Here is a 288358-nt window from a genome sequence, read left to right as displayed (position 1 = left end):
TAACCTGCCACCCGCCTAGGAGTCAGGCAGACTTGTGGGAGGGGCTGAGTCAGTTGAGTGGTAGCCCTCAGAGAGTGAGGAGCTGAAGGGAGTTGGAGCTCCCTGGGAGACGTTGGCTAGGTCGCATACTGTGGTCTGGGACCGGAGGAGTCAGAAACTCGGTCGTAGGGTATTAGAGAGGGGTGCCAGACTTAGTTTGGGAGAACGATCGGCACCGGAAAATCTAGTAACTGAACTGGTACCGAGCACAGCGGGGTACTGGACCCTAGATCAGGGAGTAGCTTCACACAACTTGATAATTAACCTGTGGAAGATAGTCTCTTTATGAACTTTCCGCAAGAGCTCAGAGATCGAAGGCATCAACATAACGAGGGGGATAGGGCTTTCCAGCTTATGCGGCCCACTGAGATCCCAAGTGTCAGCCATCGAGAGCACAGCTCCTCTAACTAACCGTAGGGAGCGGGACCCCGAAATCTTCAGGCTGAGGGGTCACTCAGAACACTCTAAATTAGTGCATGGAGGCAGGCCCAGAACCATCAGCAATACCCACAGGGACGGATTCCCGGACGAGCTCCCCCTAAAGTGGCAGCGGCACCCAGAGACTTGGTTTACTTCTGTGTCAGAGTCTGCTTAATGGTCGCACCAACATCCATACGGCCTAAGTGAGTACGCTGCTCTACCCTGAATCTCCCTGCCTGGCCTGCACCACGCTCCCCTACACCTCCACCATCCAGAGTCCTGGTCCTCCCCTACCCGTTGAGGGAACGTCATCTGGCTGCCCCACTCCATCTCCCCTGGGTACTCCCATCGGCAGTGGTGGTACTCCCCTTACTGCGAACCATGGGTGGCGTCACAACACTAATCCACTGTAAATTGCCCCCCCTTTCACTTTCGGGTGACCGCAAGCCCCCGGGCCCAGAGACCCTCGAGCCACAGCAACCCCAAATCCGAGCAGTCCGACTGCTGCAAGGGTGGTACACTAGCGATTGACATGTGAATTGTTATTGCGTTGTTATCATGCGTACAAGCTCATTGTTATACAAGCAAATGTTCACTCGAAAGATTGCTGTTGTGGTCGATGGAAAGTAGCTAGTCATCCATAAACGCATGTATTACAAGGTGGTAGTGACCTATTACACAGGACTTACTATGCAATGCAGCATTTAATGACTTGACGCAACCTCAAAAGTGTGGCACACAATGTCCTAACGCTGGCCGGTTTCAGACCCTGAAGAGCCTGATGTGGCAGTGGAGCCTGTGGATCCTTTGGACTGTTGGTTCTGGTGCAGCTAACATCCCTGTAGATACAAAACTGTGTAAAGGCATTCAGGAAGGCATGAAGGAAGGCACGAAGGAAGGCACGAAGGAAGGCATGAAGGAAGGCATGAAGGAAGGCATGAAGGAAGGCACGAAGGAAGGCACGAAGGAAGGCATGAAGGAAGGCATGAAGGCAGGAAGGCAGGAAGGCAGGAAGGCAGGAAGGAAGGAAGGAAGGAAGGAAGTAAAGACTTGATAAAACTTCTTCCTTTGCACCTCATATAGCTACACCCCTGCCCTTTGCTGTTTTATTCATCATAGCACCCCTTGGTATTCTTTTGATTCCGTTCAATACAGCCACTTAATATGTAAACTGCCAATGGTCAAACATACTAAGTAGTCCATCGCTTGACAAAGAACATTGACAAAAAATATTGGTTTGGAACGTTACGTCATATTTTTCAAACTGGAGAAATAAGGACTTATGGATGCTATTATGTTTGTACACTGTATGGCCTTGGTCCAGATGGATTAGTAAACATTGTGAATTTTCCATCAATACCTAATCCAGGCTCATGCTCAGTAGCCTAATCAGCACTCCTGGTACCAATTTAATTAGTCTGCTAACATTCACTTCAGAATCCAGTACTGTATATACCAAACTGGAACAGCTCAGAACTGTTCACTGGAAGCTTTGTGGATTGGATGTCCAGGTTTCAACATGTTGAGCCAATTTGACTAGCATTGGTTAAGGCAAAGAACGGCCAAATGGAAACTAACAACTTAACATAACACTACGCAACAATTTTTTTTTTCATTTTCTGTTGTATGAGGTTTTACAACTTTTTCTATATATTTCTACATCGCAGATTCCAAATCTGAAATCCGTTTTTTGGTACATGGGGCATCAGCAAGAAAAAACGGCATATGATCGCATATCCTAATATTCGTTCAGCAATTCAACCTATCCCACACTCTGAGACACTCCTGGTTCCAGTTTTCAATGGTTTTATTTCTTGTAAGGATGAAGAAAGTGAACATGGTGATCAAATTTATTTTGATAAGAAGCATGAGGAAATGAATGTACAATCTGAAGGGTCTTCTTCTGATTGCAAGCAGTCATTAACCCTCTCAGTGGTTTACCCAACCCAAATTGAATGATTTTGTAAGGGGGTGACAGGAGCCCAATTAACCTGGCCTTGTTGGTGTAAAAGATATATAGGGTACTGGATAATTAACAGTACGTAATGGCTGGGTTGGGTGTAGTTTCGCGATCCACCACAAAGTGCCACAGTACCCCCATAGTTCGGTTAGGGAGAAGTGGAAGAACCCAGCAGAGAGTAGAAAAAAGGAGGTGTAGTTTAGAAGATAGTAGTGAAGAAAACAAAGGAGTAGTGAAGAACACAAAGTAGAGAAAGGCTGTGCAGACTGATTGGAGAGACTCCGGTTCCTGAGGAATAGGAGGCCGCTCCTGTGGCTTGTGGACTGGCGTGGAAAATCACGGATGTAGAAAATGTGGGGCTAAGTCCTAGAGACTGCCACCGTGTAGTGTTTGTTGAGGGACTCCTAAAGTGGGGATCAGCATGGCCGAAATGTCAAAACCCGCAGGGAGAAGGGCTGGTAATCCAGGAAACCGGTGAGGGTCTCTGGCAGCCGTGGCAGTGGGAATTATGAGGGAATGTATGACTCGCCCGGTGAAGAAATTGTGCCTTTCCTCTAGAAAAGATGTATTTAAAGTGATTAAAGACCAAATGATCGATGAACACCGGAAGTCTGTCTTTGATTTAGTGGGACAAGGAGCTACACTGAAGGTACCCTATTTTTCGGACTATAAGACGCTCCGGACCATAAGACGCACCCTGGTTTTAAAGGAGGAAAATAGGAAGATAACATTTTAAGCAAAAAATATGGTCATGACTGTTATGGGGCGAGGATCTGCTGCTGACACTGTTATGGGGGTAATGTCCCCAAATTCTCTACTAAGGTACCCCATCCTGGTAATGATCCTTCTGCCTTGTACATGATACTCATCCTTGTATACATATGTCCCTCATCCTGGTATAGCCCTCATCCTGCTATATACTGCCACCCTGGTATGTGCTCCCATCCTGCTATTTACCCCTTCCTGGCATATGGCCGCATCCTGCTATATACCCCCATCCTGGTATATGGCCGCATCCTGCTATATACCCCCATCCTGCTATATACCCCCATCCTGCTATATAGCCCCATCCTGCTATATAGCCCCAATCTGCTATATACCCCATCCTGATAAATACCCCCATCCTGATAAATACCCCCATCCTGCTATATAGCCCCATCCTGCTATATAGCCCCATCCTGTTATATACCTCCATCCTCCTATATACTCCCATCCTGCTATATACCCCCATCCTGCTATATACCCCCATCCTGCTATATACCCCCATCCTGATAAATACCCCCATCCTGCTATATACCCCCATCCTGCTATATGGCTGCATCCTGTGGCACACACAAAAATAAACGTTCATAGTCACCTCTCCTCGCTCCCTGCAGCATCGCTCCTCCTCCCGTCTGTGCCAGCAGCAGCGCCACTGAGTGGAACCGGTAACGATCCCTGCAGCATCGCATGTCCTTCTGTCTGTGCCGGTCGCGGCTGTGTGTGGACACTTGAGCACAGTGATGACATCATCGCTTTGCGCACCGGTAGTCCTCCACACACAGCCGCGGCCGGCAGACAGGAGGATGGGGCGATGCTGCAGGGATCATGGCCGGTGAGTATACTGATTCACTGCACCCTGCGCTGTTGATGATGCGCAAGGGGCAGTGAATACAGCCGCACGTGATCACTCCAGGCTGTAGTTGCCAGGGGTGATCAGGCTGTTTAATATGCACGCATTCCCCGCCCATCATCCCGCCCACCTGTCAGTGCCGGCTTCAGCGTTGAGAGATGATGGGCGGGATGATGGGCGTGCATATTACATGAGCAGGCCCACGTGGTCATGGCAGGCTGCTACAGACTGCTTGTACCCCCGATGACCCACTCCACCACAGCATCCTCATTCCCCACAGTCACATTCAGACTATAAGACGCACCCCCAACATATGGGGGAAAAAAGTGCGTCTTACAGTCCGAAAAATACGGTAACAAGAACACGACATCTAAATTCAGGCCCCACACTAAATTCAGTATTCTACCCATTCCTGTTTCATGGAGCGAGCCAGTCGGGGGCGCCACTACTCATGCTGCCCTTAGCAGAACCCCCAGCGGCTCCTTCAATTTAGTAAGAGATTTCGGATTACCAAAGAAAGGTACTGAGTTATTAGCCTCCAGTCTTCAAGAAAAGAATGTACTTCACTGGTCAGCTAAAGTATTCCATTTCAGGAAGCTTGAACAAATTTTTGTGGACAAACACTTTGTTTTCTGTCATGATATCGGTAGTCTTCTCAGCCAGCTAGGTGTTACCACTTACAGTCCAACAGAATGGTGGCTATTTCTTGACAGCTCTAAACGGAGTCTGAAATGTGTTCTCCTACATAACGGTAATGTTTATGCAGCGGTTCCAATTGGTCATTCAACTCATCTATGAGAAGATTATAATGACATAAAAACTGACCTCGACTTACTGAAGTATGAGGAGCATAATTGGATCATTTGTGTAGATCTTAAAATCGTAAATCTCCTGCTAGAACAACAGAGAGGTTTCATAAAGTTTTCTGTGTTTGTGGGACAGCAAAGCTCGGGAGAAACACTGGACACAGAATGAGTGATTGAAACTAGTGATGGGTGATCCTCCCCGATGCTCGGGGTCGGGAACCTTGCCTGATGGTTTTGTAAAGATCGGGATCGAGATAACTCGAATTTGTTTCCGATCACTGAACTCGGGCTTTACAGTTATAGGATGGGGTGGAGAGGGGGGGCTGAAAAATAAAGAATATAGTTAATAATAAACATGGTCATTATACTTACAGGTCCCGCGATGCTTTTTGCAGACCCTGTCTCCGGTCGCTTCTGCTTCCAAATCCGATCATTGCTGTGTCTCCGGGTTAAAGGACCTTCTGTGATGTCATAGCCATATGATCAGTCTGGTGTGAATGTTGTACAGACAATGGCTTACAGACTGGTCACATGACTATGATGTCATCGAAGGTCCTGTTCTAAGGATGCATCTTGCTTTATTTTCTCTATCTTCATACTTTGGACTTGCTATTAGAGATGAGCGAACCGGCCGTGGTTCGGCTCGAGTTCGGTTTGCCGAACGGAGGTCTCGGTCGAGTTCGGTTCGGCGAACCGGTTCGGCGAACCACTCGAACCGCATAGGAAACAATGGCAGGCAATCACAAACACATAAAAACACCTAGAAAACACCCTCAAAGGTGTCCAAAAGGTGACAAACAACTCACAACACAACACAAACACATGGGAAAGTGACAAGGACATATACTCATGCAAAAACAAAAGAGTTGGACAAGGAAAAAGAGGAGGAGACACAGATATAGGCATGGCACGCCCTTCTAAAATCATGTAAAACACCGCAAGGTGACTCCAAGCGGAGTCTCCCTTTTTTTTGCAAAAATTGGGCCACACAGACACCCCTTCAGTGGCAGCACTTGTGCCCCAGTTGTACACAGGTAGATTTGCATCAAGCACATTCAAAAATACGCCATACTTAACCGTCCCCAGGATGACACCGGGGTAGGTAGCAAAGTCTTTGCTGAACCATGACTTGTTCATCTTGGCTCCTTTTAAAAAACACAGCAAGCAAGGGTTACTCCAAGCGGGGTCTCCCTTTTTTAAAAAAATTGGGCCACACACACACCCACCCCTTCAGTGGCAGCACTTGTGCCCCAGTTGTACACTTCACAGCTAGATTTGCATCAAGCACATTCCAAATCCACAAGCATTTACTCTCCCCAGGATGACACAGGGGTAGTAAATTCCTTGTGGATCCATGACTTGTTCATTTTGATGAACGTTAGTCTGTCCACATTGTCACTGGACAGACGCTTACGCTTATCTGTCAGCACACACCCAGCAGCACTGAAGACACGTTCAGAGACAACGCTGGCAGCTGGACATGACAAAATCTCCAAGGCGTAAGTGGAGAGCTCTGGCCATTTTTCAAGATTTGAAGCCCAAAATGAGCAAGGCTCCATTTGCAAAGTAATGGCATCGATGTTCATTTGGAGATACTCCTGTATCATCCTCTCCAGCCGTTGACTATGTGTCAGACTTGTTGTCTCTGGTGGCCTTGCAAAGGATGGTCTAAAAAAATTATGAAAAGATTCAATAAAATTGCTGTTACCAGCACCAGATACGGTGCTACTGGTATGGGTACACTGTTGAAGATGACGAGACCGTCCCATGTTTGTCAAGTTACAACTGGGAGATTCACTCCCTGCACCTGCACGGTTGTTTGGTGGAAAAGCCGAGCTAAGATCGAGTAACAGCTTCTGCTGATACTCCTGCATACCTGCGTCCCTTTCTATGGCTGGAATTATGTCACAAAATTTGGACTTGTACCGGGGATCTAATAGTGTGGCAAGCCAGTAGTCATCATCACTTCTAATTTTGACAATACGAGGGTCATGTTGGAGGTAGTGCAGCAAGATGGCACTCATGTGCCTTGCACAGGCACGCGGACCAGGTCCACGCTGTGTTTGTGGCATAGAGGTGCTAACCGTTCTTTCTTCCTCTGACATCTCCCCCCAACCTCTTTCAACTGAAATTTGACCAAGGTCTCCCTCATCCGCTGAGTCTTCCATGTCCATGGACAGTTCGTCCTCCATTTCTTCATATTCTCCTGCACCTTCCTCAACATTTCGCCTGCTACCATGCGCCCCTTGTTGATCCCTGTCCCCCATGGTCCCATGCCAGCCGTGTTGGTGATGATGAACGTCTGGACCTTGGTGATGTTGTTGTCTCTTGCGCATATGAATCCTCCTGTAGTTCCTCCCCTTCCTGTTGTCCCCCCCCTGACTCCGAATAGTGTTTAGCGTGTGCTCCAGCATGTAAATGACTGGAATTGTCATGCTGATAATGGCACTGTCAGCGCTAAACATATTCATCGCCATGTCGAAACTGTGCAGAAGGGTGCATAGGTCCTTGATCTGAGACCACTCCATCAGGGTGATCTGCCCCACCTCTGCATCTCGTTGGCCCAGGCTATACGTCATGACGTATTGCACCAGGGCTCGACGGTGCTGCCACAGTCGCTGTAACATGTGGAGAGTCGAATTCCAGCGTGTCGGCACATCGCATTTCAGGTGATGAACCGGCAGGCCGAAAGACTTCTGGAGCGATGCAAGTCGCTCAGCAGCGGTGGTTGAACGGGCCGGGATAGTGTGTTAAAAATTGCTGGACAACAAGGTTCAACACGTGAGCCATACAAGGCACGTGTGTCACCTTGCTCAGGTGAAGGGCTGCGCCCAGGTTTGCAGGATTGTCGCACACGGCCTTACCAGGCTGCAGGTTGAGTGGAGACAACCATTTATTAAACTCAGTCTCCAGAGCTGCCCACAACTCAGCCGCTGTGTGACTCATATTTCCAAGACATTTCAAGCTAAAGACCGCCTGATGCTGTTGCGCTCTGCTGCCAGCATAGTAATAAGGGGTGCGTGATTCCTTCTGCGCAGTTAGAACGCTGGTGGCCTGACCAGGCAGGCTTCGGGCGGAGGTGGAGGACCCAGACGAGGTGGAGGAGGCAGAAGCAGTGGCGGAACTTGGACAGACAGAGGATTGACACACAAGTCGTGGGGATGGCAAGACTTGTGCAGCAGACCCTTCACCATCTATCACCATAGTTACCCAGTGCCCAGTCAGCGACATGTAACGTCCCTGTCCATGCTTACTGGTCCAAGTAGCGGTGGTGAAATGCACCCGTTGACACACAGAGTTTCTCAAGGAAGCGGTGATGTTGTGTGCTGGTGTAGCGCAGGCACACCTTTCTTAGAGAAGTAGTGGCGACTGGGCATCTGGTACTGGGGCACAGTGACAGACATAAGGTCTCTAAAATCCTGTGTGTCCACCAGTCGGAAAGGCAGCATTTCGGTAGCCAAGAGCTTAAAGAGGGATAAAGTCAACCTCTTAGCTTTGTCATGGGTCGCAGGAAATGGCCTTTTATTTGTCCACATCTGAGGGACAGAGATCTGGCTGCTGTGTGTAGACGGTGTTGAGTAGGGTGTCCCTGGAAAAATGCAGCTTTGTGAGGAAACTGCAGGCGTAGACATGATGTTGCCTTCATCCAACGTTGGTGCTATCGATGTCTGAGAGAGCTGTACACACGCACTTGTTTCCCCCTCCAAACCAACTGACGACCTACCAAGCAAACTGCCAGTTGCGGTTACAGTGATGGAAGTTGTGCGTGGAAAACCAGGTGTGACAGCTGTCCCCACAGTCCTAGAAGATGAAGAGCGTGCAGATGCACTGGAAGGGGCAGGCGGTTGATGGTTCGCTCCGCTAGGCCGCATTGCAGCACGGTGAGCTTCCCACTGGGACATATGATATTTATTCATGTGACGATTCATGGAAGAAGTTGTCAAACTGCTGAGGTTTTGCCCTCTACTAACAGAATCACGGCAAATTTTACAGATCACATAATTTGGGTGATCTTTTGCTATGTCAAAAAAGGACCAGGCTAGGCAAGGCTTAGAGGACATGCGACCTGCTGATCCACCCCGACTAGTGCACAGAGGCAGAGTGGTGGCTGAGGATGCAGTTGTAGACGTGCTACCAGTGCTCTGACTCTGTCCAGGAAGGCGCAAGGTAACTTTGTCGTCAGTTGCATCCTCCTCCACCGCCTCTGTTGACCTCCTCGAGTGCCTGACTGTTGGTTGACAGTAGGTGGGATCTAGAACTTCCTCATCAATTGTTGTGTTTGCACTCCCCTCACCCTCAGACTGAAATTTGGTCCTCACGGCCTGAATCAGAAGGTTCTGGGCATCACTGCAGACCATTTCCTGATCTGTACTCACTGTAGCTTGGGAGCAGACCTCTGATTCCCAGGCTATAGTGTGACTGAACAGCTCTGCAGACTCAGCCATCTCAGTTCCACCATACTGTGCAGGGCGGATGGAGACTTCAGAGCTGGGAGGAAGCAAGTGTGATTGGGATGACAACTCAGAGGACTGGTGTTTTTTGGATGCGGTAGTTGAGGTGGCGGAGAGGGCACTTGTTGGACCACTTGAGATCCATTCAAGCATTTTCCTTTTTTGGCCATCATCTACCTTTGTTCCAGTTGTTCGTGTCCGTAAAAAAGGGAGCACATCGGTAATTAGTAGACATCTTACTTTTGCTGGAAGATGGTCTATCTTCAGCAGATGTTAATGGAGCTTTGCCACCTTCCCCATGGACAAACCCTTTTTTTCCTTTTCCAACACGCCTCTTCCCCTTTCCACCAGCATCTGTCATTTTGCCACTCATTTTGATTGCAACAAGATTGTACACTTAAAATGTGGTAGTAAAAATTGAGAGGTGGTGTAGATTGCAGCGGTGGTCTACCTTTATTGACATCAGAATAAACAACAATAACTATCCCGGACAATGAAACAATGGCCCTTAAAATGGCAGCACAGTTTGCTAGTATAATAGCTTAGTAAAAATGAGTTTGAGTGTGCAATGCAGAGGTGCTGCAAATAGATTTGCACTAGTGGGACACTAATGGAAGTCCAACAGCCACTTTTTGGATGCCACTAAGTTTACTCAGTGTTTGCTAGTATAATGGCTTAGTAACAATGAGCTTGAGTGTGCAAAGGGCAGGAGGGTACAGTGGCAGGGTTGAGGGTCTGGGTAGAGGAAAGGAAGCCTGACTTTATATCCCTCCTAATGGGGAAATGCAGCGAGGAAGTCCCTGACCTTAGCTACACAGACGCTGTTATCTTGTGTAGCTGTTAAAATCTGTTTCCATGGACCTGACTGTCACCTATGGCTCTGAGCCTGCTCTAATTAGCCCTTACAAGAGCTGAAAGAAACTTCTACCCCTATTCTGTATAGCGCTGTGTATAGAGCGTACACAGCAGTATCGGAGACAGGAGCTACGCCAGCAGTGACTGACACCCAGACGCAGAAGGCAGATAATGGCACCCAGATGGGCAGATGCCCGTATTTATAATGCAGGGACATGTGACATCGACATCCTATCACACATGCCGTTGCTTCTCTGGCTAAAAGTCCACTTAGCTGTGTGTGTCTGGGATTGGCTGACATGCTGGCCCGCCCCACTACACGCGCGCGCTTAGGGAAGGAAGACAAGGAAAAAAAAAAAATTGGCGATCGCCATTATCCCAGCAGCAGTGATCTGAATGCGCTGTTCCCGCACACTATACGCTGAAATTTCATAATAGTGTGAGTCACAGAGTGACTTACACTATTACAGCGGAAAGCCAGCTAGTAATTAGCTTGGCTTTTTGCTGCTAGAACCGTTTTCGAACGTAACTAGAACTCTCGAGCTTTAGCAAAAAGCTCGAGTTCTAGTTCGATCTAGAACAGCCCCCAAAATCACTCAAACCGCGAACTGGAGAACCACGAACCGCGAACCGCGCTCAACTCTACTTGCTATACTACAAAGTGCATATTGGATTTTGTTTTCAGGTGAACTGACCCTCCCTTGTTTGCTCCCTGTGATTAGAGTGTCCCTCTGAATTTGTGACCATATATTACCTGAATTAGGGGCCCATCCAGGTTTATAGCACCACCTTTAAAATAATTTTAAAGACATTTTAATTTACCACTTAGCATGTCAATTTTCCCTTTGGGATACAAGAAGAATGTAGCTGCTATTGAATATAAATTTCTTGAATAATAAGTCTTGTTATCAAAGTCTTCCTTATCATCCTAGCTTCTCACATGCAGGTCAGCACATTCATATATTAAGGCAAGGCAGCCAACAAATCCGGAAGTGGAGATGTATGTTGGAATACTTCAAGCGTAACTGAAACATTATCAAGCCATGTCTTTGTGATATAAATTGTCTTGCCTGCTATTAAACGCTTTTCTAAAATTCTATTTTTTGGCTTTTATGTCTAAATGTCATTTTTTTAAATTTGCCAAGTAGAATGAACCCTTAGATTCCAAGAACCAACGATTGTATATTATGCAGTCATATGAAGCTGATGTTTTCTGAAAATACTAGTTAGCATTTTGAGTTTTCTTTGCAGTAATATTTTTTTACTACATAGAAAGCGTACATATTAGTTTATGAGTTCAAATTGAACATATGTTTACGCACAAATATAATCTACATTAAATATTTATATATCTGCTAATTGCTTTGAAGCTGATCTGTCATTTCCCGGTATCTTTCTAGAATAGACTCTCATTTTTGTGAACAACAATACAATTTCTGGTTCATACATGACTTGTATCTTCAAATTTTCACCAGTGTTCCTCTATGTCTAATTTTCAGTTCTCTCTGAGCCAGTGGGTGGATGCAAGCTTTGATGACTCGTATATACTCAGAGAGTCCTGCTCTTATTTCCCTTTGTAGCAAACAGACAAAAGCAGTACCAGTATGAAACACATAAAGTGTAGCTAAGTAATAAAGCTGTAAATTACGTTCTGGTAGGAGCTAAATCATTTGCTAGAAAGCCGCTGCTTGATCTGCATGTGTTTCTCTGCCTGTATATCATTCTTCTCACTCTTTCTCCCCCCTCTCATCTTCACCTGACATTACAATGTACCTGCAGTGCATCTTCCTTTGGCCAAGACATATTTTAGTTGTTTTTTGCACAGTGGGTGATAAGTTTAGGTGGCAGGGGAATGGAAGACGTGGCTTATAAGTGTAGAATAAAACTGATTTCTCTGATTAGATATATATTACAGAGTTTCTTATATCCACTTGTACACTGTGTGCAAATGAGTATTTTGATCACATGATACTTTTTATACATGTTGTCCTACTCCATGCTGTATATGTACCGCCCCCGTGTTAGCGGCCGAGCCGCTAGGATCCGGAACCGCAGTGGCTCGAGGGGTCTCCAGACCCAGGGGGTCGCGCGGAAACCCGAATGTAAAAGGGGGGATATGTACAGGGGGTTTAGGAGTTTGTGACGCCACCCACGGTGCGTGGTAAGATGAAGCACCACCACTGCTGTTGAGATCGCCCAGTGACGGGGGTATGGCAGCAAGGTGTTTGACCCCTCCGTGGGTAGGGTGGTTTGCCCCGGGGCCTGGTGATGGTAGCGACGGGGTGCAGTTGGGAGAGGAAAGGGTTTCTGCGTACTCAGTCCAAGAATACTGATACCGACAGCTTGTAAACCAGAATTCTGAGCACAGCTGCAGCAAGAAGGGAGCATGCTTGGATCCGTGCCCTTGGTGTTGCTCGTTAGCCTGTGACCTTTTTCGTGGCACCTTCTTCACTATTTGGACCCTGTAGTGTGGAACTAGTCGGGTCCTGGAGTGAGCTTGCTGTCAGGGTTCACGCTTGGGATTTTCTGGACTGTGTTTTGGGAAAGTCCTATCCCATCGTTGCGCTAGTACCCCGATTTTGGAGCGGGTGAGGGATGAATCTTGAAGACTTCACCCCTGTTGGGTAAATTACCAGGACGCTTGAAGTTACCTCCCGGCCTAGAGTCAATGTACCCCGTCGTGCCCTAGCCCCCGCCCGAAGATGGCACAAGGCCACCGGCTGCCCTCCTTGGCAGATTCGTGCCCCTTGACACGATCCCCTGCGACCGGGGTTCCAGCTCCTACCAGGCCCAGACCAACATCTGCCACCTAGTAGTCTCGAGGAGCCCCGTTCCACCACGGTGACCTCTCACTTCGTGAGACACCAATCCACACTCGTCTTTCATTTTCTCTCTCTCCTCTCACTTGTCACTTCCCCTACCAACCCCCCAAGTGGGTGGCCCTATTCCCTTCAGGCCCCCTTAATGGTGTGTCTGGTGGGTGTGGTGCAAAGTGTTCCTAGGGTTTTGACTGGCTCTGATCTTAGCAACACCAAAGGACAGGGATCCGTAACCAAGGAGGATGTGGATACTGTGCAGAAGGGCAGGTTGCACAATAGCCTGTGACGACCTGATAGGCCAGGGCGTCACATATAGACTTGAGAGCCAATTACCCATTAAGTAAATCAGGTGATTATGTATTTCTGTAATGAGGAGGGGTGTGGTGTAATGACATCAACACCCTATAAAAGGTGTGCTTAATTATTAGGCAACTTCCTTTCCTTTGGCAACATGGGACAGAAGAGAAATTTGACAGGCTATGAAAAGTCCAAAATTGTGAGATGTCTTGCAGAAGGATGCAGCAGTCTTGAAATTGCCAAACGTTTGAAGCGTGATCACCAAACAATCAAGCGTTTCATAGCAAATAGCCAACAGGGTCGCAAGAAGCGTGTTGGGCAAAAAAGGCGCAAAATAACCGCTCATGAATTGAGGAAAATTAAGCGTGAAGCTGCCAAAATGCCATTTGCCACCAGTTTGGCCATATTTCTGAGCTGCAACGTTACTGGAGTATCAAAAAGCACAAGGTGTGCCATACTCAGGGACATGGCCAATGAAAGGAAGGCTGAAAAACTACCACCTATGAACAAGAAACATAAGGTAAAACGTCAAGACTGGGCCAAGAAATACCTTAAGATTGATTTTTCAAAGGTTTTATGGACTGATGAAATGAGACTGACTCTTGATGGGCCAGATGGATGGGGCAGAGGCTGGATCAGTAAAGGGCAGAGAGCTCCACTCCGACTCAGACGCCAGCAAGGTGGAGGTGGGGTGCTGGTATAGGCTGGTATCATCAAAGATGAACTTGTGGGACTTTTTCAGGTTGAGGATGGAGTGACGCTCAACTCCCAGACCTACTGCCAGTTTCTGGAAGACAACTTCTTCAAGCAGTGGTACAGGAAGAAGTCGGTATCGTTCAAGAAAAACATGATTTTCATGCAGGACAATGCTCCATCTCATGCATCCAACTACTCCACAGCGTGGCTGGCCAGTAAAGGTCTAAAAGATGAAAAAATAATGACATGGCGCCCTTGTTCACCTGACCTGAACCCCATGGAGAACCTGTGGTTCCTCATAAAATGTAAGATCTACAGGGAGGGAAAATAGTACACCTATCGGAACAGTGTCTGGGAGGCTGTGGTGGCTGCTGCATGCAATGTTGATCGTAAACAGATCAAGCAACTGACAGAATGTATGGATGGTAGGCTGTTGAGTGTCATCATAAAGAAAGGTGGATATATTGCTCACTAATTTTTTAGGTTTTGTTTTTGCATGTCAGAAATGTTTATTTCTAAATTTTGTGCAGTTATATTGGTTTACCAGGTGAAAATAAACAAGTAAGATGGGAACATATTTGTTTTTTATTACGTTGCCTAATAATTCTGCAAAGTAATAGTTACCTGCACAAACAGATGTCCTCCTAAGATAGCCAAATCAAAAAAAAAACTCACTCCAACGTCCAAAAATATTAAGCTTTGATATTTATGAGTCTTTTGGGTTGATTAAGAACATAGTTGTTGATCAATAATAAAAAAAATCCTCTAAAATACAACTTGCCTAAATTCTGCACACAGTGTACTATAGAGTTCTACAAAGTTTGTTGAAGTGACAGTAACCATTTAACTTACATTACTTACAGTGCCTTGCGAAAGTATTTGACCCCCTTGAATTTGTCAACCTTTACCCACATTTAATGGTTCAAACATAAAGATAAAAAAATGTATATTAATGGTGAAGAATCAATAACAAGTGGGACACAATTGTGAAGTTGAACGAAATGTATTGCTTATTTTAAAACCTTTCTTAAAAATAAAAAACTGTAAAGAGGGGCGTGCATTATTATTCGTTCCCTTTACTTTCAGTGCAGCAAACTCACTCCAGAAGTTCATTGAGGATCTCTGAATGATCCAATGTTGTCCTAAATGACTGATGATAAATATAAGCCACCTGTGTGTAATCAAGTTTCCGTATAAATGCACCTGCTCTGTGATAGTCTGAGTGTGCTGTTTAAGGCACAGAGAGCATCATAAATACCAAGGAACACAACAGGCAGGTCCGTGATACTGTTGTGGAGAAGTTTAAAGCCGGATTTGGTTACAAAAATATTTCCAAAACTTTAAACATACCAAGGAGCACTGGGAAAGCGATCATATTGAAATGGAAGGAGTATCATACCACTGCAAATCTACCAAGACCTGGCCATCCATCCAAACTGTCATCTCAAACAAGGAGAAGACTGATCACAGATGCATCCAAGAGGCCCATGATCACTCTGGATGAACTGCAGAGATCTACAGCTGAGGTGGGAGAATCTGTCCATAGGACACCAATCAGTTGTACACTGCACAAATCTGGCCTTTATAGAAGAGTGGCAAGAAGAAAGCCATTTCTCAAAGATATCCATAAAAAGTGTCTTTTACAGTTTGCTAAAGGGCCACCTGCAAAACACATCAAACACGTGGAAGAAGATGCTCTGGTCATATGAAACCAAAATTGAACTTTTTGGGCACAATACCAAACGATATGTTTGGCTTAAAAGCAACACAGCTCATCACCCTGATCACACCATCCGCACTGTCAAACATGGTGGTGACAGCATCATGGTTTGGGCCTGCTTTTCTTCAGCAGGGACAGGGAAGATGGTTAAAATTGATGGGAATATGGATGGAGCCAAATACAGGACTATTCTTGAAGAAAACCTGTTAGAGTCTGCGAAAGACCTGAGACTGGGACGGAGATTTGTCTTCCAATAAGAGAGTGATCCCAAACAAAGCAAAATCTACAATGGAATGGTTCACAAATAAACGTATCCAGGTATTAGAATGGCCAAGTCAAAGTCCAGACCTTAATCCAATTGAGAATCTGTGGAAAAAGCTGAAAACTGCTGTTCACAAATGCTCTCCATCCAACCTCACTCAGCTCGAGCTGTTTGCAAAGGAAGAATGGGCAAGAATTTCAGTCGCTCGATGTGCAAAACTGATAGACACATACCCCAAGCGACTTGCAGCTGTAATCACAGCCAAAGGTGGTGCTACAAAGTATTAACTTAAAGGGGATGAATAATATTGTACGCCCCACATTTCAGTTTTTTATTTTTCAAAAATGTTTAAAATAATAAATTTCGTTCAACTTCACAAATGTGTCCCACTTGTTGATTCTTCACCATTAATTTAAATTTTTGTTTGAAGCCTGTAATGTGGGTAAACGTTGACAAATTCAAGGGGGCCAAAGACTTTCGCAAGGCACTGTATTTTGTGCTGATCCAGCATAACTGTTTTGATACGTTTCCTGATTGTAAAAAAGATTTCCCACATGGGAAAACATTTGAAGATTTTCAGTGAAATATCTATCCAAAATAAAAAAGTATGTATACTAAATTGTAATTTGATGACGTTTTACCTTTGTTTTTATTCAAATTCTGTGTCGAACATCTAATATACGAGCTGAATGTGTGTATGTATGCGTGTGTGTATGTCCGGGATTGGCATCTGCACCGTCGCAGCTACAGCCACAAAATTTTGCACATTCACATGTCTGGACCCCGAGAGCGTCATAGGCTATGTTGTGAGGCAAAATTTTAACCCCGCACGTTCCAATTTACCAATCAATTTTGCCCCTATCTAGATAATGGGGAAAAAGTGAAACGAAAAGTGTATCCGCACCGTCGCATTTACAATAACGAAATTTTGCACAGACACCTCATGTGACCCAGGAAACGTCATAGACTATGTTTTGACAGGAAAATGTAACCCCGCGCTTTACAGTTACTCTCCAAAAAACATGCCTCCAATAAAGTAAATGGAGCCTGGAACTACAGGTTATTAGTAGGAGCTGTGATTGGTTGCTATAGGAACAAAAGACATTCATAGTATTAGAAGCTTATATGTGAGGTAATAAGATGTCGGTAGGGAGACGGATAGAGAGAGACAGAGAGAGAGAGACAGACAGAGAGACAGACGGGGAAAGAGACAGACGGGGAAAGAGACAGACGGGGAAAGAGACAAACGGGCAAAGAGACAGACGGGGAAAGAGACAGACGGAGCACATTACTTGGCCAATTTAGTTAAATCTGTGTGGAATATTTGTGGTGTTGAAATATATGTTGTGAAATGCTTCTATTAGCTTAGTTTTTGCCTTTTAATAATTACATTTCTATTTGTTTTGTGGTTTTTGTGTGTAGAATAATTTTTTGTTAATACATTCTATTTTGTTAACAACAGTTATTAACCCGGGCGAATCCGGGTAGTACAGCTAGTTGTATATATAGAGAATAGTTGTGCTAACACTTATTTCCTGGGGTAAAGCAAGGTTTATTAAGTTGATTAGGTATCTACAGATATGCAGCAAAGTGAGCGCTTCTGTTTTTGGAGGAGTCCAAACAGATAACTGTCTTCCTACTGTATTGAAATTGATTGCTGAAATCTTAACACGCCCAATCATTCTTATATCTAAAGTATATATGTCACACGGTGTGCTCCTGCAAACTAGCAAAGTGTCATGGCAGCATCAGACACTGTTCAGACCACAGACTCTAAAGCCTGCTTTACACGAGTCAATCCATCGTGCGATTTATTTGGCAAAGTCTTTTTTTTTTTTGTATCGCTGATAGGTATTTGTCCATGTGTCACACGTTGAGTGTTGTCAAACGACCACAAAGCGCTCATCGATATATTGATTGGCCATGGCGGACGTCCAAAAGGCTTCACACATGTTTTCCTTTGGTCAATCTGTCTTTTGCATGGGCGTAATTAGGCAAACTATACAGCCCTCCGTGACGTTGTCTGGATTGTTGCACGCCCTGAATTCTTCTGACCTGCTCAATCCAGTTCTGCTAATGTGGTTGATTGGTTACATACCATATATATAGTTTCGCTTCTGCGCCTGTCTTTGTTAACAGTAATAACCAATCAAAACGCATCTGCTACAACCAATCCGATTAGATTAGGCGTGATTATTTAAAACCACAAATACGCCCTGAACGTTTACTGACGTCACAAACAACTACGAGGATGGCCGATTACACGGTGTCACACTTTGCAATGTGTCGTTCATTAAGACTAAACTGACCGATTTTATGGAATTAAACGATGTGTACACGATGGCCGAATTTCAAACGATTAGGCATCGGTTGGACTCGCAAGGAGCTGTCACATGAGGAGATGTCGTTACGAATGACGGAAGTGCGTCACAAAATCCGTGACCCCAACGATGCATCGCACAATAGATCGACTCGTGTAAAGCAGCCTTTAAGGCCCAGTCACACTAAACAACTTACCAGCGATCCCAACAACGATCCAACCTGATAGGGATCGCTGATAAGTTGCTAGGAGGTCGCTAGTGAGATGTCACACTAGCGACACTCCAGCGATCCCACCAGCAACCTGACCTGGCAGGGATCTCTGGAGCGTCGCTACACGAGTTGCTGGTGAGCTCACCAGCAACCAGTGACCAGCCCCCAGCCAGCAACGCCGCATGGAAGCATGCTGCGCTTGGTAACTAAGGTAAATATCGGGTAACAAACCCGATATTTACCTTGGTTACCAGCGCACACCGCTTAGCGCTGGCTCCCTGCACTCCTAGCCACAGTACACATCGGGTTAATTACCCGATGTGTACTCTGCTACGTGTGCAGGCAGCAGGAGCCGGCTTCTGCGGAGGCTGGTAACCACGGTAAACATCGGGTAACCAAGAAGCCCTTACCTTGGTTACCCGATATTTACCTTCGTTACCAGCGTCCCCGCTCTCACTCTGCCAGTGCCGGTTCCTGCTCCCTGCACACATAATAGAAAATGAGTGGGACTCAGCACCAATATGGATGAATAAAAATCTTCATGCTTTATTTGAAAAGTTTAAAAATAAAGAAAAGGGTCACAAATCATCCAAAATCACCATGCGACTTGCCGTGCGGCTTGACGCGTTTCGGACACAAAAGGGGAATTTAAAAACAGTCCTTAATCATAAGATTAAGGACTGTTTTTAAATTCCCCTTTTGTGTCCATATTGGTGCTGAGTCCCACTCATTTTCTATTATCGTTTACTCTGAAGCTGGACCTGCCTGTCCGCAGGACTACGTGCATCAACCGCAGACTGGAGGACCTTACATGGGTGAGCTGAATACTTTTTTTCTCTACTTTCCCTGCACACATAGCCAGACTACACATCGGGTAATTAACCCGATGTGTACTGTGGCTACATTTGCACAGAGCAGGAGCCGGCACTAACAGCTGAGAGCGGGGACGCTGGTAACGAAGGTAAATATCGGGTAACCAAGGTAAGGGCTTCTTGGTTACCTGATGTTTACCGTGGTTACCAGCCTCCGCAGAAGCCGGCTCCTGCTGCCTGCACATTTAGTTGTTGCTCTGTCGCTGTCACACACAGCGATGTGTGCTTCACAGCGGGAGAGCAACAACTAAAAAATGGCCCAGGACATTCAGCAACAACCAACGACCTCACAGCAGGGGCCCGGTTGTTGCTGGATGTCACACATAGCGACATCACTAGCAACATCGCTGTTACGTCACAAAAGTTGTTCGTTAGCAGCGATGTTGCTAGCGATGTTGCTTAGTGTGACGTGGCCTTAAAGGGGGCTTTACAAGCAGCGATATCGCTAGCAATATCGCTGGGGAAAGCACCCGCCCCCGTCGGTTGTGCATCACAGGCAAATCGCTGCCCGTGGTGCACAACAACGCTCGGACCCGTCACACGGACTTACCTGCTGAGCGACGTCGCTGTTGCTGGCAAACCGCCTCCTTTCTAAGGGGTCGGTTCGTGCGGCGTCACAACGGCGTCACTAAGCGGCTACACAATAGAAGCGGAGGGGCGGAGATGAGTGGGCCGAACATCCCGCCCACCTCCTTCCTTCCGCGTTGCCGGCTGCCGCAGGTAAGCTGTAGTTCTTCGTTCCCGAGGTTGCACACGTAGCGATGTGTGCTGCCTCGGGAACGACGAACAACCTCCGTCCTGCAACAATCAACTTTTTTTGAAAATGAACGACGTGTCAGCGATCAACGATAAGGTGAGTATTTTTGATCATTAACGGCCGTTCGTTGGTGTCACACGCAATGACGTCGCTAACGATGCAGGATGTGCGTCATGGAATCCGTGACCCCAGCGATATATCGTTAGATACGTCATTGCGTGTAACGGGGCCTTTACACTTATTATACTTTCTCTGGTGCTTCTGGGTTACACAGACAGGCTCGGGTGTTGATCAGCTGTGTGGTTATTAGTGATCAGACTAGCATGAATTTCTACTAACCTGCTGGTTACCTTTTAGATCACATCTTGCGGGAGACCTATCACAGGTACTCCCCACCTTTTTAAGATGGAGGAATTTGTCTTCCCTTGCTGACTATAGCTTTCTGCGTGCCGTTGTTTTCTAGTCTGGTGATTTACTGCATATTGCTTAGTGTGCTGTGGAATTCCTCCTGTTGTCTGGTTATTTCCCCCCCTTCCCAAATCATTTTTCACAAACCATTCCTGAACATTTATTGGAATGTGACAGACTGCATTATCCTGCTGTAAAAATCCGTTTCTCTAAAATAATATTTAGATATGAGTCAAAGTCAAATCTCATGAATGCCAAGACTCAGGATTTCATAACACATCTTTGCCAAATGTTTTGCATCACATTTGCTGGCTTGCTTTCTTTTCTTAGTACATCCTCCTGGCATTACTTTAACCCTAGAACGCATACCTGGGGCCTCGCAGGCCTGCTAGATCACCTGTTTTCTATGGTAGATTTCTATAGTTGCGCATTCTAGGGTTAAGGGAAGAGACCCAAACGCAGAAGCGTATCTAGGGGGGGCTAATGGGGCATATGCCCCGGGCACAGCTGTCAGGGAGCACCATCAGGCCACTTGACGCTGCGTTCTGAGAGTCTCTCTGGTGGCTGCATTTGTCTGCCCCCGTGGTGGGAGCAGGCCATTCTGAGTCCCAGCTGTCAAGTTGACAGCCGGACTCACAGAAAGTGCAGCGTGCTAGGTCTCTGTGATCTATTATACTTGTATCTTTTAGATGCAAGTACAATTGTTGGGTACCCTGACTGCCGGCACTTCCAAGTCAGCATGACATCAGCAGTGTGATCAGGTCATCTGATCACACTGGTGACGTCACTCGTCGGTGCCTCAAAGGCGACAAACAGCGCTGGTGGTGGGAGCTCCAGTGTGAGCTGAAGACACCAAAAAGACACAGTATGGCTGAAGGGGCAGTAAATAGAGACACAGTATGTTGGGAGGGTGAGGGATAAGTATATACAGACACAGTATGTTGTGGAGGGTGAGGGGGCAGTATATACAGACACGTTATGTTGGGGAGGGTGATGAGAAAGTACAGTATATACAGACATGGTATGTTGGGGAGGGTGATGGGGGAAATATATACAGACAGAGTATGTTGGAGAAGGTGAATGAAGAAGTATATACAGGCACAGTATGTTGGGGAGGGTGAAGGGAGATGTATATACATACACAGTATGCTGGGGAGAGTGAAGGGAGGAGTATATGCAGACACAGTATGTTGGAGAGGGTGAGGAGGGAAGTATATACAGGACAGTATGTTGGACAGTATTTAGGTGAGGGTGAGGGGGAAGAATGTGCAGACACAGTATTTTGGGAGGGTGAGGGGGGAAGTATATACAGGCACAGTATGTTGGAGAGGGTGAGGGAGAAGTGTATACAGACACAGTATGTTGAGAGGGCAAGAGAGAAGTATATACAGACACAGTATGTTGCTAGGGTGAGGGAGAAGTGTATACAGACACAGTTTGTTGAGAGGACGAGAGAGAAGTATATACAGACACAGCACAGTATGTTGGGAGGGTGAGGAGGAAGTATATACATACACAGAATGTTGGGTAGGGTGAGGGCGAAGGATATACCGACACAGTATTTTGGGAAGGGGAGAGGGAAGTGTATACAGACACAGTATGTTGGGAGGATGAGGAGGGAAGTATATAGAAATACAGTATGTTGGGAACGGTAAGGGGGAAGTATATACAGACACAATATGTTGGGGAAGGTGAATGAAGAAAAATATAGAGGCACAGTATGTTGGGGAGGGTGAGGGGAGAAGTAGGTTCATGCGATACAAATGTATATAGTACTAACCTGACATTGAAATTGGTGTACAATGTACTACTGGTGGTCTTGTTGTGTTTTAATGCTGTGTTTCTGTACTGATGTGGTTATATGGATGTATTTCTGTACTGCTAGTGGTTCTGGTGAGGAATCTCTGTACTGTTGGTGGTTCTGGTGAGGAATCTCTGTACTGCTGGTAGTTGTGATGCTGTTTCTGTACTGATGGAGGTAAATTGATGTATTTCTGTGCTGTTGGAGGTTCTTGTGAGGTATTTCTGTACTGCTGGTGGTTCTGGTGAGGTATCTGCATTGCTGGTGGTTGTGATACTGTGTTTCTGTTCTGATGGGGGTTCTAATTATGTATTTCTGTACCTCTGATGGTTCTGGTGATTGTATACCTGTCCTGTTATTAGTTCTGATCCTGTACACAAATTACAATTCATAACGTGTAAGATTATGTTATACATGGCTATATTAAAGAGGTTGTCCACTACTTTAACATTGATGACCTACCTTAGGATAGAAAAAAGATGGATTACAGCACCAATGGTCAGATACATGTGCACATACTGTATGTAATACAACACACAGTCTCAGCACATCAGGGACGCCCGTTCAATTCAAGTGATCCACTTGAAATAAACCATACCATGTAGATAAAGTAGACAGCATCCCAGTGGGTGAAGATTCAGTGCATATTTTTAATCCATAAAGGTTATACAATACAGTAAAGTTTTGACATGCTTGAAAAAGACTTTGTTGTCGAAACGTTGCTGTATTGTATGACCTTTATGGATTAAAAATATGGACTGAATCTTCACCCACTGGGATGCTGTCTACTCTATCTATCTTTAGGATAAGTCATCAATATCTGATTGGACGGGGTTCGGCCCACCTGCCAATCGGCTGTTCTAGGTACCAGTGGTAGCAGCAGATGGACAGAGTGCTCAACTTTGCTCCATCTTGTGATAGTGGCTGGGTACTGTACATCCGCTCCTATTCAAATCAATGAGGTGGATGTGCAGTACCCGGAATACTTGTGCTCACATGACCATCCACTCTCGCCACTGGCATGAGAGAATCCTAAAACTGTTGAAAGCATTTGTTGCAAGAATTCAGAAGTCTGCAGTTAGGCCTTGGCCAAATGGGGCATGAGTGTGATCCTCGCATGACAATCAGCTCACGTTGACGGCACAGCAGGAGCCAAGTGTCATGCGAGTGTCTCTGTGACTGAGGTCCGATCATGCGATCGAACCTCAGCTGCGTGGGGCGGGCCGGCACTCAGGAGGGGCAGGCCGGGAAAGGAGGGATTTATCTCCCTCTCTCCTCCGTAGCCGGCTATTGCTATTCTCGCGCTGCACTCACGGTACACCGGTGTACTGCGAGTGCAGTGCGATTTTTCTCTCGCCCCATAAACTTGAATGGGAGTGAGAGAAAAAAGGAACGCCTTACAGTCGCAGCATGCTGCGATTGTTTTCTCTGTCCGATTAGGACTGAGAAAATAGTCACTCATGGGTGCTGACACATAGGCTAATATTGGTCCGAGGGGAATGCGATGTTTTATCGCATTCCACTCGCACCGATTTTCATGCCGTGTGTTTTAGGCCTTACCTAGAATCACTGCAGACTTTATTCAAAAACCTGTCCAACCCCTTTAATTATAAAATTAAGCAGTGTAACCCAATCCTAACAGCATGTACTATACTCCTTATCAGAATTCAGCTCTGCTTGCTGGTTCCAGCAGTCATCACATGGCTGCTCCACTCGTATGCAATTTTCATATTTAGTCATGTTATAATTAGCTTCTCTTTCAACTCCTCTGTTTTCATTAAACATTGAGAGAGTTAGGAAGAGCAGCTCGTCATGACTAAGTGTGCAAATCATATATGAATGGGCGGTCACATGACAACTACCCAAACCATGGGAGGAAGGGGCGTCAAACAGAATTCTTGCCCCAGGTGCCAGAAAGCCTAGATACACCTCTGCCCAAACATATCTGACCATCCATGTGATACAAAAGAAAACATCATTCATCAAACTTATGATATCTTCTTCTATTACTCTATGGTCCATTTCTGATATTTGTGTTAACTGTAGTAATTTTCAGCAGCAGATTAGTCAGAATGGGCATTCTGACCGATCTGCAGCTAAGAAGCCCTATATGCAATACAATGCATGTTCTGACTAAAGATGAGCGAATCTGAACCGTAAAACTCATGAGAAATTCCGTGCTTGCCGCCGACTGTGAGTCACCTATGTAGCTTTGTTCTCAAAACAAGGCATCATAGGATTCGATGGGCATTGTGGGACATTATACCATTGGATTACGTTGGAACTTCAAGGATTTCTTTTTCATTAATGTATTGGTGAACAAGGGAATGTGGGAGAGTCTTTATTCAAATAAACTATTTTTTCTTGTGTGTGTTTTTTAACTGTATACTTACCAGGTTAGTAATTGGGGTTTCTGATAGATGCCTATCCACTACTATCCACTGGGCTTGATGCGAGCTGTAAATTCACAGCTGAAATCAACCCCAAAATTATTAACCTGATTGCAACCGTGCAAGTACAATTGAGAAGAGCCAGGCAAACCACCACAATTGGCACATCTAATAGATGACCACTTCTGGGGTAGTTGCGGGCTGCTATTCTTAGACTGGAAAGGGCCAAATAACCAAAGGTCTTCCCAGCCTGATAATACCAGCCCCCAGCTGACTGCTTTATCTTGGCTGGTTATAGAAAAATAAAGTAGTCGTATTTTAACTATTTATATTAATCATTAAATAAAACAGCATTGGGATCCCCTCTATTTTTGATAACCAGCCAGGGTAAAGCAGACAGCTGAGGGCTGCACCCCCCAGCTGTCCACTTTACTTACGTTGATTATAAAAAATAGAAGGGACACCCACCGGTATCACATAGCAATCCGGAGCCTTCCTCCGTGCACAGTTTCGTGTCCATGTGGTTCCCTATAGCTTGAAGCTGTAAGGTCCCGTTCTTCAGTTTTTAAGTGAAGACTTGCTCCCAAGGGCTGGCACTTGGGATTTTAGTGGGTTGCTTTCTCTGGAAAACCCTGTCCCCCGCGGTGTGCTGATGCCCTCAGTCTCTGAGTTCTCTGGGAAGGTCCCTGAAGGTCTCCTTACGCTGCAGGTAAATTTCCAGGACATTGAATCGGCTCCTGACCTAGGGTCCTGTACCCCATTGTGCTCGGTACCGGTCAGTTCTTTTGGGCTTTCTGGTGCCAACAGTTCTCCAAGACTATGTCCGTCACACCCTTGTTCAATGTCACTGCTACCGGTCCCCGACTCCTTTGGTCCCGGACCACCGTCTGCGACCCAACTTCAATTCTTGTAGCTCCCCCGGGAGCTAACACTGCAGCTTCTCTCAATTTGAGGGCTCTCACACTACTGACTTCGTCCCTCCCACCAGTCTGTCTGACCCCTAGGTGGGGGGCCCTGTTCCAGCTAGACCAACCCACGGGTGTGTCTGACAGGTCATGATGTGAGGTGTTGGTTTGGATTTGTGGTGCTGATGGAGGTGACACCGGTTTCTGGAACTTGGAATCATTGGGGTAGGTCCTGCACCCTGGGGAAAGGATGCAGTTCCCTGTGGCACCCTGATGTACTCAGTGGCGCCACAAATACACTCCCACTACATTACTTGCACAGATATACTCCATCAGTAAAAAAGTGAATAGGAGGCTTCTGTATATGAATGTATTCACCTATATGCTCACATGCAACTTCACCACATCAGGTCTTTCTCACACTTGTAATGGAGCTGAAATAATATGAGCATATAGGTGAATACAAGGATGTATACAGATAAATATGCGGGCATCACATACACATATGTGCAGAAATACATAGACATGAAACATATACAAACATATTAGACATATAGATGAATGGATAGATGGATAATAGATAGACAATAGATAGAGGGATACATGGACAGATAGATAGAGGGCTAGATAGATAGATGGATGTTCACACATTACACATGGACTCACCCTCTCTGCAGATCATGGCACATGGTGGTCAGGATGGCAGGTTCTTTTCTAGAGCTGGTACTTCCATCATGTCTGTGGTGCAGCCTCCCCTCCTCCTCCTGGGGCCCGACTGCTATATTTTCTTTAAATATTTCCAGTGTGGGGGGAGGGGAAGCAGCTCAGGAAAGAGGGGGGCAGGGAGCCATGTCTGCTATACAGCACAGGCTGCACTGCTGGAGACGGAGCTGGTGGGTGGAGCCTCCTCTGTCTCTGACAAATGACATCATCCTCTGCGCGCCAGCAGCTTGTGTGGAGATTAATGCTCTCCCTCCTGCAGGCCCTAACAGGTGAGGAAGTGGCCCGTGTCAGCTCTGCATAATGATATGAAGTCAGCTGATCGGGTCCCTGCTTCTCCTGTTAGTGTTCAAGGTGCCGCCGGCAAAGTAAATCCCCATATGTTTTCAGGCCCTGGGGGCCCCCTCTTGCTCTGAGCCCCTGTACAGCTGCACATGCGGCATGTTACTTTCTCATTATACACATTGGTAAAACACTAATATGTATGTATGTGACGCCCTGGACTAGCCAGGTTGTCACAGGTAGTCCCATACACACACACGCCCCCCCCCCCCTCCCTTAGAAAGGTGACAGCAGCCAAACTACAGAAACCCTTGTCACCTCCCTCCGGGTTTGATGTTCACACCAGGGGGGCGGAGCCAGGTGGTTGGCTCCTCCCACCGAGGAGTACACAGGTCCCGAGGCGGGAAAACAAAGAGTAGAGTCTAGCTTTGACAGTGAAGTGGAGTGGAGTGAAGTTCAAGGGCAGACCCGTGTCTAGGTCTGCCATATCCTACATCAAGTGTCTGGGTTGGAGCCCAGTCACCTCTGGCAAGGAGGCAGACGGTGGTGGACGCCTGCAGGAGCTGGGATTACAGCCGGTAGAACCGTAGGGACTGGGGACGGGCGGTGGCCCGCCGGTAGCGAACTGGGGAGCCGATTGGAAACCAGAGCACCAGGAGGGGTACAAGGCCCAGGAACAACCGGGCTGAGTCAAATCAACTGATTGAGGACTGGACTTTAGGACCTTTCCCACGTAAGACCCGACTGAAGACAGCAGCCCAACCATTGGGGTAAAGCCACCGCCCAGGCATAGAGACCCGAGGGGCCAGCGTCTGCGGGCAAAGAGGGCTCTCCCGAGACATATCAAACCAGGGAGCGGACTACCGTTGCTCAGGCATAGGAGTCGTGATTTCTACATAAGTGAGGTGCAGGAGAAAGGTGGAAACCACCAACCTGATAAGGGGAAGCTGCAGCCGGCTGCGGGCACCGTTCATCATCCCGTTTGGTTTACCAGAGACTCCGGTGTGTTGTATCATAGTGAGTACACTAGTGCCTTCGGGCCGCGCACGGCGCTGCACCGCACCAGCACCCAGCACGCACCCATTCCCTCGCCTCAGCACCTCCCTCGGGCCCCCGGGACCGTGGGTGGCGTCACGAACTTAAATCCCCTACCGCGGCTCCGGCCGTGGACCTCCCCACCGAAGTGCCTACGTGTAGCACCAACCCCCTTTCAGAGCGACGTGACCCCCGGGTCCGTAAACAGCTTGAGCCACCCACCGACGAGCACGGATCCAAGCGGCTCGACAGCCGGCCGAGCCCCAGGGCGGTACACATCGACTCTTCTGGCGTCACAAACAGGATTGAACCCATCAACTTACCTGTGGAAGTGCGCCTTGAAGTTATCGTCAGCGGAGTCCCCGTTGAAAAATTGCAGAATCCGCCATCTTGTCACCATCCTGTGGCGCGAAGTTTCCGGCCCAAGCTGTCTTCTCCAAGCAAAAAAAAAAGCGCAAAAGTAGAGCCCCGCCCCCTGAGAGCAGAGCGGTGCAGAAAGAAAAAGAGAGTGCCCCGAAAAGACTAAGGGGGGACGGAGGGAAGATGTCCGTACCTACCGGAGATGGCGAAGGGGCGTCAGCTGCTGGAGAGGCGGCGCCCGAAGGCGGGAACGTGGCGCCCCTCGCTCCGATCGCAAGAATGGGGAAGGCCGCGGGTCCAGCGGTCGCCCAGGTAATGCCGATCTCCTTGCCCTACGTGCCCGGTGCTACCTGGCTACCCCAGTACGATGGGAAGCCTGATGCCTTGCAGGTGTTCCGGAAAAAGATAAACACAATCCTTGACCTGTATGCCATGACTGGCAGACAGCGTGCAACGGTAGTGCTAGGGCAGCTGACCGGCGCGGCCGAGCAGGAGACGGAGACCTGGGCAGACGCGGACCGGGCCTCGGTGACCACTATCTTCGAGAAACTCCAGACCGCCTTTGAAACCCGCACTGAGGCTGAGTTGCGGATGCAGTTCTACCAATGTCGGCAACGGCCCGCGGACAGTATAAGAGACTATGCCTTGCGCCTGCAGACAGCCCTCCGGACGCTGAGGCGGGTGGACACCATCAGTGAGGCCAACAGCAACAAGATGCTAGTGGAGTAGTTCCTGCAGGGACTGGGGTCTGCCGAAGATCGCAAACAGCTACAGTTATGGACTTTGGAGCGCGCCGACCTAGACTTTACAGTACTAAAGGAGCGGGCCATCAAGGCCCTGCAAACACCAACCATTGGTGCTCCTGATGCAACCCCTTGGCCGGTTGAAATCGCTCCCATCTCGGTAGCGCCCCCTCCCTTGGCTCTACCGGCCCCTACCGCACCCGTCGGGACGATGGAAGCGCTGGCCTCACAGGTCCGACGCATGACGAAGACCTCACCCGGATACTGGCCGCCCTCTAGCTACCGACGAGAGCCAAGTTCCAGGAGAAGATCCAGAACAAGAAGGTTTAATCATAATCACAGACGAGGATTCTTTACTGTACGAGCAGTGAGACTGTGGAACTCTCTGCCGCATGATGTTGTAATGAGTGATTCACTACTAACATTTAAGCAGAGCCTGGATGCCTTTCTTGAAAAATTTAATATTACCAGTTATGTATATTAGATTTTATGACAGGGTATTGATCCAGGGAACTAGTCTGATTGCCGGATGTGGAGTCAGGAAGGAAATTTTTTCCCCATTGGAACTTGTTTGCCACATTGGGGTTTTTTTGCCTTCCTCTGGATCAACATGTTAGGCTACAGGTTGAACTAGATGGACTTAGAGTCTCCCTTCAACCTTAAAAACTATGATACTATGATACTATGATTGAAGGAGCTGTAATTTTCTATGTTCCTTTCTGTTGGACAGAGTTTTCTGCTAGCGTAGATGATCACTTTCTCCTTCCCGTCCTGTACCTGGGACAGAACCGCACCCATGCCCACATTGCTGGCGCCGGTGTAGAGGACGAAAGGGAGGTCGTAATCGGGGTAGGCCAAGATTTCTTCCCCTGTCAGGGCCGACTTCATCTGGTGAAAAGACTCCTCATGCTTCTCGCCCATGCAAAACATGTAATATACAGTATATACCGTATTTTTCATTTTATAAGGCGCACCTGATTATAAGACGCACCCCAAATTTAGAGATAAAAAAGGGGGGGTCCATTTATCTACCAGTGGTGTCTTACTGGCGGAGAGGGGGCACCAGTGGTGGTGGAGTGGGGTGCTGGGTGTGGTGTGGCCTGTGCTGGCTGCGGAGGCCGTGCTGGCTGTGTGGTAGCAGGACGGTGCGGCGGGTGTCACAGACGCTCTGTCAGTAGTGCGGCCTTCAAAGAAATGAGACCTGGAGTCGCAGATTGAGCTCTCGGATCAATAACAAGCTGCGATCTCATCTGCGCACGCGCCACTTCTGGGCGCCATTTTCCTTAAGTCTGCTGCTGGGAGATCAATGGGCCAGAGGCAGAACGTGCGCTGATGAGATCTTGAGCCAAGAGCTCCATCTGTGCATGCGCCAACTCCGGATGCCATTATTTGAAGCCTGCATCGTTGACAGAGCATGTCACCCACCGCACCGCCCTGCTCCACATAGCCCCCATCACAGCCAGCACAGCCCCCAACGCAGCCAGCACAGTGCCCTGCAGCCAGCACAGCCCCCACCGCAGCCAGCAGAGTGCCCTACCACAGTCAGCACAGAAGGTGCGCAGATGAGATCTTGAGCCAAGAGCTCCATCTGCGCATGCGCCAACTCTGGATGCCATTATTTGAAGCCTGCATCGCTGACAGAGCACCTCATGCACCGCACCGCCCTGCTCCACATAGCCCCCATCACAGCCAGCACAGCCCCCACCGCACCCAGCACAGTGCCCTGCAGCCAGCACAGCCCCCTCCACAGCAAGCACAGGCCCCACCACAGTCAGCACAGGCCCCACCGCAGCCAGCATAGCATAATTTCTCCACCTCCCAGTAAGCTACGTTTGCATTATGAGATACACCCCTCATTTTACTCCCAAATTTTTGGGAGGAAAAGTACGTCTTATAATCCTAAAAATATGATATATTCAAACCACCTATCCCAAATACTCATAGTTTTGAAAATGTATAAAACTCACTTTATTACAATGCATTCAAAAAGTATTCATACCCTTTGAAGTTTACACATTTTTCCATATTATACCCACAAATTTACATCTATTTCATTAAAAGTTGTTTAAGGCCCCCTTCACACGTATGTGAAACATGTGCGTGTTTGGTCCGTTTCCGTATGTACCAGAGACATGGACACACGTACTCCAATGTTATTCAATGTTTGGAGTTACACGTGCGTTTTTCCATTAGGTCCGTGTGTCCGTGTGCGTGATACGTATGTGTATCCATATAGCACGGATGCATGTTCGTTTTCTGCATGGAACACGCACACACACCCAATGAAAGTCTATGGGTCCGTGAGCACACGTACGTGACACGGATGCATCTCCATATCGTCCGTGTACGTTGTGTGCTTTTTTGAAGCGATGTCGGTCATTCTTTTTTTTCTGTGTATGTCCGTCAATCTCTGTCAGTCCGTCAGTCGGTCTCTCTCTTTATCTGTCCCTCTCTCAGTCTGTCGGTCAGTCTCCCCCCTTACTCATACTCACCGTTCCCCGATTACTGCTGCAGCGCTGCACAGCTGTTAAAAAACTCCGGCGGCTTTTACTATTTTGAAAAAGTCGGCCGCTCATTAATCAATCTCGTATTCCCTGCTTTCCCCGCCCACCGGTGCCAATGATTGGTTGCAGTGAGACACGCCCCCACGATGAGTGACAGCTGTCTCACTGCAACCAATCACAGCCGCCGGTGGGTGTGTCTATATCGAGCTGTAAAAAAAAAAAAATAATAATTAATAAAAAACACCGTGCGGTTCCCCCCAATTTTGATACCAGCCAGGGTAAAGCCAAACGACTGAAGGCTGGGGAGCTCCACGTTATGGGGAGCCCACCCCCCTAACAATATCAGCCAGCAGCCGCCCGGAATAGTCGCATCCATTAGATGTGACAGTCCCGGGACTGTACCCGGCTCATCCCGATTTGCCCTGGTGAGTTGGCAATCGGGGTAATAAGGAGTTAATAGCAGCAGCCCATAGCTGCCACTAAGTCCAAGATTAATCATGGCAGGCGTCTCCCCGAGATACCGTCCATGATTAACCTGTAAGTTAAAGAAAATAAGCACACACAATGAAAAATCCTTTATTTGAAATAATACACAAAAAAAACACCCTCGTTCACCACTTTATTAAGCCCCGAAAATCCCTCCAGCTCCCGCGTAATCCACGGAGCTCCCAGCTCTGCTACATGAAGGTGACAGGAGTTGCAGTAGAACACCGCCGCTCCTGTCAGCTCCACGCAACAACTGAGGTGAGAAGCGCGATCAGCGATGGTGTCACTCAGGTTACCTGCGGCCACCGCTGGATCCTCCAACTGTGACAACAAGTCTCCCGAGTGACAGCGATGAAGTCAGAGGTGAATTGTGGTCTCAGGTGGAGGATCCAGCTAGCCGCGGGTAACCTGAGTGACAGCAGCGCTAATCACGCTACTCACTTCAGTCACTCTGGGGATTAACGGTCACCAGTGAGTTCTTCACGGGTTACCGCTAATCAGGACGCGACACACAGACAGAGCCGCGGGATGACAATGAAGTCGGGTAAAGTTCATTCGCAACGCGCGTTGCTGTCTGCTGTCAGCCACATCACACACGGACATTCCACACGGGCAACACACGGACATAACACTTACGTATCTCATGTGTGACGCCCTGGACTAGCCAGGTAGTCACATACATACCAATATACACACCCCCACCCTAGCCAGTTACAGCAGTCAATCAAAAACCCTTGTTGCCTCCCTCCAGGGTCTGATGTCCACACCAGGTGGGGCGGAGCCAGGTGGTTGGCCCCACCCACCAAGGAGTTCACAGGCCTGGAGGTGGGAAAAGTATCAGATCAGTTTTGGAGGTGAAAGTGAGAGGAGTAAACACTTGAGGTGTCTGGGTAGGAGCCCAGGCACTGACAGCAAGGTTGGCAGACCGTGGTGGTCGTCTGCAGGAGTTGGTGGAACTCCGCAGAGCCGTAATGACCAGGGTCGGTCGTCGGCCCGCCGGTACCGGACCGGGGAACGGAGCGAAGCTAAGAACCCAGGCAGGGCCATTGGACCCCGACCAAGCTTGGAGCCGCCGTCAGTAGTCAAATCCGAATGGGACAGGAACCCTAGGGGTTTCCTAACAACCAAGTCCCGATTAAAGGCAACCGTCCACCCAGAGAGGATATACATCCACCGCCACAGGCTAGAGATCCAAGGGCCAGCGCCTGCGGGCAAAACGGGCTCCTACGGCACCTATACGCCGGGGAGCGGACTACCGGTGGGCAACCACAGGAGTCAGAACATTTCTAACAGGTGCAGGGAAAGACAGCCACCATCAGCCATCCGGGGAGAGCACAACAACAACACTGCAGCCGGCTGCGGGACCCGTCCATCCGGCCGTTTTGGTTTACCAACGGCTCTGTCAGTGATTGCCTGAGTGAGTACACCAGTGCCGTCCGGCACCGCGCAGTCCCTGCACCCCAGTCATCCGGCCTCCCCGTTACACCACCGGGCCCCGGGATCACCAACACCCTACCCACGGAGGGGACAACATCCTAGCTGCACCCTACCATCTCTCTCGGGATCCCCGTTACCAGCAGCGGTGATGCCATCATCACCACGTCCCGTGGGTGGCGTCACGAACAATCTCCCTAAACCTACCACCCCCTTTTCACTCACAGGTGAGGAGCGCTGCTCGAGTCCCCGGGTCCGGTCCACCGCTCAAGCCACCGAGCAGCAGCAGAAGCCCCGGACCCGAGTGTGGCGAGCGCGTCCCCTCCGCCCGCAACACAGGCACATACGGACATTCCACACGCACACGCGGCTAGCATACGCCATTCACACGGATGCCACATGTACCATAAAAACGGACATAAAAACAGAACACCGACCCGAAAAACGGAACGTAACACACGTGCATGTTTTTCACGGACGTGTGAAGGGGGTCTAAAAGAACTGAAGTCCTCAGTGGTTGATACCTTTTAATGGCTAACTGAAAAGATGGTAATAATATAGCCATTAAAAGGTATCAACCACTGAGCACTTCAGTTCTTTTAAATAATTTTTTATCTCTACTGGCTAACACGGGACAAAGATATATTTTACATCTATTTCATTGAAATTTTATATCTTATACCAACACTAAGTAGCAAGTACTTGTGAAGTGTAAAGGTACATCGTTTTCAATATATTTTAAAAAAAATGTAAATCAGAAAATTGTGACGTGCATTTGTTTGGAGCCCTCCTATGTCAATACTTTGTAGGACCACTTTTCACTGCAATTACTGCTGCAAGTCTTTTTGGGTATATCTTTATCAGCTTTGTACATCTAGAGCCTGCAATTTTTGTACTTCTCTGCAAAAAAGCTGTAGCTCCGATGGGATTTAGGTCTGGACTGTGACTGGGACATTTCAAACACATGAATATGCACAGATCCAAAGTATTTTATTGTAGCTTTGGCAGTATGTTTGGGGTCGTTGTCCTGATAGGTGGTGAACCTACACTCCAGTTTCAAGATTTTTGCGGTCTCTAATAAGTTTTCCACCATGACTGCCTTAATTTTAGCGCCATACATTTTCCCATCAACTCTGACCTGCTTCACTGTCCTAAATGAAAAAAAGTATCCCCACATCATGATGCCTCTGTAGCGCCCCTGAGCCACTCAGGGCACTACAGGGAACTGCATCCTCTTGGGGATGCAGGACCTACCCCCTGGAATCTGGAGTACCAGTGCCGATACCACCAAAGCTCAGCCAAAATCCTAGTTCTCCACTCCACACCGTGCATAGAGGGTGAACCATGTAAGGGGATGGTCACCATGGAAAGGAACAAGTCCCTGGGATTAGCCAGCCTGGTGGGAGGGGTCAGCAGTCAGTATAGAGTCGGGGAGAAGGTGTCACACAGGAGAGGTGTGTGGATGTGCCTGAGCTGGGTCCATGCAACGGTGACCCCGGGGGCACAGGAGAGAGGTCGCCAGGTTGGGTACCGGAGATACCACTGGGCCCGGAGCACGAATGGGGCACAGGGCCCTAGATCAGGCACCAGTTCTACACGGCTTGATAAATACCTGCCCGGTGAGAACACCTTCACGGACTTCACCGAACCAAGTAATAAGCAGTAAACTAGAATTGGGGTTCAGACACTTACCTCACTACAGGGTCCGCACTGCCCGCCATACGGAGAAGGAGACTGTACCCCAAAAGGGACAGTCGGGCCCCAAATGCTCCACGCTACAGGGATCCAACCAACAGAGAGTGCCGAGGACAGAGCAACCTGTGTCACTACATTGGCACTGATACTCCAAGGGACCTGAACCAGCAACCCCTGGGTCCAAGTGAGTAGAGACTGTTAAAGACAACCTGGTGTGGTCTGCGTTATTACCCCTCATCATCTCCCAGACACGGCCCTACCTGCGGAGGGCCTAACACCATTGCTGCAATCATCACCAGCTCTGGGAGTACCCACATTTAGCAGCGGCGGTTCTCCATCCTTAACGGCAACCCGCAGATGGCGTAACATGACATTAACTATTATCTCCCCTGTAAGTACCCCCTTTTACAAAAGAAGCTCCAGGGCATCGGACCGGGCAACAACCACCAGAGTGACATTCGCATTTGCAACCGCCCGGGACCGAGTACGCCCTTCCCTTCCCGAGTACACCTCCACTATAGTTGATGGTGGGGATGATGTTTTCATGGTGATGTGCAATGATAGTTTTCACCATACAAAGCGTTTTGCATTTAGCCTAAAAGTTCTACTTTGATCTCATCCGACCAGAGCACCTTCTTCCATATGCCATGTGTCACAATGTGACTGCAATGGTCATCCCAGGGGCGAGAGGACTCCGGCAAGCGGCACGAGACAGCGGAAACAACAGGGTGGTGTCACGCCGGGGGAGGGGAGGACCCCAGCGAGCGATGCAACACAAAGAGTATACAATTCAATGGTAGGACCATATGCTATAGAGAGGGGAATGAGGTCACCTAACACTCAACTGAGGCTGAACCCTGCACTCCCCAATATCCCTAGTCGGGTCCTTTCCCCCATTCACCGTCCCTGGCCCTAAACTCACCCTGACTAGTGCAGGCCAGCGAGATGCTAGTCTCACCACTATTAGTGTCATGGACAAAAGTTTTGAGAATGACACCAAAATTATATTTTCACATGATCTGTTGCCCTCTGTTTTTTAATTGTGTTTGTCTGATGTTTACATCACCTAGAGAAATATAATTGCAATCATATTATGAGTACCAAAAGGTTATATTGACAGTTAGAATGAGTTAATGCAGCAAGTCAATATTTGCAGTGTTGACCCTTCTTCTTCAGGACCTCTGCAATTCTCCCTGGCATGCTCTCAATCAACTTCTGGACCAAATCCTGACTGATAGCTGTCCATTCTTGCATAAGCAATGCTTGCATTTTGCCAGAATTTGTTGGTTTTTGTTTGTCCACCCGTCTCTTGATGATTGCCCGCAAGTTCTCAATGGGATTAAGATCTGGGGAGTTTCCAGGCCATGGACCCAAAATCTCTGTTTTGTTCCATGAGCCATTTAGTGATCACCTTTGCTTTATGGCAAGGTGCTCCATCATGCTGGAAAAGGCATTGTTGGGCGCCAAACTGCTCTTGGACAGTTGGGAGAAGTTGCTCTTGGAGGACATTCTGGTACCATTCTTTATTCATGGCTGTGTTTTTAGGCAAGATTGTGAGTGGGCCGATTCCCTTGGCTGAGAAGCAACCCCACACATGAATCGTTTCATGATGCTTAACAGTTGGCATGAGACAAGACTGGTGGTAGCGCTCACCTCTTCTCCTAATAAGCTGTTTTCCAGATGTCCTAAACAATCGAAAAGGGGATTCATCTGAGAAAATGACTTTACCCCAGTCCTCAGCAGTCCACTCCCTGTACCTTTTGCAGAATATCAGTCGGTCCCTGATGTTTTTTCTGGAGAGAAGTGGCTTCTTTGCTGCCCTCCTTGAAACCAGGCCTTGCTGAAAGAGTCTCCGCCTCACAGTGCATGCAGAAGCACTCACACCAGCCTGCTGCCATTGCTGAGCCAGCTCGGCACTGCTGGTAGGCCAATCCTGCAGCTGAAACAGTTTTAAGATACGGTCCTGGCGTTTGCTGGTCCTTCTTGGGCCCCCAGGAGCCTTTTGGGCAACAATGGAAGCTCTCTCCTTGAAGTTCTTGATGATGCCATAGATTGTTGACTGAGGTGCAATCTTTGTAGCTGCGATACTCTTCCCTGTTAGGCCATTTTTGTGCAGAGCAATGATTGCTGCACGTGTTTCTTTAGAGATAACCATGGTTAACTGAAGAGAAACAATGATACCAAGCACCAGCCTCCTTTTAAAGTGTCCAGTGGTGTCATTCTTTCTTAATCATGACTGATTGATCGCCAGCCCTGTCCTCATCAACACCCACACCTGTGTTAATGGAACAATCACTAAAACAATGTTAGCTGCTCCTTTTAAGGCAGGAAAGCAATGATGTTGAAATGTGTTTTGGGGGTTGAAGTTCATTTTCTTAACCAATATTGACTTTGCAAGTAATTGCTGTTAAGCTGATCACTCTTTATGACATTCTGGAGTATATGCAAATTGCCATTAGAAAAACGTAAGCAGTAGACTTTGTAAAAATTAATATTTGTAGCATTCTCAAAACTTTTGGCCATGACTGTATATGACAATGTGAGAAAGGTAAGCAAAATAGGTGTGGAAAGACAAAACAAAAAACTTGGTTTCTACAATAGGAACCTTGGTAGCTACAATAGAAACAACACAATTATGCAGCAATGAGCTCCATCAACATGGTCAGCATAGGTATGAGGTATAGCCGGCATAGGAAGGAGTGAGGAATAGATATTTGTAGCAGAAGGGAGTGGCTGCAAATGAGGTTACAACTACGTGTTAGCTCACTCCAGGATATAAATGAACCTTAACCCTTTCAGTACCTTATGGAATAAAATACATTCCCACTCAGGGTAAACGACAAGCCGACACTAAAGCGGAGCTATGATCCACAATACGCTGTGACTTTCTGATTCCAGATCCACCCCCGAATCACATCAAGCCATGTCGTACTTGTGACAGAACCCCCCTTTCTACAGATCCTCAGTACCATGTTTGATGAGACGCTGGTACCCCATCATATCCTCCGGATCATAACACTTGCAGTTCACCAAATTTTGGAGAGAGTGGTGAACAAAACAAGAATCCACAATTCTTGCCACCTAAAACTCTAAATTACCATCAACAATAACTGGAGGCGACGGTAAGGGTGACGGCTCCATAGATGCAACATATTTCTTGAGAAATGACTTGAGCAAATCATTATGGATTTTAAGTCACTGCAGTAGCCCAAGGCAAAAGGCCACCAAATTAATACGGTGATCACTTTGTATGGACCAATGAACCTAGGACCAAGTAAGTTTCCAAGAAGGAATCTTTAACTTTATATATGGCTGCTCACCAGAAATATTATCATTCACACACAAGTCTGAACCTAACTAACATCTTTTATAAGCCATGCATTTGGATCTGTCCCCCATGACTTTTAAGTTGCTTCATATTCTTTGCCATACAGAAGAAAAAACGTTCCTCCTCAGAACCCCGAAGATCTGTACTGAAAGCACAAAACTGAGGGTGAAAGCCATATACACCTACTGGTAGACTTGTTTAATGCAAACTCAGTCAAGGGTAAGTAAAATGCCTAATCTTCCTGATTATCAGACACAAAACACCTAAGGGACATTTCTAGACTTTGATTCTGATGTTCCCTCTGACCATTTGATTGAGGATGGAACACTGAAGAAAAGAAAAGATGTACCCCCAGACAAGTGCAAAACGCTTTGCAAAATTTCAATAGAAACTGGGTCCCCCAACCTACCACCATATCAGAGGGAACCCTGTGAAGCTTCACAATCTCAGTGACAAACGCTTGAAATAAAGTTTTAGCATTAGGGAGAGCGGGTAAGGCAATGAAGTGCGCCATTTTACTAAACCTATCTAGTACTACAAAAAGGACAGTTTTTCCAGTAGATGAAGGAAAGTCACATATAAAATTCATGGATAAGTGTGTCCATGGTCTGTCAGGTATAGCCAATGGTAGGAGACACCCAGACAGACAAGTATGCGGGGTCTTAAAATGCGCACAAATATTGCAGATAGGCAATAAAATCGACCACATCCTGACGCAACATTGGCCACCAAAAATGACAAAAAAGGAGATCCAATGTTGCTTTATTACCTGGATGATCTGCAAGAGCTGAGTTATGATATTCCCCTAAAATGTTGAGTACCTGATGGAATGAAATACGCAACAACTCAGGGTGAATAATTAGCAGGCACTAAAACAGATATGCGATCCACAATACGCTGTGATCTTCTGATCCCAGATTCTAACCTGATCACATCAGGCAGTGACACAATCGTGACACCATGTAGGGAATACAGATAGCATCTGGAAGAAGGTGAGACCAAACTAGAACAGTTTAGGATAAATGCAAAATAAAATAGCTATTAAATGCTATTTGTGGAGGAAAATTAACACTGCACATCATCCTAAAAACACCAAGTAACAGCATCATGTTGTGGGGTTGCTTTTCTTCAGCAGGAACAGGGAAGCTAGTCAGAGTTGATGGAAAGATAGATGGGGTTTTTTTTAGATTAAATAAATTCCCAATAAAATACATTTAACTTTGTGGGTACTGGGGGGGGAACATGGGGATGCATCTTACAAACCACATATGGCTTACCGGGGGGCAGTAGTGGCGCAGGGTCGGTGATACTCTGGGCTCGTGGGGTGTCATGGCAGACTGTGGGCTGCTTTGAATCTCCCGTAGATGATGAGACTGACTTCAAGAAAATGGCCGCAGAGGTGGCACGTGCGCAGATAGGCCATTTTCTTGAAGTCCATTGCATCGACCTGCGCACTTGCTGCGGCCATTTTCTTGAAGTCGATCTCGTTAATTGCAAGAGATTAGAAGCAGCCAGCTGGCAGATCAATGGTCCTTGCTGCCGCAACATTCCATCCACGAGCCTGCAGTATCGCCGACCCTCCGCTGCCGCACACTGAGCCACGGCACCCCCTCTTCCGAGCCCTCTGGCAAATCAATGGTGCCCACCACCGTGACACCCCATAACCCCGCAGAAGTATTTCTGACCCATCGCACACTGAGCCTCTTGAGCCACGACACCCCCTCCTTCGTAGCATTGCCTACCCTGCCTCCTGGGAGCTTCTGAGCCGCTCCACCATTGCTGCTCCCCTTTGGTGAGTTAATATAAGAGGCACATTAATGGTAAGAAGTACTTTATTCATCATTGGTTAGCAACAGCATAACAATGTTATTAATAAGAATTCAGAGAGTTAATGCACTTTAAAAGTGTTGGTCTTACCTAAAATGCTCACATTTACTTGTATTTAGTTTTAAACATATCATTTGGCTCTCACGAAATTACATTTTAAAATATGTGGCGTTCATGGCTCTCTCAGCCAAAAAGGTTCCCGACCCCTGAACTAGAGGCTGATGAGCTGCCCATCATGCATGATCTGTCAGTTGATGTGATATCTTCCAACAGATCATCGTACTGGCTTTTACTAATTTTAAAGAACCCTAGCAGTAGATTATCGCCTATTATAACAAATTATTGGGCATGTTGAAACTCAATATGCCTTAACCATTTTAGATTCAAAACTATTGTCAGGAGAGAGATTGGACATTGCCATGCATATAGGTTTTGGATACTTACATCCAAGTGTATAGGGTTTTTATTAGTTTAGAAGTGATTTTTGTGTTGGACAAGGTTCCTGAAATAGTCATTTATTTTCTATAGGAATAGATAAATATGTGGTATATGTGTTAGTTTCCAACTATGAATGTATACAGCGGCCCAGTATCGTGAAATCACATGCTGCGCTTGCTGTTATATACTTTTTCTATCTATGACAAACAGTGTGCAAATATTTGTGGCCGAAAACCAATGGATATTACAATTTAATTAAAATAATTAAATTGCTTTTCATTGCACTGTAAGATGCCACTCACACAGACAGTTTTGTCTAAATTATGATTTTCTTTCATTTTAAAACAAAGCAAAAAATGCAAAAATAAAACAGATATTCACTACCGGACCCCCGCTATTCCTCCACAGCACAACCATGCCCCTCACAGGTCTCCTCACTTTCTCTTCTGGACTAGATGGCACCTGACTGCTGCAGGCAATCAAAGGGTGTGATGGTATTCTTTTATTTTTTTTCTGTTATATTCAAAATAAGAAACTGTATTGGACAACCCATTTAGTGATCTCTGTGTCTCTAATGTATTATTTATAAAATGCTTGTAAAGATGTAATATGTAAAACTGTAGCATTGCTTGGGAATGGTTTTGTAGCATCTACAGTGGGAACAAAAGTATTTGATACACTTCCGATTTTGCAAGTTTTCCCACCTACATAGAATGGAGGGGTCTGTAATTTTTATCATAGGTACACTTCAACTGTGACACAGAATAAAAAAAAATCCAGAAAATCACATTGTATGTCATTTAAATAATTAATTTGCATTTTATTGCATGAACTAACTATTTGATACCATAGAAAAACAGAACTTAATATTTGGTACAGAAACCTTTGTTTGCAATTACAGAGGTCAGACATTTCCTGTAGTTTTTGACCAAGTTTGCACACACTGCAGCAGGGATTTTGGTTTTGGCCCACTCTGTCATACTGATCTTTCAGGTTTCGTTGCTGTTTCTGGGCAACATTGAGTTTCAACTCCGTCCAAAGATTTTCTATTGGGTCCCAGGTCTGAAGACTGGCTAGGCCACTCCAAGATTTGAAATACTTCTTGCAGAGCCACTCCTTAGTTGCCCTGGCTGTGTGTTTCAAGTCATTGTCATGCTGCAAGACCCAGCTATGACCCATCTTCAATGCTCTTATTGAGGGAAGGAGGTTGTTGGCTAAAGTCTTGCGATACATGACCCCATCCATCCTAACTTCAATATTATGCTGTCGTCCTGTCCCCTTTGCAGAACACACCCCAAAAGTATGATGTGTCTACCCCCATTCTTCATGATTGGGATGTTGTTCTTGGGGTTGTACTCATCCTCCTTCTTCCTCCAAACACAGTGAGTTGAGTTAATACCAAAAAGTTAAATTGTGGTCTCATCTTACCACATCACCTTTTCCCATGCTTCCTCTGGATGATCCAGATCTTTGGTGAATTTCAAACAGGCCTGTATATGTTCGGGCATGGACAGGGGGACCTTGAGTGCCCTGCAGGATTTTAATCTATGATAGCATAGTGTGTTACTAAAGTTAATGTTTGAGACTGTGATCCCAGCTCTCTTTAGGTCATTGATCAGGTCCTCCCATGTACTTCTGGTCGGATTCCTGACCTTTTCCACAATCATGCTTACCCCACGAGGAGAGATCTTGCTTGGAGCCATAGACTGAGTAAGATTGACAGCCATCTTGTGTTTCTTCCATTTTCTAATAATTGCACCAACAGTTGTTGCCTTCTCATCAAGCTGCTTGCCTACTGTCCTGTATCCCATCCCAGCCTTGTGCAGGTCTGCAATTTTGTCCCTGGTGTTCTTAAATAACTCTTTGGTCTTAGCCATGGTGGAGAGGTTAAAGTGTGATTGATTGAGTGTGTGTACAGGTGTTAATTATATAGGTAACGAGTTCAAACAGGTGGAATTAATACAGGTAATGTGTGCAGAGTAGAAGTTCTTCTTAAAGAAAAAATTACAGGTCTGTGAGAGTCGGAATTTTTGCTGGTTGGTAGGTGATCATGCTATGAGTAAGAGCTCTTAGGAGCTTGAAACGCGTAAGCCAAGACATGTGTTTTTAAGCCTGATTTTAAATATGCACAATGAAAGTTATTTCTTATTGAATGAAGAAGTCTGACATGGTTTAACCCCTTCCCGACCATGGACGGAAAGATTCGTCATGGTGCCCTGGGCCTTAAAGACCAAGGACGGATCTTTCCGTCATGGCGGAATCGCGGCACCAGAGCCTCTGGTGATTGCAATCGGGTAACACAAACCGCAGATTCGGGGAGGAGGGGACCTGTACCTGACCTCAGGAGGGGTGGTGCCTCCTCCCCGGACCTACGGAGGCTGTGATTGGCTGACGAACGCCGCTCAACCAATCACAGCCACTGTAATGTTCCAGCCATTTAAAGTGACTGAAACAATGAAATCCAGCCCTGGCCAGTGCAGCTATAGCACTGGCCATTGGCTGGAGCTGGGTGACCTCACTGGATCACCCTCCCCCAGCTCCAGTAGCTCTGATTGGAGAGGTTGGCCTTGTGACCGATCTCTCCAATCACAGTGGACCTGTTGCCGGTGACCGCACCCCCATCAGCTTCACTTGTCGGCCCTGCAGCACGCCAGCACAGTGCAATGGCAGGGCGACAAGATCCGGTCCCATGCTGTTATGTGACCAGAGCATGGGACCCGGAAGTTGCCGCGCTGCCATTGCACTGTATGAAACCGGCGAAAAGCCTCCTGATTCGCTGCCGCCGCTGCCCTCCGCGATCTGCCACCTGTCTCCCCAATCTGCTGCCCGCACCCCCACCCCTCGTATCTGCTGCCCGCACCCTCACCCCCAACCCCACACCTCCCGATCCGCCGCCGCTGCCGCCGCACTCCATCTGCCACAGTGCCACCGCTCCCCCCGATCTGCTGCCCGGCCCCTTTTACCTCCATGATGTGCTGCCAGCCCCCTTCACTCAAGATCGGCTGCCCGCTTCCTCCTCCCTTATGTGCTGCCCGGGCCCGCTCCCTCTCCTCCGTTATGTGCTGCGCGCCCCCTCTCCTGCGTTATGTGCTGCCCGCCCCCTCCCCTCCGTTATGTGCTGCTCGCCCCCTCACCTCCGTGATGTGCTGCCCGCACCCCCCCACCTCTCACCCCTGTGATCGGCTACCCGCCCCCTCCCCTGTCACCCCCGTGATGTGCGCTCCCTCCCCTGTCACCCCCGTGATGTGCGCTCCCTCCCCTGTCACCCCTGTGATGTGCGCTCCCTCACCTGTCACCCCCGTGATCTGCGCTCCCTCACCTGTCACCACCGTGATCTGTGCTCCCTCACCTGTCACCCCCCGTGATCTGTGCTCCCTCACCTGTCACCCCCATGATCTGCTGTCTGCTCTCCCTCACCTCTCACCCACATGATCTGTGCTCTGCTCACCTGTCTCCTCCGTGATCTGTGCTGCGCTCCCTCTCCCACCTCTCACCCTCCCCGATCTGCTGCCTCCTTCATCTCCTGTGATCCTGTAAGTATTGCTCATGGCTCTTTTCTAACTATCCCCAATCGCATCTCCCACTCCCTCTCCCCCCCCTCCTCCCCCACCTGCTTGCCGCCAAGTGCTGATCAGCTACGTGATTGGCTGATCAGGTACGTAATTGTTGCTCTAGTTTTTGCTTTTTTTTGTGCACCCCAAATAAAAAAAAAAACAAAACAAAACTTGAACAATTAGGTACCTGATCAGCAATCGTCCTGCAGTCGTACTCGACTTTGGACAGGATTTCTTTTTTCCATCCCACCTAGTCCACCCCCCTTTTTTGCAGAACATTCGTGCGTGCGCCCTAGTTTTTTTTTCTATGCCATGGGGGTCTAGTTTCCAAAATGGGGTCACATGTGGGGGAGCTCTACTGTTTCGGCACCTCAGGTGGTCTCCAAACACAGCATGGAATACGCTAATTATCCCACACAATTTTTGTTTGAAATGTCAAATGACGCTCCTTGCATTCCGAGCCCTGCTGCGCGCCCAAACATTTGATTTCCACCACATATGAGGTGTCTGTGTACTCAGGAAAAATTGCACAATACATTTTATGGTGCAATTTTTCCTGATACCCTTGTGAAAAAAAAGCTATCTGGTTGAAGTAACAATTTTGTAGTGAAAAATTTTTTTTCTTATTTTCACGGCTCAACTCTATTAACTTTTGTGAAGCCCCCAGAGGTTCAAAGTGCTCAATAAACATCTAGATAAATTCCATGAGGGGTCTAGTTTCCAAAATGGGGTCACATGTAGGGGAGCTTTACTGTTTCGGCACCTCAGGGGCTCTCCTAACACAACATGGAATACGCTAATTATCCCAGACAATTTTGCGTTTGAAACGTCAAATGACGCTCCTTGCCTTCCGAGCCCTGCTGCGTGCCCAAACATTTGATTTCCACCACATATGAGGTGTCTGTGTACTCAGGAGAAATTGCACAATACATTTTATGGTGCAATTTTTCCTGATACCCTTGTGAAAAAAAAAGCTACCTGGTTGAAGTAACAATTTTGTGGTAAAAATTTTTTTTTTATTTTCACGGCTCAACTCTATTAACTTTTGTGAAGCCCCCAGAGGCTTAAAGTGCTCAATAAACATCTAGATAAATTCCATGAGGGGTCTAGTTTCCAAAATGTGGTCACATGTGGGGGAGTTCCACTGTTTCGGCACCTCAGGGGCTCTCCAAACGCATTATGGTGCGGCTAACGATTCCAGCTAATTTTCTGTTCAAAAAAGTCAAATGGCGCTCCTTCCCTTCCGAGTCCTGCCGTGCGCCCAAACAGTGGTTTTTCGCCACATATGAGGTATCTGCGTGCTCAGTAGAAATTGCCCAACAAATTTTGGGGGTTCATTTAATCCTGCTACCCTTGTGAATATGCAATATTTGAGACTAAATTAACATTTTTGTTGCAAAAAGTAAAATGTTCATTTTTTCCTTCCACATTGCTTTAGTCACTGTGAAGCACCTGAAGGGTTAATAACCTTCTTGAATGTGGTTTTGAGTAGCCTGAGGGGTGCCGTTTTTGGAATGGTGTCACTTTTGGGTGTTTTATGTCATGTAGATCTTTCAAAATTGCTTCAAATGTGATGTGGTCCCTAAAAAAAGTGGCTTTGTAAATTTTGTTGTAAAAATGAGAAATTGCTCATAAACTTTGAACCCCTATAACTTCCTTAATTTTTTATTTTTTTTCACAAAATTGTTCTGATGTAAAGTAGACATGTGGGAAATGTTATTTAGTAATTATTTTGTGTCATATGTCTCGTTGGTTTTAGAGCATAAAAATTAAAAGTTTGAAAATTACAAAATTTTCAAAAATTTCCGTTTTTTTCACAAAGAAACGCAAAAATTATCGGCCTAAATTTACCACTAACATGAAGCCCAATATGTCACGAAAAAACAATCTCAGAATCACCGGGATCCGCTGAAGCGTTCCAGAGTTATAACCTCATAAAGTGACACTGGTCAGAATTGCAAAAAATGGCCTGGTCTTTAGGGTCAAAATAGGCTTGGGGCTGAAGGGGTTAAAAAGTCAAATCGGATGCTGCTGTACAACCCCTTTCTTGAATTCTGTTGAAACCACTACTCAGGAACCGGCCTGTTGTTTGCCTGTGCACTGACCACTATTAATGGACTTGGAATGGGTGAGCTGAATCCCTCCTCTATTTCCTTCTTGTAAGGTGATCAAATACTTATTTCATGCAATAAAATGTAAATTAATTATTTAAAAATCATACAATGTGATTTTCTGGATTTTTTTGTGGGGGTATTCTGTCTATTACAGGTGAATTGTACCTACGAGAAAAATTACAGACCTCTCCATTCTTTGTAGGTGGGAGCACTTGCAAAATCGGCAGTGAATTAAATAATTATTTTCGCCTCTGTATGATCAGGAATCTTTCCGTAGGGCTCAAGACAGTGGCTTTAATTTAAGTACAGCTGTATTATTTATTCTGTTGGCATGTAAGTTGGTTTCAATAATTTCACAACATTCATTGAAGGTTTTAATACTTTTTCCTCTTATTGTGAAAACCGAATGACTATAAGTAGATTATCTAGCAACTGTAATGATACTGTATGAGCCAAAGGAAGCATCCTAAACCCCGTCATACATTAGAGAAATAATAAAATCTCTAAGTAATACCACTTACAGAGAGATCAGTTTAATACTTGAAATTATCCACATTGTCAGAGCCATATCTTTAAAAAGTAAACTGCTTGTCTGGGGGTTTGATATACAAATCTGGCCCTCATCCCAGGATCTCCCCTCCAGAGGGAACAGTTGGGCTTGAAGCAGAGCGCTTCAGGCCAGCTGCTGCACTGCGAGTCTAGATTATTCATCTCTGCATAAGATTTGAGTGAATGCTCCCCTCAGAGATCCAGAAGTTATTGGCAATATCTACGAAGTCAAACTTTGCTATATTAGGCACTGAAAACTAAAGTCAAATGTAACAAATTTATTTCCCTTTTCCATAAGATAGGCCTCTTTAATCATGATTTACAGTACTATCACCAAAAATGTATTTTGTTTTAGCAAAAAATATATTTACATGTGTGTGTTTACTTATTTTAAATAGGTAGTGACTGCTTTGAAAGTCAGTATCTACAGATGAAATCAGAAATTTGCATATAATATTTAAAAAGACTCATCTGCATTTTTTTTTTCACTATCTGACATGAAATCAGAATAAATCTTTCCCGTTTTAGGTCAATTAGGAACCAAAATTATTTATATTTGCCAATTGCCAGAATAATAGAGAGAGAGAGAGAATGTTTTAAGGCATTTTTATTACTTTCTGCAAAGTCAGAAATTTTCATACACCAAGAGCACTATGCCTATTAAACAATATGGGACAGCCCATATGATGAAGTCATGTCTTTGGAAGCTTCCAATAGGTTTATTGGCAAAATCTGAGTTAATAAGAGACACACATGTGGATGTATTTTAATGCACACCTGAAACACACTGCTTCTTTGTGTAGCATCATGGGAAAGTCAAAAGAAATCAGCCAAGATCTCAGGAAGAGAATTGTGGTCTTGAACAAGTCTGGTTCATCCTTGGATGCAATTGCAAGATACCTGAAGGTGCCTTGTTCATCTGTACAAACAATTATACGAAAGTACAAACAAGATGGGAATGTACACCCATCATACCACTCAGGAAGGAGATGAGTTCTCTGTACCAGAGATGAACACGTGCTTTGATCAGACATGTGCATATCAACTCAAGAACAAAAGCAAAAGACCTTGTGAGAATGCTGGCGGAAGCTGGTAAGAATGTGTCATTATCCACAGGGACACGAGCACTGTATCAACATAGGATGAAAGGCCACTCTGCAAGGACGAAGCCATTACTTCAAAAGAAACATAAAAAAGCCAGATTAATGTTTATAAATGAACACAGGAACAAAGACCTTAATTTTTGGAAAAATGTTCTGTGGTCTGAAGAAGCTAAAATTTAACTGTTTGGCCATAATGTGCATCGTTATGTTTGGAGGAAAAAGGGAGAAGCTTTGAGGCCAAAGAACATCATCTCAACTGTGAAACACAGGAGTGGTAGCATCATGTTGTGGGGTTGTTTTGCTGCAGGAGGGATTTATGGAATTTCCAAAATAGATGGAATCATGAGGAAAGATTATGTGGCAATACTGAGGCAACATCTCAAGACATCAGCCAGGAACTTAAAGCTTGGGAAGAAATGGGTCTTCCAAATGGACACTGATCTGAAGCATACTGCCAAACTGGTTATTAAGTGGTTTAAGGATAACAAAGTCAATGTTTTGGAGTGGCCATCATAAAGCCTGATCTCAATCCTATTGAAAATTTATGAGCAAAGCTGAAAAGGCAGGTGCAAGTAAGGCAACCTACAAACATAGCTCAGTTATCCCAGTTCAGGAGGAATGGGCCCACATTCCTACCAACTATTGTGAGAAGCTTGTGGAAGGATATGCAAAACGTTTGACCCAAGTCATAAAGTTTAAGGGCAATAGTACCAAATACTAATGAAATTTATGTATACTTTTGATTTTTCAGAAAGTAATAACAATGCCTTAAAACATTCTCTCTCTCATTATTATGGCATTTAGTAAATATAAATAATTTTGGTTCCTAATTGACCTAAAACTGGAAAGGTTTATTCTGATTTCATGTCGGATAGTGAGAATAACATGCATATGTGTCTTTTTAGATAGTGGATGTAAACTTTTGGTTTCAACTGTACCTAAAGACCTTTGTTTTTTTTACTTAATTTAAATGGAATCTCGCTGCGTTCTTGTGGATGGCATGACTTCTCACTGATCCCTCTACACCACACTTGCTTCTAATGTGCATGCGCAGGCAGACAGACCGAAAGCTTGCCTCTCCTGGGAACACAGTGCTATTTTATTAGAAGATTTTTTACCTCCCTGTCTTATGCTTTACTATCTACCATTGTCACACTTGTCTGTGCTATGAGCGGAGTGAAAACATTCCAATCAGAGCAAAGACCAGTGTGGTAGAGATAGAGCTAGATAATGAAGCTGCTGACAGGCAGCCACAAGTGTGATTAAAGACCTATTGCTACTGGAGCGGTGGTGATCGGTCTTTTCTAAAGGTGCAGGATGTCCCTGAAGCCATGCGCATGAGAACACTTCCTGCTCTCTCTCCTCTTGAGAAAAACTCATTGAAGCTGAAATGGGTGAATAAAAGCTTAATTTCCCTAGATGTGCTGACTAAAGCGGGCTTTACACGCTACGACATCGCTAATGCGAAGTCATTGGGGTCACGGAATCGGTGATGCACATCCGGCCGCATTAGCGATGCCGTTGCGTGTGACACCTATGAGCGATTTTGCATCGTTGCAAAAACGTGCAAAATCGCTCATTGGTGACATGGGGGTCCATTCTCAAAAATCGTTACTGCAGCAGTAATGTGGTTGTTCCTCGTTCCTGCGGCAGCACACATCGCTCCGTGTGACACCGCAGGAACGAGGAAGCTCTCCTTACCTGCCTCCCGGCCGCTATGCGGAAGGAAGGAGGTGGGCGGGATGTTACGTCCCACTCATCTCCACCCGTCCGCTTCTATTGGGCGGCCGCTCAGTGGCGTCGCTGTGATGCCGCATGGACCGTCCCCTTAGAAAGGAGGCGGTTCGCTGGTCACAGCGACGTCGCCGGGCAGGTAAGTAGGTGTGACGGTTCTGGGCGATGTTGTGCGGCACGGGCAGCGATTTGCCCATGTCGCACAACAGATGGGGACGGGTACCCACACTAGCGATATCAGGACCGATATCACAGTGTGTAAAGCGGCCTTTACTCTCCATATTTTGTGACTGTTGGATCAAATCCTTAGAGGCGTGCACCCTCTCTCCCAAATTGCTTGCACTGGAGCTTTTCCTTTACTATTAGGATGTGTTGTTGTTTTAAATACAATCAGTGTTTTATCCGCAGGAGATTATTACTGCAGGACTAGGTATCATGTGTGTGATGCTCCTGAGGCTTCAGTTGCCACAGAGGTACTACACCTCAGCCAGAAGTGTGGTATTCCATCTCGGGTAAGGAGGAGTTCAACACCGGTTCACACAAAGCACGACACCCAGGCTCAGACAACACCTCATCAGACATGACCGAGGGCATGATTATACCTGAAGCCAGACTGGGGGGGTGGTGTCGTAGGAGTGGGAACACGTAGTACAAAGTGGGAAAGAGTGTAAAGCGTGGAGTTCAGTCAGAGGAGCAGTGGAGGAGCTAAGACCCGTGGCCTGGAGCAGGTATCACTTGGCCCGGGCACCAACAAAAGATTATGCGCTGGTGGCCATTGAAAAAGAGCAGGCGCCAAGTGCAACTATATCGCCTAGGTGTATCCGCCCTTTGTGGGCTGGTTAGTGGTATGGCGCGAATAGCTGTGCCCGCCCTCTGCAGCACCAGACCAGAAATTAAACTTGCCCAAGGGCCCAGAAGTCCCACCTCCCCAGGAAGTGGCGAAGGATGGGATAACTGCCTAGAAAGAATTGGAGCGCCATGCAAGTCACAACCAGGACAACCTGGAGCGCGGGGTGGCAGCGACCAGCTCCCCTGGCTGCCCGGAGAATGCCCCTGTGCCGTGACCAGTCCTGGATCCCGACTTCCTTGAGCAAGATGTGAAGCGGCTGGGACGCTGGCTGCTGGAACTCCAAGCAGGTGCGGTCCAGCAATGGCAGGCATCCTTGATGGAAGTAGTGGCGGAAGGACATGCCCTAATGAAACACGCATTACCAGCCCTGGAAGAGGAAAAGACCAGCACCGGATAGGTAGTGGAGACAACTTCCCCTGTTGCCCCAGTCGCTGAGGACACCCTCTTGGGACCCATGTCAGCTCCCTCTGCCCTTGTACCCAGTCAGGTGCAGCGACGCTTGGCCTGGGACATCATGGCCGGCAGTGGGAATGGACTGGTGGCCCCTTTAACTCCTACCCTGACTGCCAGTGCCATTGCGGTGTCCTTCCAGCAGCAGCAGTTGTTAAAATTACAAGCAGAGTGGGAACAACACCAGGCAAGATGGGAAGAGATGGAGGCCCTCAATAAGGCTACCAAGAAGAGGCTCAGCAAAGTCTGACCATCAGGATGGGGACCGCTAAGCTATGTGACGATCGTCCAGTTTGACCTAGAGAAAGGTTGGAGGTTTAGCAAGGAAACAGGCCTAACCAAGGACATCTTCATCTCACGGCAGGATGTGGAAGCCCATCTCCAAAAGGTCCATCCTGAACGTGACCTCTACCCAGGTGATGTGGTCGCATACAACCTCTACAAAGGCGAGCATGGCTGGTACGCCTTAAATGTGCAGCGCCTAGAGATTGAACCAAAGTGTGTCTCAGACCGGGAGGCTGCCAACTAAAGTCTGAATAATGTGAATGTAAATATGTTTTAATTATGTTTTCTTTGTACTGCATAATGTGTGAGTTAAATGGACAATTGGGCCACTGGACTATGTGTGGCCAGAACTTCCTGTGTATATAGTTGCGCTGATTATGGCGCCCTCTAGCAGAATTCTTTGATTACAGGAGATAAAACCCGTCTGGTGGGACAGAAGCAATGAAACGTGATCAGGAACGCTCTGTCGCCCACCCAGAGCCTGCGTTGGGGGTTTTCTTGTGACGGGCCCCCACATTGTTTATTGTTGCTACAAGTTTGCACATCACAGGAGCAGTGCAAGGATACTTGGCATCATGCTCCTCAACAAAAGTTTTATTATGCAAAGCTAATGTTTTATACTGTCAAGTTTTATAGTGAAATGTAAAAATGTATCATGTTGGTAACACTCAAAGAGTGCCTCCCATAAAGAGAAGAAAATGTTATAATGTTTACAGCATACAAAAATTTGGAATGTCTTTAAACCACTGTAATTATGTTTTGTTCCGGCCCGAGGACGTGCTGGGATTTGCTGTGGGGAAGTGTGGAGCCCCTGAGGCTTCAGTCGCCACAGAGGTAATCCACCTCAGCCAGAAGTGTGGTATTCCATCTCAGGTAAGGAGGAGGTCAACACTGGTTCACACAAAGCACAACACCCAGGCTCAGAAACACCTCATCAGACATGGCAGAGGGCATGATTATACCCAAAGCCAGGCTGGGGGAATAGAGTTGTAGGAGTGGGAAGTCGTAGTACAAAGTGGGAACACAGTGTAAAGTGTGGAGTTCAGTCAGAGGATCAGTGGATAAGCTAAGACCTGCGGCCTGGAGCAGGTACCGCTCGGCCCGGGCACTAACAGAAAGGGTCCTAGATACCACGGAAATTAACCTTCTGTGGCCTTGTTCCACACATAATCTACAGGTGGAAGGACTAGGTTGCATCATGGGGATTGGTCCCTAGGCTGGAGGGGTATAACCTCAGGCTCCGCTAGCAAAACCAATGGCTGGGGTGACTTTAAGCACCACAGCCACACACCGCACACAAATTCACTGGAAGGTGACCCAAAAGGACCAAGGGATACAGATTCATGCCACCCCACAGGATTCACGGGAACTGATATAGGGTTCAGTGAGCGAGGACGCAAGGTAGGAGGGTGAAGCAACCGCTGAGACGACTAGGAAAGAGTACACTTTAGAAAGGTGCACCTCCGAACTACTCAGATCGACTGGAGCCCATCATGGTGAATCCCCGCACTTCAAAGGTGGTCCCTGGCATGTGTAGCAGGCTACAGTGAGTAAAAACCTTGAGACTGCATCCCTGTGTTGCTCCGTTATTCATCTGCACCCGCCCGCCATCATAGACTACTACCACCCTGGTGCCAAGCTCTACCTGTGGAGAGCTACATCATCAAAGCTGCTTCACCATCTGCCCTGGCAAGCCCCATCTCACAGCGGTGGCACCTAACTTGCCGCATACCACAGGTGGTGTCACAAATGAACTATCATCATCCCCTTCCTTTATATTTAACGACACCGCCGGGCTCACGGAGCTGGGCCAAGCCACTGCGGCGCCCCAGAGCCAGAACCACTGCCCAGTAAAGAGTCACCCCACAGCCCCGACACGGGCGTGTCATGTGCATATCAGAGCAGCTAATTCGGAGAATTCCCAGCTGGAGCAGAGAGCGGAGAGAACTTTGCAGGGCAGAACACACAGGTAGTTAATAACTACCTGCCAGTAAGGTCTTAAGGCCACTTTACACGCAACGACATTGCTAACGAGATGTCGTTGGGGTCATGGAATTCGTGACGCACATCCGGCCCCGTTAGCAACGTCGTTGCGCGTGAAATGCAGGAATGACCGTTAACGATTAAAAATACTCACCATATCGTTGATCGTTGACACGTCGTTCTAATCTCAAATTACGTTGCTGCTGCAGGTACGATATTGTTTGTCGTTCCTGCGGCAGCACACATCGCTATGTGTGACACCGCAGGAATGAAGGACAACATCGTACCTGCGGCCGCCGTCAATGAGGAAGCTCATCTCCGCCCCTCTGCTTCTATTGGCTGCCTGCCGTGTGACGTTGCTGTGACGCTGCACAAACCGCCCCCTTAGAAAGGAGGCGGTTCGCCGGCCACAGCAACGTCGCAGGGAAGGTAAGTCCGTGTGACGGGGCCTAGCAATATTGTGCGCCACGGGCAGCGATTTGCCCATGACGCACAACCGACGGGGGTGGGTGCTTTAACCAGCGACATCGCTAGCGATGTTGCTGTGTGTAAAGTGGCCTTTAGCCTCATAATGAAAAAAAAGAGTCCCAGATAATCCCTTCAAGTCATTGACACGAATCCTAAAGTAGTGCGTGTAATGAAGACAAATCATTTCAAGGGTGACTTATGTGTTACGTTTGCATTTTGTGTAGAGTTTAAACTATGACTTAATTGTTAATTATTTAATTCATGATTGTATATATTTTGATTTGAAAAAAATAAAATTAAGATGTTGGCAATGTCTTCTACATAAAAAGAACAATTAATGAATTATCCAAACAGCAAATACTGTGACATAAGGAAATAATTAGTCGTAAACTTTGGACCTAGGAAGTGTTCAGAGAGATCATATTGCTTAGCAATAGGTGCACGTCCTATGCGAAGAAGCCGTCCGCCTTTGTTTGCCAGAAAGTTATTAATGATTTAACTCATAGTGTCACATGCTAACTGTAAAACGCCAGGCGCCAGGTCCTGTATATTAGGACAACGCTGGATGAAGTGCGGCACATATGGATTCACACATGGAAGCAGAAGACGAGATGTTTATCAATGTTTCCTTGGAGGACAGTGCAGGTAAGATGTTTTCTTTATATCCAGTAACTAGAGAAATGTATAGTGGGTGATATTTGTGTAATTGAAGTGATGTGGCTTCTCACAATGCACCTTACATACTTTACATTTTCACTTTCAGTGCAAAGTATATTAAATCAGAAATATGAGAGTCAGTGAGTAAGAAATATTGTGCGTGGACTTCTATGGGAATATAGGAAATGCAGTTTGATTAGTGTGTAGTGTAATCAGTCTATGGAGCAATAAATTATAAGCAGTGAAATTGCTTACATAATGATGCTCCATAATATGCTGTCTAACAATTAAAGAATACAGTTAGCAAACCATCATCGCCCTCCTATATCCCAATACTGCATTTAGTATGTCAATATTTCTTCTATACACCATTGTGATATGTCAATATGACATGACACATTATTACTATTGCTTCTAAAGTTTTAAATCATTAGTGATCACTAAAAAGGTATGTTTTCTCTAAATATTTTTTGCTATGTATCTTGAGGGTGATCCGCTTCATAATGTGTTTCAAATAATCAAATATTGGCATCCCCAGTGCTTTCCATACAGGTAGTTTTATTTTAACAAAGTCTTGCAAATTCGCTGAGAGCAAAACTAAGTGACGTATCAATAATGTAAATATATTAAAAAACTGTGTCGAATCTAAAAACTTCCATCAACAAAACACTTGGCTTCCTGAGTTTCTCTTGAAAACCATGTCACCCTTTACATAAACAAAACAGTGTGAACTTACCCTGAAACCAGAAGCGGCACAGATAGAAGAGGGCCTCTGTGTAAGGCATGTTTCACACATTAGTGAAAAACACAGACGTTTTAAAAACGCATATGTCCCTCTGTGTGCCGTGATTCACGGCACACGTTTGTTCTCACGTGTGCTATCCATGATCAGTGATAGCACATGCAGATCAGGTACTCCAAACTCACCCTCTGCTGTGTCCAGCTGCTGCTGTGTCACTGCTGCTGATACTTTTGGGGGCAGTGCTTATTCATGAGAGTAATTAGCCGGCTAAGAAGCAGCAGGCAGCAGCAGTCAAACACAGCATCGCTGGAGAAGGTGAGTATAAAAAGCTTTTTCTGTCAAAGATATGTTTTTTTCTGGTACGTGTTTCACAGATCACATCATAGTGTGATCCGTGGGACATCAGTGATGCCAGAAAAAAACTGACTTGTCTCTGTGCATAGCACATGGAAACGCATGTACGCCGCACGAAGACACGGTCAGTGAAAAATCACTGATGTGTGCACAGACCCATAGATTTTAATGGATCTGTGTATGTCCGTGATTCTGGTACGTATAAAAACTGCCACATATGTACCAGAATCACTGACGTGTGAAACAGGACTAAGACAATATATGGGCCCTTTGAATGCCAATATCTCATCATAATGCACAATTCTAGCTGTTTTGATGGGCCCCTTATTTCTTGGGCAGCACCACTGGTACGAAGGACTGGAAAACAGGAAAAAAATTCTAAGTATGTTGAAATTGCAAAAAAAAGTGCAATTCCACAATGTTTTTTTGGATTTTAATTTAACATGTTCACTATATGGTAAAATGGGCAGTATGATTCTCCAGGTCAGTATGATTATGCAGAAACCAAATGTATAGTTTTTTTTTATTAAATGGTGAAAGAAATGTAAAAATTTGTAAAAAAAAAACAAATTAAAAAAATGATAATTTAGCTTGTATCTCCTTTTTTCGGGACCCATAACATTTTCATTTCTCTGTATCTGTGGCTTTGTGAGGGCTTAATATCTGTGCCCTGGTGGTAAAATGAATGGTGTTAGTCAAAAGTACAACTTGTTCCACAAAAAACAAGCCCTGATATGTCTATGTGGACAGAAAAATGAGAAATGTTATGGGTCTGGGAAGAAGGGGAGGAAAAAATGAAAACTCAAAAATGGAAATTAGCCTCATCGTGAAAGTGTTAATTGGAAAAAAAAACCATCCAAAACAATATTTATATTTGTACAAATACATAGGGAAAGATCAATTTCCCTGCTGAACAATAATAATAATAATAATAATAATAAAATAATAATAATTTAATTTATAGAGCATCGACATATTCCACAGAACTGTATCTAAACATTCCAGTTAATGAAAGAGATCACCATCACCATAGGGTATAACTGGAGAATATATGCTACAAAAGTACAATTCAAAAAGATAACATCCACCCATAGATTGCAAATAACAAGGATTCGCATCAGCTCGATATAGCATATGAGTATCTGAGCAAGTCAGAAAAAGATGCACTAATATTCTTTTTATCCATAAAACATAATTTTATTAAATCATACTTAAAATCACTCCATAAAATAGCAGAGACTCCACAAAGGGTCCAACTTCAAACCTTCAAACCAAATATTGATTATAAGATATTTTCAATTATAACGTTCCATAGGCAGAATAGATAATGAGAGCCAAAATATTGGTAATTAGAACAAGATAATTCACCTTTTACTAGTATAATAGGTCAGAGATATAAAGTGTGCTATATTGATGATAGTAACTGCTGTAAATATTGCATATAATAATATAATTCACATAACACTAGTACAATGTGAAATATCATGTCAAAGAATATAAAGTGCACTATGCTATCAATATTATGTACTAGAAACACCACATATAGGGAATATGAATATAACTGAGAGGGAACACTACAATAATAGTATCAAAAATCAATAAAGTAATGCCAATATTACATAAGAAGTGTCACTCACATAATCCCTATAAAGTAACATATCCTCAAGGAGATAGAGCAAATATGTGTTTTCCCAATATTCAGTGAATACCAATCAAGTTATAACACACTTGATGCTCCACCTGCAGCCTTCCAAAATTCTAATATCTAATATAGGAATCAACAATATACTCACCTATACAGTGGTATGATCTGAAGCATGGACGGGCGCCCCGACGCACGTTTCAATCCCGTTTCCTCAGAAGGCATGTATTACAAAAGTAGTAAAAAAAGTTTACAGTTCACTAACCAGTAAAGAGCAAGTAAACATTAGACACTCAGCTGATTCTATACTGTATCTCCTATTATGTTATATGAACAACTTCTCATCACAGGTAGAATTATTGTTATGGGAGCATTTCAATAAGAAATGACACAACCATCAAGATAAGAAGAAACAAAACATCAACTCAGTTGTGTCATTAGCAAGTTAATCAAGGTTGAGTGATGCCAAAATATAAAGTTAGGTAACGCTCTACAAGAATTTTTATAAACATATGAATTAAGATAAACAGTAGAGAAATGCATCAGATTCGTCATGCCATGTGAATTTGGTGCAATGTCCTTGATTATTGACATTGCGTACATTAGTATTGTCTGTATTGATAAATCTCAGTACAGACCTTCAAGTGCATGCAGGCTTTTTGCTACATGACACCATAAATATGTCTAAACTAAGAATTGCATTATTACCATGTTTTTATCATAGATTTTCATTTCTTCAACTTCTATAAATCTGCATATGCAATATCAGTTCTATTACTATGGCAATTGAAACAGAATGTAATCAGAGTGAAAGAGAATGCAATCAAAGTAATTAAACGGCACACGTCTCATAAAAGGGAATAGGTATGAATACAACTCCTAATATTATACAGTAGATCTTAGACATTGAAAAGCTCTGAATCCACCTAGAACTTCATAGGCAAAACCAATATATATTGGACATGTGACAATAATGAAGAGGTGCGCAAAAATCCTGATCATTAATGAAATTAGATGGAATTATGCATGTTTACTCCTGCTAATTAATTGGAACATTATCTATTCTGTGTAATAGACTAATAGTAACTATTATCACTGCTTTTTATTAGTCACTAACAATACGTATCTTACTAATATCACTTACTCTGACGCTTGTCATTGATTTGCTGTTTACACCGCACAACTATGATTTTGCTACTGAGTAAAAGTGATTTATACTAAATTGAACTCGATGATTTGAAATATGAACTCTGAAATTGCCTGACACATCTAGATTTTAACGCCTTCATGACATATTGGTACGTCCAAGGTCGTCTCCCTAACTTTGATGTGGGACCACACGCTGAGCCCACATCATTCCCTGCACATGACAGCTGATCAGATCATGTGCCTCTAAGGGGTACTTTGCACGTTGCGACATCGCAAGCTGATGGTAGCGATGCCGAGCGCGATAGTCCCCGTCGCAGCTGCGATATCTTGTGATAGCTGCCGTAGCGAAAATTATCGCTACGGCAGCTTCACATGCACTTACCTACCCTGCGACGTCGCTCTGGCCGGCGAACCGCCTCCTTCCTAAGCGTGCGGGTTGTGCGGGGTCACAGCAACGTCACACGGCAGGTGGCCAATAGAAGCAGGGGGGCGGAGATGAGCTGGACGTAAACATCCCGCCCACCTCCTTCATTCCTCATTGCCGCCGGGACGCAGGTAAGGAGATGTTCCTCACTCCTGCGGCTTCACACACAGCGATGTGTGCCGCAGGAACAAGGAACAACATCGTAACATTAGTCCTTCCGAAATTATGCAAATGACCGATGCTACACCGATCATACGATTTCGACACTTTTGCGCTCGTTAATCGTAGTAAAAAGGATTCACATACTCCGATGTAGACAGCGACGCCAGATGTGCGTCACTTTCGATTTGACCCCACCGACATCGCACCTGCGATGTCGTAGTGTGCAGAGTACCCCTAACAGTCGCTGGTGGATCGGACGTCGGCCCATGGTTGTTTAACCAGTTAAATCCAGCTGTCAATCTTTGACAGCGGGATTTAACACGTGCCAGCAGGGAGTGCGCCATTCCCCACTCTCATTGGCGACCCCATGATGTGACTGCAGGGTGCCGATCGGTATGTCGTGACAACCAGTGGTCAGCTGATAAACCCTGTGTCTGTCATGAATCTAATATATAAAGCTGAGTTTATGTCTGTATGTGTGTATGTCCGCTAAAGGAATCCGCACCGTCGCATTTACAATCATGAAATTTTGCACAGACACTCCATGTGACTCAGGGAACGTCATAGACTATGTTTCGGCGGGAAAATTTAACCCCACGCTTTACAACTACTCTCCAAAAATCCTGCTTCCATTAAACTGAATGGAGCTGGGAGCTGCAGGCTATTAATAGCAACTGTCAGTGGTTGCTATAGGAACAAAATAAACTGTTAGTATAAGAAGCTTATGTGTGAGGTAATAAGATGTCGGTGGGGAGACGGATAGAGAGAGACAGCCGGGCAAAGAGACAGCCGGGCAAAGAGACAGACCTGGAAAAGAGTCAGCCGGAGAAAGAGACAGAAAGACACATACATAGAGATAGAGAGAGACAGATGGATACAGAGATTGAGACAGATAAACTGATACAAATACAGACAGAGATAGAAACAGACAGACGGAGACATAGACACAGACAGACAAGGAAAGAGACAGACAGAGAGACAGTTACTATCCCGGGCCACGCCCGGGTACTACAGCTAGTAGTAAATACAATCAAAAGTATGAAAAAAATAGTTTTAAAAATGTGAAAAAAACTCAAAAGTTCAAATCACCACCCCCCTTTTGCCGCATTGAAAATAAAACAATGTAAAAAAACACATATTTAGTATCGCTTTGTTCAAAAATGTCCAATCTACCAAAATATATAATAAATTTATCCGATCGGGAAATAGCATAACAGAAAAAAGTTTAAAACGCCACCAGAATCACAATTTTTGGGCAGCGGCAAAATTACAATAAAATGCAATAAGAGGCGATAAAAAAATCACTACCCACAAATGGTATCAGTAAAAATGGACGGCAGCCTAGGGCGCAAAAAGTGAGTCATCATCACCCAGCCCCAGATGCCAAAAAATTAAAATAGTGACAAAAGTCCAAATTTTTTTTTTTTCTTCAAACTTTTGAATTGTTTTTACCAATTAAATAATGAAAAAACTATACATTTTTGATATCTATGAATTTGCACTGACCTGGAGAATCATACTACCAGGTCAGTTCTACCATATGATGAACATGATAAATGAAAAAAAATAAAAAAAATTGTGGAATTAACTTTTTTTTTGCAATTTCACCGCACTTTTATTATTATTACTATTAGGGTACGCTCACACGAGCGTGAAAATCGGACGAGTGCAATGCGAGAAATTCTCGCATTGCACTCTGACCAATGTTAGGCAATGAGGGCGAGCTGTTGGTCAGCTTTTCTCGCATCCAGATTCTGGATGCGAGAAAAGCGGCAGCATGCTGCGATTGTCTGCGAGAGCCGTATCCCTCGCACCCATTCAAGTGAATGGATGCGAGAGATACATCGGACTGCACTCGGATGTTATCCCAGTGCAGTGCGATCAACGCACAGGCTGACAGTGGAGGAGATGGGGGGATTAACCCCTACCTCTCCTCCGCAGCGCCTGCACTCAGCTTCACAGTTGTGACCCGATCGCAAGATCGGGTTACAGTCGCATGACACCCGGCTCACGCTCACAGCAGAGCCTGAGTCGGGGGACATTAGCATATCGCATCCGATGCTCTCGCATCGGATGCCATACGCTCGTGTGAGTCCAGCCTTATTATTATTATAGCGCCATTTATTCCATGGCACTTTACATGTGGAAAGGGGTACACATAGTAGGGACAAGTACAAAAATCATAAACAAAACAAGGCACAGACTGGGACAGGAGGAGAGAGGACCCTGCCCACTTGGAATTTTTTTTCTCGTTTTCTACTGGTAGTATGCTGTATGGTAAAATGAATGGTTTGAATCAAAAGTACATCTCATTCTGGAAAAAAACAAACCCTCATATGGCTATGTTGACAGAAAAAATCGAAATGTTATGGCTCTTGGAAGAAGGGGAGGAAAAAATTTAAAAAAAAAACAGAAAATAGCAGTGTGGTGAAGGAGTTAACTTGTACATGCAAAGCCTATTCATTTATAATATTAATGCATTATAAATTGGAAATATTCCAACTGACCTGTCCAGACGCGCTTAGACAGGTCTATCGGCTGATGTCAGCAGTAAGTATACAGTCTGTCCACCCATATCCTGTCCACCGCCATTAACTTGAGAACAGCGGCAGCTATAGGCAGAAAAGTGGTGTCTAGGTATAGTAAAGTAGCTATGCGCTACGCAGTGAAACCACTTATAGCGCCAACTGGTGGAAAACAACGGAGTTAGCATTTTTATCTCGAAAACGAAACAAGAAACAGAAAAAAAGTGAATTACAAAGTTGTAGGGCATCACCAATTCAATGCGAATCGACAACTTGCATACAGAAAAGCTATGATTAGAATGTTCAAAACGCGCATACGTATGGTCGCGATCTCTAAAACGGAGACGTTGCGAGACGCGGACTAATGGAGCACTTAACCGTCACTAAGCTCACAAATGGGAATCGTGACCAAGGGGGATGGAGAGGAAAGACATGTTCCCCCAATAATTACAACGGATGGGAAATTAAAACGGTTGACTTACATGAATTGGCCAAAAATCATAAAACAACAACAAAATATTAGTGACAAACAATAATGAGCACAAGTCGACGCTTTACTCAATGCATATCTTGCTGCATGTTGTGCAATATGGTAGGTGACACGTTTGCACAAGCATCTGTGATACGTCGTCGAAGGTCCTGCAATGTTGGTTGGGTTTTCGCATACACCTGCTGTTTGATGTAACCCCACAGAAAGAAGTCCAATGGAGTCAGGTCAGGTGAGCGTGGAGGCCACTCTACGTAGCCACCATACCCAATGACATGTAGGAAGGTCTCCATGAGGTATCACTTCAGATCTGTAGCCTTGTGCAGAGGGGCGCCGTCATGTTGGAACCATGCATCTTGGAGTTGAAGCAATGGCAAGTCATAAACAAAATTGGTTATCACATCCGGCAGGAGGTTCAAGTAACGTGCTCCCGTTAACATGCCCTCGTAAAATATGGGACCGATTAGCCTGTCATTCTAAATCCCGGACCACACATTAACTGACCAGCGTACTTGATGTCGGACTTGGACGGACTTGGACGGTTCTCAAGTTAATGGCGGTGGACAGGATATGGGTGGACACACTGTATAAGACAAGCTGGACAGAGTTTGATAACGTTATCTGTTATAGTGCGATCAGTTTTGAAACTTAAGATGGCTAGACGCCAATGTGTTCACATGTGATAACTTCTGCTACATATGTGGGACATATACTGCTTATGATCAGCACAAGAATCTGACAAAGCAAGTTTGTATTGTCTACAAGTAATACTTTGTCAAACTGGAGATCATGAGAAAAGCTGCGCATGTCATGTTTTTTAGACTATTTGTTACTCTAGGCTAACGCATTGGTTGAATGGTAAAAGGAATGGCTTTTCCAGTGTTGATGGTTTGGCATGAGCAGAAAAATCATCATTCAGACTGATATTTTTGCATCACTAAAAACTCTGAATATTCAAAGAGAAACAATTTGCAAATCGTGTATCCTTCCTGACTGTGTCTGCTCTTAAACTAGCACCACATGATGTGGAGAACCAGTGTCTGCCCCTCCTGCAGCAGGAACTGCAATAGAAACTGACAATTCAGATGCTAATGAAGGAGAAGATGTTGATTGGCATGATGTATTTCCTGATCCAGAACAACCGGAGGGTCAGCCGCACTTACTGAACAAATCAGATTTAGATGATTTGGTAAAAGATTTGCCATTATCTCAAGAAAAGTCAGAACTGCTAGGTGCTAGGGTCCAGAAATGGAATTTGCTACAACATTGCACCATAACTTCACACTTTTGTCATCGAAACGCCAAGTTAGCCACATACTGTGCAATGGAAACTGATATCCATTTCTGTACTGATGTAAATAGTCTTATGATGGTGTTAGATAGTACACATGTTCCCGATGAATGGAGGTTATTCATAGACTCTAGCAAAACACGTTTGAAAGCTGTCTTCTTGTACAATGGTAACGAAAAACCACATGTTCCATTGGCAGATGCAGTTGGAATGAAAGAGACCCATGCTCCTAGGAAGCTAATTTTGAAAATTATCAAATACTCAGAACACAATTGGAAAAGTTGTGCTGACATGAAAGTGGTAGCACTGCTGCTTGGCCTACACATAGGATACACGTAGCACTTCTGGCTATGGAACAGTCATGGTGTCAGAAATCTTTACAAAATGAAACAGTGGCCTCTCAGAGTCGAGCACACAGTTAATAGGTACAATGTACAACAAAAATCACTGGTCGATCCACTTCAAGTTTATCTTCCATCACTTCACATTAAATTTGGTTTAATAAATAATTTGTAGTTGCAATTGGTCGTGATGGAAATGGATTTCAGTATTTGAAATTGAAGTTTAGCTGAAAAGTGAGGCTGCAATAAAGGCCAGGATTTTTATTGGCTCCGAAATCAACAAGCTAACGCATGATGACACATTCTGAACAAAACTCAACCCTCTGAAATTTGCAACTTGGGATACATTTTGTCTAGTAGTGCACACCTTCCTAGGGAACAAATGAGCTGAAAACTGCTGACCTTGTAGACAACATGCTTAAAGCGCATGATCAACTTGTCTGCCGAATGTCAGTAAAAATGCATTTCTTACATTCTCATCTTGACTTTTTCCACTCAGTTTGGAACACCTAAGTGACAATCATGGAGAGAGGTTCTATAGATATTTCTACAATAGAGAATAGAAATAATGGCCGCAGGAATCCCAACATGATGGGGGACTACTGCTGGTCTTTGCAACGGGTAACTATGGCCACTCATAAGTGCAAAAGCAGATGTCTGAAGTACTGGCCTTGCTCAAGTAAGACTTTCAAACTGGAATACAAGACTTTTTAAAATGTTGTTATTCCATTACATTTTCATATATTGTTTACTACAAAAATTTTGATGTAGATCAGGTAATTATTGGAGTAAAACTCGTTCTGTACAAAATTGAATCTGGGCTGAAAGTATATCCCGGTACACTTCAGAATTCATCCGGCTACTCTTGTCTGCTGTTATGTCATCAATAAACACAAGTGACCCAGTGCCATTGAAAGCCATGCATGCCCATGCCATCACGTTGCCTCCACCATGTTTTATAGAGGATGTGGTATGCCTTGGATCATGTGCCGTTCCCTTTCTTCTCCAAACTTTTTTCTTCCCATCATTCTGGTACAGGTTGATCTTTGTCTCATCTGTCCATAGAATACTTTTCCAGAACTGAGCTGGCTTCATGAGGTGTTTTTCAGCAAATTTAACTCTGGCCTGTCTATTTTTGGAATTGATGAATGGTTTGCATCTAGATGTGAACCCTTTGTATTTACTTTCATGGAGTCTTCTCTTTACTGTTGACTTAGAGACAGATACACCTACTTCACTGAGAGTGTTCTGGACTTCAGTTGATGTTGTGAACGGGTTCTTCTTCACCAAAGAAAGTATGCGGCGATCATCCACCACTGTTGTCATCTGTGGATGCCCAGGCCATTTTGAGTTCCCAAGCTCACCAGTCAATTCCTTTTTTCTCAGAATGTACCCGACTGTTGATTTTGCTACTCCAAGCATGTCTGCTATCTCTCTGATGGATCTTTTCTTTTTTTTCAGCCTCAGGATGTTCTGCTTCACCTCAATTGAGAGTTCCTTAGACCGCATGTTGTCTGGTCACAGCAACAGCTTCCAAATGCAAAACCACACACCTGTAATCAACCCCAGACCTTTTAACTACTTCATTGATTACAGGTTAACGAGGGAGACGCCTTCAGAGTTAATTGCAGCCCTTAGAGTCCATTGTCCAATTACTTTTGGTCCCTTGAAAAAGAGGAGGCTATGCATTACAGAGCTATGATTCCTAAACCCTTTCTCCGATTTGGATGTGAAAACTCTCATATTGCAGCTGGGAGTGTGCACTTTCAGCCCATATTATATATATAATTGTATTTCTGAACATGTTTTTGTAAAGAACTAAAATAACAAAACTTGTGTCACTGTCCAAATATTTTTGGACCTAACTGTACTCCAAAAAATACATTAACTGGCAAAGATTTGATAACAGTCAAATGTGAAGCAACAAGGAACCCATTATGCCCCAAAGCTGTCATATTTCAGAATTGCATTCTCCCTGGAGTGCTAAGAAGTACAAGGTGTACAGTTCTTAGAGACATGGCCAAGTTAAGGGAAACTGAAACCCGACCACCACTGAACAAAACGCATAAGTACAAACATCAAGGCTGGGTCAAGAAATATCTGAAGTTGAATTTTTTCAAAGATTTTAAGGACTGGTAAGATGAAAGTGACTCTTGACGAACCAGATGGATGGGCCCTTGGCTGGATTATTGAAAGCATGGAGCTCCACTTCGACTCCAGCATTGACAGTATTATCAAAGATGAGCTAGTTGGACCTCTTTGTGTTGAAGATGGATTAAAAATCAACTCCCAAACCTGCTGCCAGTTTGTAGAGTACACTTTCTTCAAGCAATGGTACAGGAAAAAGTCTGAATTTTTCAAGAAAACCGTGATTTTTATGCAGAACAATTTTCCACCTCGTGTATCAAAGTACTCCACTGCTTGGCTGCCAATATAAACCTTAAAGATGATAGAATGAGGATATGGTCCCCTTCCTCACCTGACCTAAACACTACTGAGAATTTGTGGGCCCTACCTAATGCAGAGGATTTTTAATAAGAGGTAAATACCGTAGCAATGTAGGTTCTTTTTACAATCACTGCAGTTTTACCCATTAATGAAGATGTGCCAACTAGTGATGAGCGAGTACTAAAAAGCTCGGGTGCTCGAAGCTCGGGCCGAGCATCCCAAGATACTCGTGTACTCGGGCCGAGCAACGAGCCCAATGTTATCCTATGGGAGACCCGAGTATTTTTGTGAAATGACCCCCCGGCAGCATGGAGAAACCCTAAAAATGGCACAAAAGTCTCAGAAGAGTGCTCAAATGACATGGCAACAGCATGGGGAAGACCCCTTGAAGCATTTATCACTGAAAAGTCACAGCTGTGAACAATTTTGTCCGCGTTTCACGCCATTTTTACGGACTCACCAGAAAACCTTCCAAAATGACCCCAAAATGATTTTTCATGGCAGAAATGTTAAGGGCACATACGCAATAGTGAGATAGAGCTGGTGTATGTTACTTTTTGAGATTAATACATGAAAGATTTTACGTGAAAACATTGTGTGGCACTCCGATGTCCCTGAGAAGAGACGTACATGAAGGCCTCTTGAGTCTAATGTGCCCATTTTGAGGAAGTGAGTCTTTGTAGTATTTTCCTTTGCCAGGGCAGTCCAAAATTGTGAGGTTCACCAATGCCCCTGCATACAGACGTGCATGAGGGCCTGTAAACCTGAAGTGCCCATTGGAAGGAAGTGGGTCTATTGTAGTATAGCCCTTAGGCAGGGCAGCCAAAAATTGGGAGGCTCCACGTTGTCCCTGGATAGAGACGTGCATGAGGGCCTGTAAACCTGAAGTGCCCATTGGAAGGAAGTGGGTGCATTATAGTATAGCCCTTAGGCAGGGCAGCCAAAAATTGGGAGGCTCCACGTTGTCCCTGGATAGAGACGTGCATGAGGGCCTGTAAACCTGAAGTGCCCATTGGAAGGAAGTGGGTCTATTGTAGTATAGCCCTTAGGCAGGGCAGCCAAAAATTGGGAGGCTCCACGTTGTCCCTGGATAGAGACGTGCATGAGGGCCTGTAAACCTGAAGTGCCCATTGGAAGGAAGTGGGTCTATTGTAGTATAGCCCTTAGGCAGGGCAGCCAAAAATTGGGAGGCTCCACGTTGTCCCTGGATAGAGACGTGCATGAGGGCCTGTAAACCTGAAGTGCCCATTGGAAGGAAGTGGGTCTATTGTAGTATAGCCCTTAGGCAGGGCAGCCAAAAATTGGGAGGCTCCACGTTGTCCCTGGATAGAGACGTGCATGAGGGCCTGTAAACCTGAAGTGCCCATTGGAAGGAAGTGGGTCTATTGTAGTATAGCCCTTAGGCAGGGCAGCCAAAAATTGGGAGGCTCCACGTTGTCCCTGGATAGAGACGTGCATGAGGGCCTGTAAACCTGAAGTGCCCATTGGAAGGAAGTGGGTCTATTGTAGTATAGCCCTTAGGCAGGGCAGCCAAAAATTGGGAGGCTCCACGTTGTCCCTGGATAGAGACGTGCATGAGGGCCTGTAAACCTGAAGTGCCCATTGGAAGGAAGTGGGTGTATTGTAGTATAGCCCTTAGGCAGGGCAGCCAAAAATTGGGAGGCTCCACGTTGTCCCTGGATAGAGACCTGTTAGGTTCTTAGAGCCTCCGTGCTTGCATTTAAAAACCGCACGTGTGTGCCTGTTGGTGGCAGCTTTTCGCTGCATTTGTGTGAGTTTTGCAAAAACTTGGATATAACGCACAAGTCTAGTGAATAATACACATCAGCACAGCATTGCAAAATGCGCAAGGGCGTTGTCAACGAACAAGGAAGTGGACGTGATGGTGGTGCAGGCAGAGACCGAGGTTGTGTGCAAGCTCTAATTTCGCCACAACAAAGGGCCACATCTAGTCGCTCGCACGTCCTGTCCCAAATTCTTGGGGACCGCAGCAGTACACCGCTCTTGAACCAAGACCAGTGTCAACAGGTTGTTAGTTGGATAGCGGATAATGCTTCTAGTCAGATTGGCACCACCACAAACACTCTGTCTTCCACACGGTCAAGTGTCAGTAGCCGTGATACTGCACCGCACATTTCAGAACCTGATCCTCCTTCCTACCACCAGGCCGAGTACACGTCCACGGACATTACTGATCCCACACTTGTACACTCGGAAGAGCTGTTCGTTCACGTTTCCATTCACAAATTCTGGCCTCTCGCCAGCTCCTGTTGAAGTGGGCCATGACGAGATTGTATGTACAGATGCCCAAATATTTGAGCAGCCACATTCTCACGAAGTTGGCAACGTGTCTCAACAAGGGGTGGACGATGATGAGACACAATTGTCAGGAAGTCAGGAGGAGGAGCAGGGTGCGGAAGAGGAAGACGACGTGGTGGATGATCCAGTAACTGACCCAACTTGGCAGGAGGATATGCAGAGCGAGGACAGCAGTGCACAGGGGGAGGGAGGCGTAGCATCCCAACAGGCAGTAAGAAGCAGAGTGGTGGCCCCAGGCAGACGTCAGGCAACTGTTCCCCGGAACAACACGACACAAGGTGCCTGTACAAATGTTAGGTCTTCCCGAGTCTGGCTGTAATACTATTGTATGTATTGAGGATTTCGATTGCGTTAGGGCAATGACAACCAGAGACGAGTTCTTGGTGCAAGACGTTTATAATATGCAACCAGCAAATATGTACATAAACGGAACAAAAACACAGTAGAACATAAATACAGGAAATACCTTCCAGGGACGGAGCGAAAGGGAATTCCCGGGACCGCGCACCGGACTCCCCCAGGGAGACCACCAAGAGCGAACCCCTATACAGGGACTGTCTGGCAATCACCCCAGAAGCCCTAAATGCGCAGCAGCCGGGACACAAAAGGGCAATAGGTAAGTCCAAAAATGTCCGTACGTGATGTGAGTCCAGAGTGGTATTAAACGGAAGGAACCGGGCAGAAGTGCCGACCAAAGACGGCAAACGGAGTCCGGGCACAGCTAGATGATACCAGATGAAGTCCAGAGTCGGTGTCGGTTGTTTTCCAAGAGGATCCGAATAACAATCAGGAACCAAAAGCAGCAGGGCAGGAGCACACAGGAAGCAGTATACTCAGGCACTGGACTAAGCTTTAGGGGCGGCTTTTAAACAGATGGACAGGAAGTAGGGCAACAGAACAGAAAACTCCATGTTAACAAAGGGCAAGCTCTTTCAAAAGAAAACTGGAAAACCCGGAACTCTGACACTGGCAGTTTTTTAAGTTGGCTCCAGATGATTCTAAAAAGGCCATTTGCAACACCTGCCATGCCAGCATCAGCAGGGGTACCAAAACTAGCAGCCTGACCACCACCAGCATGATCAGGCACATGTCAGCCAAGCACCCGACTTTGTGGGAAGTACAACAGAGTCGAGGAGCAGTGCTTGCTGATGTCACTGCTACATCTTCGCTGGTTGTGCATGCGAGCCAATCCCCTGTCCATGCTGCCTGAGAACAAGCCTCCTCCACTCCTGCACCTGCAGTTGCCTACGCAGAAAGAACACCATCATCAAGCACGTCCTTGTCCCAGCGCAGCGTTCAGTTATCCATTCAGCAAACCTTTGAACGCAGGCGCAAATACACTGCCAACACCCCACATGCCACAGTTCTAAATGCTAACATTTCGCGACTGCTTGCGCTGGAAATGTTGCCTTTTAGGCTGGTTGAGACAGAAGCATTCCGCGACATGATGGTGGCAGCTGTCCCACGTTACTCGGTCCACAGCCACCACTATTTCTCCCGGTGTGCCGTCCCCGCATTGCATAACCACCACGTGTCACAAAACATCACACGTGCCCTGAACAACGCTGTTTCAGCCAAAGTCCACCTAACCACAGACACGTGGACAAGTGCATGTGGGCAAGGCCGCTACATCTCGTTGACGTCACACTGGGTTAATATTATGCAAGCTGGGACCCAGTCTGAGCGAGGGACGGAACACGTCCTTCACACACCAAGTTTTGCAGGCCCTACCTCAGTCAGGGTTTCACACACACTCTACAGCTCCGGAATGTCATGCTCCTCAGCCTCCTCCTCCTCCTGCGCATCCTCATCCACTTTACCCTCCACACCAGTCCCAAGCTGGAAGTGTCGCGGGCGGAGGAGGGGACGGTGCGCTCTCCCACTGCTCGGGTCCGGCTGACGCTGCTCTACGGCTGCTGCTATCGCTCGTTGGCTCGAGCGATGGCCGGATCCCGGGGACTCGAGCGGCGCTACTCGCCCGTGAGTGAAAAGGGGTGGTTTGGGTTTTGGGGATATTGTCCGTGACGCCACCCACGGTTGTGGTGATTGTGTGGACACCACCGCTGCTCTGGACGGGGATCCCGGGAGCCTGTGACAGGGAGCAGCTTTGTTGTTATTTCTCCCCTCCGTAGGTAGGGGGGTTGGTTGTCCCGGGGCCTGGTGATGGGGTAGAGATGGATGACAGGCGGGTTGCGGGGCCTGATGAGGTGCAGGGTCGCAGGGGCAGCGCTGTGCCGCACGGCATGGAGGTACTCACTCAGCCCAATGATGATGACACAGTTCACGGTAAAACAAGTGGCTGGATGGACGGGTCACTCGGACGGCTGCGGTTGTTCCTCCCTGCAGGTTAGTGATGACTGTCTCTCCCTGCACCTAAGTTAAGTGTTGGTAGTGATGGTTTCCCAACGGTAACCCGCTCCCCGACCTGGATATGGGCCGGAGGAGCCCCTTTTGCCCACAGGCGCTGGCCCTGGGAGACGGTTGCCCTTGGCGGTGGCGGTGTCTCCCCTTCACGGTTGTACGGTTGCCTTCTATCTGGACTTGGCTGTTTGGAAACCCTGAGGTTCCCTTCACTAACGGATTTGGCAAATTCACGGCGACACCAAGCCTTGCCGGGATCCGAAAGTCCTCTGCCAATGGTGCTGGCTTCTCTTTGTATACCGGTCCGGTACGGCCGGGTCACCACCCGTCCACGGTCCTTACGGCAGACTCCAATCGGCCTCAACTGCAGACGGTCACCACATCCTGCCAACCTTGCTGTCCTGTCCGGTCCACACACCCGGACCAACTTCAGGCTCTTTGCTGTCACTTTTCTCCTCTCTACTACTTTCCTCCTTCCACTTCCTTAGCTTAACTCTCACTGCCTGTGTTTTCCCTCCTCCTCGGTGGGTGGAGACCAACCGCCTGGCTCCACACCCTGGTGTGGACAACAGCTCTGGGGAAGGCAACTAGGATTTTGTGTTTTGACTATGATATGCCTGCAGGGAGTGTGGGGTGTTTAAGTGTTGTGCTCTGTGGCCCCTGGCTTGTCCAGGGCGACACAGAAGCACTGCAGCACTGCCTCGGCGAAGCGGCAACAGGCAGTGCTGAAGCTAATCTGCATAGGTGACAAACCCCACAATGCAGAAGAGGTGTGGACAGCTCTGAAACAGCAGGCAGATCACTGGCTCACAACTCTGAACCTAAAGCCAGGAAAGGTCGTGTGTGACAATGGCCGGAACCTGGTGGCGGCTTTGAGGCGAGGCCAGCTGACACATGTTCCATGCGTGGCCCATGTGCTCAACCTCGTGGTTCAGCGGTTTCTAAAGTCATACTCAGAGCTGTCTGATCTGCTGATAAAAGTTCGCCGCCTGTCTGCACATTTTCGAAAGTCACCTACTGCTTCAGCCGGCCTTGCCGGCTTAAGACGCCGTTTGCATCTTCCGGCACACAGACTGGTGTGTGATGTCCCCACGCTTTGGAATTCAACTCTGCACATGTTGGTCAGGATATGTGAGCAGAAGAGGGCAGTTGTTGAGTACCTGCATCACCTAAGCCGTCGGGAAATGGGTCAAACTCCACACATAACACCTGAGGAGTGGAGAGGGATGTCCGACCTATGCACCATCCGCCAAAACTTTGAGGACTCCACCAAGATGGTGAGCGGCGATGACGACATTATTAGCGTCACCATACCGCTTCTCTGCCTTCTAAAATGGTCTCTGCTCAAAAAACAACCATGATGCATTGCAGGCGGAGCGCGATGAGTTTGAGCAAGAAACAGTAGTGGGTGTGGGTGATGATAACACACAGCCCAGCCTCGTCTCATCACAACGTGCAGTGGAGGACTATGACGAGGAGGAGGATGAAGACATGGAGCAACTCTCTGGCCAAATTGAGGATATGACATGCAGTCATATCCTCGGTTCAGCGTGGCTGGCCAGAGGACAGGGTAGATGATGATGAGGAGGAGGAGGAGGAGGACAGCATGTTCAGTCATCGTGTTGGTCAGGATACTGAAGTGATGGCTGTTAAGAGTCTGGCACACATGGCTGACTTTATGGTAAGCTGCCTGTCTCGTGACCCTCGCGTTAAGAACATCTTGGCCGACAATCATTACTGGTTGGTAACACTGTTAGACCCACGCTAAAAGGACAACTTTATGTCTCTTATTCCCGAGGCGGAGAGGTCAGGCAAAATGCAGCAGTTCCAGAAGGCCATAGTCACGGAAGTAGGCAAAGCATTCCCCTCACAAAACGCTAGCGGCATAGGTCAGGAATCAGTGGACAACCAAGGCGTACAGCCGAGAGGGGCACAAGTCCAATCCGCCAGAGGTAGGGGAACAGTCTTTAAGATGTGGGACAGTTTTCTCAGCCCCTCACATACCACAGCCCCTGAGGTGAGGGGTAGTGCCACAAGAAATCCTAAGTTTGCCCAGATGCTCAAGGAGTACCTTGCAGATCAAACAACTGTACTCCGACATTCCTCTGTGCCTTACAATTAATGTGTATCCAAGCTGGACACGTGGCATGAATTGGCTCTCTACGCCTTGGAAGTCCTGGCCTGCCCTGCCGCTAGCGTTTTGTCAGAGCGTGTTTTTAGTGCCGCAGGTGGAATCATTACAGATAAACGCACCCGCCTGTCAACTGTAAATGCTGACAGGCTGACTCTGATCAAGATGAACAAGGGTTGGATTTGGCCAGACTTCACCACACACACCAACAGCAAATTACAGCGGAATTTAAAGTTTGTAACGGGAATTTGCCATGTACCTCCACTCACCCATGGTAACACACTTCTGGACTTTGGCTAATCGCTGGACTGCTCCTCCTTCTCCTCATGCGCCATCATGGTGACCATTACAATAGTTAAGCCGTTGTTTCAGGTATACCCCCAGTGGTAAATTTTTTCGCCCATTCTTTCTGAATGGGCATTACAACGACAGGAGACCCGCTCCTTTGCAATGGGAACAATGTTTTGAGGCCCTCATGCACATCTCTATCCAGGGACAATGTGGAGCCTCCCAATTTTTGGCTGCCCTGCCTAAGGGCTATACTACAATAGACCCACTTCCTTACAATGGGCACTTCATGTTTACAGGCCATCATGCACGTCTCTATCCAGGGACAATATGGAGCCTCCCAATTTTTGGCTGCCCTGCCTAAGGGCTATACTACAATAGACCCACTTCCTTACAATGGGCACTTCATGTTTACAGGCCATCATGCACGTCTCTATCCAGGGACAATATGGAGCCTGACGCTGCCACCGACTGCCACACACGTGCTGTTTTTAAATGCAAGCACGGACGCAATAAGAACCTAACTGGTTTTTAGGAGCGACAATTACTGAGAAGTCTGACACTATCAGACACTGCTGACTGACGTGTATTATACACTAGACTTGTGCGTTATATAATAGTTTGTGCAAAACGCGCACCTGTACCCTGCCACCGACTGCCACACACGTGCTGTTTTTAAATGCAAGCACGGACGCAATAAGAACCTAACTGGTTTTTAGGAGCGACAATTACTGAGAAGTCTGACACTATCAGACACTGCTGACTGACGTGTATTATACACTAGACTTGTGCGTTATATAATAGTTTGTGCAAAACGCGCACCTGTACCCTGCCACCGACTGCCACACACGTGCTGTTTTTAAATGCAAGCACGGACGCAATAAGAACCTAACTGGTTTTTAGGAGCGACAATTACTGAGAAGTCTGACACTATCAGACACTGCTGACTGACGTGTATTATACACTAGACTTGTGCGTTATATAATAGTTTGTGCAAAACGCGCACCTGTACGCTGCCACCGACTGCCACACACGTGCTGTTTTTAAATGCAAGCACGGACGCAATAAGAACCTAACTGGTTTTTAGGAGCGACAATTACTGAGAAGTCTGACACTATCAGACACTGCTGACTGACGTGTATTATACACTAGACTTGTGCGTTATATAATAGTTTGTGCAAAACGCGCACCTGTACCCTGCCACCGACTGCCACACACGTGCTGTTTTTAAATGCAAGCACGGACGCAATAAGAACCTAACTGGTTTTTAGGAGCGACAATTACTGAGAAGTCTGACACTATCAGACACTGCTGACTGACGTGTATTATACACTAGACTTGTGCGTTATATAATAGTTTGTGCAAAACGCGCACCTGTACCCTGCCACCGACTGCCACACACGTGCTGTTTTTAAATGCAAGCACGGACGCAATAAGAACCTAACTGGTTTTTAGGAGCGACAATTACTGAGAAGTCTGACACTATCAGACACTGCTGACTGACGTGTATTATACACTAGACTTGTGCGTTATATAATAGTTTGTGCAAAACGCGCACCTGTACCCTGCCACCGACTGCCACACACGTGCTGTTTTTAAATGCAAGCACGGACGCAATAAGAACCTAACTGGTTTTTAGGAGCGACAATTACTGAGAAGTCTGACACTATCAGACACTGCTGACTGACGTGTATTATACACTAGACTTGTGCGTTATATATAGTTTGTGCAAAACGCGCACCTGTACCCTGCCACCGACTGCCACACACGTGCTGTTTTTAAATGCAAGCACGGACGCAATAAGAACCTAACTGGTTTTTAGGAGCGACAATTACTGAGAAGTCTGACACTATCAGACACTGCTGACTGACGTGTATTATACACTAGACTTGTGCGTTATATAATAGTTTGTGCAAAACGCGCACCTGTACCCTGCCACCGACTGCCACACACGTGCTGTTTTTAAATGCAAGCACGGACGCAATAAGAACCTAACTGGTTTTTAGGAGCGACAATTACTGAGAAGTCTGACACTATCAGACACTGCTGACTGACGTGTATTATACACTAGACTTGTGCGTTATATAATAGTTTGTGCAAAACGCGCACCTGTACCCTGCCACCGACTGCCACACACGTGCTGTTTTTAAATGCAAGCACGGACGCAATAAGAACCTAACTGGTTTTTAGGAGCGACAATTACTGAGAAGTCTGACACTATCAGACACTGCTGACTGACGTGTATTATACACTAGACTTGTGCGTTATATAATAGTTTGTGCAAAACGCGCACCTGTACCCTGCCACCGACTGCCACACACGTGCTGTTTTTAAATGCAAGCACGGACGCAATAAGAACCTAACTGGTTTTTAGGAGCGACAATTACTGAGAAGTCTGACACTATCAGACACTGCTGACTGACGTGTATTATACACTAGACTTGTGCGTTATATAATAATTTGTGCAAAACGCGCACCTGTACGCTGCCACCGACTGCCACACACGTGCTGTTTTTAAATGCAAGCACGGACGCAATAAGAACCTAACTGGTTTTTAGGAGCGACAATTACTGAGAAGTCTGACACTATCTGGACTGTTTTACACTGTGTACACCAGCCCCAGATATGATGAAGGCTGGTATACGGTCACCACTAGGAATGGCTATATACCCTGCCTGCCTGCCTGTATACTGCTACAATAGTCCTGACAAGGACTCTTCTGGTCACTAGCCTGTATTCCGACCTGGCTATACCCTGCCTGTATATAGCAACAATAGTCCTGAGAAGGACTCTGCTACTGTACTCCGACCTGGCTATACCCTGCCTGCCTGTATACAACTAGAATAGTCCTGAGAAGGACTTCTGGTCACACTGTTTGCAGCCCTGCTCCGGAACTAACTATAAAGGGCCGCAAAGCTTTCCCTGAATCAGCGACACTCTCCCTGCACTCACTGTCTGGATAGCTGTGAGCAGAGCACAGCGCTCCGGCCGATATAAAGGCTCGGTCACGCTGTGCAGGCCGGCCAATCACTGCAATTCCACAACTAACAGGGCTGTGGCATTGCAGTGGTCTGCCAGCCAATCCCTGCATGAGGGCTGGCTCTCAAAAGAGCGCCAACATGCAGAAATGAAGACCACGAGTACAGCACGAGTATCGCGAGATTACTCGGTCCCCGCCGAGCAGCCCGAGTACAGCGATACTCGTGCGAGTACCGAGTAGTGACAAGCATGCTCGCTCATCACTAGTGCCAACCCCTTTAAAAGTTGACAAGTATATTGTATGAGATACGAGGCATATGGATACACAAATAAGGTCTAATTCACTTCTATAAATAGTACATTATAATAATGTGTGTTAAGTCTGTAGTGTTTCACACTCCTCTACACCTGAATAGTAGAACTTAGTTGGATTTTTCTAGTCTACTGCACAGTATTTCACTTAATAGAATAGGCATTTGTGTTCCAAAGCTTTTCTTCCTATTGTAATCAGGAGGACCCAGTATCAAATATTTTCTGCTTTATATCACTTGTCATTTTCCCTTCACTATACCTATCTCCTTTTGTGTATAAATTCATGGACCTTCAGATGTTGTACTAAAAGAAACCTGTCATGTTGAAAATGATATCTGATCTGCAGGCAGGGTGATATAAAGCAGGAGCAGCTGACAAAAATAATATACAATTTTGCGGGAAAAGATTTAGTAAAACTTGTATTTGATTCCTTGAAATCTCTGGTGTTTGTATACATATGCATATAGGTCCAGTGGGTGGTCCTGCTCAGTCTTCCTTGAATGACTTTGCATGCAGAGATAGCTGCAGACCACTGTGTAGGACCCCCCAGTGTACTCATATGCATACAGACAACAGGGATTTCAATGAATAAAATACAAGTTATACTGAATCTTTTACAACAAACCAATATATTATTCTGCTAGGTTTCTGTCACAAGGAGGCTTTTGCAAGTATTGCCGACTGTCATGGTGGTGTCAGCATCTGTGGAAACTCTAGAATCTTAGCACTCTGCCTTCTAACTTCTCTGATGTCTGTGATCAGTGCAGGGAGACTCAGGCGTAGACCCATAGACTTGTAGTTCATAGGCAGGCTAAAAAGAGTTAATCTCTGCTGATCTGCTTGTTAATCTTCTTTAGTCACATGCTATGGGAGAGCCAGTCATATTCTCTCCCTTCCTATATATGCTGGCTGGACACTTCGATTAGTGCCAGCTATAGCTTATCTATAGAGGTGATCTGATCAATACTTACTAGTGGTTGTAGTGCTTTATTGCTGTGAGCAGTTGTGGTGTTAACCCTTGTTGTCCTTTTGTTGCTACCTAACTTCTCTTGATTTTTTCCTTAATTTCTTACTGTTTGCTCCTGTGAGTTTGTAGTGTGTCTGTGTTTTGTTTTTTCCCTATCTCAATCTGTGTTGCTATCAGACTCCTGTCCCTTTCTTCCCAGGGGGGTAAAGATTAGCGCTTGTCGGGAGAATAACCGGGCACGGAACTCAGGCATCTCCACCATTAGGGGTGACCCTGAGGACAGGGATAGCCTAGAGTCCCCTGCAGTCACATCGTAACAATTTCACTTCTCTATTTGCTATATGCTGTCCACAGATCAGACTGCATGTACAATGGACAGGATTCCTTTACACCATGCCTCAAAAGTCTCCAAATCTTTTAGTTTGTCATTTTCTCTGTATTCTACCATTTAAAAGATATTAAAACTACTGTGGGCTCTCACTTTCTATGTTGACAACCTTAGTCTGGTAATTCAACCTGCCATAAGAATGAATACTTTATTTCTCTTCTCCCCTGTTCTTCCCATTGTCATGTCATGTCATTGTCACCCAAATGACAGACAACCCATCCCAAGTGCTAAAAGTACAAAGTGGTGAGCACAGCCTGTATAACATATATTCTTCTTCAGGGTCCCTTAGTTTTGCCCTCACATAATAGATTTATTTAACAATGCAATTATACCAGAATGATGGCAGAGTTGTACTAAACAAAATAACTGGTGTTCAACATCAATGACCATTTGCCATAACGTTTAAACAAAATCAACTTTTTTGTGGCAGGAAAGTGAAGTGGTGTTTTCATTTGTATTTGTTTTTATTTTACAAAAGAGCAATGAATAAATAACACTAGCTGAAAACTGGCAATGGTTAATAGTGACATTTTTTTCATGAATGCATCCACTAACAATGTTCTCACAGTGAAGGATGCAACAATTGAAACTTTTGGTGATCCAGAGGTAACAACTAACAACATGTATGAGAAGCTTCTGGCAGGACAGTCATAAAAGTATGGTGTCCTGGATGGAATAGAAAGAGCCTGGCTGAGCAGATGTTACATAGTGATGCTGATTTGCTGCTCCAGTACAAAAATAGGAGGGTTCCAAAGTGATCCCAGAAATTGGACAGGTTCATTGACATTGAATGCCAAGTGCAGTGGAACACAGAGTTTTGCGCAAACGTCTCCTGTTATGGCAGCATTGGGCTCTGTTCACATTGCAGATACTGACACGCTGCCCGGTGGTTTCTCTAGTGTCTAGGATCAACACAGGCAGACTCGGGCGTCGACCTGCTGTGTGCTGATTCATAGGCAGGCTAGCAAAAGTGTTCATTCTTCTAGCGTTTTTGTCAACTTTTGTCACAAAAAAACGCATCAAAAACGCATGCTGTCAATTTGGTACGTTTTTGGTGCATTTTTCATGCGGTTTTGGTGCATTTTTGGTGCATTTTTGGTGCATTTAACAAAAATGTTTCAAAAACGCACCAAAAACGCACCTACATTACAAGCGTTTTTTTTTTTAACATTTCCAGGCTCTCTCTGACAAGGTGCAGTTTTGGGTGCAGTTTTGGTTGCAGTTTTGGTTGCAGTTTGTGTGCAGAAAAAACTGCAGCGTGCGCATGTAGCCTTAATCTCTTCTAATCTGCTTGTTAGGTTCCTTTGATCACATGTGGTGGGGAAGCCAATCACATCTGCTCTCCTTCTATTTAAGCTAGATGAAATCTTCTACCTATGCCAGCTATAGTTTCTATGTTGGTCTGGGTGGTGTGGCGTCCCAGATGCTCTGGTGAAAATTGTGCTATTTTCTTGTTGCAGTTCTGGAAGTTTAGTCGTTATTTTGTAGCTTCCTTCCAACTCATATGTTTCCTCCTGCATCTCATATTGTTTTTACCTATGGGAGTACGCGCTGTGTGACAGAGTTTTGGTTTTCCTTTAGTTTTCCTTTGTCTGTCTATACTATATCTGTGATTTTCATTACACTCCTGTCCCATCCCTCCCTGGATGGAGGGGGAGGGTGAATGAGATCAGGATTGGTATGTAGCAGGGCCAGGAAAGAGACTTTGGCATTCTCAGCATTAGGGGTATCCCTGAGAATAGGAATAGCATAGGGCCCCCTATCTTGAGGGAGAGTTTAGGGGCCCAGGTTCCCTGCTATCCCAGAGTCACATCAATAGGCACCCGACCAGAATACTGATGGTCTAAGCAAAAGACCTTGTTCATAATGAATTACAAAGTCACCTGGAGCTCAGAGATAGGCAGATAATGACTGAAGTCTGCAGAGCTAGTGACTGTGTGGCTTCTGAGGAGATGTAGGAGTAGGTCACTATTTGGAATGAACATTAATTACTTGGACAACCTCATTTTAAATGCCCAAGTTCATCAAGTAAAATAGGAAAAAAGTATATTCCCCTCCTGTGCCAGCGTTGTTCCAGCAATGTAATCATAGGGTCCCCTGGCACTCCCATGATGTTGTGTCACTTCACCACTGCGGACAATCAGCAGTCACTGATAGGCTGTAGCTCATTAATATTTCACCAGAGTGGATACCTGCTCTGATGAAATAGTAAAGATTTCAGCTGGACATGGAGCAGACTGTATTTGAACTTGTATAGGTTGGAGAGGGTCCCTGTGGGCCTGTAGGACAGTAGTACAGTATCCACCCTCTGACAGATCAGTTTTTTAGCTTGTTTTCTGAACAGAATCCACAATGCTTAGTTGAAAATAAGTTTCTTTAAGGGGTAGCTTGTGGCGCCCTGGCCTAGCCAGGTCATCACAGATAACATACAAACACCCCACCCCCATTAGACAGGGACACCAGCCAAACAAAAATCCTTGTTGCCTCCCTTCAGTGTCTGATGTCCACAGCAGGTGGGGCGGAGCCAAGCGGTTGTCCCCACCCACCGAGGAGTTCACAGGCCTGGAGGCGGGAAAAGTGACAGAACAGTTGAGGAGTTTGAAGTGAGAGGAGCAAGCACTTGAGTGTCTGGGTTTGTGGCCCAGACACTGACAGCAAGGTTGGCAGACGGTGGTGGCCGTCTGCAGGAGTCGTGGAGCAACGCGGAACCGTAGGACCGGGGTCGGGCGACAGCCCGCCGGTACCGACCGGGGAGCGAAGTGAAGCCAGCACACACAGGCAGGGCCATCGGACCCCGACCAGGCTTGGAGCCGCCGACAATAGTCAGATCCGAATGTGACTGGAACCCCAGGGGTTTCGCAAAAGTCCCGATTGAAGGCAACAGCCCACACCGTGAGGGTATACAGCTACCGCCTAAGGCTAGAGACCCAAGGGCCAGCGCCTGCGGGTAAACGGGCTCCTCCGGTACCCATACACCGGGGAGCGGACTACCGTTGTGAATCCATAGTAGTCAGAAGGAGAACATCAAGGTGCAGGGAAAGACAGCCGCCATCACCTGTCCGGGGAGAAACACTGCAGCCGGCGGCGGGACCCGTCCATCCAGCCGTTTGGTTTACCAAGGACTTTGTACCTTTCTTGCTGAGTGAGTACACCCATGCCATCCGGCACCGCGCCGCGCTGTCCCTGCAACCCTGCACCTCGCCAACCCTGCCTCCCCGTCACAACATCACCGGGCCTCGGGACCACCGACCCCTACCCACGGAGGGGGAAAACAACATCCCAGCTGCTCCTTACCATCGCTCCCGGGATCCCCGTCATCAGCAGCGGTGGTGCCTATCTTCACCACGACCCGTGGGTGGCGTCACGGACTAAATCCGCCCAAACCAACCACCCCTTTCACTCACAGGCGACGAGCACCGCTCGAGTTCCCGGATCTGGCCCATCGCTCGAGCCACTGAGCAGCAGCAGCAGCCACAGCAGCGTTAGCGAGAGCGCAGCAGCGACGGCATCCTCCCCGCCCGCGACAAGCTCACTGTAGCTCGCTTCTGCATTGGAGAACAGTATCGCTGACGTTACAAACCCATAGACCTCTGAGGCATGGGCATAATCAGAAGGTATCTGGCACATGTCCTATTATAATGAACTCCTCCACCCCGAGTAAAATAAGAAAATCCAATAATTTGATATTTTCATGTTATGCAAGCTCTGCAGCCAATCAGTGGTAACTGATCGTCTGCTTGTCGCCAATAGTAAAATAGTAAAGGCTACAGCCATTCATCATCCCCTGATTGGCTGCAGCGCTCACTTGACCTACTTGACATTGATAGATATCTTGCACATGTCCTTTTCTAAGAACAGAATATGTGCAAAATACCTATCGATCATGTATATGTCTCGGCAGCTCTGTGGGGTTGTTACATCATTGGCACTTGTCACTTCCAGTGAGGATGTAACTCGGGACAACCCCTTTAATGACTCTATTTTAAGTACTTAGTCTAATCACATAGGAGCAAGAAGTTAAATATAACAGGCAACATTGTAACAATGGCTACAGATTTCAATGCACGCCATATCTTGGAAGAAATTTGTTTTATTCAACATTACTTTTTCTCTAATTACATTAATCTACTCCACAATCTGAATATAATCCTAACAGTGAAAAAAAATATTCTGTGACGAACTTATGATTCATTTCCCTTTCTTTTATGTGCATTCGAACTATAGAGATAAAATAAATGGACATTACTTTCAGTAGTTTCTGCCAGAAGTAGACCTTCTTAATTGGAAATGGATAAATCTAAGGTTACATAATTACTTCTCCATGGTAAAACTTGCTGATTTTCTAAGTGGAAGATAATATAAAATGCACTGTCACAGACACCTACTCTGATCTGACAAAGACCTTAGAGGATATGTATAAAAAATGTAACATGAAAGAAATAGATTAACATTGGTTCATCGTTAGAAATGACTGCAGGGTCAGTAATGGCCTGACCAAAATTATAAGCTTCCTTTTCTCTGAAAAGCTCTGGAGAAAACTCATTTAGCATAAATAAATGATCTTATATGTAATATAAAGATTGTTTCACTGAGCAAAGGATCCGTATTATGCATGGATAGAATTGGTCACTTTGAGGAATAATTAGAAATTCTTTTAAATCACGATTACACATGGGAGATACTGACAATACTTTGAGCTGAAGCAGAAGCAGGGCTATTTATCAAAGTCTACATCACTGATTCTCAGGGAAATGGCCTTAATGCAACCAATGGAGCTGAAATGGAAAATTTTAAGTTATTAGGGACGTTAAATGATTGTATTTGTGCAATAAATATTTTTAAATCGTTCTCCTAAATCAGATTTTTATATGTCCTGTGCAGCTACTTTTCCTCGATACCCAACATCAGTATGCTTTCAAGATTGATCAGGTCCATTGGCCTCTAAGGCAGTGTAAGCTGCTAATTAATAATCAGGAAACCACCATTATAGTACTAAGAGCTATAAAGTGGTAATGTGAGTAGCTGAACTATTAAGTAACAAGGTAGAGCACAGTGCTTTCCAGTGTAAAGGTTATCTTATGAAGAAAGCCCAAGTCTACATCTACTAACAGGGAAAATTGATGTTATAGAGGCAGTCCAGTGCAAAGACCCCACTCTGTGATTCAAAGAGCTGCTCTGTAAGGGCTGTTTTTTTTCTGGCATCCTCAAGAACATCTTAAAGGGAATCAACCAGCAGGATTTTCATATATAAAGTAAAACTAGTGCTATACTAGCACTAGAAGGCTGAATGTAAGCATACCTTTTGCTCAAAGATTGGAGGTTTTATTTCAGAAATATGTGCAAGTAAAGTTCCAGCAATGCTCTGCTATTTGATTGACAAATGCAACAGGAAGGGAATATGTGGGTCAGGTCTTGCTATCTATTCCGCCCCTGTCTGTCTGTCTTCACCGGAATTAATATCTATGACAGTGACAGGGGGACGAAGGCCAAGCAGGCAGACAGGGGCAGGAATAGATAGCAGGATCCGACCCACATATTCCATGCCTGTTGCATCTGTCAAGCAAATAGCAGTGCATTGCTGGAACTTTACTTGCACATATTTCTATACTAAAACATCCAATCTCTGAACAAAAGGTATGCTTACATTCAGCAGCCTAATACCAGTATAGCACTGGCTTTACTTTATTTATGAAAATCCTGCTGGTTGGTTCCCTTTAAACAAAACAACATTGAAATTCTAACAACAAGAATGAAAACTTGTTGAATTATGAAAATCACACGATTAACAGACATGTGATTGATATGCAAATGATGAAAAAATGGAAACAGAATTTTAAAAACATCTTGATTAATTCATTATTACGTATGAGAACCACATGCAGCTATAAATGTACTTGCACACCTTGGCTGCAATCAATGAGGTATTAATGGTTGTCTGAGACATTGAATGCACTTGGGGGAATAAATCATCAAAATCCGCTGCTGGCAGCTCTGTTTCTAATTGATAACCAATATGCCATATGTGCTTGATAGAAAACAAGCCTGGAGAGGCTACAAGCCATGGTAGCACGTTAAAGCCATGCCAGATTCTCATAGTAGCACCAGCAACATACGGCCTGGTGTTGTCATGCTGAAAAATGGCTCATGGGAGAAATGGGTGTTACACTAATTCAATGATCAAATAAATGTAACTCTGAGCTGGAATGAAGACTAGAGGGGTCAGGCTACACTATGCCACCCTAGACCAGAATGCAAAGACTTGGACTGATGTATCCCCTGGTCAAGGTATATTCATGGTGGGGTGCACATGGTCTTGTCAGAGGTGAAGAATAGTGTGTAGTGCTCTATTTTGTACAGCATGTGTAATTATACATCACAGACCAAGCCTTATGTGTCTAACACTGTCTACACAAACCATCATAAGGGTGTTTTCGCGACATTAGGCTTCGAGCCAGATGTCCAGCTACAGGTGTTCTATTAACTTCATGCCACCACTCTTAAAGGCTATCATGGTGCGGAGAAAGATTGAAATGTAGGCCTGAGTTACGCTTTTATCTTAGATGCAGTGTTAGCTAAAGAATAATTTGAAGACCATGTGAGCAACACCATGAAAGACCTCCACAAGGTGAAGTGAACTGGAGCTGTTTTTCAACAGGACAATTCCTTCTCTGAGCAATCTGCTGAGTCTAAACGTGCTACCAAGGCCTGCCTTCATTGTCTCCCATCGAGCATATCTGGTATATCTTTGATCGGCAATTAGCAACAGCGCATCTTGATAATTTGTATGTGCAGATGCATTCGGTGTGGCAGAACATTCCTAAGACAACCGTTAATAACGTTCTATGACTACTTTCTTGGTGTTGCAATTTCATTGTTGAGTATTGTATGTTAGGAGGATAGCCATATATTTCTGTGGCTTTTGCATGGGAATGCTTAGTTGGTCATGGTTTACTTTAGCAATATCAGCTGTTCTGGGAGTGGGACATCAGCTCATAGCCCCAGCGGACACATTTTGAAGAGGGGTTGTGACTGATGACAATGCATTTAATAAATGCTGGTTACAAGTGAAAAGGTTTTGGTACCGTGTTAGCCAGTTGAAAAATTATTGAATGTTTTCAGTGAGAGGAACAAAATTATAATCTTGTGATACTTTTTAATGGCTAACTAAAATAAAATAAAGTGATGTTACAAAGTAAGCTTTAGAGACATCTCAAGTCCCTTCATCAGGCATGATATGACAAAATATCTGAAGAAACACAAATATATGCACAAACAGAGCAGAGGGATGGCTAATAAAAGACATTTAAATAAACAAACACTGAGCTTAGAAAGTGAATCCTTAATTAGCTTTGATTAGTGGTGTGAGAGTTTTATTGTCCCAATATCCATGTAGGATCAGAGGTCTAGGTCTAAGTAGCTTTTTTAACTGACCCTAAGCAATAAGGTAGTGGTTGCTAAAAGGAGACAGCATGGATGACTACTGTTCTACAATCCCAAGAAAATGTGTATTTAGGGAAAGACTGGAAGATATATACTGTTTTCATTTCTATAGAATTTACAGAAACAGATAACTTGGCCTCTATTTCTATAGCCCTACCTCTTGTGGCCAGCGACTAGGTGAAGTTACTCCTATCTCAGCCATGAAAGACTGAGTTTGGAATAAACCTTTAAAAGCTATAAAGACATTATACAGAAACTGACATTGCCCTAATGGCACGCCTGACTGTTTCTCTGTATCTGTATATTTCTTATACAATGACATTATATTTTCTGAAACCAAAATAGCCTTTTTAGGAGATATTTGTGCTTAGGCTTAGGGATCGTCTCATTTGAATGATTAATTGATGGTTAATTGATGGTTTCCCAGCTAATGTTAATAGCAGTATAAGGTATTTGCATGGAAATGTCTCAAGTGAACCCATAATTTGATATAAAAAGCATTTTAGAGGAATGGCTCACCTGATCAGACGTATTCAAATCACTATAAACGTTACACTCAAATATTTGCATAATATTTTAGCAAAAGTTATACATGAAAGAGGTTGACAGACCTCCCTATTAGGGATGAATAGTCCCATGGATGTTTGGGTTCAGTGCGTTCGGTGGAACTGTAGTTCAAAGCTTGGTTCAGTACCTGAACTTGACCTTAGACTCCAAACCCCATAGAAGTCCATTGGCACCCAAACTTTGGTGCTGTAAAATGATCATAGCAAGGGTTAAGGAGCTTCAAAAAGAAGCAAAATGGTGGTAAGAGAAGGACAATTGCCCTGCCAACAAAATGTGTATAGGGAAATGACTTAAATGAGTTCTGTCACAATATTTATCATGGATAAAAAGGAAGTAAATTAATAAAATAAACATTTTAAGAGTGAACCCACAAAGCCTGTTTTCAAATTTCCCCCAGAGCCAAAATTTTACAAGTGCCCCCACAGAGTCAAAATTGCAAGATTGCCCCTACAGAGCCTGTTTTCAGAATTCCCTCACAGAGCTCATTTTCAGAGTTTCCCCACAGAGCCAAAATTTCAAGAGTTTTCCTACAGAGCCAATACTTTAGGAGTGCCTCTACGGAGCCCGTTTTCAAAGCTCCCCTATACAGCCACAATTTCAAGAGCTCCCCCACAGAGCCCGTTTTTAGAGTGCCCCAACAGAGCCAGAAGTTTAAGAGTGCCACTAGGGAGGCTTTTTTCAGAGTTCCCCCACAGAGTCTGTGTGATGGAGTGATATTGTGGGTTATGTACCATTTTCTGTGGGTTCATATTTTAGGCATGGTTCACTGTCCATTCTCTGTATTGCTTGTGTGTACATTGTATTGTCTGTAGGTAGTCAACCCTTGTAGTGTTTCTGCCCCTAGGTTTGGGAGAGTGGGGCCTGGGATCCAACAAAAACTATCTGCTTACCTGAAGAATTGCTCAGTCTGTTTGAGAACTTCAAGAGAAGCAGGACGAGTCATCCTCTGGGGCAGTAGCTATGGCTTCCCAGAGAGACCTGGACATTTATTCGCTTACTGGACTATATTCGTGTTTCTTTACTATTTTTACCCTCTGTATGGTGGATTATGTTATGGATTATTTGATTTGTTTGGAATAAATGTTCTTTGGATTGCTCATCCATCTCTCACTCACTGTTGATTGTGTGATATCAGAGAAGGACCCCGTCACAGCCTGTTTTCAGAGTTCCCCCACAGAGTCACATTTTAAGAGTTCCTCCACAGAGCCTGTTTTCAGTGTTCCCTCACAGAGCCAAAATTTAAAAAATTCCCCCACAGAGCCTGTTTTAGCGTTCCCCCATAGAGTAAACATTTAAAATGTTTCCCCACAGTTTCCCCAAAGAGCACACCTTTAAAATAACATAGAATGGGGGGGCGGAGCTAGCCGATGGCACACTGAGACGCTGTAAGAAGGAGCTCCCACATACCAGCGGTGAATTCTCACACTTCAAAGGCACTCACCGGGTCCAGGATCAGTAATGGCACGCAGGAGAGGACGGGGGACGAGTGTACAGACTCCAGAGGGGGAAGGTACAGATATCACCCGCTTTTTCGGGACCTCAGCCTCCCAGCCTGATACCTCTGCTCTCTCCAACATGGCGCCGGCAGACACTGAGGCAGGAGATAACGCTCAGCAAACATGCAGTGGAGCGACCTCACTGTCTCCTCACATAACAGCAGCCAGCTCAGCCATAAACATAGATAAGGCACAGCAGGACACTACAGAACGGAGTGTTGAAAACCCCCTGTCCCAGCCACAAAAGCGACTGCCAGATAAACTGCAGGCAGAGCAGGGCCCCAGCTCTGTGATACAGCAGACCCCAGCAGCCATGGGAAGCAGATCTGTGACACCCGGAGAGGAGCCTGTAATACCACAACAACAGCACACATCACCTAAAGAACAAAGACTCCCCACCTCCAACACCTCCACCCGCAGAAACAAGGGAGAGAAGAATAAATCAGACCAGACACAGGAGCAAGAAGAAGATTGGGATTGGAAAGCACATATCAGATCAATTCCAACCAGGCAGGAAATGGACTCTTTGCTGGGGAAACTGAGGGAATCCCATAAGCAAGACATGGCCTCTATACAATCAGAAATCAAACAGATTGGTCAGCGTGTAGCAGCTACAGAAGAGGTGCAGGAACAGGTATTTTCCCATATAGAATCACATCAACAAGTCCTATCAGAGCACACGGCCCAGATACAGGACATTCTGACCCACTTAGACGATATTGAAAACAGACATCGCCGTAATAACTTAAGAATTAGAGGTCTCACAGAAGCAGTGGCACCACCACAGCTGGATGAATGGGCACAAAAATTCTTTACCCGTCTCCTCCAACGCGACCCAGAACAACGCATAGAACTGGACCGCATCCACAGATCCCTAGGCCCCAAATCTCCTGATCCGGCCAGACCAAGAGATGTGATATGTCGGGTCCACTTCTATAAAGAAAAGGAGGCCATACTACAAAGATGCAGAGAGAAAGGAGCGGGTACATATAAAGGGACACCTCTGATTGTCCTACCAGACCTAGCACGGAGGACACTGCAACTACGCAAGGCCTTAAGACCACTACTCCAATCCCTCAAAGATAAGGATGTTCCATATCGCTGGGGATATCCGTTCCAACTCACAGCAAAGAAAAATGGGAAGTCGGCGGTCTTCCGGTCCTTGGGAGACCTCCCCAACTTCCTAGGGACTTTTGAACTGCCTATGATCAGCCTGCCAGATTGGCCAACCCCGGGGGGCCCTGCACCCTTACCACCAAGAGAGCACTGGCGACAAGTCCAGAAGAGAAGGGGTGGAGGATCCCCCCGTGATATACACCGCTGAATATCGCTGACCATCCAAAGAAAAGGACAAAAACTTCTTGGAAAACCAGGAGGCGAGATATAAATTGATTGTATTGGACTGCTTACCTGTTCATAGAGCGTCATGTATCAGTATCTTCTCTCCTCACGCTTACTTTCCTAGTCCCCCCCCCTTTTTTTTTTTCTTCTTTTCTTCTCTTTCCTTCTCTCTCTCCCTACTCCCCTCCACTCGCCCCCTCTCCCCTCCCCTTATACCTCTTCCTTCGTATCATTCCCACCTTGCGTCTTCCTCTTCACACACCTTCTATGAGCGCACTACTTCCTACAAACTAACTCTACTCAACCCATTTTCCCTCCCCAGCACACATACTTACAAAGGACACATGCCCTACACTAATTTCTACCTCCTTCCTCTCCCCCCCTCTTAGACATGCTCTCTACATACACCACTCCATACGCCTCCTACACTCCGTCCTCCCACTTCTCCCCACGTCCTCCCCCCTGGTCCTTTGCCCTACACCACTTCATATTTATTTATTTATTTTATTTATTTTTATTTTTTTTATTGTCTCACTCAATCTGTTGCTCCCCCTTTCATTCTTTACATCTGGATCTGATACTGAGCTCTGGTTTAATGGCATTTTATATTGAGTTGATAGCCTCGTGTTCTCCTCCCGATGTGCGATCCATACCCAAAACACACCAAGTAATTGGGGGTGTGGGGGAGGGGAATGGAAAAGTGATTAATCACTACTAGACTGTATACGTTGATTGTTATTCATATTACTTGTGGGCGTTCTCCGCAGAAGGGAGTTCCTGAAAGACCGTAGGCTTTCCCGCACCTCTATTAGGGACGTGGCAGAGTGCCACATTAGACAATAGTCTACCAGTAGATACCTAAGATCAGTAGGCACCCTAGTCCTACTTAGCTTATCTAATTTTACCTTTCACCACTATCTTATCTCTGCTCTTTCTCTTCTCCCCTTGGTTTTTCCTATACCCTGCCTACCCTTTTCTGTGATGTCGCACCTCACCTTTTGCACTTACAATACTAAAGGCTTAAATAAACCCGAAAAGAGAAGTCAGATCCTATATCGCCTGCACAGGAAGGGAGTTAAAATAGCCCTATTTCAAGAGACACACTTCATAGCCTCCAACACTCCCAACTGTAAAACCAAGAATTACCCGACATGGTTCCATGGCCCACACCCCAACAAGAAGGCATGTGGGGTTTCCATTGCTTTTCACAAGACATTCCAGCCAACAGTTCTCGACACGCTCACTAGCCCGGAGGGACGCTGGCTATTTCTTAAAATATCTTTCCTGAATAATACTTATACAATCGCTAACATCTATTTCCCAAATCAGGACCAGGTATCCTTTGGAGTGGAGACTCTGGAGAAGCTGGCAGAGTTTGCGGGTGGCACCTGTATCATCTTGGGAGGAGACTTCAACCTTGTGCTGGATCCAGCCATGGATTCGTCCTCTGGTAGGTCTGCAATCCCCTCCTCGGCACTACGCAGATTAAAACGAGAACTAACATCCCTTAAACTAGTCGATCTTTGGAGGGTCTTACATCCCGGAGTCAGAGACTACAGTTTTCATTCCACAGTTCATAATAGCTACACCAGACTAGACCACATTTTCATATCCCACGACCTGCTAGACAAATCCCCGGGTTGTTCAATGGATGTTTTTCTCTGGTCGGACCACGCACCAGTATATGGGGAAATTGGGGTGAGAGATATGGGGGGGGTGGGACACACATGGAGACTGAACGACAACCTGCTCAAGAATGAACAATGCCTGGAGGATATTCATAAAACCATTGCAAACTTCAAAATAGATCATATGGCAGATCCCACACCTGCCCCGGTCAAATGGGAAGCGTTGAAATGTATGATCAGGGGGGTCTGCATATCCCATGGATCAAGAATTAAAAAAGAAAGTGCAAGGGAACTAAAAGAACTGTTAGCACAACTAGGCCATAAAGAAACGATAAACAAAACCAAATCCAGTGACACCATTAAAACGGAAATTTCTACTATCCGCCACCAAATATTATCTATCCTTGACCGAAAATCACTGTGTATCAGAGATAAATTTCGTAGGAATATCTTTGAGTTTGGAGATAAAAGTGGACGATTGTTAGCCAGGACCCTTCACCCCAGACAGGCACAAACCCCAATATTAGCGTTAAACTCACAGACAGGTACCCAGATACATTCCACCCCTGACATATTAGAAGAATTCAGAAACTACTATACAAAACTTTATAACATCCCATCCCCACATACCCCATCACCTGATGCGAGACATCGCGACATTTGGGAATACTTAAACAAATATGCCCCAGACCCCCTTGAAGATGCGGTAGCTGAAGACATAGACGAGGATTTCTCAGACACAGAGCTAAGCGATGCCATTAAAACCCTTAAAGTGGGTAAAAGCCCTGGTCCTGATGGGTTCACCCCCCGGTTTTACAAAATATGTGGAGGGGCCTGCAGCCCTATAATGCTGAAAGCCTTCAATTCCATAACCAACACATGCCAGTTCCCTAAACAGACACTCCAAGCCCGAATAACTGTAATCCCCAAGCCTGGCAGGGACCCACTGACCTGCTCTAATTACAGACCTATCTCACTAATAAATGTGGATATTAAATTGTACTCTAAAATGATAGCCCTGAGACTAGGCCCCCTCATACCCAAACTAATCCACAAAGACCAGGTGGGATTTGTCCCAGGGAGGGAGGCACGGGACAACACTATTAGAACCCTGTCCCTAGTGGCCCAGGCACGTCAGCGTCAAATCCCAATGTGCCTCTTGACAGTAGATGCCGAAAAGGCATTTGACAGAGTCCATTGGTTTTTTTTAGAAGCCACGATGCAGGCAATCGGCGTCCGTTCGCGCTTACTACAATGGATAAAAGCATTATATCACGAACCAACGGCACAAGTGGGCGTGAACGGACGCCTGTCAGCTCCATTTAATATTAGAAACGGTACCAGACAGGGATGCCCCCTATCGCCATACCTATACATCCTGGTAATGGAATCCTTAGCAAATGCACTCAGGGAAAACCCTTCGATAAAAGGGATACAGATAGGACAAACATCTCATAAATTAGCACTATTTGCGGACGATCTCTTGATATATGTGACACAGCCGAAGACTAGTTTGCCCAACATACTGCAGGAGTTTGAGATCTTTGGCAGACTCTCCAATTTTAAAGTAAACCTACAAAAAACAGAGATCTTAAATGTATCGCTACCATCCGTAGAAGAGAATACTCTCAAACCCGCCTTCCCCTTTAAGTGGGCCAGCAATTACATTAAATATCTGGGGATCAGGGTTTCTCCCAACCACCAAGATCTATATAATTACAATTTCCCAGACCTTTTAAAAAATATCCACAAAGACCTCATAGCATGGCATAACCTCCCCATTTCCTGGTTCGGCAGGGTCAATACAATTAAAATGGATGTCCTACCTAAAATACTATACCTGTTTCAAACTATCCCACTGAACCTAGGAGAAAATGTCTTCCTCAAGTTAAAGAAGATGATCAGCAATTTTATATGGCGTGGCACCAAACCCCGACTGAAATACTCAATGCTGACTAAATCTCGCTGGGACGGAGGGGCGGGGCTCCCGGATCTTAAAGCTTATCACGCAGCAGCGGTGGGTGGTTGCATATTGGATCTCCTGCACAGTAAAGACAGAAAATTGTGGGTGGAGATTGAATGTGAACTATGCCCGAATATGGCACACGGAATCTTCTGGTTGTCATCTAGAACTAACCTTGGGACCCTGGGAGTTTCCCCGATCCTCTTGTCCCTGGCTACAGCGTGGAGGACAGCCAATAGACGATATAGATTGACAGGAGAACCGGGTCCTATGACGCCTCTGGTGGGCAACCCCGCGTTTCAATGCTGGTTTCACGAACCTCATCCCAGACTGATTTCAACGCCAATGGGAAGGATTCCACGAGTTAAAGACGTAATTACCCAACAGGGATGCAAACCACTGATATCCCTGCTTGGAGACCGGCCACGGGAACCAGGTTACTGGTTCCAATATCTACAACTACGTAGTTTCATAGATTCTCTGGCTCCGGGATCTGAGATACATAAGGATCTGACTCCATTTGAAAAACTATGCTTCCTTAGAGAAACACCCCCTCACATAGTCTCAATAATCTACAACATAGCAGTGCCCGAGGGGGGTGGAGGAGACGACTTGCCTGACTACGTTAGACATTGGCAAACAGAATTGTGCCAGACTTTTCCCAAGGCACAATGGTGTAAGTCATTTAACCTAACACATAAATCCACCATTTCTTGTAGAATGCAGGAACTCAATTATAAAATCCTCTCACGGTGGTATAGGACACCCGCCAGACTACATAAAATGTTCCCAGAGGTATCTGACGCCTGTTGGAGGTGCAAGACCTCAGTGGGCACAATGCTACATATCTGGTGGACCTGCCCAGGGATACAGGGTCTTTGGAAAGATGTCTTTGCTCTCTATAACCATTTACATCACACGGAAGTGACACCCTCACCGGAAGTGGCCCTCTTATCAATGTATACAGGGGCAGTCTCCAAGGCGAAGAAAGGCTTGCTCTCGTACTTTATGATTTCAATGAGGCAAATCATACCGAGGCATTGGAGATCCCCCTGTACATTGAGGAGAGCAGACTGGGTAGAGGCTATGGATAGCCTGCGGCGTCTGGAGGAGTTGAGAGCGTTTGACGAAGGGAAAGACTCCTTGTGTTTCTCGGTTTGGTACCCGTGGCTTCAGTATAGAGAAACACAGCAATTCCAAACCTGGTTACTCACAGGCGCTCTATCACAATAAATATTCAAGAAGCCGGGATGGGCTCCCGGACACAGGAGTGGCGCGGCATCACAATACAGACCTTCTCCCCCCCCATTTCCCCATGTCTTCCCCTCCTTCCCTTTTTCTCTACCTATCTTTCTCTCCCTCTCTCTATATCTCTTTCTCACCTAATTGATATACATAGGGTCATGTTTTCATACCTATTGAACCAGACTATACAGAAGGAGTTGCCTTTAACACTTTACACGGAATAAATATAAAGATAGAAGATTATTACATGTTAAAATTAAGATGTTCTATAGGATGTTTTACAGATTTTACCTTCCACATGATTTGCGATACATTTCATAGTACCATACGTTTTACGAGACTTCAAGACATAGGTTATTTTATAATCTTCATATGCTGTAACATTGGGTAACATGAAAGACCCTTATGCATTTCTTATCTTCTGTTATATGAAAACTTTTGAAATAATAAAGAAATATTAAACGAAAATAACATAGAATAAAAAAAACAATAATAAACTTGAACCATGAGGCAGAGGTCCAAGTGGAGAAGGTGTAGGTGATCGTGGTGGTGTAGGTGGAGATAGCCATCATTGTTTTGTTTTTTTCTTTGTCTGTTTTTTACATTTGGGGAGGTCCCAAACATTGGGAATGGCAAATTGAATGAACAAACTGCAATGGAGTATAACAATCGATGGGTGCAGCTGCTATACTTCTCTAGCCAGTCAAAAGTATGGACAAGTGTACCGCCCCGCGCTCGGCTGCAGCCGAGCCGCTCGGATCTGGGCTCATTGGTGGGTGGCTCGAGCGCCTCCGGACCCGGGGTCACTTCGCTGTGAAAGGATGCTGGCGCTACGTAGGGGGGTGGTAGGTAGGTGTACGGCCGGAGCCATGTTTGAGTTCGTGACGCCACCCACGAGATGTGGTGAAGGTGTAGACACCACCACTGCAGTTACGGGTCACCCGGGGGAGATGGTTATGCAGCAAGATGTTAACCCCTCCGTGGGCAGGGATGATGGCCCCGGGACCCGTTGGGGAGAGCTGGGCGGTGCAGGGCAGTGCGCGGCCGGATGGCACTATTGTACTCACTGTTATTGACACACACAAGTCTCTGGTAAACAAAGTTGATGGTGGTCGGTGCCCGCAGCCGGCTGTGTCTGGTCCCCCACCCGGTTCGGTGGTCTTTGCCTTTCTCCTGCACCGTGTAGCGTATGTGTAGACTGCCTTCGTTTCAGCAACGGGAGTCCACTCCCCGGCTGTATGTATGTCGGGAAAGCCTGTTTGCCGGCAGACGCTGGCCCGTGGGATCTCTCTGCCTGTGCGGTGGCTTTCTATCCCCCTCGGTGGGCTGTTGTCTTCAGTCGGGACTTGGGTGGGAAAGGACCTATAGTCCAGACTGCAATCAGTAAATTAACTCAGTCCAGTGGATTCTGGACCTCGTTTCAGGGTCTGAGTACCCCCCTGTGTGCTCCGGTTTCCAGTCGGTTCCCCGGGTCGGTACTGGCGGGCCACTACCCTGTCCTGGTCCACCACGGTTCCACCGAACCGTCTTCCCGGCTCCTGCAGGCTAGGCCACCGTCTGCCTCCTAGCCAAGGTGTGCAGGCTACGACACTTACATCTGTCAGTCTCCTCCACTCCTCACTCCACTAACGCTCCTCTGACTGAACTTGACTCACTACACTTCCTGCCTCAGGCCCTCTGAACTCCTCGGTGGGCCTGGCCAACCACCTGGCTCTGCCCACCCTGGTGTGTCCATTAAGCTCTGAGGGAAGTGACTAAGCTTTATGTGGTTTGGCTGGTGTTACCTTGTGTGGGACTGGTGTTTTGCGGGGCGCTATCTGTGACTACCTGGTTAGTCCAGGGCGTCACACAAGTCCTTTAGGATCCATGCCTGGTTCATTTTAATGAATGTGAGCTTGATCATGTTGGCTGTGGACAGGTGAATATGCCTGCCTGTGATCACACCCTCCATTGTGCTAAACACATGATCCGACATTACACTTGCCGCAGGGCAGGCCAGCAGCTTCATGGTGTGGAGGGCAAGCTCAGGCCATGTGTCCAATTTGGTAGATCCAGAAGTTAAATGTAGCAGACCCATCCACTCAGTACATGGAGACGTATGGACACATACTCTTCCAACATGATGTTGAAACGTGGAGACATATGGACACATACTCTTCCAACATGATGTTGAAACACTGCCTCCTGCTAATACTGCCGTTGGTGCTGGATGTTGTGGTGTGCTGAGGAAGTTTTTCCACATTTTGGACCAGCTAACCCTTCCCTTCCGAGATGGTGCCGGTGCCCCAGCTGTATTGGTGACTTTCCTCTGCCTTGTGCTTCCCCTGAACCCCTTTTGTCAGTTGAGAATGCCTTCAGCAGTGTGTCTACCATCATATGCTTGTATTCCCGCATTTTGCAATCCCACTCTAGTGATGGAAGTATGAATGGCACATTGTCCTTGTGGTGGGGATCCAGCTGTCACGCTCAGACTAGGGTCTGATCAGACAGCGTGACAGATGAGCACGGACCAACGAATGATGAACTACACAGGGAACACCGGAGACACATTAACAATGGTGGGCCCTGACACTAGGGAGAGAGGAGTGAGGACACCTCCTACACTCACCTGAGGCTGTACCCTAACCTCCCTAATGTCCTTATTCGGGTTTTTTTGACCCTGTCGCTGTACACGTGGCTAGGCCCTTGCTTGCCTTAAACTCACCCTGACTAGTGAGATGGCCAGCGAGAAAGGTAATACGCAAGGAAAGGTAGACAGACAGGGCAATCAACAAAAAGGATTTGTACCAACTTCATGGCTGCAGCCAGACACCAGGGCTGCAGCCAGCACCACTTCCACCAGAAGGATAACACCATGAGCAAGGGCTTCAGCAGCAGCAAGGCTCCAGTGTTTACCAGAGCAAACTTTATTTTATGTGGCTAGTCTCAGAAGGAAAGTTATGTTACCGGCGTCATGTGATGGTACATGTGACCATTTAAAGGGGAATGGGTGTGGTCACAAACCAGCTGCATATGAGAATAAGCCAGGAGCTGATAGCAGAGAAACTGACATTAACCATAGCTGCCCCAAAGGAAATGAAAACATTTAAAATACATAGTCTCAAAAGGCAAAGTGAAACTCCGACCCCGAACATGTCACAAGTCTGCTAATGATGGGAGACCATTGTGCCACCAGCAGGGTGGACACCCAATAATCAGCATCGGTAACAATCTGGGCAACTAGGCGGTTGTTTCCCAGGCATGTGTTCGCTCATTTGTGGTAGGCTGCCAAGAGGTAGCAACAAGCTGTCCTCAGTGGAAGGTGTATCATCTGTGTCCTCTGTATCCCCCAATCCATGCTTCAGTTATGCCCGTTAGCTGATTTGGGTGCCACCTTGCTGTGAACACAGTTCCTCCTCATCCTCATTCTCCAAAGATGTCCCCTATCTGGACAGTTGTGTACCTGCCACTATTGGTACAGGAACCCACTCTCTGAGCCATGTGTGGATGACTAACCTGATAGTTGTATGAATGGTCGCTGTTCCTCCTCTTCTTCCTCCTCTGTCACGCCCTGATCCCTCATTGCCTCAAGCGATTATTTCAAGGAGGCATTACAAGTGGGAAGTAACTCTGATGATGAAGTCATTAGTAGAGTTGAGTGCGGTTCGCGGTTCGAGGTTCTCCAGTTCGCGGCTAGAGTGATTTTGGGGCTGTTCTAGATAGAACTAGAACTCGAGCTTTTTGCTAAAGCTTGATAGTTCTAGATACGTTCGAGAACGGTTCTAGCAGCAAAAAGACCAGCTAATTAGTAGCTGGCTTTCCGCTGTAATAGTGTAAGTCACTCTGTGACTCACACTATTATGAAATTTCAGTGTATAGTGTGCGGGAACAGTGCATTCAGATCACTGCTGTATGGATAATGGCGATCACCATTTTTTTTTTTTTCCTTGTCTTCCTTCCCTAAGCGCGCGCGTGTAGTGGGGCGGGCCAGCATGTCAGCCAATCCCAGACACACACACAGCTAAGTGGACTTTTAGCCTGAGAAGCAATGGCATGTGTGATAGGATGTCCATGTCACATGTCCCTGCATTATAAAACCGGACATTTACCTCGAGCACGCCATTATCTGCCTTCTGCGTTCTTGGTGTCAGACATCACTGGCGCAGCTCCTATCCAATCGCCGATATTGCTGTATACGCTCCATATACAGCGCTGGACAGCTTAGGGATAGCACTTTCTATCAGTCCTTTTAAGGGGTCATACCGGCAGGGTCAGAGACATAGGTGACAGAGTTTAAAACAGAGTTTAACAGCTACACAAGATGACAGCGTCTGTGTAGCTAAGGTCAGGGATTTCCTCGCTGCATTTCCCCATTAGGAGGGATAGAAAGGCAGGCTTCCTTTCCCCTACCCAGAGACCACAACCCTGCCACTGTACCCTCCTGCCCTTTGCACACTAAAACTCATTGTTACTAAGCCATTATACTAGCAAACACTGAGTGAACTTAGTGGCATCCTAAACGTGGCTGTTGGACTGCTGTATTGCCTCAGTAGTGCAAAGATATTTGCAGCACGTCTGCCTGCATTGCACACTCAAACTGATAGTTACTAAGCCATTATACTAGCAAACTCTGAGTGAACTTAGTGGCATCCTAAACGTGGCTCTTGGACTTCTGTATTGTTCCACTGGTGCAAAGATATTTGCAGCACGTCTGCCTGCATTGCACACTCAAACTGATAGTTACTAAGCCATTATACTAGCAAACACTGAGTGAACTTAGTGGCATCCTAAAAGTGTCTGTTGGACTTCTGTATTGTCCCACTAGTGCAAAGATATTTGCAGCACGTCTGCCTGCATTTCACACTCAAACTGATAGTTACTAAGCCATTATACTAGCAAACACTGAGTGAACTTAGTGGCATCCTAAACGTGGCTGTTGGACTTCTGTATTGCCCCAGTAGTGCAAAGATATTTGCAGCACGTCTGCCTGCATTGCACACTCAAACTGATAGTTACTAAGCCATTATACTAGCAAACACTGAGGAAACTTAGTGGCATCCTAAACGTGGCTGTTGGACTTCTATATTGTCCCACTAGTGCAAAGATATTTGCAGCACGTCTGCCTGCATTGCACACTCAAACCCATTGTTACTAAGCCATTATACTAGCAAACACTGAGGAAACTTAGTGGCATCCTAAAAGTGTCTGTTGGACTTCTGTATTGTCCCACTAGTGCAAAGATATTTGCAGCACGTCTGCCTGCATTGCACACTCAAACTGATAGTTACTAAGCCATTATACTAGCAAACACTGAGTGAACTTAGTGGCACCCTAAACGTGGCTCTTGGACTTCTGTATTGTCCCACTAGTGCAAAGATATTTGCAGCACGTCTGCCTGCATTGCACACTCAAACTGATAGTTACTAAGCCATTATACTAGCAAACACTGAGTGAACTTAGTGGCATCCTAAACGTGGCTGTTGGACTGCTGTATTGCCCCAGTAGTGCAAAGATATTGGCAGCACGTCTGCCTGCATTGCACACTCAAACTCATTGTTACTAAGCCATTATACTAGCAAACACTGAGTGAACTTAGTGGCATCCTAAACGTGGTTGTTGGACTGCTGTATTGCCCCAGTAGTGCAAAGATATTTGCAGCACGTCTGCCTGCACTGCACACTCAAACTGATAGTTACTAAGCCATTATACTAGCAAACACTGAGTGAACTTAGTGGCATCCTAAACGTGGCTCTTGGACTTCTGTATTGTCCCACTAGTGCAAAGATATTTGCAGCACGTCTGCCTGCATTTCACACTCAAACTGATAGTTACTAAGCCATTATACTAGCAAACACTGAGTGAACTTAGTGGCATCCTAAACGTGGCTGTTGGACTGCTGTATTGCCCCAGTAGTGCAAAGATATTTGCAGCACGTCTGCCTGCATTGCACACTCAAACTGATAGTTACTTAGCCATTATACTAGCAAACACTGAGTGAACTTAGTGGCATCCTAAACGTGGCTGTTGGACTGCTGTATTGCCCCAGTAGTGCAAAGATATTTGCAGCACGTCTGCCTGCATTGCACACTCAAACTGATAGTTACTAAGCCATTATACTAGCAAACACTGAGGAAACTTAGTGGCATCCTAAACGTGGCTGTTGGACTTCTATATTGTCCCACTAGTGCAAAGATATTTGCAGCACGTCTGCCTGCATTGCACACTCAAACCCATTGTTACTAAGCCATTATACTAGCAAACACTGAGGAAACTTAGTGGCATCCTAAAAGTGTCTGTTGGACTTCTGTATTGTCCCACTAGTGCAAAGATATTTGCAGCACGTCTGCCTGCATTGCACACTCAAACTGATAGTTACTAAGCCATTATACTAGCAAACACTGAGTGAACTTAGTGGCACCCTAAACGTGGCTCTTGGACTTCTGTATTGTCCCACTAGTGCAAAGATATTTGCAGCACGTCTGCCTGCATTGCACACTCAAACTGATAGTTACTAAGCCATTATACTAGCAAACACTGAGTGAACTTAGTGGCATCCTAAACGTGGCTGTTGGACTGCTGTATTGCCCCAGTAGTGCAAAGATATTGGCAGCACGTCTGCCTGCATTGCACACTCAAACTCATTGTTACTAAGCCATTATACTAGCAAACACTGAGTGAACTTAGTGGCATCCTAAACGTGGTTGTTGGACTGCTGTATTGCCCCAGTAGTGCAAAGATATTTGCAGCACGTCTGCCTGCACTGCACACTCAAACTGATAGTTACTAAGCCATTATACTAGCAAACACTGAGTGAACTTAGTGGCATCCTAAACGTGGCTCTTGGACTTCTGTATTGTCCCACTAGTGCAAAGATATTTGCAGCACGTCTGCCTGCATTTCACACTCAAACTGATAGTTACTAAGCCATTATACTAGCAAACACTGAGTGAACTTAGTGGCATCCTAAACGTGGCTGTTGGACTGCTGTATTGCCCCAGTAGTGCAAAGATATTTGCAGCACGTCTGCCTGCATTGCACACTCAAACTGATAGTTACTTAGCCATTATACTAGCAAACACTGAGTGAACTTAGTGGCATCCTAAACGTGGCTGTTGGACTGCTGTATTGCCCCAGTAGTGCAAAGATATTTGCAGCACGTCTGCCTGCATTGCACACTCAAACTGATAGTTACTAAGCCATTATACTAGCAAACACTGAGGAAACTTAGTGGCATCCTAAACGTGGCTGTTGGACTTCTATATTGTCCCACTAGTGCAAAGATATTTGCAGCACGTCTGCCTGCATTGCACACTCAAACCCATTGTTACTAAGCCATTATACTAGCAAACACTGAGGAAACTTAGTGGCATCCTAAAAGTGTCTGTTGGACTTCTGTATTGTCCCACTAGTGCAAAGATATTTGCAGCACGTCTGCCTGCATTACACACTCAAACTGATAGTTACTAAGCCATTATACTAGCAAACACTGAGTGAACTTAGTGGCATCCTAAACGTGGCTGTTGGACTGCTGTATTGCCCCAGTAGTGCAAAGATATTTGCAGCACGTCTGCCTGCATTGCACACGCAAACTGATAGTTACTAAGCCATTCTACTAGCAAACACTGAGTGAACTTAGTGGCATCCTAAACGTGGCTCTTGGACTTCTGTATTGTCCCACTAGTGCAAAGATATTTGCAGCACGTCTGCCTGCATTTCACACTCAAACTGATAGTTACTAAGCCATTATACTAGCAAACACTGAGTGAACTTAGTGGCATCCTAAACGTGGCTCTTGGACTTCTGTATTGTCCTACTAGTGCAAAGATATTTGCAGCACGTCTGCCTGCATTGCACACTCAAACTGATAGTTACTAAGCCATTATACTAGCAAACACTGAGGAAACTTAGTGGCATCCTAAACGTGGCTGTTGGACTTCTATATTGTCCCACTAGTGCAAAGATATTTGCAGCACGTCTGCCTGCATTGCACACTCAAACTGATAGTTACTAAGCCATTATACTAGCAAACACTGAGTGAACTTAGTGGCACCCTAAACGTGGCTCTTGGACTTCTGTATTGTCCCACTAGTGCAAAGATATTTGCAGCACGTTTGCCTGCATTGCACACTCAAACTGATAGTTACTAAGCCATTATACTAGCAAACACTGAGTGAACTTAGTGGCATCCTAAAAGTGGCTGTTGGACTTCTGTATTGTCCCACTAGTGCAAAGATATTTGCAGCACGTCTGCCTGCATTGCACACTCAAACTGATAGTTACTAAGCCATTATACTAGCAAACACTGAGGAAACTTAGTGGCATCCTAAAAGTGTCTGTTGGACTTCTGTATTGTCCCACTAGTGCAAAGATATTTGCAGCACCTCTGCCTGCATTACACACTCAAACTGATAGTTACTAAGCCATTATACTAGCAAACACTGAGTGAACTTAGTGGCATCCTAAACGTGGCTGTTGGACTGCTGTATTGCCCCACTAGTGCAAAGATATTTGCAGCACGTCTGCCTGCATTGCACACTCAAACTGATAGTTACTAAGCCATTATACTAGCAAACACTGAGGAAACTTAGTGGCATCCTAAACGTGGCTGTTGGACTTCTATATTGTCCCACTAGTGCAAAGATATTTGCAGCACGTCTGCCTGCATTGCACACTCAAACCCATTGTTACTAAGCCATTATACTAGCAAACACTGAGGAAACTTAGTGGCATCCTAAAAGTGTCTGTTGGACTTCTGTATTGTCCCACTAGTGCAAAGATATTTGCAGCACGTCTGCCTGCATTGCACACTCAAACTGATAGTTATTAAGCCATTATACTAGCAAACACTGAGTGAACTTAGTGGCATCCTAAACGTGGCTGTTGGACTTCTGTATTGTCCCACTAGTGCCAAGCTATTTCTAGCACCTGTGCAGGACACCCTCCTGCTCTGTTTTTAATAAGCTATAATGATAGCAAAAATTACTGCCATTTAGTGGCATACAAGAACTGGCTGTTGTATTTCATTATTGTCCCACTGGTGCCAAGCTATTTCTAGCACCTCTGCATGACACCCTCCTGCTCTGTTTTTAATAAGCTAAAATGATAGCAAAAAATACTGCCATTTAGTGGCATATAAGAACTGGCTGTTGTACTCCATTAGTGCCCCACTGGTGCAAATCTATGTGCAGCACCTCTGCATGACACCCTCATGCACATTTTGCTACGCTAATTTTATAGCAAACTCAGGGAATTCCTTGCTGCATTTGATCATTCGGAGGGATAGAAAGGGAGGCTTCCTTTACTGTCCTGGTACCCACAGAACACGGCCACTGTACCCACTTGTCCACTTTTGCCATGCTATTTAATTTGCCCAAAGAGCTGACTCTTTTTCTGCCTTCCTAAAATTGTCTGTAATACTAAGTTAGTGTTCCTTTGCTGCCAAGCAAGGTACAACACATGTGCATTCTACACTCCTTTCCATTTCTGGAATGCAATTATTAACTGCAGGTAGTCCAGCCAATCTGTGATGAAGGTGCAGGTGTGGATATAATGTTGCCTTCATCCAATAGTGGTTCTCTCGATGTCTGACAGCTCAATAATACCATCTGTTTCCACTTCCAAAACAAGTGATGACTTGCCAATTACACTCCCGCTTATTTGTAAAAGGGTGGAAGTTCACTGTGAAAAAGCATGGTCCCCACAGTCACAGAGGATGAAGAGCTCGCAGATGCACTTGATGGGGCAGGCGGTGGTTGCACAGCCCTGCTAGGCCGCATTGTAGCACAGTGAAATTCCCATTGCGACTTCTGCTTCATTTTAAGTCTTGTACTTGGTGGGCTCCACAGTATGCAGCAAAACCACGCAACAGGAAAAGGACTCTAGGCAGTTGGGTTGATAAATGATTGTTTAACTTTACCAAAACAAACAATAAGAACCATACATAAAATTGAAATAATAGAACAATCTATTCAGTTGCCTACTACCTGCTAGTCCCAGACTAGGCAAGGCTTACAGCCCATGTGCCCTGCATAGCCAACATGACTTATGCTCAGAGGCAGAGTTGTGGCCGAGGATTCAGTTGTTGATGTGCTTCCAGTACTTTGTCTGTGTCCATAAACACACAATGTAAACTCGTCGTCAGTAGCATCGTCCTCCACCTCCTCTGCTGACGTCATTGACTGGCTGACTTTGGTTTGGCAGTAAGTGGGGTCTCCGACCTCATCATCACCCTGTGTTTTTCATTCCCCTTGTCCTGAGTCCTCCGTGACAACCTCTTCCTGCCTGACCGAATAGCAAAGTTGTCGTTACAATCAGGTATCTGAATCTCCTCATCATGTCCTGGATCCGACTCACCAAGCTTCTGGTTATCTGTGCAGATCATTTCCCCTGTCTCCTGGAACTCGCTGCATCAGCACGTCAGATTATCTGCTACACCCGCAAGCTTCAAACAGAAACTGAAAACTCATCTGTTCAGAAATGACTATAACCTTCAATGACCCCCCCACCATGCGTAGCTGCCGCCCCACCTACTGTCTCCTCCCCAAAATCCTTTACAATATATTCCTGCAAGGGCAGGGCCCTCTTCCCTCTGTACCAGTCTGTCTATTGTTACTTTTATATGTATTCTGTATGTAACCCCCTTCTCATGTACAGCACCATGGAATCAATGGTGCCTATAAATAAATAAATAATAATAATAATAACTTTTTTGTCTGTACTCACTGCAGCTTTGGAGCAGACCTCTGATTCCCAGGCTATAGTGTGACTGAACAGCTCTGCAGACTCAACCATCTCTGTTACCCCATACTCAGCAGGGCTGGTGGAAACTTGAGAGCTGTTATGAAGCAAGTGCGATTGGGTTGACACCACAGTGGAATGGAGTATTTGTGATATTGAACTTGAGGTGGAGGAGAAGACACTTTATGGCGCACTTGAGATACATTGAAGCAGATGCTGTTTTGGTGCCTCATCCACTTTTGTTAGTGATGGTCATGTCCGTGAAAAAAGGATTATATCAGACTATCCACGTGAAGAAGTACACCTGTTATTTTTGCTGTTATTTGTTGTTACGAATTGGTGCCGCCGTAAACGCAAGCAACCTGCTGCGGTTCCAGTTGCACCCAGGCGTCTGCTGCCATTTAGGGCTGTGCCTCGGGTTGTCCAGCTGGCTGCTTTCTCCTCCACGTCTAAGTGTAGAGAGGCGGCTAGTGCGCATGCGTGTGCCAATTTACCCTAGCCGCAGCCTAACTCCAGTGTTTCGCCTAGTGAGTATGCTCAGCCTGACTGTGCAATTCCTGAGGCTAAGTCTTCATTTTGAAATACAGCACATGCTCCCACACTTTGTGCGAAAAACCTCTTTGCACAGGTACTTGCACAGGTTCTGGCCGGGTCTAAGTCCTGTGTTGTTCCTAGACAGCATGCTGAAGCTGATACTCTTTTTTCGGAGACTGTATTTCATGCTACTGAGCATGCTCAGGCACTTACTGCATCAGAGACTAGGTCCAGTAATGAACTCTTTGGCCCTGCCCCTGATGTGGGGGGCCCATATAGACCACAGGGCATCAGGTGTCCTGACGATGTGGCCAGGCAACTCCCAACTGGCTTGTAGAGGCCCACCCCTATGACTTGTCACCTCATTATTGTTGGTCAGATGATGGCTGGTGAGGTGTTTGGGTCGTGGCTGCCATGAGGTCATCATTGAAGTGGCGGTTCCGAATAGGACGCTAGTTATGCCACTCTTGACGTGTCACTCTGCTTTTGTCTCCATGAGGTGCATTGTGGTCCACCTTGGTTTGGGGCGTACCCAGGTTAGAAAAGGGGCTGGAGCCAACAAGGAGGTGCGCAGTCTTCTATTATGCTCCGAAAGAGCACACCTCCATGTGTTGAACCCATTGCGGCTTTAGGACAGAGGTAGGCAGGGATAGGGCATCGATGCAGGCCGCCACCACAGTTGGTAATGCAGAACGGTTAAGACCAGCTCCTGTCCTACCAGTCCTGCTAGTGCAGCCCAGTGGCATTAACAGGCCTGCAGCTGATGATGCACCTGCTGTCCACAGGTGTGTCACCTATGCACACGGACAGCGTACCCAATGGCCCCTGTGTTGTTAACAGGGAGTTCCTGGGCTGGGTGGGCGTGTGGACCCTGTGACGCTAACAGGGCTCCCAGTCTCCAGATCAGAGTGGCGTCTAACTAGGTTTAGGCTACTATTAGTTTCATAGTCACCCAGCTCTGTATTATCCACCTAACCTTCCAGTTGCCAACCTCTCCTTTTCCATCTGGGAGCACGGTGGACACCGACTGGCGATGGGGATATATACCTTTCTCTTTCTTTTCTTCTTAGTTTTTTTATATAGCGGTAACATAGTATATACCACCTTATCCAAATCTGCCAGTCCCACCATAACAGATGTTTTTTCTTCAGAAAATGTTACTGTTGCTTAACCACCAAACCCACGGACAAAACTTTTTTCCCCTTTCCAACACACCTGTTCCCCTTTCCACCAGCATCTGTCCTTTTTCAACTCATTTTGTATATGACCAAAAGTGCAACTCTGCAGGGACACCGTACTCAATGCCATCTCATTGTACATACAGATGAAGGATTGACACACAAGTCGTGTGGACGGCAAGACTTGTACAGCAAACCCTTCTCCATCTCTCACCATAGTTACCCAGTGCCCAGTCAGCAACATGTAACTCTCCTGTCCATGTTTACTGGTCCAAGTATCTGTGGTGAAATGCACCCTGTCACACACAGAGCTTCTCAAGGAATCGGTGAGGTTGTGTGCGACCTGCTGTGGTAGCGCGGGCACGCCTTTCTTGGAGAAGGAGTGACGACTGGCCATCGGCTCTTGGGGCACTGCAATGGGCATAAGGTCTCGAAAATCCTCGATCTCAAAATGGTGTAAAGGCAGCCTTTCTGTTGCCAACAAGTTGCAGATGATGAAACTCAACCTCTTAGTCATGTCATGCCCTTCGAAAATCATGTAAAACACAGCGAGGGGACTCCAACCACAGTCTCCCTCGTTGCCACTAATTGGGCCACACACACCCCACTTGACTGGCATCAGTTGACCCCCCTTTTGAAAAAGAAAAAGATGCTTTGCATGAAGCACTCTCAAAAATACGCGTGCCTTTCCCATCCCCTGGATGCCGCAGGGGAAGAAAAGTCCTCTGAGAGCCATGACTTGTTCATCTTGGTCCTTTTAGAAACACAGCGAGGGGACTCCAACCACAGTCTCCCTCGTTGCCACTAATTGGGCCACACACACCCCACTTGACTGGCATCAGTTGACCCCCCTTTTGAAAAAGAAAAAGATGCTTTGCATGAAGCACTCTCAAAAATACGCGTGCCTTTCCCGTCCCCTGGATGACCCAGGGGAAGAAAAGTCCTCTGAGAGCCATGACTTGTTCATCTTGGTCCTTTTAGAAACACAGCGAGGGGACTCCAACCACAGTCTCCCTCGTTGCCACTAATTGGGCCACACACACCCCACTTGACTGGCATCAGTTGACCCCCCTTTTGAAAAAGAAAAAGATGCTTTGCATGAAGCACTCTCAAAAATACGCGTGCCTTTCCTGTCCCCTGGATGACGCAGGGGAAGAAAAGTCCTCTGAGAGCCATGACTTGTTCATCTTGGTCCTTTTAGAAACACAGCGAGGGGACTCCAACCACAGTCTCCCTCGTTGCCACTAATTGGGCCACACACACCCCACTTGACTGGCATCAGTTGACCCCCCTTTTGAAAAAGAAAAAGATGCTTTGCATGAAGCACTCTCAAGAATACGTGTGCCTTTCCCGTCCCCTGGATGCCGCAGGGGAAGAAAAGTCCTCTGAGAGCCATGACTTGTTCATCTTGGTCCTTTTAGAAACACAGCGAGGGGACTCCAACCACAGTCTCCCTCGTTGCACTAATTGGGCCACACACACCCCACTTGACTGGCATCAGTTGACCCCCCTTTTGAAAAAGAAAAAGATGCTTTGCATGAAGCGCTCTCAAAAATACGCGTGCCTTTCCCGTCCCCTGGATGACCCAGGGGAAGAAAAGTCCTCTGAGAGCCATGACTTGTTCATCTTGGTCCTTTTAGAAACACAGCGAGGGGACTCCAACCACAGTCTCCCTCGTTGCCACTAATTGGGCCACACACACCCCACTTGACTGGCATCAGTTGACCCCCCTTTTGAAAAAGAAAAAGATGCTTTGCATGAAGCACTCTCAAAAATACGCGTGCCTTTCCTGTCCCCTGGATGACGCAGGGGAAGAAAAGTCCTCTGAGAGCCATGACTTGTTCATCTTGGTCCTTTTAGAAACACAGCGAGGGGACTCCAACCACAGTCTCCCTCGTTGCCACTAATTGGGCCACACACACCCCACTTGACTGGCATCAGTTGACCCCCCTTTTGAAAAAGAAAAAGATGCTTTGCATGAAGCACTCTCAAAAATACGCGTGCCTTTCCTGTCCCCTGGATGACGCAGGGGAAGAAAAGTCCTCTGAGAGCCATGACTTGTTCATCTTGGTCCTTTTAGAAACACAGCGAGGGGACTCCAACCACAGTCTCCCTCGTTGCCACTAATTGGGCCACACACACCCCACTTGACTGGCATCAGTTGACCCCCCTTTTGAAAAAGAAAAAGATGCTTTGCATGAAGCACTCTCAAAAATACGCGTGCCTTTCCTGTCCCCTGGATGACGCAGGGGAAGAAAAGTCCTCTGAGAGCCATGACTTGTTCATCTTGGTCCTTTTAGAAACACAGCGAGGGGACTCCAACCACAGTCTCCCTCGTTGCCACTAATTGGGCCACACACACCCCACTTGACTGGCATCAGTTGACCCCCCTTTTCAAAATGAAAAAGATGCTTTGCATGAAGCACTCTCAAAAATACGCGTGCCTTTCGCCTCCCCTGGCTGACCCAGGGGAAGAAAAGTTCTCTGAGAGCCATGTCCACATTGTCAGTGGACAGACACGTGTGCTTATCTGCCAGCAGAGACCCCCAGCAGCACTGAAGATAGGTTCCGAGAGAGCGCTGGCTGCAGGACACGACAAGATCCCCAAGGCGTACATGGCAAGCTCAGGCAATTTATCCAGATTGGAAGCCTAAAATGAGCAGGGCTCAAGTTGCACAGTAATGGCATCGACGTTTCCTTGCATATACTCATATATCTGTGTGTCCTCCTCTTTTTCCTTGTCTAGCTCTTTTGTTTTCGCATGAGTATATGTCCTTGTCACTTCCCCATGTGTTTGTGTTGTGTTGTCAGTTGTTTGTCACCTTTTGGACACCTTTGAGGGTGTTTTCTAGGTGTTTTTCTGTGTTTGTGATTGCCTGCCATTGTTTCCTATGCGGTTCGAGTTCGGTTCGTCAAACGTTCGACGAACTGAACTCGAACGGGAGCTCCGTTCGACGAACCGAACTCGAGCCGAACCGCGGCCGGTTCGCTCATCTCTAGTCATTAGTGCTGGCCATGTTCATGGACAACTTGAAGCAGTGCAAAATGGCACACACATTCCACATGAGAGCCCACTCGTTCGTCACGAAGTGGGGTTGTTCCGTAGAGCGACTCACCCCTGAATGCTGCAGCTGAAACTTGACTATTGCCTGTAGCTCGCACAGCCTCTCCAGCATATGCAATGTAAAGTTCCACCTTGTGGGTATGTCGCATGTTAGGCAGTAAATGGGAGAGCAGAAGTTACAATGCTAATGTCGCGGGCGGAGGAGGGGACGCCGCGCTCTCCCACTGCTGCTCGGGTCCGGCTGCCGCTGCGGCCTGCTGCTGCCGCTGCTCGGTGGCTCGAGCGATGGGCCGGATCCCGGGGACTCTCGAGCGGCGCTCCTCGACCGTGAGTGAAAGGGGGTTGTTTGGGTGTGGGGATTGGTTATTGTCCGTGACGCCACCCACGGTTGTGGTGATTTGTTGGCACCACCGCTGCTCTGTATGGGGATCCCGGGAAGGATGGTATGGAGCAGCCAGTTGTTGTGTTGCCCCTCCGTGGGTAGGGGTTGGTGATCCCGGGGCCCAGTGATGAGTTGGGAGATGCAGGGCTTGGTGGGCGCAGGGACGCGGGGGCAGCGCTGTGCCTTGCGGCACTGTGGTACTCACTCAGCCTGAGACGTTGACACAGTTTTTCGGTAAACCACACGGCTGGAAAGACGGTTCCCACGGACGGCTGCACTTGCTCTCCCAGTAGGTGACGGTGATGTCCCTTTGTCCTGCACCTAATGTTTCCTTGTTGGTAGCAATGGGTTCCCACCGGTAACCCGCTCCCCGGCTTGGATATGGGCCGGAGGAGCCCTACTTTGCCCGCAGGCGCTGGCCCTGAGAAACTGGTGCCCTGGCGGTGGCGGTGTCTCTCCTCAATGGTTGGACTGTTGCCTTCAGTCGGGACTTGGTTGTTTGGAGACAGATGTCCCCTTCACTGACGGATTTGGCAAATTATGGCGACTCCTAGCCTTGCCGGGGTCCGAGAGGCCCCTGCCCTGGTGCTGACTGTTCTTCGTATACTGCGCCAGACCGCCGGGCCACCAACTGTCCGCGGTCCTTCCAGCAACCTCCGAGCAGTCCCCCTCCAGACTGTCACTGCCGTTGCTGACCTTGCTGACTCTGTCCTGCACACAGCTGGACTAACTTCAGGCCTTTCTGCTCTCACTTTTACTCCTTTTCTTCTTTGCTCCACTACTACTTCACTTTCACTTCACTTAGCTCCTCTACCACTCCACTGTTTACTTTTTCACTTCCCTCTCTTGACTCCTTAACTCAACTTGCTTCCTCTCACTTGACTCAAGCTCTTCCCTGAGCTGACTGCTTGGTTGTTCCCGCCTCCAGGGCTGTGTACTCCTCGGTGGGCGGAGCCAACCGCCTGGCCCACCCCCTGGTGTGAACATCAGCCCCTGGAGGAAGGCAACAAGGATTTCAGTAGCTTTGGTGTTCCTAACTGGGATGTAGGGTGTGGTGGTGTAATGACCTGTGACCCCTGGCTTGCCCAGGGCGTCACACTAAGAAGACAACAGAGCAGCAGCAGGGTGAGAACACCAAAAGCATGCACAGATGGCCCGCACTTTCTACATTAACTCTGATATCTAAGGGTAATTTTTTTACGAACTCCTGCACCACCAAAATCAGCACATGCGCCAGGCAAAGGATGTGCGTCCAACCTGATAAGCACAGAGCTACGTCGAGATTTTGTCCGTTATCGCACACCACTAGGCTGAGCTTGAGGTTCAATGGCACAAATCATTCATCACTGTGTTGTTCGATCCCCATACACAGCAACTGTGTGATGTGGGATATGTCCTCCAAATAGGTAAGTTTCACAGAACAGCCTGCTGTCGTTTCTCCCTAGCTGTGCTTAAGTTTGTCATGCAGCATCAGCACTACGGCCACGTCCTCTAATTGATACTCTCCTCTTTTTTTTACACCCCAAAAAAGTGCAGAGTATTACACGGCCTGTATACAGAGAGTGCCCAGCAGATAATAACACTGCATGTGTGGCGCCCCTGCGGTTTCGGTCGCCACAGGGAACTGCACCCCACAGGGTGTAGTTCCCATCCTGGTTCAACAGAAGGTCGGTACCCGGATACACCACAATACATCCCAAAACATACAGTTAGGCAACACAACCTCGACTGTGAACCGGACTACCTGGGTCACTGGGGGTCCCCAAACATGGCTGGGTCTACTGGACGCCACCAGACAGGAAGTCCTCAAATCCACTAGTGGATGGGAAGTGTAGCCATCCGTGGAAGAGAAGGAGCACACATCACCATAGCAACATGTTAAGTTCAGTCCAGGGGTGGACCCACGGGACCATGCATCGGACTCCCCCAGGGAGGCCACAAAGAGTGAACCCCTATACAGGGACTGTCTGGCAACCACCCCAGAGGGCCTAGATGCACAGTAGCCGAGACACAGGCGGGATACCGGGGGCGTCCTTCGAAAGTCCAGAGGGAATACTGAGGCCAATCTCGTGATGTCTTCGGACCAGAGGGAATCGGAACGGATGACCGGAGCCGGGTGAAGACAGCAGCAGGGACAAAAGTATTAACCCCCTTTACGGCCCCACCGGGTGTTACACATGTACGCAGAGTGACCACACAGAACCTTTGAAGAGTACCCCCCGAGAGGTTTTATTAAAATTCCTCCCACGGACCCTTTTTTAAGAGTACCCACACAGAACCTGGTGCAGAGTGGCACATAGACCCTTTTTTAACACTAGGTGTCCGGTACGAACCCCTAACTTTACAGTTCATGTACACTCATCCCTACTCTCTATACATCCCTATCATATTTCTTATATAGAACTACGTTACAAGATATTAAGTTGTGACTAGAAATAGATGGACAGACAGACAGACAGACAGACAGACAGACAGACAGACAGATAGATAGATAGATAGATAGATAGATAGATTAGCAGGTCTTCAAAGCATTTTTTTTTAACCAAGCTCCTCTGCTCAATAACATTTTGTGCTTTTGTCTTTGGAGACATGGCATCAGCAGAAAAAGCAAAATAGTACAATATCTGGAAGGTGGGAAAAATATCACAGGATATTCTTCAGAGAGAGTTGTCATAAGACTCATCATTTCTCCTCTTTCCCCTCCTCTCTCGACATGTGCACCAGCCTGGAACAATTCCCTACGTCTGTGTGCAGAGAACCACTGGCACTAACCTCCCCCTAAACATTTCAATAAATACAATGCTCAATATCCTTTACACACAGTGTCAGTAAATGTCTGCTCGATTAACCTGTTGGGCTGTTCCTAAGAATCTCAGAGGTCGATGTTAGTTAACAGGCACAGCAAGAGGCAAATGGTGACCTCAAACTGTGAGTCTATGTCCTATAATTACAGGTGGGTGGAAAAAATGCTTCTCAAATGTGTCGCTTTACTGCGAGGAAACCGCCACCTCCCGCCTTAGTCTGATTACAAGATGACTCAGTTCTGTGACTCTCGTTGCTCAGATGATGGCATGATACCTGTACAAAGCTGTGCAAATATCTGGATCATAATATTTAATAATGTTCGGTGTATTTAGAGGGATTTATATGATGCCAGTGCTTGTGTTGCTGAGATTGCCCTTCTGGTTACTACACGTTGCAGGGAATCTGCTACCTTATCTGACAACAGTAGATGAGCCAGCTCTCTGAATGGTGATCTCTATTTAACCTCACCCACACCACTGATTGACAGCTTTCTGTGTACACTGTGTATAGGCAGAAAGCTACCAATTGGTGGTAGGGGTGGGGTTATACAGTGCTCATTAATATGGAGGACTACGTGGCAGCAGGTTTACTAGTCCTGTAGTGATAATCTCCTGCTTATAAAATAGTGATTTCATCAAAAGTAAGCAGCCCAGTAAGTTATATATCACTGAAATAAGGTAGGGGCCTCTTTCTATATATTATGCTGTTCTCAGATTAGATGGCAAAAACTTGCTGACGGATTACCTTTAATAATTGAAGTGTAGATCCGCATTATCAGAATTGCTGAGTGAAATGACGCAAAGGTCTATGACAGATTTCAGATTAATTACAGGATAAGTGATAACTTGCTGACTGCTGGGGTTTGAACAATGAGACCTCCACAGATCCCAAGAAGGGACACGGAAATTCCCTGTTAAAGCACAGCTCTATACTAGTGTGGTGCCCCTGAGGCTTCAGTGGCCACAGGGTACAGCACCTCACTTAACACTAGAACTACTGGACTCGTGACACCTACACAGAAATACATGGTGCAAAGTAGTCAAAATGACTACCTCAGTAGTTCTAGTGTTAAGGTGCGGTACTTATCCCAGGTCCAGAGGAGGTCAGTGCAGGTATCACATCCCTCTCATTCAATACATACAGTAGGTTGCCCTCCCCACTGGGGACTGGGCTAGGGTCGGGTATTAAGGTTGCTAACCAAACACTGGGGCATCCACCCACTAGTGACAGGGACCTGGGTTGGGGGAGGAGCAGCCACCAAGGGGGAGAAGGAGCAACACACATAGATACAAGGGGGAGTTGGCTGGCAGAAGCCGACAGGAGAGGAGCTCATTCACCGGTAGCTCCTGTGCAACGTTGGCGACACACGGTTGCTGAGGGAAGAGCTTCATTGCTTTTTCGGAACCGGCGCAGTGCAGGGTGTAGAGCCGTAGGGTGGAACATATTCTATGTTGGACCACCAGAATCTGCCGGACTGTGGGATTCCATGTCCCTCTGGCCACCACAAGATCCCGGAGCACAGTGGCACATAGGGCCCGGAGTCGTGATTGCAGTCAGGCCCCACAGCGGATGCGCACCACCTGCACACGGAATGGGAGCTGAATTAAAAAAAACGGGGTCTCCAAGTAGCTTCAGGCCACGGGGATCCAACACTAAAAGCGCAAAGAGGGAAGGGCCTACAGACTACCGCATTGGTGCTGACCTCCAAAGGATCCGGGATTGGCTGGGGCACATCACGGGGAAGACCGGCACCTCCGGGCACCTTTCGGACAGTGAGTAAACACCTGGAACCACAACCACTGTGTCACAGCCCTTTATTGCCGGCGCCCCGTGCTTTAGCCCCAACGGCCACTACTACCTCTATCATCCTCCCTGGGGACCAGCTTCACCTGCGGGAAGCTGAACCATCCTAGCTGTGACACCATCCACCTCAGAGGACAGCGACTGCAGCGGCAGCTAATCCCTGGCCGCATACCGCAGGTGGCGTCACGAGACAACTACTACTCCCAACATCCTCAACCCCTTCATCCACCATCCTCCTCCACATCCCCTATTGGTGTACACCTCGGGGCCACGAAGCTGGGCAGGGCCACCCATGACATCCCAGACCCGACATCACCGGCCCGGTGACGAGTATTTAACCCCTGCCCCGTGGGTGCTACACTACAGTTGAGCGAGTATCGAAATATCTGTGTTCGCGATACTCGTAACGAATGCTGTGTAATACTTGCATATTCGTTCCGAGATATATATATATATATATATATATATATATGTATGTGTGTGTATAGCGAGGACAATGCAAATCAATGGGAAATGCGAGTATTTTCTGCTGATTGGGAAATGTGAGTATTTTTCTGCTAGATTCCAGCAGAGAATCACTTGCATTTCCCATGACTTGCATTGTACTCACTATTCGGAACGAATATGCAAGTATTACACAGTGCTTGTTACGAGTATCGCGAACACAAGTATTTCGATACTTGCTCAACTCTACTCTATAACTAGTCTATAGGACTGCCAAAGATAGCAGGACAGTTCTCATTTACTTTTCAAGGGGTTGTCCACCTTTGGGGACAATTTATTTCCTACCTAAATGCATGTATTTGGCCTAAAAATTATTTTTAGAAATGGGATTCATTAAAAAAAATTAACCATTAGGTTTTACAAGTTCTTTATTTTCTATATATTCAACTTTCATGTAGTCTGTTGTCATAAACCAGCTGAGAGGCGCTCACAAAACACAAATACAAAAGTTACAAACTCTCACATCACAGCCCTGACCTGTGGTGCGGCTCCTGTGCCGGGACCTTCTGTTGTGTCCTCCTGTGTGCGGCCACCATGGAATTCTTTGCCCAGTGACGGGCCGTTCACTGTACTTGGTCATTCGCCGGTGGTGGGAGGGCTTACTTACATGGGCTGCTTCCAGTCAATTGCTCTGCTTTATCAGGCAGTGTCCGTGCCCGGAGCGGTGCCAGGTGTATTCTCTGATTAAGTTGCGGTAAGCGTCCGGCTCCTGATTACAGCGATTGATCTTGGTACTCGACCTTGGACTAATCTCTGACTTGTCTCTGCCTGCTCCCCCTGACTTTTCCGTTCCCGTCTGGCTCCCGACTTCGGCTTCCCTCCTGACTAATCTTTACCTGTCCATTGTGTTTGTACGTACTCTCCTGGGTACCTTAACTCCAGCTTGTTTCACGGCCTCCCTCCTCTATGCTCCCTGAGTCTCTTTGCGTCCTCTCTGTTCTGACCCCGGCCTGCCTGACTTCCCACAGTCTCTAGTATCCCTAGTGCCACCTAGCGTACTGCCTGATTACTGCATCTCTCAGTGATTAGTTCCTTGCTCCTGTGTGAGAGGGATGTTACACGCTCCTTCAACCCGCCATGGCCAGCTGACTGACAGACTCTCAGTTAGCTCATTCAGCAGCCAGGAATACCAGGGCTACAGAAGTAAAACAGTGCAAAAATATTAATGAAACAAAATCACAAAAATTATTTTTAGCCCTCAAGAATGTCCTCTGAGATGGATGATCCCTTTTCTTATTTCTACAGAAGAAAATAAGAAATAGATAATAAAAACAACAAGTATTTGGACATGAGGCATGGAAAAAAGGGTGAGCAAAAAGGAAGGTCAGACAAAGTATTATTCTATTTTGATGTCGTGGTGTCAGGATGTGCACTGGAGCACAAGGACCAGCTGTGTCACTTACCAGCAGAAAGCCATCAAGGAGTGACGGTCTAAGCTAGAACTTCACATGTAAGGCTCTGTTCATGATAGGTAGAAGACAGCAACACATCCAGAAACCGCAAAAGAAAAGGCCTACAAAAGCATTATTTATTAGCAACAATTAAAATATCAAAAGGGAAAAAAGAAAACTAAACACACTATTCCTACGCGTTTCGAGCACTAGGGTTCTTTATAATAGCTTATGATAATGTCTCCTGTGCAGGGCATTTCTGTAGCTTAGGTATCCATAGTTATGACCACTCATATAGTGAGTGAGTTAGTTGCTCATGGTCATAACCATGGATACCTAAGCTACTGCGATGCTCTGCACATGAGGTAAGCAACATAGCAAATAAAGAGAACTATACTATATTTCCAATTAAAAAAATTATTACACCTATTACATATTGAGAAAGGATCATGGCGATGGGAACACCACTGACTTAGGACTTATTCAAACATCAGTTTTTCACATGTGTTCTATGAGTATTAGATGAACGTATAAAAATGTGTGTGTTTTGTACCTATGCAAATCTATTAGTATACGAACAGCATACTGATAAGTCAATGTGATAGATGACATGAGCGTTTTTCACATGGAAGGATGGTCTGCATGTAAAAAATCACAGTTCACCTCATTGATCCGTATTCTGGATCACCCTTGCCCAGTATGACAATCTGAAGGCCAAATCTGAAGGTAAATAGCATTTAAATCATGCCTGGCTACCTTAATGGAGAAGCGGCTACAGGGAGAAAGCAGCCGCTCGCTTCCTCCCTGCAGCTTCTTGCTTCTAGCCATCAGGATGAAGCAGGGGGCTGTTACAGTCCCCTCTCACTGTAAAGTGAGTGCACGATAATCACTCCCTAGTACAATGATTGACAGCCTGTTCTGCACACATTCACTGCCCACACATGCTGCACAACTGGTTGTCAATCAATGTACCATGGAGTGATTACAGTTGCACTAAGGGGTCAGTTTACATGGATTTAATGACAGCACTACATGACTGCTGATCGGTAAACACTGATTGTTAGTCGTTTAATAGCCTGTTATACATGATTTAACGCCTTCACCCCAGGCGATTTTCAGTTTTCGTTTTTTCCTCCCCTTTTTCCAAAAGCCATAACTTTTTAATTTTTCTGTCAATATGAGCGGTTGTTTTTTGCGGGACAAGTTGTACTTTTGACACCATTCATTCTGCCCCATATTGTACTGAAAAAAACAGGAAAAAAATTGCAAGTACAGTGAAATTGCAAAAAAAGTGTAATCGCACAATTGTTTTTTTGTTTTTTTAATTTAGTTCACTATTTGGTAAAACATACCTGGCAGTATGATTCCTCAGGTCAGTACGAGTTTGTTGATACCAAACATGCCTAGTTTTACTATTATTTAAGTAGTGTTAAAAAATTCAGAAGTTTGTAAAAAAAAAAAAAAAAAAAGGAATTGCGCTTTTGTTGCCATTTTCTGAGAGCTTCCGTAGCTTCCTCATTTTCGGGATCTGGTACTCAGTGATGGCTTTTATTTGCGTCTTGAGCTGAAGTTTTTAATTCTATCATCTTTGAGTAGATGCAGTGTTTTGATCACGTTATTGCATTTTTATGCAATCTTGCGGCGACCAAAAAAAGTAATTTTGGCGTTTGGAATTTTTTTCTCACTATGCCCATTTTTGATCAGAATAAATGATTTTATATTTTTATAGATTGGGCATTGCTGAACTCGGCGATACCAAATTTATGTGTTCATTTTTTATTTTCTATTGTTTTATTCTCAAGGGGGTTTGATTTGAACTTATAGGTTTTTTTATTGTTTAATATTTTTTAAACCTTTTTTTTTACATTTTTTTTATTAATTTTACTAGTCCTCCACTTTTTGACTGTCCTGTCTGATCGCTTCTCCTGATCAGAGCGATGCGAGCCCGTGGTAACCGGGGGGAGGCAGCCTAAAGGCCGCTTTACACGCTGCGACATCGCTAAAGCGATGTCATTGGGGTCACGGATTTTGTGACGCCACCCGTGGTATGCAGCCAGATATGAACCGCCGCTGCCTCGCAGGTCCCCTGGGGTCGGTTGTGATGCAACAGAGGTGGTTGAGGTCTCCACAGGTAGAACTTAGCCCCAGGGTAGATAAAATAGGCGATGAAGTCTATGTTGTTGAAATGAAATGGCGGGGGCGCAGACAATAACTGGGCAACACAGGAATGCAGTCACAAGTTCTTTACTCACTGTTGATAGTTCTAGGTTACCACGACTAGTCAGATGCGACCCTAGGAGTGCTGGGTCCTACTGTGATGGGGCCCAGCCGATCCCCGGATAGTTCGGAGGCACAACCCGGTACACCCGTCTGTGTTACTTCCCTGGTCGTCTTCCTGCACTGGCCTCTCCCATCTGCCCTGCGCCTCTCACACAGTGCCCTGAGCCAGTGTCCGCAGATCCCTTGTATGGGTGGCTTTCCTGCCTTGTTCCTTGGTCCTATGTGGTCACCTTTTCAGCGGGTTGTGTGCGGTGGGGGCTTCAGTACTTGAAGTAACCTCAGCCTCTGGTTTACTAGCTGAGCCTGGTTGTTCTCCACTAGTCTAGGGACTGGTTCCCCATTGCGGCCAAGTCCCTCCACACCGGTATACCGGCTGTGGATACGAGCCCACTGGTGGATGGCTCACTTCCCGTGGCTCTAAGACTCCTTCTTTCCTGATCCTGGGACGAGCTGCTCCAGCTCCTGACCCTAGGACCTTTCTCCTCCGCGTCCACTTCCTGACTGACTGACGTTTTACAGTCTGCTCCCACTAACTAAACTCCACCTCTAGACTGGCTTCAGGACTGTGCTTTCCCTAAGGTGCAACTCGCCCTAACTACGGCCTAATGGAGTCTCACTAAATTAAGAGTGTGTGTGTGTGTGTGTGTGTGTGTGTGTGTGTGTGTGTGTGTGTGTACAATGACTCGTGGCCTCCACCTTACCCGGGAATGGGATACCACACCTCTGGCTGAGGTGCAGTACCTCTGTGGCAACACTGGACCCTCAGGGGCACCACACTATCATGCGCAGTGCCCGGCGTCTGAGGCTGTAGCAACGGACAGGTACGCGCGTCACCACTGGTGATGACGCTGGCATGGGCATTGAATAGCATGTTAGCACGCCTCTGTGAGCGTGCTAACATGCTAAGAGGGAGGAATGAGAGCAAGAACTAATGCCCTTGCGACTAGTCCCTGTGCTCATTAGCATATCATAGAGGATCTTTACAAATATTTTTTCTAAAGATCCTTTTATCTATGCTACTAGATACAGGGATGGTTAGGCAGGAATTAGCAATATGCACCCATAACTGCTCGTGGTTCTGGGTGCATATTGCGGCTGACAGGTTCACTTTAATTATTACCTTCAGTTTAAAGGGGAAGTCCACTACAAAGCATAGTGGCCACATCGATGGAAATTTGTAACAGAAGGCTTTTTCTAAATACCTTCTGTTGTCAATTCTACCTGTGAGCAATGCTATCGCTGTCCGCTCACCCCCATCACGTGACCCAGGCTGCAGTGACCTCTGATGTCCAGTGATGACACATCAGCTTCCAGAATTGAAAGTTGACCCAGCATCACTGAGTCTCTATGAGTGACAGGGCTGTGGGCGGAGTTTCACCGCACATCACAGCCCAGCATTGCTCCTGCTTGTGGCGCTCTGTGGTGAAAGAGGGAACGCGCGGCATGATGAGCTGTAATGTGTAATAAAACTCCACCCACAGCCCAGTCATTCTCTGACACTGGGTGCTGACTCAGTGATGCCGGGTCACCTTCCAATTCCGGAAGTTGACGTGACATCACCGAACATCAGAGGTCACTACAGCCAGGATTCACGTGATGGGGGATGAGTGGACAGTCATAGCACGACTCACAGGCAGAATGGACAACAGAAGGTACTTAGAAAAAGCCTCCTGCCATAGCTTTACATCAATGTGGCCACTATGCTTTGTAGTGGACAAACTCTTTAAATAACTACACCAAGCTCAGTCAGCAATCCTCGTAATATACAGTTTACTGCCTGATCTAACTTCTGATTTTTCTTTTGTGTCTTTTCCAGCAATGTATGGAGATCGGTGTGTTTAGCTAACTGCTGCATTCACACTAGCTCTCATATATCAGATTCAAAACAGCTTCTTTCATCTTTATGTACTTTTCTCTTTATCTACAGAATCTTTTTTTCATCTTCCGTAAGACTTCCTATGCCTTCCACTCTCTCCACTTTATGGAGATCTTAGTACAACCATCCTCCTCCTTGTATTATAATCTATAAGGCTCTGTTCAGATGTCTGATTGTATTTTCCATTTGTCTGTTCCATTTAGAACAAATAAACCAAAATAGGGATTAGTTCTGCATACTGCACACATGCAGACCCCAACGTGGGTATGTAGTTACAGATAGCTGCCCAGGGGCATAGAAGGGTAGGGACCACACAGAGCAACCACCACTCTTAAATGTATCAGCATGCATAGGGAGAAAGCCATGTTCTTCATTCTTTACTATCCTCCTTACTGTAGGCCACAGGTTGCTTAAAGAATACGGACTAGGGAACGGCAGGGGCGGGAACAGGAAATCAGAGTCCCTGTGTGCTCCACCTGCGCTGGGATACTGATTGTGCTGATGTGCTCTCCAGGCTCTGTGTAGTTACATGTGCATGAATATATATATATATATATATATACACATATATATATATTTATATATATATGGAACAACAATATAAACGCAACATTTTTGCTCCCATTTTTCAAACTTTTTTGAACTCCCAGATCTAAGACTTTCTCTACATACACAAAAGGCCTTTATCTTTCAAATATTGTTCACAAATGTGTCTAAATCTGTGTTAGCACTTCTCCTTTGCTAAGATAATCCATCCACCCCAAAGGTGTGGCAAATCAAGGTGCAGATTAGACAGTATGATTATTGCACAGGTGTGCCTTAGCCTGGCCACAATGAAAGGCCATTCTAAAATTTGCATTTTTACAATATTACGGGTGTCCGTGGGAGGGGCCAGAAAACCAGTCAGTATCTGGTGTGACCACCGTTTCCCTGCAACACCTCCATTACCTTTAGTTGATCAGGTTGTTGACTGTGGAATGCTGGTTCATTCTGCTTCAATGGCTGTGCAAAATTGCTGGATATTGACAGGAGCATGAACACGCCGTCATATACTCTGATCCAGAGGATCCCAAACATGCTCAATGGGTAACATGTCTAGTGAGTATGTAGATCTTTGAGTTGAGGTCATGAAAAATGGGAACATAAACAAAAATGTTGCTTCTACATTTTTGTTCAGTGCATATATATATATAAATCTGGCAAAAATTAAGAGACCACTGAAAAATGTTCAGTTTTTCTGATTTATCTCTATATAGGTATATTTTTGAATGAAATGTAAATTGTTCTTTTATTCTATAAACTACTGACAACATGTCTCCGAATTTCTAAGCATTAAATTTTGTATTTATCTGAAGATATCTTTATCTGAAAATGAAATATGGTCAAAATAACAAAAAAATGCATTGCTTTCAGATCTCAAATAATGCAAAGAAAACAAGTTCATAATCATTTAGAAACAATAATCTAATGTTTTAACTCAGGAAGAGTTCAGAAATCAATATTTTGTGGAATAACCATGATTTTTAATCACAGGTTCCATGCGTCTTGGCATGCTTTCCGCCAGTCTTTCACGCTGCTTTTGGGTGACCTTATGCCACTCCTGGTGCAAAAATATAAGAAGTTCTTCTTTGTTTGATGGCTTGTGACTATCCATCTTCCTCTTGATTACATTCCAGAGGTTTTCAATGGGGTTCAGGTCTGGAGATTGGGCTGGCCATGACAGGGTTTTGATGTAGTGGTCCTTCATCCACACATTGATTGACCTAGCTGTGTGTCATGGCACATTGTTCTGCTGGAAAAAACAGTCCTCAGAGTTGGGGAACATTGCCTGAGCAGAAGAAAGCAACTGTTTTTTTCAGGATAACCTTGTATGAGGGTTGATTCATATGTCCTTCACAAAGTTTAATTTGCCCAATTGGACCATAGAGGACTGGAGTAAGGTAATTTTCTCTGATGAGTCTAATTTTCAGCTTTCCTCAACACCTGGTTATCTAATGATTAGACGGAGACCTGGAGAGGTGTACATGCCAATGTCTTGCAACCACTGTGAAATTTGATGGAGGATCGGTGATGATCTGGGGATGCTTCTGTGACTCCCTGACACCGCAGCTAGTCCCACATGGGCCCCCGCATAACACCTTCCCTCACCTAGGTCACACACAGCCAACCAGAAAACCCTAGTCACCTCCCCCAGGGAAAGACAGGCACACCAGTGGGCGGGACCAGATGGAAGGAAACGCCCACCTAGGGGTCTGGAGAGCCCGGGGCGGGAAAGAACAGAAGTAGTCGAGTAAGTAGTGAGAAGTGAAGCAGTGAGGAGTGAGTCCAGGCCTCTGCTTTAGGCCTGAGGCTGAACTGACAGGTGTCAGGGTCAGAGCCCGGACACATTGGCTAGGTGGCAGACGGTGGGCCCGTAGCTAGCAGGAGACGGGAAGATGGCTCAGCAGATCCGAGGTGGACCGGGACAGGGTTGGAGCCTGTCGGTACCGACACCGGAGACCCGACCGGAAACCATGCACAGAGTGGGTATTCGGACCCTGAAGCCAGGACCGGAACCAACGGCCTAGGTAATCAACCGATTAAGGGCAGGATTATAGGTCCTGTCCCAACCTAAGTCCCGAAAAGAGGCAACCATCCACAGAGAGGGATAAGGCATTCGTCGGAGCCTCTAGATCCCACGGGTCAGCGTCAGCGGGCACGGCTCCCAACAGTATTACCGGGAGCGGACTCCCGAGTTCCAGACCGGGAAGTCCACAACACTACAGCACAGTGCAGAGGGAAGAGATACGGACCACCAGCCCGGGTGTTAGACCAGAATACACCCGGTCGCGGCGGCCGGCCACCATCACCTTGGTTAACCAATGGACTTGTCTGACTTCTTTAATCGTGAGTAAGCTGAGACTCCCTGGTCTGACCAGGTGCACCGGTCCTTGCCATCACCGTCCCCTGCACCAAGTCACCGTGTTCCGGGGCCACCATCCCTACCCACGGAGGGGTTAACAACAAGCTGCCATCCCATCACCCTGGGTGTCCCACAACAGCAGCGGTGGTGCCACACCTCACCACACACCGTGGGTGGCGTCACAGATAGTTTACTACCATCCCCGTATAAATACGACCCCTTTTAGTCGGAGTGTCCCGTAACCCCTGGGTCCGGCAGAACCCCTCGAGCCACACCGTGGATCCGGATCCAAGCAGCGCCGGCTGCTGGCACGGGGGCGGCACACTTCAGCAAGGCTGAATAGACTAATCTCTGATTGGTGTAAATGGGTCTGGAAGAAACAAGGGGAAAAAGAGCAATCAGATCGAGAAATTGAAGGAGCTGTCAAGTTAGTTAGAGGAAGCTTGAAGATATGGGGTTGCTTTACGGCCAAACGTGTTGGATTCTTGACAAGGAGTGATGGTGATCTCAATGCTGAGCTATAGGTGAGTATCCTACAAGATGAGTTACTTCAAGCACTCAAGTACTATGGGTATGGAAAGGACGAAATAGTTTTCCAGCAGGGCAACGACCCCAAACATGTGTTGAGATTGGCGAAGTAATGGTTCAATGACAATGAAGTAAAGGTGCTGTATGGGCCCCCAAAGTCTCCACACACAATCGAACATTTGTGTTTAGAATTGAAGAAAAAGCTGTATACAACAAAGTGCGTCGACCAATATGCACCAACATTGGGAACATGTACAGTGAGTACGGAAAGTTTTCAGACCCCTTTAAATTTTTCACTCTTTGTTTCAGTGCAGCCATTTGGTAAATTCAAAAAATTTCATTTTTTTTCTCATAATTGTACACTCTGCACCCCATCTTGACAGAAAAAAAAAACAGAAATGTAGAATTTTTTTCAAAATTATTAACCAAGAAAAACTGAAATATCACATGGTCATAAGTATTCAGACCCTTTACTCAGTATTGAGTAGAAGCACCCTTTTGAGCTAGTACAGCCATGAGTCTTCTTGGGAATGATGCAACAAGTTTTTCACACCTGGATTTTGGGATCCTCTGCCATTCTTCCTTACAGATCCTCTCCAGTTCCGTCAGGTTGGATGGTGAATATTGGTGGACAGCCATTTTCAGGTCTCCCCCAGAGATGCTCAAATGGGTTTAGGTCAGGGCTCTGGCTGTGCCAGTCAAGAATGGTCACAGAATTGTTCTGAAGCCACTTCTTTGTTATTTAACTATGTGCTTAGGGTCATTGTGTTGCTGGAAGGTGAATCTTTGGCCACGTCTGAGCTCCGCAGCACTCTGGAAGAGGTTTTCTTCCAGGATATCTCTGTACTTGGCCACATTCATCTTTCCTTCAATTGTAACCAGTTGTCTTGTCCCTACAACTGAAAAACACCCCCATAGAATGATGCTGCCACCACCATGTTTCAATGTTGGTATTGGATTGGGCAGGTGATGAGCAGTGCCTGTTTTTTTCCACACATACCGCTTAGAATTATCACCAAAAAGGTCTATCTTCATTTCATCAGACCAGAGAATTTTATTTCTAATAGTCTGGGAGTCCTTCATGTGGTTTTTGGTTTCTTTTTTTGCAAACTCTATGCGGGCTTTCATATGTCTTGCACTGAGGAGAGGCTTCCATCGGCCCACTCTGCCATAAAGGCCTGACTGATGGAGGGCTCCAGTTGACTTTGAGGAACTTTCTCCCATCTCCCTACTGCATCTCTGGAGCTCAGCCACGTGATCTTTGGGTTCTTATTTACCTCTCTCACCACGGCTCTTCTCCCACAATTGCTCAGTTTGGCTGGACACCCAGGTCTAGGAAGAGTTCTGGTGGTCCCAAACTTCTTCCATTTAAGGATTATGGAGGCCACTGTGCTTTTAGGAACCTTGAGTACTGCATAAATTATGTTGTAACCTTAGCCAGATAAGTGTCTTGCCACAATGCTGTCTGTGAGCTCTTTCGGCAGATCCTTTGACCTCATGATTCTCATTTGGTCTGACATGCACTGTGAGCTGTGAGGTCTTATATAGACAGGTGTGTGCCTTTCACAATCAAGTCCTAACAGTTTAATTAAACACTGCTGGACTCCAATGAAGGAGTAGAATCATCTCAAGGAGGATCACAAGGAAATGGACAGCATGTGATTTAAATATGAGTGTCTGAGCAAAGGGTCTGAATACTTATGACCATGTGATTATTTAGATTAAATTTGCAAAATTTCTACATTTCTGTTTTTTTTCTGTCAAGATGAGGTTTTTAGCAATTTACCAAATGGCTGCAATGAAATAAAGAGTGAAAAATGTAAAGGGGTCTGAATACTTTCCGTACCCACTTTAGAAGAGACCTGGGATCAGATTTCAGTCGCGACATCCTTGAATGTGATTGAGAGCATGGCGAGAAGAATTCAGGCACTATTGAAAGCCAAAAATGGATAGACAAATACTAACAAAATAATAAAAAATTTAAATTACATTTTTTAGGCGCAAAACAATAACAATGCAGTGACATGACAAGACTCTGCATAACTAATCATTGTGACGACACAGACTTTTTCAATGTGTGTCGTGGGTTAATTTTTTTACATTAGCCAGACGTATTGTTCTTCTGTGTGTTAACTCATGCTTGCTAAACTATTGTTTCTGCCAGACCCTTCTGAGCATTCATTGTAATGTAGTTGTGTATTGCTAATATAATGTAAACTACTTCAGTAGCCATTGACTAGTCTGTGAATTGCAGACTACATGTAAATATCCTCAGTCTTTCTGTCCACAACATTTAAATGAACATTATCCATGCAGCTTGAAATTCATCCAATAGGAAAAGCAACCTTGTGCAACCAATCAGATAAGGGCACAGTATATCCTAAGGGAAGGCTCTGGCTATGAAATGGGACTTCTTGGTGTCACCAGTTGTTGATGGATGTTGCATGATCCAGTCTAAGCTCTTAGGAGCTCGCTAGGTTGATCAGAACCAGGATGCCTTGTGGACTCGGTCTAGGGACTTTGGCTCCGACTAGAGGATCACTTTAATACATGGCTTCAATCTTGGGGCTCCGAGTCCAATTGGAGACCATAACCGCAGTCTAGGGAATTCGACTCCGGCTGCCAGGATTATATCATATCATCATACCAGAGACTACTTAAGGAAGAAACCCAGGTTGGGACAATTTAGTCACCTGACTACAGACTTTTCTGTGCTCCGTAAGCTTCCTACGCTTGACAATATTCTTTTCTTGGAGTAGCTGACCCTGGAAACCCCGATGCACGAACAATCTAATCCCTGGTAAGCCAGCGGAAGGGTGAGACTCTGTTGCCTGTTACATTTGTGTGTTTTGCTGGTTATGTGCTATGTGCCATTAATTGTTTGGGGATCCAATAAAGTCTTAATATTGTGATTCACTCACCCTGTGTTGTCTGAGTAGTGTTCCGCCCACGGTTAAGGAGGTCAAGCGTTCAGTTGGGATGAGCCCTGGGCCTCAATGCTGTCTTTCTAAAGGCGGCCGGGCCAGCGGACGAGAGTACCCACTGACCCCCGTGTCTCCACAATCATATGCTAAATAGATGCTAATTATATTTTTGTAAGGTGATTGTGTGACGCCCTGGACCCCAGGGGTCACAGAATAACATCACATACACACACCCCCCTCTCCCGGTTAGGAACACAAGTCAAACAAAACCCTTGTTGCCTCCCTCCACGGTCTGATGTCCACACCAGGTGGGGCGGAGCCAGGCAGTTGGCCCCACCCACCGAGGAGTTCACAGGCCTGGAGGCGGGAAAAGTAGTCAGTTAAGTTAAGTTGAGAAGAGGTGGAAGTGAGAGGAGGAAAGTCTGTGTGTGTCTGGGTCGGAGCTTAGGCACAATCAGCAAGGTCGGCAGACGGTGGTGGCTGTCTGCAGGAGTTGGTGGAGGTCAGTGGAACCGTAGGACCGGGGTCGGGCGGTGGCCCGCCGGTACCGAACCGGGGAGCAGATTGAAGCCAAGCACCAAGGCAGGGTACTCAGACTCCGACTAGGCTAGGAGCCGCCGTAACGGTCAAATTCTCTGATTGCGGTCTGGACCTCAGGGGTTCATTCCCAACCAAGTCCCGTCAGAAGGCAACAGCCCAACCCGTCCGGATAAGCGCCACCGCCAACGGCCAGAGATCCAAGGGCCAGTACCTGCGGGCAAAACGGGCTCTCCCGACACGTACAAGCCGGGGAGCAGACTACCCGTGGGAAGGCATAGGAGTCAAACACTTACACATAGGTGCAGGGAACAACAGCCACCATCAACCCGTCCGGGGAGAGTGAAGACACCGCAGCTGACTGTGGGCCCCGTCCATTCAGCCGTTTGGTTTACCAGAGACTCTGTTCTTGTCTACCTGAGTGAGTACACCAATGCCATCCGGCACCGCGCTGCACCGCAACGTTGCACCCGCGTCCACGCTGCCTCCCCGCATCGGCACCTGCACCTATCCCTCCTCCCTACTCCCCAAACGGGGCCCCGGGACCAACCGCCCCTACCAACGGAGGTGTCAACACCTTAGCTGCTCTCCGCCATCGCTCCGGGATCCCCCGTCACCAGCAGTGGTGGTGCCCACCATTACCACAACCCGTGGGTGGCGTCACAACCGTATCCCACCATCAAACCTCCCCTTTTCACTCGTGGGCGAGGAGGCATTGCTCGAGCCCCCGGGTCCGGCCCCGTGCTCGAGCCACCGAGGAGCAGAAGCACCGGACCCGAGCGCCTGCGATTCCCAGGCGAGCGGCGTTCCCAACCCCTCCACCCGAGCGCCAGCGATTCCCAGGCGAGCGGCGTTCCCAACCCCTCCGCCCGCGACAATTGTCTATAAAATGAAGGTAGTTTCACACTCAAAGTTGTAGTGACTGGTGAGATATGGTGCCTGAAAGCCAAAAGTTCAACATATTTTTACCCTTTTGCTCATCAGTGTACACTGAACACTGAGGAAGTTTTGAACCCGCTTACTTAAATTTATTTAATACTTCATACAAAAGCCTTTGTTGGTGATGACAACTTCAAGACGCCTCCTGTATGGAGAAACTAGTCGCATGTATTGCTCAGGTGTGATTTTGGACCATTCTTCCACACAAACACAATTCAAATCCTGAAGGTTCCATGGGCTGCTTCTGTGATTTCTGAACTTTAGTTCCTCCTTCCATAATTTTCTATTGGATTCAGGTCAGGTGATTGGCTGAGCCATTCTAGCATCTTTACTTTCTTTCCCTGAAACCAACTGAAGGTTTTCTTGACTGTGTGTTTGGGATCATTATATTGCTGAAATATCCACCCTTGTTTTATCTTCATTATCCTGGCAGATGGCAGCAAATATTTTTCAATAATTTCTTGGCAAATTTGTCCATTCATCCTTCTTTCAATTACATGAAGTTTCCCAGTGCCGTATGCTGAAAACTGCCCCCCATCATGATGTTCCCACCTGCACTGTTGGTATGGTGTTTTTGGAGTGATATGCAGTGCATTTTGGCCTCCAAACATGGTGTGTATTATGGCATCCAAAGAGTTCAATTTTGGGCTCATCTGACCAGACTATGATCTCCCAGTATTTCACAGGTTTGTTTAAATGTCGTTGAGCAAAACTTTAAACACTTTTTAATATGCTTTTTGTTTATCAGTGGAGTCTTGCATGGTGAGTGTGCATACAGGCAATGGAGACTGAGAGCATTACTGATTGTTTTCTTTGAAACAATTGTACCTGCTGATTCCAGGTCTATCTGTATCTTGCCACAGGTCGTAATTGGCTCTTGGACAACTCTTCTGATGATTCTTTTAACTCCTCTGTCTGAAATCTTGGTGGGAACACCAGGTTGTGGCCGGTTTATGGTGAAAATATGTGCACATCACTGGAACCCTCAGTAGTTGAGAAACTCTTCTGTAATTTTTGCTATCAGTATGTTTTGCAACATTAAGGCCCCTTTCACGTCAGTGATTCTGGTACGTTTGTGCTTTTTTTTAAAACGTACCAGAATCACTGACATACGCAGACCCATTATAATGAATGGGTCTGCTCACACGTCAGTGATTTTTCACTGCACGTGTCTCCGTGCGGCGTACCCGCGTGTGCGTGATTGCCGCACGGAGACATGTCCATTTTTTTCTGGCATCACTGATGTTCCACGGACCACGCAGTGGTTGGTGTGGTCCGTGAAACACGTGCCAGAAAAAAACGTACTTTTAAAATAAAAATCATTTTTACTCACCCGGCGTCCAGCGATGTCCTCTGCAGCCCGTGCAGCTTGCTGCTTCTGAGCCGGCTCATTATTGTCGCGCATATTCATTATGCGCGACACAGCCAACCCGGAAGCAGCTGCTGCGGGGGTCAGCGCCGGCCGGATGCTGCACCGCGGGAGCGATCAGCACCATGGACAGCGGGAGCGCGCACAGGTGAGTTGTTTTCTAAGTGCAATCACGGGCCACGGAGAACGGAGCCCGGATTGCACTTAGACAACCCAGGGACATGTGCGTGTTTTACACGCCAGTGAAAAACCTCACTGTTTTTCACTGACGTGTGAAACGGGCCTTAGGCTGCAAAGGTTTTGAGACAGCTCAATAGAGGCAAGTTTGGGACCCGAAGGCTTTGAGCAGCAAGCGGTATGGTGTTGTCATGTTAAAAAACAATGTGGCACTTTAGGTAAATGGCTATGTGTTTAGAAAGTAAAAGAACGATGAGTCAACATGGGGGTTAGGTAATTTTGTTGACATAATTTTTTTAGGTTTTCCCTTTTTTCTGCTTTTTTTTGGTTTGACACTGGATATACTGGTCTCAAAAAGTGTGAAACTGGCTTTGGCACTTGCCCCACTTAGCAGGTCCCAGGAGCTCACTTGAGTTCACTCTTTTAGGTCTATACAGGTATCTAGAGGGACCAAGACTGACAGATGACATGTTATTATTATTGTCTGACTGCGCACACACGCCGCCCAGCAGGAGGAGAGAGCACTACTCCTTCAGTAAAACTGCAAACTGAAAATACTGATAGTCAAGCACGTCATTCATGTAGGAAGATCTCACTGACTGCTCTGCTATCAGTAGTACATGCCACATGAATAGAGCAGAATACTGGTACTGTCTATCATGCCTAAACGTTACCGAATTGACCGCTTGATATTCACAATGCCCACTTCAGCTGCTCTGGCTGCAGAAAACACAGACTGCCGTAGGCCTCAAACACAGCTGTAATATGAGCCCATCAACTTGGCATGACAACTGATAGATCTGCATATGGTGCCAGGAGGACAGCTGGACGGAATTTGTTTTCCCATTTTCAACTAGAAAAAAATTCTACTTTTTCTTCTAGTTTTGTTCAACCCCTTTAAATAATAGCAAATTGTTATCTTTATTGCATTCTAGATTATTTATTGATGGTGCATAGGGAGACAGATCGTACTAAAAAATTAAAACTCGTCCTAATCTGTTTGATTCACGATATTCCAGAAAAAGCAATCCTGTTAAAAATCTATGGCATAATATACATTCAGCCTCAAACAACACTGTTCTATCTATAAAAAAAGAGGTTTTGGAACGCAAGAATAAATGACAAACCACACCAAAATTTATGACGGTGACAAAATTTTGTTGTGCAAAACAGTAGATTTGGCCTCCAAAAACGTACACATCAGAACATTGTTGTATGCTGCCACCTACTGGCATAAGAACATATTGCTGGATATATGTGCACATAAAGCGGGGTGTGAGAAAGGTTTTATTGTAAATTCTTGTCCTCCAGGCTGTAATAATGGTTGGAATGATATTTGCTCTAATAACCGCACTTTTTGAAACTGTCATGGATGCCCCAATTTTGCACAAAACCATGTTGATCCAAGTTATTCCGGGATGACATGAAAATGTTTAATTCTATTGTGTGATATTACTGATTTTTTTTTTTTTGCTACTCTAAGGCTACGCTAACATGACCATATGATTCGGACGAGTGAATGCGACAAGATCTAGCATTGAACTCGGACCAATGTTATTCAATGAGGGAGAGCTTTTTTCTCATCCAAATTCTGAATGAGCAAAAAGTCGCAGCATGCTGTGATTATCAGCGAGAGCCATGTCACTTGCACCCATACAAGTCTATGGGTGCGAGTGAAACATCGGACTGCACTCGGATGATATCCGACTGCAGTGCAATAATCGCATCAGCTGACAATGGAGGAGATGGAGAGATCGCTCCCTCCCTCTCTTCCTGGGCTGTGATCTGATAGCAGGATCAGTTCACAGTTGCATGACACTTGACTTACGCTGGCGGCACAGCGGGAGCCACGGGTCATTAGCATATCGTATCTGATGCACTTGCATCAGATGCCATATGATTGCGTGAATACAGCCTAAAAATGTGTTGGTTTTTTTTCTAGTTTTTGGAGCAGAAGCTGAGCACAAACTCTTCAGATCCTCCACTAAATCTCAATAATCCTCAAAAATTTCATTTTTCCGCCCTGTTTGTGCCCCAAAAAGACTGTGCCCTCCGCTAAATGTCAAAATTCCTCAAAATTCGAGTCTCTTTGCTGCATTTTTGCAGAAACATTATGTGTACATAACCAATTATCTTAATTCAAAGGTGAAATCTTTCTTTAATGAATACAGATTTTTCAATTACTGAGATAGGAGATGGCAATTGGTGCTCATAAAGTTTTATGGAGAACTCTAACTATTGTTTCAGGAGAACTTGCAGCAGAATTTCAGTACCTGCCTTTAAGAGAACATGTTGCATGAAAAAACACTATTAACATGCAGATATGGGGTTAATCCGCAGGTTAATAGCATTTGGAACCTGCAATAGACAAGCCGTAACATGGCTCATTCGACCCAAAAATAATAAAGTAACTGCTTTCCGAATAGGGCGATACAAAAACAAATTAAATTCTGTAAAACTTTGTTTTCAGTGTGTAAAAATAGCAAAGCATAAAAAAATATAAATCTGGTATCGTTGTAACTGTATTGACCTGAAGAATAAACCAGTCTTATCACTTTTACCGGACGGTGAAAAAATATTCATAAAACTAAGTGAATTGTTGGTGTTGTTCTTTCTATGTGTGGAAAATCCTAATAGAAAGTGAACAAAATGGTATATTCCTCAAAATGGTACCAAAAACATCTTCAACTCATTGCTTAAAAAATAAGCCCTCATACAGACCTATTTGCCAAAAAATAATAAAGTTACAGTTCTCAGAATATGGCGACAGAAAAACATTTTTTTTATTTTATATATATATAAAAAAAAAGCATTTTTAGTGTGTGATGGTAGCAAAACATTGAAAAAATATGTAAATATGGTATTGCTGTGATAGTATGACTAAGAATAAAGCCATCTTATCACTTATATACATGGTGAACAGCACAAAAATAAAAATAAGAACTCAGAATCAAAAATCAGAATAAGGCTAGATTTGCTAGATTTGCATTTATCCTGCGCTCTCCACTGAGTACTTACGTTGAGGTTTCCATGTAAATCCCAAAATATGCGATTCAGACAAAACCCCCAAAAGAACCACTCACTTTAATGAGGCAGCTGAAGCCACTTTGAGCTCTGTCTGGTCTCTGTTCCGATGGTGTTCCATCATCTTAGGTGGGATTTTTTTTAAACCACAAGCATGGACGACCATAGTTCAGTGTAGGTCTAAAAAGATGGATATGACCTAACACACGCCAAAAGGAGTCCAAAGTGTCTCCATCTGCCTCATTATAGTGAGTCATTCTGCTGGGTATTTCATCTGAATGGCATTTTTGTTGCATTTACATGGAAACCCCAACGTAAGTGCTCAGCTCAAAACACAAAAATGTGATCCCAGCCTAATACTGAAAGCGATCAAAAAGTGTTCTGTACCCCAAAATGTTACCAATAAAACCCCTAACTTACAACGTACAAACCGAGCCCCCACTCAAGTCTGTCATCAGGGCGTCCCACATTACTGGTAGAACAAATGTAGCGCCCCTGAACCCGTCAGGAGCTACTGTCCCTGGGGGTAGGCCCTGTCAAAGCTTCAGGGCCTACCCCCAGGGACCCAGAAGACCAGTGCCGGTAACAGCAAAACACATTTTAATCCCTGTTTTTCCATTCCCAAAGACTGGTGACAGGCTAGGGTTGGACCCAATGGATGGCCACCTAGGGGAGGAGCTGATCCAGTCCACTAGATGACAACCAGGGGAGTAGGGGTCAGAAATCAGTAAGTGGAAGTGAGAGGAGACGGACGCAACCGCACTAACAGGAGAGTGTAACGGTTACCTGAGGGCCCAGGCGTGTGGTTGCCGGTGGAGTACTCCCGGAACCATAGCACCAACGGGGTAGAGAATCCTAGGTCAGGCAAACGCTCCAGGCAGACCTGATAAAATCTGCACAGTGAGGGGATCATCCAGGACCTCACTGACCGTAAAGTTCGGAACACAGAAGCAACAGAAGAACTGGGGAACAAGACCATAGAAACCGTCCCCACAGGGTTCAAGCTACCTGTTATATGGACTAAGACTAAACGAGAACCAGGAGAGGACCCCCAGACGCCTCAAGCCATGGTGATCCCCTAATCAGAGACAGGTGCAGGGGAAAGAAGCCACCAGGTTACCAAACCAGCACTGGGACTAAGCGGACCAGCGGTGAGAACCAGCCTTCCTTGGGCTACCAGCCATAACAACGCTGTGAGTAAAGCAACCAGTTACACTGCAATCCTTTGTGTGGCCTACCTTCTTTCCGCGCCCAACAACATCATCTATCTCCTGGGGCCTGGCCCTACTTGCGGAGGGCCCAACATCCAGGCTGCCACCAACACCAGCCCCAGTAGTGAGAACTGTGCAGCGGCGGCTCCACTTAAATAGTTGCAACCCGCAAGTGGCGTCACAACAAAATTGAATTTAATCTCCCCTGTAAACAACCCCCCTTTTTGGCGCGACCCCGGGGTCACAGAACCGGGCAACGGCCACCCAGTGACATTCCCATAAATATACAGCCCGGGAATGAGTACCCCATAGCCCTGGTGTGGCACACAAAGACTCTGGAAACGCGATGGCTCCCACACCCCAAATAAAATCCAGTGAAATCTACACTCCCAAATCTAAATGCCTCCGCCCCATTCTCAACCTCACTGTGCCTAAGTGGCAACGTATGTAGCATTATCATAGTGAGGAAAGCCCAATTAACAATCTCCAGAAACAAAAGCTGGGCACAATGTATGGGCACTAGGCTTACATATTTACAATTCTCCAGAAATAAAGGCATGGCATGGATGTTACAAAAGAGTCACTGCAGCCTTAGACAAATTCATTGAGAAGTGTAATTTTTACAATGGCGTCAATTGTGGGTTTTTTTTGCTGAGATAGCATCTCAGGGGTTGGGCTAATGGAGGCTACAATCTATTCAAGCAGAATCTGCGCTCTAAATGCCAAGTTGCACACCTTTCCATCTGATCCCGCCATGTGCTCAAACAGTAGTATACAACCTACATATGGGGGGTTGATGCATTTGGTAAATACTGCATAATTTTAAGGCTACAAAAAAAATGTTAGTGGAAAAAAAGTAAGTTTTTCATTTTCACGGTGCAAATGCAACACTGTCCAAACTTGCATTCCAAAAATTAAATAGTGCTGTCTGCTTGCCAAACCCTGCTAGGTGCCCAAACATTAGTTGTTGATCACATATGAGATATTACTATGTTCGGGAGAAATTGCGGAACAAATTATGGGGTCCGTTTTCTACCATTATCCATTGTGAAAATTACAAATTTGGGGCTAAAGCAACATTTTAGCTAAAAAAAACAACCATAATTTTTACATCCACATTTTTAAAAGTTCTGTAAAGCACCTATAGGTTAAAAATGTTTAACACACGCCTAGATGTATTCCTTGAGGAGTCTAGTTTTCAAAATGGGGTCACCTGTGGGGGTTTCTGCTTTTTAGGTACCTTAGGGGCCCTGCAAATGCGATATGTCTGCAATCCATTTCAACCAAATTTGTGTTCTCAAATTCAAATATTGCTCCTTCTGTTCCAAGCCCAGCCATTTGTCTAAACAGAACTTTTTGGCTACTTGTGGGGTAGCACAACGCTCATAAAAAAGTGGGTACCAATTTTTCATATTACCTCTTGAAAAAGTGAAACATTTGGGGCAAACACAAGACTTTTTCAGAAAAAAAAAAATGTTTTCAATATGTTGGCCTAATGTTATCAAATCCTGTGAAGTACCCGTGAGTTCAAAATGCTCATTATACCCCTGTTTATGATAATTGAGAGGTCTAATTTCCAGAATGGTGTCACTTGTGTGGGTTTTCTACTAGTTAGATACCTTAGGGGCCCTGCAATGCAACATGGTGCAACCTATTTCAGCTTTACCAAAATTTAAATATTGCTCCTTCCATTACGAGCCCTTCAAACAGAGGTGTCTGACCACATATGGGGTATCAGCGCTTTCAAAAGAGACTGGGTAACAAATTGTGGGGTGCATTTTGTAGTGCTATTCCTTGTAAAAGTGAAAGAATAAGGGTTAAAGCAACGTTTTAGAGTGAAAGTTACAACTTTTATATTTTCTTCATTCCATTATGCATTCATTTCTGTGGGGTTAAACTTTTTCCTCATAGTAGTTTTGAAGTGTTTGAGGGGTGCAGTGTTTAAAATGGTATCACTTTTGGGGAGATTTCAATATTTAGGTCCCTCAAAGGCCATTTAAATCTGAATAGGTCTCTAAATAAGCAATTCTGTAAATTGTTTGACAAAAATGAGAAATTTCTACTAAATTTTTTAACCCTTCTAATGCCCTAACAAAATAAAATGAGATTTGAGAAATGATGCAGATGTAAAGTAGACATGTGGGAAATGTTATTTATTAACACCTTCACGACTGAGGACGTACCAGTACATCCTAAATCATGAAGGGGTGATTTGAACAGCAGACATATGCGGCTATCATGCGCAGGAGGATCCACGATCCACCTGTGCCTGTTAACCCATTAGATCGCGCTGTGACAGCGCGATTTAAATGGCCGCAGTGGGGACATTGCCTCTCCTCGTTGCCATCGGAGGCCCCATGACGTGATCATGGGGAGCCGATGGTTGCCATGGTAGTGACGGGTCATGTGATGACTCCTGTTGCTATCATGATGTAGGTCCTGTTCCAGCCGGCAGAGCAGCGGCTGGAAAAAGGAGCATTTCTGTTGATCAAAGCTGTGCAGCTCTGAACAATAGAAATAAATCAGCGATCAGACTGCTGATCCTTATAAATAAATAAAAAGTGTAAAAAAAAAAAAGTTTTTAAAAATTTAAGAAAAAACAAAAAAAAACCCTAAAGGTTCACATCGCCCCCATTCGCCCCACTGAAAATTTAGGGGTTAAAAAAATAAAAAATACACATATTTGGTATCTTTTTTGGGACAAACGTCTGATTTTTTTTAACCCCTTAGATAAAAGTAAACCTACACACGTTTGACATCTACAAACTCGCATTGACCTGAGGCATCACACCCACACATCCTTTTTACCATCTAGTGAACACGGTGACTAAAATACCCCCAAGACAATCATGCAATTGCACTTTTTTGCAATTTTTCCGCACTTGTAATTTTTTTTGCCATTTTCCAGTACTCTATATGGTAAAATTCATGGTTTCATTTAAAAGTACAACTTGTCCCGCAAAAAGTAAACCCAGATATGGCAAAGTAAAAATGTTACGGCTCTTGGAAGAAGGGGAGAAAAAAACAAGTGGAAAATCACCCGAGGTGAAGGGGTTAATTATTTTGCACAGCATGACTAACTAAAGCGTAACCGTCATATTAATTTTTATTTCATAACTCAATAGGATACATGAAAATAAGCAACTTTGTAATATCTCTCCATAAATAAACGTAAATCATATCGACTTAAATTTATCACTATCATAAAGAACAATATGTGACGAATAAACATTCTCAGAATCTGTGGGATCCATTGAAGCTCCAGAGATATTACCGCATAAGGTGACGCTGGTCAGAATTGTCATTAACAAAGTGGATTGGTCCTTATGGGGTTAAAGTCAGAATTGGCTCCGTCATTAATGGGTTAAAATGTTCTGGAAAAATGAAAGCTTGTTTCTGATTGGTTGCTTTAGGTAGTGCTGATAAACGTGGCCTTTTATTCTTTGACACCAGAGATGCATACCTCCCAACCGTCCCGGATACAGCGGGACAGTCCCTCTTCTGAGCCTTTGATCCCGGGTCCCGCCCGTGAGGCTGTTTGTCACGGCTCCACCCACCCACTGTAGCCCCGCCTCGCTGTTTCTCCCTTCTACTATTCATTACAGAGCCGAGCGCGCACCTACTCCTGTGACTGCTGCTGAGGTATGAATCACCCCCTGCAGCAGAGCGACCCCCCCCTGCAGCAGAGCCCCCCCCCCCCCCCTGCACCAGAGCCGACCCCCCCAGTCCCGGAGCCTGCGTTTCCCTGCAGCTGTTCTCTGATTCCCCGTGTGCGGCTTCTCACTGCTGCAGACACACGGGGAATCAGGAAGCTGAGGAGACCGTGCAATCAGCACTTATCTCCTGCAGATAGCAGTGACAATAACCTATGCAGAGTGACATCTGCAGGCTTCTATTAGCTTACCGATCAGTGGTCTCCTGCCTGTGGAGCAGAGCTGCTGGGTCCTAGCTTCCCAACAGCTTCAGCTCTGCTTTATCCTGGCTCCTCTACCAGTTAAAGGGAACATGTCAGCAGAAATTTCACAATAAAAATAAAAGATTCCCCTCTGCAGCTCCTGGGCTGCTTCTAGAAAGGTTCCTGTTGTTATTGTGCCCCCTTTGAGACCTACAAAAATACTTTATGAAGTCTTACCTTTTTGTATGCAAATGTGTTTTTATGGTCACGGGGGCGGGCTGTCTGGCGTCCGTTATTCCCCCTCCTGCCGCTTTACGCAGTCCCCCATTGCTCATTTACATACACAAGGACGCCTTCCTCATGTAACTGTCCTCCCGAAGTTTTGCGCATGTGAACGCTTTTTCAGGTGATTGCGCAGGCACGAGATTATGGGCGGCGCTGTGATTGTCATCAGCAGCGTTAACCAAGTACCCGCCCATAATCTCGTGCCCGCACTTTTCCCTCTGACTCCACCGTTATGCGCAAGTGCTGGCCATATGAACCATGTTACCTATTACTGCTTGCACGAGATTATGGGCGGGTACTTGGATGACTTTGCTGATGACAATCACAGCGCCGCCCATAATCTCGCGCCCATGATAATAGGTAACGTGGTTCATATGGCCAGTGCTTGCGCATAACGGTGGAGGCAGAGTGAGAAGCGCGGGCACGAGATTATGGGCAGGTACTTGGATGACGCTGCTGATGACAATCACAGCGCCGCCCATAATCTCGCGCCCATGGTAATAGGTAACATGGTTCATATGGACAGTGCTTGCGCATAACGGTGGAGGCAGAGTGAGAAGCGCGGGCACGAGATTATGGGCAGGTACTTGGATGACGCTGCTGATGACAATCACAGCGCCGCCCATAATCTCGCGCCCATGGTAATAGGTAACGTGGTTCATATGGCCAGTGCTTGCGCATAACGGTGGAGGCAGAGTGAGAAGCGCGGGCACGAGATTATGGGCAGGTACTTGGATGACGCTGCTGATGACAATCACAGCGCCGCCCATAATCTCGCGCCTGCGCAATCACCTCAAAAGCGTTCACACTTTGCACAGTGCTTACTCCCGCGAGAGTGGCACTGGGCATGCACAAAACTTCAGGAGGACAGTTACATGAGGAAGGCGTCCTCATGTATGGAAATGAGCAATGGGGGACGGCGTACAACGGCAGGAGGGGGAATAACGGACGCCAGGCAGCCCGCCCCCGTGACCATAAAAACAGATTTGCATACAAAAAGGTAAGACTTCATAAAGTATTATTTTAGGTCTCAAAGGGGGCACAATAGCAACAGGAACCTTTCCAGAATTCATCCCAGGAGCTGCAGAGGGGAATCTTTTATTTTTTTTGCTAAATTTCTGGTGACAGGTTCCCTTTAAAGGGAACCTATCAGGTGCAATCTGCACTCAGAGCCAGGAGCAGTTCTGGGTGTATATTGCTAATCCCTCCCTAACTGTCCCTGTATACACTAGCATAGATAAAGGCATCTATAGAAAAAGGATTTTTAAAGAGCTTATATCTTATGCTAATTAGCGCGGGGACTAGTCCCAAGGGCGTTACTTCACTTGGCTAGTCGGCTCATATAGCGTGTTAGTACTCACACAGGGGCGTAATAACATGCTAACATGCTATGCGAGCCGACTAGCCAAGTGAAGTAACGCCCTTGTGACTAGTCCCCGCGCTCATTAGCATAAGATATAAGATCTTTAAAAATATTTGTTCTTGATCTCTTTATCTATGCTAGTGTATACAGGGACGGTTAGGCAGGGATTAGCAATATGTACCCAGAACTGCTCCTGGCTCTGAGTGCATATTGCACCTGACAGGTTCACTTTAAAGGGAACCTGTCACCAGATTTGGGGCCTATAAGCTGCGGCCACCACCAGCGGGATCTTATGTACACATTCTAACATGCTGCATACCTCCCAACCGTCCCGGATACAGCGGGACTTTCACGCTTTACGTTGTTTGTCCCGTTGCCACGGGCGGGACGGCCGGCTCCCGGGCTCCGCCCACCCACTCTCTCTCCGCCTCCCTGCTTTTCCCTCCTACCATCCTAGTAGACGTGGCATAGAGAGGAGCGCTGCCTGTGCTGCTGCTGGTACAGTAAACTAATCTCCCCAGCGCTGATTTCCCTCCCTCCCCCCTCACCCCCTGCCGCCTGTCTGTGCGGGCGCCCCCCTGCCGCCTGTCTGTGCGGGCGCCCCCCTGCCGCCTGTCTGTGCGGGCGCCCCCCTGCCGCCTGTCTGTGCGGGCGCCCCCCTGCCGCCTGTCTGTGCGGGCGCCCCCCGCCGCCTGTCTGTGCGGGCGCCCCCCCGCCGCCTGTCTGTGCGGGCGCCCCCCCGCCGCCTGTCTGTGCGGGCGCCCCCCCGCCGCCTGTCTGTGCGGGCGCCCCCCCGCCGCCTGTCTGTGCGGGCGCCCCCCCCGCCGCCTGTCTGTGCGGGCGCCCCCCTGCCGCCTGTCTGTGCGGGCGCCCCCCCGCCGCCTGTCTGTGCGGGCGCCCCCCCGCCGCCTGTCTGTGCGGGCGCCCCCCCGCCGCCTGTCTGTGCGGGCGCCCCCCCCGCCGCCTGTCTGTGCGGGCGCCCCCCTGCCGCCTGTCTGTGCGGGCGCCCCCCTGCCGCCTGTCTGTGCGGGCGCCCCCCTGCCGCCTGTCTGTGCGGGCGCCCCCCTGCCGCCTGTCTGTGCGGGCGGCCCGCCGCCTCATTGTGCGGGCGGCCGGCCGCCTCTCTCTGCGGGCGGCCGGCCGCCTCTCTGTGCGGGCGGCCCGCCGCCTGTCTGTGAAGGCGGCCGGCCGCCTGTCTGTGAAGGCGACCGGCCGCCTCACTGTGGCTGCCTGCGTGTCCGTGCTGGAGGCCCGCCGGCTGCCTGCGTGTCCGTGCTGGAGGCCCGCCGGCTGCCTGCGTGTCCGTGCTGGAGGCCCGCTGGCTGCCTGCGTGTCCGTGCTGGAGGCCCGCCGGCTGCCTGCGTGTTTGTGCTGAATGGGTGTGGATGGGGAGTGGATATGGGCGTGACTGTGAAATGGGTGTGGTTAGGGGGCGTGGCCTAAAAATTTGCCGCGGCGCGCTACGCGCGCCGCAAACTTTGTCCCTCTTTTCCTTCTTTAAAAGTTGGGAGGTATGAGAGATGAAAAAAAATAAATTACTGCATCTTTAAATTAACTCTTCAAAACTTGCATATAGGCCCATAGCGCTTGTTTATTATATAGCTCCGCCCAGTGACGACACCACTAACCTATCAGGTTGGGGTAGAATAGCCAGTCACAATCTGCTGTATTTTTTAGCTAGCCAGGATTTGTTATCATAGACTCGATGCAGAAAAGATAAGATAAATGTGTCTCCAGTGCCGTAATTGTACTTTTAGTGCAGTAGTCATATTTGTATAGCCCATTGTTACTGTGCTGTAAGGAGCTGGCTTCACAAACATGGCTCCAGTAGTGAGGACACAATCAGAGACAACGTTTTACCCGACGCTGGGTGTTTGGCTCTGACGTCACTACGTTGGGTGGCACGCACGGCCGGTGTCGCAGAGGAGGGGCTGGGGAGCGGAGAGCAGTGGAAACAGTGGTTTATCAGACGAGGCTCCGTGCAGCGGCGGCCCCGGTAGGTGAGACCGCAGCGGACTCCCGTGTAGTGCGCGCCCCGGAGCTGCCGTACGTGCGCGCCCACCTCGGGTGAAGGCGTCCACAGGAAGGTCTGAGGCGCAGCAGACGTGGAGCTCCAATTAAAGGGGCAGCTCCCATCAGTGCTTGTTATTCATTGGCCGTGCCCTCACTAATGATCCCAATATGCCAGCATAATCCCAGCAATATAAGTGCCCACACACCGGCCTGTCACTGTGCTGGCTGGCAGTGAATAGAACTACATTCAGATGCACACAACCCTCGTCAGAGGCCGGGGTAGACCTGTCCAATCCTGGTGGCTAATGCCCGGGGTAGCCGTGGCCAGATATGGTTATGTCTGTAATAGAGAGGTCTCCATTCTGGGGGACATCGGGGGTCTCGTGTAGGGACCGGCCTCTAGCGTCATTATGGGCAGGATCTGGTGGGGCGAAACAGATTTTTTTTTGTAGCGTTAATGATTGATTTTTTTAAGGGACCTACATTGAGTTGTATCCAAACGTTCGGACCACAGCGGTCACTCAATAGTTAATAATGGATCAGTCTCTACATGCAGTCTGATCAGCGTCCGAGTCTGACCGGCTCTCCATACACGGCTGCTAGGCCAGTCCTTCCATCCGTATAGGCTGTCGGTGAATAATTTTGGATAAGTAATGATGATTTTTTATTTCTATATCGCCCACATATACCGCAGCACTTTACAATTCAAGGGGACATGTACAGAAAATAAAGATATTACACAATAGCACAATTCAGGGTCCTGCTCGCAGCTGACAGACCGTGAGAAACCGGGGAGGCACAAAAGGTGAATGGTAAAACGTGCTTGTACTGTGGGGTCCGGCCATCAATATAATAGGGGATTCACACAATGCTGCATGGGTCGGTCACCAGCCGGTATGTGTGCAGAGGGGATACAAGGGACCAGAATGGTAAGAATATTTTGTATGGGGATAGTTAGATAAGTGAGGTGATAGGCTAGTCTGAAGAGATGTGCTTAAAACTGTGGGTATTGGTAATTAAGCAAATTGTCCTGGATAGTGCATTCCAGGGAATTGGCGCAGCTTGCAAGAAGACTTGGAGATGGGAGTGGGAGGCTTGGATTATTGAGGATGTCAGTCTTGAGTCATTAGTAGAAAGTTATCAATGGCACTTCTTAATGAATGGAGAGATCGGAGTGCACTTTCAAGTTCCAAGGCCACAGAGCTTCATATATAAAGAAGGCACGCCCAAATAGACTGCAACGTGTTTTTATTCAAATGTACTTAAAAAAATGTTTACGGTGCCACTGGACCTTCTTCAGTTGCACATTGACAAGAGAGATGTCTGTATGGGATGGCGCGGTATCCACCGCCGCATGGAGGCCGCATTGGCTTCCACGCCATCCCATACAGACATCTCTCTTGTCAATGTGCAAATAAAGAAGGTCCAGTGGCACCGTAAACATTTTTTATGTACATTTTAATAAAAACACGTTGCAGTCTATTTGGGAGTGCCTTCTTTCTATATTGAGTCATTAGTAGAACTGAGGGCACAAGTAGGGTGAGGGAAGAGATGTAGGGCGGTGCAGAACTGTAGAGAGCTGTGAGTGATAAGTTTATATTGTGCTCTATGCTGGATGGGTAACCAGTGCAATGACTGGGACAGGGCATAGGCATCGGTGTACTAGTTGGATAAGTGAAGGGATTTCCAAAATATCAGCTTGAGTTTAGTCTTCTTAGCTGAGTAAGGCTAGTTTCACACTTGCGTTGAACGGTATCCGTTGCATTGCGTTGTGTGATGGATGCAACGGATGTGTTGCATATAGTGGCACAACGGATGCTGCAAAACAACGCAATTCGTTTTGGTTTTTTTTTTTTTTTTTACAGTTTTACCGTCTGCAGACTACTGTGAACGATCAGCTGATCGCTAACAGTAGTCGGCCGCCGGGTGATCAGCCGATCACTCACAGTAGCCGGCCGCCGGGTGATCAGCTAATCACTCACAGTAGCCGGGTGATCAGCCGATCACTCACAGTAGCCGGCCGCAGGGTGATCAGCTAATCGTTCGGTCGCCGACAATGTGTGTGGGGGGCGGAGTGCGAAGTGGGTGGAGCCGAGCGGGGCCATGGCTGAGGACGTCAGTGCCGCGGGGACTGCATCGCTGGGGGACAGGTGTGTGTGTGGGTGTGTGTGTGTGTGTGTGTGTGTGGGTGTGTGTGTGTGTGGGTGTGTGTGGGAGCGGCGCTGAGCGGGGAAGTGTCGGGCTCCCGACACACGTAACCAGGGTTCCTTGGTTACCCGATGTGTACCCTGGTTACGGGTGGAGGGAGCCAGAGAGAGCATGCGCAGTGAAATCCAAAGGATTCCGCTGCTCAAAAAAACGTTACATGCTGCGTTCCTTCCGCCCGACGCAGCGTCAAAATAACGACACTGCGTCGTCCGCCGGATGCAACGCTGACACTTGCGTTACAGTGTGTCATCCATACAAGTCTATGGAGAATAGCGCAGTGCGTTAACGGACTGCGCTATTCTCCATAGTGACGGACTCCGCTGAACGCAAGTGTGAAACTAGCCTTATCAGTGGCCATTACAACGGTTCCTTTTTTTCTGCCTGGTTTTACCAAAACTGGAATGAGGATAATACAGGGATGCTAGTCATGTTGCCCCCAATATGCTGGAATAGGGGCACAACGTGCATTTATTTCTGGGCTGATTGGATGAATACAGTTTCCATATGATATCACTAAGGGCGTAGATACATAGGCAGACTTCAGGGGTATCGCGGCTGTGGTGTACGTCCCCAAGGCAGATTTCAGGACCCCATACTAGAACAGTACAACACAAAGCTGCATGCAGGAGCCATCCACACAGTGGCCCTGATGGTGTAATATCATCGTGTGGCTCGGAGAAGCTGCTTTTGGCATTCTATTTACTACCCTATGTAATGCAGGGCACATGAGCGTCTGTGAACTGTATACTAAATAATTCAGGTAATCCTGTCCTCCCTGATGGTAATGTCTGCGTGACTGGGGGAGCTCCTTAATGGAAATCCATTATTGCTCGGCCTTCCAGGCACACGGTCACAAGGTATTGATGGACTTCAGCCAGCGTTCTGGTCGTGATGTGGAAGTAATATGGTCACCCTGGCTGGTGTGCTGTCATTTTCTATTTTACTTGCCACATACTCAATGGTTACTGTATACATGGAAAAAAGGTTTTGGACCTGCAGTGGGTGGTTCAGTATATAAAGAACACATTGCTTCCACCAACTAATAACTATCTTATATCAAGTGTAACTTTTATTACATCTACTAAAAGGAACCTGTCACCTGTAAAAATGGTATTAACCTGCACATATGGGGTTAATCTGCAGGTTATTAGCATTTGGACCTGCCTGGTGCCTGCACCACATTAAACCTCCACTGCTGGGAGGAAAAGAACTTTAGGCTATGTGCGCACTAGAGCTTTTTACCTGCGGATTTACCCGCGGATTTGCCCTGGAAATTTCTTGAGAAATGTCTGCAATCTTTGTGCAGACATTTCCCATGAAATTCAATGAGAAAAAAAAATAGTTGTGCGCACTGTGCGGATTTTTCTCAAGAAAATTTCTTGAGAAAATTTTCTCGAGAAACTTTCTTGAGAAAATGTGCATGTCCATTAATTTCCGCAGGTACCTGCGGTATTCCGGGGGTATTCCGCAAGTAGCAATGATGTGCGGTATACCACCGGAATAGCCGCGAATTACCTGCGGGAATGCTCATCGCTGCCTGCGGTTTTGCAGGAAGCGATGTCATTATGCCAGGAAGAGGAGGCGGAGCAGAGTAAACACAGACGTCGCACTCCCTGGACGCCGCACAGAAGCACTTCCGTGCGACCTCCAGGTGCCCGTGCAGTCTGTGTCCTGCTCCGGCCTTGCGGCTGCCTGCACTGCAGGGTGTCAGTGTCTGCCCGCAGTGTCAGCAGTCTGTCACGCGGCAGCGCAGGCAGACACTGACATCCTGCAGTGCTGGGAGCCGCGGGGATGACGATCGCTGCTGTCAGGAGGTGAGATCATTACCTGCTGTGACGATCTCCTGCCGTCACCGCGGTCACTGCTGTCTATGCCCGTCTCGCGAGCGGCCCGAGACTGTCACTAGCGGTGACGTCACGGGCTCTCGCGATACTTCTGACAACGCGGCGGGCATAGAAGTCAGTGACAGCGCTGACGTCAGCAGTACAGGAGATGATCACAGAAGGTAATGATCTCATCCATGCTCCTGATGGCAGCGCTCGTCATCCCCTGCAGTGACCTGAGCTGACCTATTGATGTTAGCTCAGGTCACTGCATTGCTCTCCCAGCCAATGGGGAACATTCTGTTCTTCATTGACTGGGACAGCGACTATGGTATGGATCGCCGTGCCCCCCCCCTTATTGGATTACGCCGGACGTGGAATTGATTGTGCTCTTTTCAATAAATTGGCTAAAGAGGGAATGTTTTGGGGAGTGTTTTTTCAAATAAAACTTTTTTTGTTGTCTATTTTTTAATTATTACTGACTGGGTTGGTGATGTCGGGTATCTGATAGACGCCTGACCTCACCAACCCCAGGGCTTGATGCCAGGTGACATTACACATCTGGCATCAACCCCATATATTACCCCGTTTGCCAACGCACCAGGGCGCGGGATGAGCTGAGGCAAAGCGCCAGGATTGGCACGTCTAATGGATGCGCCACTTCTGGGGCGGCTGCGGCCTGCTATTTTTAGGCTGGGGAGTGTCCAATAACAGTGGACCTCCCTAGTCTGAGAATATCAGACCCCAGCTGTCCGCTTTACCTTGGCTGGTGATCCAATATGGGGGGGACCGCACGTTTTTTGTTTTAAATTATTTATATAATTTAAAATAACAGCGTGGGGTGCCCACTGTTTTGGATTATCAGCCAAGGTGAAGCTGCCAGCGGTGGTCTGCAGGCTGCAGCCGTCTGCTTTACCCTAGCTGGCTACAAAAAATGGGGGGACCTCACGTCGTTTTTTTTTAATTATTTATTTATTTTATGGCTAAATACAAGGCTAAGCACCCTTTAGTGCCACATGAAAGTCACTAAAGGGTGCCAGCTTAGAAAATGCAGGGAGGTGGAACATTATATAGGTTTTTCTTATCTATCCCTCTATCTATCTATCCCTCTATCTATCTATCCATCTATCTATCCATCTATCCCTCTATCTATCTATCTATTCATCTATCTATCCCTCTATCTATCTATTCATCTATCCATCTTTCCCTCTATCCATTATCTGTCTATCGATTATCTTTATTATTTATTGCAGGGACAAATCCGCGGCAAATCCGCGGCACAACCGCATGCGGATTTGGTGCGGATTTTTTCCCCAGGTCCGGAAATCTTTCACTGGCAGAAGTTTCTCAAGAAATTTTCTTGAGAAACTTCACATTTCTAGTGCGCACATAGCCTTAATCCTCCCTGCAGTATTTCAGTTTCAGTCATGGGGGTGGTGATGTAGTTTCAGTCACCGCTCAGTTTACGCAGAGCAGCTGCTTTACCCACCCCAGCACTGACTGACAACCGCACTACATTAGAACCAGCTGTCAGTTAGTGCGGGGGTGGATACAGCAGCTGCTCTCCATACACTGAGCGGAGACTGAATCTGCACCACACCAAAACCGGAATGCTGCCGAGAGGATTAGGCTGGGGCCACACGGGGATCTGCTGCGATCCCCTCGCATGACACTCGGCTCACGCTGGCAGTACAGAACCGAATACAGAAAGTGCTGTCACAATAATGTGGCTATAATGTATTTATATCAGCCTGATGTATAGATATATATGTAGTTTCTAAACCAATCACAGTTGTTACACGTACATGTTGTATGTGATTTTCACGGATTCAGCACATACCCATTATAATCTATGGTGTTATTCACATATCCGTTTTTTTACGGTATCAGCGCCAGTACAAGTCTATAGTCTGTGAAAAACACGTACAGTACGCGGATGGCATCAGTGTGTAATATGTGTGTTGATTAAACTCTGATCCAAGTGTCCGCTTAGTGTGATCATTCACTCAGGGGAGGGATTCTTAGCACATGGGAGAAGATGACACAGAAATCGGGTGTCATCCAAGTGCAATCCTATTATTTTGATGCACCCATAGACTGGAGTGGGTGCGCACCATCTAATTTCTGCTGCCAATCACAGCGTGCTGCAAATTTTTTTTCAGCATGAGAAAAAATACACTGATGAGCACTGCTCCATAGAATAACATTGGTCCAAGTGCAATTCGCTAAAATATGAGGTAGCACTCATCCGTGTTATAGACTCGTGTGAGCGAGCCCTTGGAGTAAGAAAGGTTAGGGGCCACTGTGTTAACCGATATAATAAAAGTTGTGTTTTAGATGGTTATCGGTTGTTATCCAATAGGATATAACAGTCTCAATGCGATAATTGTTACACCGCATGTATCCTAATGATTTGGAGCTTACTGGGCCTGAGCTGAGTGGCTCCCTATGAGACCTGATTTCTGAAAACCATGGTTAGCGTTCTCTAGTCCCGTACAGAAAAGGGTCAGTAAAAGGATTGTCCACCTATAAAAAATACTCAAAAATCACAACGTACCTCTTCAGTTCCCCACCAATCTCCTCATCTCTTTTTAAACAATATGCCCGTAATGTCATGCTTTAGCACTTGGCTGTCCAGTAGAAGTGGACCCGTATGTCTCATACTCAACCAACGCTGCATGCAAGTCCTCACTGTGATCAGTCTCAGGACCCTCATTGCAGAGATCGGGGGGAGGGCCCACAGAGGTTAGACATGTCACTGTTCCTGTGGATAAGCAGTAGACCACCATTGTTTCATAGTTTCATAGTTTTAAAGGTTGAAGGGAGACTCTAAGTCCATCTAGTTCAACCCGTGGCCTAACATGTTGATCCAGAGGAAGGCAAAAAAACCCCCAATGTGTTAAATAAGCTCCAATGGGGAAAAAAATTCCTTCCTGACTCCACATCCGGCAATCAGACTAGTTCCCTGGATCAACACCCTGTCATAAGCTCTAATATACATAACTGGAAATATTATATTTTTCAAGAAAGGCGTCCAGGCTCTGCTTAAATGTTAGTAGTGAATCACTCATTACAACATCATGCGGCAGAGAGTTCCATAGTCTCACTGCTCGTACAGTAAAGAATCCTCGTCTGTGATTATGATTAAACCTTCTTGCCTCAAGACGTAGCGGATGCCCCCGTGTTCCAGTCGCAGGCCTAGGTGTAAAGAGATCTTTGGAAAGGTCTCTGTACTGTCCCCTCATATGTTTATACATTGTGATTAGATCCCCCTAAGCCTTTGTTTTTCCAAACTAAATAACCCCAAGTTTAATAACCTGTCTTGGTGTTGCAGCCCACCCATTCCTCTAATAATCTAGGTCGCTCTTCTATCTACCTGTAAGATTATGCTATTTATAACCTTCTATACTTTTGCTAACAAGAAATGCATCCATTCCTCTCTTAAATTCATTCAGTGAGTTGGCCACCACCACTTCTTCAGGAAGAGAGTTCCAGAGCCTCACTGCTCTTACCGTGAAGAACCCTCTTCTATGCTGATGTAGGAATTTTCTTTCCTCCAATCGAAGAGAATGCCCCCTTGTTCTTGTCATAGTCCTTGGTACCAACAGATCATGGGAGAGATCTCTATATGGCCCTCTGATATATTTGTACATATTTATTAGGTCTCCCCTAGGTCTTCTCTTTTCTAGAGTAAATAGACCTAATTTTGATAACCTTTCCGTGTATTGTAATGCACCCACTCCATTTATTATTTTAGTAGCCCGCCTCTGAACCCTTTCAAGTTCAGTAATGTCTTTCTTGAGCACCAGTGCCCAAAATTGCACACAATACTCCAAGTGTGGTCTGACGAGTGATTTGTACAGAGGGAGAATGATGTTTTCATCTCGTTCCCCCAGACCTCTTCTAATGCATCCCATCACCCTATTTGCTTTGGAGGCTGCTGCCTGACACTGGGCACTCCAATTTAGATTCTTATTGACTAAGATGCCTAAGTCTTTTTCCATGTCTGATTTCCCCAGCGGTTTCCCATTTAGTAAGTAATCGTAGCATCTGTTTCTCCTTCCCATGTGCATAACCTTACACTGAGTTGTTGGACAACTCCTTTACAGTTACATAGGCCTCTTGAGAAAGGTCCTGTATTTGTTTCCAAGCTGTTTTTTATTCTCATGGTTATAATGAGCGGACATTATGGCATGCACACAAAGTATGTGGGTGTGGATCTTCAGCCTTCATGTTAGTAGTGATGTCACTGCTGGCAGCCTAGATGCCCACGTGTGGGGGACATTTGCATTTTCATGGCTCTCAAAAAGAATCTAGGACGCTTCATTTAAAGGGAACCCTGCCTAACTGTCCCTGTATCTAGTAGCATAGATAAAGAGATCTTTACAAAAAGTATTTTCTAAATATCTTATGCTAATGAGGCCAGGGACTAGTCACAAGAGTGTTACTTCCTTTGACTAGTTGCCCCCTTAGCATGTTCTGATCGAGCGCACTGAGCTGAAAACCAATGGTGGCAGCAGAGAGATGAGAGTGACCATGTCTCTGACGCTGCGCAGTCATTAGCATGTTAGCAAGCCCACACGGACATGCTAACATGCTAAGGGGGCTGACTAGCCAAGGGAACTAATGACCTTGCGACTAGTTGCTGGCCTTATTAGCATGTTTATAAAGAATCTTTAGAAATACTTTTACTAAAGTTCTCTTTATCTTTGCTGCTAGATACAGGGACGGTGCCGGGAATAGCAATATACACCAGAACTGCTCTTGGGTCTGGGTACATGTTGCACCTGACAGGTTCCCTTTAAAGGTACACTGTCCCCAAGTCATCCCCTTGTTTTTTTTCTTCTGTATTTTTATTTTTAGCACAGCTGTTTTTCCAAATCCTAGTGATTGGCTGCTACCACCAAAGAGAGCACATTTAGTGAAAAATATCCCCTCCAGGGACTTATGCAACAAAAACGTTGTTATGCACTGCTGCCCATACATTACAGATCTGGCCTATCAGATTGGCTCTCCGCTATTGTGCCTATAGGAAGACCCTGATTGGAAGACCCCTTTTTAAGATCTGTCTCTGCCCTAATAGGACATAAGGACAGTGGTTATCTTTATAAGACGGCCCCAATAAGAATGACATGTCACATATGCATGGTGGTATGTTACTTTACAGTCCTGTGCGGGCACATTGATAGAATATTACCATCTTACAAGGCGTTTGTAATGTTTAATATAGAACTGGTAAAAGTTTAGATGGCTAAATCTGTAACCTGTATGTACCATATTTTCGGACCATAAAGACGCACTTTTTTCCCCCAAATGTTGGAGGAAAGTGGGGTGTGTGTCTTATGGTCTGAATGTAGGGCTGCAGGGAATGAGGGTGCTGCGGTGGAGCGGGTCATCAGCGGCACGAGCAGGCTGTAGCAGCCTGCCGTGACCACCTGGACTTGCTCATTTAATATGCACGCCCATCCTCCCGCCCATCATCTCTCAGTGCTGAAGCCGGCACTGACAGGTGGGCGGGGTGATGGGTGAGGGATAAACAGCCGGCCTGCATGATCACCCCTGGCAACTGCAGGCTGGAGTGATCATGTGTGGCTGTATTCACTGCCCCCCGAACATCATCATCACTGCGGGGGGCAGTGAATCAGTATATTCACCTGTCACCGTTCCCCTGCAGCATCATGATCTCCTCCTGTCTGTGCCGGTCAGCTGACTTGCGTGGAGACTAGCGGTGCGCAGAGCAATGACGTCATCGCTGTGCGCACGTGTCCACACGCAGCCGCCGACACAGACAGGAGGAGGTCGCGGTGCTGCAGGGGGACGGCTCCACTCAGCGGCTCTGCCGCTGACATAGACGGTAAGAGGAGCGGTGCTGCAGGGAGTGAGGTGATGTAAGGTGAGTATGAACGTTTATTTTTTTTTTTATGTGCCACAGGATGCGGCCATACACCAGGATGATGGGGGTATATGAGCAGGATAGGGCTTTATTATGAGCAGGCAGGGGAGTATATGAGCAGGCTGGGGAGTATATGAGCAGCATGGGGAGTATATGAGCAGCATGGGGAGTATATGAGCAGGACATTACCCCATAACAGTGTCAGCAGCAGATCCTCGCCCCATAACAGTGTGTCATGACCACATTTTTTGCTTAAAATTTTATTTTCCTATTTTCCTCCTCTAAAACCAGGGTGCGTCTTATGGTCCGGTGCGTCTTATAGTCCGAAACATACGGTATGCATAATGTCAGCCATGATTCTCTATTACTTTAGTGCTGTAGCTCCGGCTTTATGTGCTGTCATTACTGTGTTTGTGTCTATATCTGCTTATATACCTTTTATCTCCTAGATTTCAGCTCATTGCAGTTGCAGTTGTCTTCGCAAGACTTGCCTTCAACAATGATGAATTCTGATATGGATGGTATGGATAATTATACGTTTTATTCCCATGATATGCATACTTGTATTGGTGGAATTGTCTTAAAACATTGCCATCTGTAGAATAAAAGCTTTAGTGAAGCATAGGATTAGATCTTTGTAATGTATTTTTCCTCTTCTAATGAATGTATTGCCTTTTTAGCTCTTGACGTAGAAAATCAGGTAGAACTGGAAGAAAAGACGCGGCTTATTAACCAGGTGTTGGAGCTTCAGCATACATTAGAAGGTAAAATGGAGTTATTTCTTTTTCTTCTGATACTTTCATTTTCTGTATCTCTTCCGGAGAGTTATTCCCCCATGGAAAGTTAAAGCATCACTCCAGCGTTTTGTTTTTTTTTTTTCTAATGGTGCTTCTAATCTAAGCTCCCTGCCACTGGTATTATGCTCACCCTCCGGCGTCTTCCCCTCTTACTGACGCCACTCCGGTCCAACGGGGCTGTCTTGTGCCTGTAACTTCTGAAAGGCTGGAAGTCAGAAGTTATGGCACAAGCTCTCAATGCAACTCTATGAGAGCAAGAACGAGGCTCTCATAGACTTACAGCGAAGAGTGACCTCCGTCTCGCTCCATGAATACTGGAGTGATTTGGCAGGCCACAAACTGCCTGAGACAGATGAGAAAGGTGGCGATAGAAGATGAAGATGGCAGTGGGAAAGTATAAGAGTAAGGTCAGGGAACATGGAGTTAACCCCTTCACGACCATGGACGGATATATCCGTCATGGAGCGTGTCCCGTTAAGCTCCACCCCCTGCCGCGGGCAGGCGGCGGCGGTCGGCACACATCAGCTGTTTTCAACAGCTGACGTGTGCCTGCATTTTGCGAGTGGAATCGCTTCCACTCGCAACATTTAACCCCTTAAATCTCGCTGCCAAAGTCTGGCAGCGAGATCTATATGCGCGCGGCCATGATTTTTACTTACCGCCGCCCCCACCGGAAGTCACGTGCGTGATCACGTGACTTTCGGTGGTTGCCATCGTAGCACAGGGTCATGTGCTGACGCCTGCAGCTATGAAGTTTTACTTTCGTTTTCCCTCGGCCGGGAGCAGAGAGAAACAGGAAGTCACTGTATCTGCTGTTTCCAGCTGTATAGCTGTGATCAGCAGATAGATCAGAGCGATCGGATTGCTGATCGCTATAGCCCCCTAGGGGGACTAGTAAAATAAAATAAAAAAATAAAAAAAAAAGTTTAAAAAAAAACAAAACCTAAAAGTTCAAATCACTCCCCTTTCCCTCCCATTGAAAATTAAAGGGTTAAAAAATAAATAAATATACACATATTTGGTATCGCCGCGTTCAGAAATGCCCGATCTATCAAAATATAAAATCAATTAATCTGACTGGTAAACGGCGTAGTGGCAAAAAAATTCCAAACGCCAAAATTACGTTTTTTGGTCGCCGCACGTTTTATGCAAAATGCAATAACAGGCGATCAAAACGTAGCATCTGCGCAAAAATGGTACCGTTAGAAACGTCAGCTCGAGACACAAAAAATAAGCCGTTACTGAGGTATAGATCCCAAAAAATTAGAACGCTACGGGTTTCGGAAAATGGCGCAAAACGTACGCCACTTTTATTGGACAAGCTTGTGAATTTTTTTAACCCCTTAGATACAAGTAAATCTATACGTGTTTGGTGTCTACAAAGTCGCGCCGACCTCAGGCATCATACCCACACATCAGTTTTAACATATAGTGAACACCGTGAATAAAACATCCCAAAAACTATTGTGCCATCACACTTTTTTTGCAGTTTTTCCACACTTAGAATTTTTTTGCTGTTTTCCAGTACACCATATGGTAAAACTTATGCTTTCATTTAAAAGTACAACTTGTCCCGCAAAAAACAAGCCCTCATATGGCAAGATTGACGGAAAAATAAAAAAGTTACGGCTCTCGGAAAATGGGGAGCAAAAACGCAAAAACGGAAAGTGCCTCGGGGCTGAAGGGGTTAAAGCAGCACTCTAGCAGTAAAATAAAAAAAACACTGGAGTTGGAGTGGTGTTTTAAGGCCATATGTTTTGACCATTCGACTGCTTCCAGACCTGGCCATTAGTATGATTTCAATTTGTTGCTCTTTATTCATACGCATTTTTTTGGGTATCAAAAATATAAAAAATACAATGTTAAAAACCATATGTATGGAAATTAATGGCCCATCCTGTATAAAACAAGCTATACAGGGTGGTCCAAAGGTAGGTGGACAGAAAATAACATGGTGTAGAGTGAAACTGACTCAGTTGCCCTTAGCAACCAATCAGATTCCACCTTTCATTTTCCAAAGAGTCTGTGAAGAATGAAAAGTGGAATCTGATTGGTTGCTAAGGGAAACTGAGTCAGTTTCACTTTACACCACGTTTGATAAATCTCCCCCTTCATAACCCTATTACACATACTGTCCACCTACTTTTGGACCACCCTGTATATAAAAAGCAGTGTTTATACCACCATTTTTGTGTGTACTTGAGTGCTGTTCTTTCACGTTCACTTGTATATTGCCGGATCATGCCCGTCTTTGCCCTTTTGAAGGGATTTCCCAGCTTGGACAGTTATGACATATACAGTTAGGTCCAGAAATATTTGGACAGTGACACAATTTTCGCGAGTTGGGCTCTGCATGCCACCACATTGGATTTGAAATGAAACCTCTACAACAGAATTCAAGTGCAGATTGTAACGTTTAATTTGAAGGTTTGAACAAAAATATCTGATAGAAATTGTAGGAATTGTACACATTTCTTTACAAACACTCCACATTGAAACAGCAGAAAAAAAAAAAAAGTCTTTAAATTTGCCTTATATTACATCATATCCCATGGCCCAAGAGTAAGTAAGAAGGTTTAAGAATTATTCGCTCTTATATGTCATTTAACCTTCTCACAATTTTTATATCCCATGTAATATTTATATGCTTGACCCAACCAATTAAAGTTTTTCTATGTGCAACTTACTTTGGTGTTGGTGGTTCTTGGGCCATGGGATATGATGTAATATAAGGCAAATTTAAAGACTTTTTTTTTTTTTTTTTTTCTGCTGTTTCAATATGTTCCTGAAGTTGTTGCCTTTTACCTTATATAAGTCTGCTTTAACTGTCCTGGTTGTTGCTAACTCCACATTTTAGGAGGTCAAAAGTAATTGGACTGATAAACCAAACCCAAACAAAATATTTTTATTTTCAATATTTTGTTGCGAATCCTTTGGAGGCAATCACTGCCTTAAGTCTGGAACCCATGGACATCACCAAACGCTGGGTTTCCTCCTTCTTAATGCTTTGCCAGGCCTTTACAGCCGCAGCCTTCACGTCTTGCTTGTTTGTGGGTCTTTCCGTCTTAAGTCTGGATTTGAGCAAGTGAAATGCATGCTCAATTGGGTTAAGATCTGGTGATTGACTTGGCCATTGCAGAATGTTCCACTTTTTTGCACTCATGAACTCCTGGGTAGCTTTGGCTGTATGCTTGGGGTCCTTGTCCATCTGTACTATGAAGCGCCGTCTGATCAACTTCACGGCATTTGGCTGAATCTGGGCTGAAAGTATATCCCGGTACACTTCAGAATTCATCCGGCTACTCTTGTCTGCTGTTATGTCATCAATAAACACAAGTGACCCAGTGCCATTGAAAGCAATGCATGCCCATGCCATCACGTTGCCTCCACCATGTTTTACAGAGGATGTGGTGTGTCTTGGATCATGGGCCGTTCCCTTTCTTCTCCAAACTTTTTTCTTCCCATCATTCTGGTACAGGTTGATCTTTGTCTCATCTGTCCATAGAATACTTTTCCAGAACTGAGCTGGCTTCATGAGGTGTTTTTCAGCAAATTTAACTCTGGCCTGTCTATTTTTGGAATTGATGAATGGTTTGCATCTAGATGTGAACCCTTTGTATTTACTTTCATGGAGTCTTCTCTTTACTGTTGACTTAGACACAGGTACACCTACTTCACTGAGAGTGTTCTGGACTTCAGTTTATGTTGTGAACGGGTTCTTCTTCACCAAAGAAAGTATGCGGGGATCATCCACCACTGTTGTCATCCGTGGACGCCCAGGCCTTTTTGAGTCCCGAAGCTCACCAGTCAATTCCTTTTCTTCAGCGCTCTATTGGGAGACCCAGACGATTGGGGTATAGCTACTGCCTCCGGAGGCCACACAAAGCACTACACTAAAAAGTGCAAGGCCCCTCCCCTTCTGGCTATACCCCCCCGTGGTATCACGGGTTCTCCAGTTTTCAAGCTTTGTGCGAAGGAGGTCAGACATCCATGCATAGCTCCACAGATTTTAGTCAGCAGTAGCTGCTGACTATTTCGGATGGAAGAAAAGAGGGCCCATATAGGGCCCCCAGCATGCTCCCTTCTCACCCGTTGATGGTGTTGTAAGGTTGAGGTACCTATTGCTGGTACGGAGGCTGGAGCCCACATGCTGCTTTCCTTCCACATCCCCCTGAGGGGCTCTGAGGAAGTGGGATCCTGCCGGCCTCAAAGCTCTGACGCCGGGCTCCATCCACAGACCCATTTGAACCTGCTGGATACGGAGCTGGAGTACCGTTCAGGGACATGGCCCTGCACCATTACAGGTACTCTGTGTCCCCGTACACACAGGCACAGCACACTCCAGACTTGCTGGGTGTGCTAGTGCGCCGGGGACAGTAAAGGGTTACAGTCACTGCAGCTTTGCTGAGTGACTTTGTGTATTGGGAACTACCACGCCGGACGCTCCGGGAGCGGCGGCGCGGCTGGGACTTGTAGTTCGCCGGGGACTGGGCGCCGACCGCGCTTTTACGGCGGCGGCGCTTATAAATCCAGTCCCCGGCTTCTGCGGCCTAGTGCCGCTTCGTTCCCGCCCCCTCCCTGTCACTCAGGGAAGGGGACAGGCGCTGAGCAATCAGCAGCGCCGAGGGCTGGAGCCTTTTTACATGCTCCAGCCCTCTCACTGCACACTGTCGGACGCCGGATTCCCGCTCTGACTTGGGGCACGCCCACGGCCCGCCCCTCCTCACACGAGCTGGGGAAGACGCCGGCAGCCATTACTGCAGTCCGAGCTCGGACTTTCGGCAACCAGGCAGGACGGTGGCGACCATACACCCGCTTATAGGCGGGCGGTAAGCGGCACACATAGTGCTGACCCCAAGATATACTGCAGTGTGTACATGTGTATTTTAACTGCATAGGTCGCTATATGCCCGCTTGGAGAGCGACACATCAGCAGCAGGAAAGCAGGTGTGCTAAGGCACAGGCTTTCTAGGCTGCTTGTATTGCACGTACTGAAGTGTTCATTTGTGTTTATGCTTCTATGCTATACACTGCACTGTACAGTCGCTAGTCTTAGCTATATTCTCCTGGAATGGCTAGACTACAGCAGCAGAAAACCAAGGGTGCTGGGGCACACGTTTTTTTCTATGCTGCTTGTATTGCATGGGCTGCAGTGTGCATTTGTACTTGTGCTTGTATGCTATACATTGCACTGTATGGTCACTCTTCTGGGCTATATTCCCCTAGATGACTAGTCTACAGCAGCAGAAGAGCAGAGGTGCCAGGGCACAGGCTTCTATGCTGCTTGTATTGCTTGTGCTGCAGTGTTCATTTGTACTTTATGCTTGTATGCTATACATTGCACTGTACGGTCACCAATCTTGGCTATATACTTCTAGATGGCTAGTCGGCAGCGGCAAAAAAGCAACACAGATTTTCAGTGCTGTTTTTACTACATGGGATGCTGTTCATGACACCGTCCCATTGTGTGCATGCTCCCCTGTAGCACTTCGTCTGCCGGGGTCTCTAGCACTTCGTCTGCCGGGGTCTCTACTAGTCGTGGCCAAAGAAACCACCTGTCATCCCTGTCCAAGGACAGGGACGGAGTTGCAGTTTCGACAGATATATTGTCATAAGATAGAGACTTGCAGTCCAGACAGGCCATGGGCAATCTTCCTGACCAACCTCATTTGGAACGGGGGGGTCCCAGGAGGACTCTCTGTATGATAAGGCGGCTCTCCAGGACTTTGATCCTGACATCGCTATCAATCCGGATACACCGGATGGTAACGCCATACGGAATGATCCTATAGCGTCCATCAATGGAAGGTTGGATCTTTCTCCCTCAGCTCCCCCAGTGGAGGAGTCAGCTTCACAGCAGGAGAAGTCCCTTTTCAGTATCTCAAACGGATATTGAGTATTTTTCTGGCCACGCTGACTTCAGAGAAGCAGTCCAGAAACACCACGCTTACCAGATAAGCGTCTTCTCCAAACGTTTTTTAAGATACACGTTATCCCTTTTCCCCTGACGTGGTCAAGCGCTGGACCCAGGGTCCAAAGGTGGATTCTCCAATCTCCAGGCTTGCGTCTAGAGCCATAGTTGCACTGGAGATGGGGCTTCACTTAAAGATGCCATTCACAGACAGATGGACTCTGGTTGAAATCTGTCTAGGAGGCTATCGGCGTGTCGGTTGCTCCGGCATTCACAGCCGTATAGGCAACCTAACCTTTTCAGCTGTTCTTGCGCAGCTGGCCTTGAGCACATGTACATCTGTACCGCAGAGGCGTCCGTAACTCCGCAATGTCTGCACTGCGACTTACCCTATTAATGCTGTCCTAAAAGTACAGTCGAGGTTTCGGTCCTTCCCAAGCTCGGGCAGGTCCCAATTGTCCTCGTGCAAAAGGGCTACAAAACCTCAGACGGGCTCAGATTCCGGCCGGGCTCAATCACGCCCAAGGAAGGCAGCCGGAGGAACCGCTACCAAGGCGGTCTCCTCATGACTCTCAGCTCTCTCTCTCTCTCCGCATCCGCGGTTGATGGCAGACTCCCCCGCCTTTGGCGACATTTAGCTGCCACAGGTCACAGACCGGTGGGTGACGGACATTGTGCTCACGTGCACAGGACAGTGTTCTGTTCTCGTCCTCCGACTCCATTCTTCAGAACGGCCCCACCTCCCCACCGAGCAGATGCCCTGCTGCAGGCGGTGGACGCTCTAAGAGCAGAAGGAGTGGTGATCCCTGTCCCCCCTCAGGAACGAGGGCGAGGGTTTGTACTCCAATCTCTTTGTGGCTCCAAAAAAGGACGGCTCCTTCCGTCCTGTTCTGGACCTAAAACTGCTCAATAAGCATGCGAACGCCAGGCGGTTCCGGATGGAATCCCTCCGATCCGTCATTACCTCAATGTCTCGAGGAGACTTCCTTGCCTCAACAGACATCAAAGATGCCTATCTCCACGTGCCAATTGCTACGGAGCACCAACGTTTTCTACGTTTTGTGATAGGAGACGACCATCTTCAGTTCGTAGCTCTGCCATTCGGTCTGGCGACAGCCCCACGGGTGTTCACCAAGGTCATGGCAGCAGTGGTAGCAGTCTTGCACTCTCAGGGACACCCGGTGATCCCTTACTTGGACGATCTACTCGTCAAAGCACCCTCCCTCGAGGCATGACAACGCAGCCTGAATGTTACGCTGGAGACTCTCCAGACTTTCGGGTGGATCATCAATTTGGCAAGGTCAAATCGGTCACCGACTCAATCACTAACGTATCTCGGCATGGAGTTCACACTCTATCAGCGATAGTGAAGCTTCCGCTGAACAAGCAGCGTTCACTGCAAACAGAGGTGCAGTCTCTCCTTCAAGGCCAGTCGCACCCCTTAAGGCGCCTCATGCACTTCCTAGGGAAGATGGTGGCAGCCATGGAGGCAGTTCCCTTTGCGCAGTTTCATCTGCGCCAACTGCAAGGGGACATTCTCCGCCAATGGGACGGGCAGTCAACCTCCCTGGACAGGAAAGTCTCCCTTTCCCAGACGGCCAAGGACTCTCTGCAATGGTGGCTTATTCCCACCTCATTGTCACAGTGAAGATCCTTCCTACCCCCATCCTGGGCAGTGGTCACGACAGATACGAGTCTGTCAGGGTGGGGAGCAGTTTGTCTCCGCCACAGGGCTCAGGGGACGTGGACTCAGCAGGAGTCCACCCTTCAGATCAATGTTCTGGAAATCGGGGCAGGGTATCTTACCCTACTAGCTTTCCAGCAGTGGCTAGAAAGAGAGCAGATCCGAATCCAGTCGGACAACTCCACAGCGGTGGCATACATCAACCACCAAGGAGGGACGCGCAGTCGGCAAGCCTTCCAGGAAGTCCGGCGAATCCTCATGTGGGTGGAGGACACAGCATCCACCATATCCGCAGTTCACATCCCGGGCGTAGAAAACTGGGAAGCAGACTTCCTCAGTCGCCAGGGTATGGACGCAGGGGAATGGTCCCTTCACCCGGACGTGTTTCAGGAAATCTGTCGCCGCTGGGGGGTGCCGGACGTCGACCTAATGGCGTCTCGGCACAACAACAAGGTCCCGGCATTTATGGCACGATCGCGCGATCACAGAGCTCTGGCGGCAGACGCCTTAGTGCAAGATTGGTCGCAGTTCCGGCTCACATATGTGTTTCCACCTCTGGAACTCTTGCCCAGAGTACTGCGCAAAAAATCAGATCCGATTGCAGCCGCGTCATACTCGTCGCCCCAGACTGGCCGAGGAGATCGTGGTACCCGGATCTGTGGCATCTCACGGTCGGCCGACCGTGGTCACTACCAGGCTGGCCAGACTTACTGTCCCAAGGGCCGTTTTTCCATCGGAATTCTGCGGCCCTGAACCTGACTGTGTGGCCATTGAGTCCTGGATCCTAGCGTCTTCAGGATTATCCCAAGGGGTCGTTGCCACCATGAAACAGGCTAGGAAGTCCACCTCTGCTAAGATCTACCACAGAACGTGGAAGATTTTCTTAACTTGGTGCTCGGCTCAGGGAGTGTCTCCCTGGCCATTTGCATTGCCTACTTTTCTTTCCTTCCTGCAATCGGGGTTAGAAAAGGGCTTGTCGCTCGGCTTCCTTGAGGGGGAAGTCTCGGCACTATCCGTGTTTTTTCAGAAGCATCTAGCACGTCTTTCTAAGGTGCGCACGTTCCTACAGGGGGTCTGTCATATCGTACCCCCGTACAAGCGGCCGTTAGATCCATGGGATCTCAACAGGGTATTAGTTGCTCTCCAGAAGCCGCCTTTCGAGCCTCTGAAGGAAGTTTCCTTTCTCGCCTGTCACAGAAGGTGGCGTTTCTCGTTGCGATCACATCGCTTCGGCGAGTGTCTGAGCTGGCAGCTCTGTCATCCAAGGCTCCCTTCCTGGTGTTCCACCAGGACAAGGTAGTGCTGCGCCCCATTCCGGAGTTTCTCCCTAAGGTCGTATCCTCATTTCATCTTAATCAGGATATATCCTTGCCTTCCTTTTGTCCTCATCCGGTTCACCGGTATGAAAAGGACTTACGTTTGTTAGATCTGGTGAGAGCACTCAGACTCTACATTTCCCGCACGGCGCCCATGCGCCGTTCCGATGCACTTTTTGTCCTTGTCGCTGGTCCGCGCAAGGGGTTGCAGGCTTCTAAAGCCACCCTGGCTCGATGGATCAAAGAACCAATTCTAGAGGCCTACCGTTCTGCGGGGCTTCCGGTTCCTTCAGGGCTAAAAGCCCACTCAACCAGAGCCGTGGGTGCGTCCTGGGCATTACGACACCAGGCTTCGGCTCAACAAGTGTACCAGGCAGCTACCTGGTCCAGTCTGCACACTTTCACCAAGCATTATCAGGTGCATACCTATGCTTCGGCGGATGCCAGCTTAGGTAGAAGAGTCCTGCAGGCGGCAGTGACACCCCCGTAGGGGAGGGCTGTTTTGCAGCCCTAACATGAGGTATTTCTTTCCCCACCCAGGGACAGCTTTTGGACGTCCCAATCGTCTGGGTCTCCCAATAGAGCGCTGAAGAAGAAGGGAATTTTGTTACTTACCGTAAATTCCTTTTCTTCTAGCTCTTATTGGGAGACCCAGCACCCGCCCTGTTGTCCTTCGGGATGTTTTTTGTTGTTTGCGGGTACACATGTTGTTCATGTTGAACGGTTTTTCAGTTCTCCGATGTTACTCGGAGTTAATTTGTTTAAACCAGTTATTGGCTTTCCTCCTTCTTGCTTTGGCACTAAAACTGGAGAACCCGTGATACCACGGGGGGGTATAGCCAGAAGGGGAGGGGCCTTGCACTTTTTAGTGTAGTGCTTTGTGTGGCCTCCGGAGGCAGTAGCTATACCCCAATCGTCTGGGTCTCCCAATAAGAGCTAGAAGAAAAGGAATTTACGGTAAGTAACAAAATTCCCTTCTTTTCTCAGAATGTACCCGACTGTAGATTTTGCTACTCCAAGCATGTCTGCTATCTCTCTGATGGATTTTTTCTTTTTTTTCAGCCTCAGGATGTTCTGCTTCACCTCAATTGCGAGTTCCTTAGACCGCATGTTGTCTGGTCACAGCAACAGCTTCCAAATGCAAAACCACACACCTGTAATCAACCCCAGACCTTTTAACTACTTCATTGATTACAGGTTAACGAGGGAGACGCCTTCAGAGTTAATTGCAGCCCTTAGAGTCCCTTGTCCAATTACTTTTGGTCCCTTTAAAAAGAGGAGGCTATGCATTACAGAGCTATGATTCCTAAACCCTTTCTCCGATTTGGATGTGAAAACTCTCATATTGCATCTGGGAGTGTGCACTTTCAGCCCATATTATATATATAATTGTATTTCTGAACGTGTTTTTGTAAACAGCTAAAATAACAAAACTTGTGTCACTGTCCAAATATTTCTGGACCTAACTTGTATACACCTATTTGGAAAGTAAGGATAAGCTTGTGTCAGTACAATAGACCTGACCAGAGAGAGACATGACCACGTGTGGCCTCTTCTCCATCTCTCTTATTCTCGCTGTCTGCCTTTCCTAGCTGAGTAGAGTTCAGTTGCACACAGTGATTTTTTTTTTTCCTCTAGCACTATATTCACCGCAGCTGTTTTGTTACAGAATTCCCCGTCATCTGAATATGTTTGTTTCCGCCTATCTGTTAGTATATATATATATATATATATATATATATATATATATATATATATACTATGTATATATACTATATATATAGTATGTATGTATGTATATATATATATATATATATATATGTGTATATATATATATATATATATATATATATATATATATATATATATATATATATATATATATTTATTTTTTTTTTTATTTTTTTTTGTTACTTAAATGAATGCATTTTTAGCTATAATAAAATTTTACAATTGGGTTTCATTAAATGTTTTGCACCATTTCAAAGCTCCTTGTTCCCAATGCACAAATTAGAGGCCATCTGTGACTTCATTCTGATAGGGAGTTTGTAACACGGAGCTCTTCCCAGAAGCTCAGAGAAAGACAGATCAAAGTACCAACATTTGTCAGAACTAGCTGACTGATTTTTGGTTACCTCATTCTTCACCCAGCAATTGTCAGTAAAACACAGAGCCTACAGAAGGCAAACGGTTCAATTTTTTTTAACGAAATCTGCTCTTTATCCCAAAATACATGTGTTTAAGTAAAAATAAAAATTGTTCCCATATGTGCCCATATTTAAATTTGTCTAACCTGGTGACAGATTCCCCTTAAAATCTAAAAATTAGCTGCCTCCTTGCTAGAGGGAGGACTTTAGGAGCATAAAGGGAAAAAACTGTCACCAAGTTTTTCCAACCTCGTCTGAGAGTAACATAATGTAGGAAAATATACCCTGATTCTAAAGATTTATCACTTAGATTACTGGATGCAGCAGTTGTGACATGCCCAGGTGTTTTATGTTGTTGTAGCACAGCTCAGAAAGCTAATCCCACCCACTGCTCTCTGTGTACATAGTCTATTGACAGTGAGCTGCTAATCAGAGGAGGGGCATGGTCAGAACAGGAGCACACAATCTATAGTTAAGCAGTTGTAATCTTTTGGTGATAAAACATTAATTGTATTTAAACAGCCGGACACGGCCTAATGAGTGACACTTCAGTGACATCTGTGTCTCAGTCCCTACCTCATTCTGTTTTAGAATTACATAGCAAAAACCTACTGACAGAATTCCCTTTAATCAATGTACTCAACGCAACAATCAGCTGTTTGTATCAGATCCACTTTTTCCAGGAGAGGCTTTAAAAGACAATTCATTAGAGGCCATGTGGCCTTGCTAGACAAAGCATGGTGGGAACAAATGACTGCTGTGGTGCTCTGCTCTGGCTAATACAGTGGGTCCCGAGTTATCTGAATGTCACAGACTTAAGAATTGCTGTTAAATGGAATCTGTCAGCAGGGTTTTGCTATGTAATCTGATAGCAGGATAATGTAGGGGCAGAGAGCCTGATTCAAGGGATGTCACTTTTTAGGTTGTATGTTGTAGTTTCAATACAAACAGTGTTTTATCAGCAAGAGATTATCACTGCCTGACTAGTTCTCACTTGCAGGCCAGACAGACTAATCTGTTTAGCCCCAAACCCCACCACTGATTAGCAGCTTGCTGATAATATACATTGTACTCAAGTAGCTGCTAGTCAGTGATGTGGGCGGTGGTATTATTCACAGCTCAGCCTCAAACCATTGTTATAATTACAACAGAGAATACAAGGATTCTATAAAAACTGCACCAAGCAGTCCAGTAAGTGACACATCACTGGAATCAGGCTCTCTGCATACACATCATTCTGCTCTCAGATTGCATACTGTAGCAAAAACCTGCAGACAGATTCTCGGGTGGCACGGTGGCTCAGTGGTTAGCACTGCAGTCTTGCAGCGCTGGGGTCCTGGGTTCAAATCCCACCAAGGACAACACCTGCAAGGAGTTTGTATGTTCTCCCCGTGTTTGCGTGGGTTTCCTCTGGGTACTCCGGTTTCCTCCCACACTCCAAAGACATACTGATAGGGAACTTAGATTGTGAGCCCCAATGGGGACAGTGTTCCTGATGTATGTAAAGCGCTGCGAAATATGTTAGCGCTATATAAAAATAAAGATTTATAGTATTTTTTTTAATTATTGCTTTATCATTGTATTATGTGGATCATAGCGGCAATTACTAAATGTAAATCTTATCTAGCTCTTGTCTGATCTAGTCAGCGTTGTTCAGGATCTCCGCTGTTTTGTCTCCAAACAGATCTCTCCGCTCGGGTTGATGCTGTAAAAGAGGAGAACCTGAAGCTGAAATCAGAAAACCAGGTTCTTGGACAGTACATAGAGAACCTGATGTCTGCGTCCAGTGTTTTCCAGACAACAGACACCAAGAGCAAGCGGAAGTAATACCTGATTGTGCTGTGTTGTGCCTGAATAGTGAATATGGGTCCAGTTACCAGAGTACATGCTTTCCCTCGGCTACTAATAAACCTATTGTACAAATGGTGACTGCACGGACAACACTACATTAATGCAATGGTAAAAAGAGTCATTGTGTATTAACAATTCAATGTAAAGGATTACAGCACACGCAGGATTACGTCTTAGGATAGCTCATTTATTTTGCACTGCAAGATCCATTTCAGTAATTACCCCTGTTATATATAGCAGAAAGTGTTCTAGCAAGGCTCCAGTATGATACCCCTCCATGTATGGCGACTGCATCAGTAAGGAAAGCCGTCTATACCAGAGTAGGGCTATACAATAGTTTGCATGATCTTCTGTATGTTCAATCTGTATTAAAGTATGTGCTCGGGAGGGCGGTAACAACTGGTCAGGGCTGGCAGAATACATCCGGTCATCCTCTTGGACATCCTATTACTCCTTGCTCTAATAAATGAAGATGGCGCGTTCCCTTATTCTCCTATTAGGCAGAACAAGCATTTACTCTAGAGATGTACACATGTTTGCATCATCACTGCTAAGTGGTTACCCACTCATAACTGCTGGTTGTGGGGGGTCCCAGCTTGGACACAAGCTTTAAAGGGGTTGTCTGCTTTAAACAAGTTATCACCTATCCACAAGATGGATGGTAGAGTGCACCAATCATCAGAACATAAAACTTTTCTTAGATTCGAGTGACGGTTCGCATGCTCAAAGTGAGCTCCACTCATTCCTTATGGGTCTGCCGAATTCTGCGCTTGGCTTTTTCCAGCAGCCCATAGAGAATGATGGTGGTCAGGTGACCCAATCTGCCACGTCATCTATTGGTGATAAAAACTCGCTGATTGGTGCGGGTCCCGGTGGTGGGATACCCACTGATCAGCAATTTCTCATCTATGCTGTGGATAGGTGACATCTCTAAGTAATACAGAGTGTAAACGCGTACGTTCCAGATGATGATATGGTGATAACTGGATGTGCTCCTTACCACTTGCCTTGTAAGAAATGCCACATGCAGTTTTCTAGTTATGAATTATCTGGAACATGAACAGTTTCACTCCTTCCTCGGTTTTATGTTGCTTTTATACATTCGTTCGTCTATGTTTTCGTGTAGCCTTCTATTGTGAAAGGCCCTCCCTGAGCTTCATCTGTGAAGTGGAAGGAGCTGTCACTGTTGTGACGACCCTTGGGCTTGTGACAGGTAAATTATTCGGTATTACTGCCATATTGCATCATTTACTAAACTGCCAATCGTGATAGAGCTGCACAGAAATAAACATGGATCATGCCCTTCAGTCAGTTCACCGCTGGTGCCATCGTCCTATAGTAATCATCAGCGGACGAGCGGTGCTGGTCATAAGCTGGTCTACACCATCACCGATGATTAGCCGGTCCATCCAGAGTGAGATGTGGAGCCTGTTGCACTCTCGTGTGTCATATATGAATAATGCCTTGTAACGTCCAAAATAATAATCCCCCCAAGATCTTCTTGTCACCCCTTATTTATTAACTTGTTTTGTTTGGCTGAGTGAATGGTTATTAGGTCACAGTTCGGTGTTAGAGAATTCTTGTCTTTTGGACACAGATCCACTAAAGCAGTAAGCTGTATGCTTGACAGACCTATCCTCACCTCATTCCCAAGTTCTGGCCTTTTACACATAATGGACTGCAGTGCATATTATGGCGGTGTATGTACCCGACACCTAGAAACAAATTAATGCCCCCTTGATGGCCAGGGCCATGTTCCTGCAGTGCCAATCACCGCTTAGCGTAGAGCATTGTTTTCTGTAATGTGTATAAAGTGTCTCGGTGAGATCTAACGCTATAAATCTTTACATTTACATCCTTAGTCATTCTAATTTATTCTGGAATAAAAATATGTTTCTGAAATAAAGTATTTGGTTATTTTATGCCATTTCTGGGTAATTGTCTTTTCTTTTTGTGATAAAGTTAAAGTAATTAAACAGCGGATAGAGAATCTGGTTTGTTCAGAGTTAAATGTCTGTATGAAGATATTTCAATTGTGCTGATTTTTCCTTCTTTCAGAGTGAAAGGTAGGATAATGTTCATTCTGTATCCACTATTTGGCAAAACATTAAAAAAAAAACCAGTATAAAAACATGAGCTCAGTGCTCATATCACAGCTACACAGTGACCTCAAAATCTGTCTGTACTATGTGTCACTTACTGGGCTGCTTAGTGTAGTTTTGATAAAATCACTGAATAATCAGCAGTAGATTATCATTAGAGGACTACTTGGCGTGCTGTCAGATAGTCCAGCATATTCATGAGTTCTGTATAACTGCTAGATCTGCAGCAGAGAAAACATTGACTTTATCAAAATGACAGCAAATAGCTCAATAAGTGACTAGTGATGAGCGGACTCGCAGTAACCGGGGCCGTCAAAAAAGGAATTCCAGCTTCCAATAGATATAAAAGGCGCTTTATTCCAAATTTCGGTTAAAATCCAGAAATAAAATGCATGATTCCCAGGTAAAAAACAGACTGACAAATATTACAAAGCTACGCGTTTCAGACGAGATGTCGTTTGTCAAGCTCTGCCAAAGGACATCTCGTCTGAAACGCATTTCTTTGTAATATTTTTCAGTTTGTTTTTTACCTGGGAATCATGTATTTTATTTCTGGATTTTAACCGCATTTTGAATTAAAGCGCCTTTTATATCTACTGGAAGCTGGAATTCCTTTTTCGTTTGAACCCGCAGGGTGGTGTCTGTGCATCTCCCCAGGGGGTTGTTCCAACACAGGTGAGCTAGGAAAAATCTTTCTCAACCGGGACCGGCGGGACGCTGTTCTCTGGTTTTTAAAATCCAGTTCTGGTCCCCATATAAGTGTAGAGTGACCATAATCCAGCAATTAAAAATGTTGGTAGAAGGGATAGGGGGATAAGAGCAGGCGTGCTGTACTTACCGAGGCTCCGTCACGGCTGAACCCTGCTCCCAGGTTGTCCATTCCCTTCTGGTGCAGCGCATTAGCCTTAATTGCATATGCACTGCTTTCCCTGCCCAACAGCCCTGGGATTGCAGTCAGACGTGCCCCCACTCTGAGTGGTTGCGTGTCAGCTGACTGCTTCAAATCACAGACCCTGTCTGCGTGTCTATCGTGGTATAAAAATAAATGAAAAAAATTGGTGTAAGGTCCCCACATATTATGACACCCAGGACAGATAAAGCCTACGTCTTCAGGCAGCAGTTATCTTGACTGTGTATCAAAATAAGACAAATCGCATGTGGCTTTTTTTTTTAATTATTTAAATAATTTAAAAAAAGTCGTGTTTCTCCTCCCCCCCCTTCCTAATTTTGATACTCAGCCATGATAAAGCCCAACAGCTTCGGGGGGCTTCTATTCTCAGGCTGGGAAGACCTGTGCTTATTGGTCTGCCCCTAGCCTAAAAATAGCAGCCTGTAGCTACCCAGAATTTTTGCATCCATTAGATGGGACAATCCCAGCACTTTACCAAGCTCTTTCTGATTACCCTGGTGCTGTGGCAATCGGGGTAATAAGGGGTAAATCACAACCCACAGCTGCCACTAAGCCCTAGATTAGTAATCTGTAAGTGAAAGTACATAAACACAAACACCGAAAAAATCCTTTATTTTAAATAAAATACAGCACCCTCTTTCCTCTTTCCCCTCTATTAACCCCAAAAAGACCCTTGAAGTTCCCGCTAATACACTCGTCTGTCCTGGCTCTGCTTCATCTGTGCCTAGAGAGACCGAAAACATGTCCAATCTCTCCAGGCTCTGGGAAACACTGATAAAGGGGACTGACTAGCAGCAGTGACGTCACTCAGTTCACCGAAGGTCATACCTGGGTTCCCACGGTATGACCTCTGGTGACCTGAGTACCGCACTCTGGCTTAAAGTACGGGGCCATGCCAGTCCTTTAACAGTGAAAGTGCCGACCGGGGGCAGGGAGATTCGGGACTGCCCTGCAGTCCCCGTACCCCGACTGGGACTGTCAGTGTTCAAGGGCTGGTAGGGTGCAGGGCATAGCCCCGCACTTTAAGCCAGAGTGCTTCAGGTCACCAGACGTCATACCGTGGGAATACGGGTATGACCTCCGATGAACTGAGTGACGTCACTGCTGCCAGCTGGGTCCCCTTTGTCAGTGTTTCCTGGAGCCTGGAGAGATCGGACATGATTTAACTCTCCAGGCTCTGATGTGGCAGAGCCAGGACAGTCGTGTGGATTATGGCAGAACTTCAATGGTCTTTTTCGGGTTTATAAAGAGGGGAAAGAGGGTGTTGTATTTTTTTTTCTTCAAATAAAGGATTTTTCTCTGTGTTTGTGTTTATTTCTTTTTACTCATAGGATTAGTGATGGGGTGTCTCGTAGACCCCTACCCATCACTATTTTTGGGCTTGATGACAGTTGTGCGCTGTCATTAATCCTTTATTACCCTTATTGCCACCACACTAGGGCAATTGGGAAGAGTCGGGTAAAGGGCTGGGATTGTTGCATGACATCTAATGGCTGCGACAATCTTAGGAGTCTGCTATTTTTAGGCTGGGGGTAGCCTAATAAGCATGGACCTCCCTAGCCTGAGAATACTAGCCCCCGAGCTGGGATTAGATCTGTTATTATAGACTCCTATTCTGGACACACACACACACACACACACACACACACACACACACACACACACACACACACACACACACACACACACACACACACACACACACACACACACACACACACACACACACCTGGATATTTATCAGGTGATTTATAGCAACCAATCACAGCTCTGCTTCTGTTTTGCTACAGCTCATTAATAGAAGTTCAGATGGTTAGTATAAGACAGCTTATGTGTGAGTTAATATGATTTTAGTGGAGAGGGGCAGAGAGAAAGCATGGGAGAGTGGAATAGAGACACTTCGTTACTATCCCGGGCAACGCCAGGTCCTACAGCTGATATATACCTGCTGTGTGATTGTCCTGTGCAGACGTTTGCACCACTTCACCTCAGCTTTTATTCTGGCCATGTATAATGTAGAAATACAAACCAAACTTTCAGATAAATGTCCATATAATACACAGATTATCCATCATATTCAGAGTTCTTAATCTTCCTTTATGGCATTCTTATGCCAAGACTGCTGTATGCTAGCCACATATATTCAAAACATCAATGTGGCTCTGAGCAATATTTACTGTCGAGCAATAATCTACAGATAAATTATTAAGAATTACCGATTGCACTATAAAGCTGCAAATGCCATTTCAATTTTGTGTCCTTATTTTGGGTAATTTCTATAACTAAATGGGAAAATAAACCACCAAATATATGAAATATTTATTTGAAGTAACAATGTATATTTGTTATTTTAATAAACATTGACAACTTTTTTTGTTAAACATTCAACTATAAAAGTTTAGGGATAAAATGTACATCAGGTTATTTAGATAAAGTAGGATATGTTTAGCATCAACATGGAAAACTACACCGTACAGACCATTCACCTCTATTGGGCTCGCTAGTAAAGGGAACCTGTCACCAGATTTGGCGACTATAACCTGCGGCCACCACCAATGAGCCTTACATGCAGCATTTCAGAATACTGTGTATTCTGTGTAAGAGCCCAGGCCGCTCTGTAGAACGTAAAATTCACTTTTATAATACTCACCTAAGGGGCGGTTCAGTCCTATGGGTGTCGCTGCTCTCCAGTCTGGCGCCTTCTCTCTGCAGCAATCGCCGTCCTCATACACAGCCGAGTATGGATAACGTGTCCTGCGCAGGCTCACGTTGATCTGCTCTGCTGAGGGAAGATCAAAGTATTATAGTCCGCATGTGCGGGCCATCTGTAACCTTTCCTCGCACCTGCATATTACAGTACTTTGATCTGCCCTAAGCAGGGGAGATCAAAGTGCGTATGAGCAGGACACATCATCTATACTCTGCTGGGTAGAAGGAGAACAGCGAACGCCGCAGAGAGGAGGCGCCGGATCAGAAACTAGCGACAATCATCGGACCAGACAGCCTCACAGGTATTATAAAAGTGATTTTTACTTTCTACAGCATGGCCTGGGCTCTTATATACAGTATTCTGGAATGCTGTATATACGGGTTCTCTGGTGGTGGCCGCAGCCTATGGGGCCAAATCTGGTGACAGGTTCCCTTTAACCATTTGTTGGGATGCAGAATTGCAAAAAATACTCAAGTTTAGAATTCCGCTCATTCAAAACAAATGTTCAAAGGGTAAAATCCCTGTAACCCTGTACATATTCCTGGGACAGTGGAAACTGTATTTTCATTTGGCCCCAAAAATAAATATGCATATATAAATGATATTTTCAAGATCCAGTTGTGCTTTACGGACTCGGTATCAATGGCAAATAACAGCCTGATGTAACTTCTTTAACATCCTGAGAAATGTTTCACCTAGAACCCATTGGTATAATGTGCTCTTCGCTAAATCTCCTTGGTGCGAAGCAACGTATGGCCTTGGCATCACCTTCATAGGCTCTTATGTTACTAGTGTTCAGTGCAGGGCATCATCTGTGCGGCAGATCTGATGGGACAGATATTGTTAAACATTATGATATAGGTAAGAGAAATTCAGCGTGGAGCTGCTGGTGAACCTAGTGGCCACTGTCTAGGTCTGTATTAGAATTAATAAGATGAGTACAGGGAATTTAGATAGGCGCGGTCTAAGAATGCAAAACCTGGATGCATCTGAAATCTCAAAGAAACTCAACGCTTAAATCAAAATGTAAAACGTCTGACAAGAATTAATGGGAAATGTTGAAATTTAACAACGTTTTGCACCAAGAGGTTAGATATGGTTCCATGTCAGTGTATCCTGTCCATCAGCAGGCCCATACAAACTGGTTGGCAAGCCGGCTCTCTATAACAGTCCTATAAATATGCTGGAATTGTTAATCTTTCCGTACTCGTCTTTTACGGAGGGATTTCATTAAGTTATCGCCACCATCTGCACCTTCATCTGCCTCTTTCATCTGTTGAGAAATGATAAAAGTGTTTCAGCTTATGTTTTAAAACAATAGTAAGCAGTTAAAAAGCCTTTGACTAAAAATCCAGAGATGGTCAGCCGCTCCGTTCCCTGTATGAGTGTCCTGCACATTTCACAGGCTATTGCAGGAGAACTTAAAGAGAATTCCTCACTAGGTTTTTCATATGTAATGAGAGCATAGCATGATGTAGGGGCTGAGACCTTGATTCCAGCAATGTATCTCTTGCTGGTCTGGCTGCTTTAATTTTGATTTAATCAATGTTCTTTCTCCAGCAGATTTAGCAGATCTCTGACTTTTGATCCCTGTATAAATCTGCCCACACCACTGATTGGCAGCTTTCTGTGTACACTGTATATTGACAGAAAACTGCTGATCACTGGTGGGGTGGGGTTACACAGAGGAAGAGGACTAGAAGGCAAGAGACACCTAGTCCCTTAATAATAATTTCTTGCTGATATAACACTGATTCTATTGAAAAGGCAAAACACAGCCTAGTGAGTGACATAATACTGGGAACCAAGGTCTTAGCTTCTACATCATGTTGCTCTGATTACATAGAAAAACCTGCTGACAGATTTGTCATCCTTTAAAAATAGAGCTAAATACAAACAATATATCTCATATAACCCCCTTTTAGGGGACTGATACATACAGTTAGGTCCAGAAATATTTGGACAGTGACACAATTTTCGCGAGTTGGGCTCTGCATGCCACCACATTGAATTTGAAATGAAACCTCTACAACAGAATTCAAGTGCAGATTGTAACGTTTAATTTGAAGGTTTGAACAAAAATATCTGATAAAAATTGTAGGAATTGTACACATTTCTTTACAAACACTCCACATTTTAGGAGGTCAAAAGTAATTGGACAAATAAACCAAACCCAAACAAAATATTTTTATTTTCAATATTTTGTTGCGAATCCTTTGGAGGCAATCACTGCCTTAAGTCTGGAACCCATGGACATCACCAAACGCTGGGTTTCCTCCTTCTTAATGCTTTGCCAGGCCTTTACAGCCGCAGCCTTCAGGTCTTGCTTGTTTGTGAGTCTTTCCGTCTTAAGTCTGGATTTGAGCAAGTGAAATGCATGCTCAATTGGGTTAAGATCTGGTGATTGACTTGGCCATTGCAGAATGTTCCACTTTTTTGCACTCATGAACTCCTGGGTAGCTTTGGCTGTATGCTTGGGGTCATTGTCCATCTGTACTATGAAGCGTAGTCCGATCAACTTTGCGGCATTTGGCTGAATCTGGGCTGAAAGTATATCCTGGTACACTTCAGAATTCATCCGGCTACTCTTGTCTGCTGTTATGTCATCAATAAACACAAGTGACCCAGTGCCATTGAAAGCCATGCATGCCCATGCCATCACGTTGCCTCCACCATGTTTTACAGAGGATGTGGTGTGCCCTGGATCATGTGCCGTTCCCTTTCTTCTCCAAACTTTTTTCTTCCCATCATTCTGGTACAGGTTGATCTTTGTCTCATCGGTCCATAGAATACTTTTCCAGAACTGAGCTGGCTTCATGAGGTGTTTTTCAGCAAATTTAACTCTGGCCTGTCTATTTTTGGAATTGATGAATGGTTTGCATCTAGATGTGAACCCTTTGTATTTACTTTCATGGAGTCTTCTCTTTACTGTTGACTTAGAGACAGATACACCTACTTCACTGAGAGTGTTCTGGACTTCAGTTGATGTTGTGAACGGGTTCTTCTTCACCAAAGAAAGTATGCGGCGATCATCCACCACTGTTGTCATCCGTGGACGCCCAGGCCTTTTTGAGTTCCCAAGCTCACCAGTCAATTCCTTTTTTCTCAGAATGTACCCGACTGTTGATTTTGCTACTCCAAGCATGTCTGCTATCTCTCTGATGGATTTTTTCTTTTTTTTCAGCCTCAGGATGTTCTGCTTCACCTCAATTGAGAGTTCCTTAGACCGCATGTTGTCTGGTCACAGCAACAGCTTCCAAATGCAAAACCACACACCTGTAATCAACCCCAGACCTTTTAACTACTTCATTGATTACAGGTTAACGAGGGAGACGCCTCCAGAGTTAATTGCAGCCCTTAGAGTCCCTTGTCCAATTACTTTTGGTCCCTTGAAAAAGGAGGCGGCTATGCATTACAGAGCTATGATTCCTAAACCCTTTCTCCGATTTGGATGTGAAAACTCTCATATTGCAGCTGGGAGTGTGCACTTTCAGCCCATATTATATATATAATTGTATTTCTGAACATGTTTTTGTAACAGCTAAAATAACAAAACTTGTGTCACTGTCCAAATATTTCTGGACCTAACTAACTATACACTGCCCCCCCCAGGCCCTGGTTTAGATATATCACAACAATTCAGTTTTGCCTACAATGTTCCTTTCAAAGAGTATTCCCATGGCTATGATTAACCCTGTGTAGATAAAAGAATGTGAAGAGGAAGCAGCACTGCAGCCCGTTCATTCCCAGGATTGGGGGAGGTCGCAGTCCTTGGAGTCCCAGAGATAATTTACTAATGCTATATCCTAGCAGTTATTAAGATATGAATATTGTTTTAAAGGGAATATGTCACCAGGTTTGTGCCACCTAAAATGAGCACAGCATAATATAGAAACAGAGACCCTGGTTCCAGCGATGTATCACTTATTGGGCTGCTTGATGTAGTTTTGATAATCTCCTGCTGATAAAACAGCGATCTTATCACTGAAAGACTGCTGTTATAGTCCTACATATTTATAAGTTGTGTTGTATAAACCCCCCCACCACCACTGATTAGTAGCTTTCTGCTTATGCACAGTCTACACAGAAAGCTACCAATCAGTGGTGTGTATGCAGTTATACAGAGCTCAGCATTCAGAGCAGTGCTTAATCTGCAGCAGATAAAACAGATGTTATCAAAACTTCAGCAAGCAGTTTGGAATATATCGTATATACTCCAGTATAAACCGACCCGAGTAATGAGCCTATTGTTTAGTAATGTCCCCTGCAGTAATGAGCCCATTGTTTAGTAATGTCCCCTGCAGTAATGAGCCCATTGTTTAGTAATATGCCCATCCTTGTCCCCCCCATGTAGTAATGTGCCCATTGTGTAGTATTGTCTTCTTGTCCCCTATTATGCTGTTGTTTACACACAATAAACATTGTCACCTGTTTTCCGTTCTCATGGTGCCTTCAGCTTCTTCTGGCAGACCGCAGGCTCATAGACCCCTCCGCAATAGCGTCCTGTACACAGGGCCGCCGCCGCTATGGCTTTACTATAGCTGAATGCTTTGCGGTGCCGTAAAGAATTCAACTGCAGTAAAGCGCTGACAGTAGCAGCCCCGTGTATGGGATGTGATCATGGAGGAGTGCTTCTTGCGGACCGCAGGCTCATAGACCCTTCCATGATCGCGTCCTGTACATGCGGCCGCCACTGCTGTCAGCACTTTACTGCAGTTGAATGCTTTTTACATAGTTACTTGAGTTGAAAAAAGACCTAGGTCGATCTAGTTCAACCTTACTCCACCAGCTCTACATTTGGTCACTAAGTAATTTATAACCAACAGTGTTGTGTGTAGTGAAAGCAAAGCATTTAACTGCGGTAAAGCCATGACGACAGCCCCGTGTACAGGACGCTATCTCGGAGGGGTCTATGGGCCTGAGGTCTGCCAGAAGAAGCTGAAGGCACCGAGGGAACGGATGACAGGAGAGAATAATGTTTACTGTGTGTAAGAAGGGGACCGGTAAGAGGGTATTACTAAACAAAGGGCTCATGCACCACCGTGCACTGCCGTAGAAGACGACACCCGACTTTTGAGAAGTTTTTCTGGGGTTAAAAAGTCGTCTTATACGCCAGAAAATAAAGTATTTAAAAATTGCACCCAAGGATGAACCAGACTTGTTCAAGTCCACAATTCTCTTCTGAGATCTTGGCTGATTTCTTTTGACTTTCCCATGATGCTACACAAAGAAGCAGTGTGCTTCAGGTGTGCATTAAAATACATCCACAGGTGTGTCTCTTATTAACTCAGATGTTGCCAATAAACCTATCAGAAGCTTCCAAAGACATGACATCATCATATGGGCTGACCCATATTGTTTAAAGACATAGTACTGTTAGTGTATGTAAACTTTTGACTTTGCAGAAAGTAATAAAAAAATCTTAAAACGGGGGACGGAGCCGGACATGACTGAGTGAGGACACTGTTTTCCTGAGCTCCTCTCTACATTCTTCCATAAAGCCAGTTTTAACTTCAAAATGGGCAAATCCTCCACTAAAAAGAACAAACCCTGCACCCCAGAGCAACATCGGAGCATATCTTACCCACTCCCGGGAGCTCGGGGACGTTTCACTACCAGGGAGGGAATTGAGGCCTGCAGACCCTGAGCCCGTCCCTGACCTGGTGCCCGAAGCCGCTACAGCCACAGAAAATCAGAGGAGAGGAGAAGCAACGGGGAACCCCCGTGGTGTGGAGGGTCTCCCGGCTGGTCCCCCGACGGCGGTGAGAGGCAGCGGGAGCCCCGTGAATGGAGCGGTGGTGAGCCCAGCGGCGCCTCTGCAAGATGGCGGTCGCGTATCTGGAGAGCGTGGATCGGCGGTGGAGAAGGGGTGCCCGCGGCTGCTGCCCTGCAGGCCGCGCGGTCCGCTGCAGCTCAGCTGGGACCGGAGAGTCAGCATAACTCACCTGCGACCGGCGCTGGTGGAATCCAGGAGGCGGGGACCGGCAGACGCGAGGTACTCGTGGGCCTGGGCTCAGGCGATGCCTCACCACTACAGCAGCGGGCGCTGAGGAACCAGCTGCTGCGCAGTGAAGCCAACCGGCAGGAACCTCCATCATCACCTCCATCATCATCAAACACAGGTGCTGTGGCTGGGTGAGAGGAGGGTATAATGACCAACCCTAAGGGACTGCCTGGCGGTATTACCCAGAAGCAGGAACAGCAGGGGGTCCTGATGGACGGGGCTCGGCCTGGGGGCAACAGTATTAACCCCAGTCATACCTTCTATATAGAGGTCCCACAGCCTTTGGGGGGGGGGGGGGCTGGAGAAGGAGGGAGGCCACAGGAGCTGCTGGTGAATCGTGGGGACTTCCTCAGGGAGAGGTATCCCCCACACCCTCAGGGGGCTGGTCCACGGGATCCTCCTGGGCTGAGCACCTGTCGGGCCCTGATGGGGATCCAGAGAGGAGCACACTGATGCCCGTGAACGGGGGATCCAGGATGCTGGGGTCTCCCTCACTCTGCCTTCCCAGAGGCCTTCTCACTCTGCCTTCTCTGCTGCAGTCCCACGGGCGTGGGATGACATAAACAACCCTCATGGAACGCAAAATATGATATATGGTCCAACTCTACAGGACTCTTTTCGTGCATACTCCAACATATCTCATACAGCCGCCACGATGGGCGAGGACCGCCTGGCATCCTTGGCAGACCTGCGGTCATTGCTACAAGCGATTCCCACCAAGAATGATATTGCTGCACTGGCCAGCCAAGTAGTAGTGGAATGTAAACAAGAATTCACCCAATTACGATCTAAACTTTCCATACTTACCCATAGGGTAGACTTCCTTGATGAGCAGCAATCAGCTTCTCAGGTCTCTATGCAATCTATCCAAGAGACGGTAAAAAACCAGTCCAATTAATTATTTGCCCTCCAACAGCAAGTAGATGATTTAGAGAACAGAAACAAAAGGAACAATCTATGTGTTAGGGGCCTTAATGATTCCATTGCCGCCCCCGATATCCCAGCAGTCCTCCATTCACTTTTTAATGGCTTGCTAAAGAGACCACCAGGTGCCCCCCTTGAACTTGACAGAGCTCATAGGGCCCTACATCCTCCTGACGCAGTGGACTCTCGTCGAGGGATGTTGTGTGCCGGGTGCACTTTTTTGCCGTCAAAGAGGCCATCTTGCAAGCTGCTAGGAGGAAACAGACTTTATCATACAATGGCTCCGCTATCCGCATAATGCCGGATCTCTCAAGTCACACCCTGGCCCAGCGCACCAATCTTAAGCCTCTCCTGGATGTATTAAAGGAGAAGGGTCTACCGTTCCGATGGGGATTCCCCTTCTCCCTATCGGTGTAGAAGGACTCGCGGTGGTGGGTCCTACGTTCCCCAGAGGACTTTCCGGCCTTCATCTTGAGCCTGGGTTTACCCTCAGTCTCCATTTCAGCATGGCCCACCACCCTGCTTCAGCCGTGGGTCCCCGGGCGGGGAACGAACGCTCCCAAGTCGAACCCACCTGCAGAATCCAGCAGGGGGCTACCCCCGAGAGGAGAAAGGGGTCGCAAAGGGGGCCGCCTGCGGCAGTCGACATAGAAAAGGCCGGAGGCTACGCACGTTGCCCGTATTGCGTAAACATTTGTTACCTTTGCCGGTGTTTATGGTTATCTTTAATGTTTTAAGTATAGATTGAGCTCTGCTCGGTTATGTCTGACATCTTCTTCCCCCACATAGGCTGGGATCCCCTGTTCTGCTTAGTTGAAGTGGATATGTTCCCTATGAACATTTGTTCGGACTTAGATTATTGTGTAAGGTCTTTCTACCTGCTGTTCTTGTTGTTTTTTTCTCTGATACATTCTACCCTTCCCACGTCTTTCTCTCTTCTCTTTCACGGCCAGGCTGATGGTGTTCGATCCCCTCTTTCATATATCTCTAATGTCTTATTCCCTTACAGATGGCGGACCTAACCATCGCTTCTTTCAATGCCAGGGGCCTAAATGTTCCGGAGAAACGGCCACAGGTACTTTACCACCTTCACAAACGGAAGGTGGGAATAGTGTGTTTCCAGGAGATCCATTTCAAGCTAGGACATGCCCCCGTTATTACTAAAAATAAGTATTACCAGACATGGGTATTCTCTGACAACACAGATTCCCGTTCTAAAGGAGTGGCGATTGCCATCCATAAATCGCTCCCGCATCAAATCTTAAAATGCTCGACTGATAGTTTTGGCAGATATATCATCCTCTCTCTGAGAGTGGGGGACCAAACTCTCACAATAATCAATGCCTATGCCCCAAACCAAAGGCAGGACAGCTTTATTACCAGCTTAGTCGACGAGGCGATCCTACTGATACAGGGCACGGCAATTCTGTGTGGCGACCTCAATGTCACCCTGGACCCCACATTGGACAATTCCAGGGGGAAATCCAGCATTTCATACACTATCATTAAACGCATCAAAAAAGCTTTATTGCGTATTCAACTGTTCGACACATGGAGACTGAAACATCCATCGGACAGAGACTATAGCTTCTACTCCCATACAGAAGACTCATACAGTCGTATAGACTATATACTACTGCAACACAATGCTCTTCCATGGATCCAACATTCTAGGATGGATAACATTTTGTGGTCAGACCACGCGCCGGTCTATTGTACGATTGCAATTCCCTCTCTCTTAGTCCCTTCAGGATCGTGGTGGCTGAATGAGTCGTTGCTGTTGGATGAGCTCTGCGTCACAGACGTTCAGACCTCTATCACAAGGTTCATGGAGGACCACTCGGACGACACAGCCCCCACTTACAAGTGGGAAGCACTGAAGTGTGTCCTGTGAGGTATTTTTATCAAGCATGGGTCCCAAATTAAAAAAGAAAAGGCCCAAGACATAGTAAACGCTCTCCATAGGGTCTCTGAACTGGAGCTCATCCATAAGCGATCCTTATCGGCCACAAACTTACAAGCTCTTCTGCAAGCTAGGATTGAGGTTAAAAAACTGTTAGATTCCTCTTACAAGCGCCTACTACAGGTGGGGAAAGGGAAGTTTTATTAGTTTGGGGACAAGCCAGGAAGACTGTTGGCTAATGCGTTGAGAGAAGGGAGAGCCCATACCCTCATTCCTTGCATCAAAAACTCATGCGACAAACTGCTCTATGCTACCCCCGACATTTCAAACACCTTTCATGACTTGTTTTCCAAGTTATATAACCTACCTGTCGAACCCCCGGAGTCGAGGGTAGGCGGTCCTTTAATGCTCTCACCTTTCCGACGTCTTAATAGTTCTATAATTGAAACCCTGGAAAGCCCATTTTCTTTGGAGGAATTGTTGGCGGGGATTAGTGACTCACCTGGTAATAAGAGTCCTGGACCAGACGGGTTCCCCGCCAAATTCTACAAATCCTTTTCTGAACAATTGGCTCCCTTAATGCTTCTCTCCTTCAATTCAATTTCTGACTCTGTCCCTTTCCCGCCCCATTCCACTACGGTCCACATCTCCTTGCTCCGCAAGGCTGGAAAAGACCCCACGGCGTGTAGCAGTTTTAGACCGATCTCACTCCTTAATGTTGATTTAAAATTCTATGCCAAGCTTTTAGCAAATAGACTTGGCCCTTTACTCCCTGACCTGATACATTTGGACCAGGTCGGATTTGTCCCGGGTAGGGAGGCGAGGGACAATACAATAAAGACCTTGGACCTGATCCAACATGCACACACAAAAAAAAAAAACTCTCTTTCATGTTGCTATCTCTGGACGCTGAGAAGGCCTTCGACAGAGTTTCCTGGCAGTCACTTTCACAAACACTGGACCATATGGGCCTGGGGCCAGTTTTTTCGACCAGGATTATGGCCTTATATCATTCTCCGACTGCACACCTTAAAATTAATGGCACTCTGTCAAGGCCCTTCTCCATCCATAACGGGACCAGGCAGGGGTGTCCCTTGTCACCTCTGCTATATATCCTGGTCATGGAGCACTTGTTATCGGCCATTAGGACCAACCCGGATATACAGGGAATTAGGATCGCCAATCGGGAACACAAATGTGCCGGCTTTGCTGACGATCTTCTTATTTACCTCTGTAACCCCCTCACATCACTCCCACCCCTAATGCTAGAACTAAACCGCTTTAGTAAATGGTCCAACTTTAAAATTAATTTTGATAAATCAGAGGCTCTAAAGATTACTTTGCCACAAACGACAATAAATGCAATAAAACCAAACTTCCCCTTCAGATGGCCACCCCATGGCAGTATTGGATACTTGGGCATCAATATCCCATCCGATTTGACAAAACGTTTTCAACTAAACTATCAAAGCTTCCTGTCAAAGCTTGAGGGAGACCTGACCTTGTGGCAGAGAGGTACTGTTTCATGGTTCGGCAGGATTGGCGCCCTCAGAATGACGGCCCAGCCAAGATTGCTATACTTGATACAGACGGTCCCAGTTTACGTTCCGGCAGCCAAATGGGCCAGGATACAGCGCTTATTTGATCAATTTGTTTGGTCAAAGAAGCACGCCCGTCTCAGGAGTAACGTTCTAACTAGGACCAAGAACGCAGGAGGTGTGGGGCTGCCCGACTGCAGGCGTTATTACATGGCGGCCGCCCATGCCAGAGTTCTAGACCTCTTACATAGCTCTAGGTCTAAGCTTTGGATCTGCCTAGCGCAGGATCTATGCCCCTTGTCAGTGCCGACCCTGCCGTGGACATGGCAACTCCTTACCAAACATAAGATTGAAATGTCTTATAGCACTAAACAAACATTGAAAACTATACATTCTACATCATTACGCAATCGCCTGATTCAGCCGGGAGGACCCCTTATGCCATTAACCGATAACCCAGAGTTTCTACCGGGGGCATCACCCAACAACTTCCTGGGCAGTACGAAACAGAGCCCCTTAAGACTGAACCAGGTAGCTCCTGGGGGATCCCTTCTACCGCTTCTGGAGATTGTGGAAAATCGTAATTTCAGGATGCGGTTTCATTTTGAATATGCACAACTCAAACACTTCATAATCTCACAAAACATCGTCATGGCGCGTCTTCCACCCCAAACTCCATTTGAAAACCTTTGCACTGGGTCCTTAGATACACGTCATGCGATATCAAAAATATATAAGATCATAACCAACACGGCAGAGGCATCCCTTCCTCGCTTTTGTGCGGCGTCGGAAGCAGAGCTCAACCAGACGTTCCTTGGGAACCAGTGGGCACGTCGCTTCCGACTAACCCACAAGTCCGTCGTGGCCACCAGAATGCAAGAAACCAGCTATAAAATACTCTCCAGGTGGTACAGGGTCCCAATGTCTCTTCATGCGTGGTGTCCTGAGGCGCCTGATACCTTTTGGCTTTGTGGAGCACAGGGAGGCACCATGTCCCACATCTGGTGGTACTGCCCGGGCTTGGGGGTCTTTTGGAAAAAAGTACTAGCAGCCATACAGGAGGTCACAGGGATCATAGTCCCCAGCCGCCCAGAGGCAGTCCTACTATACATTTTTAATGTCTCAGAAAAGGCCTATAAAAAGTCCCTCTTGGGCCACCTTCTCCAGGCAGCAAAGACAGTGGTCCCACGGCGCTGGAAAGACCCTGCCCCCCCTACGATAGATGAGTGGGTAATGGAAGTGAATGTGATCCACCGCATGGAAAAGGTGATGGCAGAGTCGCGTGGACAGACGGTGGCAACAGCCACTAAATGGTTTCAATGGGAATCATTCCTCTCTGGCAAAAAAATTCTTGAATTAATCTAACCTCCGGAAGATAGGCACCTTGGCTCCACTTACTTCAGATAATATACACCACCCTTCCAACATGTCTTGGTCCAACGGACAAAGTATCAGACCCGGCCGATGCGCTCTACTCTCCATCTCTTCCTCTCTTGCCCTGACTTATCCTTCCTTTGGTATTTTTCGTGAACATACTGCTTCTTCACCTTTCCTCTTTGGCTTATTATTCTTTGTGGTTCAAAACGACTATCCATGTATCATACCAATCATTTACATACTGTCATGACGTTTGCGAATGTGTTGTGTCGCATAGACTTTGGTTTCGCATTGTCAGTTATAACATGGATCCATGTTCCTTTAATGTATTCTTTAAAACTCAATAAAACTTTAAAAATTGGAAAAAAAAATATCTTAAAACATTCTTGCTCTCTCATTGTTCTGGCATTTGACAAATATAAATAATTTTGGTAATCCTAATTGACCTAAAACGGGAAAGGTTTATTCTGATTTCATGTGAGAAAAACATGCACATGTGACTTTTTAGATAGTGTACTTCTGGTTTCAACTGCACTTTGCGTTTTTGGTTCATTCATGCAGTGCTGGCGCAGTTTCCTCTGTCTGCCCTGCTTAGATCAACAATGTGGTGATATATCATACACAACATGTCACTGCAGCAGTCAATAATTGTGTACTGACATCATCAGCGACTGACTACCACGTGTCATGTCTAACCAGTCTTTTTGCTGACGATGACTTGACAGGGAACTCAATCGGTAAGTGTACTTCTGTTATTTATTTTGAACCACTTGGAGTCTGTTGAGGCATATTTTAGAGGTTGTAACATCTCAATAGTAGTTTTCTGGCTGGGCTCACACTACCATATTTTCTCCATTTGAGAAAAACAGTCCGATTATGCTAACCAGACTTGGACACGAGTTTGATCCGTTTTCCTTGGATGTGGAGAATAAATAAAAAAGTTTCTTAATCTCCATTCTGTCAGTCTGTGAGAATTGGATCGCAATCAGATGTCATCCGAGAGCGGTCCAATTATTTTTCAAGTAGTTACAATTTGCCAAAGGCAACTAAAGACTCATTTTGTACATTAAAACATAACTTTTAATATTTAGCATTATAAATTTAAAAGCACAGCACACATTATTAAAACCAATTAAGAACTTCAATGGGTATTTGTTTCTCTTAGGCTGGGGCCATATGGGGAATAATGCAATTCTCGCATGACACTCGGCTCACGCTGGTAGCCCAGTGAAGCCGAGTGTCAGTCGAGTGTCACTGGGACTGAGGTCCGATCATACGATCGGACCTCAGCTGCAGGGGGCGGGCCAGCTCTTAGGAGGGGAGGGCCGGCGCTGTGGAGGGGAGGGAACGATTTATCTCCCTCTCTCCGCTGTAGCCGGCTATTTCCACTCTCGCCCTGCACTCGCGGTACACCGGTGTAATGCGAGTGCAGTGCGATTTTTCTCTCGCCCTATAGACTTGAATGGGTGCGAGAGAAAAAAGGATCGCATTACAGTTGTAGCATGCTGTGATTATTTTCTCAGACCGATTAGGGCTGAGAAAATAATTTCTCATGGGTGCTGACATACAGGCTAATATTGGTCCGAGTGGAATGCGATGTTTTATCACATTCCATTCGCACCAATTTTGATGCCGTGTGTTTTAGGCCTAAGGCCGGCGTCACACGGTACAATATATCAGGCGATATGTTGTCGGGGTCACGGATTCCGTGACGCACATCCGGCATCGTTAGAGATATCGTACCGTGTGACACCTCCGAACGACTGTGAGCGAGCAAAAATACTCACCTTATCGTTGCTCGTTGACACGTCGTTCATTTTCATAATGTCGCTCCTCCCTCTGCGCGCTGGTTGTTCATCGTTCCCGTGGCAGCACACATCACTCCGTGTGACACCCCGGGAACGACGAACACAGCTTACCTGCATCCCGCCGGCAATGTGGAAAGAAGGAGGTGGGCGGGATGTTACGTCCCGCTCATCTCCACCCCTCCGCTTCTATTGGCCGGCCGCTGTGTGACGTCGCACGTCCCTCCCCCTTCAGGAAGAGGATGTTCGCCGCCCACAGCGACGTCGTCCGGGAGGTAAGTACGTGTGACAGGGGGGTTAACGACTTTGTGCGCCACAGGCAACTAATTGCCCGTGACGCACAAACGACGGGGGCGGGTACGATCGCTCGTGCAATCGCACGATAGATCATCCCGTGTGACGCCGGCCTTACTCTTTGAAGCAGTAATACCTTGCCCCTCAATTATTAGTATATTGTGGCTAGAAAAAAAGCCTATAATCCAGCTCTCAATATCAGTAATGGGCTATGGTAAATTCCACTGCTGTTCTCTATATTAAAATTGTGAACCTATTGCCTCCACAACATGTGTCACCAAAACATGCCTCAATCCCCTGATGACGCCAGTTTGGTGAAACATGTTGGGGAGGCAATAGGTTCAAATTTTAATATAGAGAGCAGCAATGGACTATTCCATAGCCCATTACTGATATTAAGAGCTGGATTATAGGTCTTTTTCTAGCCACAATATACTAATTATTGAGGGGCAAGGTATTACTGCTTCAAAGAGTAAGAGGAATAAATACCCATTAAGGTCTTAATTGGTTTTAATAATAATAGTATTTGGTTAGCGCTTTTTAAGGCAATTTTTTGGGAGTGGAATTTGCCTGAAAAAGATGTTGTGAGCACATATCCTAACACTTCAATCCCCTATAATCCGAACCTCTCACTCTGATCGCACTATAACACTTAACATTTATTAAAAATGAATGCTAAGACAAACCAGGCTATTAGGAGGCAGGACACATACAGATAAAGACTTTACAGGTCTTAGTGATTTTTACCTCATCATCTGAAGACTGATTTACTGTTTCGCCAGCATCTTCATCTTCTTGACTGAATTCCTCATCTTCCTCCTCATTTTCTGTCTTCTCAAACTCATCGCCTAGACACACAAAAGTTGTTTTAGCCATAGAAGAAAATAAAATTACTAATTTTGAACAGTTTTATCAGGAGATTCAACCCAGACGAAGGACAATATTTACAGAGTAACAAAGTATAACATTAGATATACAGTATAATGAAAAATAGAATATCAAAAGAGTCATCTTGTTTTGTTAACTCTTTCAGCAAATTGAGCCCTATACACCTCAGTAAAGGGGTGGTCAACTACTTTTATACTGATGGCCTGTACTTAGGTTAGTACAATTGCATGTGGACCACGGCACTCCCTAGTAGGTGGTGCATTAATAGGATCCCAATCCTGGAAGTTACAGATAGAAGATGGAAAAAGTGTGGAATGATATGCACTGCTGTAGATAAACTGAAGGTCCAGTCCATGAAGTGGATGAAAAAGTGCTTAAATTCCGCATTTCAGAGTGAAACCCCCACTTCTTCATCAGAACAGGCGACAAATTATTAGTATGGTTAAACTGGACAAGGTACGGTGAAAAAAGCACCAAAGAAACACATGACATTAGAGTCAAAGCTCAAAAGGTTACTGGGGACCCAACTGTCATGCTCATAGAAAACAAAATGTGTTCCCCATTGTTTCTTTTTTTTTCTTTATTTTTTTCCTGTTTTTTTTTAAAAAAAAAAAATTTCTGTTTCATTCTCCTGTTTTAATAAAAATTATTTTTGTTTTATGGGCATGTCGTTGGCTCCCCAGTAACCTTTTGAACTTTGACGCTGACGTCATGTATTCCTTTGACGCTTTCTTCACCATACCTTGTCCATTTAAACCATGCTACTGTCCATATGTTGTAATATAGTGCCTATTCTGATGAAGGAGTGGAGTTTCTTATGGAATCCAAGGCACCGAAACTCCTTTAAAAACTTTATTACTCCCAGCATACAAAGGAAAAGTGCAGATAGCAATGTTTCGGCCAACGCAGGGCCTTTGTGAATGAGGTAAGATACATGGCTATATGAGGAGAACTATACTACATTTCTAACTGGAGGTATTTGCTCATAATATTATTACACCTACTACACATTGGGATAGGATCTTGTAGATGGGAATGCTCCTGTAAATGAATGTAATATTTATGTGCCATCCAAAATGTATGTTAACTGTACATACAAATTTTGTTCAATACCTTGGACCTTAAGGTACATGGATTGCATTTAGGAGAGGCGTATGAGATAGGGAAGGACTAGAGGAAAGGCGGCGTGGCTGCGGTGGTGAGGAGCTGGAGCAGTGTACTCCGTGTGCCCAGTGATGTTATCTCTCCCCGGAAGTCAGGTCTACTTCCGGCTCACTGCTTCTTATGCATCTTACGCAGGACTATGCTTCAGCTTCTAAACACCTCTCCTGAATGCAATCAGTGTACATGAAGAAGGTCCAAATTATTGACCAAAATGCTATATGTACAATTAACATACCTACTGGATTCCAAATAAATATCTCCTCAATTTAACTAAGGAGTGCTTAGTTCTTCAGATCTACCCTTAGGATTGATCATCAATACCATATCGGTGAGTGTGAGACAAATGGCAACTCGCCAATCAGCTGTTCCCAGAGCCAGCGACGGCCAGATGTGATCACTTGTGATCAGCATAGCTTTGTCAATTGTATAGTGGCCACAACTGGGAAATGCACATCCACCCCTATTAGAATGAATAGTTCATTACCCCACTGCTTCTACGACAGCTGTGGTGTCCTGCTCCGCAACCGATCACATCTGCCCGGCATAAGAAACTGCTGATCGGTTGGGGTGTTGCATATCGCACTCCCACTGATCTGATATTGATGAACTATCCTAAAGCCATCAAAATAAAAGTACTGTACAATCCCTTTAAAATATACAATCACCAAAAAGACAAAAAATGGTCTAGACAAAGAAATGACAAAGGAATATCTTTAATACTTTTATATGGTATAAACCTATTCAATTCTTATCACTGCTATATAATCAGAGTAAACATGAAAGGGGTTGATCAAGAATTAAAGGGAACCTGTCATTAGGATCATCCTGCCCAAACCACATTTTAGAAAAAACATAGTTGAGGGACTATAAGGAAAGACATGACTAGTCCGATGACATCCAGGTCAGGACAATAGGGTCTTCTCCAGGTCTCTCATAGTTACATAGGTTGAAAAAAGACCAGGGTCCATCTAGTTCAACCTTCCTCCATCAATTATATATTTTATCACTAAATCATTTATAGCCAACAATGTTGTGTGTACTGAGGAAATCATCCAGCCCTTTTTTAAAAGCTGTTATAGTGTCTGCCTTTACTACCTCTTGTGGTAGGGCATTCCACAGTCTGACTGCTCTAACTGTAAAGAACCCTTTCCTATTTAGCTGCCGGAATCGCTTTTCTTCCATTCGCAGTGTATGCCCCCTGGTCCTTAGTATTGTCTTTGGAAGGAATAAGTCATGTGCCAGTCCTTTATATTGACCACACATGTATTTATACATATAAATGAGGTCTCCTCTGAGATGTTTTTTTTCTAAGCTAAAAAAATCCAATATATGTGAGGCCTTCCATTCCTAGCAATAATCTAATTACTCACCTTTGAACTGACTAACTTCAGAAACATGTTTCGGGACTGTGTTTGGACGCGAATGAGATGGCGTCGGTAAATTGTCTCCGGTTTTATGTTTTCTAATTTTGTTTCCCTGTGGAATGTTTTTTAATAAGAAAAAATAAAGTCTTGGATGTTTTAGAATCTACATCGCTGGATTTTTTTCTGCCTTTACAAGTGTACCCCCCGGTCTACTCCCCAGGATCCGTGCGGAGAGATTCTTTCTGGCTGAGGTGAGCTGATCAATTTTGATATTTTTACGTTATAGATTATTACTGGTTTGTGGGGCACACAGACAACATGCTGACCAAAATTACGGCCATCTGAACAAGGGTTAAAGGCAGCCTGTCAGGTCCAATATGCCCCCAGAGCCACGAGCAGTCCTGGGTGCATATTTCTAATCCCTGCCTAACCGTCCCTGTATACACTAGCATAGATAAAGGGATCTTTAGAAAAAGCATTTCTAAAGATCTTTTATCTTATGCTAATGAGCGCGGGGACTAGTCCCAAGAGTGTTATATCCCCGACTAGTCTGTCCTCTTAGCATGTTAGCACGTCCATAGGGGTGTACTAACATGCTATGCAATGAGGTGTCTCCAGCGGTGTTGCATGTACCTGTGTTCAAAAAAAGAAAAAAATTCTGTACAACGACTAGATTGTAAAAGGATTAAATTTTATTAATGAAATAGCATAAAAGCAAATAGACAATATAGGAATAAAATTGCAGAGACAGATGGTGAGTACCAGTAGAATTTTTTCTTTTTTGGGGGGTCCCTGTACCTACAGCTCCAGGGTACAGCAATGGGGGCGGCCTTTGCGCCCTCATATGCTAATCTATTCCTGGGGCTGTGGGAGAGGGACCTTCTCCTGTCAGATGTGATGTCATTGGTGGACCGCATTCCTTTTTGGACGCGGTACATCGATGACATCTTTTTCATCTGGCAGGGGAGTGCCCAGGATCTTAATCTATTTATTCGGAGTTTGAATATTAATGAGATCAATATACGATTGACTCACAGATTCAGCGACATATGCCTCGAATTCCTGGACGTGCTGGTCACACGTGACTCATTAGGCCAGCTACAGACTGACTTATATCGTAAAGATACATCTGTTAACTCAGTTCTGTATGCTACCTCAGCTCATCCTGCCCACGTTATACGGGCAGTCCCTGTGGGGCAGTTTCTTCGGCTGTGAAGGATATGCTCCTCAGACCCGGCCTTTGAATCCAGAGCCCTTGAACTTAAACAAAGGTTCCGTGATCGGGGGTATAGCAATAGATCGATTAAAAAGGCTTATAATAGAGCCAGAAATTCACCACGTGTTGAGCTATTATTCGGCGGCCAGATGAGGAAGACCTCTAATAACGTAAGAATGATTACCAAATACCACTCACAGTGGGGTCGGATGGTGGACGTCATGTCCCGGTTTTGGTCTATCCTTACTATTGATCCCATTTTGCGGAATTATCTGCCTGATAGACCATCAGTCGCGGCCCGTAAAGCCAGGAATTTGAAGGACATATTAACATCAAGTCATTATGATAAAAAGGATAATGCTGTCCTTCCATTTTTGTCCCTCTCCTCTTTTCCCTTGAGGTCTAGATTTGGTTGCTCACCCTGTGGTTCGTGTATTGCGTGCCCCAACATTGAAACAGCGACTGACTTTGCCTCGTCTGATGGGAAAGTTTTCCCAATTAGGAGGAAAATTAATTGCCTCTCTAAGGCCGTAGTGTATTATGCTAGTTGTCCATGTCCGCTCATCTATGTCGGCCTCACCACACGAGCCCTTAAGGTCCGTGTGAGGGAACATGTTCGCGACATCCAGGCCGCCATAGATGATGTGGACATTGAGGGCCTTAAAACTATACCGAGGCATTTTAAGAAACATCATAATTGTAATCACACTCTATTGAAGGTACGAGGTATAGATCAGATTATTACTGGGGTTCGGGGCGGCAATATTAGCCGACTCCTTGCACAACGCGATACAGAGTGGATATGGACACTGAAAACCTTACAGCCTGATGGGCTGAATGAATATCTAACTTTTGTGTCTTTTTTAGAATAAAAGCTTTTTGATAGCAGCCTCCTTTTCCTCTGGGTTTAAGACAATGTGTGGAATTACATTTTTTCGTCCCCTATGTTCTGCTCTAAATTGGTCTTATTTTTATATATTTTTTATCTTTCAGTTCTTTTCACATTCGTATCGTGTCTTGACCTCTTGTACCATCTACATATGGAGTTGGAGAAGCATATTACCCATTCGGGTCTCTGCGATAAGCATGTGGAACTTCTGTATCACATATCGATGTGATTTATTATGGATGTGTCTATGTATATTGTATTATTCATTCTGGTATTTGGGGAACGTGTGTTGATACATATGGTGACACTCATAGGGCTTTCTCCTCCAGGTGTATAGAAAATAATATGTGTTTGTAAATACAAGTGATCTTCCCCTGCCTCCTCATCTCCCACGGTGCCGGTGCGCGCATGCGCTTGCCTGGGGGCTCGGTGCCGCCGTGGGCGCGTCCGTTTTGTCCACCGCCCTGGTGACTTTGTCCCCGTGGCTGTGGCTTGGGCGCGCCCGTGGCGGCGCGGGGCCTGTCAGTCATGCGTGTGTGCGCCGCAGTGGTCTCTGCGGTTGTATGATGCGGTTTTGCAGGATATACCTGGGCTCCTTTAGCTCTTGGCCACTCCCCTCTAATCCTTGCTGTTATACTATATTTAAACCTGATAGGTGGACTAATATTATAGTCCGTGACGTATACTGACATGTGGGCGCCTATCAGTAACGATCCTGTTGCCATGACACTCACCCAAACACAGCTGTCTGCGTCACTGTTTCTGGGCGTGTATGCGCACGTGGGCATTGAGAGTACGCCTCCATGAGCTGCAGGATGTGGGCGCTTCTATTGCAGTGACGCGGTGCTCTATGTCATGGCACTTCCGGTATGGCGTCACCAGCTATCAGGAACACGCTGCGGCTCCTTGTGTTGGTTACACGTGGGGGTCCTGGCCACACCCCCACATGCTGCGCGTTGTCTATGTCCGTGTACTGGTGAGGTGATGAGTGTATTATTGGCTCTCCGACACAGTGTCACTACATGGGGCGTATCTGATCTTTGCACCTCATGGCAAAGTTCCTAGGGTTAGTGGACCTTCTTTTCTCCCGTAGAGGGTTAATCTATATTCTGAGGCCTGATTGGTCTGGGTCGATACGGACAGTGATTGTATACCTACCCTTTATAAGATTAGTCTTTTTAATTAGAGACCACCCCCGGAAGAAGGAGTCACACCGAAACCTATAGGTCGGGGATCTGGGCTCTCATCTATCATATAGGTACGTTAGGTTGCACTTTATATGTCTCTAGTGCTTTGTTACATGACCTTTACACTGTGTATGTTTGATTCATTTGCAAAAGGCACTATATGATCTTCAGCACACTTTATTTGTATACTATCTGGCTCTTTAGCCATTTAGGTGCTGTGTGTTTGTCTTTAACATGTGCCACCATGTACCTATTGTGGGGTGAGGGCGCCATCTACTGGTACTCACCATCTGTCTCTGCAATTTTATTCCTATATTGTCTATTTGCTTTTATGCTATTTCATTAATAAAATTTAATCCTTTTACAATCTAGTCGTTGTACAGAATTTTTTTCTTTTTTTGCTATCATCAATCTGTATATGGCTTTATCCATTTTGTGAATATGGCACGGGATCGTCCGTGTCCTTTGGTATCGTACATTTATGTACCTGTGTTCGCTGTGACCGCTCTTCTGAAGTTCTGGCACTTGCAGTCATGCGCAGTAGACCTCTCTGAAGCTGGGATGTGTACACCTGGCTTCATACTGCACATGACCGGAAGTGCCCGGCATTCAGAAGCGCAGTCACAGTGAATACAGGTACGCGCGCACCACTGGTGATGCTGAATTGAATATTATTATTATTTATTATTATAGTGCCATTTATTCCATGGCGCTTTACAAGTAAAAAGGGTATACATAAAATTAAGAACAATAATCATGAACAATACAAGGCACAGACTGGTACAGGAGGAGAGAGGACCCTGCCCGCAAGGGCTTACAGTCTACTGAATAGCATGTTAGTATACCCCTGTGGGTGTACTAACATGCTAAGAGGGCGGACTAGTCAGGGGATAAAACGCCCTTGGAACTAGTCCCTGTTTTCATTAGCATGAGATAAAAGATCTTTATAAATACTTTTTCTAAAGATCTCTTTATCTATGCTACTAGATTCAGGGACAGTTAGGTGGGGGCCACATGGGGACTAATGCGATCCCCTCGCATGACACTCTACTCCCGCTGGCAGTACAGCAGAGCAGAGTGTCATGCTAGTATCCCTGCGTCTGAGGTCCGGCTGTGCGAGCGGAACTCAGCTGCGGGCGGCGGACTGGCACGGAGGAGGGGAGGGAGGGATTTATCTCCCCCTCTCCTCTGTAGCCGGCTATTGCCATTCTCGCACTGCACTCGCAGTACACCAGTGTACCGCGAGTGCAGTGCAATTTTTCTCTCGCGCCATACACTTGAATGGGTGCGAGAGAAAAAATGATCGCATTACAGTTGCAGCATGCTGCGATTGTTTTCTCGGTCTGATTAGGGCTGAGAAAATAATCGCTCATGTACGCTGACACACAGGCTAATATTGGTCCGAGGGGAATGCGATTTTTTATCGCACTTCACTCACACCGATTTTCATGCCGTGTGGCTTAGGCCTTAGGCAGGGAATAGCAATATGCAGCCAGAACTGCTCGTGGTTCTGGGTGTGTATTGCACCTGACAGGTTCCCTTTAATAATAATAATATAATTAATAATAATTTTATTCATTTATATAGCGCTATTAATTCCACAGCGCTTTACATACATTGGCAACACTGTCCCCATTGGGGGCTCACAATCTAGAGTCCCTATCTGTATGTCTTTGGAGTGTGGGAGGAAACCGGAGTACCCAGAGGAAACCCACGCAAACATGGGGAGAACATACAAACTCCTTGCAGATAGTGTCCTTGGTGGGATTTGAACCCAGGACCCCAGCGCTGCAAGACTGCAGTGCTAACCACTGAGCCACCGTGCTGGCCTTTAATATGAAGTTATGTAGCTGCCTATTGGCTGGAAATCCACAAACAATGTTATACACACTACACTATACTACGAGTACTCACAGGATGATTATGCCATTTTCTAGGCACATATTGACAGGGCCAACATTTAAATGTTTCTTTAGAGAAATAGATGCTGGTAAATAATTGTATTTCTTGTTACTTATTTATCAATATAATCTGACATTGTTTTATGTCACATTACAAGACGTATTGTTAGTGAGACGTGCGCTAGGTCAAATATTCTACATGACCCTCAAAGCGAAGAAGACAATTCCATTACTTGATGGGATCTGGCATGTAAAAAGTCTTTTCAACATAAAATAAGACATATTTTTCTAACTGTTTCACAGCTGATGAAAGATCTTTGGCGTATCCAGAGCAGCGCTGATTTGTACACAGTGAAACAATATCTGCACCAGTTATGTAGAAGACTGCACCACAAGCCCCAAAGCAGTAAAAAGACACCAATGATGACACTACACACCCTTGTCTAGCTGTGCCTCCTGATGGTCTTCGGGGCCTTCTAAATCCCCCTTCTTAATATCTTTTTTAAGCGCAAAATCAGTTTCATCAGGTTCTAGAAAATCATTCATTGTGAAGTCTGCATCCTCTTCTTCTTCCTCAATTTTCTAAAAAAAAAAAGGCCTCTTATAAGGTTTTTTTTCAGGACCACATGCCCTAACCACTTAAAGGGAATCTGTCACCAGGTTTTTGCTCCTCCATCTGAGAGCAGGATAATGTAGAGACAGAGACCCTGATTTCAGCAATGTGTCACTTATTGAGCTGTTTGCTGTCATTTTGATAAAATCAACGTTTCGTTTTCTCTGCTGCAGATCTAGCAGTTCTACAGAGCTCATGAATATGCTGGACTACCTGGTAGCACACCAAGTAGTCCTCTAATGATAATCTACTGATGATTGATCAGTGATTTTATCAAAACTACACTAAGCAGCTCAGTAAGTGACACAACGCTGGAATCAGGGTCTCTCCCTCTACAATATGCTGCTTTCAGATTAGGTGGCAAAAATCTGATGAAAGATTCACTTTAACATTCTTGCTGTACTACAATATTCTTTCTATCACATTTTGCAGTAAGTGTAAACATTTAATGCGCTTTAGTAATGAAGAAATCAATAAATCAAAGTGACAGGATCAAGAGGAGCTCACCTTTCTGGGCCAACAAAACAGAACCAGAAGACCCACAGGGAGTGCAGCTGTCAGAATGTATAAGCCCCAGAGCCACGGCCGCTCGTCTGCAGCACTCAGGAGTTGATTAATCATGCCTGGCTGAATGAAAGGTTATAAGAGAGGCATAAGTGGTTGCATCGAAACCTGAACCCAGGGGCATAACAATCACGGTCACAGTGATCGCAACCAGGTCTGTGGTTACAAGGGGCACGCTGGCCCCAGCATCTGTTTCGGCTGGATGTGCATCCGAGGGCAAGCATCCAGCTGAAATACATCGCTGCACAGAGACCCGTTGAGTCCCTGCACTGCTATGTGGCGACCGCCGATTAAGGCTATGAATACTCACTGCTCCCCAAGCCCATAATTCAGGGTATGGAGAGCAGAAAATATGTCAGCACCTGGCAGCTGACCGATCTGCAAGTCGGCGCGCCATGCATGACAGTGACATCACGTTGCGCGGCTTACACACTGGTCAGTTGAACCATGCCAACATCGGAGGAGGACACCGGGGGAGCAGGGGAAAGTGAGTATAACTGTGTGTGGCGCCTGGGGATATCATATGTACCAGGGTGAGGCCAGAGTGGGGACATGTATACCAGGATGGAGCCATTATGGGAACATCTATACCAGGAAAAAGCCATGATGGTGTGGCGCCCCTGAGGCTTCGGTCGCCACAGTGTGCTGCACCTCACTTAAGGTGCGGAACTAATCCCGGGTCCGGAGGAGGTCAGTCTCGGTTCCACATCCATTCAATCCATACATACAGTAGGTAGCCCTCCCCACTGGGAATCGGGCTAGTGTCGGGTCTTAAGGTTACCATTCAAACACTGGGGCTTCCACCCACTAGCGACAGGGACTCAGAGGAGGAGCGACCACCAAGGGGGAGTGAGGAGTACATACAGAAACACAGGATTTGGCTTGGAGAGGCGGACAGGAGAGGAGCTGGTTTACCGGTAGCTCCTGTTGGACATAGGAGCCCGGAGTCACAATCACGGTCAGGCCCCCAAAAGGACTCGCGCTGCCTGCAAATGGGACCAGAACTAAATTACAACTAAAGGGGACCCTGTGTAGCTTCACGCTGCAGGGACCCTCACACACACCGCGCAAGGAGAAACGGCCCACAGACTACCGTACTGGCATTGACCTCTGAAGGATCCGGGATCGACTGGAGTCCATCATGGCAGAAACCATGGGCGGCTATCATACAGTGAGTAAAGACCTTGATCCGAAATCACTGTGTCACCCCGCGCTTCGGCACCCACGGCCACTACCACCACCATCATCCTCCCTGCGGCCTGGCTCTACCTGTGGGGAGCCGAACCATCCGAGCTGTGACACCATCCGCCACAGAGGATATCACCCGCAGTGGCGGCTAATCCCTGGCCGCACAAAACAGGTGGCGTCATGAGACAACTACTCCCAACATCCTCAACCCCTTCCTCATCATCATCCCCATCCATCCATCCCTTTTATTGACACCAATGGGGTCACGAAACCGGGCAGGGCCACCCGTGACATCCCCTGACCCTCATCGGCCCGGTGACGAGTATTCCCAAGACCCCTTGGCGCCCGTCAATGGGAACATATATACCAGGATGGGGACATATATACCAGGATGGGTCCATTAAGGGGACATTTATACCACGATGGGGCCAGGATGTGGAGATATACCAGGATGGGCCATGATGGAGACATATATACCAGGATATAGCCATGATGAGGTCAAACAGCAGGATGTGGCCATGATGGGGACATATACCAGGATGGGGTCATGATGGGAACATATATACCAGGATAAAGCCATATATACCACAATGGGGCCATGATGCGGACATATATACCAGGACTGGGCCACTGAGACATCTATACCAGGATGGGGCCAGGATGTGGACCTATACTACCATGGCCCATGATGGAGACGTACAGTATATACCAAGATATAGCCATAATGGGGTGATACATCAGGATGTGGCCATGATGGGGACATATACCAGGATGGGGTCATGATGGCGACATACTGTATATACTAGGATGAGGCCATATATACCAGGATGGGGCCATGATGGGGACATATCTACCAGGATGGGGCCATATGTTCCAGGATACAGCAATGATGAGGTCATACACCAGGATGGGGAACATATTTACCAGGATATGGCCCAGGATGGGGGACATTAGTATAGGATGGGGCTCAGTACTACACAATGAAGGTGGGGCCAACTCATGTATCTTTATAAGATTTAGAACGCTACAATTGCCCATACATATGACCAACATGTGTGGGGTGGGGGAGGCTCAGGCTTACACTTTGCACTGGGGCCCATCAGACACTAAATACCACACTGCCTGAACCTATTACACCTGATCAAATCAAGGAAGCTGGACTTGACTTGGGGCATTTAAGTGGATTAGTCTTTCAGTGCGGTTGAGTATCTGAAACATCTTAACAGTTATTATTAAAAAAAGAAAGGAACAATAATAAAGGTCAAGAAAAAGAATGACATCCTAATTGGCATATAGCCGAGACATGATAGTTTCACCATTTATACAAAACGTTCTTCTTGACCTATTTGGTTGTAAAGGTTAAAGCCAATAAATTACTGGAAAAATATTTACATTCAAGATAAAAAGGAGTCTTTGGCTCCAGGCTCTAAAATCAATTACAGCACTCCAGCGTGGCGTAATACTATACATACATGTAATTACATATCCAGATAACTGTTCCCTACACCTACAGATACATATCCTTGCATATACAATCACTGATATATGTATAATATTGTATTCATATACTTATTAATGTAGCGATGGGACAAGAAGTAAGCGGGCATGAGGGGTACTATTGAGAAGTGGGTGCAGATTATAGATTAGATGGGTAAGGTGTTTTAGCTAGAAGACTGAGAGCAAGATATGTGATATTGGGGCCTGCAAATTAATCATTGTACATTTTAAATATATTCCTACATATACTCACAAATAAATACATAGAGGTATACCACAAACCTCATTGGCACTGGCCACCAGTTTCTTCAGTCCCCAGCTGTCAGAAGCCCAGCGGTCAGCCACTTCCTTCTCCGTACAGATAATAAAGTTGTCAAAGTAAATATCAGACGTCATTGACCACAGCTCCAAACCAACGGCACTGAAAGGTGTCATTCGGAATGGATTGAGGTCCTCGAAATAATGTGGGTTTGGGATTTTACGTGGCTTCCAAATTCCCTGTGCAAAGAAAAAAAATTCAGTTCTGGTATGAAATATAATATAAAGTAAAAACTGGTATGGACCATGTAGAAAAATCACCTGGTAATTAGGGTTCTCAACCAGAGGAGGCTTCCATTGTCCCTTGTAATTCGGGTTGTCTATGAGCGGGGGTGTCCACTCTCCACATCCAGGTGCAGATTTACACTTTGGGTTAGAAATCAGAGGAGCTTCCCATTCGCCATCCATGTCTTCATTCCTAACAATTCCACATGGGCCCTTCATTATATTGTAACACCACAGAAATATATCATCTACATGGAAAACAATATATCACCATGGCTGATACTATACACTCAAGATCAAAGTTAGAGAACTACACACAATTTCCTAAATGTTAAGGTCATTGTGTAGTCCTCTGTGATTATATCCTAACATGAGTATACTAGCAGTATTTTAAGCTTATTTCATAAATTGAATTTATTCCAAAGCACATAATAAAAATGTAAATGAGATTAAATAAAATGGACACTGATCAAAATTAGAGTATACTTTGTGATAAGTGCAAGTTATGGGTGTTAATCTGCCATCTGGTACTAATTTCCTTAATTTTCTGTAAAACCCTATGTAACTGGCAGCCTAACTTTCCAGTTTGCACTGACTTTTCAAAAATGGTGTGCCATTCCAAAGTGCCTCAAACCCTCTGGCAGCAGAATGTCCAGATGAAGGCCAAAGAGGTGACCCTATCAGCCATAGCAAAAGAAGTTGGTCATTAAAAGTCTGTGATTTTGAGAATATTGCATCTTTACATCACAAACTCTTTCAATTCCCCCAAGAAGACTGGTCGATCTCGAAAGACAAATGCAAGAGAGGACAGGATAATGTGGAGACTCTCCAAGGGTAATCGTTTCAACACTACAGCTCGAATTGCTCGGCAGTTCAGCACTGAACAGGGTAAAGATCTGTCTCGTCATACAGTGTCACGATGTTTAAGAGCATTTGGACTGAAAGCCCACTGTGCAGTGACCAAACCTCTGGTTAGCAGAAAGAATCAAAAGGCTGGACTCACCTTTGGTGAGAAGCATGTTGTGTGGACAAAAAAGAAGTGGTCCACAGTTCATTTTAGTGATGAAAGCAAGTTTAATTTATTTGGATCTGATGGGAAACATTATATTCATCGACAAACTGGGGAAAGACTGAACCCACTATGTGTTAAGAAGTCAATGAAAGGTGATGGAGGAAGTGTCATGGAGTGTTTTCTGCAGCAGGACTTGGACCTCTCATACAGCTACGTGGCAAAGTGAATGCAAGTGTGTATCAGAACCTTCTTCAACAACACATGGTTCCTTAACTCACCAGCCAGCAATTTCCCTGTTACACAGCAAAACGGGTAAAGCAGTTCCTTGAAACAGAAAACATTGAAACAATGAAATGGCCAGCCCAGAGTCCTGATCTAAACCCAATAGAAGACCTATTCAGAAAATGTAGTTATAATCTTTCTCTGAGCTACAGTCACTGTTGTTCTCTAATTATGATCATCACATTTTGGCCAAAATAAAAAAATAATTTTTATAAACTTTGGATCTTTTGTAAAACACTGTTCTAGTGGCATGGTGTACCCCTTACAAAAAACCTTTCAAATGTTAATCAATGTAGATTATATTGTTTCTGAAAAAAGCAAGTGATCATACATCGTTCTCTAATTTTGATCTCCAGCGTATATACACTACATCACAGAATTTAATCTGCCATTCAATTACACTAATGTCTCTAATAATTCAGCAGGCAGATGACAAAACCCTTACAGAACACCTGGGATATTAACTGCCACAAAGAACTGCAACTGTAAGTTGGATCTTTATTAAAATGTTCTAGTTTGTAAAGTACAATGAGAGAGTATATATTCACTTCTAAACGGTTTGTATATCAATATAATGTACATAAAGAGTTCAGGACCTTTGTAGAACAATGCATTACCTGTTATACTGATGCTGAATTACACTCTGTATTAATGTCCAGAGCTGTATTGTTAATTCTGCAAGCTTCAAAAACACCGAGTATTTCCTATTTGCTCAAAGTCTGCACAAGATTCGATTAGGGGATTTTTTCTCTGTGAAATGCTATCTTTATGATAGTGAAGTCTCCCACCGTGTTAAGCCTGCTTTACATGGTACGACCGATTGTGCGATTTCACAATCGATCGTACCCGCCCCCGTCCTTTTTGCGTCACGGGCAAATCGCTGCCCGTGGCGCACAAAGTCGGTAACCCCCCGTCACACATACTTACCTCTCGTGCGACCACGCTGTGGGCGGCGAACGTCCACTTCCTGGAGTGGGAGGGACGTTCGGCATCACAGCGACGTCACACGGCCGCCGGCCAATAGAAGCGGAGGGGCGGAGATGAGCAGGATGTAAACATCCCGCCCACCTCCTTCCTTCCACATAGAGCCGGCGGCTGACGCGGGAGGCAGGTACGCGATGTTCATCGCTCCCGTGGTGTCACACGGAGCGACTTGTGATGCCACGGGAACGATGAACAACCGGCGCCCGATTTCAGAACCGATATTATGGAACCTAGCGACCAGTACACGACTCACGATTTGTGAGCGATACTGCGTCGCTAGGAGGTGTCACACAGGCCGGCATCGCCAGCAATGCCGGATGTGCGTCACAAAAACCGTGACCCCGACGATCTATCGCACGATAGATTGTCTGGTGTAAAGCAGCCTTTATAGTCGCTTGGATAAGCTGGTGACCCCTGTACATGTGGCCTAGTGTACACCTTAAGGACATAGCATTCTATTATTCATCTCTGCACCTTGAAGCCATACATTTTGTACTTTTCCATTGACATTTTTGTATAAGGGTATGTTTTTTTTTAAGACGAGTTGTACTTTTAATATTTTGAAATACTGGTAATGGATTATATAACATATAATTTTCATCTTGCAATAAAGAGGTTGAAAAAAACATCAATTTGTTTTTGTTTTTCATTCTGTATTTTTATGGTGTTCACTATGCAGTATAAAGAATATGGTAACTTTATTCTGAAGCTCAGTACAATTATGGAAACACCACCTTTATGTAATAATTATAACCAGGGATTTAAAGGCTTTTGTCAATTTAATTATTATTTTTAATCATTGACATCTTATTGAGTTACGGAACAATCACTTATTTCTACATTGCCTAGTGGGATTGACTCATTGTCTTAAGCCGACCATACACATCAGATTTTTGTGGCCTGACCAATGTTTTGGCTGATTGATTGGCAAGCAGCCATCTCAGCTGGCTCTCCCATACACAGGAGTGCTCGTGCAGCTGAGTGCTCCTGCTATGAGAAAGCTTCCACCAGACATGTCAATCGATAGCCGAAATCAGACATACTGGGTTGATATTTTCCCCTTCAATAAATTTCCAGGGCTCCCATACCCATTAGCCAAACCCATCCATATCAGTGGGTTCAGCCAACATTAGTCTTCTTTGTATGGAGGTACTCTTCTGTACTGACATGTCATATCGACTGAGTATGCCACTGCTTTGAAGGGTGAGATGAATTACCTTCTAAAAACTAAAATTGTGAACAAAATATTTACATTGGTATAGAATTTACAGTGCCTACAAGTAGTATTCAACCCCCTGCAGATTTAGCAGGTTTACACATTCGGAATTAACTTGGCATTGTGACATTTGGACTGTAGATCAGCCTGGAAGTGTGAAATGCAATGCAGCAAAAAAGAATGTTATTTCTTTTTTTTTTTTTTTTTTTTTTTAAATTGTGAAACGTTTATTCAGAGGGTCATTTATTATTCAACCCCTCAAACCACAAGAATTCTGTTTGGTTCCCCTAAAGTATTAAGAAGTATTTCAGGCACAAAGAACAATGAGCTTCACATGTTTGGATTAATTATCTCTTTTTCCAGCCTTTTTTGACTAATTAAGACCCTCCCCAAACTTGTGAACAGCACTCATACTTGGTCAACATGGGAAAGACAAAGGAGCATTCCAAGGCCATCAGAGACAAGATCGTGGAGGGTCACAAGGCTGGCAAGGGGTACAAAACCCTTTCCAAGGAGTTGGGCCTACCTGTCTCCACTGTTGGGAGCATCATCCGGACGTGGAAGGCTTATAGAACTACTGTTAGCCTTCCACGGCCTGGACAGCCTTTGAAAGTTTCTACCCATGCCGAGGCCAGGCTTGTCCGAAGAGTCAAGGCTAACCCAAGGACAACAAGGAAGGAGCTCCGGGAAGATCTCATGGCAGTGGGGACATTGGTTTCAGTCAATACCATAAGTAACATACTCCACCGCAATGGTCTCCGTTCCAGACGAGCCCGTAAAGTACCTTTACTTTCAAAGCGTCATGTCAAGGCTTGTCTACAGTTTGCTCATGATCACTTGGAGGACTCAGACAGACTGGTTCAAGGTTCTCTGGTCTGATGAGACCAAGATCTAGATCTTTGGTGCCAACCACACACGTGACGTTTGGAGACTGGATGGCACTGCATACAACCCCAAGAATACCATCCCTACAGTCAAGCATGGTGGTGGCAGCATCATGCTGTGGGGCTATTTCTCAGCCAAGGGGCCTGGCCATCTGGTCCGCATCCATGGGAAGATGGATAGCACGGCCTACCTGGAGATTTTGCCCAAGAACCTCCGCTCCTCCATCAAGTATCTTAAGATGGGTCGTCATTTCATCTTCCAACAAGACAACGACCCAAAGCACACAGCCAAGAAAACCAAGGCCTGGTTCAAGAGGGAAAAAAATCAAGGTGTTGCAGTGGCCTAGTCAGTCTCCTGACCTTAACCCAATTGAAAACTTGTGGAAGGAGCTCAAGATTAAAGTCCACATGAGACACCCAAAGAACCTAGATAACTTGGAGAAGATCTGGATGGAGGAGTGGGCCAAGATAACTCCAGAGACCTGTGCCGGCCTGATCAGGTCTTATAAAAGACGATTATTAGGTGTAATTGCAAACAAGGGTTATTCCACAAAATATGAAACCTAGGGGTTGAATAATAATTGACCCACACTTTTATGTTGAAAATTTATTAAAATTTAACTGAGCAACATAACTTGTTGGTTTGTAAGATTTATGCATCTGTTAATAAATCCTGCTCTTGTTTGAAGTTTGCAGGCTCTAACTTATTTGCATCTTATCAAACCTGCCAAATCTGCAGGGAGTTGAATACTACTTGTAGGCACTGTATATTTAATTAAAATGTGCTCAAATGTGGACATCTGTTTTAAACCTCTTGCTGATATATTAGCTGAGTATCAACGAAGTCCTTGGGATTTCTAGTTCCAAAATGTTTTCCAATGAAATCTGTAAAATAACCAATAACAAAGTGAGCAGTACATACAGTTTCTTACCAGTCATTTGGCTTCTGAGCTTCTGGATCAGGTACCAGATGAGGTTCACCATCCAGCCAACCTTCAGGTTTCACAGCATCTACATCCTCGATTTTATTAGGACCCCCTTCATCCCTGAAGGAGACATTGGAATTGCAATTCAGACACACTACCAGGAATTTCAAATACCCACTAGGCCAAAATTAAAAACTTGGATAAAGTTGCGGGCCAACCTGGATAATTGTTAAAATATTGTCTACAATTGAGGAAATTTTTCCTTATCATCAAATGTGATGAACCTTTTCATATGGAAACAAACAATTAATAGATCTTTAGAGTTAGATCACATGACTTTAGCGTTAGGTATTTCCTTGTGGGCAGGGGTATACATAGACATCATGGGGTCCCATAGCAAGAGATCTAATTGCTCCCCCCCCCCCCAAAAAAATCCTTCATATTCGGTGGGATCACAGAAGAACATATCCCACAAGTTTGCAGCCCTTCTAAAGTAATTTTCCTTCTATTGAGGCACCTAGACTGCCCTTTTGTTGCCCTCATAAGTTATGATGCCAACAAAAGTACCCCCCAAACACAGTATGATACCCCCACAGTGAATTCCTCTACAATTCCCTCCACACGTATGGCATGATGTCCCTACTGTACTCCTCTCAACACCTCTGATGGTATGGTGACCCGCCACACCATATGATGTCCCAACTGTCATCCTCACACAGCCCAGGTTGCAATAGATTTCAAAGTCCGATGTCAGGCGGCGGTGAGGCGGGAGGTAGTCGGGGACCAAACATAATCACCCTGCGGGCCAGTTTTGTCTGGTAGGACAGAATTTGACACTTCGCCTCTTTGCAAATCCCTCCATTGGCTCCCAGTCATCCACCGTATCCAATTCAAACTACCAACACTGACCTACAAAGTCATCCACAATCTGTCTCCTCCGTATAGCTCTGAACTAATCTCCCGCTACACTCCAAAATGTAATTTCCGGTCCTCCCAAGATCTCCTTCTCTCCTCTCTCATTCACTCCTCCTGCAACCGTCTCCAAGACTTCTTCCAAGCATCCCCTGTCTTCTGGAATTCGCTGCCTCAACACGTCAGACTATCTGCTACACTTGCAAGCTTCAAACGGAACTTGAAAACTCATCTGTTCAGAAATGCCTATAGTCTTTACTGACACCACTGCTTCAGCAGCACCACAGCTACTGCCTTACCACTGTGCTGAGCTGCCGCCTCACCACCGTGTGGAACTGCTGCCTCACCACTGTGCGGAACTGCCGCCTCACCACTGTGCGGAGCTGCCGCCTCACCACTGTGCGGAGCTGCCGCTTCACCACCGTGTGGAACTGCCGCATCACCACTGTGCGGAACTGCCGCCTCACCACTGTGCGGAACTGCCGCCTCACCACTGTGCGGAGCTGCCGTCTGACCTACACCTCACCTACTGTCTCCTTTCCAAAATCCAATAGAATGTAAGCCCACAAGGGCAGGGTCTTCTTCCCTCTGTACTAGTCTGTCTACTGTAACTTGTATATGTATTCTGTATGTAACCCCCTTCTCATGTACAGCCCCATGGAATTAATGGTGATCTATAAATATATATTAATAATAATAATAATATGCACTATAGTTATAGCAACACATATATAAGATACAGTGTTTCCACATAGAAGGTCAATTCAGGATAAAATGAACTGAAGTAATGAGTGGAAAATGTGAAACTTAATATTGAATTCAGGGGCCCAGGAAATGTAAGAGCCAACAGGGTACTCTAATGAGCCAGGTAGAAGTCCCTCAGATGCAATCAACAGAAATGACTGTGAAGCACTAGACAGCGGCAGGAATATTTCAAGTGCATTCGCTACTTGGCTCTCATTTCTCGACAGCATTATAGATTGAAATATTACTTATCAGACTAAATTATTAATTTCCCTCTCACTATCAATGTGCATCCAGTCTGCAGATGACATCCCACTAAAGTAATATCAGAGGCTTCCCACTTCATCTGGTTACAGACGCTTCTCAGACGTATAAAGACGATATGGAATGTCTCGTCAGTCCCCGTCTTCCTAGCTTTAACATGCAGATTTTTTCATAAATCTGGCCCATAGTAGTCAGTGTTAACTTGAAGCTTGTGGACCACAATGCAAAATCTCCAAAAGAGCCACCAACTATCACGTCTTTAATAAAACCTACAACAATATGAAGTATATGAAGCCCAAGTAAAATGAGAAAAAAATAATCATGAGAAAATGTGTATAAAAATATAAAATTTTATTACATGGCATCAATAGAAATAAAAATAAACAGAAATAAAGTAAATACGTACAAATGGGTCAGTGGTAGTGATGAGCAACCGCACTCTCTACCGCTTGATACTCAATCAACTATTGCGGTGCTAGTATTTTTAGGCTGGGAAGGAGCCAATATCCATGGACCTTTGCAACCTGATAGCATCAAAAATAGGGAGGATTCTTTTACTTATTTATTAAGTACAGTAAAATACACAGACAATGCACTAATTATATATCTGAATGGTATTCAGTAGTTTACTGGACTTATTAAATAAATAAATGAATTTAATGAAATTAATGAAAAAAATGATGTGGGGTCCCCTCTATTTTTGATAACCAGATAAAGTAAAGCAGACAGCTTCGAGCTGATATTATCAGGCTGGGAAGGTCCATTGTTATTGGCCCCTTCCCAGCCTATAAATGTCAGCCTGCAACTCCCCAAAACTGGCACATCACATTAGATGTGCCAATTCTGGTGCCTTGCCCACCTCTTCCTGATTGCTCTGGTGCAGTGGCAATCAAGGTAATATTTTTTAGAGTTGATGTCAGCTGTTTAATGTCAGCTGGCATCAAATCCAGGATTTAGTAATGGAGAGGCGTCTATCACCCCCATTACGAACTAAGTAATAACAAAAAAAACCACAAAAAAATGGAAAAAGTTTATTTGAATGAAGACTCTCATACACTAGCCCTTGTTCACCAATTTATTATCAAAAATGTTCCCATGAAGCTCCTCCGTCGTCCACGATTCCCGAATGCAGCTCAAGGCACTGTGAATAGCAGTAATATACAGCTATTCACAGGTGCCGGGTAGTGACTACACCTCTCATCAGCGTTGCAGGGTCTCACTGAGAGCAGTGTTATGTCAATGGCTCTGATGAGAGTTGTCATTACTATCCGGCACTTGTGAATAGCTGAACTTCACTGCTATTCACAGTCGCTGGAGATGCATTTGTGGATCATGGACTACGGAATAGCTTCATGTGAACATTTTTTGATAAATTCATTTTCTGGAATAATTTCAAGGGTGCCACCACTTTTGGCCATGACTGTATGTGCCTGAAAAATGAACTGGTTTATTTACTGTACTATCTCTATGCCCAGAAGAGGCTCTTTTGGTTGTTGAATACCTTGGAGTTTTATGAAATTAATAAAACTACACATGTTTGGACCAAACCATATTGCTTGTGTGAACGCTACCAAGTACCTACCTATTTGAGAGTGTGAATTTGTGCAATACATTTTGGTCCCTTTTTTGTCTTTTTATTTGCTTTTTGTGGATTCACCAATGACCCATTTGTATGTGCTTATTTTATTTGTTTATTTTTACGTTTATTGATGGCATATTAAAATTTGATATTTTTATACATATTTTTTTCAGGATTTCTTTTTGCTCATTGTCCTCGATTCATATACTCCATATTGTTGTAGTTTTTATGTATCTAGGCGTTCCCTATATGTGATTGATTGGGACTATGGATATTATGTACACATGTCTTTAATAGTATTGGTCTTCTCTTATGGACTAAAAGGACCTTCTGGTCTGCGTCCACTACAGTTACATCAATGATAATAACAGGTAAAGGATATTAACGTAAAGGTACGGTAATATGTTGCCAGTTTTTTGCCACCTAATGTGACACCAGCATAATATAGGAACAGAGACTCTGATTATCAAAACTGCAGCAGGCAGTCCAGTAAGTGATACATTGCTGGAATTATGATCTCTGCCCCTACATTTTGCATCTTTTAGATGGGCTATCAAAAATCTGATGGCATATTTGCTTTTATTTGACTTTTAGCTACAGATGGACAAACATACATGATATCTATCAGACCACAGTTATTACTCATGACTCAATAATCACGACCTGTTGGCTCAGCTAAGCCTGCATGTTTATTACAGTGGGGAGAGGAATATACTGCAGTTGGACAACCCACTACAGAATCAATGGAACAGACATGTTGAAATACATTATACCTCTCCGGTATACCTTATACCATTCCAGCGTTTCAGAGGCAATACTGTTTGAAATTCCGTTTGGATACCATAGGCAGAGTCAAGACTAGTCTGACACCTTATCCAGCCTGCCCTCCACAGCGTTACTCCAGGTGATTGACAGGTATCTCCCTATGTACACACATGGTAGAGACCTATCAATCACCTACACTGGCGCAGAAAGCAAATGTGGCGCCCCTGACCTAGTCAGGCGCCACTGAGTACTACACCCATGCTGGGTGAGTGCAAACAGGTTAATCCTGAAGGCTGGAATAGGGTGTGTACGCACAGACATATAGTGACCAGGTCTCCCACACCTTTGAGGCGACCCCTGGGCAGACCCAGGAGGGGGCGTGCCTCCACATCCAATCAAGGGGTGCAGTAGAGAGGCTGGAAGCTAGGTTGCGGTGGCAGATGAACAAGGAGCTGGAAGTAGCCAGTCTGAAGCGGAGGCGCAGGAGAGCGGACACGCTAGTAAGACCCTGCTCATGTAGTAGCCGTTGGCGGGGGAGAATGGTCACCAGAAGTTGAACAGAAAGACGCTGAGGAAGTCAGCTGGTCATGTACGGAGACTCTGGTGGCTAGGCACGCACGGGGAACAGGTCCCAAGAGCCAAACATCCATTTAGTGGTCTGCTAAACCTGCCGGTGGGGTGGACCACAAGTCCCACACCAACCAAAACAGAGTCCGAGCATCAGCAGCAACGAGGGGGCCCATAAGGAGGATAGAGCCTGGAGCCATCTTCCTTGGTCCACACTGCCAGCAAACGGGCCAGAAAGGGGAGAAAATGCAGTTGCGACTTCCCTGGATGAATGCCATGGTACTTTAAGTCAGGGGTTGTCTGAAACAAGAAGTGCTGGGAAGGCGAGTTAACGGCTACCCTTAGACCAGCCTGAAGGATACCTGATTCCACCTGGTGTATCTCAGTATCGCCCGGGTTACCTCACACCACCAGCTGAACGTGAGTAAACAAGTTGAAAGACACTTTGTCTGCGACTGAGTTATTCTGCGACCTGTTGTTCCGCACACCCGAGCCCATGGGGCCGGCCTCGCTCTCGGGAAGCCACACCATCCGACTGCAGATTCCATCAGCCCCAGACGATCGTTAAACTGCAGTGGCGGTCACCTATAACCCTGGCCGCAAACCGAGAGTGGCGTCACGACTCCCATGTAAATAAACCTGACATACCTGTTGCCAGAGAAGATCCCAAACAGTCGTCCCTGCGGCGTCCCTGGAGGTGGAGCGGTGTCCCTGGGGCGACCACCGCAGCGGTGGGCGACTTACATCAAACCATGAAAAGTTCTGATTCATGCTTCCCATGGTTTGGGCAGCATAAATCAACCAACATGTTCCCTTTAAGCCAGCAGCTGCCTCTATATACATTATTGTAAGTGCACACGATCAGTGTTATCAGCATTTTGGGTGCAGCATGTTTTCTCTGTGTCCAAAACGCTGTGTTGTACAGTACAAGCACAGTCGATGGGATTTATAGAAATCTCCTGCCCATTGTGCATCTTTTATACACCCCCTAAACTGACGTGTGGAGCAGCTTTCCGAGCCATAGCATGTCAATTTATTCTTGCAGAGACACTAGTGTTCTCAGTGGGAGAACACCGTTATCCTGATCGGGTGCACGGACACTGCAATCTCCCGCACAGGACACTAGTGTCTCCAGAAGAGAAAACACATGGCGTCCAGAACCCTGGCACTCCTGGTCTTGCACACGTACCCTTAGAGCAGTGTTTCCCAACTCCAGTCCTTAAGAGCCACCGACAGTGCATGTTTTCAGGATTTCCTTAGTATTGCACAGGTCATGGAATTATCACCTGTGCATGTAGTTAAATTATCACCTGTGCAATAGTAAGGAAATCCTGAAAACATGCACTGTTGGTGGCTCCTGAAGACTGGAGTTGGTGAAGACTGCCTTAAATTATGGGATGACCCTGACAAGATTGGACAAGTCTACTCAACCAATTTAATATGCTATTCAATAGAACAAATCCAAAACAAAAAAATGTTAAGATGTGTGCCCCTATAATGATCACAGCCAAATACCATAAAACTGTCCCAATACGGGAGTAGGATCAAAGTGACCCATGGGACCTAGTGACCTGGTAGGTCTACAGAGTCACAAATTATATGAAAAGAATTATATATTTGCTATCATTATTTGTGTTCTTACCAGTCTTCTGGCTTGACAGCATTAGTATCAGGAATTTTGGGACGTTCATCCCATTCCATGGGTTTATTTTCTTTTGGATCATCTATTTCTTTAGGAGGATTCAGAGGTGGTATGACATCTTCCAGAAGACTTCCTTGGCCAACAACTGTCTGGTCTATCAGCATTTCATACGTGTTGTCCGACTTTAGAACTGGAAGACATTAAAAATTGAAAAATCTATTGATGTTTCTGTTAAAGTTTCTTCCCGTGCAGTGATTAAATATTAACATCCTATGATGTAATCTATTCTTTACCTCCATAACAGCTAGTACAGATTAGAACAGATTGCCAGTAGTAATCAAAGTGAGGATCAACTGTATCTGAAAGTGAATGTCTCCCTTTATGAATAAGTAAATGACAGTACATTAGAATAAGTCTAAGTTCAGGCTTTAGTGGCTAAACCATGTTGGTTGCCATATTAAACCTTATCAGGTGGGTTTGAGTTAAAACATCTTTTGATATGCGAAAGAAATAAGACATGCCCTGTCCACTTTTCCACTATAAGACCACTATAATATACTGTCCACTAATCCACTATAAGTCTACTAATCATTAAAATAGAAGTCTCACTTTGCACTAACAGTGATCCTTCATCTTCCTTATAATCAACCTGTTTGCTAAAGTGAGAGTAAAGACGGGTCCCAACATCCGGAAACACAGACTGTGCTCACATCGCCTGGCCTCCTGATCTGAGCTAACTACCTCCTAGGCATGTGTGCGGCAATCTGCTCAAGTCTGGAGACCTGGTGGCCGGGTATTGACATGTGAGCACAGTCTGTGTTTCACAAATGTGGGAAACCGGTCATATTCTAATAACAAATCTACAATAATACAACAGGTACTGATTGAAAAAATAGCCAGCCTGTATTCTGCCCACAGGGAAGTAGACACTAACGTGAACTGGAAGCAGTGGTATTAGGTTATCCTCTGCTCCTCCTTCTAATGAAACTGAGTAGTAAAACACTGCAAATACTAAAATTCTGCAATTTGTTCCTTGTCATGTGTACAGAGGTATTCTGACCCAGAAACATTGCTTTTAAGGGACAATACCTCCGTACAGTCAGGCCCCGACAGATCATCATCACTCCATATGCAGGACTGTGACTGTGACCAGGGCCGGCATCAGCACCCAGCACACCTGAGCAAGTGCCAGGGCCTGGACAGCTGGGGGGGCCCACTCGCCTTCGTCAGTTCTGTGGCTCCCAGGCGGAATTCCGGGGACCGCAGTGATCAGCAGGAAAGTGCAGCTGCCGTCCCTTTAATCCACACTGGCACGCAGTCCACAGTGTTCGCTTCGTGCTCCTGGTTTGATGTTCATCTGTGGGCGGCGCTACCACGCGGTGTGCTCCAATGCCACAGATGCAGAGGAGCTGCAGCGCAGCGCTGCCCTCCAGCGCTGTACAGGCCCATATCGATGGAGAAGGGGCCCTCTCTCCACCATGACCTACACAGTATGTTCCCCTGCTCCCCTGCCCCCCTTTGGTGTTGCATGTGTCCTCTCTCCACCATGACCTGAGCGGTAGATTCCTCCGCTCCCCCCCCACCTCCTTTGGCACTGCCTGTGCCCCCTCTCCACCGTGACCTGAGCAGTATGTTCCTCCGCTCCCCCCACCCCGCCCCCCTTTGGTGCTGCATATACCCTCTCTCCACCATGATCTGAGCGGTATGTTACTCCGCCCCCTTTGGCACTGCATGTGCCAATTCTCCACCGTGACCTGAGCGGTATGTTCCACCTGTGTGTATGTGTGCAGCAGAGCTGTGTATGTGTACAGCAGAGCTGTGTGTATGTGTACAGCAGAGCTGTGTGGAGCAGAGCTGTGTATGTGTGCAGCAAAGCTGTGTATAGCAGATCTGTGTGTATGTGTACAGCACTGCTGTGTGTATGTGTGCAGCAGAGCTGTGTGTATGTGTGCAGCAGAGCTCTGCGTTTGTGTACAGCAGAGCTGTGTGTATGTGTGCAGCAGAGCTGTGTGTATGTGTGCAGCAGAGCTGTGTGTATGTGTGCAGCAGAGCTGTGTGCAGCAGAGCTGTGTATGTATAAAGAGCTGTGTGTATGTGTGCAGCAGAGCTGTATATGTGTGCAGCAGAGCTGTGTGTATGTGTGCAAATGGGCTGTATGTGTACAGCAGAGCTGTGTGTATGTGTTCAGCAGAGCTGTGTGCAGCAGAGCTGTGTAAGTGTGAAGCAGAACTGTGATGTATATACAGCAGTGTCAGTGTGCACTGTGTGTGGCCATGTCTGTTAGTGATGGCTACCAATCAGCGCGGTGCAGCCACATGCCCTAGAGCTGGACGGGAGACAAGCGGGAGAAGTGAGTGAGGCTTCTCCATATTAATACCTCTAAAGAGTGTGTCTGTATGTATGATGTGTATCTATACAGTATATGTCAGTGTATATGACTGTGTATAGATTTGTTTGTTTCTATGTATTTTGTGAATTAGTCTTCAAATATGTATGTGTACATATGCCTGTATGTGTACGTATCTGTGTATGTGCATGTCTATGTGTGAGTGGGCCCACTGACAGTCTTTCGCCGGGGGCCCACAAAAACCTGGAGCCAGGCCCTGACTGTGACAATGACATACTCAGAGTATAAAGATGTGTCTTCTTATCAGTAAAGAATTTCTTTAGGTCAATTTCAGGCCGCTTTGCATGTTTCTCGTCGTAATCTCCGATTATAGGGTTTTTATGTCTAAAGATGAAATGCAGTTTATAGTCTTCTCCGCACTTATCTGGACCAAACATAATAGTATATGCGGTTCTGTCGTGGAATTCCTCCTGTAACATGTAAAGGAGATAAATAATTTTATAAACTATTTAAAGTACCACAAAATACACATCCAGTGCTGCCTGACAACTTTCTAGTGTTACACTGATCCCTGATTATCACAAATATTTTCTCCAAAAAGTCAATTTCTTTGTTTTCCCTGCTTCCAAAGGTGATCCCAGAGTAGTAATCAGGGACATAGCTAAAGTCTGGAGCATGGTTGGTGTACACTAGTCAATAGTGACCACCGATCGGCTACATCTTTGCTGATCAGCAGTCGTTTAATACCTTGCTTACAAAGGTTGACGCCGCTCGACATGTGCACAGAACCTGTGTGTATAAGGGTAAGTTCACACAGTGCGTTTTTCGCGGCGTTTTTGTGCGTTTTTTGAGTGCGTTTGGCCTCAAAACTGCATGACTTTGCTTCCCCAGCAAAGTCTATGAGTTTTCAATTTTGCTGTCCGCACACAACTTTTTTTTTAAGCTGCGTTTTTTAGCTTAAAAAAAAAATGGACATGTCAATTCTTTCCTGCGTTTTTCTGCGTTTTCCCCCCATGCAGTGCATTGGAAAAATGCAGGAAAACGCAGAGATCAAAAACACAGCAAAACGCAGCCAAAAACGCACCAAATGGCAGTAAAAATGCATGCCGCGTTTCTTTGCTGCGGGTGCGTTTTTGTGCGTTTTTAGCGGCCAAAAACGCACAAAAACGCAACTCCAAAAAAAAGGAACGTGTGCACATAGCCTAAGCTGCCATTGTTCTCGGCAGCATGTGATGTTTGCACAGGATGAAGTGCTGCTGAGAACAATGATTTTTAAGTAACAGGATTAAAAATCATTTCACCCTACTAATGAGCATTTTGGTAGTTTATTAGATGAACAGCGGCCTGTTTACACTGGAATATAGGGAAATAGGTGGTCCTAGGAGCACTCACTCAGAATAATTATCCAGTGTAAATGTACCTGTCATGTACCTGTCATGTGACCGGAGCATGGGACCAGAGCTTGCCGCGATACCATTGAACTGTATTGCACTGTGCTGGAGTTGTGACGGATCCAGCAGTGCGGCAAAATACCGCTGATGTGAAAGCACCGTAAGGCAGAAAGGGAAAATTAACAATAACCCAGGTAGTCAGCAAGAAGGTTTATATTAGTATACCTGGTAGTGAAGGGCAGGGAGGGGGTTAATTCCAGTATGCCTGTGGTAGTCATGGTCAGAAATGAGTTGGGCCCTGTGCGCACATTGCCGTTTTTGATGCGTTTTTAGTGCCCTTTGGCTGCAGCTTGTTGCCCTAAACTGCATGCATTTCCTTCCCCAGCAAAGTCTATGAGAATTCAGAAATGCTTTGTGCACATTGCTTCTTTTTCTCTTGCAGTTTTGGTTGCAGAAAAAAGAAGCAGCATATCAATTTTTTGGGTGCTTTTGACCTGCGTTTTCCATTGAAAACAATAAAAAAACGAATGGGCAGCAACGCACCCAAAAACGCACCAAAAACGCATTTTTTTTTGGCTAAAGGTGCATTTTTCTGCTAGAGGGTGCGTTTTTCGCTGAAGAAACAAAATTGCAGTGTGCGCACATAGCCTAAGGCCCCTTTCACACATCAGTTTTTTTGCCATCAGTCACAATCCGTCGAATTTTGAAAAAAACGCATCTGGCGACTGATGCCGCTGGATCCGTTTTTTTCTCATAGACTTGTATTAGCGATGGATTGCGACGGATAGCCTCACATTTCATCCGTCGTTCAACGGATCCGTCGAAAATTGTTTGTCCGACCGGACGGAGACAACGGACAAAGTAACGTTTTTTGTCTACATCGAAAAAACGGACAGCGACGGATCCGTCGCCATCCGTCGTTTGGTATACTGGAAGCCTAGGGGTGCAGGATTCGTCGTGATCCGTCGAGCCAATGGATTCTGACTGATGGCAGAAAACTGATGTGTGAAAGGGGCCTAAACTGAGAGGTTAACACCTTAAAGACCTAGGACGTCCTACGTCACCGCCTTCCCTATGATGTAGGCTCAGACGGCAAGCCCACATCTTTCCCCGCACATGTCGGCTAACCTGATCTAATGCACTCCAGTAGGGATCTCGCAGTTCACTGCCGCCATCGGTGGCCCCAATCATGGGGTGCCAATTAGTTGTCAGCTGATGACCCCTTTTGCTGTCATGACTCACTTCCTGTGAATGCCGGCAGAGCACCGACATTCACAGGACAACACCATTTCTGCTGATCAGAGGACTGCTTCCGCACTGATCTGATCAGCAGAAGGGATCGGACAGGGCAGCCAGAAAGTTCCCTAAGGGGACTAAGGGCGGCGTCACACAGGACGATATTTGTTGCCTGTGGCGCACAAAGTCGTTTACCCCCCTTCACACGTACTTACCTCCTGAACGACCTCACTGTGGGCGGCGAACATCCTCTTCCTGAAGGGGGACGGACATTCGGCGTCACAGCGATGTCACACAGCGGCTGGCCAATAGAAGCGGAGGGGCAGAGATGAGCGGGTCGTCACATCCCGCCCACCTCCTTCTTTCTGCATTGCCGGCGGGACGCAGGTAAGCTGTGTTCGTCGTTCCCGGGGTGTCACATGGAGCGATGTGTGCTGCCACGGGAACGACGAACAACCGGTGCGCAGAAGGAGGAACGACTTTATGAAAATGAACGACGTGTCAACGAGCAACGATAAGGTATTTTTGCTCGTTCACAGTCATTCGTAGCTGTCAAGCGCTACAATATCTCTAACAATGCCGGATGTGCGTCACGGAATCCGTGACCCCGACGACATATCGCCCAATATATCGTAGCGTGTGACGCCGCCCTTATACAATCAATAAAAAATGTAACACAAAAGTTTTAAAAATATGAAAACAAAATGTGATGAAAATATCACATCTACGCAAAAATGCTACGATTAAAAGTGTCAGCTCAAGACGTAAAAAATAAGTCATCAATAAGTTAAATGTTTATTCTGATTTCATGTCAGATAGAGAGAAAAACATGCATGTGTCTTTTCAGATAGTGTATGAAAACTTCTGGTTTCAGCTGTATATATATATATATATATATATATATATACACACACACACACAGTACAGACCAAAAGTTTGGACACACCTTCTCATTCAAACAGTTTTCTTTATTTTCATGACTCTTAAAATTGTAGATTCACATTGAAGGCATCAAAACTATGAATTAACACATGTGGAATAAAATACTAAGAGTGTGATACAACTGAAAATATGTCTTATATTCTAGGTTCTTCAAAGTAGCCACCTTTTGCTTTGATTACTGCTTTGCACACTCTTGGCATTCTCTGGATGAGCTTCAAGAGGTAGTCACCGGAAATGGTCTTCCAACAGTCTTGAAGGAGTTCCCAGAGATGCTTAGCACTTGTTGGCCCTTTTGCCTTCACTCTGCGGTCCAGCTCACCCCAAACCATCTCGATTGGGTTCAGGTCTGGTGACTGTGTAGACCAGGTCATCTGGCGTAGCACCCCATCACTCTCCGTCTTAGTCAAATAGCCTTTACACAGCCTGCAGGTGTGTTTGGGGTCATTGTCCTGTTGAAAATGAAATGATGGTCCAACTAAACGCAAACCGGATGGAATAGCATGCCGCTGCAAGATGCTGTGGTAGCCATGCTGGTTCACTATGCCTTCAATTTTGAATAAATCCCCAACAGTGTCACCAGCAAAGCACCCCCACACCATCACACCTCCTCCTCCATGCTTCACAGTGGGAACCAGGCATGTAGAGTCCATCCGTTCACCTCTGCGTCGCACAAAGACACGGTGGTTGGATCCAAAGATCTCAAATTTGGACTCATCAGACCAAAGAACTGATTTCCACTGGTCTAAAGTCTATTCCTTGTGTTCTTTAGTCCAAACAAGTCTCTTCTGCTTGTTGCCTGTCCTTAGCAGTGGTTTCCTAGCATCTATTTTACCATGAAGGCCTGCTGCACAAAGTCTCCTCTTAACAGTTTTTCTAGAGATGTGTCTGCTGCTAGAACTCTGTGTAGCATTGACCTGGTATCTAATCTGAGCTGCTATTAACCTGCGATTTCTGAGGCTGGTGACTCGGATAAACTTATCCTCCGCAGCAGAGGTGACTCTTGGTCTTCCTTTCCACATGTGAGCCAGTTTCTTTGTAGCGTTTGATGTTTTTTGCACTACACTTGAGGACACTTTCAAATTTTCCCAATTTCTCAGACTGACTGACCTTCATTTCTTAAAGTAATGATGGCCAATCATTTTTCCTAACTTAGAATTTGTATTATGGCAAGAAAAAAGCAGCTAACAGTCTATTCAGTAGGACTATCAGCTGTGTATCCATCACACTTCTGCACAACACAACTGATGGTCCCAACCCCATTTATAAGGCAAGAAATCCCACTTATTAAACCGGACAGGGCATACCTATGAAGTGAAAACCATTTCCGGTGACTACCTCTTGAAGCTCATCAAGAGAATGCCAAGAGTGTGCAAAGCAGTAATCAAAGCAAAATTTGGCTACTTTGAAGAACCTAGAATATAAGACATATTTTCAGTTGTTTCACACTTTTTTGTTAAGTATTTCATTCCACATTTGTTAATTCATAGTTTGGATGCCTTCAATGTGAATCTACAATTTTCAGAGTCATGAAAATAAAGAAAACTCTTTGAATGAGAAGGTGTGTCCAAACTTTTGGTCTGTACGGGATATATACATACTGATATTAACCCCTTTACTGCTGTACAGGAACATTAACTCCTTCACCACTGGGCCATTTTCCGTTTTTAGCTGTTGTTTTATTCCTCCGCTTTTTCCAAGAGCCATAACTTTTTTATTTTTCTGTCAATACAGTCATATGAAAGCTTATTTTTTGAGGGACAAGTTGTGCTTTTGAGCAACATCATTCATCTGCTACATATTAAATTGGAAAATGAGAAAAAAAATTCCAAGTGTAGTGAAATTACAAAAAAGTGCAATTTCACATTTCTTTTTGTTTTTTTAATTTACCATGTTCACTATATATGGTAAAACTGACAAGACATTATAATTCCCCAGGCAGTATGAGTTCGGAGATCCTAAACATGTATAGTTTTACTTTTCTCTAAGTGGTGAAAAAAAAATTCAAAAATTTGTCAAAAAAGAGAATTGCGCTTTTGTTGCCATTTTCCGAGACCTGTAGAGTTTCCATTTTCCCGCATCTGGGGCTCAGTGAGGGCTTATTTGTTGAGTCTTGAGCTGATGTTTTTAATTATACCATTTTTGGGTAGATATGTTGTTTTGATCGCCTGTTATTGCATTTTCATTCAATGTTGCAATGAGTAAAAAAACATAATTCTGTCGTATTGATTTTTTTTCTCAACCTGCCGCTTTCATGTCAGAATAATTGATTTTGTATTTTTATAAATCGCCCATTTCTGAACTTGGTGATACCAAATATGCATTGTCTTTTTTTATTGTTTTATTTTCAATGGGGCAAAAGGGGTTGACTTGAACTTTTAGGTTTTTTTCATTTTTTCATATTTTTAAAAACATTTTTTTATTGATTTTACTAGTCCCCTTAGGGACATTGAAGCCTGCACTGTCTGATCACTTCTGATTTTCAGAGCGATGCTTCAGCATTCCTTTGAACAGCAGAAATGCTGATCTCCTGTCAATGCCGGCAATAGGGGTCATGACAACCAATTGGCTCCCTGTGATTGTGTAACGAGGCCACCAATGGCGGCAGGGAACTGTGCAATCCACACTGGAGTGCGTTAGGTCATGCTCTCAGAATTTGACAGCACAATCTAACTAGTTAACATGCGCAGGTGGCTCTCTGATCCAACAGCACCTGTTAGCTGCACATGTCTGTTGATCTGATCAGCAGACATGTGCGGGAATTACGCAGGTCTGTGCGGGACAACTATGACCTAAAACATATAGTTGCATCCTAGGTTGTGAAGAGGTTAAGTGTAAACATCAGCAATAGTCTGGTCACGAGACGTATGGGCACCTATGACTTTATGGTTGAATCTCAACTACAACATGTGAGACCTCTAAAATTACACATCTAGACTTTATAACAACAGCACCGCTCCTACGCAAGACCTGTGTCCGATATTGCAGTTAATCCCCATGTAGCACTAAGCTGCACAGGTTTTTTCCAAGTGAAGAGTCACACTGGCGTATGACTCACATGAGTGCAATGTGAGAAAATCTTGCATTGCACTCAGATCCATTTAAGACAATGCTGCAGTTTACATCTGTAAGTTTTTCCTCAGCCCTAATCGGACTGAGAAAAAAATTGCAGCATGCTGCGATTGTCTGCGAGTCTCAGATCACTCGCACCCATACAAGTCTATGGGTGCAAGTGAAACATTGGATTGCACTTAGATATCATCAGTCCAATATATGAACAGGCTGACAATGGAAGACATTGAGAGAGTAATACCTCCCTCTCCTCCGCAGCTGTCATCCAATTGCAAGCAGCAGAGCAGGAGCCGAGGGTCATTAGTATATCATATCCAATGCTCTCGCATCACATGCCCTATGCTAGTGTGACTCTGCCCTAATCTCTACAATCCCTCTAGGGCCTCGCTCCCACTAGTGAATAAATAATGGCTCCAATACTCATCCTGAAAAGTGGAAAGATTGTCACGCATATGTTATTGTGTATGCCATGTGAGTTGCTATGAGAGTGTGCGTTTATTTTATCACATTGCATCCGTATGACATGCAATGTGTTTTTAATATCATATTTTACATCCTAGAATACGCTATTTAAATTTTTGCTAGTAGTCAGAAATGATAAAAGTAATCAAAGATAGATAGATAGATAGATAGATAGATAGATAGATAGATAGATAGATAGATAGATAAAGAAAAAGTAGAACAGTCCCACCTTTCAAAGTCACTATGTAACAGGCCTCACCACAACCATCCAGTAGTTAAAATATGTAGATCCAAAAAAGCACAGGCAGCATTCCAGTTTTCTTTAAGTTAAAACTAATGGACTTTATTGACCCCAGTGGCAACATTTCAGTTCATGAGTGCCTTTGTCAAGCTTCTGATGAACTAAAATGTTGCCACTGGGCTCAATAAAGTCCATTATTTTCACTTAAAGAAAACTGGAATGCTGCCTGTGCTTTTTTTATCTAGATAGATAGATAGAATAAATAGATATCCTGCTGATAATGTCCTCCTCTTACATATTATAAATTTCCACCCTTTAGTGGCTGTCATGCGGCATTACAGGGTGTTTATTTTTGTTTAACTTATTAAATAAATAATTTTAAAAAATGATGTAGGGTCCCACCTATTTTTGATAACTAGCAAAGGTAAAGCAGATAGTTGTGGGCTGATAATATCAGGTTGGGAAGGGTCATAGTAATTGGGCCCTCGCCAGCCTAAAAATATCAGCTATGAGCCACCTCAGAAGTGGTGCATCCATTAGATGTGCCAATTCTGGTGCGTTTCCTTGGCTCTTCCTGACTGCTCTGATACATTGGCAATCGGGGTAATGGAAATTGGGGCTGATGTCACCTGTGTAGTGTCAGTTGGCATTAAGCCCTGGTGATAGTAATGGTAAGAGGTCTATCAGAAAGCCCCTTACTAACCTGTTCCCAAAACGTTCCTCGATTACATAGATCAAAGGCTATGGAGCCTCAGAACGCTGAGAAACACTGCGACTCTGATGAATGGTGACGGTGGCGGATCACAGCGGAAGCCAGGAGTGTCTGCTGCTCAAAGTCTATGGAGCCTTGTTCTGAGGCTCGATGGCCTTTGATGTATGTACTCGAGGAACATCGTGGAAACGGCTGGAATACTTCAGCTCGGGGAAGTTTGCTTTGTAATAAATTGGTGAATCAGGGACAGTGTCTTGTTTTTATTTCTCTCCTTTATGTCTTTCAGGTTTCCATTTGTGGACTACGTTGGATTTCCTGGACTATGTCGGACCTGCATGTTTTGTTTTTTTTTTATTTAAATAAATTGGTGAACCAGGGGAGTATTTTTTCAAATACATTATGTTTGTGTGCGTGTGGTTTATTTTTATAATTGTAATCTTTATTGAAAAATGTTAGTTTTTACAAGAAATATACAAGAAATATACTTCAGTAAAAGAATAGAACTGAACAACTTTCAATCTAAGGAATCTAAGGAATCAGTTTTGTGAGAAAAATGGAACAAATCAACACAATATACAAATTTCTTATAAGAATATACAGGAAATAAAAAAGAAAGGGGGAACAGACAAGACAGATGCCCATACAGAAGGGGAGAAGGGATGATTAACGGTACTAGGGGTGGGGAAGGGAGAAGAGTTATATGACTCTATGAACAAGGTACCAAATACTTAGACGAGCCCAAAAGGTAACTTAAGGGGACCAAATAATGTTCAGGAGTGCTTAATTGAGCTCTCTAATGGGGCATGGTCATACCATCTCACAGAAGCCATCTCAACTCATGCCAGAATACGCCACAGAGGTGTATTCCCAAAGAATCAGTGTATGCGAGTGTGGTTGCCATGAGGTGGTGAGAGAAAGTAGTTATCTATTTCTAGGCTTGTTAATTCTCCATAAGTCGTATAGGGAATATCTACATATGAGCCTGCAAAATTCTCTGGAGAGGAGAATTTGAGATGGACTTGGAGGCTTATTATAGTGTGAGAGTATATCCCTATTTTCAGAGAACAACAGGTGGAAATCTCCCCATAGAATCATGGCTGAGGGTGGACGATGTGAGATCTTAACCGTACCCTTTCTGAGAAATTTAATTTGCACTGTATTAGGGCCATATACAGTTGAAACCAGAAGTTTACATACACTAGCTAAAAAGACACATCTGCATGTTTTTCTCACTATCTGACATGAAATCAGAATAAACCTTTCCTGTTTTAGGGAAGCTTCTGATAGGTTTATTGGCAACATCTGAGTTAATTAAAGACACACCTGTGGATGTATTTTAATGCACACCTGAAACACACTTCTTCTTTGTGTAGCATCATGGGAAAGTCAAAAGAAATCAGCCAAGATCTCAGGAACCAAATTGTGGACTTGCACCAGTCTGGTTCATCCTTGGGTGCAATTTCCAGATACCTGAAGCTGCCTCATTCATCAACTATGAACAAGGTGGGAATGTCAGCCATCATATCACTCAGGAAGTAGATGGGTTCTGTGTAACAGAGATGAATGTACTTTGGTCAGACATGTGCATATCAACCCAAAAACAAAAGCAAAAGACCTTGTGAAGATGCTGGCAGAAGCCGGTAAGATTGTGTCATTGTCCACAGTGAAACGAGTACTGTATCAACATGGGCTGAAAGGCCACTCTGCCAGGAAGAAGCCATTACTCCAAAAGATACATAAAAAAGCCAGATTAATATCAATGCAAATACACACAGGAGCAAAGACCTTAATGTTTGGAGACATGTCCTCTGGTCTAACAGAATTGAAACTGATCTGTTTGGCCATAACGATCATCATTATGTTTGGAGGAAAAAGGGAGAAGCTGTGAAGCCTAAGAACATCATCCCAACTGTGAAACACGGGGGTGGCAGCATGGGGTTGTTTTGCTGCAGAAGGGACTGGTGCACTTCACAAAATAGATGGCATCATGAGGAGAGAAGATCATGTGGCAATACTGAAGCAACATCTCAAGTCATCAGCCAGGAACTTAAAGCTTGGGCAGAAATGGGTCTTCCAAATGGACAATGATCCGAAGCATACTGCCAAACTGGTTATAAAGTGGCTTAAGGATAACAAAGTCAATGTTTTGGAGTGGCCATCATAAAACCCTGATCTCCATCCTATTGAAAATTTACAGGCAAAGCTGAGAAGGCAGGTGCAAGCAAGGTGACCTCCAAATATAGATCAATAACACCAGTTCTGTCAGGAGGAATGGGTCCAAATTACTACCAACTTGTGAGAAGTTTATGGAAGGCTATCCAAAATGTTTGACCCAAGTCATACAGTTTAAGGGCAATGGTACTAATACTAATGAAATGTATGTAAACGTTTGACTGCAGAAAGTAATAATAATGTCTTAAAGCATTCTCTCTCTCTCTCATTATTCTGGCATTTGGCAAATATAAATAATTTGGGTTCCTAATTGACCTAAAAAAGGAAAAGATTATTCTGATTTCATGTCAGATAGTGAGAACAACATGACATGTGTCTTTTTAGGTAGTGTATGTAAACATCTGGTGTCAACTGTATATGTTACAGCGTATGAGGGGTTTCCTCAGAGGGTACCGTGCAAAATTACATATCTACCATTAGGATCTAGAAAAAAGAGGACACTTGTATAAGGCAGGTTTTAGATAAAAGAAACATGACATCTGATTTCTTTCTGTCTTGTGTGGGAGAAAATATTTAAGGAATATAGTTAACAGCAAAGTTAAAGGCACCAGATTTGTTAAAAGGAGTCTCCTGCAAAAACTCTACATCGCAAGGAACCCAATTTTACCTCTGTATTGGCAGTGAGAGATAAAAGAAAACCACAATGGCATGGAATCTGGCGGTCCTTTAGGGTAGAGCGGAGGGTATGTAGATGTCGGCTCTTCAGGAAAAGTTTGGGAAGAGATGGAAGGGTGCCCCTTTATACTCCAGACTCTACATAGTGAGTACTTTAGGCATAATAGCTTCTTTAGTTGTGCAGTTGTGAATGCAGCATATGATATTTCGGGGAAGTGTCGAGGATCTCTTTAGCCTAAGAGCACAGTGAGCCCTTTCAAGCTTGATTTTGTTAGAATGGGGTAGGCCTAGGATTTTATTGAAGATGGATTACAGGATTGTCTGGAAATCTTCACTTCCCTCAGATTCAGGAAGGCTTGTCACATGGATATTATTATGTCTACCTTTGTTGTCCAGTTCCTCAATGTGACGATTAAAAGCTTATGAGAAGAAACAGTATATGTTTACGTGTATCAACATGGACCCTTTCCATTGAGTCAGCTTGGTCTGCAATGAATTTGATATCTTGACGCATCGCAGTGATCTCTGATCTGCGGATGGTTTTCACTTCTGAAATGAGTGCTTTGAAATCATGTTTTGTTGGTAAATGTTGAAGATAGGAATGTAACCCTTCAGATATACAGTAGATAATCTCGCAACAGAGTGATAGCAGAATGAGTTAGAACTAGGGGTTCGTCCAAAGGGTCTGGTCTCTCCATTAATCCTGAGATAGAAGACGTAACACCTAAATTTTGAGAGGCTCTTTGTAGTGTCCTTTTGCTGGGTTCTTTGTGGATTGGTGGGCATATTATGATCAGGAGGGTATGACTCTACAATGTCACTGTGTATTCTCGTACCTACAGCTCCTGGAAAGATATGTGCAACTGCCGGTGGGGCATTGGAAGTGCAGATAGATGGGGTAGTTCTTGAGAATACCCATCTTAGAGTAAGTTGATCTCCTTATTGAGGGATATCAGTATTTCAGAGGAAATCATCAAGTGTTTCAGAGCCAGTTGAAAAAGATTGGATGGAGACTTTCTTTTTTACTGAGATATTTTTCCCCATACAGGGTTGCCAGGCATTAGGAGCCCCAAGTCCACAAGATCATCTATTAATCTTGAACTTGCTCATATCTTAGTTGTCTTAGGAGGCAATAAGAAATGGTAGGTTTTGAGGCAGTGAGAGAAGGGAACATCTCAGCCTGAGATTTAAGATAATGGTCTAGCTATAAAGTTAATAATGCAATTACAGAGATAACATCAGTAGGTGGCAGTAACGTGCTTGACAAGACTATGTTTTATAATAGTCAATAACTTTCAGCAGAGAAAAAGCTTGCGTAGCTGGCTCTGGACTCGGGGAAACCCCAACTGTTGCTACGCCGCTCTGCGTACTACGTGGCTCTACCCAGGTGCAATTAACCCAACACTTTCTCCTACCTTGGGCTACGGCGCTCCGGCTTGAATCTTGTGCACCTCACAGTTCTGGTTCGGGTGTCACTCCCTAGTGCAGGGGTGTACCAATTTTTCACCCATCGGCTCAGATGACTCTGTGGGGTACGTGTCACCAGACGTCAGGCTGCCAACAGGGTCAGGGTGCAGGGATTCATCCAGCGGTCCCTCCAAGACCTCTAATCTGCTGTTTCAAAGCACTGAGGTGATCAGATGGGCAGCAGGAAACTTTATATTAAAAGCTCAAAAGCTTTAAAAAAAAAGCCATGATTCAGGTTCTGTGCTCTCACATGTCCTCTCTGCTTTGCTTTTTCCTTTTTAACTTAAAATGTTGGTAATGGGGGGTGTGAAAAACATCTTTCCATTACTAACACCAGGGCTTGATGCCAGCTGGCAATACTTAGCTGACATCATTCTCAACTTCCATTATTACGATTGCCAAAGCACCACCGCAATCGGGAAGAGCCGAGGTGAAGCGCCAGAATTGTAGCTCCTATTGTGGTGGCTGCAGGCTGCTGGTATTTTAGGCTGGGAAGGGTGCAATAACCATGGACCTTCCCAGCCTGATAATATCAGCCCGAATCTGTCTTCTTTACCTTTGCTGCTTATCAAAAATAAAAGGGACCCCTTGTCATTTTTTCATTATTTATTACATTAATCAAGTCTAAACACCCTTTAGTGCCACATAAAAGGCACTAAAGAGCGAAGTTTATATGTCGGGGGGTTATGAAATTATATATCTGCGGTATATCTATCTATCTATTCTATCTAATATCTTTCTATCATCTATCTATATCTTTATAATAGTTTGGGTTTTTTTCCTTTGAGATGTTCGCGAGGAAAAAAAATCATGCGGCATATGGATGGTCCATGTGCTTTCTGATCTTGTGACTTCCATAGATGAGTCTCGTCTGATACACACAGATATACGCAGCATGTGGCAATATTTCCTCAGCCTGATTACAGCTGAGGAACACTGACTCACTGAATAACTAAAACCTATAGAAAATGCAAGTATAGGAGCCAATATTTAAATTAGGCCCTTTATAGGATTTCTCATTGAATAACATTGGTGTGAGTGCAATCTGATTTTTTCTCGCATTGCATTTACCATATTTATAAGCAAGAGGGAGCGAGGCCTAATCTAGGTGATCTGAAGAAGCAAACATTAGTCTACTTAGTTGTTATCCATAGGAGTGAGAAGTTCCCATTGGCGGACTTATGTAGAAGCAGATTTATACAGAAGAATTTCATCATATCCAGTCCTCACATTCATCCAGCGCCTACTACGGTATTATAGGGAGGTCAAGCTACCCCTATACACATTAAAAAATATTCAATCCAACCAAATTGGTGAGAAAGATTTGAGGAATTTTCTCCAATTTGTAGCAAATCACCGCACAATAAAACAATAAACTACAACAACTCAGGAATCATGTCCTGGAAGTGATGAAAAATATGATATTTATATCTATCTGCATGTTCTTCCTTATAACTTGGAAAATGTGATCAAAAGAGATTTAACAAATGCAACTCACACACCAGATTGAGATCACTGGAATGAGACAGAAGTTTGATATATGCGCCCCCGCAATCAATGCCATCCTGAAAATTCACCTCATACCTGAATGAAAATATAAAGAAAAAGGCAGGTGAAAAGCATGAAAATAATACTATACAGCAGTGATCCCTGTTCAGTGGCTCCAGGTCAGCCATGGTCATATCTGTCACATATTATTATTGTGGACCCGTGGTAAAAATGTGTTTAAAGAGGACCAATTCTCAGGATTTTGCAATATGAACTAAAGGCAGTGCCATACAGGCAGTAAGATGCTGAATCCAGACATACCTATTGTAGAAAGATATGATGCTTGGTTGCAGAAATATCTTTAAATCAAAGTTGCAGAAATGCGCTGCATTTTGATTGATGCAACAGGGTCGGCCTTTGTGGGTTGGGTACTCGCTGTAAAGTCCTGCTCCAGTGTCCTCTATGACGTGCCCCCTGTTCTTTATTTGAATATCACCCCATGCTGCCATTGCTGCTTTTGGCGGTCCATGCACATTGACTTAGTAATTCTGTTTTCATTAAAATGGCGCTGGAATCCGCGCATGCACATGACGTGATCTCCGGCACCATTTTATTGAAGACACTGCGGTGAGCACTATGAGAGGAATCGGCATGTGTGCAGATTTTTTTTTTTTTTTTTATATATCTGCGTACGAGCCCCTGCCACTCATAGTCTCCACTACAGTGTCTTCAATAAAATGGCTCCGGAGATCGCAGTTTGCGCATAAGCGGGCTCCAGTGCTATTTTAATGAAGACAGAATTACTGTGTCAATGCGCACGCACCACCGCCAACAACAGCAACGGTGGTGCGGGGCAATATTCAAATAAAGAAAAGGGGGCACATCATAGAGGACTCTGGAGGAGGCCTTTACAGTGAGAACCTGACCCACAAAGGCCCACCCCCGTTGCACACATCAGTCAAAGAGCAGTGCATTTCTACAACTTTGATTAAAGATATTTCTAAAACCAAGCATCGGATATGTCTACAACAGGTATGCCTGGATCCAGCATCTTAGTGCCAGTATGGCACTGCCTTTAGTTCATAATGCAAAATCCTGGTAGTTGGTTCTCTTTAATATGCAGGCTAAATAATTACCAGAAATGAAAATAGTAAAAGGCACTCATTTATCTAGGTTACCTTCAGTTCCCGCACAAAATACATCACTTTTAAGTAGAGTTGAGCGATGTTCGAATTGAACCGTTCACCAATTTCAAATTCGAGTGATTTTGGGAGGTGTTCGAGTCATTCGATGAACTCGAACAATTTGCTTCAAGTTCGGATGTTCGAGTTACCGTTCGATAACGGTTCGATCACCAAAAGCATGGCTTTTCACAGTAAGGCTATGTGCGCATGTTGCGTATCTGCATGCGTCCTGCATCCACAGCACAATCCCACTCTCTTTCCTACTCACCGATCACGGGAGCGGTGCTGTACGGCTGTCACAAAGCTATGGCGGTTTTTCCTCTTTTGAAAATGGCTGACGCTCATTATTCATCTGGTATTCCCTGCTTTCCCTGTCCACCGGTGCCCATGATTTGTTGCAGTCAGACACGCCCCCACGATGAGTGACAGCTGTCTCACTGCAACCTATCACAGCCGTCGGTGGGCGGGTCTATATTGTGCAGTAAAATAAATAATAATAAAAAAAAACTGCGGTTCCCCCCCAATTTTGATACCAGCCAAGATAAAGCCACATGGCTGGAGGTGGTATTGTCAGGATGGGGAGCGCCACGTTATGCGGGAGCCCACGACCCTAACAATATCAGCCAGCAGCCGCCCGGAATTGCCGCATCCATTAGATGCGACAGTCCCGGGACTCTACCCAGCTCATCCCGAATTGCCCTGGGGGCAGTGGCAATCGGGGTAATAAGGTTAGGTTAATCATGACAGGCGTCTCCCCGAGATACCTTCCATGATTAACCTGTAAGTGAAAGTAAATAAACACACAACGAAAAATCCTTTATTTGGAATAAAAGACAAAAAAACCCTCATTTACCTCTCTATTAATCCTCAAACAACAATCCAGGTCTGAAGTAATCCACACGACGCTTTCAGCTCCGCTACATGAAGCTGACAGGGAGCGCCGTAGAACACGAGCGCTCGGTGTCAGCTCCACGCAGCAACTGAAGTGAGCCGCGCTGTCACCGGAGACTTCACTCAGGTAGTGCCTGCGTGTGTCTGGATTCTTTCCGGCAATACAGAGGTCAAGATTACCAAATCTGCCTATGCTTTTCATTACAGGCAGTGGCTCAATGGGTAGAGCTGCCGCCTAAGGAGAATTAGTTCACGAGTTCGAGTCCCGGCTGTCCCGGTGAATATTTTAATATAATTTATTTATAATTTTAAATTATAATTATTATTTATTTATAATTTAATTTAATTATGCACTGAGGGGAAGAGCCGGACATCAGCTGTGAGCCGCGGGACACACCTCTAAAATCGGAGCCTTTAACGGAATGCGGCTGCTTTCTCTCTCTTGTTCTCTCTTTTTCTCTCTCTTTCTCTCTTTTTCTCTCTTTCCCTCTTTCTCTCTTTTTCCCTCTTTCTCTCTCTCTTTCTTTCTATTTCTCTCTCTTTTTCCCTCTCTGTCTTTTTCCCTCTTTCTCTCTTTATCTCTTTCTCTCTTTCTTTCTCTCTCTCTCTCTATTTCCTTCTCTCTCTTTCTTTCTCTTGCTTTCTCTCTTTCTCGCTCTCTCTCTCTTTTTCCCTCTTTGTCTCTCTCTCTTTTTCCCTCTTTCTCTCTCTCTTTCTCTCTTTTTCTGTCTTTTTCTCTTTCTTTTTCTCTCTTTCTCTCTTTCTCTCTCTTTCCCTCTTTCTTTCTCTCTCTTTTTCTTTCTCTCTTTCCCTCTCTTTCTCTCTCTCTTTCTCTTTCTCTCTTTTTCTCTCTTTTTCTCTCTCTCTCTCTCTCTTTCTCTCTTTCTTTTTCTCTTTTTCTTTTTTTTTCTTTCTCTCTTTCTCTCTTTCTTTCTCCCTTTTTCTCTCTCTTTCTTTTTCTCTCTTTCTCTCTCTTTCTCCCTCTCTCTCTCCTCTTTGTAGCTGAATAATCCACTTCTGGATTCTCTACTGCAATACAGAGGTCAAGAATACCAAATCTTCCTATGCTTTTCACTTCAGGCCGTGGCTCAATGGGTAGAACTGCCGCCTAAGGAGAATTAGTTGACGAGTTTGAGTCCCGGCCATCCTGGTAAAGAATTTAATTTAATTTATCTATAATTTTAAATTATAATTATTATTTATTTATAATTTAATTTAATTATGCACTAAGGGGAGGAGCAGAACATCAGCTGTGAGCCATGGGACACACCTCTAAAATCGGAACAGTTAACGGAATGAGGCTGCTTTCTCTTTCTCTCTCTTTTTCTCTCTTTTTACTCTCTCTTTCTCTCTTTTTCTCTCTCTTTCTCTCTCTTTTTCTCTCTTTTCTCTCTCTCAGACCTGGCGATGATCAGCTGATGCGGTCATCTGACGGAATCAGCTGACACTATAAGTCGAGCGGTGAGGCCGGCTTTTTACCGCCCGGCCGGCTAAACTATCAGCAGCTGCACAGTAGTCTGCACAGAAGTGTGTAGTTTGTTTTTTTTTGCACAGATGCATCAGCTGATTGTATAAAAGCCATTTATACAATTAGCTGCTGTGTCATGTGATTCAGGCCCTTGAACCTGACACATCATCTGATCACTTAGCCTTCCAGCAAACCGATCCAATGATATTGGATCCGGATTGGATGGCGCGGGACCCTTGACCCAGCATTACTGCGGAGGGGGGTTATTTCAAAAAAGATGGAGTCACTAATTGTGTTGGGTTTTATTTCTAATAAAAATATTTTTCTGTGTGTTGTGTTATTTTTTTATCTGTACTAGAAATTCATGGTGGCCATGTCTAATATTGGCATGACAGCAAGAATTTCGTGCTTAGGGCCAGTTGATAATATACAGCTAGCCCTAACCCCATTATTACCCAGCAAGCCACCCGTCACCAGGGCAGCTGGAAGAGTTGGATACAGCGCCAGAAGATGGCGCTTCTATGAAAGCACCATTTTCTGGGGCGGCTGCAGACTTCAAATTGCAGCAGGGGTGCCCAGAAAGCTTGGGCACCCTGTACTGCTGATTCCAATCCCCAGCTGCCTAGTTGTACCTGGCTGGACACAAAAATTGGGCGAAGCCCACGTCATTTTTTTTTTTTAATTATTTCATGAAATTCATGAAATAATTAAAAAAAAAAAGGGCTTCCCTATATTTTTGGTTCCCAGCCGGGTACAAATAGGCAGCTGGGGGTTGGGGACAGCCCACAGCTGCCTGCTGTACCTGGCTAGCATACAAAAACATGGCGAAGACCACGTAATTTTTTTGGGGGGGGGGGCAAAAAACTCCTGCATACAGTCCTGGATGGAGTATGCTAAGCCTTGTAGTTCTGCAGATGCTGTCTGTATGGAGGAGAGCAGACAGCAGCTGCAGAACTATAAGGCTCAGCATCCTCCATCCAGGACTGTATGCTGGAGGGAGAGGCAGGGGGAGCAGAACTGCAAGGCTCAGCATACTTCATCCACTAGTGTATGCAGGAGAGCAGACAGCAGCTAGAGAACTACCAGGCTCAGCATTCTCCATTCACTAGTGTATGCACGAAAGCAGACAGCAGCTGCAGAACTACAAGGCTCAGCATACTCCATCCAGGACTGTATGCAGGAGTTTTTTGCTCACCAAAAAATTATGTGGGCTTCGCCATATTTTTTATGCTAGCCAGGTACAGCAGACATGTACGGCTGCCCCCCAACCCCCAGCTGCCTATTTGTACCCGGCTGGGAACTAACAATATAGGGAAGCCCTTTTTTAAATCATTTAATGAATTTCATAAAATAATTAAAAAAAAAAATGACATGGGCTTCGCCCATTTTTGTGTCCTGCCAGGTAAAATTAGGCAGCTGAGGATTGGAAACCGCAGCATAGGTTGGCCCGAGTTTTCTGGGCCCCTCTGCTGCGAATTGCAGTCCGCAGCCGCCCCAGAAAATGGCGCTTTCATAGAAGCACAATCATCTGGCGCTGTATCCAACTCTCCAGCTGCCCTGGTGACTGGTGGCTAGCTGGGTAATAAAGGGTTAATAGTAGCTTTGTTTTACTAGCTAGTATTAAGCCAGAGATTCTTAATGTCAGGCAAGTTTGACCCGGCCATTAAGAATCTCCAATAAAGGGTTAAAAAAAAGACACCACACAGAGAAAAAATACTTTAATAGAAATAAATACACAGACACACTTAGAGACTCCATGTTTATTACTCCCTCTCACCCCTCCACGATCCTGGTCTTCTGTCTTCTTTCTCCTTCAACCCATGCAGCTCTGTTACATCAGACAGCACTGCATGGGAGGAAGACTCTGCTGCTCCCGTGCAGTCCAATCACTCAGTGAGGCTGCGGGTTGTAAGCGGTGACATCACCGCTGCCACCGTTGCTATAGTAATCTGACAGGCGGGTTACTATAGCAACGGTGATCTCCGATCACCTGATTCCCAGTGCCGCTATTCACCGGCTGTGGCATCCAGTTCCTTCATGTGGGCTGAAAAGAGCATGTGCCCAAGCATCTCGCCGGTACACGGAGATGCTCAAATGAGCACCGCATACCGGAGAGATGCACTGACTGGAACTAGAATGATGTCTAGCCATGTGACCAGTCTGTAGCCAATGAGATAATAGACACGTGACTGGTCACATGCTATGACGACATTACGGAAGGTCCTATCATCAGTGCTGGTTACTGGGAGGGCGCAGCGATGATCGGAGGGAAAAGCATCGGGAGACAGAGTGCAGGACGCGTCGCGGGGACCTGTAAGTAAAATGGCAATATTTATTAACTTTATGTGTTTATGTATAATGTGTTTCTATGTGTTTGTGTTTGCCTGCCATTGTTTTCAATGGGGTTCGAAGGTGTTCGACAAATGTTCGTTGAACATTCGCCAAACACACCCGCCGTTCGACGAACCAAACCAAACAAGAACACAAGGGGGGTGGCTCAACACTACTTTTAAGTAATGCTCTCACTTTTATTTTTTTCATTTTATAAGGTTTAATCCATAGATACCATCTATCACATACACATGGGACAAGTGATAAACATTTGATCTTAGGGGATCCCACTGTCGTGGGCGGAGGAGGGGACGCTACGCTCACCCACTGCTCGGGTCCGGCTGCTGCTGCTGCTGCTCGGTGGCTCGAGCGATGGGCCGGACCCCAGGGACTCGAGTGGCGTTCCTCGCCCGTGAGTGAAAGGGGGAATGGTTTTGGGGATTGATTGTCCGTGACGCCACCCACGGTTGTGGTGAAGTTGTGACACCACTGCTGCTCTGGACGGGGATGCCGGGAGCGATGACAGGGAGCAGCTTGGATGTTGGTTCTCCCCTCCGTGGGTAGGGGGGGTTGGTTGTCCCGGGGCCCGGTGAGAGGTAGGGATGGATGGCAGGCGGGTTACGGGGCCTGGTGAGGTGCAGGGTCGCGGGGGCAGCCCTGTGCCGCACGGCACGGTGGTACTCACTCAGCCAATGATGAATACAAAGTCTCCGGTAAAACAAACGGCTGGATGGACGGGTCCCACAGACGGCTGCGGTGTTTTTCCCCTGACCCAGTTTAGTAGTGTAAGTCCTTTCCTGCCCCTTCGTGTTTGCTCCTCCTGCGCTCCGGTTTCCAGCTGGCTCCCCGGTTCGGTACCGGACGGGCCCCTACCCTGTCCTGGCTACTTACGGTCCCACCAGACTTTCTTCCCAGTTCTCGCAGACGGCCACTACCGTCTGCCTCACTGGCTACACGAGGGACCTAGGCTCCAACCTAGGCCCCAGTCTGTGTCTGCCTCTCTGCAGACCTCCTCTCTCTTCCTCTGCCTGGACTTGTCTGCACTTGTTTCCTGCCTCAGGCCAGCTAAACTCCTCGGTGGGCGTGCCTATCTGCCCAACTCCGCCCACCTGGTGTGTCTGTCTGAACCCGAGGAAGAAATCAGGTCTCACTGGGGATGACTGCTGTGAACTGCTGGGGGTGGGGGTGTGTGTGTGTTGTTACCTGTGGCCCCTGGCTTGTCCAGGGCACCACATTCCCCCTTAGTAAAATGCAGACCGTCCGCGGGCTGCCCGTCCATCACCGGTTTTATTTTTCACGAACTGAAAAAGAATAAAACATTTTTTTTTTTAAACATTTTCACACATGCATTTTTTTTTTTTCATACAACTTCCCTTACGGGAGGCATATCACCTCAACCGTTGCAACAGCAATAAAACACTTTTAATAATGGCAACGGAACGGGTCCTTCAGTCACCCACCCAAACAACCTGGCCCTGATGCTGCCCCTAAGAAATGGGCAGCACCCCTTGACCACAGTCCAGAACCAGGCTGCCCAGATTCGTTAACGGGATGGGTACTTCGCTGCCGTTGCGGCCGAGCGGACTGCCGGAGCCGTCGTCATCTCCGTCGCGGCCGGGCGGACTGCCGGGGCCGTCATCATCAGCGGTGCGGCCGGGATGGAAGCCGGGACCGGTGGCAGGGTGGTGACAAAGGTAAGGCCTGGGCCCTCCCTCACAGTCACTGCGAGCTCCGCTACCGGTGACAGGAGTAACGGGTCGGTCGGGGCGTTGGCCACGGGCACTGAGGTTTCAGCGGTGCCGGACGGACGGGACATCTCGTGCAGCGGTGCTCCAGGAACCAAATACTGGCAGAGTCCTGACGTCCCTGCTTCCACAGCCGCGGTTCACATGCAGCTAGACGCCATCCGTCCCCCTTAGTCTTTTTCCGACTCCTCCTCTACAGGGGCAGGTTTTGGCTTTCGCGCCTCCACTACTCGGGAAGACGCTCGAGCGGGGAACTTTTCGCGCTCAAAATGGCGGCTTCTCCAAATTTTCGGCCGGACACCTCCGGCGGTCACAAGGCGCACCTCTACCAGATGGCAGAGCGGTAAGATCCTGTTCGTGACGCCAAGTTGTCGTGGGCGGAGGAGGGGACGCTGCGCTCACCCACTGCTCGGGTCCGGCTGCTGCTGCTCGGTGACTCGAGCGATGGGCCGGACCCCGGGGACTCGAGCGGCATTCCTCGCCCGTGAGTGAAAGGGGGAATGGTTTTGGGGATTGATTGTCCGTGACGCCACCCACGGTTGTGGTGAGGTTGTGACACCACCGCTGCTCTGGACGGGGATCCCGGGAGCGATGACAGGGAGCAGCTTGGATGTTGGTTCTCCCCTCCGTGGGTAGGGGGGTTGGTTGTCCCGGGGCCCGGTGAGGGGTAGGGATGGATGGCAGGCGGGTTACGGGGCCTGGTGAGGTGCAGGGTCGCGGGGGCAGCGCTGTGCCGCACGGCACGGTGGTACTCACTCAGCCAATGATGAATACAAAGTCTCCGGTAAAACAAACGGCTGGATGGACGGGTCCCACAGACGGCTGCGGTGTTTTTCCCCTGACCCAGTTTAGTAGTGTAAGTCCTTTCCTGCCCCTTCGTGTACGCTCCTCCTGCGCTCCAGTTTCCAGCTGGCTCCCCGGTTTGGTACCGGACAGGCCACTACCCTGTCCCGGCTACCTACGGTTCCACCAGACTGTCTTCCCGGCTCCCGCAGACGGCCACTACCATCTGCCTTACTGGCTACACGAGGGACCTAGGCTCCAACCTAAGCCCCAGTCTGCGTCTGCCTCTCTGCAGACCTCCTCTCTCTTCCTCTGCCTGGACTTGTCTGCACTTGTTTCCTGCCTCAGGCCAGCTAAACTCCTCGGTGGGCGTGCCTATCTGCCCAACTCCGCCCACCTGGTGTGTCTGTCTGAACCCGAGGAAGAAATCAGGTCTCACTGGGGATGACTGCTGTGAACTGCTGGGGGTGGGGGTGTGTATGTGTTGTTACCTGTGGCCCCTGGCTTGTCCAGGGCGCCACACCACCATCGGACCACAATCGATCACAAGAACGAGGGCCCCATGACCGCCAAGGTAATGCAGCACGAATACAACCATCATTTCATTCAAAATGTTTTTGACTGACAGAGATGGCCGAGAGCAGTACTTTGAAATCTCCATTAACTCATAGACAATAAATGAAGCAGAGGCGTGTATGAGTGAATACTAGTCCATTTAAATGGGGGACATGGGACCTGTGTACTTGTGATTAGAGGGGTTCCATCCGTGACAACTCCAGCACTCATACATTTATCACTTATGATGTAGATAGGTGATAAATGTTGTTTTGGGGCCAGCTCCTTTAAAAGAGGCACCAAGTGCCTTAAGACAAAGCTTGGCAACAGATTTTTGTACACATATTCCTTTCTCACCTCCTGCACACTTCTATGCTTATCTACATCTATTTTTTAATTCTGTCTGACACAGTTGAAGTGTAGCTACAATAAAAACCTCTCCATTCTTTGTAGGTGGGAAAACTTGCAAAGTTGCAAGGTGCAGTGTATGAAATACTTATTTTCCCCACTGTAGGTGGCCAGGTGTGCTGAATTGTTTGGTTACTCCAAGGGTGCAACGAGTCGACTACGTTCGTGTGTTCACCTGCAGAAAACGTATATGTACGAAAATGGTACAAAGGCTACTTTCACACTGCGTTTTTATTTACGTTCAGTGGTCCTGTTGGGGCATCCGTCCGAACCACCCCTCCCCCACCCCAGAAAATGTGTTTCGGACGCATGCGCCAACAGGGCCATTGACTATAATGGAGACTCCGTTAGCGTGTGCTCTCTCTTGCCCCATTTTTGCACATATATGTTTTCTGCAGGCAGACACCTGAACGTAGTCGACTACATGTGCAAAAATGGTGCAAGACAGAGCACACGCTAACGTAGTGTGCTCCATTACAGTCAATGGCCCTATCAACGCATGCATCCGAAATACGCTTTGCGGGGTGGGGGAGGGGTGGTTCGGACGGATGCCCCGACGGGACCTGTGAACGTAAGGCAAAAAGCAGTTTGAAAGGAGCCTAAAGCCACAGAGGTTCTCTATGAGAAAGATGGAGAACATTTACTGCCCATTTTATCTTTCTCTTAAAAACCTGTGGGTGACTGGCTGCGGAGGACATGCTATTTGATCATCTCTTGAAAAAGCCTGTAATTCTTAATTGACATATTCCTGGTATCAATATATCTGAAATGACAAAACTGGAGTTGCATGGTCCAGACAGCTGACAATGGAGAAAGCAGTTGGGCAGCGGTGTAGCCAAACCGTTCCCACCTCCATCCGTCTTATTAATTGTTGATTGTGACCAACAAAATCATAAACCGCTTTTAAACCATTTAAAAAACAAAGACGAGATCTTCAGAAAGCAATCAGTGAGACATACCTAACACATGGCCAGCGTCATTTGTTATCCTATTAGCCACAGAGCATATTTCTATCTATAGGATGAGAAAATGACACTCACTGTACAATTAGAGGTTTGCTTTCAAACACAAAAGGCTTCTGAAGCTTTGCTGAAATGGCATGGTGCCGTGCTGTGGACTTCAGGACAAGACCCAGGTCTCCAGACAACTTGTTTTCCTTCAGTTCTTCTGTTTTCCATTCACCTTAAACAGGATAGAGGAGATGCAAAGTTAAGGTACCGTCACACTAAGCGACGCTCCTGCGATCCCACCAGCGATCTGACCTGGCAGGGATCGCTGGAGCGTCGCTACATGGTTGCTGGTGAGCTGTTAAACAGGCAGATCTCCACAGCGATCAGATCAGCCACCAGCCACCAGCGACCAGTGTAACGACGCTGTGCTTCGTAACCATGGTACACATCGGGTTACTAAGCAAAGCGCTTTGCTTATAGTTACCCGATGTGTACCTTGGCTACGTGTGCAGGGAGCAGAGAGCTGGCTTCTAGAAGCTCTTTGCTTGGTTACCTGATGTGTACCTTGGTTACCAGTGTCCGCAGAAGCTGGCTCCCTGCACATTCAGTTGTTGCTCTCTCGCTGTCACACACAGCTATGTGTGCTTCACAGCGGGAGAGCAATGACCAAAAAATGGTCCAGGACATTCAGCAACGACCGGCAACCTCACAGCAGGGGCCAGGTCGTTGCTGGATGTCACACAGCGACATCGCTAGCAAGATCGCTGTTGCGTCACAAAAAACGTGACTCAGCAGCGATGTTGCTAGCGATGTCACCTAGTGAGACGTGGCCTTAAGGCTAAGTTCACATGTCCTGTAGTCATCCGTTAAAACGGATCATGCATAGATCCGTTGGGAAGCTGATTTCTGCTGGATCCGTGTTTTCTTTACATGGGAGTCTATGGAAAACGGATCCATTAATGGAATTCTAGTTATCTTCTAGTTGTAATGGATCCTGTAAGAAAACAATGGACCTGTTACAAATGCAAGTACAATGAATGGCTAAATAGCAATCTGTTAACGAATCTGTTGTTCATGGACTCCACATGTTAAAGATGGGTCTGGCCGACATCCGTTATTTAACAACGGACAAAAAAGTTGTGTTTGCAGAACTTATTTGTCACCGGATCTCTGACGGATCAGAGATAACGGATGATTACTGGACATGTGAACCCAGCCTAATGCTATGTTGTGTATTTGACTATGGCATTTATTTTATCACAGTAAAAATACCCATAACAAACCATCCAACAGCTCCAGTTGTGCCTGGGTGACTAGTAAATGTGTCGCCTGCACAGGACATGGCGGTACATTTGATCATATTGGACAGATGAGTGATAATGTGAAGTATGGCCATCCTGACAGTACAAGGAGATATGTCCACTGTACATCGGCAAGGGCCGTAAAGTTTCTAAGGAGTTGTTAAGGACGCAACTGTGTTAGTAATGCACTTTATCTACAGTCCCGCTACTGACCTAGCACAGCATGCACTGACATTATCTTAGTTAAAGCCCATTAGGGTCCCGTTACATGTAGCTACGTTCCAGCGATCCCGACAACAATACGACCTGGTCAGGATCGCTGTTACTTCGCTACATGGTCACTAGTGAGCTGTCAAACAGGCAGATCTAAGTAACGACGCAGCAATGATACGGCAATCCTCGGCGGTCGTTGGGACCCTGTCACACAGCAGCTATTCTGACGGGCGTTGAAAAGACAAAGCAAAAACACATTGATGCATGCTGCCCAGTGGGACACCAACGATCAAAAAATGAACCAGGACGTTCAGGTATGTTCGGCGATATCGCAGCGGAGGGCCAGTCGCTGCTATGTGTCACACGTAGTGAGATCACTGTTGCGTCACAAAACCTGTGACGTTTCAGCGATCTCGCTAACGACATCGCTATGTGTGACGGGGGCTTTAGTCTGGAGCATGATCGCCTGAAATTCTAATAAACCGGACATATCTGGGATAGAGATATTTGTATTTCTGATTATCAGGGATAGAATTAATGCTCCAGCCATGTGTGATGTATACATGGGGCAGTCCTGACAGCACATCTCCCAGGGCTCTAATGCAATCAAACTAACATGTTCACATGTGTTACTACAACCAGTATACTATAACTGCAGAAAAAAAGATATAGGTCCCAATTTATTAAAGTGTTTCTCTCAAAAATCTAGTGTAAAGGCCACTTTACACACAGAGATAAATCTGCGGCAGATCTGTGGTTGCAGTGAAATTGTGGACAATCAGTGTCAGGTTTGTGGCTGTGTACAAATGGAACAATATGTCCATGATTTCACTGCAACCACAGATCTGCCAAAGATTTATATATGTGTGTAAAGTGGCCTTAACACTTTGATAAGTTGCAAAAACTTTGCACAACACAAGATTATGCAAAAATGTAGCAACTTTCGGTTCTTCCACCAGTTTCGTCCAGTATCAACAAAATGAGCAGAGCATGATGAAAGCAAGACACCACAGCTCACCTAATTCATGATGAACAGTGCCGTACCTTACACCAGAAATCTTACTCCAGTCCTTGATTGGAGTAAGTTATGTGGGGAGACTCATGAAGGCATGTTCTACTGTAGTTTTTACATGCGCCAGATTCATTTAGAACTATTTGCCTCTTAATGAGTCAGGAACATTTGACTCCAACATATCTCATCAAGGCTGGTGTAAAAACAGTGTAGGTGTTGATGAATTGGGGCCATTGACTACAAATCCAAATATATATTGATCTACTGTGGTTAAGTGAACTTTTAAAAACTGAACATGAGGTGGGCTGTGTGGCATCTCGGTCACTGTGGGGTGTTGGGTTAGTGTTAGGTATTCATTAAGAAGTTTGCTGTGAAGGGCTGTGGGTTATTAATTTTGATCAACCTCGAGGTCAGTTATGAAATTTTGCTTAGTATATTAATGTATAATAATATATGGCCATGTGCACCAGGTGGTTTTCTACAGTTATGGTATACTGCCATCGCCAATAGCACATACACATACTGCATGATTGATAAGACAAGAGAACCAGATAGTCTGGAGCCTATGAAGCTAAGCAGTGATTGTACCCAGTGCAATGAACACATATGTGAAGCATAAATGTCATATCCCTGCTGCCACACTAAGGTTCACCCCTTACTATATATAAGGGAAAACGCCACCTGAATATTTCTTACCATCATATTTGGCAATGTCCTCATCAGCATCTTCTTTCATGGTTTTGGAGAGGACCCACCTGGATTTAAGGACAGCGTAAATTAACTTTTGTAACGTACCACACTCTTTGCTGTCTACTAAAGGGGACTTGCCACTTTCTATTTTTGCAATTAAGGCACATACTGATATTCAATAAAGTGATGTACAATCTGCTGATCTTGTTGGAAAATATTTTAAAAGAGCCAAAGGCCAATGGACTTGACTACACCAACTAACCACTCCGTTAGCGACTACGTTCGGGTGTCCGCCTGCAGAAAACGTATATGTGCAAAAATGGTGCAAGACAGAGCACACACTAACGGTGTCTGCTCCATTATAGTCAATGGCCCTGTCGGCGCATGCGTCCGAAACACGCTTTGCGGGGTGGGGGAGAGGCGGTTCAGATGGATGCCCCGACAGGACCACTGAACGTAAGTAAAAACGCAGCGTGAAAGGGACCATAGATTAGTGGTGAACTGACCACTGGGACATGATCATTTATCCCCTTTAGAATGTAGCGTCAGTGCGCATGCTCATCCAACACTCCATTCATTCTCTACAGATCCTCCCAGCACTGTGTCTGGCTTTCTCTGGCAACCCCACAGGGAATGAATGGAGCAGTGGGTCATCCAATCTGCTGATTCATTTTTATCTAAGTTATCACCTACCCTACAAAAAGGTCATAACTTATTTTCATTGGACAACCACTTTAACACAGCATGTAATAAAACATGTCATGATTGTTTTTGTATATAAAACCACTATACTGAGATTCTGAAAATCTGTTAAGTGACCAAAAGTTTGAAGAAAAGAAAGATCTAAAGGGAATTTGTCATCAGGTTTAACACCTCATCTGAGCGAAGCATAATGGAGGGGCAGAGATCCTGATTTCAGCGATATGTCACTTACTGGACTGCTTTGTGTAGTTTTGGTAACATCACTGTTTAATCAGTAGTAGATCATTAGAAGACTACTTGGCCTGATGCCAGGTAGTCCAGTATATTCATGAGCTCTGTATAACAGCTAGATCTGCATCAGAGAAAACATTGATTTTATCAAAATGACAGCAAACAGCTCAGTAAGTGACACATCACTAGAATCAGGGTCTTTGTTTCTACATTTTGCTGCTCTCAGATGGGGGAGCAAAAACCTGGTGACAGATTCCCTTTAAGACATTACTAAAGTACTGTAGGGCATCAGTACTATCTTCTGAACCATTTCAATGACCCAATATAATGTGATACATACAGAGTTAATCATATGCATAGTAAGTGACATACCGATCCAAAAATCCATCATCAAATGTCTCGGAGAAGAACACATCACCAGTAGGGACAGGCGTCTGGTACATAACCTAGAATTAATATGCTATATATTTAGTACATATTAATGCAATGTCAGAGTAGCTAATGTTCTATAGTGATTCACAGTGAAAATGTTCTAATATGTTACTCTTCATCCAGGTACGCAGGAGGGAAGAATGGTCAGATCCAGCAGAAGAGCAGTGTACTATATGGATGGCTAGTGGTCAGATGAAGGGAGATTTTTGTTTTCAGATATAAATACATGCACAGTGGGTGAAATAAGTATTGCACACATCACCAATTTTGCAAGTAAATACATTTCTAAAGATATTGACCAGTTATTGGTAACAACCCATCCAATCCATCCAATCCACAGAGGCAAAGAAATCAAACCGTAGATGTCCATAAATTCAGTAGTGTGTAATAATGAGAAATTAGACAGAAAAAAAGTATTGAAAAAGAAACATGAAAAAGAAAAGTGAAAAAAGTCATGATACCAGTATGAATGTATCAGTAATTAGGAAGCAATCCTGCCACTGAGTGAAAACTAATATCATCTGGTTCAAGTGATGGCCTATAAAAAGGTGTCTCTGTCGCGGGCGGAGGAGGGGACGCTGCGCTCTCCCACTGCTCGGGTCCGGCCCCCGCTGCTGCTGCGGCCTGCTGCTGCTCGGTGGCTCGAGCGATGGGCCGGATCCCGGGGACTCGAGCGGCGCTCCTCGCCTGTGAGTGAAAGGGGTTTGGGTTTTTTTTGGGTTGTGGTGATGGTATAGACACCACCGCTGCTCTGTATGGGGATCCCGGGAGCGATGACAGGGAGCAGCAAAGTTGTTGGTTCTCCCCTCCGTGGGTAGGGGGTGGTCGTCCTGGGGCCCAGTGATGAGTTGGGGGATGAGGGATGGCGGGACCGGTGCAGGGCTTGGTGGGGTGCAGGGACGCGGGGGCAGCGCTGTGCCTCACGGCACTGTGGTACTCACTCAGCCTGAGACGGGGACACAGTTCTCGGTAAAACACACGGCTGGAAAGACGGTTCCCACGGACGGCTGCTGTTGCTTTTCCCCAGTAGTTGATGGTGACGGTCCCTTTTCCTGCACCTAAGTCTATGTTGGTAGCGATGGGTTCCCACCGGTAACCCGCTCCCCGGCTTGGATATGGGCCGAAGGAGCCCCTCTTTGCCCGCAGGCGCTGGCCCTGAGAAACTGGTGCCTTGGCGGTGGCGGTGTCTCTCTCTAACGGTTGGACTGTTGCCTTCAATCGGGACTTGGTTGTTGGGAGACCCAGAGGTCCCCTTCACTGACGGATTTGGCAAATTCACGGCGACTCCTAGCCTTGCCGGGATCCGAAAGGCCCCTGCCAATGGTGCTGGCTCCTCTTCGTATACCGATCCGGTACCGCCGGGCCACCACCCGTCCACGGTCCTTTCGGCAACCTCCAAGCAGCCTCTCCTGCAGACAGTCACCGCCGTCTGCTAACCTTGCTGTTCTCAGTCCGGGGCACACACCCGGACCAGCTTCAGGCTTTCTCAACTGTCACTTTCTCTGTCACTACTCTCACTGTCCCCCTTCTCCTTCCTCTCTTGCTCCTCTACCACTTCACTCTTAACTCGAACTCTCCCTAAACTCTTCTGTCTGTTTTTTCCCGCCTCCAGGCCTGTGAACTCCTCGGTGGGCGGAGCCAACCGCCTGGCCCACCCCCTGGTGTGGACATCAGCCCCCGGAGGAAGGCAACAAGGATTTTTATGTAGCTTTGGTGTACCTATCCGGGGTATAGGGTGTGGTGGTGTCGTGACCTGTGACCCCTGGCTTGCCCAGGGCGTCACATTCCCCCTTAGCAAAATGCAGACCGTCCGCGGGCTGCCCGTCCAACACCGGTTTTATTTTTCTGAAAAAGATAAAAACATAACAAGCATAATAACTTCATCCCACAGCGGGAGGCACTTTTCTTAAACGTTACGGTAACATTTTAAACGGTTGCTGCTGCCGCTCTCTCCCACCCAAGTAACCTGGCCCTGATGTTGCCCCTAAGAAACAGGCAGCACCCCTTGACCCCAGTCCTGAACCAAATTACCCGAGCGGGATCTGTCCTTCCCCTCCAGAGGGTAGCCACCGGTTCCGGTGGTGGCTGGGCCCCAGCCTGCTCTACTGCGGGCCCTCCCTCCAATCTGCCTCCCCGGAGGCGGTACGGCGGCAGCTGCAACAGAAACATATCCACAAGCCACCAACGTCTGTGGTTGCCCTGCAAGTTTACGGGCCTGTCCATAGAGAGTTCCCTATGCAACTTTTTAAAGGGTCCCCACGGGGACAACAATGCCGGCAATGGCCGGTTCAATCACGGTGCTGACAATCAGGTTACTCCATCAGTTGATCACTTTCATTTTTCTCTTTCAAAACTTTCAAACTTTTAAACACACACACTGGTGATCCCAACGGGGACTGGACAATGGTGCTCCGCTGCCACCACTCATAGTCCTCAGCTAAGGCGGATCCATCCCCCTCCACCAGCATATCAAACATGCACTGACATGCCTGCTGTGACAGGGGTACCCGGTACCCATTTCCACCGGTACGCGGGGTATGAAAAACCACTGGGTCTCCTTCATAGCGGGAACGCTCACTTGCCTCCTCAAACTCAGCAGTGGATCCGGGGCTGGGGCCGGAGTCATCATCTCTTGTTCCTGCGTCAGACGGATTACCGCCAGCTACCGCAGCCTCCTGGCCTCCAGCATCCAGCACTTCAGACCCTTCTGCGGTAGCACGGAGCAGCAGATCAGGCGAGTTTACACACTGAGGCGCCCCATAAGTAACGGCAAGGGTGATGCATAGGCCGAGTCTAGGCCGGGCCCCTCAGCCGCAGCGGCCGATCCTGGTAGGACATAGGGACGTGAGTCACCAGTCGACTCTGTTACATCTATTCCCCCTCCGTACATCGGGGCAGTTGTAATCAGCATCTCCACCTCGTTAGGCCACTGCTCCATCATCCGGAAGATCTGATCCTGCTGACGCTGGTGGAATTGAATCACCCGGGCCTTCATCCAGGCCACGGTCCCGGGCTCGGGGTCCGGCACAGTCACTACCGGGACTTCTGGCACCATTCTGTTAAGGGGCCGCGGTTCTAGCGGTTCCCCCTGGTGTACTTCAGGGACGTCCTGGACGTCTGCAGCCGGCTGGTCCGCCGGGACGGCTTGGCAGGGTATCGCTACCGGTTGGGCAGGTAGCGGGCCTAATGGCGGAGCGGCAGCAGCTAGCACGGGTAGCGGGGAGAGAGGCAGGGTGAGCGGAAGCCGGCCGGGCTCCTCAGCTCCAATGGCCGATCCCTCAGGAATACAGGGGCGTGGGTCTCTTACCCGCTCCTCCAAATCCTCTTCTACCTCGCGTCTCCGCATAGCAGCCACCACGTCCGCCATGTCGGTCTCCCACTCCTCCAGGAGGAGTTGCATGTGGGCCTGCAGACGATTACTCAGCGGGACGGTCCGGTCCCTCAACCACGTCGCCGTGCCGGGGGCGGGGGTCTTGCTGTTATTAGCTGGAGCGGACATCTCGGCAGTCGTGCTTTCCAGGAACTAGCAACAAGATGGCCACAGGGTCCTGGCGTCCCTGCTTTTGTAGCCACCTCACATGTGACCAGTCGCCATTTCGTCTCCCTTAGCCTCTTTCCGGCCCCTCCTCTATCGGGGCGGGTTTTTGGCCTTCGCGTCTCCGCTACTCGAGAAGACGCTCGAGCGGGAACTCTTCGCGCCAAAGATGGCGACTTCTGAAATTTTCCGGCCGGACACCTCCGGCGGTCACAAGGCGCACCTCTACCCAACGGCAGAGCGGTAAGATCCTGTTCGTGATGCCAAGTTGTCGCGGGCGGAGGAGGGGACGCTGCGCTCTCCCACTGCTCGGGTCCGGCCCCCGCTGCTGCTGCGGCCTGCTGCTGCTCGGTGGCTCGAGCGATGGGCCGGATCCCGGGGACACGAGCGGCGCTCCTCGCCCGTGAGTGAAAGGGGTTTGGGTTTTTTTTGGGATAGTTTATTGTCCGTGACGCCACCCACGGTTGTGGTGATGGTATAGACACCACCGCTGCTCTGTATGGGGATCCCGGGAGCGATGACAGGGAGCAGCAAAGTTGTTGGTTCTCCCCTCCGTGGGTAGGGGGTGGTCGTCCCGGGGCCCAGTGATGAGTTGGGGGATGAGGGATGGCGGGACCGGTGCAGGGGCAGCGCTGTGCCTCACGGCTCTGTGGTACTCACTCAGCCTGAGACGGGGACACAGTTCTCAGTAAAACACACGGCTGGAAAGACGGTTCCCACAGACGGCTGCTGTTGCTTTTCCCCAGTAGTTGACGGTGACGGTCCCTTTTCCTGCACCTAAGTCTATGTTGGTAGCGATGGGTTCCCACCGGTAACCCGCTCCCCGGCTTGGATATGGGCCGGAGGAGCCCCTCTTTGCCCGCAGGCGCTGGCCCTGAGAAACTGGTGCCTTGGCGGTGGCGGTGTCTCTCTCTAACGGTTGGACTGTTGCCTTCAATCGGGACTTGGTTGTTGGGAGACCCAGAGGTCCCCTTCACTGACGGATTTGGCAAATTCACTGCGACTCCTAGCCTTGCCGGGATCCGAAAGGCCCCTGCTAATGGTGCTGGCTCCTCTTCGTATACCGCTCCGGTACCGCCGGGCCACCACCCGTCCACGGTCCTTTCAGCAACCTCCAAGCAGCCTCTCCTGCAGACAGTCACCGCCGTCTCCTAACCGTGCTGTTCTCAGTCCGGGGCACACACCCGGACCAACTTCAGGCTTTCTCAACTGTCACTTTCTCTGTCACTACTCTCACTGTCCTCCTTCTCCTTCCTCTCTTGCTCCTCTACCACTTCACTCTTAACTCGAACTCTCCCTAAACTCTTCTGTCTGTTTTTTTCCGCCTCCAGGGCTGTGAACTCCTCGGTGGGCTGAGCCAACCGCCTGGCCCACCCCCTGGTGTGGACATCAGCCCCCGGAGGAAGGCAACAAGGATTTTTATGTAGCTTTGGTGTACCTATCCGGGGTGTAGGGTGTGGTGGTGTCGTGACCTGTGACCCCTGGCTTGCCCAGGGCGTCACATCTCCTTACCAAGGTGCCACACAAGAAACATCTCATGATGGGAAAAAGTGAGCACGGTTGGGGCCATAAGCCAGAAGTGGAAAGCATATCATTTCACTATAAACTGGCCACAACCAAGTGCTCTCCACAAGATTTCAGACAGAGGAGAGAAAATAATTATCAGAACAGTTGTCAAAGAGCCAAGGACCATCTGTGGAGATCTACACAAAGATATGGAATTAGAAGATACAATTGTTTCAAAGAAAATAATAAGAAATGCACTCAACCTCCATGGCCAGTGTGAAAGCTTCAGCAGAGTTGCCCCTACACTGCCCCACTTTCTCCTCCCGGCAGGGCCCCCACCGCTCTCACTTTCCCAGCCGTTCTGTCTCCACCGCAGCTACTCCCCATGTCCCTGAGAGCACGCTTAGGGCACGCGCATGTACCGTGTCTCATTAAGGGGCAGCGTGCTCAATTAGGTCACGCCACCAGCCTATCACTGGGAGGCATTAGGTATTTAGGGCACCCTCCCCATTAGGGAGGAGCATTTGCAACAAGATTCCAGTCACTGTATTAATGTGCGTTACCTGACCTCGTATCCTGTACCTGTGTCCTGTATCCTGCATTAGTGTCCATATCATGTGCTACTGTGATAGATCCTATCACAGTAGTCAAAATGCCAATATTTGATAAATATGGCAGCATTTAGGTCTGCTTTTCTCCTCTCTCCCTTGTAGTTGATCTGGGAGAGAAGATAGAGAGACTACGTGCTGCCATATAGAGAGAAAAAGTTATAAATTCACAAAGATCATCATAATCAATTTCCAATTTTTCTGATCACCCCCCTGTGATCATCCCCCCCTCCATCATTCCGTCATCCCTCGCTGCGTCATTCCGCTAAATATTTTTTTTTATAATCTTTATAAAAAAATGTAGGGTTTATATAAAAAAAAAAAAAAATACTAGTGTTAGGTTTTTTTTATTTTTTGTTAGCCAGGGATAAAAACAAAAACCATGGCCCGCAGAATGTTTACGGCAGAGCAAGCGTACTCGCTGCTTGCCTCCGGCAGTTCTGGGTCAGAGACCGAATCGGCCCCAGAAAGAGATTTTTCGGATAGCGGTGACGATTCGGCTTCCTCCACGGGGTCCCACACCCCGCCAGTCGCCACTGCTGAAGCGTCAGGGGCAGGACCTAGTTCTGCAGTCCCCCATGCTCTCTGGTACCCCGACCCGTCCTTTACCCCACAAATTCCCCCTTTCATTGGAGACCATGGCATAAAAATAAATGTCACCAATTTTGCCCCACTGGATTTTTTCCAAATTTTTGTTAACCAACAGGTACTTGAGCTTATCACCCACCACACCAACTTGTACGCCCGCCAATATATTGCCCAAAAGCCAACATCTGTCCATTCCCGGTCCTGGATCCCCACAAGTGTCCCGGAAATCAAAACATTTTTAGGCATTACCCTCAACATGGGAATAGTGAAAAAACCCAGTATCCGCTCCTACTGGGCAACCAAATCTGTCCACGCCACCCCTGTATTTGCAGCCATAATGCCCAGAACCCGATATGAGACCCTATTGAGATTCCTCCATTTTAGTGATAATTCCCAAGTCCCCCCAAGAACTGACCCCAATTATGACCGCCTTAATAAATTGAAACCCCTAATATCCCTCCTGAAAGAGTCCTTCCTAACTTCCTACAGCCCAGAGGAGAACGTTTCGGTTGACGAGTCCCTAATGAGTTACAAGGGCCGTCTCTCATTCCGTCAGTTTATCCCCTCCAAAAGAGCCAAGTATGGCATAAAATTATATAAAGTGTGCGAAAGCACCAGCGGGTACACATGTAACTTTATCATTTATGAGGGTAGGGACCGCCAAATAAGCCCACCCAACTGTCCCCAGACAATTGGCGTCCCAGGAAAAATTGTCTGGGAACTAATGTCCCCATTTCTTGGTAAAGGTTACCATGTGTACACCGACAACTACTACACTAGTATCGCCCTATACCAATCCCTCCATGCTGCAAATACAGGGGCCTGTGGGACAATAAGGAAAAACCGTGTTGGTTTGCCGGCACAGTTAGTGTCCAGACGTCTAGAGAGGGGGGCGTCATTCGCACTGGCAAGTGACAAACTGCTTGCCGTAAAGTGGAATGACCGCAAGGACGTCTACATGCTCACCACCCTGCATGAGGACGCCACTGTGTCGGTCAGAGAGAGGGGAGCCACCAGGGACAAACAGAAACCCTTCTGTGTGACCCAATACAACAGGTTTATGGGTGGCGTGGACCTGTCTGACCAGGTGCTCCAACCATACCTGGTAAAGCGGAAAACGAGGGCCTGGTACAAAAAGGTAGCAATCTACCTGATACAGATTGCTACCTACAACAGTTTTGTACTGTTTAAAAAATCACAAGGGGCCCTCACATTTCTGCAATACCAGGAAAAAATTATTGAGTCCCTCATGTTTGACTCAGCGGCACCAGAGGCAGCCTTCGAGTCAGAGAATGCCCGGAGACTAACGGAACGGCATTTTATGCATCTCGTGCCTCCTACTCCCACCCAAAACCGTCCTAAAAAAAGGTGCCGGGTATGTCGCAAGCAGGGTAGGAGAAGCGACTCAAGATATTACTGTCCCATGTGCCCTTCCCAGCCAGGACTTTGTGTTACCCCCTGCTTCGAGATCTACCACACATCCCACAATTATTAGACATCATACACTATTCCCAAATTGTGTGGTAGGGTTTTTCTTTCACGTTTATATTTTCTGTGTAGTGAGCCCCTGTGTTACTTGTCAAATAAAATTTACTATTTTCATCAGTAAAACACATTTTACCCCATTTCACAAATAATTCCAGGACTTGATCACTCACATACCGAAGTGTTATGCAGACAAATTCTCGTCATATGCCCACGTCTGCGTACTCCAGAATGTGGACCCCGCAAATGTTCTTGAAACATCTGATCATCTGACAAATAATTCCAAGATTTGATCACTCAAAGTTTTAGCACCAGTCATCTTAGTCTGACTGCTATTACAACTACGTCTTGGTGATACGGGCATGATCACTTTATTGGAGGATCTGAAGCTGTTCTGTAATTTTACACCTTGGGCTTTACTGCATGGTTCTTGCCGAACCTCCTGCACTGGACAATACTTTTATAACCCTGTAGGGGACTGGTTGTTTTGTGCATATAGCGGTTCCGACCTTGGCAGGTAGGAGCCTGTTATGGTGTACCACGTCGGCTGGCACAATTGTCCCTCATATAGGGATTGATGGTGCTAAACAGACGTTGTACGACCAGTCTCTGAAAAATTAACGTGTCCTTCTAGCCCTCCTGGTGTTCCTTCATCTCTGGAACAAGCACAAGTCTGCCATATAGTTGGTGGTATTTTCCTCCACATTTTGCCCTTCACTCCAAGATAAAATGTACAAAAAAATCCATTTATGTGGGTTTTCAGTTGTTCTAAAAACACATAGGCTCTGCAAATCTAATAATCCAAAATTTGAAAAGTGCACCTTCCCTTCCAAGTCCTGCAGTTTGGCCAAACAGAAGTTTTTGACTACATGTTGGGTATCGCTGCACTCATAAGAAAGTGGGTAACAAACTGAGGGGTCCACTTTTTGATGTTACCTCTTGTAAAAGTGGAAAATCTGGTGCTAAAGCATCACTTTTGTGAAAAAGAAGAACATTTTCAATAGGACAACCTATTGTTATAAAATTCTGTGAAGTACTTGTGGGTTCAAAATGCACACTATACCCCTAGATAAAATCCTTGAGGGGTATAGATTCCAGAATGGGGTCAGTTGTGGGGGGCTCCACTGTTAAGCCACCTCAGGGGGTCTCCAAACGCAACATGGCGTTCGCTAAGGATTCCTGCCAATTTTGCAGTCAAATGGCGCTAGTTTCATTCTGAGCCCTGCTGTGCACCCAGACAGTTGATTTCCACCACATATGATGTATCAGCATACTCAGGAGAAATTGCACAATACATTTTATGCTGATTTTTTTCCTGTTACCCTTGTAAAAAAAAAAGCTACCTGGTTGAAATAACAATTTTGTGGTAAAAATGTATTTTTTTATTTTCACAGCTCAACATTATAACTTTCTGTGAAGCACCTGGGGGTTCAGGGTACTCACCAAACATCTAAATAAATTCCTTGAGGGGTCTAGTTTCCAAAATGGGGTCAGTTGTGAGGGGTTTCTGCTGTTTAGGTACCTTAGGGACCCTACAAATGCAACATGGTGCCCGCAATCTTTTTCAGCCAAATTTGCTTTCCAAAATTCAAATATTGCTCCTTCTGTTCCAAGCCCTCCCATTTGTCCAAACAGAGGTTTCTTACCACATGTGGGGTACCACCGCGCTCATAAGGAGTTAGGTAACAAACGTTGGGGTACAATTTTTGGAATTAAATCTTGAAAAAGTGAGAAAATTAATGCTAAAGCAACATTTTTTAGAAAAAAATGAAAATTTTCAATATGACAACGTAACGTTATCAAAATCTGTGAAGTACCTGTGGGTCCAAAATGCTCACTATACCCCTAGATAGAAGCCTTGAGGGGTCTAGTTTCCAGAATGGCATCACTTGTGAGGGGTTTCTGCTGTTTAGGTACCTTATTGGACCTGTAAATGCAACATGGTGCCCGCAATCTATTTCAGCCAAATTTGCTTTCCAAAATTCAAATATTGCTCCTTCTGTTCCAAGCCCTCCCATTTGTCCAAACAGAGGTTTCTTACCACATGTGGGGTACCACCGCGCTCATAAGGAGTTAGGTAACAAACGTTGGGGTACAATTTTTGGAATTACCTCTTGAAAAAGTGAGAAAATTAATGCTAAAGCAACATTTTTGAGAAAAAAATGAAAATTTTATATATGACAACGTAACGTTATCAAAATCTGTGAAGTACCTGTGGGTCCAAAATGCTCACTATACCCCTAGATAGAAGCCTTGAGGGGTCTAGTTTCCAGAATGGCATCACTTGTGAGCGGTTTCTGCTGTTTAGCTACCTTATCGGACCTGTAAATGCAACATGGTGCCCGCAATCTATTTCAGCCAAATTTGCTTTCCAAAATTCAAATATTGCTCCTTCTGTTCCAAGCCCTCCCATTTATCCAAACAGAGGTTTCTTACCACATGTGGGGTATCACCGCGCTCATAAGAAAGTGGGTAACAAGTTTTGGGGTCCATCTTGTTGTGTTATTTCTTATAAAAGTGATTACATTTGGGGTAGAGCAACATTTTTAGGTAAAATTTTATTTTTTGCTTTTTTAATTCCATATTGCTTTAGTTCCTGTGAAGCACCTAAAGGGTTAATAAACTTCTTCAATGTGGTTTTGAGTACCTTGAGGGGTGCAGTTTTTAGAATGGGGTCACTTTTGGGTATTTTCGGTCACCTAGGCCTCTCAAAATCACTTCAAATGTGATGTGGTCCCTAAAAAAAAGGTTTTGAAAATTTTGATGTAAAAATGAGAAATTGCTGATGAACTTTGAACCCTTCTAACTTCCTAACAAAAATTTTGTTTTCAAAAATTGTGCTGATGTAAACTAGACATGTGAGAAATGTTATTTATTAAGTATTTTGTGTCACAGAACTCTCTGGCTTAACGGTAAAAAAATTCAAAAGTTGAAAATTTCAAATTTTTCAAAAATTTGGCCAAAATTCATTTTTTTTCACAAATAAACGCAAAAAATATTGTCCTAAATTTGGTACTAACATGAAGCCCAATATGTGACGAAAAAACAATCTCAGAATCACTGGGATCCGTTGAAGCGTTCCAGAGTTATAACCTCATGAAGGGACACTGGTCAAAATTGCAAAATTTGGTCTGGTCATTAAGGTGAAAATTAGCTCCGTCACTAAAGGGTTAAGGGAACTAAAATTTCTCGAAAAATGGAAGTAGTGATTCTGTACTGTAAGTGAAATTGGAAGTCAGATACTGAGCCTAAGGCATGAAACAATGTCTATACTAATCATCAGAAGGTGTCTGTACAGCATTGGACTACAAACCAGACCTCCAACTAAAGCTGGCCCATTGATCTTATGCTTGCACTCTCAAAGGCTACCATGGTGCAGAGCAAGATGGCAATGAGGCTGAAAGGATAGCCAGAGATTGGTCTGGAGACCATGTAGGCACTACCATGAAGAAGCTTTCCCAAGGGAATGTCACACCAGTCCTACTCTTAGGATAATGGTGTGGGGTGGAATAATGTAAGGTAGTCGGGCCTCTCTAGTCATAATTCCAGGTACACTAACAGCCCAGTAATGCATTGATTTTGATGTGGAAACAGTGGTGCAGCCATTTCACCAAAGTGTCCCATGAGCCATTTTTCAACAAAAATATGAGCAGCCTGCATGGCCTAAATATGCTATCATTGCCTCAGTGTCTCCGGACCTGTCTCCCATCGAGCACATCTGGAACATTATTTGTCAACAATTTCAAAGGAATCTGCCATAAGTGGATCTTAATGATTTGCCTGTCTAAGTGAATTCAGAATGGCAGACAACCATCAATAACCTAACTGACAGCAGCAAAGGCATGTGAGTATTTCTGTGCATGATGTGCAAACTGAATATTGTTTAAATCGAGACGTTGTGAAAATTTTGTTTCCATTTTTTCATCATTCCATATCATTAACATGTCTACCGACCCTGTAATTTACATAATATCCCAATTTTTCTTCTGTCTTTCTATATAATATATACATATAATTTTTTTTCTAGCTTTCTAATCATAAAAGGGAATCTGTCAGCAGGTTTTTGCTATGTAATCTAAGGATAGTGTGAGTTATCACTGCTCAGACTACAAGGCATGGGAGCCCTGGTCCCAGCACTGATTAGCAGCTATCAATATACAATGTACACAGAAAGCTTTGGTGTGGGCAGGGTTAGTTGTCTGAGCTGTGCTACATCAAAGAAATTTGTTTGTGTCAAAACTGCTGCACCAAGTAAACTAAGTGATACATCATTGGATTCAAGGTCTTTTTCCCGACATTATGCTACTCTCAGATACGGTAGAAAAAACCTATTGACAAATTCCCTTTAATACTTTTTAAGGGGGAAATGTATTATTACATGGATGAAGTCCATTCTATTAAATAGGACAACATCCACTAATGTAGCAGCCTCCTTGCTGGTAGTTCTTTTCTCTGTCTAAAATAAAAGGGTTCAAGCTCGTTGTCTGTTATAGTCAAATGTCCTAATAGATGGTAGCATGCAATTTTTAGGAACATTCATTTTCCAATAATCTTTCAGTGTACAGTAAACAGACTGCCAGTCACCCGACGAACAAGCAATACATTCGTCAGGGGAAATGGATTTTAAGCTGCTGAACGATCTGTTAACAATTGTACTGTGCACATCGGAGGCAAGGTCGGCATGTCTAAAATGGCTATTAAACAAATTTAATACATCTTTGCCAATCGGCCGCCTTTTCATACTATTTACTCAGGCTGACCATCCATCACATGCGCACACAACAATCATTAATAATCTGGAATTGTACATGCACTGTCATTCATACAACACTTACTAAGAAAGATGCTAAAGGCTGGTGTCACGTGTTTGGCATTCAGTTGCAGAATATTTTTCTTCTATGCTTTAGCCTGAAAACTATACTCAAGATATTGCCAAAATGGCCAATCTTTTGTTACACATTTGTCCTTGAGTCACATGATTAATTTGTCAGTGAATCTATCAATCAAACTCCATAGTAAGAATGAGAGAGTAAGAAAAGAAAACAAAATTCCTGGCAACAAAGATCAGCAGTTAGTGGCTATATTGAGCATGTGGTCCTTAGCGGAAACTAAACACATGCTCATTGGTATAAAACAGTATAGAAAAAACATACCAGGCCTACCTCTAAGTAACTCCTTTGCTCTTCATTGTTGGTGTCTGTCATGTCTATACCATCATCCTCATCATCCTCTTCTTTGTCATTGATTTCAGCTGTTGCCAAGCCAAGGAGCAATATGGTCAAAAATATCCATCTCCGCCACCTCCAATGTGGCTGCATGGTAAGGCTCTGGAAGGAGCAAACATCATTACCACTATGAGATGTCTGTCAGTCATGTGAATGGATAAGACAGCAGGCAACGCCATACATATATGTGAGCACTGGTGACATAAAGAGGCCAATGCCAGAGTACAGAGAGCTGTGCTACATATACAAGTGTAATATACAGAACTGATGTACTGATCACTTGAAAAGGTGAACACTACCACGAGTCCTGCTTCAGGCCAACAGTAAAGCATCCCGAGACCATTCATGTGTGGGGTTGCTTTTCATACAAGGCAGTGGGCTCAGTTACAATTTTGTCATAAATAAAGATTGGCATCTAAACACATTGGCCAAGATCAACTTCTCCCAGTGATCCAGGAGCAGTTTGGTGATGAACAATGCTTTTTCCAGGATAATGGAGATCATATCACAAGGCAAAAGTGATAACTAAGTGGCTTCACGAAGAGAACAATGACATTTTGATTCCATGAGCAGATCTCACTCCCTTTGATCTTCAAAAAGTGGGTTGACAACCCAAAACACAGAAATTGTGATAAACTTCAAGAAATTAATAGACAAGAATGGGTTGTCATTGGTCAGGATTTTGCTCAGAAGCTGATCTCTAGCAACCAGGGCGAAGAGCAGAAGTCTTTACAACATGAAGGGTCAACACTGTAAATATTTAGTCTTTGCATTAACTTGATGTATCTGTTAATAAAAGTTTATAAACCTCTGAAATGCTGACTGTATTAGAATTGTCCTTCAGTAACCATAGAAGCAGTTGACTAAGGCCCGTTTTACACGTCAGTGAAAAACACAGACGTTCTTCACTAACGTGTAAAACACGCCTATGTCCCGCCGTGTTCCGTGATGCACGGCACACGTGGGTTGTCCATGTGCAATCCGTGATCCGTGATTGCATATGGACTCACCTGCCTTCACTGCTGCTGTCCATGGTGATGATCTCCTCGGGTCTCCAGCGTCCGCCCACCGCTCTCTGCAGCTACTTCCTGGTCGGGTTTTGCTGCTCTCATGAATATTCATGAGCCAGGCAAAAACTGCCGAGAACAGAGGCTGCACAGCAAATCGCAGGCAAGGTAAGTTGAAAATATTTAATATTTAATATGTCCGTGATTTTCTGGTACGTGTTTCACTGATCACACACGGATCATACCATAGTGTGGTCCATGGGTCATCAGTGATGCCAGAAAAAAACTGACTTGTCTCCGTGCAGAATCACGGCCACGGGTGTACGCTGCACAGAGACACGTTCAGTGAAAAATCACTGATGTGTGAGCAGACCCATTGATTATAATGGGTCTGCGTATGTCAGTGATTCTGGTACGTTTTAAAAAAAGCACAAACGTACCAGAATCACTGATGACGTGTGAAAGGGGCCTAAGGCGGGCTTTGCACGTTGCGACATCGCAAGCCGATGCTGCGATGTCGCACGCGATAGTCCCCGCCCCCATCGCAAGTACGATATCGTGTGATAGCTGGCGTAGCGAAAATTATCGCTACGCCAGCTTCACACGCACTCACCTGCCCTGCGACCGTCGCTCTGGCCGGCGACCCGCCTCCTTCCTAAGGGGGCGGGTCGTGCGGAGTCATAGCGACGTCACACGGCAGGCGGCCAATAGCGGCGGAGGGGCGGAGATGAGCAGGATGTAAACATCCCGCCCACCTCCTTCCTTCCGCATATCCTACGGAAGCCGCGGTGACGCCGGTAGGAGATGTTCCTCGCTCCTGCGACTTCACACACAGCGATGTGTGCTGCCGCAGGAGCGAGGAACAACATCGGACCGTCGCGTCAGCGTAATTATGGATTACGCCGACGCTGCACTGATGATACGATTACGACGATTCTGCGCTCGTTAATCGTATCATCTAGGCTTTACACACTACGATGTCGCATGTGATGCCGGATGTGCGTCACTTTCAATTTGACCCCACCGACATCGCACCTGCGATGTCGTAGTGTGCAAAGCCGCCCTAAAAGAACTAAAAACACAAAAGCAGCAAACATGGTGAAAACCAAAATCTGTGCCAGTTTCCAAACTTGTGCCACGAATGTACTGTGCACAGATATTATATACAGGGTGATATGTGGCTGCTATAATATCTGATGTTTGTAGTTATAGCGTAATATCAGCCATCACATATTATCTTGTATATAACATCTGCTATCAAAGTGTATCAGATTCCAGTCATATATGACACTATATGTGTACACTATGCGCTCAGACATCAGATGTTATGTACATTGATATGCGATAATATATCTCATAAACTACGACCTGTTCTCTCTTCCTATCTGGATGACTCTACAGCTTGCAGCGAAGGTGCAGTGTACAGAAAAATAGAAAGCCAGGGTGCTCTACATCTCTACACATGAGCTGGCTGCCACCAAAGCCGCCTTGTGAAGCCCTTCCTTTAAGGTTTTTTGTTACTAAATCTGTGTATGTAGTGTAGTTTGTGTGTATTGATATACTCACCTACCGCCTTCTCCAGTATTCAGAGCCGTTCTGCTCCTCTTCTCAGTGACATCACCGGTCTTCAGACTCTCTGGGTCATTCTATGTGGGAGCTGGAAGTCTCCTTTACATTGTAAGTCTATGGAGCCTCCTTCTGACATTCTATAGGCACTTCCATTGGATGACGTTTCAAGGTGCAGATGGACAATGATGCAAAACATACTGCGAAGGCAGCCCAGGAGTTTTTAAAGGTAAAGAAGTGGAATATTGTGCAATGTCCAAGTCCATCACCATATCTCAACCTCATCGAGCATGCATTTCACATGCTTAAGACAAAACCTAAGACAGAAAGACCCACACACAAGCAACAACTGAAGTCAGCTGCAGTAAAGGCCTGGCAAAGCATCACAACTGAGGAAACCCAGTGTTTGGTTTTGTACATGGCTTCCAGACTTCAGGCCGACATTGCCTGTAAAGGATTCTCCACAAAGTATTAAAAAGAAATACCGTATTTTTCGTCTTATAAGACACACCGGATTATAAGTCGCACACCAAATTTAGAGATTAAAAAAAGGTAAACAAAAAAATATGGGGTCCGTTTTATAATCCGGTGGTGTCTTACTGGGGAGGTGGAATGGCAGCGGGGGTCACAGGAACAGCGTCAGTATAAGAGTATGGCGGCAATGCTATCGGCGGTGCAAAGGGGGGCCCAGTACTAACTGCGGGCTGTAGCGCTGCACGATGCTGGTGCTCGCTGCGAGCGGTGAGGCACTACCATTCTGAAGATGTTGGCAGTGAGAGCTTCAAAAAAATGGTGGCCGCAGTCGGCGGGTGCAAAGAAGAGAGCTTGAGCCATCTGCGCATGCGCCTACTCTGGGCGCCATTATTTGAAAGACCTTACCGCCAAAGTCTTCAGAATGACCCAGAGCCTCACAGAGCAGGGCTGCCTGCCGCCACCGCACAGAGCCTCGCAAAGAAGACCACACGGAGCCTTGCAGTGCAGGGCTGCCCGCCACCGCACAGAGCCTCACAAGGCTGCCCGCTGCCACACAGAGCCTCGCAGAACTGACCAGGCCGCACGCCACCACACGGAGCCTTGCAGCACAGGGCCGCCTGCCACCGCACAGTGCCTCACAGGGCTGCCCGCCGCCGCACAGAGCCTTGTAGAGCAGGGCCGCACAGAGCCTCGCAGAGCAGGGCTGCCCGCCTCTGCCAGAGCCTTGCAGAGCAAGGCCGTCTGCCGCTGACTCCTCTCCATCGCTCCCCGGTAAGCTACATTCGGATTTTAAGAAGCACCCCTTATTTTCCTTCCAAATTTTTGGGAGGAAAAGTGCTTCTTATAATCCGAAATATATGAATTTTATTTATGGTAAAGTAAATTTGTCCAATTACTTTTGGGCCACTGAAAGGAGGAGGCTATTTAGAAAATGGGTTGTAATTCCTCAAGGTTTCACAAGATATATTTGTTTTTTAATTAAACCCAAAAGTGTCCACTTCAATGGTATCTCAGTTGTTTCATGTGAAAAAAGAAAAAGTGTCATTTAAATGCCAAATCACTGTATATGACTGACTATATAATTATTTAGTGAAAATCTTCATGATAGTGCGTCTTTAACAATTCTGATCATCTGTATGCACAAAAAAATTCTGTGCAAGAAATCTTTTTTTTCCTTTTTTTTTTTAAAGTTATTGGTATATTTAGTAAAAAGTAAATAAAAATTGATATTAAAATCAAAAATCATTTTTAACCTAAAAATTTTATTCATTTTAGGTAAATTTGCCCTGCCCTACATCTACTCAAAGGATAGGTGATAACTGACAGATTGGTGAGAGTCTTAAGGGTGCTTTTACACGCTGCGACATCGCTAACAATATATTGTCGGGGTCACAGTGTTTGTGAGGCACATCCGGCGTCGTTAGCGACATCGCAGCGTGTGACACCAAGGAGCGATGATCAACGATCGCAAAAATGTCAAAAATCGTTTATAATTGACACGTCGCTCTTTTGCAAAATATCGTTGGTGGGGCATGCCGCTGGATGTTCGTCGTTCCTGCGGCAGCACGCATCGCTGTGTGTGACACCACAGGAACGACGAACATCTCCTTACCTGCGTCCACCGGCAATGAGGAAGGAAGGAGGTGGGCGGCATGTTCCGGCCGCTCATCTCCTCCCCTCCTCTTCTATTGGGCGGCCGTTTTGTGACGTCGCTGTGATGCCAAACGCACCACCCCTTTGAAGGAGGGATTGTTCGGTGTCTTCAGCGACGTCGCAGAACAGGTATGTGCGTGTGACGCTGCCATAGCGATAATGTTCGCACCATATCGCACCGACGGGGGCGGGTGCTATCGCTCGCGACATTGCTAGCGATGTCGCAGCGTGTAAAGCACCCTTTACTCCTGAAACTCTCACCGATTCATATGAGACTACTGGAAACTCTGGGAGCTTTACTTGTCATTGTTCCACCTTGGCTAGGCATTTCAGTCCCTGTTCTTGGGATCGCTGTGGATTCCAGCAGTTGGACCTAGTCACAAGTTATCAGCTATCCTATGGGTGGGTTGTTTTATTAATGGGAATAATTTAAAAAGCCCTAAAAGAAAATAAGGGCTCTTTACATGCTCTTTATTGGGTTGGGCGTGGACGTACAAGGTAGCTGCCTATATGTGGCACTGGAAAAGGTTTTCTTCCTTCTGAAAGATAATTTGTATATATTATCCCAGGTAGCACTGCATGTAAGGAACCTTACACCTACTGGATCTCCACATAAAGAATCAGAACCCCTGGAGACCTAAGTAGATAGAAGGACCTTACATTGGATTTTGTCTTGACTCCCACCACTTGGGTCATGACAAATGGGAAGCTATAGCATACTACTTATCATACAATTAAAAACTCTGGGTATTTGTACAATAAAGATACCGTCACACTTAGCGACGCTCCAGCGATCCCACCAGCGATCTGACCTGGCAGGGATCGCTGGAGCGTCGCTACATGGTTGCTAGTGAGCTGTCAATCAGGCAGATCTCCACAGTGATCAGAGATCAGCCACCAGCCACCCGTGTAACGACGCTGTGCTTGGTAACCATAGTACACATCGGGTTACTAAGCATAGTACTTTGCTTATAGTTACCCGATGTGTACCTTGGCTACGTGTGCAGGGAAAAGGGAGCCGGCTTCTAGAAGCTGCAGATGCTGGTAACCAAGGTAAATATCGGGTAACCAAGCAAAGCGCATTGCTTGGTTACCCGATGTGTACCTTGGTTACCAGAAGCCGGCTCCCTGCTCCCTGCACATTCAGATCGTTGCTCTCTCGCTGCTTCACAGCGGGAGAGCAACGACCAAAAAATGGTCCAGGACATTCGGCAACGACCGGCGACCTCACAGCAGGGGCCAGGTCATTGCTGGATGTCACACACAGCAACATCGCTAGCAAGATCGCTGTTGCGTCACAAAAAACGTGACTCAGCAGCGAAGTTGCTAGCGATGTCGCTTAGTGAGACGTGTCCTTTAGTTTTTTACACTTTTATTGACAAATACATCAAGTTTATGCAACAACTCAATATCAACATTTCTTGTCCATCCTCTGAGGATTGGCCACAGGTTTTCAATTGGGATTGAGATTTGGGGAGTTTCTTGGCCATGGAGCCAAAATTTCAATGTTTTGTTCACGAGCCACTAAAGGGTGCTTTACACGCTGCGACATCGCTAGCAATTGCGAGCAATAGCACCAGACCCCGTCGTTGGTGCAATATGTGGTGATCGCTGCCGTAGCGAACATTATCGCTACGGCAGTGTCACATACCTGTTCTGCGACGTCGCTGAAGACACCGAACAATCCCTCCTTCAAGGGGGAGGTGCGTTCGGCGTCATAGTGATGTCACAAAACGGCCGTCCAATAGAAGAGGAGGGGCGGAGATGAGCGGCCGGAACATGCCGCCCACCTCGTTCCTTCCTGATTGCCGGTGGACGCAGGTAAGGAGATGTTCGTCGTTCCTGCGGTGTCACATATAGCGATGTGTGATGCTGCAGGAACGGCAAACAACCAGCGGCATGCCCCACCAACGATATTATGAAAAGGAACGACGTGTCAACGATCAACGATTTTTGGTGTTTTTGCAATCGTTGATCATCGCTCGTGGGTGTCACACGCTGCGATGTTGCTAACGACGCCAGATGTGCGTCACTAACGACGTGACCCCGACGATATATCGTTAGCGATGTCGCAGCGTGTAAAGCAGCCTTAAGTTAGCACTTTTGCCATGTGATCTAGTACTCGTTGGGAGAAGTTGCTCTTAGAGGATGTTTAGATACTATTCTTTATTCGTGGAAGTGTTCTTAGGTAAAACTGTGAGTGAGCCCACTCCATAGGATGAAAGTAACCCCACACATTAAAGGATGCTTTAAATTTTGGCTGTCTGGACAAGCATTTTTACAGATGTCCCAAACAGTCTGAAGGGGGCAACATAAATACCTTTGCAGCAAGTACTGGGATTGGACAGCAGAGGACTGGTGTAAGCTTATTTTTTCGGATGAAACCCCCTTCAGTCTGCTTGAAACATCGGAAAAGTGATTGTCTGCAGAAGAAAATGTGAGCACTACGATGAGTCCTGTCTCATGCCAACAGTAAAGCATCCCAAGACAATTCATGTGTGGGTTGTTTTTTATACTGGGATCACTTACAATTTTACCTCAGAATGATGTAGTGAATGAAGAAGGGTATCTAAACGTTCACCAAGGGCAGTTTCACCCAATGATCCAGGAGCAATGGACAATGGTGATAAACAATGCTTTTTCCAGCATGATGCGCACTATGTCACAATGGAAAAGCCGTAACTGAGTAGCTCTGTGAAGAAAATATGAAATTTTGGGTCCATGGCCAGAAAACTCCCCAGATCTCAATCCCATTTAGAGACAGTGGTCAATCCTCAAAAAGCAGGTGGACAAACAAAATTATATCAAAATCATGGCTGAGTTTGGGGATCCGATCCGGTGACCTATTCTGTATGGTTGGTTCCTCTGTCTTCTGAGATACTGTCTTTTCTTCTCTGTCCAAATGCATGTGGTTCCAGCTGTGTTTGTTCTCCCTTCTTGGTTCGCTCCTCTTCAGATGTTCTCATTTTCTTGTTTTCGTTTGCCCTATCACATTCTGGGTTGGGTTTTATATGTTTACCTTTTACTACACGTCCTTGCTGGCTATACTTCTAGGTGGACTTGTGCTCAGGAGTTCCAGACCTTCAGCTAAGGGGTTTACCTTTTTGGATAAACACTAGTGTAATTTTTGCAGTTAGCTGGTTTTTCTTCCCAGCACTTTTTCCTTTCACCTCTTTTAGGTTTCTCTGAGGTTTTTCTTGATCCGCTTATTTGTAACTCTCTTAAGCTTGTCCTTCCTATCCTATATGAATGTGTTTAATGTCTCTCTCTCTCTGGGTTTTTGTATCTTCCTGCACCCCTTCCTCTCCCCTCGTTGGCAATGTGTTGCAGCCTCTCCTCTGGTCCTTCAGGAGGTACAAAAAAAACCTCAACGGCCTTTTAGGGAGTCAGGGCCGAGGTGATGTTTACAGTTGTGCAGGTAGGGTCTTTCTAGTCTATACAGCGACCAGTTGGGTGCAGCGCCTCCCGGTAGTAGGTGCTCCCTTTTGCTGTTAAACTTATATTGGAGTGTTTTCATTCATAACAATAAATTGTGATAAAGTCCAAGCACTTTTTAGACAAGAATTAGTTATCATCAGATAGGATTTAGCTCAGAAACTGATAGCCAGCTGCTAAGGCAAATTGCAGAAGTCTTGAAAAAAATTAGATACAACACTGTAAATATTGAGTCTTTGCAAAAACTTGATTTGCATTGAAAGTTTAAAAAACTTATCAAATGCTTATAATTGTACTTTAGTAACCATAGAAACAGCAGACTGAAAGACCTAAAAAAATGAAGCCTCAAATGTGATAAACAAAATTTGTCCCATTCTCAAAAACATTTGGCCTTTACTTACTATGATAATACATATAACTGTGCGTATCAGAATATTGTCAGGTATAGGTTTCATTCGTCCATCTCCATCTTGACCTGACCTAGCCTCAAACATGATCGTATTCACCCTGGTAGTTATACCCCAGCATATCGGTGTGTACCTTAAAACTGCCCCCAATCACACTGAGGATGTTGTGCCTATCAATGTTACATTAGTGATGTTTATATAAGAATAATATTATACATCAGCCTGACTAACCATGTCCTCAAAAACCAGAGGAGAACAGAACAGTAGGTCGGAGGTATAATCCCAGTGGATGCTTTAGCGCAGTGTTGTGTGCGCCGCTGCTTATTACTGTTGCTATAATTACGGCACAGTACTACCACCATCAGCATCCATAGTTTATGTATAGCTAATTGCTGTTTCTCATAAATTATCCATCTCTCTAGCTATCAGGCAGAATCTCCTGAGACTACACGATGACTGATCAGAAGAGAGGGTCCCCCATCACATACTGTATGTCCTCTATACTGTGATATAAGAATATGCATGTCTTCAGTGTTCCTGGCTGAGGGGCCTGGCTGTATCCTGTACAAAAAAATATGAGGTTTTTGTTGGTATTTATGGCCATAAACGTAAGCCTGCAACCCTCGTCACGGGACCTCATGTGTGTAGGGCCCTACACTAAACATAAAAATAGCAACAAAAAAGTACTCTACCAGGATACAGCTCCATTCCATGGAGGTGGGTGTGTGATTCGCCCCTCCTGCACCAGTGATGCTTCCACTTTAGTGGGGATTTAGCTGTATCCTGGTAGAGTACTAGTTTTTGGCCTGGGCGATGTACACACTGCAGCCCATTTTGCTGTGACTGTACTGCATGCCATCATTCTTACCTCCGTACACATCATAGCAGGGGTGACAACTACAGGACTGGATTCAATACTCTGTTTTATTTATTTATTTTAAACCAACCAGGTTCTGGTTTCATTATTATGCCAGTCCTTGTCAACCCCGGCACTGAAAAGTGAAAGTGACTGAGAATTTGTCATGTGTACTCACCCTCCTTGGTGCCCTCCATTTGCCTCCCACTGCCTCTGTGGCGCCCCTGACCTGGTCAGGCACCACTGAGTACTGCACCCACGCTGGGTGAGTGCAAACAGGTAATCCCAAAGGCTGAGTAGGGTGTGTACACACAGACACACATTAACCAGGTCTCACACACACACATTAGAGGGGACCCCTGGGCAGATCCAGTGGGGAGCGTGGCCTCCACATCTCAGCTAGTGCTGCAGTGGAGAAGCTGGAGACGAGAGTTGCAGTGGCAGTCAAGGGAACAAGAGCTGGAGGTAGCCGAGACTGAAGTGCAGACGCAGGAGAGCGAACACACTAGTCAGACCCTGCACGTGTAGTGGCTGCTGGCGGGGGAGTACATTGCCACACAGTCAGTCTGAAAGACACCTGAAGAGAGAGAGCAGTAAGGAGTCAAGTACGAGGACTCTTGGTAATGAAGCATGAACGGGGAACAGGTCCCTAGAGCCAGACATCCATTTAGTGGTCTGCTAAATCCTGCAGGTGGTGGGACTAGAGGTTCTACACCAACCAACACAGAGTCCGAGCATCAGCAGCAACGAGGGGGCCCATAAGGAGGATTGAGCCTGAAGCTATCCACCTTGGTCCACGCTGCCAGCAAACGGGCCAGAAAGGGGAGAAAAGGCAGCTGTGACTTCCCTGGATGAAACCCACGGTACTTTAAGTCAGGGGTTGTCCAAAACAAGAAGTGCTAGGAAGGTAAGCCAGTAGTAACCCCTACACCAGCCTAAAGGATACCTGGTTCCCTCTGGTCTATCTCAGTATCGCCCGACTTACCTCACAAAACCAGCTGAACGTGAGTAAACCAGTTGAAAGACATTTCTGGACTGAGACTGTGTTATTCTGCGACCTGTTGTTCCACACACATATACCCGAGCCCCTGGGGCCAGCCTCACTCTCGGGAGGCCATAACACCAGACTGCAGACACCATCAGCCCCAGACGCTCGTTAAACTGCAGTGGCGGTCACCCCTCATCCTGACCGCAAAACCGAGAGTGGCGTCACGATTCCTATACAAGTGAACCTGACATACCTGTTGCCGGAAGGGTCCCCACAGAGAAGTCCCCGCAGTGTCCCGCAGGCGACCACTGCAGTGCTGTGGTGGGCGACTAACCTCCAATGCAGAGAATGGTATTCTGGTCCTCCTGCATCCAAGATGGCCAGCACATTTCCATAGGGAGCAGTTTAAAGTCTGAACAGCGGTTTGTCAACGCAGGAAAAGAAGAGGAGGCATCGTTCAGACTGACCGCCATGGCTCCTATGCCACTGCAGCAACCATCTTGTATGCAGGAGGACCAGAACAACAGTCTCTGTGGAGGCAGCAGGAGGCAATCAGAAAACACCCTCTATGTAGGTGGAAACGGACCCCCCGACCTCTTGGGACCCTGTGCAGCTGCCCAGGTTGCACCAATGATGCCTGCCCCTAGGTGCGGGATAACAGTCAGGCTGTTAGTAAAACATTTTCTATTTTCTTCCACATTCTTTCTTACATTTTCTAACATTTGTTTTGTGAAGCCTGAAGACTGAATTTTTGATCTGTCTGGTACGGATTCTGAAATCTATGGTAAAATATTCTGGTGTGTCTATACTAAAGCGTGAATGGCCTGAGTGTTTATTACCTGTGAAGACCATGGACAACAGGACACCTCCAGGGAAAAATCAAAGTCATCCTCCCACGGATAGTACTTGTTCGGTCAGGATTAGGATCAGTAACAAAACCCCCACCTACCATTTACAGTGCCTACAAGTAGTATTCAACCCCCTGCAGATTTAGTAGGTTTACACATTCGGAATGAACTTGGCATTGTGACATTTGGACTGTAGATCAGCCTGGAAGTGTGAAATGCACTGCAGCAAAAAAGAATGTTACCTATTTCTTTTCTTTTTTTTTTTTTTTTTAAATTGTGAAAAGTTTATTCAGAGGGTCATTTATTATTCAACCCCTCAAACCACCAGAATTCTGTTTGGTTCCCCTAAAGTATTAAGAAGTATTTCAGGCACAAAGAACAATGAGCTTCACATGTTTGGATTAATTATCTCTTTTTACAGCCTTTTCTGACTAATTAAGACCCTCCCCAAACTTGTGAACAGCACTCATACTTGGTCAACATGGGAAAGACAAAGGAGCATTCCAAGGCCATCAGAGACAAGATCGTGGAGGGTCACAAGGCTGGCAAGGGGTACAAAACCCTTTCCAAGGAGTTGGGCCTACCTGTCTCCACTGTTGGGAGCATCATCCGGAAGTGGAAGGCTTATGGAACTACTGTTAGCCTTCCACGGCCTAGACAGCCTTTGAAAGTTTCCACCCGTGCCGAGGCCAGGCTTGTCCGAAGAGTCAAGGCTAACCCAAGGACAACAAGGAAGGAGCTCCGGGAAGATCTCATGACAGTGGGGACATTGGTTTCAGTCAATACCATAAGTAACGTACTCCACCGCAATGGTCTCCGTTCCAGATGAGCCCGTAAGGTACCTTTACTTTCAAAGCGTCATGTCAAGTCTTGTCTATAGTTTGCTCATGATCACTTGGAGGACTCTGAGACAGACTGGTTCAAGGTTCTCTGGTCTGATGAGACCAAGATCGAGATCTTTGGTGCCAACCACACACGTGACGTTTGGAGACTGGATGGCACTGCATACGACCCCAAGAATACCATCCCTACAGTCAAGCATGGTGGTGGCAGCATCATGCTGTGGGGCTGTTTCTCAGCCAAGGGGCCTGGCCATCTGATCCGCATCCATGGGAAGATGGATAGCACGGCCTACCTGGAGATTTTGGCCAAGAACCTCCGCTCCTCCATCAAGGATCTTAAGATGGGTCATCATTTCATCTTCCAACAAGACAACGACCCAAAGCACACAGCCAAGAAAACCAAGGCCTGGTTCAAGAGGGAAAAAATCAAGGTGTTTCAGTGGCCTAGTCAGTCTCCTGACCTTAACCCAATTGAAAACTTGTGGAAGGAGCTCAAGATTAAAGTCCACATGAGACACCCAAAGAACCTACATAACTTGGAGAAGATCTGCATGGAGGAGTGGGCCAAGATAACTCCAGAGACCTGTGCCGGCCTGATCAGCTCTTATAAAAGACGATTATTAGCTGTAATTGCAAACAAGGGTTATTCCACAAAATATTAAACCTAGGGGTTGAATAATAATTGACCAACACTTTTATGTTGAAAATGTATTAAAATTTAACTGAGCAACATAACTTGTTGGTTTGTAAGATTTATGCATCTGTTAATAAATCCTGCTCTTGTTTGAATTTTGCAGGCTCTAACTTATTTGCATCTTATCAAACCTGCTAAATCTGCAGGGGGTTGAATACTACTTGTAGGCACTGTATGTGGACCCCCTCAGGCCCAGGTGTATTATTTCTGCACCACACCCCAAATCCCTGCCAATCCCAAATAATCTGAAGAGTGGTCTATGGCTCCCATCAACATCATAGGGTGAAAGTAGGTGCTAACAGGCAGCTCTTCTTACGGCTCATGGGTATTCGGGGTCCCCATCATGGCACTACAGCACTATTTTTCTTTATGTATTATCTGTGCCCCACCATAACATATAATATTGTATGCTATAATTAAATGTAATACAGTACATTACAATATTTTCAATAACCTGACATATAAGCTGACCACCGGAAAAACCTCTATACTCTAACGTGACCAAAAATAGGATTTATCCTTTAAAATGTGACAGTATATACAGAACAATCTCCTTTCCTCGTGTCATAGATGGATGGTAACTAAAGACATGTACGTTTCCATCTGGGTATTCACCAGGCGTTGCTCAGCAGCAGTATACCACCTTGGGGGTTGGTTGGAGCAACCAAGAAAAGCAAATGATATTCTAAATCCGACATGTATGTGCCGAGCAGTAACCCCAGCCTGACCCTCGGATTCTGCCACAGATCTGCCATGGATGTGCGGCAGGTGTACAACAGATTGTCACCAGGATTAGAGACAGGGTCACTTAATACGGAATCCGTGGAGATAAGTAGCCGCTTCTGATTCCTATGGTGAATATCTCAGACGTGCAGTTGAAACTAATACGTTATACAGGGGGACTTAGCGCCTATAGAAATCACATAAGTGGTATACATTTCATTGCTGTATTATTTTTAAGACTTTTATAATTCTATATGTAAATGAGGGGTGCACCCTTAGTGTGGCCAAGGGCTCGGTGCACCTTTATGTGTGGCACCCAGGGGGCAGGGGGTGCTATCCTTTTCTCGTCGTCGGGTCGGTGAGGGTCAGGGGATGTCACGGGTGGCCCTGCCCAGCTTCGTGCTCCAAGGTGTCCACAATAAAAGGGGGATTAAGAGGTGAATGTTTGTCGTGACGCCACCTGCGGTACGTGGCCAGGGATTAGCCGCCACTGCTGTCGCCGTCCTCCGGGGCTGACGGTAGTAGCAGCCAAGGTGGTATCGTTCCCCACAGATGGAGCGAGCCCCGGGTAGGATGATGAGGGGAGTATTAGTAGTGGCGGTGGCCATTGGGGCCGAGGCGTGGGGCGCCGGTAATAAGAGTCCGAGTCGGTCGCTGCGGTTCCAAGTGTCTTTACTCACAGTTCTTTAAGTAACCTGGTTGCTGCCGCAGTAGCACTGGTTACCGCTGTGATGGGCCCTGTCGACATCGGATAAGTTGGAAGAAGCCACCGGTGTTTGGAAAAAGGTTCTTTGTAAGAGTTGCCCCTCCAGCAGTGAGGAACCCGGGCTGAGCCTTCCGCCCCAAGCCAAAGCCCCGCGAAAGAAAAGGATGAAGCGAAGATGGTAGTGTTGTGTCGCCAGAACTGATGTCCCAGGAAGACTGACTGAAGATTGTGTGAGTTGCTCCTACTTCTACCACAAGTGGAACCCGCCCCCCAAGTGGCTGACCTAGTGACCAGGAAATTCCCATGCTTCGTGATGGCCAACCCCCTGCCTACCCAAGTCCAGGTCCTCAGTGAGAAGGCTCCTAAGCTGTATGTAAAGTGAGAATGTGGAACACCAGTGATTAACCCCCTCCTTACCCGAGGCGAATACCGCACCTTAACTGAGGTGCAATACTCTGTGGTGACTGGAGCAGCCACATATGCGCTCATACTGAGCAGTTCCCCTGCCTGAATCCTAACCACGCTGCACGAACTGTGAAGCAGTCACAGCGAGTACATAGTTTGGGGGCAAGTCCCCCTTTCATCATTGACGGCTGCTTTTCCCTATACTGATACAACCCCAGAGGTAAAGCAACAGATTTCTTAGAGGGGTAGACAACCAGTTAGGTGTGAATTACACACAGGATGCACCCTTAAAATAAGCAACAACCAAGACAGTTACAAATGACGCACGGTCCCCTGAGGAATTCATCACGAAATACGTATTGGGACTTTTCCCCCTGTGCGTCTGCATGTGAGTTCTACAAATGGTGGATTCTCCACCGGGCTATGTGTTTGGGTAATGTGCCTATGACCATCTACTAAGTGTTATTCTGTCATTTACTATGAACCTGTTTTTTGTAAAGGCACTTACACTGGCCTGGCCGGGAGTATACCCCTGTCCACCGGACTAGGTGCTTGGATATTGTGCCTATGGTTAACTATTTAAGTGCTTTCTTGCCATTTATTGTGAACCTGATTTTTGTAAAGGCACTCACACTGGCCCTGCTGGGAATTTACCCCTGTCTACCGGACTATGTGTTTGGTTAATGTGCCTATGGCTATTTACTAAAGTGTTATCTTGCCATTTATTGTGAACCTGTTTATTGTAAAGGCACTTACACTAGCCCTGCTGGGAGTATACCCCTGTCCACTGGACTATGTGTTTGGGTAATGTGCCTATGGTTCTTGACTAAGTATTATTCTGTCATTTATGGTGAATCTATTCATTGTAAAGGCACTTACACTGGCCCTGCTGGGAGTACACCCTTGCATGTACCTTATTTGATCCATGCAGCCCCACATGGGGTTCTCTGTTCGCTCTTATGTGTCATTTAACCTCTTTACTTGTTACAATGTTTTATATCCCATGTAATATTTATATGCCTGACCCAACTAATTAAAGTTTTTCTATGTGCAATTTGCCTTGGTGTTGGTGTTTCTTGGGCCATGGGATATGATGTAATATAAGGCAAATACAAAGACTTCTTTTTCTGCCGTTTGAATCCTTAAAATAAGACCTACCCTGAAAATAAGCACTAGTAGGATTTTTGGGGCTTTTTTGAGTATACTTAAAATATAAACCATACTCCAAAAATAAGCCCTAAATGTGGTTCAATAAGTAAGTGTCCAAGCAGCCCAAAAATATAAAGAAACAGCAGGACCCTTCATCAAAAGTAGACACCACCAAAAGAAAGCAGACACCTTCAAAAGAAAGTAGATACCCCCCCTAAAAAAACGCACTCACTAGACCCCCAAACAATTACAGTTGGCAAGTGCTGATGGTGGATGGTCTCTCACATAGAGATCTGCGTCGCAGGTCCCTCAATGTTCCAGCTGTATTCATTACACTGCAGCCCTAACAGATCGGGTACCAGTATCTCTCCGCTCGCGTGATACTGCTTCCAGTCACCAGGGGGAGCCAATCACTGTAGAACACAGGGGGACCTGACAGTGATTCAGATTTGTATGTGAGAGCCCATTCACTTGCCAAATCTAATTGTATGGAGTCTAGTAAGCATGATTCTTTTAGGGGGGGGTATCTGCTTTCTTTTGGGGGAAAACTTAGCAATACCTAGAAAGTAATAAATGTAAGCAGGTAATTTAAACCTTTGTAAATATGCTATGTGCCCACCACTATAGGACTGGTTCTGCACCATGAGACCAGCAGATCAGATAAGTAAATGTGCATTTGAACCAGTAATAGGGTTGATGTTCCAGAATGTGATGACAAGATTATATCTGAATAAATTTTTTTTTTTTTTTGTTCAAGAATAAATGTGGATTGTTGCTCATATGAAAATATAAGACATCCCCTGAAAAGAAGCCTTAGTGCAGCTTTCAGAGCAAAAAATAATATAACACCTGTCATATTTTCAGTAAAATACGGTATTAATGATGACAATGGCGTATTCTGTGATGCACACAGGAGGAGCACCTAACTGATCCTCTCAGAAGCCTCAAGCTACACCTCTGGGTGTAGGGATCGGTGGCTACTGTCAGGAGGTAATGATGATACAGGTGTCTGCCCCCATAGTATTACTTCATACACAGTGTGCACTGGCACCGCCGGGTTCAGGACACGCTCGCTCTGGCAATGTGAGAGCACTCAGTCCGGGGAACTGCTCAGAATGCAATGTGAGATTGCGGGTGTAAAGGTCCCCGAGCTCTTGGCCACACCAAGGGTGCACTGAAAGCCCCTCATTTACATATGGATCAAAACATAATAAAAGTCATAATATTTTAAAGTAATTACAGCAATTAGATCTACACTGCTGATGTTTTTATAAAGGCCAAGTCCATATATCACTATTTAATGTCATTTCCATTTCGGGGGGGCAGACTACATTTAAATAATGTAGGTACTTTCTCATACTATATGAAGGGGTTGTAGAAATCCCATTCACATGCTTGCCATTAAACTTGACACAGATTTTGGTGCAGGAACCCTTTATAATCGACGTCACTCTATGGAAAGGAAAATAACTACCTACAAAACCAATAGGCCTAAATGTGCTATAGCGCCCTCCGGTGGGCAGGTAGGAACCTTTCTATTTTTCAGGTTTACACTACTTTTCAACTATGGTGTGGGATATGTCCATTTCCAATGCTCTGTGGCTGGGGTATGCCTGCCTGGCGCTGTCAGGTTATGTGGTGCCAAATGCCCTGTGGGTGAGGGGCACGGCCACTGTGACAGCATGGTTGTCAGGTCTCATCCTCTGCCACAAAGGGGCCTACTACTCTAGAAAGGTCTCCACAGCAATGAACGGAAAGACAATGGGCACACATTACCCTCCTCCTGTGCCACACATTACCCTCCTCCTGTGCCAAGTCAGTGGCGCAATCACAAGAAGATTCGCTTTTTGTGCGACAATTATGATGAAGTTATCATCCGGGTGCAGATAAAAGAGCCTGACCATGGTTTGCAGCAATAGCAACCCCAATGGACGGGCAGGTCAGGCTGGCCCCACATCCAGGGCACACGCCACCACCCAGCCGTGGTCTAACCCTAGGCGATGCCACGCTATGCCAATCACCGTGTGGGCAAGGATAACCTCACTACATGTAATAGAGAGAAATGACAGAATGGTCACCAAGAACAAGAAGCCATAGTATAACTGCACCCTGGTGATATTACCACAATGGCACAATATTACCACAGCCAGATGCTGCCATATAGCCATGCCACCCAAGGCTGGTGACCAATTCATGGGGATATCAGGCGCTGATGAGAAGCCCTGGGACTGTGGCCATTACTTCTGCCATACCAGAGGCAGGTGACTGAGGCCATGTGTAGCTGCTGCATCCGTCATGGGAGGTGAGGGGTCAGGAGATGGAGGAGATGCTGCCATAGTGACAGCAGACATGGAGGAGCCAACTCCTCAGTGGGGCATCCTGCCCGTGTTACCACAGATGATATACAAGTACCAGGCCCGTACAGCACTGGCATCAATATGTCCGGCCTCACCCACCGTCCCTGTATAATGAGCAGGGTACCTCAGGCATCACCCGCAGTGCACGGCCCTGGCTGCGGGCAGGAGACAGGTGAGGGCGATACTCACTGCAGGCAGGGATGGCAGATCAGCGGCCCGGGGTAATGACGGCGCTCAGGTTACTAGCGATCTCCAGCGATAATCCTCCTCCTCCTCCTCCTCCTGCTGCTGCTGCTCGGAGTCTGGGCGGGGGAGGGGAGGGTATACTGGGCATCACTCGTGGCTGCACTGGTACAGCACTCTGTACACTGCCTGCACTCAGGGCCGGGCACTGCTCATCACCCATCTCTCTGCCACCCCTGTCTCCACTTGTACTATAGCCATATATCTCCACAGGGTATCTGTCTCCAGAATCCATATTACCTCCCTGTGTGGAGCGGCCATGGTGTCCTTCTATACAGGACCAATAACCATGATAATGTCCCTCAGACATTGAATACAGAATATAAAACATTATGGAGGCCATTCACTCCTGTGGTCATTTGTACATGGCGACTATGGTGTCCTATATATGACCGTGACAATCCCTCAGACGTCCGGTTTGAGCACTGCAGCTCAATCCGGCTGTGAAACCTATGCAACGGATGCGGCGAAAACACCACATCCTTTGCATAAGTTTTTACATGCGGCCCGTCCCTTTTTTTCCGGTTGCGGCACGCTACCGAGCATGCGCAGTGGAAGAAACCGCATGCGGCGGCAGGATGCGTTTTTGCCGCATCCGGCGTCCATAGGCATGCATTGAAAAATGCGCCACAGCGGCCGGATGCGGCGCAATGCGTTTTTTTTGCCGGAGCAAAAAAACGTACCAGGGAACGTTCCATCCGGCCGCCGCATCGGCTAAGGCTACACATCCGATTTTTGCTCTGCGGCACAATACGGCGCTCTGCAGAAAAACCACAACCGTTTTTTTTTGCCGCCGGTTGCGGGTTTTTTTGCATAGACTTACATTAGTGCCGTATTGTGCCGCATGGGCTTGCGTTCGGTCCGGTTTTTGACGCATGCGGCAGATTTAGCCGATGCCGCGGCCGGATGGAACGTTGCCTGGAACGTTTTTTGCTCCGGCAAAAAAAAACGCATCGCGCCGCATCTTTCATTGCATGCCTATGGACGCCGGATGCGGTGCGATGCGGAAAAAAACGCATCCGGCCGCCGCATGCGGTTTCTTCCACTGAGCATGCTCAGTAGCATGCCGCAACCAGAAAAAAACGGACGGGCCGCATGTAAAAACTTATGCAAAGGATGCGGTGTTTTCGCCGCATCCGTTGCATAGGTTTCACAGCCGGATTGAGCCGCACTGCTCAAACCGGATGTGTGAAAGTAGCCTAAATCTGCCGCATGCGGCAAAAAACGGACGGAACGCAAGCCCATGCGGCGCAATGCGGCGCCAATACAAGTCAATGCTAGAAAAAACGAAACCGGCGGCAAAAAAAAAGGTTTCGTTTTTTCAGCAGAGCGCCATATTGTGCCGCACTGCTACAACCGGATGTGTGAAAGTAGCCTAATACAGAATATCCCACATCATGGAGACTATTCACTCCTAAGGTCATGTGTACACGGCGGCCATGGTGTCCTTCTATACAGGACCGATCACTGTGATAATATCCCTCAGACATGTAATACAGAATGTCCCACATCATGGAGGCCATTCACTCCTGAGGTCATGTGTACACGGCGGCCATGATGTCCTATATAGGACCGATCACTGTGACAATGGCCCTCAGACATCTAATACAGAATATCCCACATCATGGAGGCCATTCACTCCTGAGGTCATGTGTACACAGGGGTCAAAAGTGATGACGCAGAAACCGCTCCTTCTATGTGGTGTTTCCCAGTCGCTTTTTGTCCTGAAGCAGTTTTTGTTATCTTTTTAGCTATTTACAGGGGTACATTTTTCTTATTAGCCCTGGAAAAAATAAATATTTTAAACTAAATCTTTTAAACTAAGTTTCCCTGCTCACAAAGCCCAATGGTAAAGAAATCAGTGAAACGTGTTGGATAAAAATGCTCATAACACCCCTAGATGAATTCCCAGGGTTTAGTTTCCAAAATGAGGTCACTTTGGGGTTTTTCTGCTGTTCTGGCACCTCGAGGGCTCTACAAGTGGTGTCCACAAACTATTACTGCCAAATTTGTGCTCCAAAAATCAAATTATGATGATTCTTCCCTTTCGAGACACAAACAGTAGTTTCCAAACACATATTAAGTAATCGGGAGGAATTGATTGATAAATTTTGGGGTCGATTTCTTCCTAATATTCCTTCTAAAAATATTCTATGAAGCAGCTGTGAGTTCAAAATGGTCATCATAAACCTCGAGATTAATTTTTTTAAGAGTGTAGTTACTGAAATGGGGTCACCATGTGGTGGATTTTCTGCTGTTCTTGCGCCTTGATGGATGTGTAAGAGGTGTCCACATATTTGCACCCCAAAAGTCAAATAGTGTTTCCTCACTTCGAGCCTTGCTGTCTGTCCAAGTAGTAGTTTCCGACCACATATGTGCTATCGGTACATTTGGGAGAATTTGTTTTACATATTGTGGGATTTATTTTCTCTTAACTCTTGTGAAAAATCAAACTTTGGGGCTAAAGCATCATTAAAGTTTAAATCTTAAATTTTCAATTTTTGCATCACAATATGATCAACTTTTGAGACGTGCTTGTAGGTCCAAAAACGTCCGAATACCCCTACAAGAATATCATGTAGGCTGTAGTTTCCAAAATGGGGTCACTTGTGGGGGCATTCTACTATTTTGGCACATTGGGGGGCATTAAAAATGGGAATTGGCGTCCACAATCTACTCCAACCAAAATTCAAGTGCCGTTCCTTCAATTCTGTACCACAAAAAAACACTTAAAAATTATTAAAGTGAACTATTTTGAAAACCGTTAACAAAAAGCTAATAAGTGACTTGCGTACAAAAAATATCATATAAAATGAGGAATTCCTTTAGCAGTTTCTGCTTGAAACTTTGTAACTTTTGACTGTCTTAAAAAATACTTCCAAGGATATGATTATAAAGTATTTCTGTGGCGGACAGATCCGACTTGGCTTTTAAAGAAAAATCCATGTACGTTTTAACAAGGCTTTTAGGTCTCATGCTGTTTTTGAAGAGTTTTTAAAGGCAGTTTTGAAGCGTTTTTTGTCTAGTTTGGACATCAGATTTTTTTTTTCAAGGTTTTTAATACTTTTCTCAGGAAAAAAAAACAACTCACTATATGAACAGCAGCAGTATAGTTTTCACATTGAGATTAGTAGGGAGAGTATTCAGAGAGCATTTGGAGAGGTTTTTGAAATACAAATAAATCTACATCAGAAAATTCTGTGTGAGCATACAGTGGGAATGGAAAGTATTCAGACCCCTTTAAATTTTCACACTTTATTTCATTGCAGCTATTTGGTAAATTCAAAAAAAATCTTTTTTTTTCTCAGTAATGTACACTCTGCATCCATCTTGACAGAAAAAAAGCCCCTTCGCTCAGAATTGAGTAGAAGCACCCTCCTTTTGAGCTAGTACAGCCACGAGTCTTCTAGTGAATGATGCAACATGTTTTTCACACCTGGATTTGGGGATCCTCTGCCATTCTTCCTTGCAGAATCTCTACAGTTCCGTCAGGTTGGATGGTGAACGTTGGTGGATAGCCATTTTCAGGTCTCTCCAGAGATGCTCAATTGGGTTTAGGTCAGGGCTATGGCTGGGCCAGTCAAGAATGATCACAGAGTTGTTCTGAAGCCACTCCTTTGATATTTTAGCTGTGTTCTTAGGGTCATTGTCTTCTTGGAAGATGAACCTTCGGCTAAAGGGGGCTTTACACGCTGCAACATCGCTAGCGATGTCGCTGGTGTTCACACCCGCCTCTGTTGTTTTTGCGTCACGGGCAAATCGCTGCCCGTGGCGGACAAAATCGCTAGTACCCATCACACATACCTTCCTAACAACGTTGCTGTGGCCAGCGAACAGCCTCTTTTTTAAGGGGGCGGTTCGTGCGGCGTCACAGCGACGTCACACGGCAGGCATCCAATAGAAGTGGAGGGGCAGAGAGCAGCCGCATGAAAGTCACGCCCACCTCGTTGACGGAGGACGCAGGTACGGTGTTGTTCGTCGTTCCTGGGGTGTCACACGTAGCGATGTGTGCTGCCTAAGGAACGACGAACAACCTGCGTCCAAAATCAGCAACGATATTTGGGAAATGGACGACCTGTCAACAATCAACGACTTAGTGAGTATTTTGCATTGTTAGCGGTCGCTCGTATGTGTCACACGCAACGACGTCACTAACGAGGCCGGATGTGCGTCACGAATTCCGTGACCCCAACGACATTTCGTTAGCGATGTCATTGCGTGTAAAGCGACCTTAAGTCTGAGGTCCAGAGCAATCTGGATGAGGTTTTCTTCCAGGATATCTCTGTACTTTGCCGCATTCATCTTTCCTTCAGTTGCAACCAGTCGTCCTGTCTCTGCAGCTGAAAAACACCCAATAGCATGATGCTGCCACCACCATGTTTCACTGTTGGGATTGTATTGGACAGGTGATGAGAAGTGCCTGGTTTTCTCCACACAAATCGCTTAGAATTATCACCAAAAAGTTCTATCTTCTGCTCATCAGACTACAGAATCTTATTTCTCACAGTCTGGGAGTCCTTCATGTGTTTTTTGCAAACTCTATGCGGGCTTTCATATGTCTTGTACTGAGGAGAGGCTTCCGTTGGACCACTCTGCCATAAAGGCCCAACTGGTGGAGGGCTGCAGTGATATTTGACTTTGTGGAACTTTCTCTCATCTCCCTAGTGCATCTCTGGAGCTCAGCCACAGTAATCTTCTTTACCTCTCTCACCAAGGCTCTTCTTCCATGACTGCTCAGTTTGGCCTGACTGCCAGGTCTAGGAAGAGTTCTGGTGGTCCCAAACGTTTTCCATTAAAGGATTATGGAGGACACTGTACTCTAAGGAACTTTGAGTGCTGCAGAAATTCTGTTGTAACCTTGGCCAGATCTGTGCCTTGTCACAATTCTGTCTCTGAGCTCCTTGGACAGTTCCTTTAACCTCATGATTATTATTTGGTCTGACATGCACTGTGAGCTGTGAGGTCTTATATAGACAGGTGTGTGCCTTTCCAAATCAAGTCCTATCAGTTTAATTAAACACAGCTGGATTCCAATGAATGAGTAGAACCACGTCAAGGAGGATCACAAGGAAATGGACAGCATGTGACTGAAATATGAGTGTCTGAGCAAAGGGTCTGAATAATTATGACCATGTGATATTTCAGTTTTTCTTGTTTAATAAATTTGCAAAAATGTCTACATTTCTGATTTTTCTGTCAAGATGGGGTGCAGAGTGTACATTAATGAGAAACAAAATGAACTTTTTTGAATTTACCAAATGGCTGCAATGAAACAAAGAGTGAAAAATTTAAAGGAGTCTGAATACTTTCCGTGCCCACTGTATGCTTATTGTCATATCATCACACTTCACACTTTTATTTGATGTATGCCATTTTCATATGTGCTTTCTCTGTTCTCTTTTTGCTTATTTTTGTACAGAGCTTGGTTTTATGACTGTATTAATGTACAAAGCTTTGTTCTAGCACTGTATTATGTATAGAGTTGAGCGCGGTTTGTGGTTCGCAGTTCTCCAGTTCGTGGTTCGAGTGATTTTGGGGGCTGTTCTAGATCGAACTAGAACTCGAGCTTTTTGCTAAAAGCTCGATAGCTCGAGTTACGTTCGAGAACGGTTCTAGCAGCAAAAAGCCAAACTAATTAGTAGCTGGCTTTTCGCTGTAATACTGTATGTCACTCTGTGACTCACACTGTTATGAAATTTCAGCGTATAGTGTGCGGGGACTGCGCGTTCAGATCACTGCTGCTGGGATAATGGCGATCACCATTTTTTTTTCCCTTGTCTTCCTTCCCTAAGCGCGCGTGTAGTGGGGCGGGCCAGCATGTCAGCCAATCCCAGACACACACACAGTTAAGTGGACTTTTTGCCAGATAAGCAACGGCATGTGTCATAGGCTGTCCATGTCACATGTCCCTGCATTATAAAAACGGGTATCTGCCCATCTGGACGGCATTATCTGCTTTCTGCGTCTGGGTGTCAGTCACCGCTGGCGCAGCTCCTGTCACCGAACTGTTGTGTACGCTCTAGACACAGCGCTATACAGAATAGGGATAGAAGTTTCTTTCAGCCCTTGTAAGGGCTAATTACAGCAGGCTCAGAGCCATAGGTGACAGTCAGGTCCGTAAAAACAGTTTTTAACAGCTACAGATAACAGCGTCTGTGTAGCTAAGCTCAGGGACTTCCTCGCTGCATTTCACCATTAGGAGGGATAGAAAGTGAGGCTTCCTTTCCTCTACACTGACCCACAACCCTGCCACTGTACCCTCCTGCCCTTTGCACACTCAAGCTCATTGTTACTAAGCCATTATACTAGCAAACACTGAGTGAACTTAGTGGCACCCTAAACGTGGCTCTTGGACTTCTGTATTGTCCCACTAGTGCAAAGATATTTGCAGCACGTCTGCCTGCATTGCACACTCAAGCTCATTGTTACTAAGCCATTATACTAGCAAACACTGAGGAAACTTAGTGGCATCCTAAAAGTGACTGTTGGACTTCATTAGTGTCCCACTGGTGCCTAGATATTTGCAGCACCTCTGCATTGCACACTCAAGCTCATTGTTACTAAGCCATTATAATAGCAAACACTGAGGAAACTTAGTGGCATCCTAAAAGTGGCTGTTGGTCTTCATTAGTGTCCCACTGGTGCAAAGATATTTGCAGCACCTCTGCATTGCACACTCAAACTCATTTTTTTTTTTTTATTCAACTTTTTATTTTCAAAGAAGAGTTTTTTTAACATGTTATACGACAAAAGAAAATATACATTTTCAAAAGTAAACGAAACATTTCACAGGTATGTGTACAAATATGCTATGTCATACACATACTGAATGTCAATTGAAGGGTTTGCGGGGTTCGGTCATCGGATAAATCTGAGGACGGGAGACACTGGGACCAATCCCAAGGGGACCCGGTGGAGCCTTCACACATCCCCTCAGGTTCGTGTATAGGAGGAGAACGTATTATCATAAGCCTATTTTCGTCCTTAAATTTGGTAGGTGTCCACAAGCTCATCCCAACTAGACCATGTGGCTGCAAAACCATCCATGGTATTATTGAGCTGGGCTGTCAATTTTTCCATATTTCTAACGTCTTTTATCTGTGCGTATAGATCAGAGACAGACGGAGGGGCCGCCCTCTTCCAGAATAATGAGACTAGGCATTTAGCAGCTGTAAGGATATGAAGTAGGAGTTTTAATTCCGATTTGCTTAGGGATGACGGGAGGGCATTTAGCAAAAACACCACCGGGTCCCTGGACACATTTCTGCCAACCAATCTGCCCATCAGTGACTCTACCTCCTCCCAGAAACCCCCAATGGCCGAGCATGTCCAGAAAATGTGGTATAAAGATGTTCCAAGGCCGCACCTCCAACATACATCCGGTTAGTTACAATTAAACTTATGTAAGAGCTCTGGAGTGTGGTACCATGTCATGAGGATTTTAACTTGGTTCTCCTTGTAGAGAGTGCTAATTGAGGACCGGAATGTCCTGGCCCATATCACTGACCAGAGCGCGTCTGATAGTGGGCGTCCTATCCAACCCTCCCATCTCCATATACGTGTGTTTCACAGTATCCAAAAGATCCCCAGTTATCAGTATATTATAAATAACTGAGATTAATCCTCTGGTCGAGGTCCGGCCAGAGCATAGGGTCTCGAATGCGGTTGGGCGACACACCCCCGTCAGTCCCATAATGTCTGTAAAGAAATGTGTTATTTGTTGGTATGAGAAATACAGATGAAAAGGTAGGTTATAATGGTATCGTAGGTCTGAAAATGGCTTTAATTTTAGAGTCACCGGGTTAACTATATCTCGGAAACAGTACAGGCCCGTCTTTGCCCACAGCCCCGTCACCCCCGGACTCATACCCTCCGTCAGGTGTGGTGTAAACAGGAAAGGGGTTAACAGAGAAGTCTGTGACGACAGCTGATATTTCATTCTACACTGCCGCCAAATCTCTCTTGTGAATGCGATTGGGCCCAAGAGGTCTCTGGAGGGGGTTTCACTAGGGTGGCCACAGATTAGGGAGCCTGGATGATAGGGTGCCATCCAAAGCTTCTCTATCTCCGTCCACTTGTTGTAAGCCGGTAGAGTCGTCCAAGAGGCCAGGCAACGTAGGTGTGAGGTGTAGTAGTAAAGTTTAAGATTTGGGCATGACAAGCCCCCCTTTACACGGGGTGCACACATAACCGACTCTGGGATACGGTGCCTTCCCGAGTGCCATATGAATTGCAGGAGTGTTGATTGGACTCTTTTCAGGACCCCCAAGGGAACCCGCACCGGGAGTGTTTCAAATAAATATAAAAATTTAGGAATGACAGACATTTTAATTGTGGCGATTCTACCCAGGAACGAGATCTGTAAAGATGACCATTTTTTAAGGCTATTTTAAACATCGCGTATCATGGGTGGAAAATTTGCCTGGTATAAAGCCTTATAGTTGGGGGTTAGTTTGACTCCTAGGTATCGCAGGGAATCCAATCTCCAAAAATACTTGAAGTTTTGTTTAAGGGACTGCAATTTTGCTTCTGGGATGTTGAGGGGTAAGGCTTCTGTTTTATTCGAATTAAGTTTGTACCCCGAAAGTTTGGCATATTGAGATAGCACTGCATGTAAATTTGGTAGGGAAATGACGGGATTAGTCAATGACAGTAAGACGTCGTCCGCAAACAGGGCTACTTTGAAGGACTTCTCCCGAACCTTGACCCCCATAATATCCGGATTAAGTCGAATCTGTGCCGCCAGCGGTTCGATGCTAAGAACATATAGGAGAGGGGACAGTGGACAGCCCTGCCTGGTTCCATTTCGGATAGGGAGAGGCTCTGAATGTGCGTGTGGGAGGCGAATGGTCACCGCAGGAAGAGAGTACAGACCCCTCAGGGCGGAGACAAATGGCTCCGACAGGCCAAAGTGGCCCAGCACGGAAAACATGAAGGACCAGTCCAGCCTGACGAAAGCCTTCTCCGCATCCAATCCCAAGAGAAGTGCCTCCGCCCCCTCTCTGTTCACCACCTCCACTAGATCCAAGATCCTTCAGGTGTTGTCCCCCGCCTGCCGGTAGACGACAAATCCTACTTGGTCTTTTGGACCAGCTGTGGGAGCCAATTATTTAGACAATCTGCCAATAATTTGGTGAATATTTTAAGATCAGAATTTAGGAGGCTAATAGGGCAGTAGCTCGAACACTCCATACAGTCCCTACCTGTTTTGGGGATGACAGTTATGTAAGAGTGTAGAAATGTATTTGGGATGTCCTCCCCTGTCATAAAAAGTTTGAATAGCTGAGTCAGATGTGGAGACAGTTCCCCTGCGAAGGTTTTATAGTATAGGTACGTAAACCCATCCGGGCCCAGGGCTTTATGGTTTGGAAGGTCCTTAATGATCTGGTTAATCTCGTCTGGTAATATTTCTCGATTAAGGTCATCTAGGGCCTCTTGGGACAGTCTTGGGAGGTGGCAGTCCGTCAAGTACTCGTTTACAATTTTTGTTCTGTCTGAGTGGGACATTGATAGTGTCGGAGGGATAGAATACAAGGTATGTATGCATGAAAAAGTTGGGCAATTTTTGTAGGGTCGTAATGAGGGGTGGCTAAAGTGTCCTTTATGGCACAAGGGGCTGAATTCATGGTTTGATCCCTAAGCTTTCTAGCCAGCATCGTGTGCGGTTTATTACCGTATTCATAATATTTCTGGCGAGAGTAGCGTAAGAGCCTCTCTATTTTCCCATGTGAGATTTCTTTTAATTTAGTTCTCAGGTCTATCACCCTTTTCAGGCGGGAGTTGGTGGGATGGGTGTGGAGTAGAGCTTCTGCTGAACGGAGATCTGTCTCATATTGGCGGTAAAGTCGCTGTGAGTCCTTTTTAAGCTTAGACGAAAGGGCTATACACTCCCCTCTAATAACTGCCTTGTGGGCCTCCCATATCATCGGGAACGATGGAGTAGACTGAGAGTTCTCCGTAAAGTAGTTCTGTATAGCCTTACGGAGTGATTCACGGGAGGTGATATTGGTGAGTAAGGATTCATTCAGTCTCCAATGGGTTCTTTTTGAGGGGGCATTTGTTAAATTAAGATATATTATCAGGTATATGGGCATGGTCCGACCACGTGATGTTGCCTATTTGTGCTTGTTGGAGTGTTCTGAGTGTGAGGACATTGCCGAAAAAATAATCTATTCGACTATGCGAATTATGGGGGTGTGAAAAGAAGGTGTATTGTCTTGTCATCGGGTTGTTAATTCTCCACAAGTCGAATAGTTGGTGTGTATGGATCAATTTGCAGAAGCCAGTAGATAGGTGAGATGTTTTATGTGAGCCTGCAGAGTGTGAAGGTGCAAGCATTCTATCCGCCCTTTCTGAAAACACCATATTAAAATCTCCCCCTATGATGTGTAGGGCCCCCCGGTCTGACGGAAGGAGTGATAAGACCGAAGAAACAAATCTAGTTTGATTAGAATTTGGGGCATAGAGGTTACACAACACTAGCTGTATCCCCTTCAGGGTGCCCTGAACTATGAGGTATCGACCCGAGGGGTCTGCATCACCCCTCTCTACCCGAAATGGATCACTCGCCCACCCCAGGGCTATGGGACACCCGATGCCGGGCCGGACTAGTCCGGGGGACGTCAGTGGTGGCTGGGCCCGACTCCGTACCCTGGTGGGGTCAATTAATATGGCTTCAGTGGGGGTGATTAAAGTTTGTATTATTCGTGACGCCACCTGTGGTTTGCGGCTATTAAGCCACCGCTGCTGTATGGGGCCTCCGGGGCTGATGGAATGGCAGCTTGGATGGTCCTGCTCCCCACAGGTGGAGCGGTGCCCCGGGGACACTGTTGGTGCTTGTAAGTGTCGATGTAGTTGCGGTGTAGTTCAGGGCCGACAGGGCGGTGAAAGGACCGGACACAAACAACAGTCTCTTTACCTTCTCCTCTTTCACTGTTCAAACGGTTAGTCCTGGGAGACCGTTACAGATAGTAGAGGGCTCCGGCCGGCCTGGAAGTAGCTGGGGTCATCTCTTTGGCCAGTCGAGTATGAGGCCTACTAACTGTTCTTTCTTTGCTGTTATAGTACCCTGCACTTTGGGTTAGCAATGGCCCTCTTGCTGCTGGGACCGGTGGTTCATCCCTCTCCCTGTGTGGTAGGCTGCGCAGGCCCTCTCTGGTGCTTCTCTACTGGAGTCCACACCGGGCCCTGGTGGTGCATCTGTACCTTCAGTTTGCTTATGGGCCAGGTGCTTGCAGCTCTCCTGCCCTTCGGATTCGGCTACCAGGGAAGGGTTTTACACCCTGGCAACCACAGACTCCGATGTCTGATTCTCTCCTGTGCCTCTCTGCCAATCCTGCTTCACTGGGCCAAGCTATTCCAGCTCCAGGCCCCAGTTCCACAGGACAGCACAACTCTGCGTCTTCACTCTCTGGACTCTCTTCACAGACTGAACATTAACTCCTCCCTCAGGTCAGACTTGAGGAATGCTCCCTGGAACTCCAGGTTCAGAGCTCCCTCTGCTGGCCTGAGGGAGAAACTACGTTGGATGTTGGTACCTACTGGCCAATGATTTCCGCAATTACCTCCAGGCTCAGCATTACCCCTTTGGAGGGGCAATGCTGTTGTGGCGACCAGGTCCTGGGGCGCCACATGGACAAGTGCAGGAAATCAGTATAGCCACCCCAGCCTTCTTTTTTGTATTTGTGGCTGAAAAGGATTGGGGAAACCAATGGCGGGCAAAACTGAAAGAGCTTTTTTCTGTGAAGTGTGTCTCTTGTAGAAACACCACTTCTGCCATTGATTTTCGCATCTCCTGAAGAATCAGCCTCCTCTTTACATCTGAATTCAGCCCCTTAACATTAAGGCTCATTAACTTAGCCATCTCAAGACTTCAATATATGCTAGTGTAAGGGCTAGTGCCTGGCACCGCCGTTTGGTATGTGTGACAAAAGTACTCCCCAAGCCCTTCTGAGATAAAGCATATAGACTTTGGTGGGCTGCATACCTGTGAATATAACCAGGATATAAACAAACAAACAAACCTAAACATAACTATAATCTACTGAAGAGTAAAAACTTTGCAATTATGCAATAGGATAGGTGTATGGTAATCAATACCAACCGTCCACTGTCCCAGCGCCAGAGCCGACCTCTCTCAGAGTAGAGATTGTCGCACTAATTATAACCTGCACTATAAAACCAAAGTGCGAATAAATTGGTACGGCTCCGTCGGTGGGGTGAGTGACGAAACTCCACAAAACCAGACTTACGGGTCCCAGACTTCCCCCCCCCAGGATTCTTTAAGGAAGAGAAAATCCCCAAGAAATAAAAGGCAACATAGGTGAGCCCATTAACCCCTATCAAGTTCGCAAGGTAGTCATGAATTCACGAGAGGTTACGTTCAGGTGGGTCCTCCTTCCCTCGCACTCCTGGATCGCCGCTTACGCGATGTGGTGGCTGGCTGCCAGGCCTGGGAAAGCTGCGGTATCTGCTGATGCAAAGTCCAGTCCGGTAAGTCCAGGATGGGAAGGTCAAATGCCCGACAGAAGGAATCCAGGTCCGCAGGGGTCCGAAGGCTGGCTGACGTCTCTCCTCACCGCGCAGAAAGGCTGAACGGATATCCCCATCTATAAAAAATGCTATTGGCCCTCAGAGACGACAACAATGGGCGAAGGACCTTCCTCTGCTGCAGCGTTATCCATGAGAGGTCCTGAAATAGTTGGATCTTGGTGCCTTGGTACATGACTTGTTTTGGCAGCCGTGCCTTAAACATTATTTCCTCTTTAAGTTGGAAGTCAGTGAGGTGACAGATAATGTCTCTTGGGTTCCCCTTTAAATTTTTTGGGCGCAGGGCCCTGTGTGCTCTATCCATAGGGATTGGATTGTCCGAAGGGCGCTGAAGGAGTGACTTGAATATAGTCTGCAGAATTGCTGTAACATCTTCCTTCGCTTGGGCCTCCGGGACACCTCTGACCCTTATATTTTGGCGCCTACCTCTGTTGTCTAGATCTTCTATATGGCGTTGTAGCTCTCTTATGACTTCGGTTTGGGAGGAGGTTTGGGACTGGAGGTGACGGGTAGTTGTTCTAGCTTCATTATGGTCCTTTTCCAGCTGATTTACTGTATCAAAGATGGAAGCAACATCCTGGCGAACTGCCACTATTTCGGATCTGCAGGTATCTTTAACCTCAGAGATGAGTGCCTGAATATCTCTCTTGGTGGGGAGTTGATGCACAAATTTCCACCAGTCTGCTGGAGGGCCTGCAGGCTGCGAATGTGGGGGTCCGGTGGACCTATTTTCCGGGGCCTTTCTCTTGACAGTATCCCTAGCAGACGGGCCAGGTGGGAGCTTGGGGCTCCCCTTCTGTTGGGCTGCAGGATCTGAACCCTTCAAGCCTGCATCCCTAGCTGGCTTGTGGGCTCTCTGGGGCCTGGGGGTGAGATTTTCATTTTGCAGCATTGGTGGTCCCAGTGGGGAGGACAAAAGATCATCCTTATTGCTAATTAGATTGTCCCATGGGGGCTGGGGGTCTCCAGCAGGCAGTGTAGCCTCATTTCTGTTCTCCTGTGCCTCTTCCAGGGCTTCCCCTTCCTCTTCCCTCTGGCCGTTCTCCTGCTCATAGCTGGGGCTCCCCCACTCCATGTTTGCCTCACCCCAATCCTCATCACCGGCTCCTCTCTGCTTATCACCAGAGGAAGCAGCTGGGCTCCAGCCCCCGCCACGCTCCAAGATCTCTATAGGGGGGAGGGGCGGCACTATCACCACCGTCTCCGTCGGACTGCCGGGGCCCGCATCTAGGGAGAAGGTGAACCTGCTGCCTGGCCTGGTGGTCCGGGGGCACACACTCTCACCTGGCACGCTGCGGTCCCGCTCCTGTCGGCGCTCGGGTGAGTCACCTCGCGTCCCTTCCACTGCAGCCGCCATCTTGCCCACGAGGGAGGCCCCTCGCTCGCCAACACCCGTAGGTTCCTCACCTCCCCCTCCGTCTGTGACTCCGACCACCACGAATCCCTCTCCTCTCTCCTCATCTGTGATGTGGGCGGGTGAATCCCGCTCGGTCTCTCCTGCATACAGCGCCGCTGCAGCAGTCAGAGCGCATGGATGCTGTACGGCTCCAGCCGCCTGTGCGTCCTCCTGCTCCTCTGGCATTTTCCTCACCAGGTAGGAGTCCAGGGTGGTCGCTGATGTAGCCCTGGGGTCCTTGGGCGTCTTTGGGGGCTTTTTCTTTCCCATGGTGGGTTTCTTCAGCTGATGTAAAGGGCTAGTTTAATCCCGGATGGAGGAGCTCAACCCTCAGGCGTCCTGCTCCATGAAGCTCCGGCCACGCCCACCCCCAAACTCATTTTTACTAAGCTATTATACTAGCAAACACTGAGGAAACTTAGTGGCATCCTAAAAGTGGCTGTTGGACTTCCTTAGTGTCCCACTGGTGCAAAGATATTTGCAGCACCACTGCATTGCACACTCAAGCTCATTGTTACTAAGCCATTATAATAGCAAACACTGAGGAAACTTAGTGGCATCCTAAAAGTGGCTGTTGGTCTTCATTAGTGTCTCACTGGTGCAAAGATATTTGCAGCACCTCTGCATTGCACACTCAAACTCATTTTTACTTGGCTATTATACTAGCAAACACTGAGGAAACTTAGTGGCATCCTAAAAGTGGCTGTTGGACTTCATCAGTGTCCCACTGGTGCAAAGATATTTGCAGCACCTCTGCACTGCACACTCAAGCTCATTGTTACTAAGCCATTATACTAGCAAACACTGAGGAAACTTAGTGGCATCCTAAAAGTGGCTGTTGGACTTCATTAGTGTCCCACTGGTGCAAAGATATTTGCAGCACCTCTGCATTGCACACTCAAACTCGTTTTTACTAAGCTATTAGAATAGCAAACTGTGCTGCCAGTTTAAGGGCCATAGTTGCATTGTCCGGGATAGCTATTGTTGTTTATTCTGCTGTCAATAAAGGTAGACCACCGCTGCAATCTACACCACCTCTCAATTTTTACTACCACATTTTAAGTGCACAATCTTGTCGCAATATAAATGAGTGGCAAAATGACAGATGCTGGTGGAAAGGGGAACAGGCGTGTTGGAAAAGGAAAAAAAAGGGTTTGTCCGTGGGGAAGGTGGCAAAGCTCCATTAACATCTGCTGAAGATAGGCCATCTTCCAGCAAAAGTAAGATGTCTACTACTTTCCGTGGACAATCAGATGTGCTCCCTTTTTTACGAACACGAACAACTGGAACAAAGGTAGATGATGGCCAAAAAAAGAAAATGCTTGAATGGATCTCAAGTGGTCCAACAAGTGCCCACTCCGCCACCTCAACTACCGCATCAAAAAAACCCCAGTGCTGTGAGTTGTCATCCCAATCACACTTGCTTTCTCCCAGCTCTCAAGTCTCCATCCGCCCAGCACAGTATGGTGGAACTGAGATGGCTGAGTCTGCAGAGCTGTTCAGTCACACTATAGCCTGGGAATCAGAGGTCTGCTCCCAAGCTACAGTGAGTACAGACCAGGAAATGGTCTGCAGTGATGCCCAGAACCTTTGTGACTCAGATTCAGGCCGTGATGACCAAGTTTCTGAGCATAATGTTGACCCTTATTCACAAACTGAAACACCTGTTGTAATAGACAATGAGGAACATACTGATGATGAGACGCAGATACCAGATTGGGATGACAACTTAAATATTCGTTCAGGGTGGAGGAAGAGGCTCGGTCTGAGGGTGAGGGGAGGGCAAACACAACGCTTGATGCGGAAGTTCTAGATCCCACCTACTGTCAACCCACAGTCAGGCACTCGAGGAGGTCAACAGAGGCGGTGGAGGAGAATGCTACTGACGACGAAGTTACCTTGCGCCTTCCTGGACAGAGGAGGAGTACTGGTAGCACGTCTACAACTGCATCCTCAGCCACCACTCTGCCTCTGAGCAGTAGTCGGGGTGGATCAGCAGGTCGCATGCCCTCTAAGCCTTGCCTAGCCTGGTCCTTTTTTGACCTTGCAAAGGATCGCCCAAATCATGTGATCTGTAAAATTTGTCGGGAATCTGTTAGTAGAGGCAAAAACCTCAGCAGTTTGACAACTTCTTCCATGAATCGTCACATGAATAAATATCATATGTCCCAGTGGGAAGCTCACCATGCTGCAATGCGGCCTAGCAGAGCGGACCATCCACCGCCTGCCCCTTCCAGTGCATCCGTGCACTCTTCATCTTCTAGGATTGTGGGGACAGCTGTCACACCTGGTTTTCCATGCACAACTTCCACCACTGTAACCACAACAGGCAGTTTGCTTGGTAGGTCGTCAGTCGGTTTGGAAGGGGAAACAAGTGCGTGTGTACAGCTCTCTCAGACATCGATAGCATCAACGTTGGATGAAGGCAACATCATGTCTACGCCTGCACTTTCCTCACAAACCTGCATTTTTCTAGGGACACCCTACTCACCACCGTCTACACACAGCAGCCAGATCTCTGTCCCTCAGATGTGGACAAATAAAAGGCCATTTCCTGCGACCCATGACAAAGCTAAGAGGTTGACTTTATCCCTCTGTAAGCTCTTGGCTACCAAAATACTGCCTTTCCGCCTGGTGGACACACAGGATTTTAGAGACCTTATGTCTGTCGCTGTGCCCCAGTACCAGATGCCCAGTCGCCACTACTTGTCCAAGAAAGGTGTGCCTGCGCTACACCAGCATGTCGCACACAACATCACCGCTTCCTTGAGAAACTCTGTGTGTGAACGGGTGCATTTCACCACCGATACTTGGACCAGTAGGCATGGACAGGGACGTTACATGTCGTTGACTGGGCACTGGGTAACAATGGTGATAGTGAAGGGTCTGCTGCACAAGTCTTGCCGTCCCCACGACTTTGGCGTCAATCCTCTGTCTGTCCAAGTTCCTCCACTGCTTCTGCCTCCTCAACCTCGTCTGGGCCCTCCACCTCCGCCCCAAGCCTGCCTGGTCAGGCCACCAGCGTTGTAACTGCGCAGAAGGAATCACGCACCCCTCATTACTATGCTGGCAGCAGAGCGCAATGGCATCAGGCGGTCTTTGTCTTGAAATGTCTTGGAACTAAGAGTCACACAGC

The 288358-nt window shown here is 46.1% G+C and overlaps 2 protein-coding genes across 4 annotated transcripts; one reads left to right on the top strand and one right to left on the bottom strand.

The window, feature by feature from the left end:
* Positions 1 to 140791: 140791 nt before the first annotated feature.
* SCOC (short coiled-coil protein) lies at positions 140792 to 166448 on the top strand. Of its 2 annotated transcripts, none has more exons than XM_075348451.1 (4): positions 140792 to 140874; positions 151265 to 151336; positions 151496 to 151579; positions 164355 to 166448. In XM_075348451.1, exons 2-4 carry the CDS (start codon positions 151315 to 151317, stop codon positions 164495 to 164497), a joined length of 249 nt encoding a protein of 82 aa, XP_075204566.1. In that variant the 5' UTR covers positions 140792 to 140874; positions 151265 to 151314; the 3' UTR covers positions 164498 to 166448. The 2 variants fall into 2 exon arrangements, with proteins under 2 accessions (XP_075204566.1, XP_075204557.1); XM_075348442.1 differs by having other exon boundaries at positions 140795 to 140878.
* Positions 166449 to 169840: 3392 nt separating this feature from the next.
* On the bottom strand, positions 169841 to 271340 carry CLGN (calmegin). Of its 2 annotated transcripts, none has more exons than XM_075348420.1 (15): positions 271224 to 271340; positions 252853 to 253026; positions 239918 to 239991; positions 238619 to 238677; positions 235487 to 235628; positions 225096 to 225177; positions 211504 to 211696; positions 208880 to 209069; positions 202413 to 202526; positions 197139 to 197295; positions 196842 to 197057; positions 193818 to 193937; positions 193135 to 193279; positions 184836 to 184936; positions 169841 to 171516 (listed from the first exon to the last, which is right to left on the bottom strand). In XM_075348420.1, the coding sequence occupies exons 2-15, from the start codon at positions 253015 to 253017 to the stop codon at positions 171436 to 171438; spliced, it is 1839 nt and encodes a 612-aa protein (XP_075204535.1). In that variant the 5' UTR covers positions 253018 to 253026; positions 271224 to 271340; the 3' UTR covers positions 169841 to 171435. The 2 variants fall into 2 exon arrangements, with proteins under 2 accessions (XP_075204535.1, XP_075204544.1); XM_075348429.1 differs by having other exon boundaries at positions 252862 to 253026.
* Between the last annotated feature and the right edge of the window lie 17018 nt (positions 271341 to 288358).

The sequence above is a fragment of the Anomaloglossus baeobatrachus genome, chromosome 1 (assembly GCF_048569485.1).
Source record: "Anomaloglossus baeobatrachus isolate aAnoBae1 chromosome 1, aAnoBae1.hap1, whole genome shotgun sequence".
NCBI lineage: Eukaryota > Metazoa > Chordata > Amphibia > Anura > Aromobatidae > Anomaloglossus > Anomaloglossus baeobatrachus.
This window is presented reverse-complemented; position numbering and strand designations above follow the sequence as displayed.

Coding starts and splice junctions, on each gene's coding strand:
- SCOC (XM_075348451.1), top strand. CDS start 151,315: ATGATGAATTCTGATATGGATG. Junction 151,337..151,495: donor GATGAATTCTGATATGGATG/GTATGGATAATT, acceptor TTGCCTTTTTAG/CTCTTGACGTAGAAAATCAG. Junction 151,580..164,354: donor GCTTCAGCATACATTAGAAG/GTAAAATGGAGT, acceptor GTCTCCAAACAG/ATCTCTCCGCTCGGGTTGAT.
- CLGN (XM_075348420.1), bottom strand. CDS start 253,017: ATGCAGCCACATTGGAGGTGGCGGAGATGGATATTTTTGACCATATTG. Junction 193,280..193,817: donor TGTTTTGTTGGCCCAGAAAG/GTGAGCTCCTCT, acceptor TTTTTTTTTTAG/AAAATTGAGGAAGAAGAAGA. Junction 171,517..184,835: donor ATCAGTCTTCAGATGATGAG/GTAAAAATCACT, acceptor ATTTCTCAACAG/ATGAAAGAGGCAGATGAAGG.